Source organism: Nothobranchius furzeri, chromosome 13, assembly GCF_043380555.1.
Source record: "Nothobranchius furzeri strain GRZ-AD chromosome 13, NfurGRZ-RIMD1, whole genome shotgun sequence".
Lineage (NCBI taxonomy): Eukaryota > Metazoa > Chordata > Actinopteri > Cyprinodontiformes > Nothobranchiidae > Nothobranchius > Nothobranchius furzeri.
The window spans coordinates 44,634,736-44,889,853 of NC_091753.1; the positions used below are offsets into that span (position 1 = coordinate 44,634,736).

At 41.3% G+C, this 255,118-nt stretch overlaps 1 protein-coding gene across 10 annotated transcripts; it reads left to right on the forward strand.

The window, feature by feature from the left end:
* Positions 1 to 11,329: 11,329 nt before the first annotated feature.
* On the forward strand, positions 11,330 to 235,864 carry tenm4 (teneurin transmembrane protein 4). Of its 10 annotated transcripts, XM_054742618.2 has the most exons (33): positions 11,330 to 11,563; positions 62,385 to 62,671; positions 64,426 to 64,698; positions 96,176 to 96,397; positions 115,783 to 116,032; positions 119,797 to 119,871; positions 120,088 to 120,186; positions 121,785 to 122,020; positions 131,686 to 131,850; positions 136,009 to 136,223; positions 137,380 to 137,590; positions 141,543 to 141,644; positions 143,532 to 143,726; positions 145,103 to 145,303; positions 153,152 to 153,337; positions 156,247 to 156,273; positions 161,967 to 162,113; positions 163,967 to 164,183; positions 177,137 to 177,256; positions 180,094 to 180,355; positions 182,570 to 182,837; positions 182,946 to 183,089; positions 186,534 to 186,783; positions 187,174 to 187,194; positions 192,738 to 192,970; positions 194,600 to 194,754; positions 198,209 to 199,086; positions 208,184 to 208,356; positions 212,868 to 213,103; positions 223,409 to 223,705; positions 224,454 to 226,068; positions 228,914 to 229,056; positions 234,881 to 235,864. In XM_054742618.2, exons 2-33 carry the CDS (start codon positions 62,449 to 62,451, stop codon positions 235,637 to 235,639), a joined length of 8,598 nt encoding a protein of 2,865 aa, XP_054598593.2. In that variant the 5' UTR covers positions 11,330 to 11,563; positions 62,385 to 62,448; the 3' UTR covers positions 235,640 to 235,864. The 10 variants fall into 10 exon arrangements, with proteins under 10 accessions (XP_054598593.2, XP_054598594.2, XP_054598595.2 ...); XM_054742619.2 differs by lacking the exon at positions 187,174 to 187,194; XM_054742620.2 differs by lacking the exon at positions 156,247 to 156,273.
* The last annotated feature ends 19,254 nt before the right edge of the window (positions 235,865 to 255,118 follow it).

Here is a 255,118-nt window from a genome sequence, read left to right on the forward strand (position 1 = left end):
GTTAAGCTGTGACTCAAGTCAACCTCCGTAAAAGTAATGATGAGCTGTTCGTGACACGCATGAAGACTCCATCTTCGCGCCGTGCTCATTCACAAGCGAGCAGCTCTGTGCCAGTCATAACTCTGCCTTTTAGTGAGGGACGGTGCTCAGGATGAGGTCAGAGCACGGACGCCGCTCACTCGCTGATAATAGCCGAGGCTTCTGAGTGGCCTTCAGAGTGGTACCCTTGCCAAATATTCTGATTGCATTCATATTCAAACCATCCACAACGAACTGATCAAGTGCTTTTATTTATTTTTTCTGTGGGTCTGAAATGAGGCAGAAGTCTGCTTGGAGATGGTCTCCTTCACTTGTTTTGATCATTTGTGAATGACTCAACAAGGTTGCGGCTCTCTCCTATAATTGAGGAAAATTGGACCAGCAAAAATGAATCATTGTTGAACTACTTACCCTTTATGATAATGCTCTGTGTGTGAGAGCTCGATCCTTTATGAGTTTCTATAATGCATTGCTAACAAAGCCTACTTAATAATTCATGAGCTGTGCTGCAGCCAACATATTTGCATGCATCTGTGCCGAAGCTCAAATGGCTCGCTCCTGGAGGTGTCTGCGTGAGCATGTTGCAGCTATTTTCCGCTTTGAGCCACATACTAATAATTGTCAGTTGGAGTCAGCTTAGAAGCAAAGACTTAATGCACTGCTGAATTGGTAAATTGACCCTAGACCCTGACACCACACTTCAGCTCATATTAGGACAACACGGTCGGGCCACTGCTGCTTGATTCTGACAGACGGGTAGTCCTTATCGCTGTTAGTCACCACTAATCATATGCCTCCAAAGAGCAGCGGCTCAGGGAGACAGCGAGGACAGGGTTTCAAGGGCAAAACTGGCCCCGTGTCTGTTTCAGATGAATAAGCCAGCTGGCGTGCTAGCCATCACACGTAGGACACTGTGACCACACAAACACACGGCAACAATCGATTTCCTATAAAGTAAAAAGCGTTGCTTACAGACTTTTTATCTTAGTTTATTTTTTCTGAAAAGAAAACATTCGTACATTGCAGCAACAGCACTGCTTAAAAAAGGGTAAATATTCATCAATATGATCTAACTTTTATGCTTTGAGTAAAAAAAAAAGGCCAGTAGGGTAAGCTAACAGTACTTGGCTGGAATACTTAAAGGAGTAGATTACTCATTTAATCAATACATTTGGATTGGTCTCTAGTGGGAATGAACGCCTTGCAGGCAGTACTCAGGGCACAAAATAGCCCACAAACCCCTCGCTCAGCAGGACCAAGTCTGCAACATCACAGCTGAGCTTCGGACAGTAGGTTTTGGAGTCTTATTTCCTGATATTTGGGTATCTCATCCCGGATTGGGTAACAGCAACATGGATGTTTTATCTCCACAAATAACACAAACCTGGAGGGGTTCTGCTAATGCTAACGGTTAGCCTAAACTAGCCGAGCCGTCCGCTGCTAATTACTAGATGTTAAAACAACAACAGCCTTCCCTTTTGTGAGTCAAGATGGGTGAGTCCATGAACACCAATTCACACTGTGACGGAGATCTGTGAGGATTTTCAAATCCTAGAGTTAACAGTCTATTTTCTATCAGAAGCTAATGCAGCAGATAGGTGTAGGAGACTATTTTCATGTTCAGCCTGCATAAAAAACTCAAATTGACTGATTATAACTTGATAAAACATTTAAAAATATGTTATTTTTAGTCAAACACACCTTTAAAACTAGCAAATAAATCTAACTGTTGTGCCCAATTGTCCAAAATCAAATGAGTCTGCTTTGAGCAACTGTTGTTAGTTACGGATCAGCACCAGAAAATTCTAGATAACAAGCGAAGACGAGTCATGAGTTGACAAATAAATAATTACAAGCCACTATAATATTGAGTTGTTTGTTATTGAAAAAGTAGCTTGAGATATTTTTAGAGCCAACTATATCTAATTCTGTTAGCATTGTTAGCTTAATGTTAGCCTCTAGCCTTTTTCACATGATAATAGAGTAAAACTAAAACATGTCGTGACTTCTTAGGGGTACAAGAAATAACCTCTGGGTCGCTCCTATTTACTGGGTTAGGATCTTTCCTCAATGCTGCTGCTCTTTGCCAGCCGGTGTCAAATTGCAAAAGCAGCGCTGCGTTTGTGTTGAAAACTTGGCAACCATGCGGACTCACATATGATTGGCTCTGGAACCAGGAAGTATGGAGGTGAGAAAAATGATAAACATTATTGACTGAATTTCTCTTCTGCTTTTTTAAAAGGAGAAAAACTGACAACCTTCCAGCTGGCTGAGAACAATAATAATAATAATAACATTATTATTATTATTATTATTATTGTGGTTGTTAATAATAATAATAATAATAATAAATCCTACTTATATAGCGCTTTTTAGGACACTCAAAGATGCTTTTCATGCACTCTCACATTAACACACTGCCAGTGATGGTAAGCTACTTTGCAGCCGCAGCCACCCTGGGGTGGTCTGACAGAGGCGCCCTGGGGTGGTCTGACAGACTTTTCTGACAGAGGCGAGGCTGCCATTTGGTGCTGTCAGCCCCTCTGACCACCACCAACACAGGCAAGTTGGGTGAAGTGTCTTGCCCAAGGACACAACAGCTGGCGGGAGCTGGAATCGAACCCATAACCCTACGATTATGAGGTAACCCGCTATACCTCCTCCTGAGCTACTGCCGCCTGAGTAGGGAATCTGTTTAAATAGTAACTTTCCTTCCAACATGATTGAGGCACTGTATGTTTTGTGTTGATTTCACTATAGTATTATTTATTGCACCTTTAAAGTGGTCATGAGTAAGAGTTCTCTCCCCAAATCTGTTATTATGACTTTTTTGCTATAGAAATGAATGAATGCAGGCTTTTTTATCAATTCTTTTTGTCCAGATATAACCTAATATTTCCACTTTAGCTTTAGTCATTGCATGGGTGACTGATTTATACCCACAGAGAAGAATTACAGTAATCAAGAAAAGGCTGGATTAGATCCTCTACATCACTATGGGTAGCATAATCACGTATGACTCTCCACTGGGTTTGCCTTAGTGAGATAAGTGATTTTAGCTTTTTTTATTGCTCCTTTTAAATCCCAGCGACGGACCGGTGCTATCTCTGCTGAACTTGTTCATTTTCACACTCCTTTCAGAGCGCCGCAGTCGTCACTTGGCCAGTTGCTCCTGGATGCAACTAAAATAGGCCAAAAACAACAGGTGATTGAGCTTTTTCTAAACCTGCAGAACAATTTGTCAGATTGCATTTGATCTTCCTTCAAATTGCTGCACAAACGACAAAAAATATTACAAAACTTTTCTTGCAATAAGAGGACTTTAGAAAATTGCAGGCACCATGTTGTTTGCAAATTCTTTACTTTTGATTGGAGATTAAATCAGATTAGTTTTAAAGTGCAACAAAATCCAAACTTCTAGATTCCTAAGCGGGAACAACTTTCAAGTCCATCTGTGGTTTGAGTTTTATTGGGTCCAACTTTCAGCATTGCTCAAGAAAACCATCTTGGGATCCTTCTGCTCTGTTTCTGAAGTTCTCCCAAAATCTTCACGTTGACAGATAGCAAATTCCTGCTTCTAGTTTGTTTGCTTTCAATTTAGGCAAAACCATTTTGAGGATTTTCTCCTCCAACTACCAAGCCGAGCTTCCATCATAACTTTCTTACATTACAAACTTTTCTTCAAGTTCTCATGCTTGTCAGTTTTGGAGCTATTTCCCTCCAACTGAAATAGGATCAGGGCCCCGAGCCGCTACCACATGATTGATGAAAGATTAAAAGGATTGTTGAGATTGAAGGCACATTTAGCTCCCCACTGAGGTCCAATTTCGTGTCCTTGTGCTGGTGGGGGGACCGCCACCATGCAGATGTGAGGATCGCTGCAGTGAATGGAAATAATAGATGATTCTTGAAGAGACGGCAACTGGGAAAAGGAAGCAATCATTTTGTATCTGACTATTCTTTGTCCCTAAAGTGTCACGGAGGTCTATGGGACAAATTTTATTAGGATGCTCAATAACAAGTAAAAAAATGCATTTATGGCTCACGGGTCTGAGCTATTTGACTGTAAACAACACACTCTCAATTAGCAGCAGCTTTAACAAATCTTACAGTGGTGGTGTGTAGCTTCCTGACACTAGGGGGCAGTACACACACATTTCAGTGTAGTTTTACACCATATCGTCCTGACCGTTGCTAGTTTAAAACATTGCGGTAAATGTTGTAACCTGTGGAGCAGAACGCATACAACCTCGGCGTGACTCCTCAGACTTTGATGGTCCATCAGTTACTTCCACTGAGAGAATGCAATGCTGGTTGTAGTTTTCTGGCGCTGTAGTTTCCAGATCTGCTCGAGGTCCTGCGCCTGCTGATGACATCATCATGTTACAGCAATACTGCTCAGTGAAAATATATAGCATTTCTTTTTCGATTCCCTTTTTTCACATGTTTTGGAAATTGTTAAATTCATGTTTCTTACTGCCGAAATGTTTTTGAACGTGGTAACATGGCTTCCGTAAGTCGTACGTCCAGCCAGTCATATAGTATGACATCATCGACAGGCGCAGGACACCGAGCTGGCCAGAAGGAAACATGGCGTCTAGTATGGCGTCCCCCAAAGACACTTGACCCCACGCCCTTTCTACTTTAGACCTGAACTTTTATGGTTGTACGGTACGAAGCCGCCAATATTTTTCAACAACTGGACATAATGTTATTCATTTCCAACAAGGTTTTGATGGATGTTTCCAGAGATGAATGGTAAAAACTACACATTGTCTCATGAATTGTGTCTTCCAGGTGTTTATTTTTTTCAGCATATTTTATATTTTTTGATCATTTTTTGATATTTGACTTCTATAGACAAAGGTTTAATATCCAAACCCATCTGGTTTATCGTGTAAGAGCTCTCTAATAAATGCCTAAATTAAGCTTTGGCATCTAAACCTGAAGAAGTTTCATAAAACAGAAACTTCTCATTTGCACAAAGTAATTACTAAGATCCTGGCACACACTAAACACCTTTAAATATAAAATGGGGGGCGCAGTACTTGTATTAGAACACCTTATTAAGTTTTCTGCCTTTGTAAAAGACTCGATAGGCTTTGCAAAACAAAAATAGATTTTTACAAAAGTAAAAAAGCTTTGTTTATAAACATTTTATTCCATTTTTGTCTAAAAATAAAGACAGATTCTATTTTGATAGGGGAAAACAAGGTAAATGTTTTATGACTCTTTCCGGTTATGTTCCCTTTCCCCATCATCTTCATCAGTTTTCTTCCCTTCAGCTCATTATGTTTGAATTTGGCCCTCTTTTGTGTTGATTTTATCTCACAGTTTTCATTGGTTCACTCTATCCCTTGATTTACACATTTGTCTTCTACTAGAATGTTTCACCTTTTTTGTAATTTGTATTTTGTAATTTGAATTGCTTTTATTTTCTGATTTATTCACTATATTTAACTTTGTACTGAACCATGTTCAGCGCCTTGGGCTTCCTGACAGGGTTGCGGAAGGCACTTTATAAATAAAGCTTTGATTGATTGATTGATTGATTGATTGATTGATTGATTGATTGATTATTACTCACGTCTGACCTGCATCAAAGCTGATCTCACCATGTGGTCGCCCATCCCCTCGGTTTCAGCTCCTCCTCTTATTTTCTTCATTGGCTTTTGTTGCTTTGAATTTCTTCTGATATTATTATCCCGTTTCTGTTTTTCCTACTTTTTCCTTTTAAACTTTTCTCTCCACCTTCAATGTCGGCTCATTTGGGTCCACAAACATGTGCGACGGTATCTGTAATGACATATTCTGATCATGATGTTCTAATCAGTGTTCTTACTCACAGCAACTCTAATCAGACGTGACAGTTTTGACACTGAAAGGACCAAAACATCCTGCAAAGCTTCACAATAAAAGGTTCATCATACACCTGAGAATGTTATTGTTTTGATGCATGTTGAAAAGGAGGGAATATGCACAATGAATTTGCATTTTCCAATAGGGTTTAATCCAAAAAATTATTATTTATTAATAATTTAGGGCTCAATTCAATAAAGTAGACACATTTATTTTCTTCTGAATCTTCAGGGAGGTCGAACTGGAGCTAATCCTTTTGGTAAATATTACTAAAATGAGGATGAATATGTAAAAAGTCAGAGTCATGAGTCGTGTTCAGGTGGCATTTAATAAAATTTATCTTAATTGGTTTCAAATGTAGTTGTTGCACGGGTTTGTTTTGCTGCTGTTTCCCTCTCAGCGTGTGGTGAAAAAATAACTAGAATTAGAGGAACCTTCATCATAAACAATGCAATTAAAAACCTTCCTTTTATCATAAAGATTCAATTCTTGTTTTTCAGTTATTTCCTTAGATGTGCTCTAATGAAGTCGCAGAGCAGCAAGCATTGCTGGTCCTGATGGGTTAAAAGGGAAAAGAAGGCGGGGGACATGGAGGTGTGGTAAAGCGTGGCCAAAGATCCACTAATTAGATGTTTTATGGAGCATTTAATTTGAGTCACAGCGTCAAGCTTTACTTCTAAAGCCAACATGTTGTTTGCTTAAATATTACAGGATTGTGCAGCTAGAGAGGGAAATCCAACAGATTAAACCTGAAAGTCCAAACAGACCAGAATCTGAAAATAAATAAATAAATAAATAAATATGAAACACTCAAAAAATCCTGTTTTTTTAATGGAACAAAATAATTTTAGCACATTCTGTCTCGTTCCAGATGTTCAGCAAATAACGAGGTGATTATGGAAGCAGACAACCATGCACTATGTTGCTGCAGCGAACAGGTGATCTTATCTCCATCTGGAGATGAAGAACAGAAGCTGCAGCAGTAATGGGAGGACATTTGTTCTGGATACTTCTGTGTTTTAGGTTTTTATCATTTAAAGTTCTTTTTAACCCAGTTTCTGTGCAGAAATTACAAAAATTAGTAATTTACCTGCTTTAGATGGCTTTTTGAATGACCTCAGTATGGAGAAATGGAGATTTGTTTTGATGAAAGTGAGGTTACAGTTTCAAAATAGATAACTTCTGTCTTTCGAAGAAAATTCTTCACATTACCATAAAATTCACATTTCACAGTAATTTACATACAACCAGCCATAGGAACAACCCTTGCCCAACAACTTTACTAACAGAAATTATTATTATTTTTTTAGTAACGTGTAATCAGATTAATTACTTTCTCCATCATTATAACGCTGTTTCTTTTACCGATGGGAAAATGCAGTGCGTTGCTATAATGCAGCAGTGAGGTGTGTTGAAACTGTCCCCATCTGACCCCGAGCTAAAGGGACAGATGCTTACGTCCAAGAGCATCACGGGCAATTAAATGAAGAAGAAGATGGAGGCGGGGACAATCAGAAACCGTAGAGCAGATTCACTCAGTGGGTTTACTCAGTGTACTGGAGTGGAATGAATTTGCTTTTCTAACGTACATGTAAACTAGGATAAAGGCTCCCAGTTTATTATGTTAGATCCACTTATTCACATGTAGATGCACTGACTGCTGCAGGCGTAGATCTGCTTTACGGTCTTTAGCTGTACCCTTCTCAATGCGACTGTAGCATTTCCCATAAAAGATCTGCTCACCTGCTTACCTCTCAGACGTCAGACTGTTTACTCCTCTACATGATCTGCAAACTTCCTAGATCGTCCTCTAGTCATCCAACTGGAACCAGTTAGTGTTCCTGATCTTTTAGTCCAGCTGTAACAGAGTCTGTCAGAACATGTCTTGGGCACTCAGGTGTTCCTAGAACTAACCAAGTGTCAAAACTTCTTTTGGGTCTGACCAAAGTCAGCAAATTTAAGTCTTTGGTCATATTTGTTTGTTCTAGCATCATTTTTAAGGATCTTTATTCATAGATATCTGTGAAGTCACTCTACTAGTCATATTTACTGTCTCTAGATTTTCAGTAGTGGAATGCTAATACAATGTGCAATTATGCATAGTTTACGGAAAAATAAATACCAGCATTATTTCTCTTCAGAGTTAAAATGCAAGAATCTATATGAAATGTAATATTTGCCCAGGAACAAAGTGCTTTTCTACATCAGTTGTCAGTAATTTTATCTCATGATGCAATCCCATGTAGATCCACCCCTGTTCTACTGGTAAAACTAAATCCATTTGCAATTATAAATTTTATTAAAATATTTATTTTGGGGTCTAGTGTTGGGCTGCTCAGTGGTGCAGTGGTTAGAGCTGTTGCCTTGTAGCAAGAAGGTCCTGGGTTCGCTTCCCAGCCTGGGCTCTTTCGCATGGAGTTTGCATGTTCTCCCTGTGCATGCGTGGGTTCTCTCCGGGTACTCCAGCTTCCTCCCACAGTCCAAAAACATGACTGTTAGATTGATTGATCCGTCTAAATTTTCCTTAGGTGTGTGTGTGTGTGTCTCTGCGTTGCCCTGCAATGAACTGGCTCTCTGTTCCCCACCTGATTGCCCACTGACTGCTAGAGATGACCCCCCCCCCCCCCCCCCCCACCCACCCACGTGGGCATAGCGGGTTCAGACAATGGATGGATGGGATGGGGTCTAGTGTCATATCTGACATTTTAATAGTTTAAAATAGTGTTTTCTGTTTATAGTTCATGTTAATTTTTCTTGGATGATTTAATGAAAAAAATAACAAAACAGTTATTCTTCCTGGTTACTTTTATAATATTGTAACTGTTAGTTTTTTTTTTGAAGAAGTAATTAGTAACTATAAATGATTACATTATCTTGCCCAACACTCCATACAACTCTGGGGTTAAACACGCTGCCAATCACATTTTAGTCATATTTCTGATGTAACACCAATGTGACCGAGGTGTAAAGGTGACAAAGTTACATTTATGCTACAAATCTATGGAAACTTTAGGAGTGAGAGTTGTGACAGGATCTCATTGATATATGTCGATGGACAGGATGAGGGAACTCCATTCTACAGTCGGTCCAATGACACCTCCATCAGTCAGAGCTAATCTCTCTTTCTCCCATTTCAGGTTCTTTCTATGATGATTAAGATAATATTCCACAACTTTTAGCAACATCCAACTTCTAATAATCGCACCTTTCTCTTTTAAATTTGCGTTCATCAGGGAATGATGTCAAAAGTTTGAAATTTTATTTCTAAAAGTGTAATGTTTGCATTTCAGTTGTGACTTTTCAAATAACATTTTATAGGATGCTACAGTTTGTAGTGTGTGTGTGTGTGTGTGTGTGTGTGTGTGTGTGTGTGTGTCTGCATATCTATTTAATCCTATAGTTGGGGCTCAGTGTCTTCATTAAGATAGTATTTTACTTATGTTTTATTTAATTGCTACTCAGAGTTAAAAATACACGTTTTGTCCTATAGGGGGCACTATAAACAAATTTTAATTTATTTACCTGACCTATTATGTTTCACAGATGGTAAACTAGCTAACAGTTACTTTTTATACTTGCAATATTCATGCAGAGAAAACATTATTAATTTGATATTGATGGTGGATCAGGACATCTAAGTCATATACTTGCTTAAAAAATTCTGTACGATTTTCACAAACCCGGAGAAAACGTCAACTTCCTTCCTCTCTGCACATCGGCTCGCTGTTTGTCTGTGATGTGGTACCGTTCCACGGAAGCTTTATAATCATCATTTTCATTTAAATAGTGAATTCTGTGGCATTAGTGGTGAGTTTAAAATAGTTTCACTACGACGTTTATAGAAGAAAATGGAAGGTATTCATCAAATGTAGATGAAAATCCCTTCTTTATTTTGAAGGTCACATTAAAAGGGGAGTTTCCACATATAATGTGCTGTTTGCTGTAAATTCTGATTGACGGCCGAGCATGGACCACCACAGCGAGCCATCACTTTATTTTTCAAACATTGTGTGGCATGAAAATTGGTGTGTAGCCATTGAATTACAGCCCACCACCTGCAAACATTAGCCTGAATGCAGCTACTCAAACTCAACTGGGCCCCTTTCCACTTGTTGCCTGGGTCAACGGCAAGTCTCATTCCCACAATGACACAACCGACAATACTGGGCCAGTCTCAGGTTTTACATTTGAAAGCATATTTAACTTTTCACTCAGCCAGTGAGCAGCGAGGCTCCGAGCCTGGCTAAGATTAGCTTTTTGGCAGACAATGTGGTGAATTAAAGGCCACACATGGCCCCGCTCTTGTTCTCTGGGTGACCAAACACACTTCCAGGGCTGAGAACTCTTGACCGGCCTTTTTTACCCCAAGAAACTGGGAGTTTGAGACGAGTACATAGCAGTGGATTTAGGATCTGAATCTGACCCCACAAAAGCCAGATGGGCTCCTTGTTAACCTAAAGTGATCTGCACAAAGATCTGCAACAAAAATACAAGGGTGGCTGCTGCACTTCAAGACTGGGATCTAATTTAGTCTAAGCTTTGTTTGTGTCAGATTAAATAAGGAAACTCATCAAACATCACATTTGTTTACCTGTGAAGGTGGCTGATCCGTCATACATAATTGAAATAATTCACAAACAAAAGTTGATTGTATTTCCTCCTGGCATTTATTTATTGATTAATGTTGACAAAGATCATTTAAAACAATAATAATCACACAATCCTCTTACAGAGTCAATATTTTAGTAACGATTAAAGCATTTCAGGACTAATCTCAGCAGATTAGTAAACAATTTCATGCAGTTTAGAGGAAATATGATTTGTTTAACAGGAAGTGAAAAGGGATTCAATTTGGATGGTTTTTAGGATTTGAAGCAGAAATCAGTGTGGAAATTGGGATAAAAGTAACTAAATGAAAGAGAAATAATGTGTTTTAAAATTAAAGAAGACTCAATTATCACCTTTATTCTGATTGCTCAGATTCGATTTTGACCCTTTATAAGTAATTTGTTTAATTGTTATCTTCTAATAGAATAAAATAATAAAGCCCTTCTAAAGCCACTAAGTCAAACGCGCTGAAGGTTAATAATATAAGTCACCTCTTTGGACTTTTTAAACCCCCCTTTTAGGATTATATCAGCTATTCCGGGAGAGAGAGGGAGACAGAAACTGCCGGGGCGGATGTGTGGAAGCTTTAACCGAAGGGGGCGACCACGCACGGACGCGCACTCCTCGATCGCTCCAAACTCGTAATTGTGAATCGTGAGGGAGACGCAGCTGAACCATTCCCATCATATCGGCACACCGGGCTCGCCACCTTTATCTCCCTACTCCGTGCTGAGTGGAGGAGCTATCTCACATAGAGGATTTACCCCCTCGCGTATATTTAGATATTGTTGTTATTATTTTCGGGCAGGGCTGTGCTGGTTAATGGGCGTCTTGGACGGCTGCGTTTCCCATGTGCCCGCGTGAGCGCAGCGGCAGCAGCAGCACCTTGAGGAAGAGGAGGATTTCTCCGCCGTGACCGCGTCGTGAACAGTGGAAATACTCTCTCCTGCTCTGGTTCACTACTAAACCCGCAAAGAAGGGAGAAGTAGAGAGATAAAGGCTCTATTTGGGGGTGAATTATCAACGGGACAGGCCTGCTGAGATGCTCTCCAGAATGGTAAGCTTCGTCTTTACGTTTATTTGTTTATTTTTTGTGGGAGAAGCTTTGCGTTGCAAAAAATAAAAAATAAATAAATAAAACCGGGGGGGGGATAACGCATAAGGGGGGAAACACCAGTTTATTCGCTGCAGCGTGTGTTTGTGCGTTTTAACGCGTTTGTCCGTTTTTCCGTCCGAGAAACGGAGCGGTGCTTCGTGAGGAAGCCTTACCTGCTCCACGGCTCCAGAAAGGGTCTCCCAGCCCGCCTCAGCATCGCTGCTCTGCGCCGATTTGCTCGTAAAAGGATTAAAATAATAAAAGTCCAGCGGAAAAGGAGAGGGCGCAGTGTTCTGGGTGATGTGGAACATCAAGGAGCTGATTTTAGGATCTCTAAAAGAGACCCTGATGTTGCCTCTGACTAACCCAGTCTTTCTGCGTGCAGGCTGCGACATTATACCGCTGTGCATTTCTGTTTTGCATGTTTGCATAAAGCATTAAATCACAAATGCATTGGATTTCAAGCTCCCAAACTCTCTTGCACCTGGTTATTCTTATTATTTTTTACAGGTGGGCTCTTTCATTCAACTTTGTTGTAGCATGATTGAATGTGGCAGCAGCTCCACCTTTGTTGCTGCTGCTTTAAAAAAAGAGAACAGGACCCAGAGAAAACTGCATAGCTGATACTTTTACTGCAGCATAATAATAATAATAACATGAATAAAATTCATGATCAAAATCTGCTCCCAAGAAAACGCCATGGTTTTCAATAAATCAAGAGAAACTGCAGCCTAGTTGTGTAATTAAAGTCGTATGAAATTCAGCGTTGAATTTATTATAATGCAATTGGACTTTTTTATTGTTAATTTATGAGGGGAAAGCCTTTAAAACCGCATTATCACAGAAGTCAAAGGAACTGGAGGAAAAAAGGACGGTTCACATGTATAATGCAGTTCACATGAGCTTGGAAGACTTGGAGGAATAGGAGGATGAGGTTGGACCCCTGGGAGCCATTTTTGGGGCCCTACACACACAACATAAATCTGATTTTTACACAGACTGTGCACGTTGTTAGACCTACACCTCAGAGAATACCACTGTAGTGTTATGGACATTTGTGATCCTCATCGGAGTTTTTGGTTTAAAGGTTTTTCTAATAATGAAAACATGAAGCAAATCCTAACTGCTCGCATGGGTTTTTAATTCCGCTTTGTAGAGTTAAAAATACTAAAGATTCTTATTATTTGGAGGGGTAAGTTGGGTTTTCCCAGAACATGCTGCAGACATCTAGATTCCCAGTCTGTGGATTTGGGGGGAGGGTGTGTGTGGGTGTTTGAACTCAAGTGTCACTACTGATCATAGTGGGTGTGGGAGGGGTGTGTGTGTGTGTGTGTGTGTGTGTGTGTGTGTGGGGGGGGGGGGGTTCATGACCTCAGATATTAAAGGTTAAAACCAGGGGAATCCAAAGACCCTCGATCCTCCGTGGCAAGTGTTTGGTGGAAGCACCAAATGAGACGTCTGAAGTTGTTAGGTCCCCTCGAGGTTAACCTTTGTAGAGCAAGGCTGCATTCTCCCGCTTGTTCTTTGTGGTGCTGATGAGCTCTGAGAAGCGCTGGCTCTGTGCACGAGCAGAAGAGGAACAACCCACCCTTTTGTAGGCACAAATGAAAAATCTGTTGCTCGTCTTTTTATTTCATTGAACCTTAGTCGTGGCTTCATTGTGAGCTTTGTGCACGACCATCATGCGTACAAACAAGCTGTCCTTGGAAGGACGACATGCAAGCATGTAGTTGGACCTTGTTATGTTCCATAAACGATTGTTGCTTTGAACTAATGTTGTGAATGTACGAGGGCAGCAAGATGACAGGGAAGAAACAATGAAATGCTTCTCTCTCCCTGGAGTTTCTCAGAAGGGGATACTGTGTATTTGAAGTAATAATTGTTATGAGAACTGTACCATCATCTGGGGAGCCACTGGCTGTGTGTGAAAGGAATGGATAGAGTGGATGAGAGAAGAGAAAGTTATCCTTGATTAGTTGGAAGAGAATAATGTAGATGACAAAGACACAACAGATAAACCCTAAAATTAAACAATTATGTCAGTTGGGTGAAATATTACAGTTTTGGTTGTTTTCATTTAAATCTTACATCAGGGTTTCACCGTATACCTACTGGGGAGGTGGGGTTTCAAGCCTGAAGCATTAGTTGGAGCTACAGTCTGTCATCTTGTGATTTATCTCACAAAAAACAAATGGGTAGCTGTCACGATTACACCACTTTATTGGACATGAAGCCAGGCAGTTCCCTCTCTTAGCTTTTTCCACACACACACACACACACACACGCACGCACGCACGCACGCACACACACACTCACACACACACCTCATCTTTTTTAAAATGTTGACAGAACAACTCCTGCCTTTTATCGCACTTAGAGTACACCACAGAAATCAAAAGCACATGTGTTACCCGATGACTGGAGCAGAGTTGGGTTTTTAGCTTTGATTGACGCCCATTTCCTTGGTAGAGTTAGCTCTTATAGCCTGGCAGCATTTTGCAAACTTGAAGCAATAAAATTAAAAACAAAAGGGAAAAAAATGCAAATCACATTTAAATAGCATCACAATATCAAAGAAGTATGGGCAATGCTTGTTTATACAGAGTTAAAAAAAAATAAAAGTAGCTACTTTTAGCATGCTAACAAATGCTAAATGCTACAAAAGATGCATTGCTACATTTGCACACCACGGCAACTGAGTGGGAATTTTTGATAATAAATTCAGACAGAACCTTTACGTTCTCACATTTCACTTCTTTGGAAAAAAACGTAGATATTTAAGGTTAGTGGTGCTTTTCTAGAAAGGGTTTTTAAGCTAGCTGCATGTGCTTTAACCCTTTATTCAGCAGGTCATGCCACTTGGATGAACATATTTTAGCTCATGGTATCATATTAAAGCATGAATTAAACTGAAATACTAAACCAAATACTATGTGAAGATGTTAGAAAAATATGCAAAAATTATGATCATAATTTATGATCTGTTTCAGATTTCCACTAAAAATGAGCTTATAATGAGCTTATATTTTTTTGCAGGGCAGAGTAAAGAGAGCTGCTTGGTTCTTAAGAGAGTGATAGAGAGGGAAAACACCACGTAGCTTTTATTTTCACTGTAAAGTTCCAATGTTCAAAAACAGCTCGATAGCTTCACTTCATAAAAATTACATCTTTATGATTTAAGTAGAAATGTATCAGGAATTAGCTTTTATCTTGCTAGAGTATCGCTATGACTCCAACCACATGTTTTGTTTCATCCAAAAAATAGTAATCAAACATCCTTTTCTTTGTATTTTAACCTATAATTTTCCAAATATTTGGAATGTTATACCTGTTTGGTGCACCGTAAGTCAAAGTCACTCAGAGTGCAGGAGGAGTAAGTTTGAAATTATGCACCTCAACTCCCAGACACAGGATAGCGTTTCTTTTCCAGGACACGAAGCAACAGACTCCTCTTTGTGTGCAGCACCATAGCGGTGAGCATGTAGCGATTTTTAAGATGACTCTTATTTCTGCTGGAGAAAATGATAATTCACAGGTGTGGTATTCGTTATCCGTACATACTGTGCTTTGATATTTTCTTGTCTGCGCAGTGCAACAATGAAGCTTTAGTCTGTTCAGGTTTCCCTAAATATCTGCCACCCTCTCTTATCTTCCTCTAACTGATAGCATTTTAGATAACAAAGCAGAAACATTGTCCTCCAGGCATGGAGTGGGGGTGTTTCAGTTGTCACGGTGGGCACAGTTAATGCATTAAACCTGGATATTTTACAAAACAATGTGAACGGTTGTATTTAGAGACAAATGTGTGCACTTTGATAGTGAAAATGCTGCAGCAGATGTATTTTACTTACTATTATTAAGATAATGCATTTCCTAAAATTGAAGGATATTAAAGGTGTGTAACACTTTTTTAATTAATACATTTGCAGTGTCTCTAGGAGAAATTATTGCCTTGTAAGTCCTACTCTAGGGATAAAAAGCCCAGTAGCGCCTGTAATAGCACAGATAATTCAGCTGGAGGAGAAAGAAGCTTCAGATGACAGGATTTGGAGTCTTACTTTCTGATATATGAACAGCTTGACTCTGATTGGCTAACAGCAGCGTGACTCTCCCACTGACTGCTCTGCAAAACTGATGTTTTATCCCCAGGAGTAACACAAGCCTGAAGGAGTTCTGCAGTACGGTGCAGTCGCTAATGCTAATGGTTAGCTTCTACTAGACAAGATGCTCTCTGCTCCTTCCCAGACGCTAATGCAACGACAGCCTTCCACGTCGCGAGTCAAGATGGGAGAGTCCGTGAATGTTAAGTGACAGTGTGATGTAGATCTCTCTGGATTTTTTATTTTCTATCACAAGTGTAGAAAACTGTTTTCACGTTCAGCCCACATGAAAACGATTGATTATAATTAAAATGAACAATAAACAATATTTTTCAGTGTTCCACACCTTTAAAATGTAAGAGGGACATTTTGTTCTTGCAGAATATTCATAATTGTGACAGAAAGTTGCATAAAGATATTTATTTGGAGAACTTAACTGTTTTATTTCCTTGTTTCACTAAAGAACAGCCAAAAAGAAACTGAAAAACACTTTAGCTCTATAAAAATGACACTAAATGAAAATAAAGTTGTTTTTTATTTTTACTTTGATGGAAATGTCAGCATTTGCGACGGTTGCAAAGGAGTTAAGTGTTTGCCTCATAATTGGAAGGTTGCAGGTTCGAGCCCCGCTCAGTCTGTTGCTGTTGTGTCCTTAGGCAAGACACTTTTTAGCCCACCTCACCTGCTGGTGGTGGTCGGAGGGACCGGTGGCACCTGTGTACAGCAGACTCACCTCTGTCATTGTGCCCCAGGGTAGCTGTGGCTACAGTGTAGCTGATCACCACCAGGGTGTCAAAGGGTGAATGACTGATTATGTTGTAAAGCGCCTTGAGTGGTTCCAGGACTCAAGAAGGCACTAGATCAAATACAGGACATTTACCATGTGAGGTCTTGAAAGAAAAATAAAAACAGATCAAAAGAAGTTTAGTCACATGGAACTGAACAGTAGATGTCAAGGGAGCTGAACTCAGATCTGCTTTATTGTGGTTATTACAAAAATAAAATGGAGCATTGTCAGTTATAAACCTTCTCAGATTTGTATGCATAGCAACCATTAGTACTTCACCTGACAGTGTTTTTTCCGTTTTTGTAAAATGGAAAGGTAATGGGAGGAACGGCCATCTCAGTGGGGTCATTAGAGCTGATGGTTGCCTTGCGTGGTTGTTCACAGCCAAATAATATGAAACAATTTTACAGGTGCACTTAGCGCAAAAAGCTTATCTCCATATTCTTGGATGGTAATGCTCCCAGCACATAGAAGACTGTTTCCTTAACACTAGGACATACCATTTTCATGATTAAGGACTTGGTTGTCCTTATTTAAGATTTTGCAGTCAAAAAATGGCAGTATGCAGGACATTGTTGCGTGGTTGCTATGCAGACCTAGTTTTTTTAAATTTACCTGATGAAATTGTTACTTGAAAATGCACTTAATTTTTATGTCAAGTATTGTCTCGTGGATATTTATTTCTTGGAATGAGTGGTTTTGGAAGTGCTTTTGTGCCATTTGCATCAACTGCTGTGTCTCTACCACAAAAGAATCTCATAAAGTCAGTCAGAGATTTTCCCATTATTAAGGTATATTGTCCTTGAAGCGTGTCGTAGTTGTAGGACAGGAAGGGTTTATCTTGTTGGAGTGAGAAAGTGAATGGAAGTAGGAAGTGAAACCAAGGTTTGGGGATCTGTTTTCATTTGATGTAAACACAGCAAACGTGGTTTCTTGACCAACCTTGCCTGTGTTCAAGAAGAAGTGTAGACTAAAAAGAGACTATGTACATGGACACAGAAATGACTGGGTAGATGTGCTAGTACATTAGGGACATCGGTAGATTTCCTCACAAGGAACAAGCAGAATTTCAAACGTGTTGGATTTTTATGTAACAAAACGATTGCCGGTCGAGAGCTAAACATGTGCAAGGGGGTCCTCCCTAGAGGACCCCCTTACACATGACCAAGACAAGCCGAGAGCCCCCAACTCCTACACACACACACGCACACACACACACACACACGCACGCACGCACACACACACACACACACACACACACACACACACACACACACACACACACACACACACACACACACACACACAATAAATGTGATCATTTACAAACTTAATACAGTCACACAGCTACAACTTTAATACAGAGTTTTGATTATACTGTTGGGTGTGTTATTGGGATTTAAAAAATGTCAGTTTTACAAATAAAAGCTTGCTAACTTTACAACCTCGGCAGCAACAAAAATTTTGAGGACCTCCTGCAATCCTGTGGGGACCCCCGTGGCAGTCGCAGAGCCCAGTTTAGGAACCACTGCACAACACAAAATTCGGTCTGAATTCAAAGATTGTCACACGAGTGGAAAATCAACTCTAAATGGGCAGAAAATCACAAAGTGTACGCCTGGCTTGACTAGATCTACTTTCCTTAATGTGACTAGTAAAACATGTCTGCATTTTTTTTTCTGGAAGAAAAGGGTAAAGATATGCAAAAAAAAAAAAATCAAAAAAGAGATAAAACTGAAGACAGCTGAAAACATTACAATGCTTTAAAATTTAAATCTCAGCGTTGGCATCATCAAACGGTTTGCCCTAATCAAGCAGGTTTGACAGTGCTGGCCTTGCAAACCTTTATGTGGGATTGCCCATCATGCACTAAAGAACTCAACACTGATGGAGAGAAATTGAGGCTGACCATTTCAAACTGCTCCCAAATACTGCTCGCAGTCTGACTAAGCCCAGCTGTCGGGTCAATGTGTTTTACACCACTTGAGTTAAATGCACTGCAGCAAATTGCCCCACTCATAATGTTGTGGGTATATGCCGTGGCCTGCTACAGTCGTGCACAGCGGATAAAAAAGCTATCAGTCTTAACAGCATGTCCTCAGCTTGCATTGGGCCCCAAAAATAGTGACAGGGAATAATAATAAGATGTCCTTGCAACACTTGAAAGTAACATTTTAAAGGGCAATTTAGCTGACAGCAATCACATTCCTTACAGCTATCAGGCTAACAAAGTGGCATCCTTTATTATCTGCATCTTCAAATTGTCCCATCAGAACTGTCTCCCAAGTGGCATTTCATCATGACCACGACAATCTTATGCAAGACAGTGAAACAGCAGTCAATTTTCAGGTAATTAACCCCCAGTGGTTTACAGTTGAAAAGGCAACATATACAGTAAGCAGTCGAAAGTGTAGCGTCACGTTTGGATCCATATTGGGCCTGTACAGCACCAGCAACTAAAACAGTGGCTGGATGTTGTAGAAGCGTGTTGATGTGTGGTCCCAATATGGAGCTTTCTCTTCACAGTCTTGAATGTCGGGTCTCCTAAGCTGCTGTAGCATCTTCAATAAGATAGTTGAAGAACGAAGTGGAAGAATTAAGTTTTGGGAAATGAAATGGAAAGAGGATATTCCATCGTACTAATTGGATTGCTGATATTCAGTGTGAACAGTTACGTTTCAGCAGTGTATGAAATCTGATCTGTTTCTGGCCCTTTTCTTTTATACTCAGATGAAGCAAATGTTTGTTAGCAGTTTGGCAAAAGCTAGCATAACTGAAATGTTTTACAGTGTTTAAGACTTATGTTATGATACTGTTTACTATTTGCCCTCGTGGGGATTATTTTTAGAAGGTCAAAAATTGAAAATGGTCCCGAGAGGTTTATTCCAACTTTGACTAAGAGGATACTTGTTGAAAAACTCCACAGAGTCAGACCCGGTTAGTGAGATTTTGCTTCACAGTGCCTGACTTCTGCTCTGAATTCTCCCACAATCTTTAGCTCATTTGTAGCTTCGAGTTAAAGCTGTGATTGCCATGACAGAGGCTCCTTTTTTTAAGCGGATGCGAATTAAGACTAGATGAAAGCCGAGGCACAGGACGGGAAGCTTATCATACTCCTCACTTATTAAACCTTCCTTTTAAGTAATTAAACCATTTTCACGTCTGAGTTTTCCTTTTTATTACGTTGGCGCCAGCTTTCTGTCTGTCTTTTAAACTTTGCCTTCTAGTTTGCACACAATGCTTCCATGAATATAACAACGATTTCAGCTGCTTCTAAAACTTTTTTCGCCTCATACAAGCTTTTCATTATAGTACCCTGAGACGACTTATGTTGTAAACAGTGGCGGTTCTACATGGAATTACTCCCCGGGCGAGGCCCCCTTTAAGCCCCCCAAAAATGCCAACTTTTACAGAACAAATCATGTAAAAAATAATCAGTGCAGCCATCTGCAATAAATAAACAGGATAGTTAGTGGTGACTGGGGAGTTTTCTTCTGCTTGTAGAGTTGTTTTATTTATTATTCTGTGAACATGATCAACATGTGTTTGTTGTTGTTCAGGCAGGCCAAAGGCTGCAGTGAGCATTTAACAAATCCTAGTTTGAATCAGTAAAAAACGAAGGAATTTTTTGCAAACCATTTGAATATTCGTTTCAATATTTCAGCCCTGTTAGCAATTAGTTGACCGAATTTAACCGTTAAAATCCCAGTTAACTGGTTAAAAAATGGAAAACATGCATCATGAGAGCGTACATACCTTTATCTTTCTCCTCTTTTTTCTTCCTGAATCGGGCACCTGGTGGTTTTAGACTTTTTATGTTCATCTCTTCTGTTTGGCTCTTGACTCAATAAGTTTCCTTTAGTCAGGACTAAACAATTTGACCTTGATGGGGGGGTGACCACAAAATCGTTTTGTTTTTCCTTTTTTTATTTGGTCATTTCACACAATTCAGAAAATCCTGAAAGAATGATAGGCCTGTGTTTATGATATTATGAACGAAATGCGCGTTAAATGGAAGAACATCAAGATGTGATTGACTTTAGCCATGTTAATACAGTTGATTCAGCCCCTACCCGCTCATTTCATTTGGGAAAGACCCAGAGGTGAATTCCCCCGCCGCACCCCTCCCCTTCCTCTTCTTCATACACACTCGGTGCACCTGAACCCTCTCAGTTAGCAGGAGTGCCTGCAGCTGCAGGGGGCGCCAACTTGCTGTTTCCAATCCACACTGTGAGATGACAGATAGAATAGAAAACCTCGGTGCGGCGCAGATTTCTTTTTTTTCTTTTTTACTCAGCGCTTGTGCGCCCCTTTTGTGTCATGAAAAAATGCCGCCCCGGGCAACTGCCCTGTCTGCCCGTGCCTAAAACCGCTACTGGTTGTAAATTAATGGAAGAAATACAGTCTCAACAGTATATGCCTTTTTTAAGAGATAGAATTTCATGGCATTGAATTTGTATTCTGTTAAATTATGTTTTGAATTTTATTAACTTAAAATACAACAGTAAAGATTTCATTGGTTAAAAATTCAACTCCAGAATTTCATCCAAAAATTCTACAAAAGAAGGAACAAAAAAATGTGATCAGTAAAAATCGAACTACAGAATTTCTACCGCAAAATTTCAACAGCAAAAAATAAGCATCAAAGGAGGTGACCTTCTGGTGACCCAAGCCGAAGCAATCATCAGTCGATTGAGTGGGCGACTCACTGGGATCACGTGATCAGAGAAGCATAATCTGATTGGCTAAAAGCCAATTGACTTGATCGAGTGACGATTGCTTTGGATCACCAGGAGACATCCTGACACCTAAGGTGTTGAAATTTGGCTGTTGAATTTCTGAAGTAGAATTTTTGTTGTTTTCACAGAATTTCATAGACAAGAAATTCTATGTCAGAAATTCAATGTCTAAAACAGTAATATTCTGGTAAAACTGTTTTCTTCCATATTATGGAAGAAATAGAGTTAAAAATTCACAAACTAGAAATTAAGTGTCATCAATTCAATGTCTAAAAAATAAAGACAAATTCTTGTGAGACTGTTTTTCTTCCATATAAATTTGGGCTACAGAAGTTTGTAGTATATCCTTGGTAAACATACTGCCTTAAATACATCATAAGAAAGTATAGTCTTCCTGTAGCAGAAACAAGATGGTTCTGGAAATGGTTATCTTGGCAGAGCAGTAATGAGATTACATGCAGCCGTTTTTATGTGAGTTTTTCTAATCCATCCAATCAGATAGCGTCTCAGTTCGGAAACCTTTTCCTTTGATTATGTCCACATGTATGTCAGGCCGTGTCAAAACTCAGCTTTGCAATTGTTGAGGTTTACAAAAAACAAGCTACATTAAAAATGAGAAAGAAAAGTAAACTTTTTTTTTCTTGCACTGTAAAGGTCCCAGACCAGAATTTACCTCTAAAGCTGGTTGTAAGTGGCTGGTCTTACTCTGAGGCATTGGAGAACTGTCAGCTGGGCCTGTTTGTACATCCGGCCACAAATAAATATGACATCCATAAAATTATGTTACGATTGTGCCTGTTTCTTTTAATTCAGTAACCTGATTTTTTAAAGCCAGCCTTTCAAACTTGGAAAAAATCGAATCCAGCCTTTATGTTCTAAAGTAAAATGGGATGAGAAGTCTTTTATTACTTCATTTCTTTCAAGAAAGCTGGTGCATTTTTGAAACCTGCTGCACAACTGCATAACAGAAAGGCTTCCAGAGAAATAGGGGATGTGAAAAGGAGTTGTCAATATACTTTTGTACATGTTAGGCAGCAAAGTGGAGTGATAGCTCTCAAGGGGGCTGGCCTTAAGCGATTATTGTATAAATATTAATAAAGCCCACAAGTCTGCCTGGAGGAAGCCAACAGTTTGCTCATGTCAGAAACATGGCTTCAGTGTGACACATGGTGAGAAAAGTGATGAGGTAGCATGGAAGTGGTAGGATGACATTTGGTGACAAACCCTTTTTTTCTCGCAGAAATGAAATGCCATCAGTAAAAGCAGAAGCAGAGCTAGCCAAACTCACCCTTAGAGAATTACGACAAAGCAAATAATAACTACTATTAAAATTTTTTATTTATTTTCAATAAACATACATTTGAAAATTCATGACGAGAAGCAGTTAAATCACAAAATATTAACAAGGTGGTTAACAATATGAGTTATAATCATTTTTGCTGCATTAAATCTAAGGATGTACCAATATGAACATTTGGGCCAAAGTTTATATAGTAGATATTAACACTTTGGTTATGGCTGATAATCAATGTATCTATTACACACACACACACACACACACACACACACACACACACACACACACACACTATATATATATATGTGTATAAGGGGTGTAACTGTACGCTAAAATCGCATTCGGTTTGGTTCAGTGTTTTGAAGAGCTCCGTTCAATGAATTTTTGGTAAATTATTATATTTATTTATTTAAAGGCCCAGTGTGTGATATTTTTACCAGTTTACTATCAAATCCTGTGTTTCCTTTTAATATCGGCCCAGTTTAACTTCTACCAATACAGTAATGTTAAAAAAAAATGACTAGCAATGGCCCACACCAATTTTAGTGCTGTATTCTGTAAATCCCTAATTAAATCGAATGGTTTAGATCAGACCGTATCAATTTTTTATCACCCATTCCCCCAAAATTAAAAACACAGGTGAGAATGTCTTCACCTTTGTTTGTCAACAGAACATTTCATGAACCACTGTTAAGGTTTTAATGTCCATTTCATAAAGCAATCATTGGATGTACCAGTTCAAGCTGGCCACCATCACTAATTAAACTTAACCCACTCAAATTGGCTATAACTTCACATTTTGAGTTCACGTTGTAGCAATGTATCCTTAGAGTGCTAACAGATCACATAAAGACTTGCAATATTTAGAGTTAGCATAAATTATATTGAAGATTTAATCCACATAGCTTTAACTGCATGAGTTCTAGTTATAAAATACTCTTAAATTTATGATTTTTATTTATTTAGCAAAGTCGGCATTGTCTTTTTTTCCTTACCTCTAATCATGCAAAAAGCTCTTTAACTGGAAGACTAATGGAACCAAGAATGTAGCTCTAAATAATGAACACGTTTTGGGTTTTTGGCTGTTTATGACACTGCTTTGCCAAGATGCGCTTGTCACCTTTAACAAAGATGATGCAGCAGCACAATGAACCATCATACTAACAGAGGCAGAACATTTCCCTTTGTACTTCTCCCATGCAGAAACACATTACAAAAAGATTATGTTTGAGCGTCGTGAGCCACTAATTCAGCAACCCCCATGAAACCAATTTTTACAGCGAAAACAATAATTATAAAGAATTATTGGGTTGCACGCGTTCCAGAAGACTTTTAGATGTTTGGTTTCCAGTTGGACCACCCCCTGACGCTGGTGCTATATCCAACCTGTCAAAGTGTAAAAGTGAGCAAGGCGCGCAAGTTCTGCATTCAACAGCACAGCAGTAGAGCTAAAAGAGATAAAACTGAGGAAATGGGGTACTTTGCTTGCAGTGCCTCTGTGAATGCAACCCTACTCTCTAAGTCCAAATATCATGGTGAAGTCAAATGAAGTCTGCCAGAGGCACAGAGTGTGACAGGCGGCCTTTTTGAGTGATATTTGGATGTTTTGGTGTCTCATTTTTGGTTTCCTCTGAAGGCTCTGGTGTTTTTTTTTTACACTGTCCAGAGATGTGGGTTATTAATTCTGCTCATCCAATGGATTTTTCAGTTTTTATTTTCTTAGAAATAATTTTAAGGCACTCAATTTAAAACTCCAGCACATCATGTATACTAGGGCTGGGTTATAAATCAAAAATGTATCGTTATGGAAATTTTTGACACTTATCGAGAAAATGATTCCCATGTCAATACATTTTATAATGAAAATATGAAAAGATGTGTGTAGGTTGGCAATGTCCCTTTAAGAAGCTGTACCACCTTGAGTCACGTAAAAATGTGACTCGTTAGGGATGGGCGATATGGCCTAAAAAGTCAATATCGCAATATATTGAGGATTTCACCTCAATAACGATAAATAGATGATAACTACGGTTATGCGCAGAAACAAAACTTGTCCACTAGATGGGGCTGTCACGTGTATTACGTTTAGTCACATTTTTACATGACTCAAGGTGGTACAACTTCTTAAAGGGACATGAATGTTGCCAACCTACACATGTCTTTTCATTTTTTATTATGAAATTTGGAAAAAATATCTCGATAAGAGTCAGAAATTTCGAAAAATATACATTTTGGATTTATGGCCCAGCCCTACTCAAAGTAACACACGCGACAGTCCCATCTAGTGGAGTGTACACCTGTAATTATCGTCCATTTATCGTTATTGAGGTGAAATCCTCAATATATCGTGATATTGATATTAGGCCATATCGCCCCCCACAAGAATGTGGGTGACAACTGAGCCACCAAGTCAGTCAAGGAGGTTTTACCTTTATTAATATGTGAAAGTATCTTTAACCAACATAAATCGTTGTTATGAAGAATTTAGAGAATGGATTGAAAATTTGCATGTTTGTATATCTCTATTAGGACACAATAGGTCCAATAGAAAATAGAATTCCCCTAAAACATCAATTACATCATAACAAAAATATAAAATAGATATTTTTTATGACATTATATCTTCTATGCTCTATACTACCAATGCCATACATAAATGTCTATTTTTACCGCACAGAACTAAAAGGTGAAATGCAACCAATATTACCATTGCATAATATTCCATCAACTACAGGGTGGAGTTTAATGAAACTCTCAGAAAGTCCACGACAGATTAGGAGACAACCACCCCAGATAATTTTAGACATTACTAAAAAGGCTAGAATTAAGATTTGCAGATATTGAAATAAATCTCGGTCTGATGGTAGCTGAGAGTCATCTGCATCACTTGGTCCAAGTAATGCATAAAATCTTTGCTCAAAAGCTAGACGTTATCAAGCACAAACTGTGTATAACTTTCTCAAATTTACAGATATTAACCTAAAATTAGGTGTGATAGTAGCAAGAAGTGAGTCACAACACATACCATACTTTAAGTGTCAACAGATTGTGACGGGTTTGTGATAATGAAACACCATCATTTATCAACAAATAATGATTTGAGTCTAAAACTCTGTAAAGTAAAAGAAAGAGTGATTATTCTTTTAACGGAACCATGGCAATTATTTACTCTTCAATTTAAATTAGACAATTCTACAAATGTATGTGATCTTTATGTGGTCTTTTATTTAAGATCGTATTTCTCCTATACGATTTAACTTTTTTGACCCGCCTCACATTTAATATTTAAATGCAAACTATTACATTTAAACTAAAGTAGAAGGTTTTATTTTCTTGTAGAATTGCTGCTCTTTGCCTTTTTTTGCATTTTTATGTCAGACTAATATCACCTGAGCAAATGATTGTGGCACTAATGACTTGTAATGACCTGCTAGTACATTCTCCCAACCTTTGTCATCATGATTTAGATGGGGACATAATTCAGTCTCCCATTTTCAAACAATAAAAGGCTGCATTAACAGGTCTTGACTTTAATATTAAGCAGAAAGCCTATTTTCTCTTCCATGGTTTCCGGAACATTTGCGTGAATGGGATCGCTCAGCAATGAGAGGATAATTCCTATGTTTAAATCCGAGCGGCTTTGATGTCTAGCACTTTTAAGATTCTAGATGATGATGCTGCCTAGTTTGGTTTTTCGAGGAATAAGGCGATGATTTTCTTGGTAATCTGTTGTGTACAGGCACCTCTTAAGTGAAACACTGAGTGATAAATTCAGCCAGCCCAGGTGTTTTTCGTCCTTTTGCAGATGACAAAAGAACACTAGTGACTCGTGTGACAGCTAAATGCACAGCAGGTCGGGTAGTGATATTTTAGAGCTCGGGGAATATTTACCTTGAAATGCTGTCAAGGCAGGCAACTCCGAACATAGGAGTGCATACCGTACTTGATTCCTAATGGTGCATTTAAGAAGACCAACACTGGTATTTAAAGTGAAAAGAAAGGATTGTATGTCAGTCCTGGAAACACATCTTCTACCATCACTTTATATGCTCCTTTCCAATATGTCAAGATGTTTTGTTTTTTCCACAGTGTTTACCTTGTATTCTTGCAGAATGCATATACAGTGCAAACACAGGTCATAAACCACGCAGCTAATAGGTGCTGTTGTGGTCTCATTAAATATGAAGCTGTAGTGCGCCACAGCGTCTTCTTCTTCTAAAAGTTCTTGTGGATCCTCTAATGACAGATATTCATAAAGCCGGGCTCCTGAATTGTGTCCAGAACCGAACAGCCAGACAAAGTGCATGCTTTTATTGTGCCCACAAAAAGGCCGTAAACAGTTACTTCAGTGGTGCCTTAGAAACTTTTCAAACTCTTTTATGTATAATTTTCTTGTAGAAGAGTTGCTTTATTCTGAAACTTCACGGCAGTTCAGTTGGGTCAGAGAATAGTGTTGTTCTTGGCTCAATGGAGAAATCTAAATATACTGGATCTTTTGACCGCATGCAGCCAAACATGTACCGAATTCATTCATCATGACGTTTGTAGAGCCGTTATTGACCTGGCACCACTCCCAAACCAGGACCTTTATGGTGCACATCTGTGCCGTCACTCCTGCTTCGAGGACTTAGTGAAAATACAAGTTCGTTTGGCATGGAAGCGTGCACTTTTGTGTATGAAAATAACTTAAAATAGAGTTGGATATGGTCAGTTATTTCAATCCTAAGCTGCCAAGTTTTGATGTGGCTTGTCCGTGTGTGCAGAACGATCGCTGATGGAATGAATCGACTGAGCCAAACAATCAAAGGACCCCCCCCCGCCGCCCTTAAATTTGTCGGGTCTTTGCTGCTGCTGCTGTTATTTTTTGCATCTTACTGCTTTTGTGTGTTAATGAAACTTACAATTTACATTTGCAACTCATGCTAATAAAAGAACTTGCTGTCATTCGAATGCATCTGTGCAGGATTTAACTATGGCGTTGCATCATTAGCTGAGGTTTTTTTAATGTTAATCAGCATTTTGATGTTAAGGCTGCAGCACTTGCTTTTGCTACATACAGTCTTGTATAATTATCCAAACACAAATTCAACTTATTTTTTTGTGAATGAAATTATAAATTCTGCTTGAAGTTGCTAATTTAAAAAAAAAGCAACTTCACAAAAATAACCATCTGCTAATTTAGTGCAGGAATCGTGTGTGTGTGTGTGTGTGTGTGTGTGTGTGTGTGTGTGTGTGTGTGTGTGTGTGTTTATGGATGTGTGTCTTTGTGTAACAGGAAAACCAAGTTAGGAAGAAATCAGAGAAAGGGCAGCTTCTAAGCTATTAGTGTTTAATTTGTACCTCAGTGGCTTGAGGAAGACATGACAGAGTTGGTGCAGGAGGCCATTTAAACAGGCCTTGGGCTCTCAAACGACCGTGTTTTGCATGTGTGTTGGTGTTTATTGTGTTCTGTGGATGCATGTCTGTTACAGCTCAGAAGGCTGGCACTGTTTTAATTCAATTATCAGCCTTTTTCTTAAAAGCCAGACTGGCCCTTTTTGTACCCTAACGTGAGCACAATTATATTAACGTACTTAGTATGTCATTATTTGAAATTAATAAGTACAGCAGTGATTATTGCCCACTTAAGCAAACATTTAAAGCCTAAACTTGAATATGTGATACAGTTGGGAGCTTGTATAAATACTTGCTTCTGGTGTGAGCACTGAAAGTATTTTATAATGTGTTGCATTATAAACATGCATGTGTTAGATTGTTTTATTAACTCACACATGCTGTGTTTTTCCCTGGTGGTTCTTCAAATCGACTTAAAAAGCAGCTTTACTTAAGAGCCTTGCTTTCGCTTTAAATATCCATACATGGTTTCTTGAATAATTTCAAAATATGTATTAGATTAAAGTGATTTGAGGTTTTTGGAGGCACCAGGTGACATGTCCCTCCACCTGAAATCATTTAAGCATCAAAATATTATCTGGAAGGTGTGAAATATCACAGATTACGACTTAATGAGTACCAGCAGTGGTCCTTAGCCGAGGTCCAAAGTCAACAAATGTTATTGAATAGTGTAACTCAAGCTGATTTCACACATGCAGCGCAGCCTCCACAGTTTTCAGACACTTTCCAGAGGAGCTCCACTCATGAACTCCTCATCATACAGACGGACTATCGGTGTAACACACACACCAGCATCTGTTAACAGCAGTCTTTGGTGCCAGGCTGAATGCTACTTTTCACCCTTTTGGTTATGTTAGTTACGTTTCCTCTATAGGAGTTACAGAAAATTTTGGGACGAGGGGAAAGTGACTATTTTTTTAGTATAGTGTTATAGAAAATTTTCTATGTTGAGCTTTGATTTCCATCTAGCTCATTTTATGGACTCTCACAATGACGGTGAGGAATCTGTGGAGCTCTGAAGGTGACCAAAATTTGCTGCTACTAGTTGGCATTTTTTCACGTTTTGCTTGTTGCAAGTAGTGATTTATTTCAATCAGCCAATCAGTGGACTGTGTTGTTGCTCCACCCTAACCATACCGCTCCAGAAATTTCTGGACCTGCAACAGAAAGGTGCCTAAAAAGTCCTGTGACTGGTGTGGTCCAGGTAGTTTATCTGAACCAGTTTTGCAATCAGAACAGAAAAATTAGCGACCCGATTTTTCCCATTCCATCCTAAAACGGTCGATGTTCCTGAAACGGTCCTTTCAGGCCGGCCAAGTGAAATGGAGACACACATGCTGCAAAGTGGGGCTGCAACTATTTGTCGACGTCAACAAATATCAACAATAGAAATAGTCGACAATGAAGTTCATTGTCGACGTTGTCGCCAAACGTGTTTTTTCCGACCGAGTGAGGCATCTTACTTCATTACAATCTCTGTCAAAAGTCGCACATGTGCAATAGCTTCTCTGCTGAGCGTCAACTAACAGAAATTGTGGCATCCGACACAGCAGCTACGCGTACCAAAACATCTCAAGTTTGGGAGTGTTCTAGCCTGGATTCGGCGATTAAAAAGATTACCTGCATTATTTGCAAAGCAGTCCTTGCGTATCACGGCAGCACCTCGGTGATGCATGAACACTTAGAGAAAGCACGTCGGACAGTTGAATGAAACAGAGTCTGACTCACCGCGGTAAGATTTCAATAACACGAAAGCCATTACGTTTTGTTTTGGATGGACATTTTTTAAAACATATTTTCGCTAAACAAAAAAAGAGATTTAATGTTATGCCCGACTGTGCCTGACAAAAGTATTGAAATTTTATTTATGCATTTATGTTTATACTGACTGAGCACTGTGCCTAATTGGTGTTAGACAGTGCATTTTTATGTACCTTTAGTATGAATTGGCCTATCAGCAGCAAAGTTCAATAAAATATGCATTTTCCATTGAAGTACCCATCTTTCTTGTGTTTCGTATCATTTTTCACATAATTAAAGCAATCTCTTGCAAAATTTAAGAAAAATTTAATAATTATCCGATTAGTCGACTAACCGTTTCAATAGCCGGTGACTAGTCGACTATTAAAATAGTCGTTAGTTGCAGCCCTACTGCAAAGGTGCAATAAAATGACCTGAAAGTTCTGATAGTGGAAACGGGCCTATTGTGTTGTAGGGCCATGTAACAGAAAGACTTTGTTTCATTTAGATTATACTATAAAGCCAGCAAAAACCACAAATGTCAGATGTAAGAAAAGATCTTCTCTTGACCTCTCCTTCTGAAGGGTAATCTCACAAGTTAGTGCTGTTGAAGATGGTAGAATAAGAGCAAAACATTGCTAAAATGTATGAATTATAAAAAATAAAAAACAACAACAAATGCTTCTATCATTATTTTGTTTTGGAGACCCTGACTCTATTCTATAGGGTTCTAATTCAAAGTTTGCCGGATCGTGCAAAAAATAAATTTTGAGGAAAATAAAATCCCTGCTTGGACGTAGCAGCTCTTCTCTGCTTTTATAGCAGCCATGTCTGCTCATGTGACTGATCTAGTAGAATTTAATTTGCTGTTGCTTACACATGTTCTAAACAAATGTACGAAAGTTGCACAAAGTTTTGTGTCCTAAATAAGCCTTAGCATCTTTTATGTTAACTATAATATGATTATAATCACCACTAAACAACTCAGCCCTGCCGATCTGCTCATGGAAATTGTTGCCTGCAGCCTTGTTTGTTAACTAAACAAGTAATCGTGTTAAATGCAGCCATTCTGAGTTGCACATGAAATATTAACATTGTAATTCAAGTGTGGATCCCATAGCTTTCACCATTATGAGATATAAATATTTCAAGATATATAAAAAAAAGTGTTTCTGTGTTTTAATCGTGGATACAATCCTCATGTTTTTCTTAAGTGAAACACTTTGTGATAACTTCTGTTTAAATTTATATAACTTATCTCAACAGTGAACAAATCGAAGCTAAAACGGTCCCGTGTGTCAACATGTGACTTTTTACACAATGGTGCAACTTACTCTTGGATCAGAGAGCATGCTTTTAATTTCACAGCCAGCTTGCATTTTCAGATACCCACTGTAGGGCCTGAGTATTTAGCTGTCGTCTTGATATGTAGTACATGTTCTCTGTTCAATAAGTAATGGGCTGCCTCAGCAGCACACATGCATTAACACTGTAGATCAACAGAGCTGCTCGATGCACTTCAAACCACCCAACTCTCCCAAGTGCCCGTACAGCTTTTCCTAGTCACAAGCAAGCAAACTGCCTTAGAGCTGCATAAGTGTTTACGTAAAAATACATGCAACACATCAGACCAAATCATCACTTGGCACTGCAAAAATGGAAGAAAACCCCATAGTTCAATTTATAGTCATCATTTCAGAGACGTTAGTGTGATTTTTGATTGTTGCAGCCTAGATCTGTGTAGTTTTGCTGTTGATACCGCTCTGGACATTCTCTGTTGTAAGATTAAAGCACTTCATGCCAGTTTCCTCTTATTTTGTTAAATTTTATTCTGGATTATGCGTTTTAAAACTAATTTTGTATTCATGTGTCGCTGGCGGCAGGAGTTTCCAAGCCACAGGAATGAGTTATTAAAATATTTCATGAAGGAGTCAAATTGAAATCCGTGTTGTCAGGATGTCACATCGAATGGAAGGATAGCAAACACAAGTAGCTGTAGTTTATGCAGCTTTTGCTATACATGTTCACAATCATTTTGAGATTTGGGAAGTAATGAAAATCATGCATTGATTTGCTTCTCACGTTGTTTTTTGATCTTTAGAAAAAAAAAAAAGACCAAAAAGTGTAATCAGGAGAAAAAGAAACTCTGGCACATCTCTGCCTCTCCCGTTGCCCACTGAGCCACCCACGCGCTGCCTTGTGTCTCTACTGCTGTGTTTCCCTTTTGTTCGATGCACTGTTGTGTAAAATGACAACTTGGTGGGAATGCTTTTTGGGAGCCATTTTATAAAGGAACACAGTGAGTTTGCATTTCCACTTAGGTTTTTTTTGTCTTTTTTTCCCCACTGAACAGTAATGAAAAGTAAAAGCTGAAAAATCAGTGGGAATGAACAAACTGGTTGCATGCAAATGTAACATCCCATAAACATGGACCACTACTAGCTGGATAATAACGGTGATGGGTCAGATTCATGCACGTGATCAAAATACTATTAAATGTGAACCAAACCCACTGACTTTGTCTAATATTTCACCAGTTTATATTGAGCAGACAGGAAGTCATACACAGGGTGTTTGTAAAGCATCCAGCAAATTTCAAAATAAAAGACATGTGAAGATTTCCCATTTCTTAATTAATAAAGCCAGGTCCACACTGGAGGCATCAGTAGGTCACTGTTTCAAATGGAATATATTATAGTGGGGCCGGCCAATAATTCGATAACGATATCAATCAATAGAGAAAAAAATGGATCAATAAAAAGTTTCCTTTCTCCATCATTGCCTATCAAGTAGCTTCATACTAGAGTCATTACTTACACCCAAGCACGCTCCGTCACCAAGCCCTCCCCTTTCTAACATAACAGACAGCAGTGTGATTTAAACAAGACGTTGCAGCAAGGAGAGTTGGAAGACACTGTCCCAAAAAGGCTACAGTAGTCCACCAGTGTGGCTATATTTTCATTCTTACAAGTCTGAAAAAACAAACAGTGGTTTGCTAAATTAGCAGAGAATCAATAAAAACCAAGTCTGGTAACGCAACCAACTTGTTTTTATCATAAAGTAATGACATAGAAATGCCAGGGCCGCACTTCTAATGTATTTTCTACATTTTTTATAGAATTTTCAATAATTATTGATATCAATTGATATGATTTCTTTTTATCGTCCAGCCCTAGTGTATAGGCTGTATGGGAAACATTTTCGACGCACCCCAGAAGCAGCTCGCTGTGCCACGCCGCTCACCAAAGGATTAGGTTCTACTTTTGCCACACGTCCATTTCCTCAGTTAACATAGGGCTTGACAGGAAATCACACACAGTTTTAGTGGAACACATCCGGAAATTTTCTAAAAAAAAACAAACAATTGCTGTGATTCAAGTTCTTATCTATGTAGGTTACATCAATGCATCTGACCTAACAAATTATTTAGTCCCAATATCTTTCAAGAAGTGCAGTGGTGTGTTTTTCATGGCTTTAATCCTGGAAGTGGAGAGGCCAAACATTAGAAATGGCATCAAACAGTGATATCAAATATGATATCCTTCTTCTTCTTGGTTTAATGGCAGATGGCATAAACAAACAGTCACTTTTGACGTCTCGAGGGACTTTACGAAGACAGTGGAGAAGCCGCTCCACGGCCGAGACTCTCCTGGTGTGAACTGACACACTGCAAAGACACACCTCGAAGCATGCGAGTTAACCATCCCACTGCTGTACCGCGCTTACTCTTACAAAGGTGATTTGGTGACATGCCGGTGCGTGGAAGGCTTTCACAGACATTTTCTTCCAGGAATGTTCCCAGTGGGAAGAATTACATCGCTGAGGTCACAAGAAAAACCATGTCCATTACGTTGTGTGCCACTTTCGCATCTGTTGGAATAGTGACAGAAAACACACTACTGATGTTTCACCAACAAATGTTGTCATATAACCCATAATCGGTTGTATAAAATAAATATTTATTGATAAGCTTGTTTCATGTTTATTTACATATTTACATTCTAAATCTAAAAACAGCTGCTCACCCTAGCGGCGCATGTTCTCTGTGCATGCGGCGTGAACACTCAGTTCCACACGTTCTCCAAGCCAATACATCACACACTGACACTTGGTCAGGACCGCTTGACCAGAAGGGCAATGTTTGACATTTTTCCACAACAGCTGAAGTTAACTCCTCTAGGACTTAGCAGGGTTCCTCCTGTTTTTGGTGTTACCTCTCGATGAGAACACCTGGACCCATGGTGTAATTTAGGCCTGTATTAGAGGATTTATTTTAAATCTCTGGATTTATGTTTAGCTTCTCCAAGAACTGAATATTTTTATATAACTACTTAAACATGATGCACTTTTGAAAAACAATGGGATGCAGATGGTGCCAAAACATGTTAACTTGCCCTTTAGAAGTGTTGTTCACAGCCCTATATGGATACCGTTCCAACTACTGTGCTGCAGAAATATGCACTAATGAATTCAAAAAAATGAAAGCTGCGTGAGATAGTGCAAGGCATTAATGCCTTGGGTTCTATTCCGGCTTTAATCTTGCCGGTGTGACTGCAGCCATTAGTTACCTGAGTTTTCCTTAAAAAGCTTTTCCAAGCCAGCCTCTTTTCAACCTTATGTGGAGCCGTTAATGTGCCTGAATGTTTCCGTATGAACACGAACACGAGCAGAAACACTGAGGAAGCTTTAGAGATTTAGATCGTGGCTGAAAAAGCTGCAGTTGTGCTGAGTTTGAAAAAATTTATTGTAAAGGAAGCGGCGTGTTTTTTAGTGCACAGCTGGACCCGAAGCGGGAGTTATTTATTGCTGTCATCTGACAAGCTCAAAACTGCTGCTTTAGTCATTTGTTTTTATTTGTTTGCATCGATTTTAGTACTCGGGTTGTGAGTTGTAAACAGTTGTTGTGTACAAGAGATTTTCACTTAATTGAAAAGCAAAACAAATGACAGAAATGTGCTGTGAAACAATCTCATCGTGCAATTTAACCCAGCATTAGTCACGGTAGTTTGCAGCTTTGTTTATTTATTTTTATTTTTTTAAATAAAAAGTTTCATAATTTGGGGCGTAGTACTCTCAGAGAAAACATTTAGCTGATTAAAAACAACAGTAATTTGTTTACAGCCTTGTAAAAAAATGAGGAAATGTCTATAAAAGAATCAGAGAAAGCTGAAAAAAGTAATAACTGAAGGTAATAAAATGGTGCCCTGATCAGATGTTTATTCTCTTCTGGGCTTTATACTTTAATAAAATGCAGCTTTATTTATAAGGAGTCTGAAACCAAAAAAAAAAAAGATTGTTTTACTTAGATGATAATAAATTAATATGCATAATAAATCAAAAATGCCCACTCATTTGAAAAATACGTGTTTGTTTTACCTCAGAACACATTAGTATAATTAATTAGCATTACTTACTCTGGATTTATCCACAAGAAAATAATTTTTGCATGCAAACATAAAAAAAATAGATAAAAAATGTAAATTTTGGAATACTTTAATATGCTCATTTGTCCTGCAGGGGATACTGCTTCGTAATGAAGATTTAAGCTTTACCCAACACTGATAATTTTCCTTCAATTCTTTTTTGGGCATATTTAATAATTCAGAATAATTCAGTTTACAGTTGTATATAAAAACTTTACTTGAATGCTGAGCAATGTGGGGTGAAACCTCTTGTGTGTGTAAGGCTTTTATCAGCTGGTTAACATCTCCTTTCAAGCAGGTTATTGATCTACAAAGCCAATAAGTCTTCCTGGGAAAAGATCATGCTTCGGCTTTGACTTCACACTTTCAGAGTGTCTAGTAGTCACAAAGCTCAAGCTTTAGTTAGCTGGTTGTCAGATGTCTGCACATGTTTACACAGCTGCTGGTTTCATAGAAAAGTGTCCAAAAGCTGGACTGATGAGTCTTTTCTTTTGTTTTATGGCAAATTTTCAAGGGCAAACACCGTCACTGACTACACAATAGAATAAATATCACCAGCTTAGCTCAGCTCGGTTAGAGGAAGTACGAGATTACTTAGTTTAAAAGTTAAACTTTAAACTTTGCTTTCTTTGATTATAGTCAGCAGACTGGGATTTCTTGCACACACAACTTCAGTTTGCAGCGTAGTGAGGATATTCGGTTTGCCTTGAAACCTTGAAGCTGCAGGTTTGGTGCGGAAATAGCTGAAGCCTTAATTCACAAAAAGCACCTCTTATTATATTTGCTTTTTCACGTGTCTGCAAATTAGTACCACGTGTTGAAGCCCCGGTCCGCTTGAAGGAAGAGTAACGGTTTAAGTTATGCATTTAAGTTAGAATCTGACTCAACTGGTTGGTTTAATTTAAGAAAACAACAGAAACGGGAGAAAAGACAGTCTAAACTTGGACAAGAATCAGAACTAATATTAAGGGGGTTGTCAGCAGTGGCGCCGGCTCTCAGATCTTTACACAACACAGAAAACAGAGCGCAGGTCTTAAAGAAAGTCGTTTTCAAAGGTGTACCATTGATCTGTGTGTTTCTGTTTTCATGAGGAATTGGCAGTGAGACATACTGACATGCATTATAGGCATTTAAATGACAGATTGGATGCGTTTCTGTTAGCTAAGCCGAGACAGCGCTGGGGGAAATTAGAGGAAAAGTCAGAAATGAGGGATTCTCTCCTGCTGTCAAGGAGCGCGGAACACCAGCCGATGAGGATTTGACGGAAACCCCAGCTTGTCTCCAAACTTGTTAAACACATAGATGGTGTTAACATGCTTTGTTTCCCTTACACAGCCCCCACCTCCACACAGCTACACACCCCTCCTCCACCTACTACATCCAAACACTCCCATCCTTTTAAAGTTGAGTAAACCTGCAGAGAAGCGAGCGGGAGGAAGCTTGGCCCTGATTTCAGGGCGGTGGAGGAGCCAGGGGGCCCAGGGGACACTCAGGTTACCGGCGTCGAATCCTGCAGTATTAGCAGGGCACATGGAAATAACAAGCTGCCATCTGGAACCTATGTTAAAGCCATCCTAGCCTCACAGCGTTCAATCACACTGACCTCAATTAAGTGTTATTTGTTCAGTACTTTATTCTCTTCTTCCTTCGCCTCCAGAACTTTCTGTTCGTTGTTGTGACGAATGTTCTAACGTGTTGTGTCAGATCCTGAGTTATAGTTTGGGTTTTGTTGTCAGGCCTCTGGTTCTGGGTGAGCCTTTCTTTTAAACACTTAGGAGCCTCAGAGAACACCTTCAGTGTGCGGGATAAAGCTGGTATTGTTTTTAAATTGGTTGCATACTTTATAGTGTGCGAATGAGGTTTTCTTTTGATGAACCCTTATATCCGTGACTCAACATGATCTTTCCTGACCCCACTTAAACAGGAGACAATGAGTGCACTTAAGCAGGCCGTCCTTAATCTGAACCCTGATGCTCCACAATCCTGGGCAAGGAAGATTTTCACTTTGCATTCCATCATCTGGTTTTCTCCCAGAAGAGTAAAACTCCGGTACGGAGTGTGGTATCGGTGGACATCATTAGATGTTTACTGGATTATTCATGTAAAACTCAACCGTTCTGATTGATACCATGTGAGGGTTTATATGAGTTTATTTAATCCCAATAATCTGCCATGTTTTAGTTCCAAAAGTATTCAAAAACATGTCACGCAGTGCTTTTACAAGTGCACCAGAAAAAACAACTTTTACCCTAAATAGACTGACATCATTTTTTTAAACGCATGCTAACGCACCCAGATAATGCGGTGGGAACCCAACTTCATCTGCATGTAAACGGATCAGCTGAACCAGTAACCTCCAGAAGTGATGAAACGGAGGAAGCGGTCTTCTGATAATAACATTGTCACAAATGAACACATGTAACACCATTAAATAGTACAGTACGTACCATATAAGTTGTCTCCTCGCTGTGCGTTCGTCTTTATCACCTTAATCTAACAGCTGAAATGTCTCCCCACCCTTCATTAGTGTCTATAGAAGCATTTCATCACTAAATTAAACAAATCATCTGTGTTCATGATCTAAAAAAATGCAGGAAAGGAGCTGGAACCAGACTGCAGTTCCAGGTATGTCTGACCGGACTGGCACTCTGAAGTTGCAAGTGGAATATTCTGGTCACGGGAGGCGATGGGGGCTGGGTGGCCTTTCATTAACCCTGTAAAGGACCGTTTTAGCAAATTCTAGCTCAAGAAAATGATAAAAAAAATATGAAAAAGTTGCTAAGTGTCTCTTTAACTCCATCTGCTTCACTCCTGCCAGCGTTTTTAAACTATCTGTGTTGCTATAAGCTAACTGGAAGAATGCCAACACAAAAGGGCGCATGTTGCCACTTGCTGTACCTGAGCGGAATGAACTCCATTTGAGGGTTCCGTTTTCTAACGTACATGTAAACTAGGATAAAGGCTCTTAGTTTATTACTATGATGGACTTAGATCAACTTAGATGCTCATGTAAACACGCAGAATAATTAGTGCCAATTTTTATCAAAATAAAGTTCCTAGATAAAACAACCAATGAAACCAACATATTTTAACTTACAGCCTAATCGTTTTTATAAACACTCCAAACTCGAGAAGAAAACCGTTCATCCGTTTTCTGTCAGGATTTGGTTTAAGTAATAATGTGTCTGAAAAGAGCTGCTTCAAAAAGGAAAACAAAAAAACAAAAAACCTCCTACAAATTCGACCTCCTCACCGTATAGCATCTGAGGGTGTGGCCAGAAATGGCTTGTTTTTTTTAAAGTGACAGAGCCATATATATATATATATATAAACGGCTCATTTTGGAAAGCACTAACTTTCCAAATAATATACACTTCCTCTGAGGTAAGCGCCTCGCGATTTTTATCTTGAGAGGCGCTAGAGAAATGATACTTTCTTCTTCTTCTTCTTCTTCTTCTTCTTCTTCTTCTTCTTCTTCTTCACTAAAACTGTCAAGAATAAAGCTGCTGCTATCATTATACTGATTTTATGCAAAAACCTTCATGAACTTGCTTTGTGTTAAGGCTGTGTATTGGCAAGAATCTGGTGATTCAATATATGTGTATATGGGAGGAGACCCAAGGGAAGACCTAGGACACGCTGAAGGGACTATGTCTCTCGGCTGGCCAGGGAACGCCTTTGGATCCTCCCAGAGGAGCTGTCCCAAGTAGCTGGGAAGAGGGATGTCTGAGCCTCTCTCGGCTTAGGCTGCTGCCCCGCAACCCGACTCCGGATAAGCGGCTGATAATGTATGTATGTGTACATGTATGTGTGTATATATATATATATATATATATCACACTGGGAGCAATAAGATATATTGAGAAACTAAAAGCCAGATAATCATTTCAACATTTAAGTTTGAATTCAACTAGAAACACAGGTCAGATGCTTCTGAGACGCTTTCAGTGTTATCACGAGATCTCGTTGTTCCGTTAAAATGAAGATGGTAAAAACTGCTGCCACCTAGCAGTCAGAGACTGAATTGCAACACACAAAATGCAGTAAATGTTTGCATGTAAATTCTCAATAAATAAGTCAATATGGATTAAAGTCTCATTAGTCGTCACACGCTAGTGAAGGTTGTTCTCTACATCTGACCCATCCCCTAGGGGAGAGGTGAGCTGCAGACACAGCCATTCTCAGGAACTATTTGATAAATGATAAATGACCCACACTTTTAGTGCCTTTCAGAGTTAGAGGACTCCAAAGAGCTTTACACTACCGTTTGACGAACCACTTGATGCAGCGTGTTAAGTGGGAAGGCGTTGGGTCCCATTTTTAGAGTCTCTGATGTTACCCGACTGTGGATTTGAACCCACGATCTCCCAGTCTCAGGGCGGACACACTAGGCCACTGAACTGGTGCTTTTATATACTGATTTCAAATATTGGTTCAGCATCATGACACGAAATACTGTGATATTTCAGTGTTGATCCCTATTTTGTTTAGACCTGTTATAACGTTTAAAAATATGTTATTTATCCCCCTTAATAGTGTGTAAACATACATACTGTTGCTAGAGAGCTGAGTTAAAATTTAATTCAGACAAAGACCGAAGTACTTTCCCTCTTACGTGTCTTTATTACAACTGTGCAAAATTGAACACACAGGAAAAGCAGTCATATAAGCAGCTTTCATGTGTGGAACATACGCACATAAACTCTTTTCTCTCGACGAACGACAGTTTCTCAAGAGTATCTGTGTCATTTTCCCTTAAAGCCTCAGGCGCATCGCGTAAGGAAAGCACAGTGTAATCACACACACAGGCATGCAGGTCACTGCCAGGTTTAAACATTTGCAAATGGTTATGATTCAGGGAAATTTTAGAAAGTATTTAAAAAGTAATTACATGTAATCAGTTCCTTTACTTTGATAAAGTAATATAACGGTTTGTGGGGTTTAAAACCGAGTAACGTGTAACATTTTAAATGAGCCTTCAATCCACTGATCAAAAATGTAAGATTTAAACAAAGTTCAGTTCTGGTGATATCACCTCCTGTCTGGAAAAGTTTGATGACTGCCTTTTCCATGTAGTTAATATGCAAAAATCAAGTTAATTCAAGCTACAAAACAGATGTTAAGTCTCTGCAGTGTAGTCTTTCAAATGTTTTAAATTACTTTTTTAATGTTTGTTGTCATGTTTAGATGCAGACGTGAGAATATCTTCTAAACAATGTTTAAAGTGAAAAGTGAGCAGGAACCATTTATGAGAAATCTACATTTCCTCTGAGGTATTTTCATTATTTACTCTTTAAATCGCTAAACACGACAACTTGGGTATTTTATGGCTGCATAGGGCTAATTAGCTTAACCAATGCCAGTCATCAATGTATGCCAAAGTGACGACGTGCTTTTCCCTGGCGATAGGGGGCAGTACATACCTAAATCCCTTTCATCTCTGGCAACAAGTGCAGGTAAATGTGTAAAACAACAATGTTCATGAATGGCAAAAGCTTTGTAACCGTTACAAATCAGTAAACGCATTTTGTCCTCACAGGCTCCTGCATCGCCTATAAATTAGACCCACTTTCAAACATTTCAGACCCAATTTTTATGGTTATATGTTACGAAGCCGTCTAAATTTTTCAACAACATTTAGTTCGATATAAATTTCCAGAGATTAACTGTAAAAACTACATATTGTTAGCCTGGCAAGCCAGACGAAATAAATGTATTATTTAGTCTGGCCACGCTCCATTGACGGCTCTCGGTTGTGGGGCGGGTTCTACCGTTGTCTTTCAAATGTTCTCCGCATTCCACTGAACAATGAATGTGACATACTCTTCTTTCACTCTGTTGCATCATCCCACCCACCAGGCCCTGATTGGCCCACAAAGCGGATAAAGCTCTGTGATTTGTTCACTAAGCAGATAGAGCACTATGATTGGCCCACCATTATGGACCAGTCACAGCTCTTTATGTGTTTGAAACCCCCGCTAGAGAGCTGTGATTGGCTAGCCACAGTCCTGGTAGGAGCTGCGGAGGTTCCAATGGAGCATGCCTAGACCATTCTTTGCAAAGCAAGAATTTGGTCTAGTTCACTAGGCTAACACATTGTCTCTTTAACATTAACCAGGGCCGTTTCGAACTATACTTGTGTCTTTTCCAAAAAAAGACAAAGAAATCTGTTTCTGATTAAAAACATGTCACAAGAAGCTACGTTAGATGTGTCTTGACTCGCATACCTGCCATGGAGTCACAAAACCTCCCTTTTGCACTTTACCGGATTCATTTTGCAACTTCTCTAAAACAAGTTATCTACACTCCTATTAATAAACTGATGAGTGTGTTGACAGGAGCGGCGACAGCAGGTCGGGGTGACCCTCAGTGACACTGCACATCCGTCCTGCTGTTTCAGAATAATCACCCCTCTATTCATCAAATGCATCCATAGACATAAGTGTAAATCCCACAACCTGGACTGAAACGCCTGATGACATTTAGAAATAGTTTGTCTTTGGTTGGAAAAGAAACAAAGAATTTGCATAAGTGACAAGAACCTTTGAGTGGTTATTCACTTACTTCACATTTTGCATGAAATAATATTGAGAATTAGGCTGTTACTTTGCAACATTATGCATAACTTTCAGTTTTATGCTTTTCAAGTTCGATTCTCTGTTAGTCATTAAACATTTATTATGGCTCCAGAGGTATCTTTCTTTTCTTCTGCAAGCAAAATGTGAAACATCTAAAAAATAAAAGGACAAATGAAACTTAGCAGGAAGAAATGAAATGGCCTTTTAAACAGCGGAAACATCAGTTAAGATCTAAACCGTTGTAAAAATAAAGTCTCAGATTTGTCTCCAAGTTCTCATTCCAGTTTTATTTATTCCTTTAGAAGGAGTGAGTTTTAATTTTAACGCTGTCTATCACCCGTGCCACCATCAACACGTGTCAGCAGAGTCCTGGAGGACTGAAAACCTCTGAATCTTTTTCCTCTGGTCTGGATTAACCTTTTGTGATAAAAGCGTGTTGGTCTAAACATTGTGTTTTGCTGTGTGCCACAGTATCAGTATGTCACAGCTCTGGCTGCGTGCCGGAGATGCCAGATAGATAAAAGCACTGCAGCTGGGACTTATATCCTCTACTATCAGTGACAGACATCAACAGGAGAGTATGCTTTTAATGGCCGTGAAGAAATGTGTCAGAGCTCCTCTTAAACAGGTGATAAAGAGATTCCTTCTGTGCTTCGTAGAGTTTTTCTTTTAGTATAGATTTGTTTATTCAGCACTAAACGCTACTAAAGCAGGTTAGGGTTAACTCTAACCCTAACCTTAAAAAAAATCGCCAATCATCCAGCACTAGCTCCTCTTCAGTACTTTTCCGGGAATTAAAAGAAACAGAGGATCAAATTTCGCTAAGCTGGCGGTATTTTATTTGTAGCATCTAAAAAAAACATGAAATTTAACTCTGAAGCTGAACCCCCCCCATTTGGTTAATAGGTCCATTAAGCTGCATGGCGTGAGCCGAGTGTGTCTGCTGGGTGCAGCACTGGTTGATGTGTTAATTCTGGGTAATTTATTACCCTGGGTGTCACCGGGCAAGGCGCCTCTTACAGATTCTGTCTCACTGGGATCACCCCAGCCAGGCTTCCATGGGCATTACCTGCTTAGCAGTGACTCTTGCATGTATGTGGCGCTCACATCCGCTGATGCAAGTATGATGTAAAAGCCCGAGTGCAGGAAAACAACAGTAAGGTTACATGTGGTGAGCATTTTATCAGGCTGGCAGTCTTTGAAAGGCAGAAAGCTAAAAGCACACCTGTGGAAAGGAAGAAGATGATCAAATTTAGCCTCACTGTTATAGGCATTTGCTGGTGCGCATATGGTTTTTATTTATGGAAGTATCCTTTTCTGTCTAGGCCGAACTCTGATTCGATCATGGATGCTGATTGTGGCCTAGAGCAGGTGATCAATCCTAATTTACTGGGAGAATTACATTTCTATATAAGAGGATGCAGCGCTCTGCCCTGGAAGATAAAAAGGTCATTTCACTCTCAAATCATGATGAAGAAGAAAAAAGCAAGTTTCTCTTTTTATATTATCATGCAATGATTTTTTTAAAAGAACAGCTTCACTGAAAAACCACTTTTTACTTACCGTATTTTTGAAAATGGTCGGTCACTCTGAGTTTAACTGAAGGTGAAATTAATTTCCAGCCCTATTTCCTGCATTAGCTTCTGATAGAAAATAGATAGAAAAATGCTCAGTTCGGACAATCCTGACAGATCTACATCACACTGTCATTTAACATTCATGGACTCACCCAACTTGACTCGCGACGGGGAAGACTATTGTTTAGCGTTCAGGAAACGGCAGAGAACGTCTTGGCTAGTAGACGCTAACTATTAGCATTAGCAACTCCACCACACAGCAGAACTCCTCCATGCTTGTGTTATTTGTGGAGATAAAACATCAGTGTTGCAGACCAAACTGAGTCAGTTGTAGAGTTGCGTTGCTGTAAGCCAATCCAAGGTGATTTGTCCAAATATCATTAAAGAAGGCTCCACATCGTGCCACGGGAAGCTATTTTCTCTGGCTGATTCTACGACGTCCAACTGGATCATCTGAGCCCCCCCCCCCAGAGTACAGTTTTGGTGCGTTCGATTCACCTTGGAAGTTAGATCTCGGAACTGGGAATGAGTCTTAAATGCATGTCTTGTAAAATAAACACATTTCAACCAAAACTTACTGTTGTTGATACGGAGAGCTGCCAATTTGGATGTCATGGTCGGGGTTCGTAAGTTCTTCTGAGATTACGACTGGGAGGTCCGACTTTGGGGAGCGCTTCATTTGATTTTTCCTACTTGGAATTTGGGATTTTTGAGCTCCGAGTACAAATTGAACGCACCATTACAAGTCATTCTTATTAGAGACCACTGTAAATGTATTAAAATTAGGGATGCACCGATCAGGTTTTTTGCTGCCGATCACCGATACCGATCACGTGGATTGGCCAGAAATTTTCTACAACATTATAATGAGTGCTACAAACTACATAATCTGGGAATAAAGGAAATGTAACCTAATCTAAAATGGTCTGTAATAGGGTTGTCACGGTGTGAAAATTTAACCTCACGGTTATTGTGACAAATTACCACGGTTTTCGGTATTATCGCGGTATTTTTTTAAAAACGTGCTACATTTTCACACAATTAAATAAACCCTGTATGTCAGGAAATATTGTCCTCAGTTTGTGTCTAAATTTTGCCTAAAATGTGTTATTTTGTAATTATGTTGTTTATTTGTTTACATATTTCCCCTTTAGTCTTTAAAATACCAATAATTGCCCATAACTTCTTATTTTATGTCTGTTTGAAGTCACCATTTTAAAAATATTAGATCAGATGATACTCAGTACTCAAGTAGCCTTCTAATCAGATACTTTTTTACCCTTACTTGAGTAATAAACCCTATATAGCAAAATATTGTCCTCGGTTTGTGTCCTTCCAGTGAGCTTTGCAGATTTGGGAAAATGTCATCAGGCAGTAATCATTGTTAAATTCATAATTATTCTCGGAGAGAGACCAACTCTTATCTGCCCCTGGGAGCCCCGTAATGCATAGCGTCATTTCAACATGGGGGTGTCCGCGACACGGTTTATATGCAGGTAGCGGCGCTGCGGCTGCTTTATATAGCGACTCGTTGCATTCTCCCTCAACCCAAATCCTCGGATCACGCATTTTAGCTAAAACGCTAACGTTAGCTTGCCTTGCGTTGACTGTAGAGTTGTGGGTTATGGTCACGCAGATGTGTCATGAGATTTGAAGCGTTGCTGCCTTCCACAGACACTTTTTCTGCACGTGCTGCAAACAGGATAGCCGTCTTCTATAATCTGTCCCTCGGCATTCTTCAAATATCCAAAAGATGCCCGTACTTCCCACTTTGTCTTCTTTGAGGCATAAAAAATGTCCTCCTGAGCGCTGCCGTCTCCTCCTTTAACCATTATTTCAGCTTTAGCTTCAAGAAAGTTTTGGTTGTAAACAACAAAGCGCGCATGTGTCACCGGCAACTTCAGCAGATGATACGGTGGCTGGTAAGGGTCACCACGCCTACACCGCAGCCACGGTAAACCCACCGAGAAAATTTTTTTTTTTTAAAAACAAGACGGTTATTATTATTGTCAACTTTTTTTTACCGGGGTTTACCGATACACCGGTTACCGTGACAACCCTACCTGATCGGTCTGCTTTGATCTATTTTGAAAACTCCGATCAAAACCGATAGGGGCGCTACCGGCTGATTGGGATCAAATGCCGATCCATCGGTGCATCCCTAATTAAAATATGAGTAAAGTTGAGCTTTAACTGAATGCATTTCTTATTAAAACTTGTGTCTGGCCCAAGAAATCAAAACTTATAGGTGTTTGTGTGCAGAAGCTTCTGCATGCTCAGCATTGTCCAATGTTTAGTCAATGAGATCAGATAGTGCAGACCCTCTGGTGCCTTCAAGTCGGAGGGATTGTGGAGGTCAACACAGGACTGACAAGCTACCCGTCAGCCTTTTCTTATCATAATCAGTCAGGGGTAAACCAACTCTTAGTGCCCCGGGAAAATCCCCCGAGGACCTTTGTCTGAACTGTAAGGAAACCAAGAGTTTTTTCATCATGCTTGGAGAGAAGATGTCTTTATTTTTTAAGTGCGGTGTTGTGACGTGCTGTGTTCAAGGCTAAGAAACATGCACATTGTTTTTTTCACAGCAGTCCACTGCAGCAGCCACGCCTGCTGTAAACAGTGGATCTTTATAGCTGGAGCTGTCATCTGGGCGATGATGAAGCTACGGAGTGATTAGCCACACCCAGAGGCTGTTGAGATGGGAGATGTGGGAGGTGTGTGGCTGTCAAAGCGGGGCTAGCAGGAATGACTCAGTTGAGCACTTAGAGTAAAACCATCTCCATGCAGGAATGCTTCTCCCAGCTTTGCAGTGTGGGCTGATTTTTTTATTTTATGGGTTTTTCCTTACTGTTGACATCGAACATCCGCTGGTTTTATCGTCTCAACGCGGCTGTGGCTGATGTTCGTTGTGCATCAGGTTATCACATGGTTAGCCTGTTCATATCTGCCAGAGCCTGGAATGATGGCTGGTCCGGTTTGCAAAGTGCAGCTGAGATCCATAATATTGCTGCTGTGAGGAAACCAAATTACCCCAGTTTAAATAACTGATTGACACCCTCACCATATACTGCACTTTCCACTAAACAGTTGGAAGCCCTTTGATGGAGGAGGTGGACTTGGATTGCTATGACTAAAGACATATGTATATAATTTATATGATGTAAGCGAACCCTACATTCGACTTTAGTTAATGCTGTATTACTTAAATGACAGCAGCCCGACCACTGACGTATGAACAGACTAGACAAAGGAACATTAAAGCTGAAGCTGGGAATAAATGAGCGCCCCCGATGGCGCCCCCCAGTGGTTGTTAATATATAGGGAACTAAATCTCCTCCCTTTCCGGTGGGCTCATGGGTCCTCGGAAGAACGAAAACATTTATGCAAGTCAACGGAGCTAAAAGAGCTGTTTTCTAATCCGCTTAGCCTTAGGCCCTGGATCACACATATGTTGTACTGCTATTTAAATAAAAACAAATGATGAATGTTCTGACCACATCAGTCACGTACTTTAAGATTTATCAGCTTGTAAATGTTCGTAATTAGCTCGACTACAAATCAGACATGGCCTGCCTGATAAATAAATGGTAATTGACCTGTATTTGTAAGGTTCTACAACCCCCCCCAAGGCACGTCACAACACAATCATCCACTCATTCACACACACATTCACACATTGGTGGTAATGAGCAACAATGTAGTCACAGCTGCCCTGGGGCACACTGATGGAAGCAAGTCTGCCGAACACAGGCACCACCGACCCTTTCGACCTCCACCTGCAGGGAAGGTGGGTTAAGTGTCTTGCCCAAGGACACAACAGTAGCATTCTCTGCCAGGAGCCGGGATCGATCCTACAACCCTCTGATTACTGGACAACCTGCTCTACCTCCTGAGCTACTACTGAAATGAAGCTTATAAAACACGATCAACATGGACCAGTCCCATTCCAAGTGCTCAGACTCGTTGGTTTTCTGCAAATGAAATAGATGGAGACTCCTTGTCCATCTTTATACAAGTCGATAACCCAGACCAGGTTTTCTCAGAATCATCCCCTAGGCACTTGACTTTCAGTTAGGATAAAAACAGTGGTATGCAATAGGGCTGCAACAACGAATCGATAAATTCGATGAAAATCGATTACTAAAAGCGTTGGCAACTAATTGCGTCATCGATTCGTTGTGTCGCACAACTCTTCCAAAAGCGCCCCCCCTTCCCGCCCGCCGTTGCGCGCAGACAGATCAGCGCGAGGGAGAGCCGGCAGTTGTTTGGAAGAGGAACATGGCAGAAGCAGCGAGAGTCAAAAAAGTAAAAGCTTTTTAAGTTTGGGAGCATTTTCAGTTAAATCAGACTCGCGCTGCTGCGAACCGGTTCCGCCCAAGGCCGGATTAACTGGGCAATTGCCCAGGGCCCACGAACTCTAAAGGGCCCAGGGCACGAGCAAAATACTGTATCTATAATTTCCCGCTTTATGAGGATGGTGACCGTACGTTCCGTTTTCCCCGGACATGTCCACTTTTCACTCTCTGTCCGGCACGTCCGGACTGCGGGTTCTTGTATTGATGAAAATGTCCAGCTTTTCATCCAGGAGCAGGGATCGAATTATGGGGGAGCTGTATATCCTACACATCAGGGGAGCCGGAAAAAAGTTTTCTATATTATATCATTTTTGGACTCTTTTGAGCAGAGAGCGGCACAGCGCGTTGTTGTGCAGCTCTCCAGGCTGCTGCGTCCAGCGCACGGTCCATTCTCAAAGTGGCGCAACCAAAAAACTATAATTAGCACACGATCGTTCATGTCTGCACATGTTCTCTATTTTCTGTCTTATTTGTGCCTGCAGCGCTCTGCTACTGCGGAGCTCATCACCTGTGCTGCGGTGATTTCACCTGACGCAGCATCGAAAACGCGCTCTGCGCTTTGCGGTCAGGAGATACCTTTGATCTGCTCAGAAGTAACTGATGAGGTGAAAAAGTAAGAATCCAGGCAGCAGTTTTTCTGGAGAATTAAGAGGAGATGCAGGAAGATGAGAGACAGACAGGACAGGAAAATAGTTAAATAAAAACAACAAAACAAAACAAAGTGTTGAAAAGTAAAATGTAGGTAGATTTATCTCCATTACACATTATTACCTATAAAACAATAAGTTACACACATGTAATATTTATAAATGTGATACTATTCAGGTCACCTTCAACACTCAGTCACACACCCAGGGCCGTTTCAAGACATTTTGGGGGCCAAGGCAAAATGCCCCCCCCCCCCCCCCCCCCCCCCATAACTGGGCTCCCCAGAAGCCTCTGTGTAATTCATACCCTCTCCAGTAGTGTTAGTTATACGGTGTTTATAAAAGCCCCTCAGGCATTACTGACATGTTCTAATATTATCAGATGAAAAACTAAATTATCAGACATGCTGTCTCATCTGCTTCTTTTCTAAACTTGCAGAAAGTAACAAAACCATTTGAAAGCCACTATTTGTGGATTCTCTGAAAGTTTCCATGGAGTGTGTGACAACTTATTTTTTCAGTCATTTTTGGAAATAGTGATCAATTTTGATTAATTCACAGCCTATGTTTAATTACATTTAAAAATTAGTTGTTTGACATCCCCAGTTATAATAAATGTCTACAGATGAGATCAAACAAAACAGATGAGAATTGCCCTTAAGCTGTTTAATTGGACCAAGCATTTTAGGTCACAGATAGGTGTAGCTTAGGGTCTCTGTCTATACACCTTATAAGACAATTTAGGTGATGGCATGTTGTTTTTCTGCTATTGAACTGTTTTCTAATAATGTTGTGTTAAATAAAGTGAAGGAAGGAGAGAAATAACGTTTCCCTAGCAGTTTTTAAAAATTTCCCCACGTAATCCGATTAATCGATTAATCGTGTCGAGACCCCATCCGATTCATCGATTATCCAAATAATCGTTTGTTGCAGCCCTAGTATGCAATAAAGGTTTAATGGGTAGATTTTATTTTAATGAGAATTGAACAGTTGTTTTGTTTGCCTTGAAGAAATATAACCTAAGACTAAAATTAGAGCATAGAAGTTCCTAAAGCTCAGAAATGAATAATGCTTCCAGCGCGGTCCCCCTAGTAGCTATTGAGGACATTCTTGAAGTCCCGTAAAACTAAAAGGAAAAACATTTTGACACCCCAAAATCTGTGGAAGAACACAATAAGCGATAAGCATGAATTTCTCTGATAAGTTCTTTTGTTTTCCTGCTAAGACTGTGTGCATTAGCCCTCTGCAGCAGCATGGAGAGTGAACTGCCAACTCCCTTTCAGACCAGTGAAATGAAACCATCCCGCTTCTGTTTATCTGTGACTTAGTGTTCTGTAAGTTCCAGTGCCTTCTTGTGAGAGACTGTGATTCACAGTCATTTTCCCTTCAAATTTATATCTGGACTACCTGCACTGGCATCTCTTTACATCCCTGCTCATCAAGCTGAAGCTGATGTGTTTTTCTATGGTGTCCTTTGGATTGGAAATAGACAAAAAGATTTTTGAGAGTTTGTTATTTTTTTTGGTCCAGTGTGAGATGCGGTTCAAGCCGCTGCACTTCCTTAGTCTAGGTCTACTTAAGTTATCCTGAGGAAATCTCTAGGGCCCGACCGATATGGAATTTTTGACACCGATACTGATATGAGACTTTTCACAAAGGCCAATAGCCGATATAATGGCCGATAAATTCCTCTCCGGGTGGAAAAAAAAAGCACCTTAAACTTAAACTCTGCATTTTTTCCCATGTTGTTGCTCACATATTTCTCCCTGATCTTTTAAACACCAAAAACAGTACCAGTAACTTACTATAGATAAGAAATCGGAGCACTCTGTAGCGGGGGACAGAGCGAGTGGAGCCGGGCTTGGAAGCGCTCTCCCGGCCACATAGTGAGCAAAGCCCCGGCGCTGAGGTGGTGGTAGTTACTAGTAACAAGGCTTCTAAAATCAGAGCTATATAGCACCTGCAGCTCTAAACATCGCACCAATAGACTCGACAGACAGCGCTAAAAGTATTTATTAATACCCGCATCACGAGCCAGGGGGCAGCTAAGCAGCGGGACGCTCTGGACAGAACGCTCTGTCCAGCCACAGTCCGACGCAGCACATTAACTTTTCAACACACTGCCACAAAGCGACATGAAGGATGAAAAAGGAGGAAACACAGTGTAGCTGTTGCTTATTTCACAGTTTAACTCACCACTGAGAAGAAATATGCTCCGTGAAATTTAGTTTACATCAGCGCCGCCACTTCCTGCTTCAGGCAGAGCGGCTGCTTGGCCACCTGCTGGAGAGGTGGCGCGACTGCACCCCAAAAAATTATCGGCCTTTATCCGCCATTGTTTTAGCCGATAGCCGATACAGTTAATGACCCCAATATCGGCCGATATATTGGTCGGGCCTAGGGATGAGCCAGATACTCGTTTCAGACGAGTATCTGGTACGGATAAAGCATTTTTGACGAATACGAGCATGAAACGAGTAAACCTCGGAAATATCTGTAATCGTGCTGAAGGAAAATCCTCATTGGGTAACTGACTGGCTTCATGCTCTGTGATTGGCCAGTCACATAGAGCGCCCGCCCCTCCCTACACACAAAACTCTCTAGCCGGCCGGGAGCGCAGTCCGTCCGGCTCATCCACGCACACACACAGACAGTAACGGATCTCGCTGTGATTGCTTCACTGTTGCTCACGTTTCTTCAGTTTTCCCTAGGTTTTCTTCAGCTCGCCTCTTTTTCAGTTGAATATTTAAAGTTACTTTTTTCGTAACTTACCTGGTGCATTTGACAAGACAGAGTTGACGTGTTGTATTAACTCACTACCTCTGCTCCGGTCGGGTTTTTTATTTTTTTAACTCCATCTCTCTCCCTCTCACCCTCTCTATCTCTCTCAGACACACACACCTTAATCAACATTGTTTTGTTTAACTTTGTGTGGGGCAAAATGCCAAGAACGTTAAGAAAAAAATCTGTTTAATCAAATTAAAATAAAAAATATATACATAAAGTTGTGTCTGGTTCTAGCATTTCATATTTCCTAGTTCCTACTGCATGAGTTCAGATGTATTAATCCATGCACTTAAATATTAATGTTCTGATTTTATTGAAAAACTTGCTCTGTAATAGTTTATTTACTATTGTGATCAAAAATATTTAATCTCAATTCTGAGGCTGCTCTGTAAATAGTTTTCAAATAAACAATTAATACACATATCAACTTCTGATTTTTCCATATCAATTTCAGACTTAAAATAATGTATTGATGTAAACCACACCCACTTCCTGTTAAACCACGCCCACTTCTGGGTTATACCACGCCCATTCCGAGTACAGATACAGATAATTTAGTTGGTTGATACAGATACAGATAGTGGTGTACTCGCTCATCCCTAGTCAGGCCCTAGAAATCTCTGGCACCCCAGTGCGAAAGGATTGTAATTGCTATCCAGCAGTATAAAAGCAGTCTTTGTAGGGAGTTCTTCCACTCAAGGCTGCTCTTTGAAAGCAACATGGAGGCTATTTCTTTATTATTTTTCACAGTGGTGGAAAAGCATGAAGCAGGCCCTTACCTCAACATTCATCTGCAATAGCATTGGGTTACATTCAACAACGCTCTGTTTGTTGTGAGCTGGAGTCCGTTCTCTCTGATTCATAGAAACAAAGTGACTTGCAGGATTATTTGCATTTTGGATGGAGTTCTGAAACCTAAACAAAAGCAGTCACTGGAGACAGATTTGGGCTATATGTGGTGGCTGCGAGTCAACCGAAATCTGGCTTGATTTAGTCGGGATACTCAGTGGATTTTCTCTATGTTTGGTGGCATTTCTTTTTTCTCTTCTTTGTGGTAAATGCGTCTGTTTGCAACAGGATTAGTGGAGTTCCCAATTGAATCACCGTGTTGTGCTGCTAAACATCATTTCTGTTTGGACCGGTTAACTGTAAGATCATTAGTGTTATTATGGTGTGATCACATCTGTGTCTCATTTGGTAAATATTGTTTTCACGGAACATCAAACATGTTCGTCTTCCATTTGAATGCAGCGGTAATATCATGAAAGTCTGTTTGTTTATGTTTAGTTTGTACTCTTGTATGCATTTAAAGTATGAGGGTGGGCTACTCCATTTGGTTCAGTGGAAAATTAAAGTGCCGGGAAGAAACAGAAACATTGAGATCAAGAAAAGTATTTAGCTTGATACCAATTTGGTTTCTGATAGTTATATGAGATTTCCATTTAAAAATTAGTCTTCACACATTTCAGCGTGTACAACTGCCATCAGATACATGATCATCTCTAACAAGTGAAGTCAGTGTCTCACTGGGCTGTGGCTGGGGATGGCAAGCTGAAAACATTTGCGAGGGAGTTTCCAAAATTTCCCAAAACTTTTGCAAAGGTTCCAAATTCCCATGTGTGAGTTTCAGGGTCTTTTCTGGGGAATTTTGAACTTATTTGAAACATTTGCTCTACCACTACTTCCTTCTCAAAATTGTCTGTTTGCAAGAGTCAAAATATTTTTTGGAAATGTTCATGCGAAGTACTGACAATCTGTCCAGGGTGTACCCCGCCTGTTTGCCCAAAGACTGCTGGAGATAGGCACCAGCCTCCCTACGACCATGTGTGGAAAAGTGGGTTGCGACAATGGATGGATGTTCCCAATTTAATTTCTGCCTCACAGAAATTAAATTGATTGATCAATGGTATTTTATATAGCAGGTTGTAGATTTCAGCATCCACCAAAGGCGCTTTACAACACAAACATCAATTACCCTTTCAAACGCAGGTGGTGATGAACCACATTGTAGCCACAGCTGCCCTGGGGCACACTGACAGAAGCTAGGCTGCCACACACAGGTGCCCCCGGTCCCTCCGACCACCACCAGTAGGCAAGGAGGGTAAAGTGCCTTGCCCAAGGACACGACTGCAACAGACTGAGCGGGGCACGAACCTTCAGCCCCCCGGTTATAGAGCAGGCACTGCCACTGTTGCCCCTCGCATCAACCAACCAATTAACTAAATTGGTGTCCATGTTGCAACCATGCACCCACTAGACCCAGTTGTATATAAAATCATACGCACCAACTTGGTGTGATCATTTGCAACAATTCTTACAATTTTCTATCTTCAACTAGATGCCAACGCTTGCAGTGAGATATTGCTTCAAATAAGCCTAAAAAGTCACGGGAGCTGATATTCAACCAAGAATAAGTGAAAAGTGAATCCCCTTGTCAGCTTTGTGATGAAAAGCAAAAACACAATAAACAGACTTTTGTGTCATACCACATACTGTTGTCATTTTCAAGGCTACGAGCTCACTCTTCTTCTCTTGTGTGTTGGGGTGAGTTCAGGGAGCTCTTGGTGAGAATATGTGTATTTTTTAAATGTTTTTTGTAATTCTGGTGAACCATTCCCGAAGCCATGGAAACAGCACTTAAAATATTTTTGTTCACCACATCATTTATTTGCAGCTTTCTCGGTCCCAGACTTTCCTCGGGCTGCAGCTGCAAACCTCAAATATTTATAACGGTGACTGTGGCAGTTGCAGGTTTACAATAAGTTGATTTTTGCTTAGCTGGTATTAGGTTTGGTTCCCCACAGACCAAACTATAAATCAAATTCACATCTAGCCTTTGCTTAATAACAAGCATTACTTAATCAGAGGGAGGTCACCACGTTAGGTGGTAAGTCTGTGTTAACTTATTTATTTTTCTGATTCTTCTGACTAAAACTTGTGAGGAAACTTATTTCCATTTAGTGATTTCAAGATGTGTAACCCCATCTTTTTAGCTGTACTTTTGCCAAGTTTAGTGGCGTTTCATCTCTACAGAAAGTGAATAAACAGGCTGCTTCTCCCTGTTGCCTACCAGGCTGGTTTAAAAGCATTATTTCATTGGCTTCTCCTGCTGCTGCGACTGAACCTTGAATTGCTTAGAGTGATTAGTTGCAGGGAGCACGCTGCAGCAATGCTCCCAGGCTACTTTTGTTTATGTTGAGGCTTTTATGCATTCTGTTTAATGTGCTTGTGGGGCTCGCTTTTGATCCCGGAAGGAGGCTGCTGAGATACCCCGCCACCGCTGTGCCCCCCCATCTCCTCAGCCTGCATTAGCGCTACCAAATTCAGATCAGCCCGGAGAGCCGTTTAGACTACCCCCACCACAACTACCCCGAGTCTATTGAAAACACACCTTTCTGTTGACTGAGGAAGCTTTTCTATAGAGCTGAGGCATGTGAAAACTTTCCGAAAAATAGTAAGTGGTGCTTTCAGGGAGCGCTTCTTGCTCCGAATAGAGGTTGTAGACAGTGTTCTTGATATCTGCCCAAATTCCCCCCAAGTTGCTCCAGAGGCCGTGTGTAGTCTCAGATGTCAAGAGTTCATGATCTAAAATGATTTTGAAATAATTTTCAATTTAAAGATAGATTTTTCAAAAAGTTTGATTTTTCTGTGATGATCTAGGTTGGTTGATCTCTTTAGCATGTAGCTGCAGATCAGCTGTCATTTGACTTAAAATGTCATCTCTCATCAGTAATTAAGTGATTTCACAGGCAAGTAACTAGCAATCACTTAAGATTACCCTCTAGGGGATTGTGTGTGTGTGTGTGTGTGTGTGTGTGTGTGTGTGTGTGTGTGTGTGTTGCCTGAGAATGTTAGTGTTTCATCCTGGCTTCTGCAAAGAGAAGTCTTTAACATGTTGGGGAGCAGCTACAATGGAAAACAGGGGCTGTGCAGAGAGTGGACCAGATTAATATGCAGCACCAGCACTGAATAGCAATTCTCAGCACATTGCTAATTGTTTGATGGATAGTGCAGAGCCATTTGCATTTATATCGTACCATAAACGCCTCCTGCCTATTTAGATCCCATATTTAACTCCTGACACTGGAGCAATGGTCACAGTTTCCCTGCAAAAGGGCCTCAGCATGTTTTTTAACAGAAGCTTCCTCTTTTCAAACCACAGGAGGTCACGTTTAAGTCACGGATTGATGGATTTGAGGTTGCCTTACGTCTTCTTTAGTTGAAAAAATGACATTTGTTTTAAACTTGTTTAAAAAAAATCACATGTGGTGATATTAGCTTTGACCTTTGAGTTTAAATGCTGCTTTGCTGCTGGTGCACCAAAATGTTTAGATGGTCAATCAAAATGCTTAATCAGCATAAAAGTGCCACTCTGTATTAATGCAGATTATTCTGCTATGAATTAAAAACATTAGTGGAACATTGAAGGTTCAGGAATAGTTTGCATTTCTTTTGTACATTTGTTAGAGGTGTGCAGTGGCTACAATCTGGCAATACAATATATTTGCCATAATAAAAGCTAAACATTATTTCTAATTTTTAAACTGAATTTAATTGAAAAACTCTAGCCAAATGCTTAAAAGCCTCATCTAGGTTTATCGTAGCCTGGCAAGCCAGACTAAATAAATATATGACGTATTATCCATATTTTTGGGAATTTGGAATATATTATTTAGTCTGTGAATGCCCCATTGACGGCTCTCGGTTGTGGGGCGGGTCTTTGAAACGATCTCCACATGCTACTGAAGAACGAACAACGTGAAGTATTCACCGCAATGGATGTCAGTCAACGAGGCAGTCGGCTCGTTTTTCATTTTCTAATAAAGCCCAAGTCCAAATAGTCTAAACTTTATGTAAAAGCTGTTTCAGACAAGCTGTCGCCATCTTGTTCCACTCTATCGCATTATCCTGCCCACAAAGCCGATAGAGCGCAGTGATTGGCCAACCACTGTGAACCAACCACAGCACTCAGTTTGAAACCCTGAAAGAGAGCTGTGATTGCCCCCCCCCCAAAAATGCTGCTTCTGCCGCAGAGGCACCATTGGAGCATTCCCAGAACAACCTTTGCAAAGCAAGAGTTTGGTCTAGTTCACTAGGCTAGGTTTACCAGGAGATCTTGTTCGAATGAAAGTGGAAAATACTGCTTCCCCCTAGCAGTTGGAGTTTGAAATGCACCATACAAAAGAAGTTAAAGTGACAATGTTTTGTTTTAACCATTAATTTCTGGAAATATCCATTGAAATGTTGTAAATTAATTAGAAGATGCCCAGTTGTTGAAAAATATTGGCGATTTCAAACGTAACTATAGAAATCGATACAATGCTTTTCAATATCAATTTTTTATCATAACAAAAAATATCGCAATATTTCTGTGTATCTATATCTTCATACAATCTTAATATTTGTGCTTGAAGGAGCATCCATTGGTCACTTGGACGTGTGCACAGATCTGGTAATAAATGGGACGATTGTGTATATTTTGATCACAATTATATTGAAATTAAAACCTTTGAAAATAAAATCCTGAACCAAAAAGCATCAGAACCCTTTGAAAGACAGGCAGACTCCATCTTATGAGTCCGTGTTAAACTGCAGATGTTATATAAATGATATTTTAAGGTGCATGAAGTGTATTAATATTTTTTTAATTCTGAAGCAGGAAGCACATTTTGGTTCCCACTGCTGTGGCTTAAAATCTGTTCTTTGCATTAAACAGCATTTTTTAATATCCATAATTATAGGTGGTGAAACCTAACCATGGTAATAAAAAGCAACCACCAATACCAGGGAGATAACATACCTGTCATTTAGAAAATGAATTAGCTGGTGGTGATTTTTGCATGCACCATAAAGAATAACTTTAGATCTTGGTCCTGCAATCCAGATGATTTGAGTCCCAGCAGCATCACACTATCTGGTGACTCTTTGCTCAACACTCCCTATTACATTTTCTTTGTTGGACCAGGTTACTGCTGCTATACATTTCCCTTGCAACTACAAACAAAATATAATCTATCCTTGTGTAGATAATGAAATTGAAAAATGTGGATTTTGCAAGTGCTTTGAAGAAGAAAACAGACCATCCATCATTTGTCTATCCAGAGGGACCTCATTTGATTTTGAATCATTTCAAAGATATGAAGTTACTGTCTTTAGATTTCTGGCACTCCTTCAGCTCTGCTTTAGGAGAACTTTGTCTTTGAAACGAAGGCTTGATATTCATCATCATTTTCGAGATTTCAATCAATGGTGGATATTTTTCTTTGCTAATGACTTTTCTGTGTCTTTGTGAATGTTCTCCAAACCTTTTCTTTCATTACTTCAAGACACTTCTCACAATCTGCCAACTCTTATCTGGAGATGATAACACTTCAGTAGTGGTCCTTATATAACTGATTAACTGTTTCAGTAAGTGATAAGAAATCTTGATTAAATAACCATATTTGTATTAGTACACATTTATTTGTTCTTTAACACATTATAATATAGGTTTTTGGGGGCGATTTGGTATATTTATCTTTAAACGTTTTTGATAATCTTTCTCTTTATAGATTTAGAATAGCATCTGATGAAAGAAACTTTTACACCCCCATTGGCATGTATAACAGCTTGACAAGGCATATGTGACCCTTACCCCCAAGAGAAGCCAGGATGTCCAGTTTTCAGGTGCTGCCATGTTGTGTTTCTGAGCACTCTGGATGTCTGGCTGAAAAGTCCCACGTACTCCTCATCAATGGTGTTTCTGTTGCATCTACCCCACCCCCCAACCCGGTCTCACGGAAATCAGGGGCAATTTGCACGTGTTTTTAGCATGCCACACGCGCACATTTAGCCGTTTTTAGCGGCTCAGGAGCCCGCAGGTACGGTGTGTGTCACTCGCTCTGGTTAATCCAACAGGAAGCCGGCTCTGAGAGCCGTTTCTTTAGCGACTGACGCATCACTACGTCATTCCCTTTCCTAATGTCCTGAAGAACGGTCTGGAGCGCAGGCGGAGTGTTTAGCTAACCTGCAGGAAATGTCAACAACAGTTATCCAGAAAGTAGCTAAGGGTTACCAGAGGTGTTTCTGAGGTGTTCCCTAGGTATTTTTAAGATTTAAAAATTCAAGAAGGGGGTCTGAAAAGCTGTTAGAAATGGCGTCAAAGTCGCTAAGTGTGCAACACTGTGGGAGAAGTGCTTCATTTGCAACTCAGGGCAGCGCAAGTGGGAAGAGCAAATTATCGGCTTGTTTTGTTTTTATAATCGTTCAAAACTCAGATCGTAATTGGGATTAAAATTCGAATAATTGAGCAGCCCTAGTTGAACATGTTAAGTTTCAGTTTGGACTGTTTATTGAATTTTCCTACAATAAATTCAGTCTAATAAAATTGCTGATTTTGTCTGACTGAATGTATAATGTACAATATATCGTGGCATATTGTTTCATGTCCCCTGTATCGTGGTATGTATCGGATTCCCAGAATTTCACCATTACACATCCCTAGTGGTTGGTAGAGCTTTGGCAGGCAGTAACCTTATCCATATGAACTTAATTACAGCAGGAGGGGCAAGTATACATGCAACATTCATCCTGATAACTCAGTAGAACTTCACCGGAACTCTACACTACACCTCTCTATATATTAACAGTGCTCTGCTGCCACCTAGTGTTCAGTTCAGTACACAACATTTACAGTGTTCAATGTCCATTTACACTTAATCAATAGCACATATACTAATATTTACATATCTTAACAAATCCCACAATGGTTACCTTTATAATGAGACCAAGTAATCAAATAGACTTTGGGGTTACAGAAATATAATCATTAAAGTGTAGGTATGTCATTTGTGCATCACTGACATAATTTTTCATTAAAAATTGCTTGGGTACAAATTGTCTTGAAAGATAAAAATGTGATTAATCAGGATTAATTAATTACAATGCCTCTAATTAACTCATTAACTGCTAGCCGTTTCCTGATTTGAAAAGCCCTTCGCTGCTAGCGTTTTTCAGTGTTTTTGCTGTTTTTTGAAGTCGCAGAACGTTATTGCGCTTTATGATGATGTGAAACAAAGAGTAGAGTCACTTCTTACATTTGGAAGAATCCGCATGTTTCGAGCATTATCCGTTCACAATCTGTTGTCGAAATGTGATCGACGAAAGCTTTTCCACTTCATGCCTCACTTTTTACAGCTGCGGCCCAAAACGATCTCCTAATACATGGATTTTCTGCTTCCTCATCACATAACGTGTGATGTACGAGGATAAAGATCAGCTTTAGAGCTGGGATGTTTGTTCTCACGGTGCGGGGGCTCGGTCCGACGCCCACACAGTAAAAAGATGCAAATGACGACTTTAGATGTCAATGGCAGTGAACGGTTGGATTTAAAATGATGACAGTGGCAGTTAATGAGTTACTAGACTAATGTTTTTAAACAAGTCTCACCCTAGTATCCATAGTTTCACTGAGGATAATTACTTTTGTGTTTACATTGATTGAGAGGGAATAAAAACTTGTTATGGAACCAACCACAAGGAGGATTTTTGTTTTTTTGGGTCTGGATCATAAATGTATCATGGCTCCAATTTCCAAACTTTCACTTTGGTTCATGCAGTATTACTTTAGAAGCCTTTACAGTTTTGTATTACATTAAAATTCCTCCTGTAATTGACCACTGGATGCACCAAAGTGCTACATTTTGCTGCTGTTGCTATTTGCACTTTTTTTTAATTCAAAATAAGAAAGTGTAACGTTTAAAAGTTTGGAGCATTTTAAAGATGGTAGAAGTCCACTTTCCTTAAGGACATAAATGCCATTTCTCCATTCAGGAGGCATACTACGAAAAGTAAGAAAGTAATTATTTAACAGAAATGCATCAGCATTAAAGAATACTCTTCATATTTTTACTATATCCATTCAGATGGGTGCGGGTCCAGGACAGGAGATATTTTTTTTCTCAGATCTTCAGTTATTTTGCCTGGCAAGCTGCTTCTTTATAGAATAAGACAAAACTTTCTGGCTTTCCCATGGTTTTGAAAGTTCAGCTTGTTGCATTCAAGCTGATTAATAATGAGGAACAACGTCTGTCCATGAGAGCTGGCCGAAGCTCTTTGGAAACAAAAACAATACACTTTACGGAACATTCTTGAAACTTTGGAAAGCTGCTTGTTTTCCATCCTCTCACATTTGCATCTCATCAAGGATCTTGAGTTAAACGTAAAAAATTAGCTACTCGTACAAGGTGCATTTGAAATCGTAGGCGCAGCTGAAGTGCTCTTGTGACTGCAGAGCGAGACCCCCCCACTACCCCTCTTACCCCTCTTCCTTCACCTCCTTCTCCCCATGTGGCCTCAAATCATTAATCACCAGGATCTTTTCAGCTGTCAATACATACAAAAAGGCGACCCCCAAAGCCAACAATGATGTCTAAAATGAAACTGCTCCCTTTTTCAGAGCAGGGGCAAATATAGTTCACTAAGGATTATTGTTTACTGTTCTGTCCCGCTCAAATCTCATGCAGTATTTATAAAGAGTTTATCTTGCGGAAAAATCCTTGTCTGAACAACACAGCATATTGTCAGTAAAAAAATGAAAAAAAGTCTCAGATTTGCTTTGATCAGTTTTATTTTCCTCAGATCTCTTGTTCAAACTAGTACGGAAGCAGAATCTTTTGGCACTAGCGGTTACGATTTTAAGCTCATGGTGTATAATCAGGGATATTTCACCATGAAAGTGCCTAAAGGCAGCAGGAGGATGTTTTTAATCGCTACGGTCTCATTTGTCATGTCGAGTGCTTAAACTGTGAACCAAACAGCAACCAAATCTTTAATACGGTTTACTTCCACGTTGGCATTTGTTCAGCCAGCATCTTAACACATGTAGTCTCTTTAAATGAGTTGCTTGGGAGGCGTCGTCTGTTAACTACTGTACAATTATCCATCGATTCAACTTGTGTTTTGCTGATGCAGCACATTTTATTTTTCTGTAGTCACTTCAATATTTTGTCCGTGAAGGCAAGAGAGAAGAAAAAAAAAACACGGTGCATAGCTGAATACTAAAATTCCCTTTGCTTATTGATCTTCTCCTCAGTGTGCTGTTTGGCAGTTGAGGTTTTACGATGCAGATTTTAATCACCTCTGCTGGTTCTGAGTGGCCCTCGATGGGTCTGTCTGGCACCGTCGTTTCCAGGCGACTGATGATTTGTAACTTATAAACATCACAAGTCAGGGAAGGACACCTGCCAGTTTTTACACAGGGCCAGGCGCCCAGCTCTTCTGTAAAACAGGGTTATTTGTTGGGGGACTTGTGTCATAAACTTTATAGATGGATGATTTGTTGTTTGATAAAAAATTTTTTTTTCTTTATTAGATTCAATCCTGATGATGCCTTGTTCTACAATATGATGCATTTCAGCAGTGGCTTTATGAACTGGGTACAGGTTTTTCATGGTGATGACTAGAGGTAGCCTGACAGCAGCCGGATCTCCATGTGTAGCCCCGCCCCGTTTCTATTCTCCTGGGTCTCACGAGAATTCATCATGCAGGGCGAGGTTAGACTAAAGGTGTGTATTCGCAGGATCCCGGCGATATATTTTTCACGATACACAGAAGAAAAACAATATCTCGCAATACTAAAAGCCAGATGATATTTGCTATTTTTAAGAAAGAATTTTTTTGTAAACACTCAGGCCAGACGTTTCCAAAACACATCTCATGTTATCGCAAGATCTTCTACCAGCAGAATAAAAACTGCTGCCACCGAGCCGTTGCAAGTACAGTAAATGTTGGCGTCTAAATTCTTGATTAAAAAAATCCATTCATTGCTTTTAAATATTGATCCTGTTGCCAAACATGAAATATTGCGATATTTCAATTGACTGATTACTTTTTACATTCCTAATTATTTGACCTATTATTTTAGCTTTCCCCACATTCAGTGTGGTTACAAGTGCATCTAAATTGAACTAAAACCTTAACCATAATAACAGCCTTTATCATTTGCATGTGTTGGAAAATCTACTTTTTGAACGACGTGCGTTGAACTCCTTGGTGGGGGGCAACATGCTCCTTTTGGTGTTGGCATTCTCCCGGTTGGCGTATCATGTTCTCCAAAAATGCTGGTGAGAGTGAAGCAGAATTTGCACAGTGGCCAAAGAATGAAGCAACAACACTGCTGCAGCACGGTACATTTGGTACATAATGTACTGTTTGATGTTATGACAGATTCATGCAGAGTCATGTGGCAATGACTCGTCACTGCCGGAAGGGGGAATGCCCAGGAAGGTGTTCACTCAGCGAAGTTGGGATGTCATTTAAATGCAGTTAGATTTCCATACTCCTTACTATGTCTCCTTGCTTTTTCTGTCTCTCTTACAGAATCCCTTACACTGAACAGGATCTTAAATCCGCATTTTATTCTGAAAGTAGCGTGGAGGCAGCCATGGAAGTGAAGGAACGTAGACCTTATCGCTCACTCACTACCCGGCAGGATTCGGAGCGCCGTTACACCAGCTCTTCAGCGGACAGTGAAGATGGAAAACCCAACTCGAAATCCTACAGCTCCAGTGAAACCCTCAAAGCCTTCGACCATGACTCAAGGATGGCCTACGGGAGCCGGGTCAAGGAAATGGTACACCACGAAGTGGATGAGTTCAACCAGCAAGGTTTGTCCAATTTTGTGAGTTGATGAGAGTATAATTCATGTCAATAGGCTGATCTATAACAATGTGGTCTAAACCAGATTAGTTGTTATACAGTCATCATGTTTTAAATGAGGACTCAGAGAAGAGGTCATTCAGTAATACGTTTGAACTCACCGTGATGGTGAAAACTTAACTAAAAGCATCCACAACTTGACATCATTGCTCAAAAACATTATTTGTCTTCAAAGTTCGAACTGAGGCGTTGTCCACATGCAGGTATTTGGCTGATAAAAAATATATCAGGCTTACCCTACCTTACCCTTAAAGTATAATAATAATAATAATAATAATAATAATAATAATAATAATAATGAACTAATAAAGTTGAACAATTTATTGAAACATCCCTTAATTTTTTAAAGAATTGTTTTAGTTTATTAGTTAATTTTTAAAAACTATAAAGAGATTTAAGATATGCTCTGCTAAGTGGTTAACCTGCTAATCAAAAGGGTCCAAAATGTTTTCTAAATGAGACATTTAAAAAGAATGTGAAACTATGAATATACAGAGCATTTTAGAAAAATATTATGTATTTCACACATAACCTGCTGTTGGTATCTCTCTCTCTCTCTCTCTCTCTCTCTCTCTCTCTCTCTCTCTCTCTCTCTCTCTCTCTCTCTCTCTCTCTCTCTCTCTCTCTCTCTCTCTCTCTCTCTCTCTCTCTCTCTCTCTCTCTCTCTCTCTCTCTCTCTCTCTCTCTCTCTCTCTCTCTCTCTCTCTCTCTCTCTCTCTCTCTCTCTCTCTCTCTCTCTCTCTCTCTCAATTTTCATTTTCTACCATTACCAATTTATTTAGATTTTATCTTAGTTAAACTTTGATTGGCTGCTGTAATGGGTAGCAATTAAGAGAAAACTGTTAAAAGTAAAGAAAAATGCAGCTTTTTGGTGACGCTTAGCTCAGCTAAGGATTTTCATTTCATGCATCTTGATTTGTCTTTAATGTAGGCACTTCTATGTCACAGTGGAAGTATTTTAGCATTTTTGTTTCAATGAAGAGATGTCTTTATAAATCAAAGCATTGAATATTGAGAAAAATGTAGAACTGCTTTAAAATTCATGGTTACTTTAAATGAGCATTAAAGTCAACCAAAGCAAAGTTTGGAATTATATTACAACATTATTTTCCTCTTCAACAAAAACAAGATCCTTGTGGTTTTCTTAAAAGTGATGCACCGATATGAAATTTTTGGACCGATACCGATACCAATATCTGATATAAAGATCACTGTTGTGGCCGATAACCGATATTTGCCAATACCAATTTACTGACATTATCGCTTCTAAAATCAGCAGATTTTGTATAGAATTAAAATTATTAAAGCTGAATTTACATTATTATGTACACACAACACACACCTTTCCGGTTCTGAGATGATTACAATCCCTATTACATGACTAAAGAAATACACATCACCCCCCTCACCCTCTGAAACAGATAAACCAATGGAGACAAGATGGAAAAAATATCGGTTGTTAATATCGGCCTAGTTTTATATATCGGGCCGATACGATATGTTAAAAAATGACTGAGATCGTCCGATACCAATATTGATGCCGATTTTCATCTTTCGTTCATTTCTTACTAGTGAATAAAACAGCCCACCTCTCAGTAATTTACACTTTATTCTGATTTATTCCCAAAAATGTCAGTAAAGGTTTTCATCTAAAGATGAAATGGGAAAAAAAAACATTTCATATTTGTTGGGATTTCTGCAGGGGCAGACTTTTCCCTTCGAGACCTTGGCTTTGGGGAAGCCCTCCCTTCACACGCAGCCTCGTACAGGACAGACATGGGCCTGCCTCACCGTGACTACTCGGTCAGCGTCGGATCCGACGCGGACACGGAGACGGACGGCATCATGTCCCCGGAGCACGTGGTCAGGCTTTGGGGCCGCAGCAACACCAAGTCGGGCCGCAGCTCGTGCCTCTCCAGCCGGGCCAACTCCAATCTAACTCTAACCGACACCGAACACGAGAACACAGAAAACGGTAAAATGCTCTTGTTCGTTTTCCTCCTTTCTTGTTTGGCTGCTGATTTCATACAGTTTATTTTGTTATGATGAAATGCATTTAATGATCATTTTGAAGCATTTTCCCTAAACACAAATTGTCTTTCTGTTACTTGAAAGTGGAATGATCAGTTTTGAATTGGAATTCTCTTTCTTCCAATGAGCAGTGGTTGATTGGGGTGATTTTCAAATTTTAATCCTTTTTATAGTTTTAGACTGATAGAAAAGGCTCTTGTAGATCCTTTTGTGACTACTGTCATGGTGTGGGGAGTCATAGACACTTCTGTGGTTTGGTGTTTCTGTTTTGCCCTTAAAGGCATAAGGAGCTTTTGATCAACACTCACTTAATCTAAAAGAAAAACAAACAAGACTAAATCTTATTTTTTATTATGGTTTCAACTGAGTGCTCAAAAACATTTTCTGGCATATACAGTTACATGAAATACTTTAGGGTAAGTTCAGTGCAGTGTGTAGGAGGCACCGTGCGGCCATGCTTCTTTTCATCAGGCAACATCGTCATTCTTGATAGCATGCACCGTTCTCTGCTTTCCCATTTTCTGTTGAGCTGGATCAATAAGGTTCGCTGATGGCTTAAGTCAAAGATCAGTTTTGCAAGACACAAAGGTCAGCATTAATCCAAGTCATGCATATTATACGGCAGATTGATGATATTGTTCCCAGATAGAGAAACTCATCAAAGCACCCGTGGCAGAAGTCTAATTGCCTTGCACGGTCCTGCAGAGAACCTTGTGAATAGTTTTGCATTTCAGAGTGCGCCACGTTATGTATTAGCTTCTCATTATAAGTGACAGAAATGATTCTTGCAAGTGGAATACGTTTGGCCTGATGACTTGGGGAGGGAGCGTGGCGTCCCTCTGCTTGATCATCCGAGATGCCACGGGCCTTAAATTTGACTGTATTGTATATGATTAAAAAGAATCACCTCGGACAGCTGTCCAGGAGTTGGTATGCTGTATTCAGAACACCCGTAGCTGCAGCATCGTGCCTCTGTGAGAACCAGTTGAGAGTCTAAGTAGGTTTTTATTCCACTCACCCAAGCAGAAAGAGCACTTGTATTCAGCGTTTAATTCAGTAAAGCTAGATAACATACAATTTATATATGGCAAGTTAATTAAAATCCATCGAGCAGGCCTTCTTGTGTGCGCTTTAATCTATTTAAATCAACAGACCATTTACTCTGTTTTAATGTATTCAAGCCGCTGGGCAGTTTCCCCTCCTCCTCCTTCACATATGACTTACTTGACCCTGGTTTTAATGCATGCAAACAAGCAGCAGTAATTTTAGAACAATTTTCTTGATGCTGTAATTCCAACCCATCACTTCGATTTAATGATCGCACATTTATTCCACTGATGATGATCTTAGATACGCCTAAAGTGAACAGAGACGTTTAGATTATTGGAACTTGATGCTTTGAATAACCAATTAGGTCAAGCTATCTCATCTGTCATCACCGTATGACCGTTTATTGGCCAGTATTAGAGCGGTTTCCAAGTTTTGGATACAAATTTAAAAGTAGAATTGGATTTAATTGGCACCAACAATAGTATGGGGGCTTAAAGGCGTGGTTCACTCATTTAATCAACACATTTGCAGTGATCTCTAGTAGGAATCAATACTTTGTAAGTCGTTCTCGAGGGGAGTTACTGGGGCACCAGTTCTTGGACGTAAAAGTTGCCCACATCACAGCCGAGCTTCAGACGGATGGTTTTAGAAACATACTTCCTGATATTTGAACATCTTGCCCTGGATTGGATAACAACAAATCAACTCTACCACTGACTTGCAACATGGACGTTTTATCTCCACAAATAACTCAAGCCTGGAGGAGCTTCTGCCGTGAGGTGAAGTTGCTAATGTTGACAGTTAGCTTAAACTAGCCGAGACGTTCTGTGCTGATTACCGGACAACAGCCTTCCCTGTCATGAGTCAAGATGGGTGAGTTCATGAACGCTAATTCACAGTGTGACATAGATCTGTGAGGATCTTTTAATCCTAGAGTTTCACTGTCTATTTTTTATCAGAGGCTAATGCAGGAGATAGGTGTAGGAGACCATTTTCATGTCCAGCCTGCTTGAGAAACTCAGTGACTGATTATAATCAAAAAACAAAAAACCCCACTAAAAACGTTTGTTCAGTCAACAACACCTTTAATGTTATTGCAAACGATTTGCAAAAATGATGTTTGTGTACATGTATTTGTTGCAGTTGAGTCGCATTTCTCACATTTACTAGCTCACAGAAAATTAAATCGTTGTAACTTCAGGAGAAAATTTTCGTGCACATTTTTAAAGCGTGTTCAGAATTCCAGCAACAGGAGAGTGAGGTCACGCAACACACACGAGGAACTTGAGAACCCTTGTGACCAATTAGAAATACCAGAAGTTGCGTGACAGAAGATTGAGAAGGGTTCACGACAAATGTGACAACAGCGATCATTTTGAAAGGACATCGTTTTCAGCAACATCGCCCTAACCCTAACTCTCTAAAATGCTACTTGCACTTCATCACCAATGGAGATTATTTTTAATGGGATTCTATGGATATTCTTGTTGGGATACATCAAAGAAGCATCCTTCCCATGCTTCTCCTGGGTGCCCCTCAGAGACGCTTCCAGCAGCCATTCGCCGCTGACTCATTGTACGTCTTACTGAGGCTAAACAGCAAGATGTCAAACCTGTCTGCTGTGTTTGGAAGACGGTTGCTTTACTTGGTTTTCACCCAGTAACAGCTTATCCAGATGTGTGCTCTAATCCTAACTTTCCCCCACAGTCATGGGCTGGCTATCACGTTTCTGTAACCATGAGAACCAGCATGGAGACGACCACAAAGCCCGTTGAGGAATTGTTATTCATGTATTCCATAACCTGTGTAGAAAAAATGACTCAGCTGAAGCTTGTGCTCTTTCTGATGGGAAAAAGGAATGCTTGTGTGACTGATGCTGATGGTTTTCGAAGGCCAAAATGTAATTTGTTCCAGTGGGTGGTTAGTTGTGTACTTATTTAGCTTTTTTTACTTGCTCTGAGAGATCTGTTCTTCATTGATTGAGGAGATATATTTGTATATGTTTACACACACTGCCAAGCCTTGATCTTATTGTAAAGTGCTCCAGAATGATGCGCTCTGTCTCTTATTTTCTATAAAATCCAAAACTCAAACGTTCTTATGAGATTATCTGTTTCAAACTATTTATACTTTATGAGAAAAAAGAAAATGTCAGTCCTTCTCTGTCTGACATGTAGCTTTAGAAGTAGATTTTTTTTTCTGTTATTGCTCATTTCTCGAATAGCAGTTGTCATATTTTGCCTTTGGGCAAAAATGTTAAGGTAGTAGAAACACTTGTGAAAACGTCCTCCCACTATCTTTCAGCAAACAAGCAGCTGTTATGTTACCTTTTTCTGAGTTGTTCTCTCATCTCAAATCAATAATTTATTGAAAGGAAATATTTATGTCATTGTTTTGGGCTGTTGCTAGTTTTAATTTAAATCAACTCAAGACATCCACTCTGGAATTTCTATTTCTATTTTAATACCTAAATTATTAATTAGCAGAAAAAGGAACAAAAGTTTGACTGACTTGGCTATGTGCTGCTTGATACACAAACTGCCAGAAACACTAAATTAACAGCCCCGATGGTGGAAACACGATTTTCAGCTGTCACAACAGATTGCTTTAGGGCTAGAGTTTGACTGCTTAAGCTTATTTCTTAAGCCTTATTTTACAGACTATTTTAAGGAATGATGCAACCATCGATGCTACATTTCTTTTTTTAAACATATGAATCTCTCAAATAAACAATCTTCAATCAGAAAGAAATGCACATGGATTATTTAAAAAAAAAAAGGCTCATTCATTTTTTCCCCTAATTAATCAGCTGTAGTCTCTAGCATGAACGGACGTTGTGTGGACCGTTTTCTGTGGGGTAAAATAAGCTGTGGTGCTTCTGTTTCAGGCAGTACATTTTTAAATATTTTACATTTTCCAGAGTGGGGCAAGACAGGATTACAATTCTTACTCATTAATATCCACACATGAACATCTCGCCTCTGATCAGCTAACAATAATGCAACTCTTTCACTGCCTTCGTTTTTCTTTCTTGGGCAAAAATGGCAACACTGATGTTTTATCTCCATAAATAATACAAACCTGAGTGAGTTCTGCCATGTTGAAGAGATGCTAATGTCAACAGTTAGCTTCTACTAGCTGAGACGTGCTCTGCTTTCTCCTGGATGTAAAATCAACACAGCCTTGTGCAGTTGCAAGCCAAAGTGGATGGGGCCATGAATGCTAATTTGCCCTGGGATGTAGAAGAGACTGGAATTTTCTGGTCAGAGTGTTTTCCTGTCTCTTTCCTTTCTGCGGCTAATGCAGGTGATGGAGGCTGAAGAAGATGTTCATGTTCAGCATGTATTAGAATGACTGATCATATTTTAAAAATAATTACTCTCGGTGAACAAGACCTAAAAAAGACCAACAAGATAAACAATTGTAAAATTGGTAAATATAGTGCTCATAGTGCTAATTGTATTCTCACTCACAAATGATCTTAAAATAAAACATATTAGTTTTCCTGCTCCTCCTCCCTACAGGTTGAAAGCGGAATTACAACAGACATAAACAACCTTGCAGTAGCTAGCGCTACCAATGAGCTAACACTAATGTGACACAACTTATACTAAAATAAATCGCTAAGTCAAAAGATCCACATTGTTGGACCAAAGAATAAGTTACTTACAAGTCTACAAAACCAGGTCATTTTCAGTCCGTAATTTTGTAACATAAACTCGTGTAGGCCGTGCCAATGTTCTCTCTGGTTTTAGTTCTTTGCTTCGCCTCCAAAGACATTACCTTCTTATTTTTACTTCCAGGCTCCACCATGATGCCAATAGAAAAACCTAACTTCTTCTTTTTCTACTTCTTGTGCTTTTTGTTGACGACCAGCAAACTGAAAATGCGAACTGTTAGCATTACAGCTAACAGCCGTAAAGCAGGTAAAGTGCTACCCCTAGGACACCTCCATCCATACATCCATTTTCTATACTCGCTTGACCACGCAGTCGAGGAGGGCTGGTGCCTATCTCCAGCAGTCTCTGGGCAAGCAGGCAGGGTATATACCCTGACAGGTTGCCAGTCCATCGCAGTAGGACACCTACCTGCTCCACAAAACTATCAAGTGCAGGTTTTGGCCAGTAGAGGCCTGCAGAGTGGTGTCAAATATGAAACTGGTCAAGTTTCGAACCCAAAAATAACTGAGTTCAATGTTAAAGCTCTAGCTTACCTGTTGTTACTTTGAACAATTTTTCGTAGGAAGGGTTTTGGAGAACTGCCCCAGCAGTCTTCAGACAAGACAAGGAAAGGTCTCCAGTCCATCACAGGGCCCTGGACACAGCTATTCACACACACACACTCACACACACACTTTGGAACAATTTTGCGCAGGTTGAAATTGTAGGCTTACAATGTGCATGCATTGGGAGAACATGCAAACTCTGCAAAAAATACCTGCAGCCAGGATTGTAACCTGCAACCTTTTCATTCTGAGGGAACGATTGTACCATCTGGCCCACCATGGACCCCTTTAGTTGATTGAAATGTATTTTAAGTCCTTTTCTTTTCAGTCTTTTGCTGAGCTGAACTTACAAAATGCATCAGATACACATGACCCACAAAGGGCAGCAACTAGGGCTGCACAAAAAATCGTAAATATATTGTTATCGCGATATCAGCATGCACAATATGCATATCGCAAAGAACAGATAAATATCGCAATGAATGGTCAACTCAGATGTTTGCTAAACATAATTCATTCTGTCAATCAAATGGAAGCATGATGTTTTTTTTAACAAATCAAATAGAGCTCTTCACCCATTTGGCTAATTGGATGCGTTCTCATAGGTTAGATGCCTGCCCCTGAGGCCAGGGGCGCAGATAGGATTTTCAAACTGGGGGGACAAAGTTCCAATGTACCCCAAACACACACACACACACACACACACACACACACACACACACACACACACACACACACACACGCGCGCGTGCACGTACACGTACACATACACAAACTATTGCAAGCGCCTTAACTAGAGCTCAGTCAGTTTGTGTAGTTTCATCCAACGGTTTACGTGAAAACTAACTTTTATATACGTGTTTGAAGCCATTATGCAGTGGAACGCTGGCAACAAAGCCCTGCCTGATCAACACTATAAATGATAAATGATCCGCACTTGTATAGCGCCATTCAGAGTAAGGACTCCAAAGTGATTTACACTACAGTGTATCATTCATCCATTCACACACATTCACACACTGATGGTGATGAGCTACGATGTAGCCACAGCTGCCCTGGGACGCACTGACGGACGCGCCCCACTATTTAATTCAGTCATTTGTTATTCTCCCAATCAATTACTAACCAAAACCTCATGCTTTATGCAAAACATTAAATGATTTTCAGCATACCAATCTTTACAGAACTGCACATAAAATATATTTAAAAAACGAAATAGAACAGTAGTTCCCAAACTTTTCAGCCTGACCAACAGCTGTTCCTTCATATTTTTACGTTATTTATAAATTTTCATTATATTTGGAAAGTTTCAATTTATATATAAATATATAAATCTCTTTTAAAATTTTATATTTCACCTTTTTTATGATTATGTGGCACACTTGACTTCCATATATAACGCATCGACGTCTGCCTCTTTTTACGGCTTTTTTTTTTTTTACATTGTCGCTACGTCTGTCACGTTTGCGGTGTTTTACCATAGTTACTACATCCGTCACGTCCCAGAGAAGGTTAAACCAACATCAAACCCAACGTTTGGAGCTTGTAAACTCCACACACTCTCGTGCAGCACCAGCTGGCTGATGCTGCAGCAGCGTCAATCTTCCCGGCTGGATGAGTGAATTTCTTCAACAGAGTCAATATTCTGCTTCATAATCAGAGTCAGTCATGACCAGACAAAGTGATCAGTCAACAACGACCAGACCTGCCAGCTATTATACGTTTTATCTCACATTTGCGCTCTTCATGTTGCGCGCATCTCCTCCTCTCCCCAACTGGGAGCCTCTCGGCGGGAGGCGTTTTTCAAACTCTAAAAACTCCCAAACTTTGCTCAGCCTGAAGGTTCCACATCTCCACTATCTTCTGATGTAAAGTAGTAACTTCATGAGGGATCATATTTGTAGATGAGACTTGTTAAAGTCAGCAATGTGGCACTTATAATGAGTAAGTCCCAACACTGACAACAATGTACAGAAACTATAACCAACATGCATAAACAGACAGATTGATCCCGCCTACTTACACTGTTGGTCTTTTTTAAACACGCAGTAATCGTTCAAATTCAAATTCAAAAAAACTTTAATCATTCCCGAGGGGCAATTGTTTAAATGCTTGCCTTTTTCAAATCATCCTGCATCCTAGCAGCAACCACTTTGGCGCCTCTGGAGTCGATGTTTGTTTACGTCATGCTGCGCTCAATGTAATTGGAAAAAGGAGCTTCAAGCGCTTAACCTCTGATTTTGTTTTCTTTCTGGCCTTAGTTGAGAGGGACGGATCGGGGTCAATCTGGATCTGGGGGGGGCAGATGCCCCCCATCCCCCACATTATCTGCGCACCTGCCTGAGGCGGACGGCACTTAATTTTGAGGGTTAGCAAACACCTGAATTAGCTTTGTTCTGCTCTTTCTGCTGATTCTGCTTTTCCCGGGATCTACTGATTGCCTTTTCTTGTTCAGTTTATTTTTCCCCTTCCTCACATCTTTGTTTTGTATTATTTTTGTTCCTGAGTTAAGTTTTTATTTATCGCGAGTAATATCGTCATCGCAGTATTAATCATTGTTATCGAGTATCGCAGGTTTTCCTAATATCGTGCAGCCCTAGCAGCAACTAACATCGGGTAGTGACAGCAATGGGAAGGGGGTTGGTGGGGGAATACTTGTTGCAGTCTGTAACTCAGAAATATGAAACCTACACGTGGCTTCTTTTAATGAACTATAAAACAAACCATTAAACAAAAGTTTCATGGAAATGAAAAACCCCACAGTGATTTATCCCCCCGTTACCTGCGTCAGGTGATTTTTTTAGAGGGTGTACATTTCTTGAGTGACTTTGAAATGTTGAAAGATTGAGGTTAAGAGCTCCGGGGTGGTTTTCAGTTACTGAATCTTTGAACGTAGCGTGACTGTCTACGAGAGACAGGTGTTCCTCATGAAACATGTCTCACACACACACACACACACACACACACACACACACACACACACACACACACACACACACACACACACACACACACACACACACACACACACACATCCCGAATAACCGAGCAGTTTTGTAAAGCAAATCTCTTGCAGATGTGAACGTGAATTGGAAGTACATCAACTGTCACTTGTCCAAGCATTGAAAGAACCTTTGTTCACTTCTATTATTCCAGGCTCAACCCACCTTTCCCATGCACTAAAACGCTCCTACTGTGATTCAGTGTTTAGTAATATATTTACTATGGGCAGTTTGGATTTTGAAAATTCTCCAAAATAACTCAGGTGATGAAAGAAACAAAACTATTTTGTAATAGACGAATAAAAAATATTGAAAAAGCTTACACATAACAGTTCCACATCCGTTGGATAATTATTCACCAGACAGCCGAGTCACAACATAACAAAGTGTTCTTACATTTTAAAATAAACCACTGAACAAATTTTACTTCCATGCAGCTTCCTGTTGCAACCTGCAGACGCTAAAACACCACTGCCGCCGCCGACCACACCCCTCTGAAGTGTCTCCTTTGATGCTCACACCGCGTTTAAGATGCGTGTTACCTTTGAACTGATTCTCATGAGCGTTTCCTCAAGATCAGTTCGGAAGCCGGGGGGGGGGGGGGGGGGGGGGGGGCAACATCAGACTTCCAATTAGACAACATTCCTCTGCATTACAGGGCTGGATTCACTCAGGTTGTTTTACAGCGACTGTGACACTGTGGTAGGAATAACAAGGCTTCCTATGAAAAGGTAGAATAACTGCACACACCCAAGAGCATATCGTCACTAAAAATAAAGCTAGAAACTAGTTTTGCATGAATAATGTGAATCTTGCGTCCTATCTGTATAGTCTCTGCTCTCTAAATTCGTTAGCCCTCTTCACACACAAAGACCACACTGTATTAAAAAAAAAGCACAAAAACTAAGCATAAAATGGAAGTTCTTGCCAGCATCTTGACACGTTGGTGAGATATACATTAAAGACTAACTAACCCTAAAATAACATTTATTTGCTAATTAACTGTATAATTGTGTCTTTACAAATGCAATCTTTCTGTTTCCGTGCATTTTTTGACATGTTTTTGTAAACTTGATTAAATCTAGAATCTAGGTCAAAAAAACGTTTTAGCGCTGCCTCCTGTGGCAGAACAGCGACTACTGCATTTTAAACTTGTGGTTGACTGGGCCTGGAACAATTTCGCGTCATCGGCACATTCTCCTCCCACTCCCCCTCCCTCCCAGGATGGAAATTCCTCGCTCTTGGCCATGCCACTCTGTGCCTTCTGGCAACGCCCACTTTCATGGCATTTTTTAAATCTTGACTAGGGGTGGAGTTACATTTTCCCTCTTTAAAAATGCACTCCCGATGGTGCATGGTAGAGCATTATAGGTCTGCAACTGTTATGAGAATTAAAACTCGGAAGCAAAGTTGGGGTTGTTTATTATTGTGGTGGGAGAGTAATGGGGTCCTAGGGGGAGCATGGTGGCAGCATATCCGTGACACAAAGCTCCCTTGAACTTGTATCTTCTGGTCTCATGCCAAGGCTACAGCCCCATCGGCATATTTCTGTATCCTGATGTAATCCAAGAGAGCTGTGTCAGGATATGGTGATCATGGATGCATGCACAAGGATCATCATGGAATCAGGACGGCATCTGACCATTTGCTTTGTCTATACGGCTATTCTACTTATTTATTTATTTACCCATAACGTCACAAATGTTGTTTTAGGATGAGCCATTGTGTAAAACTTTTTCCATTATCTTTTGGAAAAACATATCGGACAAAATGCATTAAGTATAAATAAACGGGCTTCATTCATTGGCCATCAATGTGAACACTAGCAAAGAATAATTGTATGAATTAGCTTTCCTCTGTTCTCACGGTGCACCAGTGCTTTAACTCATTTTCTTGTCCTGCAGGGTTTCACTCTTAATTATAGTCCTGGTTTTTACTCCAGCAGACTATTCTGTCAGATCCTTCATGTTTAGTTTCACTCCAGCAAGCTAAAAACAATACCTGACTCACAAAACAGCTTGTAAAAGAAAATCATTACATGGCATAGTTGTTCGTTTGTAGTTTTTCCCATATTGCTGTTTAAAATAGATTCATTTTGAAGTTCTCATTTTGCCAACAACCACTCGGACTAAATTTTTAATTTTGCCTTCCATATCTAAAACTTCAAAGTGCTTCGAAACAAGCTTATCGAGAACATTAGACCCAAGCCTAATACAGCAAATGTAATGTGAACGCAGAGCTTTTTTCTTCATTTCCCACGCACAGGGAAAGATTTGGTGAAACAGCCGTATTTTGATGCATCGTTACTGCCTTCTGACTCCACGGATAGAGAATGTGATCGTACGCTGAAGAGGACAGAGCTCTCCTGTAGTCCTGGGATCAATCATTTCCATTCGTCCTCATGGAGCTCGTTGTGGGAGCTTGTTTCAAAACTGTCACAAAAATGTCGTGTAGCAGCAGAGCATCAGGCTAAACGATTTTCTACAGAAGTCAGTCTCTCAGCCATGCTTATTTTCATCCCAAGTATTTCTTGAGAAGTTATTTATTTGTGCGCAGAGTCTCTGCTCAGATCATGGATTAGTAGAAATATTTTCTGGCTCATTTGCAGGCTAATTTGTTGGGTTTTAAAGGCCCTTGTGGACAGTTTGGGGCTGTTATCTGTGGAGTTGCATACCCTCATTCCGCCAGTGCTGCCGACAGTCTAAACCAACAGCACATCAGGGCCCATCTCACCATTGGAGCTCAGGGGTTTTCGCCACAACTCAAGAGCTCAGCATGAAACAGGATGAGCTCTTCTCCTCAGAGGATCATGCCAGCCCCATCCTACAACTTCAGCCCCTCTCTTAGAAATATCCATGTAACACACTGTCAATTATCTACTCTTATGTTTTATTTATGTTCGTTCTGGGAATGCGTTCCTGCTTAAAATCCAACACAACTGCACAGATTCAGTGTTGTAAATCTGAGTGGATGCACTTAGCCTTTTTTTTAAATCAACCAGTTTACAGAAATAACGCCATTATTATTAATCAGACCAATAAAAGACACTTAAATGGTTTGTTACTGAACACTTAAACCAGACACTTTGCATGGATCGTACCCTGCGCTTTGGTTGATTTACGGTAAAGTTCCACGTTGCTTTGAACAGTTAGTGAAAGTAATTACCAGCTCTTAACACGCTGTTGCTCTAGTATAATGTAAATGTAATTACACTTTCATGCCGAGATTTCTCTCATTAGCGGTCACCTCTGATATGTAAATGTCTGTAATGGATACCAAGGCTACACTCGATTAACTTACAACAGATCTTACAGCGGTGTCCCAAAATGTCAACAATTCTCTGCCACTTCATCTTCCAGGACACGGTAATAGTGACTAACAGATTCCTCCAAGACTGATTTTTTTTTGGAGTACATCTGTTCACACAAATAGCCAATAACATGGCTGAAACGTAATGCTTTAGCTATGTAGGCGTGGTGACGATGACTTGCTGGATTTCTAACTGAGCATCAGAGTGAGGAAGGGGATTTAAATGACTCTGAACGTAGCATAGATGTGCAGGATTTCAGAAGCTGCTGATCTACTAGGATTTGCACCCACAACCATCCCATTGATTTGCAGAGAGTGGTTTGAGAGTGAAATAGTAAATTATAAATGTGTGGATGAAAATCCTGCAGTGAAGTCAGAGGTCAAAGAAGAACAACCAAAGGAGTTGAGGATGGTAGAAGACAAGCAAATAACCACTCATTACAACTAAAGTCAGAAAAGCAGCATCTCTGATCCACAACGTGTGGAGTCTCGAAGAAGATGGAGCAGAAAAAACATGATAGATTCCACAAAAATCAGACTATGAGAATTTTCAAATGAGTATCAATTTCATTAGCAAAATTCGGATGGTCGGGTCAGAGTTTGGTGTCACCAGCGTAAAAGCACGGTGTCATGACTCGCGGGAGGTGTTTAACCCAAGACATGCAGAATCAACACGACTTCAATAGGTGGGTAAAAAGAAAAGTTCTTTATTTTCTAAGCAGGAACAAAAAGTGCACTGGTAAATCCAGTGAGGGTGTGCCGTTTGGCGTTAGTCCATATGGTAGTCCACGACGTGTGGGAAAGGAGGGTAGCCAAGGTGAGCGCAGGTGGAATTCAGCGGGCTGAGGCGGGTGAGGCAGCGGAGATAAACGGGCAGGCGTAGAAGAGGATGGGACGTGGTTCTGGAAATCCAAGGTTCAAGCGGCGAGAGAAGTGTGAAGAGTTGAGTATCCTGAGCAGAGCAAACAAACAGAGTTCAGGGGAAAATCCAAAAGGCATAATCCAGAAAAACAGTCCAAGGTTCAGAGCCAATAATCCAATATCAAAGATTTAACAAGCAAACGAAGTCGAGAGGCTGGGGCTACCTAACAGGTGCAATCATCCGGCGTAGTGTGGTGTCTCTCCATCCTCCTTTTATACCTGACCTCCAGATTGGAGATTTGGCACACCTGCGGCACCATCCGCTCCTCACCTGTGGAAGATTGCCTCAGAGATAGTTAGTGAGGAGAGAGTGCTCACCTCGGCTCAGGAATATGACACACGGGTGCGTCCTGCATCGTTTTTTGCTGCATGCATCATGTTGGCTGTGTGTGTCCGGGTTGGTTCGCTGGAGTTTTTGAGAATAAAACGCTTTGGATAGGTTTGCATTTTTTTCCCTTCTCTGCTTTTAGAGGTTCGCCAAGAGTACCGCTGTCAGGAAAATAACTAGTGTTATCAGTTTGGATCGCCAGCTTGTTGCAGGAGGTCATACAAGAGCCGCATTCCGCCCGTCTTCCAACTGCGTCGAGCTCTGTGTCAGAAATGCCAACGTTGGCATGCAGTAAATGCACTTTCAGACAGCTTGAGCTGGTTGGGTTTTACAACTGTTTAAATCTGTGGCAGCATCTTTTACTTGTTTTGTGCTGCTGGAGAATCAGCTCTGGGACAGTGTTAGGTTTCCTCATTAAGTGTGTGCTCCAAGAGCATTCCACTCAATGTCGAGGTATTTTAAAATGCAAAATTTAACATTGTTTTTAATGAATTTACTAAATAAAATGACTTCTATTAATTTGCTGCCTGATAAACCAGAAAAACAAGCATAGCTGAAACAAGCTTGATGATAAAAACAAGTTATTTGCTCTTAATTTTATTTCAAATTAATTAAAATAAAAAGTATGACCTTGTCCTGATAAAATCAGCAAGTTTGACTGCGTCATTGAGCCGACCAGTGATGCAGGCATGACATACTGGATGCCAAGCAGAGTTGATTTTTATTTGATAAATTGTTGTGGTTCTTTACTGTAATTACATTGACTTCCCACACTGCTTGTAACAGATTGCATTGTTGCTATTACTCAAAGGAGGGGGAAAGATGAAGTGTTGAAGTAAACAACAGGGAAAGACTGCTGAACCTACGCGAATAGTGACAAGTGGACGTCTAAAACATAAGGATGAAAATGTTCAGCTTTTTTTGTGAAACAATGTGGACCATGAACATATTAATAAAAATAAAGTTGCTATAGTAAATGGCTAAAAAGCTACAAGATTCCTCATTTCTTGCATTTTACCAAACAAAGAACAATCTTTATAAATGTTGTTTTTTGTCTTTAATGCTGGTGGTTTTCAAAAAGGGGAAAAAATTATTTATGAAGATATGTTTCCACTTTATAGCATAATCACATTTTAAAGACAAAAAGCCCATTTTTAGCTGGTACTAAGACTGTCCTCATTCATGATCATCTCGCTGAACCAGTTACATCCCTGTGTGAAACACCTTTTCATAAAGAAGAAAAATTTCAACCCAGGTTTAAACATTTTAGCTCAAAACATTTTTAATGCCTCTTAATAACCTTCTAACATCGTTTAGATATGCATACATTGTGGAAATCGCATTTGTCTAAAACCCTCTGCCGAAAGCAATGATTGGACCATCCAGTTGTCAGTCTCGCCGAACCGATGATGACATCACAGGTTTAAAAATCACATTTTCAGCAACAGAACACCACTGGTGTGAAGGAGAAACAGCCAGCTGCTACCGCTTCGACTTTAGAACAACCTACCAGAGTCCCAAAAAGAAAAACACCATTTGAAGTCACAAACAACAAGACATGTTGTGACTGGTGTTTAGCACTCACTCCTTTCCCCTGGCAATCTCGGTTTCCGATCCCGTTGGACGCAGATCCAGGGAAGATACCTGAAAGGAAGGGTGAGTGTTCAGGGACCGTTCTTGCGTTCAAAACCTAGCTTGTTTTAAAGATTTGCTAAAGCAGCTTTAAATGGACTGAAGTGAAATATTCAAAAATGTGTTTATGTTATAGCAAACAAGTATACTGTTACGAATTATATCATCAACATATCACAGTAACGCAGCAATGGTGTTGAAACCAAAGTGCCCTCTAGTGGCTGGTTGCAAATTAAGTTCTAAATGGTCTGCATTTATATAGCGCCTTCGTAAGGGTTCTACAACCCCCCAAGGCGCTTCATTCACCTATTCACACACACATTCATATGCTGGTGGGGATGAGCTACGATGTAGCCACAGGTGCCCTGCAGGCGCACTTACAAAGGCGAGACCTGCCGAACGCAGGCGCCACCGGTTCCTCCGTACACTACCAGCAGGCAAGGGTGCTTAAGTGTCTTGTCCAAGGACACAACAGCAGCTTTCACCGGTCAGAGTCGGGATCGAACCTGCAACCTTCCAATTACTGGACAACCCGCTCTGCCTCCTGAGCTGTCCCAAATTAAGTTGAAAGTGCAACACTGTTCATCTAAATGAAAAAGGACCATAATAATAATAATAATAGTAATAATAATAATTAAAGAAACATATTATTTTCCAGGTTTTTGCTCTTTTGAACTCACATTGATGCTTTGTTTTATACTTGTTTTCCCAATTACATTTAGCTGCAATTAGTCATTTAATGTTTTAAAAAAGTCCTGATTTGAGAAGAAGGGACTTTCAGAACCATATCCTGACATTTAAAACAAACAAACAAACAAACAAAGACAACTCAGTGGCTTCATCCATGTTTATTTATTGAGGCGGCCGGGACTGAATGGGGAGAACGGTTTGATCCCAGGTCCCAAAACGCCACGTGTCAAAGTATCCTTGGGCGAGACACTGAAGCCCAAAGGTTGGCCCTCAAGTGCTGTTCAGATGGCAGCCCACTGCTCCTGAGGGATGAGTCAGATCCTCAAGAGGAAGAAAATAAAGTATTATGAGTTAGTTATTTTATAATAATTAAAATAAATATATGTTATTAAAGCCTGATCATTTCATGTTCTTTCAACATGAAATGATAATGTTCTAATAACATTTATATATCATGTTGGCATTATATAATGAATTTATAAAACCAAAACGTCATCTAATTTCATGCAATCAATGTACAAGATTCAACTATGTAAATCCAACAGACTTTTTCTTTGAATGTGTTTTGGCAGATTAAAACACCTTTATAAAAATCCCACAGAAATCAAAGAACTTCTTATCAAAATTATCCCGGTTTTGATGAGCTGAGGTTGGCTGAACCAGGTAACTAATTGCGTCTTCTCCGATCTTAACCCGTAATACAATATGTCACACGTACCAATTAGAAATGAAAAGGGATCAAGTTGTAGAATATTCGTGTTTGTGACTAAAGCATTATTCAGTTCTTGCAAAGACATTTGATTCATTAATGTTTTGGCCGAGTATTAAAAGAAAACCAGTTTTTATGTGGAAGCCCATTTGATGTCACCAGAACTCTGTCTACTCTGGCCAACCTCATTACTATTCATCATCTCAGTAGGGATAAAAATTAATTTTATTTATTCTCACCAAAGCCACCATGATCATCCTTCCCAAAGGTCTTTTTTTATGTGTGCCTTTTATGTATTTATTTAACTTTTCGGTGTTTATTAGAATTTCGTTTTGGCTTTTTTAACAGAGAGAGTAGAATTATGAAATGTGGTTTGAATTCTAAATCACTCTTTTTTTTAAACAAAGCTCATCGGCCCCACGTCAGACTTTCAGTATCTTCAGATTTACTCTGCTATAAACTTTGCTTAGAAACACAGGCCTCCTGACAGCATGTACTTTAGACAGCCTTTTGAACTGTCTTGCACTCAGTGGGAGCTGCAGGCACACACAAATCAATTCTTCCAACCTCGACTCAAAGTGTCAGGAAAAAAAAACTGGGATTTTTTTGTAAACTATCCGGAGAGCACGATAAGAGGAGGAATAATGGTTTTCATTCAGGTGGTTGCTTTTATTCTGAGCGTAGACGTATAGCTGTTTATGCTGACATTGAGACAAGAAGAAATTACATAAAAGATGTGTGGGATTAGGCTTAACATTTTTATTCCACAAGAAAGTTGTACATCTGCAGAAGTTTGGGGGTTCTCAGGCAACGCATAAGCTCTTTATTGTGGTTGTAGCTTTTTCTTAAGGGTGTGCTCTGAAATGTTATTAGGCCAGGCCCCCAGAATGCACTGAGGAAAGACAGGGTGTCATCTTTGTTCAGCAAGGCCTCGGGCAAGCCACATGCAACCCTAATGAGTTGCTCATAATTTCAAGCTCCGCTTACTCTCAAACACCAAAAGTAAACTTTTGTCCCCACCCCACCCCCCCTCACCATTTGGGGATCTTAAGAGGATTGTGGGGTCATTATTTATTCATGCCATTGTGTTCATTCACCAGCCTCTGTGTGTGATGTGTGAGGGAATGGAGCAGCCAGTGCAGACGGAGTAAAAGCTGATAATTATCCTCTATTAGTATTGTTTTTTCAGCCACGGTTTAAGTCGGCTCAGCTGATGATCGAGCTATGATAGAGGCACAGAAGCGGCCATTTAAAGCAGATTATACTTTGAAGTCTATGGAATCCTCGGCTGAGGCTTGTGAACGCATCCACACCCGTTCGCTGTTTTTTTACGCCACACGTTCTGTTCGGTGAGGGAAGAGATCCTGTTACAATGCTACTTGCAAACACTTGTGCAGATGTGGAGATTCCTAAAAGCAGCAGTCACATGCCTGCAGGATGTTGTTAACAGTGAGATGTGGGGAGATTGGTAGCTTTACTTTTCATCTTGGAACAAAGACAGCCTCAGGGATGCTTAAACAGGGTTCATAAAGGAGCTTACTTCATAGCTATTCAATCACTAGTGCCGTAAAGAGCAGAACGTTATGGGCCCGTCTTCATAGAGAAAGAGAAATCATGGATCTGTGACTCAGCGTTTACATATTTGTTTAAAACCAAAACACATTTTCCAATCCTCCAGCTGGGAGGTTTTGGGTTTTCATTGCATCACCTGGTCATTGTTCACCAGTCAGCCTCTCACACCTCTGAATGATCAGCCTATTTGATCTCACACCTGTCCCAGCATCTATATCCCTCAGTTTCTTTTCTCCTACGTCATATCTTCCTGTTGCTGAGGCCCGGTTCACACAGCAAGATAAGTATGCTGATTCCTGACCCAATTATCTAGAGAATCCTAACCTCAACCCTCTTGCGCTTTCAAAATGGACAAAACAAAATAATCATATTATTTAGAATATGAGCCTCCAAACTGCTGAGCGATAACAGAACGGCTGCTCCGAGCATGCACTCTACACTTTAGCTGCATCGCCCTCACAAATTACATTCTGAAAATCATTTCATGTAACAACTCTTAAAACACGAGATCATTTCTGTTGCTTAGAAGTTTTCTGTTTTTAAAGCCACGTCTTAAAATCATTCTTTTGTTTGTTTTCACACATTCTTAGGAACATTCTGGCAACAATCAAAGAAAACATTGATTAAAAACCAAACTTTTGATTGCACCAGGGGCCTTTAGGGGGTGTTCCACAGGTAATGCGATGCATTCCTTATGTGTAATTGTTTTGGATATCATATGGACTGAACGTTTCAGAAGTGGAATATAGCTCAGAGCTAATTTTAGACGGATTTTTTTCCCTCACACCACTAATTAGCTTGCATAAAAGAGGAAGTCAGAAACAGCAATCACTGCATTAATAAAGCATGTGGTTTAGCTTAAAGCCTTCAAGCTGTGCATATTTCAGCTAACTGGAGAAGAAAGCATGACCCTGCTGCTCTTTTTATTTGCTGTCACAGATGCTTATTATTGTTCCGCGGCAGCTGTAGTGTTGACTCAGTCATCCATTTGAATTGGACCAGCACTGACTTCTTTTTGGGTTCTGGATAATCCTTAACTGTAAAAACGGCGACGGTGCCAGATCGAGCCTTTACGTGAGGTAAAGTCAAGCACCTCTTCCAAGAGGAAATTTCTATTAAGGTCACCTAGGACTGGATTTACATTTCCAGTTGGATTCATTCCTTGTTTTCGTAGCAGAAAAGTTGAAACAGATGGAATCTCCTGGCTGGGTTTTTTTGGGCGCACTCAATGCCGAGTGAGCTGGATGAGGCTGGGAGGAGGATGAGGAGGGAGTCTGTTAAAACAGTCCCTCAGAGAAGAAACACCACCTCCGATGTGAGGCGCTTAGGGATGCTTTTCATCTTCCTGGGTGATACCTTAGAATGCCACTGGCTGTTTCTATTATAGAGGGTGCTGCTGAGGTTTATTTATTTATTTATTTTTGGGTTGGATATTTTACTCCTCTTCCTCCTATGCTGTTGAATCGATCGTGACTGAGACAGGGCATCTCTAATAAAGAGGAGCGAAGGGCATCTTTGGTTTATCTGCAACAACTTTAAATTTAAATCATTTCCTAGCATCCTTCTACAAAAATAGAGCATTATTATTTTTGCTTGCTTTCTGGCCTGATCATAGCTGTGCATTTCTAATTTGGCATTCAGCAATTATGTAAGTGCATAGATGGAGACACTTAAAGTGCTGAAAGAATCATTCTGGGTCAGACTTTCTTCATGCTTTCTGTGGTAATATTTTCATTACATGCAAATATAATTTCCATTTTCTCAGTAACAGCCTGTCCCGTGTCTTATGAAAAGAAAAACAAGAATATATGACTGTTTGCTATTTGTTTTCTATCAAACATTATGCAACCTCTGTTATGATTTAGATTTCTAGCAGGTAAACAGCACAGAGAGAGAAATATTTATCAGTTTCTCAATGCTGGCTCATAAAAACTCAATTTCCTCAACCTCTTGTGATTTTACGGGTCTGTATTTTGCATTATGTAGCTAAATGCTAGGTGGGGCACTGCTCAATGTGCAGGATTACACTTTTACCCTATTAATACTAGCAAGTATTTGCTGGATATGTGCATTTGGTGAATTATAGTACTTGATTTATCATTGCAAATAATTAAAAACCATCTATAACCGCATTTCAAAATGCAATTCTAAAATCTGATATAACTTCAGATAATCTTAAGGTAATTTTTCTATGATGTTATTACTTGTTTGCTTTACACATGAGCCTTGTGTCTCTTTAGTATAGGAGAAATAATAAAATAAGATGTGCAAAGTGAAGGAATAGAGAAACAAAGGCGGATAGTTGTGTAATATCATAATTACTGAATACATACTGAATTCTATGATATTTATGTAGTGGTTGTGTAATTTCCCAGTTATGAGTATTTGTGTTACTTAAAATGTGCCGAGATATGATTTCAGATTTGTTCAACAGCATGCTCGAAACATGAGGAAGAGGAATTGTAATGCTCGGGCTAACCTAAATAAATAAACATAAGTAAATATTTGTTTAATAAATAATCGGAAGTAATGCATTAAGTACGGAGGACATTGTCATGGCTGTGGGGAGTTTCCTGACCCAAGACATGCAGAATCACACTAGGAGGCGTAGGTAAGAAGAAAATAAAAGTTTTATTTGTTGTTTGATAATCTGTTAAGGAAACTAAAGGTGCACCGCCAGACGTTGCGGTGATGCTGAGCACAGCTCCGGGGCTGGTTCTGCTGAGACAAACACTGGTCAGGGTTTTGGACAGAGTGGGACAGAACTAGGAGGACTCAGTTTCTGTGGTTCTTACTGTGGAGCTGGAATCCAATAGCTTGGGAGGGTAGACAGGACTGGGGTGAGCAACGTCTGTGGTGATCCGAAATCCAAGGGAGGTGAGCGGTGGGAGAGTGGGTCGGTCCAGGTGTGGAGGGAGATCAGGTTCAGAGGTGAAATCCAGGTTATTGCAGAAGTGGTCAGAGGTGAGAGTTCCTGGTGGGACAAGGCGGAGTACATTCAAAAATCTACGACTGATAGTAAGCACAAAAAACAAGGACTAAAGCTTTAGATGATTCTATAATGGCACAGCTACCCAAAGTGAGTCATCTTCCGGCGAGGTGAAGTGATCTCCAGCTCCTTATAAAGGTTGGCAGGTGATGGGGAAAAAAGCACAGCAGCTGGCCGCTCTCCGTAGCCGCCCACCTGCAACGACTTGAGGCTGATTAACAGAATGTGCAGACTCACCCCAGATCCTGACAGACATCTTTAAGGAGTTATACACTCGTTAGTATGAACTAATGCCTCGTGAGTAGTTTTCTGTGGAAACTGGTGTTCCTGTTTAAGGAATTGGAGAAGTTGGGAACAGAAAACAGCCAATCAGAGGCAAGATATCCGAATAGCATCAATATTGATGAGTAAAATCCCAAATCCTGCTAACAGCTAAATAAATAAATAAACAAACACTTCTGCTACCTCGATTCACTCTCCTTTCTCAGGTACAATGGAAAATGAAAACATTGATGTTTTATCTCCTCAATAAAACATACCTGAAGGTGTCCTTCCATTGTCATGAAGTTGCTAATGCTAAAGATTAGCAACTACTTGCCGAGATGTGCTCTGCTGTCTCCTGGATGCTAATCAACAACAGCCTTCCCTAGTCGCGGGCCAAGATGGTTGAGTTAATGACTGTTGTGTTTCAGTGTGATATAGATCTGCAGGACTTTACCAGACCAGAGTGTTTCCCTGGATACGTCTTTCTGGGGGCTAATACACGAAATAGGGCTAGAAGTCTATTATCATGTTCAGCATAAATGTGAAACGCAAAGTGACCGATTGCTTTTCAGGTCATTAGAATTCATAAACATCATCGCCTCAAGGAAGCTGTTCAGCCTTGTTGTCCAGGCTTTGAGGCTGATAAACCTTCTGTCTGAAGGAAGGAGGGTTTTGGGTGGGAGGGGTCAACCTCTAAGTGTTAAAGTGGGTATTTTATATTTCACGTGTGATTTTTTTATCTGTGATTTTAGAAATTATCCCGAGTTCAACCTCAACTGTTGGAGATGAAAGCATGAAGACTAAATGTTAGAATTATATTCCAACAGCTGCAGGTTACGTATGATTTACAACATTGCTGAAATCTCCCCTTTGCAGGCACACTGATGCAGATCTTCATTTTAATCACAGGTGCTGAATTTCTGAAACAGTCAGTGACACAAACACAACCACCAGCACTGTTCCTTTTCTCTTACGTGCAGTTGAAAGCTAAAGCAGATAAAGTTCACTGATTTATTTAACCTTTTGGAGCTCAAACACTGCATGTCACAAGGAAAAATTCTTATTCTAATGTCAGTTTTAAAAAAGTGTATTGAGGCCTGGACTTAATTAAATATTTTAACAAAAGTGTCCTTTTTATTTGTAAGAATAAATGTTGCCAAAGCAATTGAAAAAATATAAAAATTAATTATAAGGCTAGCTGGTAGTTGGCAAAATCAAACAACAAATTAGTTTTGCTTTTGCATTAAAGCTAATTTAAAGTTTCACTATGTTTGATTTAGAAAAATATACATCACTAGTAACTAAAATATTAAGGTAACAGAGCAGTTTCCTGCTCCTCCGCTCTACTGGTTGAAAGTGGTATTACTACTGTTGTAAACAACCCTGCTGCATTCTGCTGTAGCTAGCGCTAACAACAACACTAGCATTAGCAGGGGTGGACTAGGATGACAAATCTAGCCCTGGCATTAATCTGTCACAGCAGTGGTGAGTGGGTCCAGTGGACTGGTCCAGTAACAACAAAGCCAGGTCACCATCAATCCTTGATTTTGTAGCCTCCTTTAACTTCCTCAAACTAGAGTAGTTTGTGTTGTTTACTCCAGTTTTAGCTGTTTGCTTGGCCTCCAAAGACATCGCTGTCTTACTTTTACTTCCAGGCTCCACAGTGATGCCAACAAACAAAAAAAAAGTAAACTTCTTTTTTTTCTTCTTGAGCGTTTTCTTGATGATTGGTGAACATTACAGCTAACAGCTGTAAAGAAGGTAACGAGCACCACCTAGGACACCTACCCGCTCCTCAAAACCATCATGTGCGTTTTTGAGTCAGCAGAGGGCTGCAGAGTGGTGTTAAATTGTTAAATATGAAACTGGTCCAGTTTCTAACCCAACAATCACTGAGGTCATTGTTAAAGCTCTAGCTTAAAGTTACTTTAATAGTAGAAACACAGTTTTAAATCATTTTCTCAATAAAGAAATTAAAACTGTAGCAATTCTCATTCATTTTTTATTCGACTTTAGTTTTATAATTGTAATAATTCTTCTGAAGCATTATTATACTCTTTAATGTCTGAATACTTTCCTAAACAGTTAATGCAATTTCATAGGAGGTTAGAGAGATGTGCACGGGAGCAATAGAGATATTTGTTTCACTAAGAGTCCCGCGATTCAGCACAGTAAGAACACTCAAAGGAAAACAGGACGGGGCCAGATATTTACAGCCTGGCCCTTGACTTTGACGATAGCATCGAGCTGAGGATTCATCAGACTCAACAGCTGAAAATATGACAAAAGCATGTCATCACATCCCAGAGTGCATCCCTCTCCGCCCACACCGGATAACAAAATTGATGCTGGGAGCAAATTACACAACATTTAACCGATCCAGCAATGACAAACTGCCAACCTTTCACACATCACTGTTTAGATGTTACCACGCAACTGTCCAAGTCAGTTTGTTAACACACTGCAATTCCTTTCAACCTTTTTTTAGACTATGATCATGAAATAGTAGAAATAGTAGAAAAACACTACGGGATCAAGATTAGATTAGAATCGAGCATTTTGATGACATTAAAGCTGGGGTACATAGTTTAAAACGTTTTAAGTAACTTAGAAAATGCTCACATGTGAGTATCTGACCCTCTTCTATGATAAAAAGTAAGTAATCTTTCATAAGTTTAGTTCCCAGAAGAGCCTCCTTGAGCCTTGAGCATTGACCTATAGAGTAGCGCTTTTCAAGAGGGAGCTGTTAGGCCTGGAATATACTTGCTTTTAACTCTCTGGAGGCAGCCATTGCAGATTTGCAACAGTTAAAACCTACCTACCTGGTTACTCCACATACGTATTTCATGAGCATTTTTTAACTCAGAAGTGTCCCTGAAGGACTTCGTTGTTCGTCCTTTTATCAAAACTTCTTTGAGCCTGAGCTCTGCACTCAGTCAGACTAGCACACCAACCTAGCTTGGATGCAAATTCGATCTGCATTAAATTGCTGTCAACTTGTAAACTTGAAGGTAACTGTAAGAGTAGGGAGGGAAATAAAGTGATTTATCTTTTGTGTACTAGAGCTAAACGACTAGCATAGCATTTAACCTTAATAGTTTTATCTTGTTTTAGCATCAGCAGGAGTGTGCTAGCATCAGATTCCTGCCTGTTTTAGATGTTTCCCTGCATGAACGCCGCAGATTTGACTTAAACTAATATTTGGCAGCTCCTGCAGAACCCGATGAAGACTGAGGAGATAGTTTAGCAGTTAGATGCATGTGCATCTGAGCAGAAGTTACCAAACATTACTTGTGCATTAGCGCTACAAGGCTTTTAGTGTGTGTGGTGTAAGGCGTTTTCATGTCCCTCCAAAAGGGGAAGAGGAGCTGTATGATGCTACAGACCCCAGCTTTAACCTTAAACTCTGTTCTACTCAGTGTGTGAAACAGAAATTTAACACTATTTGGGCAATAAACTTGTGCTGACGCTGTAGGTTGGCTGCAGCTGAGTCACACCTCCTGTAAGTTTTGTTTGTCGTTGCTTGATGCAACAAAGCAGGTCAAGGATGCTTTTACTTCCCCTCACAAGTGCAGCATTTTGCTTAGATGCTGCCTGAGGAGATATTGGTCGACTAAACTTAATTCATCGTGTCATGGTGGAGTCACACCACTGCTTCACCTTTCTCCATGTCGTGGTTGTGCAGCCCTTTTAGCTCAGATCATCACAGATCGTATTTATCACATCGCTGGTGTGAAGAGTGACAACTTTTATCTCATGTGTGCTGCTTCAAACTTTATATCAGCTAGTGATGAAATCAGACAGATTGGTTAGGTCTGGGGAGAAGCAAAAAGAATGTGAGAATAAAAATTAGATCCGTCTGGGTGAACGATGTTGACTCGTCTTATTTGATTTTCTTTCCTCTTGATCGCATCCTTCCTCTAAATTATGCTTCCTATTTGCCTTACCTCAAATGAAGCTAATTTCATAGATAAAATGTACATGTTCATTCATATTATAATGACTAATCCAGTTTTTTGTGCGTGCACAAACTTGATAATCATGATGAGGATCAGAGTGTGTTGGGTAATTCTGCGTCTCACCGGCTGCAGTTATTAGAACTGTGTACACTGCAAACAGCAAAACTGTCTCCATTCATTACATTGCCTATAAAAACACCCAAAGGCAAAATATAAAACCATCTGTAAAGCTGCTTTTACATTTCTGATTTGTTCTTGGCTTTAACGCTCAAGAAAATAAATAATAAAACAAATGTAAGGCAACCCTTTTTCGTCAAAGGTGATACAAATAGATACAGATTTCACATTTAAATGCCACTCATCCATCCATCCAATTTCATCCGCTTATCCAGAGTCGGGTCGTGGGGACAGTAGCCTAAGGCGAGAGGCCCAGACTTCCCTCTCCTCAGCCACTCGGGCCGCTCCTCTGGGGGAATCCCAAGGCGTTTCCTGTCCAGGTGAGAGACATAGTCCCTCCACCGTGTCCTGGGTCTCCCTTTAGGTCTCCTCCCAGTTGGACGTGCCCGGAAAACCTCACCAGGGACATCCTGACCAGATGCCCGAGCCACCTCAACTGGCTCCTCTCGATGTGGAGGAGCAGCGAATCTACTTTGAGCCCCTCCCAGATGGCCAAGCTTCTCACCCTATCTCTAAGGGAGAGCCCAGCCATTCTGGGGAGAAAACTCATTTCGGCCTCTTGAATCCACAATCTCATTCTTTTGGTCAGTACCCAAAGCTCATGACCATAGGTGAGGGTAGGAATGTAGATCGACCTGTAAATTGAGAGCTTTGCCTTCTGACTCAGCTCTCTTTTCACCACGACAGACCGGTACAACGCCCGCATCACTGCAGATGCAGCACCAACCCATCTATCGATCTCACGCTCCATTTTTCCCTCACTCGTGAACAAGACCCCGAAATACTTAAACTCCACTTGGGGCAGGACCTCATCCCTGACCCGGAGAAGGCATTCTGCCCTTTTCCGAATCAAGGCCATGGTCTCAGATTTAGAGGAGCTGATTCTCATCCCAGCTGCTTCACACTCGGCTGCGAACCGCTCCAGCAAAAGCTGAAGATCAACTTCTGATGAAGCCAACAGGACACTTCATCTGCAAAAAGCAGAGACCTGATCCTCAGGTTATCAAAACGGATGCCCTCCACACCTTGGCTGCACCTAGAAATCCTGTCCATAAAGGTTATGAACAGAATCGGTGACAAAGGGCAGCCTTGGCGGAGTCCAACTCTCACTGGGAACGAGCCCGACTTACTGCCGGCATTACAGACCAAGCTCTGACACCGGTCATACAGGGACCTAACAGCCCATATCAGAGGGCCTGGTACCCCATACTCCCGGAATACCCCCCACAGGGCCCCCTGAGGGACGCGGTCAAACGCCTTCTCCAAAACCACAAAACACATGTAGACTGGTTGGGCAAATTCCCACGCACCCTCAAAGGATCCCCCTAAGGGTAGAGAGCTGGTCCAGTGTTCCACAGCCAGGATGAAAACCACATTTAAATGCAACATGTACAATAATATATATTTTTATTACATGTTACAAATATCCATATTTCCCTTTTAAACAGAACTTTTAATTATTTCAACCACATTTTTATTGATGTCTTGTGCATTGTCCTTTGTTCTGCAGCATATTTTGGTTATTATTGCTAAATGACATAAACAAATTGAATTAAATAGAATTGATGGATTAAAATTTTGTACTAACATTTAAAAATGTTTCATTTTTCATTTTCTGAAAACTAGACATATAAATGTACTCATTTAAAATAATCTTTAGACTTTAAGAATGTTACTAACCTTTGATCGGAGTCATTCAGGCATTAACAAAACCTCATAAACTCAAGGAATGAGCCAAAGCTGTCATGAAACATATCAGACTACCCTTGAATTGGATCATTTGGTCCTTATTTTCTTTAAAAACAGAAAAGAGCAACCCGGCAGAGAGAAAAATGATATTTTAGCACCAGCAAGGTGATTGCTGACTAGCTGTTACTTGGCATTCACTAAATAATTAGCTGGTATATTCTCATGTCCTGTTTTCGGCCTTTGCAATATTTTTTCTACTTCTTAAAATATTTAAATTTCAGATTCTGTTCATCTGCTGTACATATTTTTTCATTCAAGCACATCGTAGAATATGTTTGGTGCAAAAATTGGATAGAAAATGAGTGAAAAAGCTGCCAAGTCTTAATAAAACATCCAGAAAGGTAAAATGATCAGCTTCACCTAAAATAAAATTACAACAAGGTTTTGTTGATTCAAAGCAAACGATGAAGATATCAGAGGTGGTTTAAAACTTTTGCACTATACTGAATGCGACTATGAAAATGAAATATTTTAAATGACTTCAAATGTATTTTCTGACCTTTCAGATAGAAACAGAACAAACAGCATATTAGAAGTGAAGCGAAAGAGCCAGAATTGATCTGACTGGTCTGAATCGAACTGCAGCCACATGTGAGCTTTCCCACGGGCCGTTTGCATCAACTGCTGTAATAAAGGACTTTCTGTAAATCATTATGTTTGATTTGGTGTGCTGTAAATGTGCATTGTTTAAATTAGTAGAAAGGAATCACAACGATAGTTTCAGCTCATCAAATTCACTTTACTAGATATTTATTTATTCATTAACATATCTTTATAAGGAGGATTAACCCCTTGAGATGAAACAAGAGGGTCCTCCATTATTTCAAATCAAGAATGAACTAAACAGCAGATCAGAGATCAAAGACACAGGCAGCATTACAACCTCAGTATACTGTATATAGTCAATGATTACCACACACACACACACACACACACACACACACACACACACACACACCCTCCAAGCACAAACCCCTCTACAGACATGAAGTAAAGACAACCACAGGTCTGAACTAATGAACAAACATGACTGAAAAACTAAAATAAAATATATACATAATCAGTGAGAGCAGAAGTCAAGGAAACACAATTAGTAACAAATGTTCTGAAAATAATCAGATATGTTACACTAAGTTTATTTTTCCTGGTGATTATAGTAATTTGCCTCAGTTGGATATCTAGACTGAACGTATTCTAATTTTGTTTTTTATCTGTTTAGGAAACATGCAATTTTATAGATTTGGATTAGAAGTTTATATATTCATAAAACAGTTGAGAACAATTAAGAAATTGGTTCAAAACAAAAGTAGCCATACAAGAATATGTTGGAATGGTTAGGCTTTATTTTTGCTATGTTAAAGTGCTCAAATAAATAAATAAATTATAGCAGATTAACATCTTTCCAATTTTTTTTAACAGGATGTTGAACTGTTTGTTCCCCAGATCAGGACTGAATAAGCAAAAAAAAACCATATTTATTATATTTTGGAATCTTTAGAAGTGGCACTAAAACTTCCTAAATTATACAAATATTTTCATTTTCTGCTTCAAAGCTTTTTTTTTTTCTGATATGAGCAGAAGGAAAGGTGTGTCTGTGTACAATTCCCTGCCCACACTTGATTCACAAAATGTAATTTAGTTAGGGCTGAATGGTTAATTGCAAATGCAATTAAATTGTGATGTGACAAAAGGAGATTTTCTAATCGTAAAGGCAGCGAGTGGTTAGCACAATGCTAATATACATGGAAAAACCCATAGGGATGCTAATGTTAATATTGCCAATTACATTCTTACAAATTATGAATTAGGAATGTGCCAAATGATTACATTTGGAGTCTAATAAAAAGTGAAAACTGCCATTAATCAAATAAATACAGATGTTTTAGTAAAGCTAGAAAACCATAAGAGACTTTAACTCCACTGAGTTTTGGCTAGCAGCTATGGCTGCAACTGAACTACGGAAGCTCTGCGTGGACAAGACGTCAAAAACTCTAAACACAAAAAACTTTTATAAACGGGACACACTTCTTTCCTAGCCTGGCTTGCCAGACTAGTCCTCTGTTTAATTCTGCAAGAATTCTAACTGAGTCAGCCAATCAGCACTGTGTGTGTGTGTGTGTGTGTGTGTGTGTATATATATATATATATATATATATATAGTTTTGTTTTGCTTCCGTTAGTTGAAAAATGTGAGAAAAGCCCCTAGAGAAAATAATCGTCAATTAAATCGCAATTGCAATATTGAAGAGAATAGCAATTGGATTACTTTCCAGAATCGTTTAGCTTTGCAAGTAAAAGGCGCAATAAAGCAATCAAAACGTAAACGATGAAGAAATGTAAAGAAGTTCAATTACTGAGATTATAGTGCTCTCCTGTGATATCACAATACATCATTAAATATCCAAATTGTCTGCAGATGAAAAACAAACACTAAATGTTTCTAGATCATTAGTACATGCTTATTTGCCTGTCACGTATTTATTTACGTGTTGATTCAGTCGAGTGTCTAATGAGCTGATTAAGCCCTAAACACAGTGGGAGGAGAACTGTGTTTGCTCTCAAGCCAAACTGGTAAGTAAGTTCCCCCCCCCCCCCCCCCCCCCCCCCCAAAAAAAAGAAAACGCCCAGCACGGCCCACAAGCTTTTAAGTAAAGGTTCCTATTTTGCTGCTGTAGTGAGCGAAAGCAAAGTAAATCAGCTCTGGCAGCTTGAGGAACTTCTCCACCTATCTGTAGCTGTAGCCCCTTGCCTGCACAGGAATTGTGTGTGGCTCTATGGTGCACGTGGCTTGGGCGTGAACAGCCCCTGGCAGCATTAATTAAACTCCGAGACAGTGAAACCTTTGTGTGTGAGACTAATGGCTGCTGGACATAACTACCTTGACCTAATTTAGTTTATGACTTTGACCATTTTTAGTGGACTTTAATCTTTTTTGTCTCATTAATGAATTCTCTCTTTGAGAAGATGAACAGGTTATAATTTCCCTCCTGGAACAGCTCTTCTTTGTCTTTCATGATTTCTGTCTTATTTTGGGTCTCTTAAAGCAACAGAAAACAGCTCAAGTTTTAGCACCCCTTTGCAAACAGATCACGTGGGATTACTATTGACTATTCTAGGCTACCTGTTGGGATTTTGTTTAAAAAGCATAATAAAATGCATTTTTAGTTAGTAAACACCTTCCTCCGTAGAAATAAATGCACTGGGGTGAATTGGAACCCATCCATGGTCTGTGGTTGGAGGGACCAGTGACACGAGTGTTCGGAAGCCTCGCTTTCGTCACTGTGCCCCAGGGCAGCTGTGGCTACGTTATGGCTCATCACCATCAGTGTGCGAATGTGTGTGTGTACGAGTGAAAGACTGGATGTGTTGTGAAATTACTTTGCGGGGGTGGGGGGGTGAGGGGGTTCTAGAACACCAGAATGCGCCATACAGATACAAGCCGTTAAAAACGTATACTTTTATTACGTGGTGGGTCGGGGTGAAAACACGAGTGCACGGCGAGGAGGAGAGGAAAACAGTTCAGTTTCACGACAGTGATGTAAAACGGACACTAGGGGGTGTTAAAGCGAGCTAAAATTATCCAGTGTTCCCTTTAAGAGATGCTCCACCCTTGGTTATGCATTACTTTACGTTCAACAACAGTGGTGTGACGGCCATTAACCCTCAGCAGGGCCACTGGGTGTCTGCATTCATTAATGCATGAACATTAGCCACACAGAGAGAATTGAAGTGTCTGGTGTGAAGTTTACACAAAGCACAAACTGTGACTCTGTGCAGCAGTGGACAGTTGCCGCTTGTGTAGGGCTCCGGCTGATATGGTAATATCACTAATTGCTGCCTAATTAGATGCGAGTCAGTGAGTCGTGTTTTAATACTCTTCAGGGATCGTTACAGGAGGAGAGGAAATTCATCACTTCTGATGAATGACAGTCAGGTCAGCAGGAATTTCACCATCAAGAGCGAAGGACTGACGGGAAGATGTAGGAGAGCGCCAAACTAATGGTTTTGTGCGCTGCGGTGGTGTTACTTAAGTAGAATCATTTCCAGCGTGCTGCAGAGCTGCATCACAAGTTAATCACGCATTAATAGGAGATTTAACGTTCACCACCAGCAGGAGACTGAAGCCAGTAAGCCCTGAAAGGGTGAAAATTAGGGCTGTATGTTGGCGTAAAGGAGCAACTGATGATGATTGTAAATTACTAATAATCTGCTTTTAAATTGCATGGTCAGTGTTGGGTTTTTAACTGAGAAGGAGAAGAAGTACAGAAGAGACACGAAAGGTCGGTTCCTGCTGGAGTCGTTACTTGAATGGCAGGGGTTTGATGCATTTCCACCGGAGGGGGTATGAACGAGAGTATTGTTGTTGTACATGCTGCACAGTGAGTTTATACCCACCACCTGTAGTTTTCATGACTCGAAAAAAGACGAGTAAACATTTTTTTCCTAAGTTTCAAGTTGGATTTTCATTACAAGTGTTTAACTTCTCTTTACGTGCTTGTTCATCTCTTACCTTCTTTTTTTTCTCTCATTTGACTTTGACACATCGGCTCTGTTTTTGCCTGCGACGAACATCCCAGGAAGGTGTTGTGTTGTTTTTACTTTTCTAAAGCAGCGCCAGGCGTACGTCGTCTCTGTTCATTCTCAAAGTCATTTGGGTTGTTTGTATTGTTCTTCCCAGCCGGGGTGAGGTGGTGGAGACAAAGGCAGATGTGTCCCTGTTTGTTTTTGAAGTGTCAGAGTTGAGTCTTGCATGTGTGTGTGTGTGTGTGTTTTGTTTCCTTGTGATGTTGCTTGTGTTTGGGTGTTTCATTTCCCCCATGTGTTGTCTCTGTTTGTGGTCCACAGGTCCTCCGCTGCATTGTTCATCCTCCTCCTCCTCCCCTGTTGAGCAGCTCCCATACCCTCCCCCTTCCATTGCAGCCAATGAGAACCAGGGAAGGTTGCTAGGTAACTGTGCGGCTCAGCCAGCCCAGGACTCTGACTCTGAGGATGAGTTTGGCCCCAATTCATTCTTAGTTAAAACGGGCTCAGGGAACCTGTGCGCTCCTGCCTCTGCAGCTGCTGATGGTGAGTTGGTTTTTCAAACTGCTGTTGCTTTTGTGGAGGTTGGACCTCCTCCTGCTCCTGGATGTGTTGTGTTACAGGTCATGCAGATGGCTACGGGCAAGATAATGTCCCCCTCCTTTTTTTAAATTATTCTCCTAAGCAGCATGAGAGAGATTTGAAACTTTTCAATCGATGCATAGCCTCGGGAAATTCACATAACTCTGAAGCGGGGTCGGGAGAGTTCAGAGAACAGTTTCGGTTCAGCCAGAGAGAATTGTCACTGATATTTCTTTTTCAGTTTCAATTTTTCAGAACCAACTAGCTTCCCTCTGTAGAGTTTTCCGAAACAAACAGCCTCCGCAGCTCACACAGCAAGGATAAGGTGGAAATGGAGACGAGTTTACTTCCTACCAGGTTCGGCGCCGAGCCTGCTGCATCATCACTTATCCCAGAGGGGCCCAACTCCTCAGAAACTAGATTAGAAACAGCGTCATGAAGAATGCTGGGGGTTGTTTTTTTAATCCAGATATGACACTTGACTTTGATAAGTTCTGAAGACTCCTGATGTGGTTTCTCATTAATTAGGGCCTCATTTTTTATCTTTTGCGTGAAGCAGTCCCTCCTGCTGTTGACTTAACACTTATTCATACTGACAGAATGACATTTGTGCTCAAAGTGTAAACATGGTGTTGGCAGTTGACAAAAATAATTAGCGACTGTAATATCCTGTGTTTACTAAGTAAAAGTGTGTAATGTTGTGTGATACACCCTGGCATAAGTTGTGCTGCCAGGAAGCGCAGCTTGGCTGTTCAAAGGTGTAAACGTGTGTTGTAAATGTAGTTGTTTCATGCATTTGCTACTATATTGTGACTGGAATCATATTTTAACTTTTTCATATTTTTAAATCATTTTCTTGAACCAGTATGTGCTAAAATGACCCTTTGCTGGGTGATTGAAAGGCCATCCTTTCCCTACTCCCCCCCCCCCCCCCGGGGCCAAAGTATTCCACTTGCAACTTCAGAGTTGCTGGTCTGGTCTGTTGGACTGGTTCCAGCATGTTTTAGATGATTAACACAGCTGATTTAGTGATGAACTGCTCCTGTAGACACCAACGAAGGCTTGGGAGACATTTCCGCTGTTAGATTAAAACAAACATAAAATGTTTTGCTTTTGGTTTTACTGAAGTGGACACCACAGGGTGCTAAATGCCCAAAGTGCCATGTCTGCCTTTTAAGGATCTTGTGTATTTATGCATCAGAGGGGGTGCCGTCTGCTCTTTTAGAGACACTTTAGTGAGAAAGCATGACAACAATAAGTATTTCAAATTTTACCAAATAATTACTTGACAAAGATTCAGGTACAGGTGCTTTAGATACAACAGCCTTTCAATGAGTTTCAAAATGTAACAATTTTGTGAAAAATACATTGAGATCCTAGTAGGGCTGGGCGATATGGCCTAAAATCAATATCACGATTGAGGATTTCACCTTGATAATGCTAAATGGACGATAACTACAGGTATGCGCAGAAAACAAGTTGTCAACTGAATGGGGCTGTCACATGTATTAAGTTGAGTCACATTTTTACGTGACTCAATGTGGTACAGCTTCTTAAAGGGACTTGAACGTTGCCAACCTACACACATCTTTTCATTTTTTTTTATTAATCACATTTATCGACATTGAAAAATTCTCGATAAGAGTCAGAAATTTTGATAACGATACATTTTCGATTTATTGCCCAGCCCTATTTATATTGTCTCAGCACCTCATTTAAACAAAATTATCACAAAAAAAAATCTACTTATTGGTTAGACTCTGCTTTCAGCAGGGGGGACACGAGGGGGCCAAGCTTGTTCTCAGGGTGGCATCGGCCCACCCTGACTGCCCCTAGAACCACCCCTGCTTTTGGGCTAATTAATCCCATCAAATTTGCTTTATGAACATAGTTCTGTGTTTCAACATGACGTTTGACTGCTTTTACTTTCCGGTGGAGTAAAACCAGCATACATGATTTAGGTAATTGATGGAGCTTACACGTCAACTAGCCAAAAGGTTGAATTATACCAAACATCCAAAGTGTCCCGGTTGCTGTCTCGGAACACCCGGAGAAGGAGATATTAATCCTGCTGCAAATCCTGCTAATTCCTCAGTAGCTGCTCGGCGGTCACCCAGCAGTGGCACAGCGGCCTGAAGGGGAAACGGGTGGAGGGAACGGCCTTTTCCACACCGCATTTCTTTCTCACAACAATGATGGCCATTTGCATTGGTAGATCGTTTAGTTTAGCTTGGGGCTGTCAGCGAGGGATAAGAGAAGGAATTTCTGCAGCCTGGGTAGCTAATTCTGGGCTTTAGGAAGCCTCGAATAGGTGGCAAAGTAAAACATTTATCCTGAAACAGAAGCAGAACCTTTCTGCATTCGTATATCAGCAACATGACTATCTGCAGTAGAAGAAGTTTAAATGAAAAGAAACATGGATTTAATGAGAAATTGTTGATTTTAAATGATTAAAAATTAGAAAATAATAAAGCATCTTTTTAATATGGGCTACTAATCTGTGAAAAATAATGTTTTTTTGATTATTAGTTCCAACTAATTCTATATATCAAAGTCAAGTTAAACACAATTTTTATCAATTATTCCAAAAATGTTTAAACTTGCTGTTCTCACCTTTTTGCAGGTGTTTCATATGTAATGATGCTGTTTTAGCATGGATTAAAGTGAAATGTGTGTAAATTTATGATGATCTAATTACAATTTGATAAAGAATTTATACAAAAAGAGCCTCCAAGCTTTGTTCAACTATTCCATATCATGAGTTTGATAACTGCATAATTTTTCCACACCTCATCCCAATATTTAGCAAGCTCCGTGACTTTGTTTATTCAATTCTGGTTATCTTTCATTTTAGATAAAGAAAATACCCCTTTTCACTCCACTGAGCAGCAAAATGTTCTTTCCTTTGTGTCACATAATAAATGCAGCTAAATAAGTCTATCAGTCTGGATGAGTTTCACCAGGATGGAATGACTTGATTGAAAGTTGTTCAGTGTGAAACTGTGACATGCGGTTATATGAATCAGATATTCACAAGTGATAAAACTCGTCTGAGGTGACAAAATTAGAGGAAGGTGTAAGATCTGTCTTGCAGAGGTGTTGTCAAAAGTTTTAGGTAAACATTCAAATTCTTAAAAGTTTGATTTGAGATGAAAAATGTTGCTTAATGCAGAAATTTAAAGTCTGTGCCCATACAGAATCGTGTTCCAGAATGTTAGTTATGCATGCATGTCGTTGGCTGGAATTACACAGGCAAAAAAGAAAATTAAAGAGTGGTTTTAAAGGGCTCTTTGATATGCAGGTCAGCTATAAAAAAATAAATTAAATAAAGCCACGTTACCTATGCTGTGCAGGAAAATGTGACTTTATTTTCAGTAAACAAGAACAGAAAATGTGCATGCAGCAAATAAATGGTTTATAGTAGATGTTTTGCACGGAAAACAGGTGGTTTTTATCACTCCAGATTATATTCGCCCAAGGTCGTCTTAGAGCCCACATACGGGACTTAAAATGTTCTGCTGGATTTTGAACAAGTGAAATGTCTCAGCAGCATATCATTATCCACATTAGTAGCCTCCAAGGCAGCAGCGTTTTTTCTTTTATTTATTTTTTTCTGCGGGGTGAGGGGAGTCCTGTTTTCATTTCGAAGAAGTCTAAGCTAAGGCTGATGAGGCTGCTCGCTGAAGCCTGCAGTCCTATTGTCAAGCATGTGTTTCTCCGTGGCCTTCGGCTTTCTCTGAGGGTCTTCTTCCTGGGGAGGCTGCCAGTTAGAACCCGCTGCCATGCTGAGCTGCAAGATTTCAGACACTGCAGCCTTCCTGCATTAGCATCTCTTAATGCAAAGCAGCATGGGGTCGGCCGGGATTGGCTTTCAGTGCGGTCGGACACCCTGGTGAAAGGGCCACCTCACCACCACCTTGCAGCTGACCAAGCAGGAATGCTTGTGCCGGGCAGAAGGAGTAAGCTCGGAGACGTGACTGTGTGGATTTCAAATAAGTCTTCATTTGAACTGGCTAATCACCCCCCTGCGTCTGCGAAGATGGGGAAACGTGGTTAAAAGAGGTCAGACTAGAAAGTGATTTAGTTACAGACGCCGCGAGGAATGAAACTGAGGCTGAATAATGATTTCATGAGCAGCACATGGCACTTGCATGCTAAGGCTTTGGTTCATCTGAATACGTGAGATTTTAGTTTCGAGTCGAAATACCAAAATAAATAATTTTCATAAAGTTTGGGTTCGTAGCATGGCGTCATCAATAGAGAAGACTTTGACATTTGAACGGCTATAGGGAGCCTAAAAGACCGGGCTGGGTGGCATTGGTCTGGGTCTCGCACCGGTAGTGTTCATTCACAAACACTTCTTAGGAACGGGCAAATCTCAGGGTGAGGCAAAAGATGTGCAGAAAAGTTTGTGGTGTCTCCCATAAACAAAGGTAGCCATGAGTGTGTGTGTGTTCCTCAGCAGTGAAAAACGATCAACAGAGCTGTCCTAGCTTCCGTCTGTGGCTTGCATGGTGAGGCGGAGGCTCCCTGTAACAGTAGGCATGAATTAGAGTCGGCCACTGAGTTGAGAGTGGGTGTGTTGGACCAGTTCAGCCTTTAAAAGTTACCCAGTCCGGTCTGTGCAGGCCCAGATGTGAAACTGCCATAAGACAGACCCATCTACTTCCAGACCATGGGTCCCCAACTGCCAAAAAAATTATTGGAAGTCTATGAGGGGACAAAAGTTATTTTCTGATCCTATTTGATATGCACAATGGATTTAACGTATGATGTTCGTGAATTTTCAAAAGAAATTTTGATGCCAAGAAGCTGCTTATTTTCCACAGCCGACAAAAGTTACTTTAGGACTTGCTCATCTCAACAAATTTACATCTTCAAACTGAGCGTTAACTTTGTTGCTTTTGGAGACTCTGGATCACATTATCTTATTAATTTGCTCCCTGTTCTCTCACTGCCGTGCGTGTCCTCAAACTCCGCTCTCACACAAACACACTCGCCGCTATCTCCTCCCATTAAGCAGCTGTGCGGGAGCGCCATGCTACAGGCGAAGATGCTTACTCAACAGCATCCAGCGTGAAAATAAATCGCGCATGCGGGAAGCCACCACTGGCTGATTCCACTCACCAATAAGAGGCAGTAGGCTTGAATTTCAGCCAGCCAATCAGTGTGTAACCTCAGTCCCAGTCACACCGCAGAGGAAGAGGTCTGAAAAAGAAGTCACCTCGGATTGGAAATTGCATATCTGGCCCAGGTGTGAAACCAAATTCCGGTCATGAACCCAACCATACTGACCCATATGTGTGAGCACCATTAAGTTCCCTATATTTCCCTTTCCTGCACCCCCTCCTCTTTGGAGGGAGCAGAAAGCTACACCTCATACCGCCTACTAGCCTTAAAGCGCCAACAGACAATGTGTTTGATGTGTTCCTGCTCAGACATGCCTTTTTCTAAATGCCAAATTATCTCCTCGGACTTCATCGGGTTCTGCAGGAGCTGCTTATCACTAATTTGAATCAACTCTGCAGTGTTCAAACAGGGTTACATCTAAAACTAGTAAGAATCTAGCACTCGATCAGGGCTAACGCTACAACAGGTTAAAACAATAGTTTGATGTCGGCCTAGCTGAAAGTTGAACGCTACGCTAATCACTTAGCTCCAACACACAAAAGATAAATCCCTTTTTGTTCCCCTCTCTCCTTTTCCACTTGAAGGTTTGACTGAAAATGTAAATCAGGTCGAGTTAGCATTTAAGCTAGGTTGGTGTGCTAAGCTGACCCCGTAGTGCATGCTGGGGACTAAGGTACATTCTTGTGGAAACAAATGCCAAATAAATATTAATGATTTGTTTTGCTGCAGAGACTAAAAGGAGAGATTGATGGGAAATATAAATGATGAGAGATTAGTCGCGTTTGAGCTTTTTGAAGTTACTTTAAAATTTTTAACTACTCACCCCAGCTTTAATGCAACTCACCTATCATCTGGACTCAGCAGGATGAACAGTTTGGTGACTTTTCAGAGACCTGGGCTAACACATTTAGATTACCTACAGATCTGCTTTGCATTGACACAAATTTAGATGCATTACTTTCATTGTATGATAATTGCCGACCATCTGTGCCTTCTAACAGAATCTTCAACCCCTTGATGGATATGCAGCAGAGTGACATGCAGAACAGAGCATACATAACCACTTGTCTTGTTCCTGCTAAGGCACCTCAGTGAATGACAGAAAATCTATTAGACCTTAGCAGAAAGAGAGAAGCATATGCCGGCACAGGTCTTAATGGATTTAGGTTAAAAACTGTGGCAGACTCTTCACAATGGTTAAGTAGGGAGTTGTATTTTTCTAAAAACAGCTCATCCTTTCTAACCAAGAGACTGGAGTTATATTTGCATTCTACAGACTCATTTGCCTCGTTTCCCCTCACCCCGCAGAAAGAAGCAGCGTAGAGCTGAGCTGTGTGTTGTTCCCCGTACCTGTTACCTCTCAAATGGTTGTAGGGAAGACAGCTACTATTCCCTTATGTCTTATACTTTCAGACGTTTTTATTCTTTTCTTTTTTTTAATGGTGTAAGAAACAGCAGAGCCAGCAGCGAGAGGCAGAAGCAGCTTTTGAGCCGGAACACAGTGCAGCTTCACTGCATTCATGACTAATTCCATTTGTATTTTTATAGACAAACGTTACTCAGCTGGAAATTTCACTTTTGTGATTAGCCACGGGGGATGTGGCAGTAAGTGAGATCTGGTGATTTATCTGGTCGCTGGATGGCTTTTGATTAATACTGTATCAAATGGCTGGCACCTCGGTGGGCTTATGGAGTGTTATAAGGCATGTCATATCGCTTCATATCACCAAGTGTGGCCATCAGGGTGGGGGATGTTATTCACTGCCCTTGACCAGAAATAGAATATCTCCCTAGACCCTCCATTAAATGTCAAATTCAGCCTCAATATGTGACTAAATGAGGCAACAATGAAGATTTTTTTACTAAAGAGAGTTTCTCCTGCAGATATCCGTTAACGTGCATATTTTGAAATAGGAAGGCCCCGATATGGATATTCTTTGGTCTCCAAACTGTCCCTAGCCATTTCAGATAGCGCACCTTCTGATATCAGTCTGATAATTTCATTGTTTTGTTTAAAGCTCTCGATCACTCGTGCTTTTCAGTAATTCAGCAGCGTACTCCAGTATGAATGAATGTCTTGCGGGTTCTCTGTAGAAAAAATTACTCTGGTGCTTCTGATTTTGGAAGTAGAAGTAATTCGGCAAAGTGTGTGTGTGTGGGGGGGGGGGGGAGCCAGGATTTAGAGTATTACTCATTAATATTCACAATATTTGAATATCTCACCTCTAATTGGCTAGCAGCAATGCTCTTCCACTGCCTCTATTGGCTTTGTAAAGTTGATGTTTTAAGTCTGAAGGAGTTCCACCCTGTCATGAAGTTGCTAATGCTAGCAGTTAGCTTCCGATAGCTTATACATGCACTGCACTCTCCTGGTTGCTGAATCAACAGCCTTCTCCAATCCCAAGCCAAGGTGGGTGTGTCCATAATTGCTAATTTTCTGTGCGACATAGATCTGTGTGGCTTTTTCTGACCCGAGCGTTTCCCCGTCTATTTTCTGTCAGCATCAATTTACTATTAAAAACTTTTTCCCAATGAAGTTGGTTGGTTGTTTGGTTGGTTACAAATATCAATATGTACAAGTTTCTTCAAAGCAGTGGTGTCCAGTCATAATCTTAGAGTGATCACCTTATTCCTAGCCCCCATTGGTCATTGCATGAAATAAGCAACCGACTTCCTGTCTGGCGTTTGTTTACATGGTGACACTTGCTGAAAATCCATGTTACTTTTCAGCCTCTGCTTTGCATAATTGGAACCCCCTTTGGTTTTAAATCAACATGTTTATCTCGCAACGCTAAAGCCCTACTGGTTGCAAGTGGAATTACAACAGTTGTAAACAGTCCTGCTGTAGCTCACACTAACAGTGAGCTAACACTAACATGAGATATCTAATACTAAAAAAAATTACACAAAGTAAAAAGTTCTACACTGTTGGACAAAAATATTACCAAACAAGTCCAGTAGCAACAAAGCCAGGTCACTATCAGTCCGTGATGTTTTAGCCTCTGTGTCAGCTTCCTCAAACTAGCATAGGCCACGCCGATGTTCACATACGTTTTAGCTCATTGCTTGGGCTCCAGATAATTTCCTCTTATTTTTATGTCCAGGCTCCACTGTGATGCCAACAGAAAAAGTAAGCTTTTCTTAGTCTTGCGCTTTTTATTGATGATCGGCAAACTGAAAATGCTGACAGCTTGCATTACAGCTAACAGCCAAACATCAGGTGAAGAGCGCCCTCTAGGACACTTACCCGCTCTACAAAACTATCAAGTGAGGTTTTTGGTCAGCAGAGGGCTGCAGAGAGGTGTCAGATTAAAAAAAAAAACTGGTGAAGTTTCTAACTCAACAATCACTGAGATCAATGCTAAAGCTTTAACTTAAGGTTGAAAAGAAAAACAACAACTACCTATTGTTACTTTAAACAATGGTGGAACAGCAACACTGAACAACCCATTGAATTGTTATTTAGAAATTATGGTATTTTTGTATAACATCCGAGTCTTAATTCATCAATAAAAGCACAATGATGCACAATCATTCAATACACAGCGAGCAGATTTTACCAACTTATCATCACAATCAAACTTCCTTGCAATGTATTGCATCAGGTGAATAATTAGCAATATAAAATGTAAGATTTTGTAAAACAGTAAAAATCACCTTGATTGACTGAATTTCTTACAAACTGGGCAGACTTTTAAAAGACTAATTAAAATATATTTTTTTCAACCAGAAGACGGATCTTCCTGTTGTTTCTCAGTGTGGGGGGTGAGGTCCTCGCTAATGAAGTAGATTTGCTTTAATTACTTGTCTGGAGAAGCATCAGGAGGCCTTAACCAGAGCATACATCTGTTAGGAAGAAAAATGAAACCCCCGCATTCACAGACTGAATGGATATCTGTAGGCCTCTGCTTTGAATACGACGTGAAAGTTTGGCTATTGTAGCGGCTCTCTCTTCTCTTGTCTCTCTGATAACAAATGAATCTCTTTTTCTTGGCAATTTCGTTGTGCAAAGCAGGTCAATAGAAAACCATTATTTCTTTTTCTATTCCTTGGGTAGAAGTGAATAATCGCAGCTGAATCACTGCATCTGTTGGGGTCGTGTTGCCTTGTGCATTGTCTCAGAGCTAGGTTTGTTTCTGTTTATGCTTTATTTCTATACAAGTACAACAATAACTACTTTACCTGGCTGTGGAGGGTAAACAAGCTTTAAACAACCTAGCACGCATGCTGTTGGGCAAGGAAATAAAAGTGATTGTCTTAAGTTGTTCTTTACAGCACGTCCTGCTGCGTTTTAGAAGGGTGGTGTTTTATATGCAAATTAGGAAAGTAAACACACATATTAAAAGGTAGACGAATTTAGAATAAAAGTGTCTTTGTTTCCAGTGAGAAATAACAGTCATGTGTTATACCACCAGTTCAAAAGAAAAAGCCACATTAAGGCAAAATACGCAAGTAGTAATGCCATATATACCTTTTTAATTTTCATTACAATCCTATTTATATCCTATTTATATGAAATTGCATTAGTCAAAAGTTGTTTGCTCCTCCTTGAACCGTCACCTTATCGTGGTGGAGGAGTTTGAGTGCCCTAATGATCCTAGGAGCTATGTTGTCTGGGGCACTTAGTGCCCCTGGTAGGGTCTCCCATGACAAATTGGTCTTAGGTGAAGGGTGAGACAAAGAACGGTTCGAAGGATCTTTCATGGCGGTGAAAACGAAGAGTCGGAGTACCCGGCCCGGAGGGTTACCGGGGTCCCACCCTGGAGCCAGGCCTGGGGTTGGGGCCCGTGAGCGAGCGCCTGGTGGCCGGGCTTTCGCCCATGGGGCCCGGCCGGGCCCAGCCCGAACCGGATACATGGGCTCGTCCAACTGTGGACCCACCACCTGCAGGAGGAACATGAAGGGTCCGGTGCAATGTGAATCGGGTGGCAGACCAAGGCGGGAGCCTTGGCGGTCCAATCCCCGGACAAGAAAACTAGTTTTTGGGACATGGAACGTCACCTCGCTGGCGGGGAAGGAGCCGGAGCTTGTGGCAGAGGTTGAGCGGTACCGGCTAGATATAGTCGGACTCACCTCGACACATTGCATTGGCTCTGGAACCCGAGACCTGGAGAGGGGTTGGACACTCTACTTTGCTGGAGTTGCTCCGGGTGAGAGGCGGAGGGCTGGGGTTGGCTTTTTGTTAGCCCCGAGACTCTCTGCCTGTGTGTTGGGGTCTACCCCGGGGGACAAGAGGGTAGCTTCCTTGCGCCTTCGGGTCGGGGAACGGGTCCTGACTGTTGTTTGTGCTTATGGGCCAAATATCAGTTCAGAGTACCCACCCTTTTTGGAGTCCCTGGGACGAGTGCTAGATAGTGCTCCATCAGGGGACTCCATTGTCCTGCTGGGGGACTTCAATGCTCACGTGGGCAATGACAGCTTGACCTGGAGGGGTGTGATTGGGAGGAACGGCCCACCTGATCAGAACTCGAGCGGTGTTTTGTTATTGGACTTCTGTGCAAGCCGCAGTTTGGCCATAACGAACACCATGTTCGAACATAAGGATGCCCACCGGTACACTTGGTACCAGGGCAGCCTAGGTCACAGGTCGATGATAGATTTTGTAGTCGTATCATCTGACCTGCGGCCGTATGTTTTGGACACCCGAGTGAAGAGAGGGGCGGAGCTGTCAACTGATCACCACCTGGTGGTGAGTTGGATCAGATGGCAAGGGAACATGCCGCGTAGACCTGGCAGACCCAAACGCATAGTGAGGGTCTGCTGGGAACGCCTGGCAGAAGAACCTGTCAAGACGGTCTTCAACTCCCACCTCCGGCAGAGCTTTGACCACGTCCCGAGAGCAGTGGGGGACATTGAGTCCGAGTGGGCCTTGTTCCACTCTGCGATTGTCGAGGCGGCTGTTGCTAGCTGTGGTCGTAAGGTGGCCGGTGCCAGTCGTGGTGGCAACCCCCGTACCCGCTGGTGGACACCAGAGGTTCGGGGAGCCGTCAGGCTGAAGAAGGAGGCCTACAGGGCGTGGCTGGTCTGTGGGTCTCCGGAGGCAGCAGACAGGTACCGGATAGCCAAGCGGGGTGCAGCAGTGGCAGTTGCCGAGGCAAAATCTCGGGCGTGGGAGGAGTTTGGTGAGGCCATGGAGAAAGACTATCGATCGGCTCCAAAGAGGTTCTGGCAAACTGTCCGGCGCCTCAGGAGAGGAAGGCAGCAACTCGCTCACACTGTTTACAGTGGGGATGGGGAGCTGCTGACGTCAACTGAGGCTATAGTCGGACGGTGGAAGGAATACTTTGAGGAGCTCCTCAATCCCACCAATGCGCATTCCGAGGAGGAACCAGAGCTGGGAGGCCTGGGGATGGACTGTCCGATCTCGGGGGCAGAAGTTGCTGAGGTAGTCAAACAACTACACAGCGGCGGAGCCCCGGGGGCGGATGAGGTTCGTCCTGGGTATCTCAAGGCTATGGATGTTGTAGGGCTGTCATGGTTGACACGTCTCTACAACATTGCGTGGTCATCGGGGGCAGTTCCTAGGGAGTGGCAGACCGGGGTGGTGGTCCCCATCTTTAAGAAGGGTGACCTGAGGGTGTGTTCCAACTATAGGGGGATCACACTCCTCAGCCTCCCTGGAAAGGTCTACGCCAAGGTACTGGAGAGGAGGGTCCGATCGATAGTTGAATCTCAGATAGAGGAGGAGCAATGTGGTTTTCGTCCTGGCCGTGGAACTGTGGACCAGCTCTATACCCTTGCAAGGGTGATGGGGGGGGCATGGGAGTTTGCCCAACCAATCCACATGTGCTTTGTGGATTTGGAGAAGGCTTATGACCGTGTCCCCAGGGGCACCCTGTGGGGGACGCTCCAGGAGTATGGGGTGGGTGGCTTTCTGTTAAGGGCCATTCAGTCCCTTTACCAGAGGAGCGTGAGTTTGGTCCGCATAGCCGGTAGTAAGTCGGACCTGTTCCCAGTGAGGGTTGGACTCCGCCAGGGCTGCCCTTTGTCACCGGTTCTGTTCATCACTTTTATGGACAGAATTTCTAGACGCAGCCGTGGTGTGGAGTGTGTCGAGTTTGGTGGCAGGAGAATCTCGTCTCTGCTTTTTGCGGATGATGTGGTCCTCCTAGCTTCATCCAGCTCTGACCTTCAGCTCTTGCTGGGTAGGTTCGCGGCCGAATGTGAAGCGGCTGGGATGAGGATCAGCACCTCCAAATCTGAGACCATGGTTCTCGACCGGAAAAGGGTGGCTTGCCACCTCCGGGTCGGGGGAGAGGTCCTACCTCAAGTGGAGGAGTTTAAGTATCTCGGGGTCTTGTTCACGAGTGAGGGTAGGAGGGATCGGGAGATCGACAGGCGGATTGGTTCGGCGTCTGCAGTGATGCGGACGCTGAGCCGATCTGTCGTGGGGAAGAGGGAGCTGAGCCAGAAAGCCAGGCTCTCGATTTACCGGTCGATCTACATCCCAATCCTCACCTATGGTCATGAGCTTTGGGTAATGACCGAAAGAACGAGATCGCGGATACAAGCGGCCGAAATGAGTTTCCTCCGTAGGGTGGCCGGGCTCAGCCTTAGAGATAGGGTGAGGAGCTCGGACATTCGGGAGGGACTCGGAGTAGAACCGCTGCTCCTCCGGATCGAAAGGAGCCAGTTGAGGTGGTTTGGGCATCTGGTCAGGATGCCTCCTGGACGCCTCCCCGGGGAGGTGTTTCGGGCATGTCCTGCCGGCAGAAGGCCCCCGGGTCGACCCAGGACACGTTGGAGAAGTTACATCTCCAATCTGGTCCGGGAACGCCTTGGGGTCCTGCCGGAGGAGCTGGTGGACAAGGCCGGGGAGAGGACGGCCTGGAGCTCCCTAGTTGGGATGCTGCCCCCGCGACCCGGACCCGGATAAGCGGAGGAAGACGACGACGAAAAGTTGTTTGGTGGTGCAGAAGTGATAGACCCCCCTAAAGCAGACCCGGACTCAGGGAGGGAGGCCATCTGCCCTGAGGGATGGGTGGGAAGTCAGGAAAGGTACACAAATGTTAAATCACCAAGCTGCTCTGGGAAAGAAAAATATAGGGGAAAGAAAAACACTAAAAGGTAATTACAACACCTACATACAGATCATTATGGGATACCTGCTGAAAAACAGCCAACCAGGTCAGATTGTTTTCTTTCGAAAATTGTTCAAAAAAAGTTTTGTTTTTAACGGTAACGTTTCAGCTACTCTGTTTTCCGAACCAAGTTGGAAGTTTTAGTAACATTTTACAATTAGGGTGCCTTTATTAACGGTCCTTAGTGGATTAAAAAACATTAATAAACAAAGGATTCCTTCATTAACATTCCTTATATTGTTAACTATTAGGTGTGCTTAATGATAGGACAAAGGGCTGAGGGGTGTCGTCTTAGTAATGCATTACTTAATATTAACAATAATATTAAACAGTCATTAATACTTTATGCAATATTTTATTAATACTCAATGGAGTAAATAATTCAAAGATACTTTATTAATCCCAGAGGGAAATTAAATAAAGAGACCCTTGTTGTAAAATGTTACCAAAATTTCACAGCCACTCATCCATCCATTTTCACCCGCTTATCCGGAGTCGGATTGAGAGGCCCAGACTTCCCTCTCCCCAGCCACTTGGGCCAGCTCCTCCGGGGGAATCCCAAGGCGTTCCCTGGCCAGGTGAGAGTCATAGTCCCTCCACCGTGTCCTGGGTCTACCTTTAGGGTTAGGGTTATCCTGACCAGATGCCCGAGCCACCTCAACTGGCTCCTCTCGATGTGGAGGAGCAGCGGGTCTACTCCGAGCCCCTCCCGAATGACTGAGCTTCTCACCCTATCTCTAAGGGAGAGCCCAGCCACTCTGCGGAGAAAACTCATTTCGGCCGCTTGTATCCACAATCTCGTTCTTTCGGTCACTACCCAAATCTCATGACCATAGGTGAGGGTAGGAACGTAGATCGACCGGCAAATTGAGAGCTTTTCCTTCTGACTCAGCTCTCTCTTCACCATGACAGCCCGGTACAACGCCCACATAACTGCAGATGCAGCACCGATCCGCCTATCGATCTCACACTCCAGTTTTCCCTCACTGGTGAACAAGACCCCGAGATACTTAAACTCCACTTGGGGCAGGACCTCATCCCTGACCCGGAGAAGGCATTCTACCCTTTGCCGAATCAAGACCATGGTCTCAGATTTAGTGGAGCTGATTCTCATCCAAGCTGCTTCACACTCGGCTGCAAACCGCTCCAGCGACAGCTGAAGATCACGTTCTGACGAAGCCAACAGGACCACATCATCTGCAAAAAGCAGAGACCTGATCCTTAGGCCACCAAAACGGATGCCCTCCACACCTTGGCTGCACCTAGAAGTCCTGTCCATAAAGGTTATAAACAGAATTGGTGACAAAGGGCAGCCTTGGCGGAGTTCAACTCTCACTGGGAACGAGCTCGACTTACCCCAAAATTCCACTACCACCGCTCCGCTCTGGCACGAACTCCGCAGCAAAATCGGTCCCGTTGTAGTCAATCAGAGCTGTTCCACTACTGCGGGCAGGCGGCGCACGCCGTTCCGCCATCCGGCAAAAATAGGATTGATTCTATTTTTGCCGGACGCTGGAGCACCTCCTCTGTCAATGGACAGAAATCACAACCGCCCAACAGGAAAGGGAGCAAGCACAACTTCCGTTAATTCACAATAAATCGATAAACAAAAAGCGTTTTTTGTTTCATATGCACCGGTTTAACAACTTTTAACAACTATCAATGGCGTCTGAACTTTAAATGCACAAAAATAAGCCATAAATACAGTTTCTACTATCAAAGTAGTCACACTTTGTTGATCCAACCATTGCTGATCTCTCAACACAAATGATGGGCAGATTAAACAGTTCATTTCGATGCTTCTCCCACACAACGGGTGTTTGGATCTAACTTCCGCGTTTATTGCTCGGACTGTATCGCAAGATCTCGAAAATCCCGCGCATGCCTGTTTGCGCACCTCAAGTCTCCGCACCGGAGCGGAGCCGTTGTAGAGCTGGTACCAGTAAAAATTGAGTTCGGAAGCGAGTGGCTGCTGAAGGCGAGGGCGGAGCGGAGGTAGTGGAATCTTGGGGTTACCCCAAAATTCCACTACCTCCGCTCCGCTCCGGCACGAACTCCGCAGCAAAAGTGGTCCCGTTGTAGTCAATCAGAGCTGTTCCACTACTGCGGCCGTGCGGCGCAGTGCGCCACCCGCCATCCGGCACGAATAGGATTGTTTCTATTTTTGCCGGACGCCAGAGCACCTCCGCAGTCAATGGACAGAAATCACAACCGCCCAACAGGAAAGGGAGCAAGCACAACTTCCGTTATTTCACAATAAATCGATAAACAAAAAGCGTTTTTTGTTTCATATGCACAGGTTTAACAAATTTTAACAACTATCAATGGCGGTTGAACTTTAAATGCACAAAAATAAGCCATAAATACAGTTTCCACTATCAAAGTAGTCACACTTTGTTGATCCAAACACTGCTGACCTCTCAACACAAATGATGGCAGATTAAACAGTTCATTTCGATGCTTCTCCCACACAACGGGTGTTTGGATCTAACTTCCGCGTTAATTGCTCGGACTGTATCGCAAGATCTCGAAAATCCCGCGCATGCCTGTTTGCCCACCTCAGGTCTCCGCACCGGAGTGGAGCCGTTGTAGAGCGGGTACAGTAAAAATTGAGTTCAGAAGCGAGCGGCTGCGGAAGGCGGGGGCGGAGCGGAGGTAGTGGAATTTTACTGCCGGAAATGCAGACCAAGCTCTGACACCGGTCATACAGGGACCTAACAGCCCATATCAGAGGGCCTGGTACCCCATACTCCTGGAGTACCCCCCACAGGGCACCCCGAGGGACGCAGTCAAACGCCTTCTCCCAATCCACAAAACACATGTAGACTGGTTTGGGCAAGTTAATAAAATACTTTTGTATATAGTTTTTTAAATCAAATAGATGAATGAATGAAAATTTCCAAATAGCTCTAAATTAATTATGCAACCTTTTGGCCTCAATTACTGATTAAAATTAAATGTATCAGACTGCATGTTGGAGAATAAGAGAAAAACACAATCAGATTGTGTAATAATTCATTTTGAAGAGTATTTTTTGTTGAAACCTTTAAACATATAGAGTATTAACATCCCAGAATAAAAACATGTTGGATAAATAAATTCCTTGTTGTCCTGCGTTTGCTTAATCACCACGCTGCAGGAATTATTTGTAAACGCATTCTGCAGGAATAATGCATTATTCCTAGTGAAATATTTCCCTGTGTATCCACGCTGTCTCAGTATCTAATTAGCATAACCTCATAAACGTCCTCTGGGCTCAGCTACATAGCTGAGCAGGAGGGAGGTCATCACCAACTGTGTGGTTTAACTCACACCGCCGTGCTGTTGAGCTGGATGGTGGCGAGTCTCAACTCCACGGTGACACTCGGCAACAAACCATTTGTCTTCTCAGATGCAGAATTCAGTTTTTCACAAGTTTCATTGCTTTTCCACGTGAATTTTTGTGCTTATTTATCAGAAATGCTCAATTTTTGTGCTTATTTATCAGAAATGCTCAAAATTAAATGTGAATGAGGATCATTTCCTCAATTTTTTGTTAATTGGCTTGATTTGAATAGAAAAATACAGAAAAACCATTTGTTAGCTTCATAGACAGAGGCGGGCTGGAGGACTAGGTGCAGCTCGTCTCATTTTTGTTCTGTTTTTTCTTGCTGAGCCGTTCATTAGCAGACTGCCTGCCTAATAACACAAAGTCCTCTGTGTTCACTCTTAACAAGCAGTGAAGCTTGATGCGAGCACGTTTTCTGCACAGCCAGTTATTCATCTCGAATGTTTATCAACCCCACCATGTTTGACACGTGTTGATGAAGGAGCCTCGTGGTCCTGACCCCGAAAAATCTGAAAGGAGTCTAAACTTGTTGACTGGCATGAGTGCGTATTGCTTTAATGGAGGGGTTGATTATAGAAAATAAGCCTTCTGTGTGTGCTTTCTGTGCTGTAAATTGGCAATTTAGTGTTGTGGATATCTGTGAAATAAAGGTGGCTCACTGCTATAAAGAAAAGCCACTGAGTAAAGCCAGGAGCTCATTGATTGATGAATGGCTTAGCAGACGTGGAAATAAATGGATATAGAGTGCAAACAGACACTGGTCCTCTATCTTGTGAAGTGCAGAGTATCAAATGGTGAGTATAGGACCACAGGGTTCATCTCTTCTATAGAGTTTGTAAAAGACAAAAGAAAGAGAGTTAATTTTCCAACCAAAAGCTCTGGGACGGTGAAACACGACCTCTGGCGTCGCTGCAGACGATCTGATAATGCCGTCCAGCTGAAAACAGTTCTTAAATCTGCTTCTAACGAGCTGCGGCAGTGACGAAAATGCAATTTAGCGTGAAGCAAGTCATCGTTTCTGAAAAGGAAATGCTCAAACAATCTTCTGTAGACTAAATGAGCGGCCAGAAAAGCCCTTTCAGAATTAGTCAGTTTCAGGAGGAGACCGGCTCGTTTGTTTACCCAGCAGCCAGCGTCTGATCCCAGTAAACCTACAGCCGTCTCCGTGGGAGGCAGAGAGCACCCAGTGGCAGAGATCAGTGTGGAGAAATAATAATGAGACCAATGTTTCATGTGAGGTCTTTTTTCCTTTGGAAGCTTGTCAGCTTGTGTAGTTTAGATGTTAATTTGTTTAGTAAAAACATGTCTGCGTTCGTCAAACCCACGTTTTATTATTTTTCAGAGTTTGATTAGGAATTAAACTAAATGAGTCTGTCTATCCTGTTTTTTTAAGTACCAGTTCATTATATTGAGTCATATAACATAGATACGTTCAGCCATTGCAGCCGTTTCTGTAATGATCTCACTTCATGTTCATCTAACGGGTTTCTCTCATCTGCATCATGGAAAGTGGGTTTTCCAACAGCACCATTCAACTAAAAATGGCTCGGTACACAACTCACTTCAGCGTAGTTGGTTTACCGTCACCAACTCCGTGGAAAAAACATTTATGCGCTCGCCATAGTGTGAGGGATGTTTACTGGTTACAAAAGCAGGTGATCTGTATGTCACACAAAAACAAGATTGATCTTGAATAATCAGCTCAGTCTTTGGCTTTTAGTCAGACTCTGAACCAGAAAACAGCTGCTAGCAGAAATCTCTGGAACAACCAGTGACTACCCTCTAGTCAGTCAGTCAGTCAGTCAGTCAGCGATCAACAGTCGCCAACTTCGCCTTTTCTAGTACAGTACACTAGGAACCACAACAGAATCGCACCAAACCGAGTCACTTAGTGGTGCTGTTCAGGGGCCAAATTTGGACAAAACACTGTTTTAATGTTACCAGATTTAAGTTGGATGTATAGTTTCACATTTTATTTACCAGAAAGAAAATTAGATTTTCTTCAATGAGAAGAATCTGCTCCTCCAGGTCCAAGTCCATGGTTCTCAGTAGACTGGTCCATGTGGGTTGGGAGTGAGTCTGCCTCACAGGTAGAAGTTTATGAGCCCTGGTGGTTCTTTGTTTGATGGTAGAGATGGAGCAACAGTTGGACCAGTAATGTGGACTTTGTTCCATTCTGACAAGGTAAAAAGGAGCTAATCTGGAGTCATTTTCATTTCAACCCCGTCTTCTAGTCATTAGCAGAGTTGGGCTTGTTATTGAAAAAAGTAACTAGTTACAGTTACTTATTCAAATGGTATTGATTGCTTATATCAAAACGTAATGCATTACTGTTAAAAATAACTTTTACCTTTTTCAAAGAACATTCTAAAGAATGACCCCATGAATGTTTTTATAGCAGATTTTCATCACTATATAAAAGTAGCTCAAACAAAAATTCATTATTCTGCACAGTTTTTTATTTAAGACCAACTTCATTTATTTTTTATTTTTTTAACAAGATCCCAGATAGAAAAGTGGCTGAAAAGGGCTTCCTTCATACAGTGGTTGCACCCAGCCTCAGAGGTGAGGTGAGGGGTGAGGTCATCAGAGGAACTCTGGGTAGAGCTGCTGCTTCCTCTACTTAAAAACGAGTTAGCAGAGGTAGTTCTGACATGCTTCCTTTGGAACGTTTCACGGCACGGTCCATTGGGACGAGACCCAAACCTGTTGCATTTACACATCAACCTCGTATAAGCAGTGGGAGATGGATGCATTTGTCTCATGAAATACATTTTTCTAAGTAATTTGTGTTCTGTTTTTGCTTCCAGACGGAGTCTTTCAGAACCACACCCGGCTGCGGACGCCCCCTTTACCCCTTTCCCACTCTCACTCCCCCAATCATCAGCACCATGCAGCCTCTATTAATTCCCTGAACAGGAGCAACTACACTCCTCGGAGCAACGCGAGTCCGGCACCCACAGACAGTTCTGCTCCCCCCGAGGGTCCTGCCAGTGCTCCAGACTCTGGCAGCGCTCAGGACAACTGGCTGCTCAACAGCAACATCCCTCTGGAAACAAGGTAGCTACCGTGGAAGTCTTTACCAAAGTGCAAGTGCCTTTTATGAGAATGAAGCTTCTGTCATTGAACTCAGCTTGTCACGTCATCTGCTCCACATTATTCCACGGTGCTACTTAAAAGCAAATGGAAAATTATTCGGCTTGTAGCAAAGGCCCAACGTCTTAAAGAAACATGATTCTTGTGGCAAACAAGAGAAAAGTGTTGATTTTGGCTGTTTGGCTAATATTAGCCATCAAAAGTGGAATTATTGAGTTTAAACGGCAGCATAATTATAATCAGGTTAGAAAATGCTAAATTACATCCAGGCTCCATTGCTGCTCCACTTCAGGTATCAGCTTCACATATTTCATATTAATCAACATCACTTCTCTAGCACATTTCTCAATAGGAGGCTCTTGTGTGAAGGAGATTTGTCAAGTATTATTGTAACTAAGGCCCTGTCCACACGTAGTCGGGGATCTGCCAAAACGTAGATATTTTTCTACGTTTTGGCCTGTCATCCACACGAAAACGGAGTTTTTTCACACGAAAACGGATCTTTTTAAAAACTCCGGCCAAAGTGAAGATCTGCGTTTTCTCCGTTTTGAGTGTCTGCGTGTGGACGGACAAAACCGGAGTTTTAAGGTCCGCAACGTCACTTTCTGCGTCGAAAAAATGCTGACATCACGTGTGCGACCTGTGTTTACACTAGCCGGCACCATGGAAGCCCTCAGAGCTGCACTCTGTCACTACCCGATCCATCAATTGTCCAAGCGCTTTTTGCTTGTTTGTTTTTGCAAGCGGAATTACTGCTCCTTGCGGAAGACCACAGACGAAGGACGAGGTTAAGAACGGGGGAAGTACTGCCGCCTACAGGTCTGGCATGTCCTTAACAACGTATTTATCCGGGTACGTGTGGACAGAGTTTGTTTTTAAAACGCGGTGGTGTGGATGCACGTTTTTGGAGGGGCGGATATTCATTTTTAAAAAACCCCGGCTACGTGTGGACTAGGCCTGAGGGAAAGTCTGGTGGTATTTTTTCCAGCAGGTAGTTTAAATTGTAAAATACCAGGACTAAATTAGTCTATTTTGCTTTAATTAGGAACATGAAAACTTCATGGATAATCCAATGTTTAACCATCACCAGGTTACCAACAAGGATAGTAAAGAAAAAGCTTGATGACTGAAGAAGTTAATGAAATTTACTTTAGAAAATAAGATTTTGTGGTTAAAATACAAAGTTGTTCTACAATTATATTTATATATTAATCTAAAGTAATTACAGTATATTTTTGAAGCACCCTGGACCATGTAAATCAGACACAATGAACTTTTTCCTGCTCTTTTAAAATATGTTTTGTGAATAAATACATCAAAAGCGGTATTTTCCCTCATATTTTTAACACATTTGCATGAGTTTCAGGAACAAGAAGAGAGTCAGGTCAGAGAACACATCACAACATTTGGAGCCTTATTTCCTGAATTTGACATCTCACCTCTGATTGGCTAACAGCAACACAACTCTGCTTTGCAAACAACACACACCTGAAGGGATTTTGCCGTGTTGTGGAGCTGCTAATGCTAACAGTTAGCTTCTACAGGTGGAGACAATCTCTACAGTTTCCTGGCTTTCCAAATCCTAGAGTTTCACAGTCTGCTTTCTATCAGAAGCTAATGCAGGAAATAGAGGTGGGAGACCATTTTCATGTTCTGCCTGCATGAAAAAAACAAATAAATAAAAAAATCAGAGTGACTGATTATAATCTGAAATAATCAAGTAGTTTTTCACTGAAGTACCACTTTAAAGAGCTGTAGATGTGAGGACCCAAATGTGGATAAATCCAGGAGGCAGCCAGGTAAACTTAACTTAAATAATTTAATTAAAAAAACTCCAGAGTACAAGTGCAGGTATAAAAGCTGGCAGGCTGTCTCTTCTCGGTTGTAACTTCCCTGCAGGAAAATATTAACTGAACAGTGATTGACGACCATTTTGTCAAGCTGTTAGCAAAGTACAGTTCAGAAAGATTTGATCTCGCTAGGTAAGCTTTGATTCAGGAACCAGAGACGGCGATAAAGGCTGAGGTGTGTGGGCATTTTTCACTTCTTTTTGCCACGTCAAAAACCTCCATTGCCCCTTACTTTGAGTGAACACGTCGTGAACAAGAAAACCTGTTTTACATTGACCGACTGCACACTGCACCGATTTAGAGCATAAACATTTTTCAGTACTATATTAATCCTTTGATGCATGTTCAAAATAAATATATTAAAATCTCAATTCTAAAAAATGTGATTGAGTGTAGAGGTCGACCGATTTCCCAATGCCAATATGTAGGAGACGTGGTCAGCCGATGGCTGAAATGTATTGCCAATTTTCATGGTCAATATCCAGACATTCCCACCTTATTTTTATGATAAAATGCCACTAATAACATCAGTAGATGCACAGCATTTCTGAAGCTGAATCTGTTTTGAACTTTGAATTTAATGAACTGTTAAATCTTAACTTTGTGCCCTGCTCAGTGTTAAAGTCAGACACCTAAAAAGTTAATTTAGAGTCTTTATTATGCAGATGTTATTAGTGAACATAAAATTACATTTAAATTAAATTCTGCAACATCACTGGGCTGCCCCAATGATGTGCCTGATTAAAATCAGCTTTACTAAATATCGGCCGATGCCGATGCATAAATACGATAAATATTGGCCCTATATGTCGGTCTACCATTAATCTTGTATTGCATATGTGAAAACTACAATTATATTGCTAAAAATGACACATCATGCAATATGTCAAACTATTGTTTTGCAGGAAAATCCCCAATAGCTGATTTTACTTTACTGTAAATAAGCAGCCATGAACAGACTTATTGTCTCTTCCTTCAGATTTCCTGAGACGGTTCAGTCAACAGGAAAATGAGTCAATTTCAGCTGGCGGGACACTATAATGTATAACGAATGATTACACATCATGCAGCTCCAGTTAATCCTGCACAGGTATTCCCTGTGGAGCCAAAAGACAGATGGTAAGGGGGAGGAAATAGTTCTGCTGAAACCAGAGTTTCTACAATCCAGCACTTTAAAAAACATCAACTTCTAAAGTAATACTACTAAAATCATTAGATATATCCACACAGACCTTGGAGTATTAAATTTCACTTTTACCTTGTTAAATAGTACAACGTTGGCTATTTTATATCACTTTTGTGGAATTAAACTGCTCCAATGAACGCTTCCATTATCCCATCCAGCTCTGTCACTAGAGAGAGTCCAGATGTTGAAAAGCTCTTTGAAACCGTTTTTATTTTGTGTTTCTGCCAAGCATCTCTTTCTTTTTTCTTCATTAAAAGCTGTTTTCTTCCCCAAAACTGAAACCAAAGAAACTTCACTGCTGGTCTCGGTAGGGCGCGGCTCAAAAATCAAGCCTTTTCTCTTGGACCACTGAATGTGTTGAGCCTTCTCGTTGCATGTGGACAGTTCATTTCTCCATTGCATTGGAGCAATACTTCCTTATGGAACAGAGCTCTCATTAGGGGAAGTGCATTATGGGATAAATGAGACATGAACATTTAGATACTTTGACACAAGCAGAAAAAGTGTTTTTTTACAGTGCTGCAGCCATTAAAGGGGAGAAAAAGTTATAATTAATGACTAATTTGGGTAATGTTCCTGAAACCAAAGTGACAGATTCATTTGTAAAACGATATTAAGATTATTTTTAAACAGAGTTTGAGCTTTTTTATCTGTGATTGATGCATTGTTTTCTCCCAATCACAACCTCAAAGGAGCCAGAATACTCTAATGTTTAACAGAGAAGAACAAGACGCTTGCAGAGAGGGGCAGGGCTCGTACAAAACCAGGTATGGTAGTGTACAAAAGAGGCGAGCGAGAGAGAAAGCTGTTACTTGTCTCACTTTTCTGTAGAAGTAGTTCCATAAGGGCCTTGGTTTATTTGTCCCACGTCATCCATCGTGTTGTCCATTTGTCAGTCGCTGTTGCTCGGTGATCGTTTGATGTATGTTTTTTGCATGCGTGTCTCACACCGGCTTCATATCCATCTCTCCACCTGTGTGTAGAAACATAGCAAAGCAGACATTCCTAGAGACTTTGCAGGACAACCTCATTGAGATGGACATTCTGGCATCAGCGCGCCACGATGCCTCGTACAACGACGGGTATGTTGCATGCTTGCTATCTGGCTCCGACCACTGTCAGAATCTGCTTTGCCATGCAAACACAAACGCCTGTGCCGTTTGTCCCTCACAACCCCCTCTCTCCATATTTTACCACAGTCAGCTGTCACCACGCGTCTCCTGATGTCCTAGAATCTTTGCTGTATTTTGTCCCTTCAAACAGATGACCTGTTTTGCATAAAGTCACACTGTTGGGCTGTTTTTGCCTTTGATTAATGATAAACATGACTGCTTTGTGAAGCGGCGAAATAAAATGAAATGTCAGTGATTCGACTTGATTTTTCCAAGTAAAGTATAGTCTCTGTGACTTTCCGCGTCATATATTGCAGAATGGCATTCCATCACATTCATGTCACTGTCGCTCTGGAGCATCTTGTAAACTTGTCACTGAAATGGCCTTGACAATAGTTCTCCTGTCACAGACCCTCTGATGGGCTGATCATGAGGTGTATTGCTACACATGTTTTCTGAGATAGCCGACCATGCTCTTCAAGGGCGAATAATTCTCTTTCTCACGTCCCACACTCTTATATGCTTTACCTCCCCTCTGGACAGCCCTGACACCACTAGTGTTACTCTTTCTGCACTGACATGAATGTGTAAAAAATAGTCCTGGAAACTTGGTATTGTGTTAATTCACATTTTTTTGGTTTGTTAACTATTAGCATAACGTAGTGTGTTTATTTTTCTGTCAGAAGCATGATGTGTGTTAACAGTATTGAATGTGTTTTTGGAATAAATGTACATAAAGCTGATGGACAGTATTGTTGGATAAAGCTCCGGTCTCACTGGGTTAGGACTGCTGGTGACCAGTCTCAGAAATGTCTCAAAACGGTCCAGAAAATTCTCAGTTTCCTTGCATAAGCTGCAGGGCCTCACTTTTGTGTTGCAAAATTTTTAACATGTTTTGACAATTTGCAAGAAAAATGTTTTCTCAGAATATTCTTAGATGCATTGAACTCTTGATTTTTTTCTCAATTGCTTCTCAAGCTAGTTTCCAAAATCTGAGAGGGCAAATAAAATAAAATATGGATGCAATTAGGGTAAATTGCCAACAAAAGACATAACTACAACATTTTTGGACTTAAATGGCTACAAGAAAGTTGCATGAGTGTTGCTATTTATTGGTGTCACCAAAGGTGACCCAGTCCAGTAAATAAACAGCTGACAAAAAAAATGTACACACTAGTTGAGGGTGATTCCCATTGAAAGTTTGCATCAACCTTTTCAAAAAAATTGTAAATACACAGATTTTTAATCTATTAATGGTGTTCGGCTTTGTAAATAAGCTGTCTCATCTAAGACGTTTAAGAGTTGTTGCTTAAGATCAATGCTAACCCTGTTAGTGCTCGTAAAGACAATGAAGCTATTGGTGCTAATCCTACAAAACCCAACATGAGTGGTAACAGTGCTGCAGAAATGTGTGCATCGATTGAACTAAGCGCCCCCCAAACATTTCCCAACTAATCTCCAATTGGTCCCTAACGGTCATAGCCTGGTGAGAAACTGGCCTAAACCTGAGCCACTGATGACTAATTACTGTTTTTTGTGAAGCTTACAAGAACATTCTGTTTTTTCAGGCATTTCCTGTTCAAACCAGGTGGTACATCGCCAATGTATTGCACAACTTCCCCGGGGTACCCTTTGACCTCCAGCACAGTGTACTCACCTCCTCCACGCCCTTTACCTCGAAACACCTTCTCTCGGCCTGCCTTCAGCTTGAAGAAACCCTACAAGCACTGCAACTGGAAATGTGCTGCTCTCAGTGCCATCCTCGTCTCAGTAACACTGCTGCTCTTATTAGCCTACTTCATTGGTGAGTCACTGTTAACGCTCCCACACGTTTACAGAGACACCCCCGTACCACCACCCCTGTGCCAAACGGGAATGCAGGCATCTTGTGTCCCTTCTTTCATCCATTTTAATAGTGCAAAAGCTCTTCCCAGCACTTTATGAGCTTGGATATATTGGGACTCAGATTGACTCCCCTCTCGCACAACTCGTCAGGAAAGAAACATTATCATTCATAGATTTGGTTTGTCGGATCTGCAGAGGGGGTTAACCCAGAGTCCCGCTCTTGTGAGTAGGCTAGATAGGAAATAGATTAAAAAGACATCAGCCATCGCACAGGAGAGGACTGCACATTTAGAATATTCATCTTACAGAAAGTGATTGACCAGCTCTCCCAGGTCCCAGCTGGATGAGGAGCATCAACTACGTTATGCTATTAAATCAGTTCTGCTCAATTTGTCTGCTTTCATCCTCCAAGGGATTGATATTCATATTTGAGCACACGGTCTCTGATTTGTGTGTGTGTGTGTGTGTGTGTGTGTGTGTGTGTGTGTGTGTGTGTGTGTGTGTGTGCGTGTGTGTGCGCGCGCGCGCGCGCGTGTGTGTGTGTGTGTGTTTGTGTGTGTGCGCGCTAGGCTGGAGTTTTTTGGAAAGCCAAACACCCAAAAATTTGAAATTGAGAAATCTAAAATGATGAAGAGTTCATCTGTTTACTCATCATCCCTTCATCTTTTAAAATACATATTGATCTGCTTCCCTGACACCGAGTTCATATAAAATGTGTGTTTTGATGTATTAGTTGAGTGTTCAGCCATGTTGGCTACAGTAGAGTTCATGTTTTTAGCAACCTGTTGATCTGCTGGTAATTTAAAAAGTTCTGTTTGTTGAAAATCATATTTCTTCTAAAATTATCTCCCCATATAAACTATTTTTCACATTTCAGCTCAGAGCAATTTGTGAAAGCATAACAAGTACACATGCTAGAAATTATTTTCTAGATTTAATGTAGAGGTAACATCAGCATCAGTTCGGTCACTTAAAATAAAGAGAAGTGTGGAAGCAGTGATGTTTAGGGTTAGATCTACAACTTCATGTGAGAGGAGACGTGCCCATTCACCTTCTATTAAAGGTGATTTCAAAGATTTATGGTTATGCACCGTTCACTACTAAACATTCCGGTACGCTGAGAGGCTTTCCAACTTAATGCTCCGTGTGGAAGTCAAATCTACTTTTGGATATTTTTGTTTTTTGGTGTGTGAAAGACTCTTGTCAACAAGTCTCAAAACATTTGCAAGGACCTCTTCCTCTTTTCATTTGGGATTTTGAACAGGTTTGAAAAATGTGTAGATTGTTTAGTTTTTTTTTTAAGCCAGGACTACACTGTGGGTTTTTCGGCAGTCCTAGTCAAGTCCGTTGGCGTGAACAGAATCGTGACTAAAAACGGTGAACGTGAGAGTGATTTTCAAATCTGTGGCTGTCCAGCGTGACCGGCTCTACGACAGCTTATTGAGAATGACCACAGTCAGCCTCCAGCAGTTTTCAAGCACTGCTGTAAAACCTACGACCCTCGTCTGCAGTCGACCAATGAAAACACACCTGGGGATTGACGCAAACAACTAGTGGTGGAAGTATAATACGAGAGTAGAATTTGCAACATTAGCAACAGTGGAAGCTACATGTAGACCACTCCTTTTCTGGAGTTCGAAATCTACAAGGAAGTGCTAATGGTGGAGTTTTCTCCCCCCCCCCCCCCCCCCCCCCCTCTTTTCAGCATAGTTGTTTTGGTTAGCTGTCGGCTTTTAATGGCATATGCATTTCGGAGGGTGCACTCCTGACGTTGCGTGTCCGGCTAGAGCAAAGTGTCGCATTGTTTGGCTCACTGAAACCTTGGATCGTACATTGTGCCACCTTTCTGGAGTCCTCACAGTGCGAGTAGTCCTGTGCAACAATGCACAATGTGGTCCAGGCTTCAAAGAGACAGTGTGCAGTTTTTACAGTTAATATCTGGAAATATCCATCGAAATGTTGTTAAAAAGGAATTAAATGATCCCCAGTTGTTGAAAATTATTATCTTTGTAACATATAAACTTAAAATTCGGGTCTAAAATACATGGGAGCGGATTTAAGTCTCTGGGCGATGCCGTATTTGATGCAATGTTTGCTTCTACGGGAGCCCTTGAGGGCAAAATGCATTTACTGATTTGTAAAAAATAGTTATAAAAAGTTTGCCATTCATAACCGTTGTTTTACACATTTACCTCTTCACTTGTTGCCAGTGATGAAAGGGAGTCTGATGTGCTTGTTGTTTTGCTGGAGGTTGCGCTCCCAGGGATTTTTGACCCTAATGGCCATCCGTTGATATAAGATCTTACTCAAACGCAAAAATACAGCTGGCTTGTAATGATTTAGGCATGTACTGTCCCCCATTGCAAGGGGGTTTCGTGTCATCAGAAAAAAATGAGACAGAAAAGAGATTCAGACTTTTTTTAAACCATTTAAGACATTATTAGGCAATTTCCTTAATAAGAGAAAGAAAAATTGCCTGTCATTCAGTGAAGTTACACATTAAGTTGTTTGTAATTTTTTTTATAATTATTATATAAATTTTAATTTGAAACATAATTTTCTGTGTCAAGGTTGTGAACTGCTTAAGTTTTTCATAATTAAAGTTCTGTCAGATCTGTTGATCCATATTCAGACAGAGGAGTTCATTTGCACTTGCATTTAATATATTTTATGTTATAACGGCGCTTCTGTTTCACGGTGAATGCCTTCTTAACATATAAATGGTGTCACTATTGAACTCAAGTCTCACACAGATGAAGAAAGAATGTAAATGGGGGAACGATGAGAACATTTCAGTTCATTTGCATGGAGGAAAGAACAGGCAGATCCCTCTGCGTGGCTCTCATCGGGGAGATAAATTAATTCTTCTTTGAGGACATTTGTTATAGATATTCATTGGGCTGCAACGGTCTTAAAGAGCTGTCGTTTCTGCTTCACCTTGAGGCCAAACGAAGTGAAATCTGATTATTCATTTTTTGTCACTGCAGCTTTTTGCAGCTTTTCATTTGTAATTCAAAACAGTTGTGGATCTAAATAAGAATCAATGGGTTGCTACTTGTGGTGATTATCTATGGATTAGCTGTTTCGCATTAGTGACAATTTGAGTTTGACTTGGTTTTGGCGTCAGCTGTGTGGCTTGGTGGTTGGAGCAGATAGTTTCTTCTCTTGCTTTTGCAACCTGGCGAACAGCCAGAGAGGTCCATCAGCCTGACATCTTCTAATCAAACTATGCAATTATCCGCTGCAAAACTCAGACCATCGCCTGCAACACCACAAGTAAACACGTTGGAGTCCAAACCTCTCCCTTAGATTGGAATTTCCAATCAAGAACAAGAGCCGTATTTAATTAAAGCCTGATGAGAAGATACATTTAATTTCAAGAGCAGTTAATTATTGAGGCCTGTAATAGGGAACTCTGGATGGGATGTCTAATAAACCCAATTATGACTTGTGACAGATGTTTTGACTTCAGCACAGTTGTTGTTATTTTTCAAAGCGGGGCAAATGGACCCATTTTGAAGTGCAAAAAGGTTGGGAGTTTTTGATGGCACTATTTTCTCTGTGGTTGCTTGCTCATTAGCACATTTTTTATATGTTCCTCGTTTTTAAGGTCATCAGTATCCTCCTGTGTTCACTTTCATTCACCGTGGGTAACCTGTCAAGGACAAAGAGGTTGGGCCTCAGAAAAAAATGTCACTACTTGATTCTCAGACCCATAAAAAGGCTTCAAGCAAAACCTGATTTTATACGTTTAGTGTTTCTGAACATTACTCGACATTTGTGTGATCTCGGTGGGTCATTATCAATTTACCGTAGAAATTCGAACTTTATTCATGCAAATAGTGACAACTTCGGTTTATTTAATGCAATGGAAAAAAAGGACCACATTTATTTTATCTCCAACAGCAGCTGAATCACATTCTCCCTGAGATAATTCTGGCAAACTCCAACTGCACAGTTGCCTAGAAATCTAGACAAACCGTAGCAGCAAAAGATTTGGCTCTGCAGGTAGGTTCACCTTTTCTTTCCCCTACACCTGAAAGCATCACGAAACAGCCACAAAAGGTACTACATGTGAATTATCCGCCATTATAGCGGATGAGTTTCCTTTCTACCAGTAGCAAAGTGTAATGTTTTGGCACGCTATCATTATGTTTTGAGTCCATTTTTTACGTGCTATGTGTCCAAAACACCTCAGAATCCGAAGTTTAGATCGCACCAGACAGGAAGTAAAACACAAAAGCAGTGTAAAACATTCAGAAACTTTCTAAATAAATGTCACATTCAGGTAAAGGCACATAATTTCCTGTTAAAATGGGCTGCTTGGTGGCGCAGTTGTTAGCACTGTTTCCTCGCAGCAAGAAGGTTGCAGGTTCAAAACTCGGCTGCGGCCTTCAGCGTGGAGTTGCATGTTCTCCCCATGCATGAGTGGGTTTCCTCCGGGTACTCCGGTTTCCCCCACAGATCACAACATGCCCTATAGGTTAAAAATTGTATGTCGCTTTGGATAAAAGCGTCTGCTGAATAAATAAACATAAAACCCACATAGCTAATGTAAACAGAACAGAAAATAAACCACAGTCCGTTTTTGATACATCCAGCTGTCTTTCTCCTTGCTTATTATTGTGTGGACTTCTGAAATCACATGTGGTGTTGTAATTCTCCCGGGATTTTGCGCCCTCGTGGGATCAGCTGCGTGGAACGCTTTTGCGCCCATTTCGCGTCAGACTAGCTCCCGGTTGAGATTGAGCTTGCAGGTAAAATGCTGCTATTAAGTTTTGTGACCACTTTCACGGCCAGCGGAAAGAAGGGGTCAGGCATGCTCCATTGTAGCCTCAGCAGGTTCACCATTGGTCCAAGCAATTGTAGTTCTGGCCAGTCACAACACTTCATGATTGTAGAGAGATGTTGTGCAGGGTTGGCACCAGAGATGTGACAGAGAAAAACTACAAAGATTGGCTCAGGAACGGCTTTGGCATCAACTTTGGACAATTTGTCCAGGACTCAGACAGAGGTACTTGAGTCCTTTATTTTGAAAAAAAGTGTATTTGCATCATCTGATTCTTCTTCGACGGGGGATGTTGGATTCCCCCGTTGACTGATTTCCGCAGCGATGTTCATTGCTCTGATTGGTCCTTGCACCATCCAATTGTGTGCGGAGACATTTTGGAAGAATATGTCCCATGACAGAGCTCTGTCTGTCAATTGTGGCCTACATATTTGCATAATGTAGGATGGTTTGCCAGGCTAACTATGCTGGGCAAATTTTTTGCTTTTTCACAAGTTTTGCCAAACAGACAATAATAACTCAGAAACTAACCTCAGATCCATCATATTTTAACATTTTGAGTGAGAGGAGAATTAGCTGAAGAGTTTGATGTGTGAATGGTATCTAATACAGTAAAAACCAATATGATATCTGAAATCACATTTTAACACCAAAATTGGCCAACAATATTAATAATAATAATGCATTGAACTTATATAGTGCTTTTCTAGACACCCAAAGACGCTTTCACACACTCACACACTGCTAGTGATGGTAAGCTGCATGTAGCCACAGCCGCCCTGGGGAGGTCTGACAGAGGCGAGGCTGCCATTTGGTGCCGTCGGCCCCTCTGACCACCACTAACAAAGGCAAGTTGGGTGAAGTGTCTTGCCCAAGGACACAACAGCAGGATACCCCTGGCGGGAGCTGGAATCGAACCCATGACCCTCCGATCATGAGGCAACCCGCTCTACCACCTGAGCTACTGCTGTAGACCAAAATCTCTACTAAAAACAAGCAAACTGACAAAATGTAATAACATTTCTGTAAAGAGGTTGATCAAAATTGGCTGCAATAAATACAAAGTTTGCAGAGTAAGTATGTTATGTGTATTTTGGTACTTTTTATACAAAAAATGTAAAAGTAGTGTAGTAATCTTCTCAAAATGCTGCAATTTTTTCATTGCATCTGAAAAAATAAATCTTTGTAGACTTCTAAAACTCTAATAAAAAAAGTTCTATGTGAAATTGTCGTAGTACGCCAGGTGTCACTTTTATGACTTTGTTTAATAGAAATATCACACAGATTAAATGACATGTTCACTCAGACAACTTTTTTTACAACATTTATTTTCTTTAAAGTCGTTCTTGACAATTAGAGTTCGTGTGCAATTGGATTGATTCTGAAGGCAGGTGTAATCGACCAGAGACAGATTTGTTTCAGGTAAGCTATGAGAAGACAGGCGCTGCTGTATCAAAGCTCATTTTAGTTTTTAAAAGGTGATTTTAAAGCCATGTGATCAAATGAAAGAAATGGAACCCTGATTTATTTTTATTCCACTAGATCAAGATGGTTTGCCTTCCTTTGAACGCCCAAAGTACTTTAGTTTTAGACCGCTAGGATGAGAAAAACATCTCTTGTCTTTTCTTCAATAAGATCACAAAAATTCTCTTCTCATCATTGCTTCCTTTGAACTGTGGACTAGTTAAAAAGTGCTATGAAACAGGCGGCAGAAGCACTTACTGCTACAGCGGATGACCCACGCTCAGACTTCTTCCAACTGAGCTTAGAAGACTTCAACTACAGTACCGTTGTTCCCTAATTGGCACATGGCGTGACCCAACTTCCTGCCAAGATATGAGCAAAAAGAGGGCACAACATGTGCTCGGGACAAAACGAGCAAAACTAGATAGTGCAGTCTCTTTGACAGGTCAGTAGAATAACTGGGACTCAAGACTTAGCTTTCCCCTGCCAGTGGCCGTCTCATTAAAACCTCCTGGTTAGTGCTTCTACCTCACTCCGTTCTGCAGCCAGTCTCCACTGGGGTTTGGGTGTCTGGCAGTGGTTGCAAAGTTTTAAAGGAACATAAAAAGAAACAAAATAAAAATTGCTTTTCTCTGGCTCACGCCCAGTTCTATGCATATCCTAAATACCATGAGGGCATTGGAGAAAATCCTAAAGGATGGGAGGAGGGAGACTCTTTTACCATTTTCAATTGGAAGCCTTGGGGATGGTTGGGATGAAGAATGATGCTTAGAAACACATGATTACTGAGACACTTGGAATTACATCCCTGTCTGGTGATTTTGCAATCGTTCGCCAACATACGCTGACTATTTTTTCCATTGCGCCACTCAATGTAAGGCTGGAGATCAAAAGGGATGTCTTTCTGGAGCTTACAGAGGGACACACAAAGCCGTCTGTCACTTGTGTGGTAGCTGACTCAGGCACTGGACAAGTACGGAACAGATGTTGGAATTGCAGCTGAACTTTCCTTACTCGAAAGGTGATAATGCAACCAACTTGTAATTTCATAAAATGGCCAGGGCTGCACTTAAAATATATTTTCTACATTTTTCATATAGTTTTCAATAATTATTGATATCGATCAATATGATTTTTTTTTAATCGATTAACTTTTTTTCTATATCGTCCAGCTCTAGCATGAAGGTCTGGTAATGCTACCTGGAATATTCAATAGCATGAATGGGTCTCATGTGGATTTTCCAACTTAGAGTTATAGCAGGTTCTCTCCTCAGAAAAAACGTGAGCATAATTTAAAGAATTCCTTATCTGATAATAAAATCTTAATAAAAGAAAATTAAACATTTGCTGCTGTCTTTATTTCTTAGCATATCATTTTCGCACTCCTGATGAAGAATGCAAATCAAATGATGCTGCAGGAAGAGTTTTCCCTGTTACTTGGGCTTGTGCAATTCTTTTGTTTGTTTAACCTGTTCTGTTAAACATATTGAATTTAATGCAGGGCTGGGCAGTCCTCATAGTTCCTGAATGTTTTTGTTGTTTCCCTCCTCCAACACACCTAATTAAATGGTTCATTCATCTGTTCATTAGGTTATCGAGCTCTGCAAAAGCTGGACCTACTGATTAAAATAAGGTATGTTGGTGCAGGGAATCAGCAAAAACATGCTGGATAGCAGCATTGATGGACCGGAGTGCCTGCCCCTGGTTTGTAGGGTTTGGGGTTTGTAACAAACCACATCCGACTTGGGAAACATGTTGGAGATATAAAGAGATAAGAGACAAATAATAAGAAAATGAAAACAACATTTGGAACATTTTGTAATATTTTATAATATTATAATTGATTTAACCCAAATTGGTTTCACTTGAATTTGAATTACCACTGTGGCAGTGTTTTCTGAAGTCTTATAAAACTCCATTTCTCAGTGGCCTAGTGGTATAGACATGAATACATGAGCCCCCCATTGGACACTGGACAGCATAGCAGCATCGCTGCCATATTGGATGGGTCCCTCACTCTCCAAAACCAACAGGTAAACACAGAGTGAGCAACTATGCCCATTTTTATTAATTTTTTTTGGAACAACTGGCATACTATTGAAAACACATCACATGGGATCATTATTGACTTTTCTAGCCTACCTGTTGGAATTTTGTCATTTAATTTCTTCTCATTTATATTTATTTATATATCTATTTATATTTCAATTACCATGCCATACCATGTGTCTGATTTTCTGAAAAAGTATAATAAAATGGGTTTTTTAGTTGAGCAAGCACCATTCTCAGTAGAAATAAATGCACTGGGGGCGACTCGAAACTCGTCCAACATGGCGTTCATCTACAGCAGCTCCAACAGGCATCTCATTTCCACTGGGCGTCTACATATATAATGTATGTGGATGAATGAGTGTCTGCTCTGAGACTGGGAGATCGGAGTTTTATTACATATTTTTTTTATACACTCTTTATTAGTGATGACTGAAAAAAGCCTATACAAAAATACTTTCAGATATTAAGTCATTGCATCACAAAATAATTACCTGAAAGTGAGATTAAATGCTGAACATAAATATATAGGGTAGGGGGTAACACCATGCTTTGTCCACCACATGAATGCTGGGTTATTATTAAATCTGGTGCAGGACTAAAGAAAGCCACACTTGACAAGAGGTATCCCAGTTTAAGAGTAACATTGCCCGATAATTCCACTTTTTTATAATTGAATCACGTTGCTCTTTGATGCTTAAGAGAACCAACCAAACAAAGAAATGGCTATATTGAGTTTCTGGGCCATTTCTGCTGACTGTTGCCTTCCAAGTAGGCTTTTGCCTTGCTAAGCTCATCGTGCCCATTCTCTTATTGGTGATCTGTCATGGTCAGCCCCTCCTCCCCCTTCACCCGGCGCTCTGCTGCCATTGTTCCAAAGGACATTTCTTTTGTCGACCTTGTAAAATATCTTTCTGCTTTATCCACTTTGTTCACATTGAGCACCCCTGGTTTCTCTCTGCTGACGTTTATTGTTGTTGTTGTTTTCCCTCTCTTTTGTCCTTTGGTTTTGGAAACATTAAAGTAATAGAGCAGAGAAAATGACAGTTGTAGGATGGACTATGCTGGGGGGTAAGACAGATGTTTAAAAAAAAGATATGGTCTCTTAGGCTCAGGATACCATTCATCTAGTGATGTTGCTGCTCAGCATTTTTGAGAAAATTCCTTTAAACATTAAACCAAGTATTGTTCTTAGTTCTGTTTACTTCCTGTCTCACCATTCTCACCAAACTCACTTTTATTTCACTTTTTTAAGTGTCTTTTAAAACTTCTTTAAATACATCTTTGCGGTATTTTTTACAATTTTTTTTTTTGTATTTCAGCCATTCACCTTTTGGGATTAAACTGGCACCTGCAGCCAATGCAAAGACAGATGTACCAGCTGTCAGAAGACAATACAAGTGGCCTAACATTTCCTACAGACCTGAGTTTGCCCCCGCTAGGCAACACAGGCTTGGAAATACCTGATCGGAAGGGAAAAGATGACAGTAAGTACATTTATTAATTAAGTTGTTGTTATCAGATACTGTGATTTCCGCAGTATTGAGCACAACTGAATTTAAGCCACACCCACTAACTTAGAAAAAATATCCAAGTCAAATAAATTGTACTTTATGTAGGCTGTACCTTTCTATAAGCTGCAGGTTTCCTGAAATATTTTGTAAACTTTTAATTACATACGTTATGGTAACATACACTAATTTGTGGAGTACATTCAATTCAATTTAGAGTCAAGAGTCATTAAGCAATTCACAAAGTAAACATTCCATTTAAGTTCAGATCATTATTCCAGTTATTTCAAAGTTTCCTGCTTAAGGAAACCCAGCAGATTTCTTCAAGTCACTGACTTGTGCAAGCATGTAGCGACAGTGGAAAGGAAATCTCCGCTTTAAATGCTTTTGTCTGAACAGTGCCAGCAACATGGCTGGTTTAAAAAAAAGGAAAAAATGCCGGTATTGTACAGTTCTGGGAAAAGTCCTTAACCCTCTGGAGGCAGGCGTTGCAGATTTGCAACGTTAAAACCTACCTACCTGGTTACTCCACATATGTATTTCATGAGCATTTTTTAACTCAGAAGTACCCCTGAAGGACTTAGTTGTTCGTCCTTTTACCAAAACTTATTTTGAGCCTGAGAGGGTTAAATTATTCATTTTCCTCCTCTACACAAAGCCACTAAAGTCGTCTTCTTTACTGTTGGAATTGAACCGCCTCAGAATTATGTTCATGTATTTAGCAGACGCTTTTCTCCAAAGCGACTTACAATACTTACTTCATCACGCACTTCATCAGTCTGTACTTGGTTGTGGCGGTCAGTTTAAATATAGTCCTGAGTTTGGTAAAAAGCCCCTGAGGCCAAATCCACAATGGAGGCGGCACGGAATGGCAGCGGAATGTCGCAGCTTCAAATTAGAAAACATTATAGTCTTTGGGTTGATTCAAACTGGCCACGGCGCAGAGCTTTTCAGGCGTGCCCCAGAAGCAGCTCACTGCGCCACTAGAGATTTTTGCTGTTGTGTCCTTGGGCAAGACATTTAACCTGCCTTGCCAGCTGGTGGTGGTTGGAGGGACCGGTGGCGCCAGTGCTCGGCAGCCTCGCCTTTGTCAGAGTTCCCCAGGGCAGCTGTGGCTACAATGTAGCTCATCACCACCAGCATGTGAATGTGTGAATGACTGATTGTGTTGTGAAGTGCCTTGGGGGGTTGTAGAACCCTAAGCAAGTGCTATATATAAAGGCTGTTTACCATAAAGATGGGATCAGCTTCTATTTTTGCCAGGAGCAGCTTCTGGGACACGTCAATTTCTGCAGTTAACATAGGGCCAAACAGGAAAATACACATGCTTTAAGTGTAAAATGTCCAGTAATTTTCAAAATAAAAGACTATTGCAGAGATGCGATTTCTTATCTATGTAAATTACGTCAATACATGTGACCTAACCGCTTATTTACTCCCACCATAATTCGAGAAGTGCAATGGTGTTTTTCACGGCATTGATCTTGGCAGTGGAGAAGAACATCATATACATCAAACAGTGATATCAAACTTGATCCCTTCTTCTTTTTGGTTTAATGTAAAATGGCATAAACAAATTGTGACCTTTGAAGTCTCGAGGGATTTTGTGGTCTCACAAGTCCAGTGAGGAGGACGGCAGAGATGCCGCTCCATGGCTGAGACTCCCCCGGTGTGGATTGATGTGTTGCGAAGCACACGAGTAAACTGTCCTGCTGCTGTTGTGTGTCGCTGAAGCCTACAGTGTGGACCCATGGGGAAAAGTCCATAAATCAGCTGTGTGGTTGTTTAAGGTGCAACATTCAAAGTTCGACAAAAGTAGCACTTCCTGTTGCATCCACATTAGAAAAACAACTCTGAACAGCAAACAAAGTCCTCAATTCTTGTTTGTACAGATGGCCTTTTCAGAGCTTTAGCAAGTTTGTAATAATTTTGTCAGTCAGCTTCACATTGCGCCCATCTCTCTACCCAGTATCCAGAGAGATCTGCATTGTAATCCTATAAAAGTTGTTATAAGTGGGGAAAGTGTTATTTGTTCCTGGTGGGAGAATATGGGGCAGCTTAAGGGATGAAGTATCCAGGGTCCGGAAGGGAGGATTAGCAACTCTGTCCCCTTCAGAACGGAGTGATCCTTTCATCTTCCAGCTTGGACTGCCTTTCCTGGCAGCCAAAGAAAGGATGTGCTCACCCCACGGTACCAACTGCTCAAGTCTAAAAAAAAAAGAAATAAAAAAAAAAAGAAAAGAAAAACTTATTTTCCTCCTTTCTTCATTTTTGAACAAATGGTTGCAGATTAAACCATGTGATTTGCCATTGGCAGTCTACAATAGGTAGAAGATGAGGTGATTACCATATAGATGAATCCAGGAGTTGTCTTTTTCATTTACCAGACAGCAAAAAGTGTGTTTAGCCAACAACAAGCAAGACTCCATCAGATTCAGGACATGGAGTCTGTACGAAGCTGTTGGTAATAAAAAATCAATAGCTGGAGTTTTTTTGTTAAATATTTGTCTGCAGCACTGTCACTGGAAACAATAGCGGACTACGTAATGTTTTGTCAAGATGATGCAAATGTGCCCTCAGCAGCATTATCTCTCTGAGTCTCGTCTCTGCATCACAGCATTATGTTTTAGTTTATCTAGCCAAATAAAACAAAAAATATTTAACTACAAGACCCATTATCGCAGGTCTAGGGGTATAATTTATCAACCCAGCCTGATGAGTGCACCATTAATGGGCTGCGTAAATACACACACACCCAACCCGTGTGCCTACTTGTGCTAAATGAGCTTGTGGGTTTCTGTAAAGCCCCGATCTGGGAGATGGGGAGTGTGCCCCGTCTCCTCTGGTAAGCCCCATTGTCGCTGATGGACTTTTGAGAGGACTTCCATCTGGTGCGCCACGTGTAACCCAAAGCCGCGTCTGCCTCCAGGTCCGGGGGGTAGTTTGTATGGATGTCTGCTGCAGCCGACACCGCTGCTGAAATTAGCTCATCTACACAGTCAAACAGATGTTGCCTTTTCCGCTGAGTCCAATAGAAGCTGCATTATGGAGCATATGGGCCATTTCTGCCTGTGAATGGGCTAATACCTGAGCAGGTAGCAGCGATTGAAATCCCTCTCTGCTATAATTACTATCTTCACTTCATTACTTTTACATCTCACTATTACAGTATTAGAGCGCTTTGATTTTGGCATCTAATCTTGCCAAGTCCACGCCATATGCTGTCATGTTTTTTACCCCAACAAAAAATGTTTTATTGTTGGTTTATTATTAGGCTGTCTGTATTTTTTAGCACTACAAATGAGCGTTATTCATCTTCCTTGTAAGTTTTAAACGCAATTATTTTAAAGGTGTGGAACACTGGAAAAAAATCATTATTTCTGATTATAATCAGTCACTCTGAGTTTTTCATGCAGGCTGAACTTGAAAATAGTCTCCTACATTAGATTGTGTGAAGTTCTAGGATTTGACAAACCTGACCGCTCTACATCACGTGGTCCCTTGGACTCACCGATCTCGGCTTGCGACGGGGACGGCTGTTGGTGTTTTAAAGTTCAGGAAACAGCTTTGAACGTCTTGGCTAGCAGAAGCTAACTGTTAGCATTAGCAGCTCAACCACACAGCAGAAGCTCCTTCAGGCTTGTGTTATTTGTGAAGATAAAACAACAACTTTACAATTTAATGGTAGAGTCGTGCTACTGTTATCCAATCAGAGGCACGGTGTCCAAAAATCAGGAAATTAGAGTCCAAATCCTGCCGTCTGCTGCCACTCTTCTTCTGCAGCAGACTTATCCGTGCTGATCCGGTCGTCTCTGGGCTGTTTTTCCCAACCACTGCAAAAGTATTGATTAACCAAATGTTTTACACCTTTATATATTTCTGTAAAATCAGCTGCAAACATGAAAACATTAATGAAATCAGATTATTCTGACCTCCGTCAGTGTAGCCAATAATGACTGGCAGTGGTCAGAGGGATCATTCATTACATCTTTCCTTCCTCTGGCTGTCAGCGTTGTGATTAAATGTCTGTGATATAGTCGGACTCGTGCCTCGGCAGACCCGCTCCCTCTGCCCCTCCACTTGCAGGATTAATGATGTGATCTCTTTGACCGATTAACTCTATGTGTGATGCAGGCAAATTGGACAGCTTGTTCCCGGATGACAGCTATATAGATATGGGGGAGATTGACGTGGGCCGAAAGGTCGCACAGCAGATTCCTCCTGGTATCTTCTGGAGATCTCAGGTCTTCATCGATCATCCCATGTACCTGAAGTTTAATGTGTCGCTCAGCAAAGATGCCTTAGTGGGGGTCTACGGAAGAAGAGGCCTTCCTCCATCGCACACCCAGGTGGGACATATTTACATAACGCTGATGCTGTATTCAAGCTGCATGTGTTTCAGGTTGTTTTGCATGCTAGTCTTAAGGAAAATAAAGCGTGGAAGCTAAATGTTCTTGCTGCTCAGAGTTGGCACATTTCAGCTTTTACTGCAACAGATCATGTTGCACAGATAAAACAATGGCAGTGGTAAATTATAAATGGGATGTGTGAGAAACATTTTACAGCCGTGCCCACGTAGCATAAGATCCTGCTGCTTTTCCATCCTTTACTTACCCTTAAAATAAATTGGGAAATTGTTTTCTTTTTTATGTATTTTTTCTAAACTTAACCAAGTAGAAGCGTGTTATGAGTACAAACCACTTCATGAATTTCACTACTGGATTATGAATCGCCTTCTTTGTTGCAGGAAGGATTGATTACAAATTTCTTTCGGGTTCAGGAACGTCGATGAATCACACAAGTCTGTAGGACTCGTGAGCCGAGAGGGGAAGATTTTTCTTTTCACTAATTTCCCATCTACGTGAAACACAGAATGAGATGTTTCAAGTTATTAATCATTTCTGGCTGCTTGCTCCACACATTGTAGATCTGTTAATGCAACAGCAGCTCGGCAGGTCGTACGTAGCCTGATTTTTGTTTGCACAAATGTCCTCTGTGACAATTTTTCACCTGAAAAAACAGGATTTCCTCTTTAATGTTTTTTAATTCAAAGAAAAAATAAATGAATATAAGGAGAAGAGAATTCATCCGGTGACTGATCGCACACAAGTCAAACGTCCCTTCCTGTTCTGCAGAGGAAAATGAAAAGATGTCTCATTGGTATTCATTGGCTCGCCGCTGATATGAAGCTAATCAGGGCAGACGTTATTTGGTAAACACTAACTTTACATTTAATTTCCCCAGCTTTTCCATTTTTCCGTTTAATAATTTCAAACAAGACTTTCGTATAAGTATTTGCTCTACAAAATTATCACGAGCCATCCAGCCGAGCCGTGTGGAGACTTAACTCAAGCTCCTCCAGAATGATGAGTTATTCATGCAGACCGATTGATGCTGTGCTGTATGGAGGACTGAAAGCTCTCCTGTCTCATGCATCGCTCTAATGGCACATCTGTGCTCCATCCGTCCGCCAGTCTCACTTTCTGTGCATGTGTCTGTCTGCAGTTTGACTTTGTGGAGCTGTTGGACGGGCGGCGACTCCTGGCCCAAGATATCCACGGTCTTGAGGGGCCCGCGGCTATGCAGCGGAGTCTCATACCAATCACCACCCACGACACGGGCTTCATCCAGTACATGGACTCAGGCATCTGGCACCTAGCCATCTACAACGACGGGAAAGAAACAGAAACTGTCTCCTTCCTCACCACTGCCGTAGGTGAGTGCCACGGGCGCGACCTGCTAATGAAACCGGTGATGGCGATCCCTAATCCGTATAATACCACCCTGCAGCAAACAGTGCAGAACTGGGGCAAATGTAAGAGACTGGTAGATCTGAATAGCTGAAGAGAGAGCAGGTTAATCAAGGTGAAGCTGGATATTACAAAATCAGGACATCAGTGTGATCCTGCCATGCCACTGAGAAGGGCATCGAGAGATCATAATATCCTCATTAGCCTGAGTGTCTTCCGAGTGAATCAGGGGTCCAACTTCTGGGAGGCATTTGCATACAACTCAAAGTATGATTGTACTCTCCTGCTAGTCCCATTTTTGATCACGGTTTGCTCCAATTTCCATCTGCTTTCCATATATCACGTAAGTGGGCGCGATATTCCTCTCCTCTGACTCTTGGTGAGCGGCACACATCTGTGTTTCGCACGTGTGTCCTCCTTTGTGGAGGTGACTTCATTTTGTACAGTGCTCTTTGTTCCCCCTTAAGCGCCTTTGATTAGCGCTGCTGTATCAAGCAAGGTGTGAGAGGGCCCGAGGTGTCGACTTTCGCAGGGACGGCAGCTGGGAGCTGTTCTCACATGCTCTTTAATTAAAAGCTCCTGGGCCAGAGTCCATATGTGACAGTGGCGGTGCCAGGCAGCAGATCGATGAGAGGCTGTCCTCAACATCCAAGTGAAGACAGGTAAGAGACGCGCTATCCCCCCTGCTGTGCCAACAACAGCTGTAATTCAATACTTAGAATGTGATGGCGGAGTGAGAACGGCGTGTTTAGTGTTGCTTAGTTCTCCTTGAGTGGGTGCGTGCGTACCTCCCCTGTGGTTTGCATCAGAGACAGCATTACCACTATTCTGTGCAGCGAACGGGGTGGGGCACAAATGGTCTGAGGAGGAATTCTGCCTCTGTTCATTTTGTGTTGAGCTGATCTGCTCAGAGGGAGGCAGAGGGGCCCTTCAAAAATGGGTCACCGGTTAAGTGCCCTTCAGCAGAAATTGAATCCACCAACTGCCTGAATCGTATTGAGCTGTGGAAGGATGGAGTTGACCTTCAAACAGGGCAGCCCAGGTATAGAAATATATGTGAGCAATAGCCAGAGCAGGCAGTCTGAAACACAAGCAGCTTTGTTTAAACGACACTCTGTATAATTATTTTAGGCCGTGGCGGAGAAGGCAGGTGTGTCACTTTACTACTTTTGTGGACTTTAAATGTATAAAATGAAAGGTTTTCTTACTGGCTACTGTCATGTCCGAGGGGCGGGGCAGCTTTAATCTGGGTTGTTCCTGATTACTTGACGGAGGCTCCCTGGCAATCTGAAATGTGCTCTGCTGAATGTTTTTCCTCACACCTCTCTGGAGCATGACACCATTTGTCCTTGCTTCCCACTGCCAGACATGCTTCAAACCCAGACTCACTAGAAGTAAAGACCCAGCAGCTAAGTCTGACTCTGTGTCCTGTCTCTCTCCATCACAGAGACTCTCTTTGTCCACAGCCGACCAACTGAAAGGTGTGGAGCACGCACCCTCCAAGAGCACATCAAGTTTCTGATTAAACCAACTACTCTTTCCTCACAGGCAGTAGAGGCTCACAATAGTTAGCTCCACGGATACGAAGGGTAATGAATTTCAATGCCGCTCTGCTTGAATCCATGATTTATGTGTTGGCCCATGTCGAGCGTGTGGATAAGAGACATCCACAGCCTCCCTTCCTCGCTCTCAGAGGACTTGCAGGAGATGGACATGGGCAGCGTTTAGTCCACTAAACTGTGTCAGCTCTCAGAATCAGAGCACTAAAGTTCACGACTACTCTGTTCTGTTTGACAGGCTGGCAGTTGTTCTGCAAAGAAATATGCATAATTGATGAAGAGTGATTATGCATATTAAATGCATGCTGCCTCCAAGCTGATCCAAGTTGATTTTTAACAAAACTCATTTAGATTTGCGTGGATGCATGCTTCTGCAGCATTTGCAACAGGAATTTTCAGGGTAGATTTGTGTAATGGTGAGTCTGCAGCCGTACCAGAGATGTATGTTCTGTTGTTTTGTAGGCGTGCCGCCTTTGACCCCCCACACTCTGCTGGATTTTCAAGCTTTTTTTGCAAAAGATAATAAAGCCAGGGTTTCCTATACTTAGATGTTCTGCTTTGGGGCCATCAAAACTCCCCCAAACTGCTGAGTGTCTCCACCTCACCAGTGTATAGACTTCCATAGATCCCTTCACTAACCCAACATGGCACAGGAAAGCCTGAAGCATAATAAAACAGCAGCCTACTGCCCACTGCTCTCTCCTTTCTGCCTGTGTCTCTTTTCCTTCTCTTCCTTTGTCTTTCTTCCCCACCCTCTGTCTTGCATTGCATCCTTAGTGATGATTGACTCTCCAGGGTAAAGGGAAGCTGAATCCATGGCTCGCATTTCTGTTTTTTTTGTGTGTGTGTGTGTGTGTGTAGTACAAGAGATTCTTTGTTCAATAAGTTTTGCCTCAGAGTTTCTGCTGCCTAAAGGCTCCGGACAAGATTGGATATTTTTTCAGCACCATTTCAGGCTTAATTCAGCGAGCATCATGTTTCAAAGCTCGCCTGCTGTCTTCAGAGATCAGCGGTCATTCTTGTCTCTAATAAAAGTAAGTGTCAAGGCACAGTACAGTAGTAGTGAAGGATTTTTAAGCCGTGCATTTCATGTATGTGAGAAAAAAATGAAGGGAAATGATGAATGTTTGTGATGAAGAAGAGTTAAAGAGCAAGTCACCCCCAAATCAACTTTTTTGCTGATAATCTACATAAATGAGTGTGTAATCGTGCTGTAGACACGTGTAGTCAATAATGTGGCACTTTAGTGAATCTTAGTTAAAATTTTAATATTCTGCCTAAAGCAGTTTGTGTTGCGCCCTCTTCAAGTAAACTCTGCACTACATTTGAATTTAAATCTGCCATTGGCTATGAGGTACCTTATGATGTAACAATGCCATTGTGAGCCTGTGTGTGTGTATTTGTTGTATGTGTGTCTCGGCCTGTCTGGCAACGCCTCGTTGTAGCACATGTTTCTAAGAGGAAATGGGAATGGAGTAAGACTCTGGTCGGGGGTGGCTTGCTCTTTAAAAAAACTCTAAAATACATTGAGACTAAAGTCTTTGTAAGATTTAGATTACTTTCACTCAAGAAAATGAAAATTTCTTTAATAAGCTACAATCAAACATTTTGAAATTATCTGTTGAATGTGAGCATGGCAATGTCTTGTTTTATTTTAAGTTGTTGCTTGTGTGCTTGGGTACCTGTAATATTGGCAAGCTGTCTCATGAACCATTGGATGCCAGGAGTAAACGCTTTAGGAAGTACTGGACGATGTACTGATTTTTAGAGCCAATCACATGCATGTTCCAAACACTAACTGGGGAAGAGCTTGCCATATTTAGCAAAATTACTGAACATTGTTTAAAGATTGACCAAAACGACTCTTTTCCATTGTTTGATTCAAGTTTAAAACTCTCAAACCCTTTGATTGAAAATGCATTATTTAATACGAGGTCCAAGCTTTTATCGCTAAAATGGGATGCACTTGGATGAGTCGAGACAATGAGATAGCACAGTCTTCATTTTTTCCAGCGCCTCGTCGACCTACAATGTGCAATCAGTGCATTCAGTTAAGTTGATCAAAGATTGAAATGCTTTTATTTTCTGCGCATTTGCAAAATTCTGAGAAACCCATTGATTCGTAATTTTTGTAGAGGTAATCACAACCGGGTTTGCTCTTGTCATGAATCAAACCCAGTTGTGTGAAACTCAGGTAACACTCAAACGAGTCACATGCAGTGAAATATAAACGCTGCGTCTGATGGAGCATGCACTCATCACCGTCATTAGTGAGGGGAAATAATCAGCCACAAGAAATGAGTGGCAGGAAAATTGTCGTTCTTTTTCTTACAAAAATCTCTTGATTGCTCTCTTGCAGATTCCATTGATGACTGTCCTAGTAACTGCTTTGGAAATGGCGACTGTGTCGCCGGAACATGCCATTGCTTTTTAGGATTCAAAGGACCTGACTGTGGGCGAGGTGAGTCACTTCCTCCCCAGCGCCTAGATGGATTCTACGGTGTTACCCCATCTAATTGTAACTCAGATGTTTTACCTATAAATTAAGCTATTAACTGATTCGTTTCTGTCTATGGCTGTACCACTTAGACATTGATTTCTTTATTAAATAACCTTGTTGGTAAACAAGATGAAGGTCTTTTTATGTATGACTTAGATAAGGTCCATCAGTTGTTAAAGTAACAGAGCTCCTCCTGCTCCTCTGCTCTACTGGTTGAAAGTGAAATAACAACTGCTGTAAACAACCCTGCTGTAGCTAGCGCTAACAAGTAGCTAACACTAACGTGAGCCAACTAATACTAAAATAAACTACAAAGCAAAAGATCCACACTGTTGAGCAAAAAAATATTATTACTCACAAGTCCTATAGCAATAAAGCTAGGTCACTGTCAGTCTGTGATTTTTATGGCCTCCTTTAGCTCCCTCAAACTAGTGTAGGCCACGCAGATGTTCGCTCAGATTTTAGCTCTTCGCCTCCAAAGACATTACTCTATTACTTTTACTTCCAGGCTCCACTGACGTCTCACAGACGTCTGCGAACTGAAAATGCTAATCGCTAACATAACAGCTAATAGCCGTAAAGCAGGTAAAGAGCTCCCCTTTGAAAATCTACCCCCATCACAAAACTAACAAGTGCAGTTTTTGGTCAGCAGAGTGGTGCCAAATATGAAACTGGTCAAGTTTCTAACTCAACAATCACTGAGATCAATGTTAAAGGGGCATTATGGAAGTTTGACAGCTAAAACATGTATAGAAATAATAAATTTCTTCTTCATACATTCTCCTGGTCTTGTAGAATGAGCCCTGGCATTTTTACTGTGATTGCCTATTTTTCTGTAAAATCACAGAAAAAGAGAGCTGCTCGGGTCGACCAGGCTGCTTCATGCGCGTTCACGCTCAGGCATAGCCCTCCGAGCCATTCTTTGAACGTTGTTTCAGCTGTCATCAAGGATATAAATATTGCAGATACAAAGGACGTCACTGGCGCTTAAGCTCGCCTAGTAAAAGGTCGGACTTTCGTGCAGAAGACGTGGGTTCGATTCTGGATGTGAACATAGCTTTTTTAGAGTTTCTTTTTTACATTAATGGAATATTTTTTTACAGTAAGATGCCCAAATTTTTATTTGAGACTCGCCGAACGGCATTGAAATCACAGATAAAAAAGATGTGGGTTGAACTTTCATTTGGAACAATTTTTCAAGCAAGGGAATGGAATGATCTGAGCATGCAGGAGGACTGACCCGTCATAAACCTTTGTCGGCTGTGCTGAAGAGAAAGGTACAGAACCAAATTATTTAATTAATTAGCGGTGCGTTCTCCTGTCCTCTGTTCTCCGGGCCACACACACACACACACAAGGGACTGTCTCAGCTGTTATTTTCGTGAAGGAGTGTGCACGTACAGCATGTGCGCCTCAAGCACGAGACTACTATTGAAGCTGCCGTTACGCTATTGGCCTGAGGGGGCAATCGCGAGCATAAAAATTCAAAGCTCCGTAAAGTCCCTTTAAAGCTCTAGCTTAAAGCTTAAAAAATGGTCTATTGTTACTTTAAGACACCGCATTATGAAAAAGAATGAAGTTGGCACATTGTTTTTTTTTAACAAATACAATAATTTTATGTCATATTCTTTCCACATTTTGATCTCCATCACAAGTAACAATTTTATCCTATTCTCTATTAATTAGCTGTTGCATTTTATGCTTAAATCTAAATTGTGTCTGTCCCAGATGCCAATATTTATCTGGACGGGAAACCTTTTAGTGGTTGGGTCGTCCTGTTGTTGTCAGATGAAGCTGTGATCAGAGTGCTCCATTGAAATGGATTTCTGCCCTCTGCTCTTTTCAAAGCTGCCTGTCCGGTGCTGTGCAGTGGGAATGGTCAATACCTTAAAGGTCGCTGCATGTGTCACAGCGGCTGGAAGGGTTCCGAGTGTGACGTTCCCACCAACCAGTGCATTGACATCACATGCAGCGGCCATGGGACCTGCATCGTGGGAACGTGCATCTGCAACCCAGGCTACAAGGGAGAAAACTGTGAAGAAGGTGATTTTAAACCCCCTTCGAATTTGTCAGATTCCACCCTCAGCCTGTTAGAGCTCGACATTTTGAAGGTATGCTCATATTAGTAAAGCTTCAAGTTTCCGTAAGACAGGACGTCCCCTGAAGACTGTTCCGACCGTAGCACTTCAAAATGTGTGACTTAGGTGGCTTTCTCTCCATATTTAACTGATTTAGGGCGATATGCATAACAAAACAAGATGTTTATTATCACAAGTTCTGACATACAGTCCTGTTAATCTAGCAGGAACTCCAGCGTCATTCGCTGTTCGGAAAGGTTTGGCTGGACGAGATCGAAGGAGCCATTGTGTTTGTCAGCTCTTGAAGGGTCTCATTTCAAGATGAAAAATGGACCCTGGGCATTTGATAAATGGGGGTTGGTGACATCCATAGGCCTCTATTCTATTTTAGGTGGAGTGTTAGCCATAAGGAGTGGTGGGGAATGTGGCTGAGGGCCCTTTAGCACTTCTACCTTTTCTCCATGTGACCTTCAGCCATGATGATTAATTGCCAGGAGAGAGTTTCTTGTCAGTTAGCCTCTGATCTTTGCGTTTTGTGCCCAAACCATCTGCTTAGAGGCAAGAGATGCTGTTTGTCTTGGTATAACGGGCTTTATAAAGGAGACCTGCCATGGCGTGGCCTACTGCTCTCGGTGGCCAGACATTGCTCCTTCCCTGCATCCATTTGCCATCTGTGTGTGCCACGACGATATGATCTTGTTGACAGAATGCTGATGCTGTGATTGTGTGGTCCTGCAACTGTTTCTCCCAACAAAGCAAGCATTCATTTGAAATCATTTCAACGTTGGATGGAAAACAGACAATGATTGGATGTTAGAATGCTAACCGAACTATTGATACAACGTTTCAGTCCCGCTTCCTTGGAAAGTCTGTCTGTGGCCTCGGGCTTTTCCCCACCAGTTCTCTTTAGTCGGTACATGTAGGCTTCAGGTTTCCTACCTTTCAACTTTGCATCAGTGTGGCTTTCACCTTATTGAAACATGCCTTTAATAAGCAACCTTTCTTCTTTAGGAGGTTTTTTCTTCTACAGTGAAGAGAAAATGCCAGCAGAAGTGTGGGCTGAACCTGTGGGTTCGTGCCATAACACCCACCGAGCAAACAGCCATTTCATTTGCTTCTATGTAAATCTTTTCTTCTCCAGTTTTAGAGAAATGGCATTTTCTGTGTGTTCCCTTTGTGCGTTTACTGTTCATGTGCCGAGCCGGTCGCATCTGCATTTGAACTGCAGTCTGATGCAGTTGTCATTCCGCTCAGGCTCAAATAAAGATGCCAGGACGCCTGTGAAAAGATGGGAACAGCTGGTGACTGGTGTGTCTAACGCTTTTGTTGAAATGTTTTTAGTGGACTGTCTGGATCCAACATGCTCGGGCCGAGGCGTCTGTGTCCAGGGAGAGTGCCACTGCTTTGTCGGGTGGGGCGGGTCGGGATGTGAGAGTCCCAGGGCCTCCTGCATGGATCAGTGCTCTGGACACGGAGCGTTCCTGGCAGACACCGGGACGTGCAGCTGTGATCCCAACTGGACGGGCCACGATTGCTCTACAGGTAAACTCATGGCACGATTTAATTTTTAATTGCAAAACAGAAACGACATTCTGCAGAAGATTTTATTGGGAAGGTAAAAATAAAAGTCAGTCTACCGTGATACTTTTGTTGGAAAAAAGTGAGAAAATTGATGACATTCTTGAAATCTGACCACATATCTTACTGAATCCATCGTTTTTCCGTTCATGAGCATTTTTTACACGTTAAACCAACAGTAAACATCATCACACTGGATTCATTTAGACCTGCATGTCAGCTATGAATTTCCCCTTCCTGATTACAGATCATTTTAGTAATTGCAAAGCTTCTCTCTGACGTAAACGCGTGTGATTTTCCTAGCTGACATAAATGCCTGAGTGATTATTATCATCGATAATCAGCCGCAGGTCAACAGCTACCAATCACATTCTGTCACATTTCTTTTGTCTGAGTTCATAGAGTAAACATTTAACAGCTGATGACTAACATAACCGAGCAGTTCTGGAAAATCCCTACACTCCCATCAACTTTAGTAATTGCTGTGCTCATCAGAGGCATGATTATGTGTGGTTTTCTTAATAGAATGTGGCTGCATAAAGGCACAAATTAGTTTCATCATTTATCAGTTGGAAGTGCAGGACTAGCAATCAAAACATTCTCTTTTTTTATTTTTTGCTTTTAAATTTGTACAAATGACTAACCTCAGATTCTGCATAGTTAGTTGGCAGCTACAGAAAGAAGGAAATGATGCATAGCAGGGATAAGGTCAGAATGATGCAATAAATGCTCTTTCTTGGATTCTCATTCCAGAGCAAGGTTCATGGCTAATAATAGTTTAGTTTTTTCTCTTTCTCTGCTGTGGAAGACTGTTCCCATTGTGTTCATTACGTCCACAGGGAGAGTCCTCTCTTGGTATTCAGGAAGAGATGAGCACAAGGTTCCATTTTTAAGCAATAGCGCTCCATCTCAAAGCTTCAGTGACGAAAAGGAACCTGTAAAACGCGGGCTCAGCTCTGACAGCCTGCTTGCTCATATTTAATCAAGAGGAATTTTACTGGAAACCTCCATGAAACCTGTTAGGTATTGTAATAGAGCTGTCAAATTTAGTTATCTATCAGCAGTCACTCCAAGTTTCTACAGATGCAAACGTGAAAGCCATTTATTTCCTACTACTGCTGAAGAATTTTAGGCATAAATAAATGTTAATGGGATTTATTTTTGTTCAACAGCTGATTTCAGCTTCAGATTGCTCCAGTTCAGCATCCTGTGTGTTAATTAAGGGTATGTTAATTAAATTTTGGGCTCCCAACTCATGGGAATCATTTGGTGCAGGTTGCACAGAATAACTTCAAACCACTTTAAAAATCTTTTGTACGTTCTTGCTATGTTTGACTTCTGATTCCATTTTTGGTTCTTTTTTAAAACACAGATAAGGTTTCTCTTTACCTTGCTGACGCTTCGTTCGTGGCTGCAAAGGCCAAAATTGTGGACACACCTTCTCATTCAATGTGCTGTCTTTATTTTCATGACCATTTACATTGGTAGATTCTCACCGATGACATCAAAACTATGAATGGACACGTGGAGTTATGTACTTAACCAAAAAAGGTGAAGTAACTGAAAACATGTTTTAGCTTCTATTTTCTTCAAAATAGCCCCCGTTTGCTCTGATTACTGCTTTGCACACTCTTGGCATTCTTTTGATGAGCTTCAGTAGGTAGTCGGAAGGACTTCCCAGAGGTGTTTAGCACTTGTCGGCCCTTTGTAAATGGTCACGAAAATAAAGAAAACACATTGAATGACAAGGTGTGTCCAAACTTTTGGCCTGTACTGTATTGTGTGTGTGTGTGTGTGTGTGTGTGTGTGTGTGTGTGTGTGTGTGTGTGTGTGTGTGTGTGTGTGTGTGTGTGTGTGTGTGTGTGTGTGTGTGTGTGTGTGAAAACAGATTTTTTTAATCAGAAAATTACCTTTTTCACACTGTTCCATAGCTGTCAGAATAAAGTTAATAATACTTGAATTTGTCTTATTTAAATAATGCTTTACTTCATAAGTTACCTCTCCCCCTGTAAGAAAAAGCTAAATGATCATAAAAATAAAAACACAAGCATTTTATTTCCATTCCTTTGGATTTATGTACCAACAAATTAAATGGTGTATAAAATTATGGTATAAAATGCAAAATTAAAGATTTACAAAATAAATGAAAAAAAAAGGATTTTCTGCATGGTTTAAATGTCAAAAATGGTTACAAGTTCTGATTTTCTGTTAGATGCAAAGTTATTGACCTGGAAATGGTCAAAAACAGGGCTCATTTCCATAAGTCCTGCACAAACACATGCAGTTACAGTGTTAATCAATCAAAAGCCAACTACAAAGAAGCCTTGCAGAGCAAAAAATAAATAAATTAAAAAGCTTCAATTGTTTGAAGTCTTTCCATACTTTAGACTCCTGTGGTGTTTGAAAACCTTTATAACTTGGCTTAATTGAGATTAAAGTTAATGTGTAACTCTGCTTAATCCACCATGATAGTTTTTAAAATGGGAGAAACCAGCCAGTGACCGGAGCCAAACCTGTTATCAGCACAGCCTGCTGGTGTGGAGGAAAGCATTTTGTTGTTTCATATAAAACATTTAAGAAATCAATCACCAAGGTTGACGTCACTGACTAGGTCTGATAATTATCACGTCCGCGTCGTCTCTTGCCGAGATCGATACAGTTCCACAGCCACATACAGGGCTGGACTGGGACAAAAATTCAGCCCGGGCATTTTGATTGGAGACCGGCCCATCACCTGGGTTTTTGGAAAAGACATTAAGCCTTACGCTGTTTCTGACACACACCAACGTACACTTTCTTATTGGTAGTATTTATGTATCAATCTAATAAACGTAAACCTACACCATCCTTCCTATCCTAGTATTCTAAAAAAGTAGGGTTGGGGGCAAATGATTATTTTTAAAGTGATTATTCTGACGATTATTTTATCGAATAGTCAACTATTCTAATGACTATTTAGATGATTAATTTAGCGATTATTTTTCTATTGCACAATTAATAAAAACCAAAAAATCTCAAATAAATTCCTCCAAAAAATTGATAAGTTGTTACTGTAAGAGAATAAACACTACAGGCCTTCCATTTTGTATAACACTGCTTTTATTGTGTTGCGGTTGTTTATATTCTGGTGACGTGTAGATCATGCAGGCTGCTGCCTGAGAGGTGATGGAGACGGAGTGTCTCCATGCTGCTTTGTTTTGGTCACTTATGTGCATGAGGCAAGTGGTGTTACGACCCTTCCTGGGGAGTCACGTGTAAAGGGTTAAATTTACCTAAATATTACCTTATTTATTATCTCTTGATGTTATTAGTCCCTATTTCTGTGGTTAATTGACAATAGTTTCCTGAAATGTTTCTCCTATTTTAACTGTAAATCCTTCTAGCTGTTATATTTATAACAAGAAACAGATATTCGGACGGAATATTTTCATGTTTATTCGAATATGATTGTGGAACACACCCAGCATCATAATAAATGAAGTCATATTTATGCCAATTTAAGCCTTTATGGGTGACCAGGACACTGTGATCAATTTTTGGCAAGGGAAATTATCTTTTTTTTTTGTGCCATTTTTGGGGTGTTTATGATGATACAGTAGACAGTATGAGTACAATAACATCAACAGATAATACATAAAACCCTTATTTGGTCAATTTTAGCCTCCATGAAAATCTGAGCGATTCAATCACTTTTTGGCAAGTAAAATGCCATTTTAGTTGTCTACAATTAAATCATCAATAAAGAATTTAAAGACATTTTGAGGCGTTTCTTATAGGTAAACAGGAGGGTGTAGTCTCTATTTGGCAAGTGACAATCTTAATTGTATGTGCTGATGTGCTTTTATCTTGTTACTTTTAAATAGAGCAACGTAATGTTTAGATAGTAACCTACACAGTGTCATTAAAGCCAAAGCTTGATCAGTTTAAATACTATTTTTCCAAGTAAAAATGTGCCCCAAACTAGTTAACTGTGGCTCCATGTCAAGTGGACTAAAGAAAGGAAGGGGAAAAATTAAATCGCTGGAGAATTGTTTATTTCCATTTATACAACGTTTACATTCAATACATGGTGCCATTTTACATTGTTTATTTATTTTTTTAGTATCAAGGCTGTAACATAAAGAAAGCCAGTTCTTACCACAAACCATCTTTCAATCGCAAATATTGCAAAAAGGATTAATATATCCTCATTGTGAACGTTTAAGACAAATAGCAACACTTAAAACAACTTCCGAACTGGAAAAACTTATGTGGCAAGGTGCAGAAAGGAGTGCCCGGGCGGGATTCGATCCCCAGACCTCTGGGGAGAGAGTCATACGCTCTAACCACTCAGCCAAAGGGACATCCCCTAGGCGAGTAGCCAGGGCGCAAGATCAATCGGGACATTGTGACAGGATGCTCACACTGTCACATCTTCCTCCCTCTTTCCACAAGTACGTGCTCGAGCGCCCGCGCAGGGTGCCACAAACACTGCCACACTAATATCCGCGATAAACATCTGTTTAAGTACCGGAAGAGGTTATCTTTGCTTTCTGAATGTCCATATTGCTAGAAATGCCGAGTTTTAGGGCGAAATCCTGGGGAATTTTGTCTAGAAATGCAATTACCTAACCGTGCGCGATCCCGCGGTGGCTAATCATTTTTTGGCAGCGAGTCGATTAATGGCACAACACCGGCTCGGGTTTCTCCTCCTCCTCCCTCTTTTCTTCTCCAACCTGTCGCTGGGCTGAGGCTCCATCACTTCCTAAATTGATTTTACTTGAACCTTCACTACCAAACAACTGTGAGATTTTAACACATGTGCCAGCATCAGCCTGAAGGGCCAGTTTCTTTTTTAGTCGAATTTTCTCCGCTCCTGCTTTCCGTTTTTTGTTCTCCATTTTGTAAAGCTCGTCTGTCTGTTTACTGAGATTCACAAACAACTGGCGGGTGCATCAGACCTCTGGCTATTGGTCCAGCCCAGAGTGTATTGTTACCAATTGGCCAATCCACCAACTTTTACGAGGCGTCGGGTGGGGCGGCGCGGACAAGTTGTCAGCAACAACTAGAGGTCAGAAAAAAAAAAAAAAACAGACACCGGCCCATAAAAGATGAAAGGGTCGGCCCAGCGGGCAATTGCCCGCTATGCCCTATGGTCAGTCCAGCAGTGGCCACATAATTAATTTTCCCACAAAATATTTCTCAAATGAGTGTTTAAGTGCAGCCGTCTCTCTCTGATCCTAGGATCCCTTTTCTATTCCAAGCAGACATGATGACCTATTAGGTAATCCCACGGATTTAGAGGGAAATGGGCAGTTAGTGTGAGTTTGCCTCGCAGAGAAAAAGCTCCGCAAATGGTGATGAGTTGGCTCATTATCCTCCTTTATCCTGTTCATTGTTGAGCTTTGTGAGGTCTAATACAACACTAAGCTATGTGTTGGGCTTCCACAGCAGCTACAGCAGACTATAACCTTGCAACGGCAAGTTTTTACATAATATTTAATCTCTGCTCCTCAATAGTTTTACGAACTAATTTTGTCGTGGGGTTTGGTGTAATGCAACCAATGTTTGCACTAGTAATAGTTAGTAGCTGTATAAACTGTCCCTGAGGTGTTTTTGTCTTTAAGATGTTTGCTTTCATTCCGTTTCCGGAAATCTCCCACCTAGAGGAAAATGATTGCATGCCCCACCATTGCAAATAGTAACGGTTTGTGTAGAAATGTATGGTAGACAAACAGTGTCACCAGGATATGACACAAAATTGATGACACTGAATTTTATTTTTGAAATTATGTATTAACATTTTTTTACTAAAAATACACCAGCAAAAATTTCACACGTAAAAAAAATCAACTGCAGAATTTCATCTTCAAATTTTTAACAACAAAAATTCTACATAAAATTTTCAACTGCAACATTTTTACAACAACATTCAAAATGGGGTGACCCAAGCCAAAGCAATCATCCCTTCATTAAGTGGACGCCACACTGATGTCACATGATCAGAGAAGCGTAACTTGATTGGCTAAAAGACACTCAACTGCAAGTGATGATTATTCTGGCTTGGGTCACCAGGAAGTCATCTCAGTTGTTGAACTGCTGATGTTGAATTTCTGAAAAAGAAATTCTGCTGTAGAATTTTTATGGATGAAATTTTTGCTGGTGTATTTTCTGTAAAAAATAAAAATAAATCTAATACATAATTTTGCATAATAATGAAAGTCTGAAAAATGTCATATTCTTGTGAGATTGTATTCCTTCCATAGAAATGGGGTACTTCTCATTCTGGGCTTCTTTAGCCAAAGATAACAAGGGTTTACCTGTGGGCTGTAATTGCACATTTATCCTGTTGCAAGTTTCCTCTAATTGTGTCTTTAATTCAAAATTATTGTTTTTTTCCCATCACTCTAAAGTACAAACTGCAAACAATATTTTTTTAATTTTCTTACAACACATGTGTGAATAAGATCTCTGGATGTTAATGTAGTTCATTAGTTCTTTAATAAATTATTACCTTCAGAGGAGGTGGAAGCCATGGTGGACTTTTCGTGAGTGGACCTCGGTAACTACACACCACTCTGATAACTGATATTTACATGTGCAGTCGCTTCTTTCCGTGCTCCGAGCGTGCTCAAAAGTCATTGCATGCAATTATTTGGACACTGCTGGAATACTTAATAAATTAGAGGTGAGATATAAAATTAGCATTTGCTTATACGTAATTAGTAGGGAAAGGTGATATTTTCCCCCCGAAAGCTTTTTAAGGCAGTAATGCCGTGTAAGAGTTTGTGGCTGAAAAAACCACTCCGATTTAATTTGCAACTGTGAAAAAATAGGCGCTGTAAGGACTGTAATTGACTTATTAAAACATTTTACCTCCAGTTTGGTCCCCTGCGGTCTTATTTGAATTGACTTGGCTAATAAGCTAGGAATAATGTTGTTCATTGTTGCCCATACTACTAAGCCCCCCCCCCCCCATTTTTATACATATATTTTTACAACAGAATAGTTAATGAAGACATTTCACTGAGATTCATAAGTAATCTGTCAGTGTTTAATGTCTTTGAGCTTGTCGTGCTCTCTCTTGAGCTCATGGGATGAGGGTAATGTCCGGGCTCTATCACACCCAGCCAGGGGGGTCTTTCAGTCGCCACACAAAAGCCTCAGCCAGGCTTTACTTCAGCTCCGTCTCTCATTTCACTCCAATCCATGAATTCACGTCTTCCTCTGGTAGACAGCACTTAACGAGAATAAAAACAGCCTATTGAAATCCTATGCCATAAATCGGTCTCTAGATTTGTACCTCCGGCGTCCGACCCACAGCAGAACATGTCGAGAAACCGTGAACTGTGTATTAAGTTAAAGAAATAACATTTACAACTTATTACTGATGGCTGTGCTTAATGGAGTGCTGAAGATCTGGTCACTTTTATAGTCCTAGCTACGTTTTTTCTTCTCTACCTCTTTTGTGGTACAAAGAGGGGAATTGACGAAGAGGAAAAAGGGTGAGGGAAAGAGTAAGTCTGCTAAGGCCACCACAAACCTTGTCTTTTCCTGGTAATGGACTTATTAGATTTGTATTGTCAAAAAGGATTGCCCCTATGAGGTGCTGGAATTTCTTTTCAATTCCCATCAGACAAGGTAGTGGAGCGTGTCCGCCTCTCTCTGACAATAACTTCTGGATTTGTCTCTTTTTTTTCCACCCTTGTTGCCTTGTCCCATCACCGCCTCGTCTTCCTTCTCCATCCCGTCCCCCTGACCCCCTCCCTTTTTTTCGTCTGTCTTCCCCCATTCCTTTTTTTTTGTCTTTCCCTGTGTTCCTGTCTCCCACAGAGATTTGTGCAGCGGACTGTGGTGGCCATGGCGTTTGTGTTTCTGGCACCTGTCGCTGTGACGACGGCTGGATGGGTGCCGGGTGTGACCAGAGGGCGTGTCACCCGCGCTGCAACGAGCATGGCACATGCAAGGATGGCAAATGTGAATGCAGTCCCGGTTGGAACGGCGAACACTGCACCATTGGTAGGAGGAGAGAAAGCTTTGGTTGTTGGTGGGGGACTGGTTGGGTGTGTATGTCTGCATTTTGGTGAAGGGGGGTGGAAACCAACAAAAGGATACAGGCTGCCACTCTGCCTGTGTGTGTATGACGGAAGTGTTGGGTGAGAGGGGAAGCATCCAGTTGGAGAAAGGAGAGGAAAGCATGCTTAATTGAATTTGTGCAACTCGGTAAAGCATGAACAGGTTTACTCAAGGATCTGAGGCTTGCCTTCATGCATTTTAATGTGGGAATGTGCTAAGGTGTCTTTTCATTTTACTCATCATTTCCCTCATCTCTTTCTTTGCTCCCTTTTCCATTTACTATTATGTTCAAATGCTGACATGTGAGTCATTGTGAGCAGGTCAACCCCCCACCCCTGTGTTTGTTCTAACAAGTAGCTAAAAGTTAAGAAGTGACCAAAAGTCATGTTGACCCTAAATAGAATAAACGAGGTTGTCACTTTTTCCTATTAATAGCTCCAGTGTTAATTTAAGTGGCATTTACATGTTTTTATACATAAAGGCAAATAACACAACCCAAAGCTAAATTAACTCCACACCGTTTCTAAAGAATTGCAGAATTCCCAAATAAGTTTCATCCCTGCCAGTAAATAGGGTAATCACCTTTATTTTTATGTACTTATTTCAGAACTTGTGTTTATTATTTTCTTGTTAACTAAGCAGTAGTTGACCTCTAACTGGGATGTGTCTTTTGAAAATGCCTGCCTTTAAAATAATGGCATGAAAATATATTGAATGACTGATGGCTGATCTGAGTCTTGATTTTCTTAAATGTAAAATGATAATCAGATTTTTATGTAATTTCTATCAAAACTGAACCAAACCAATGGATGTGATGGCAAATTTGTCATGTTGTGTTTTTCTTTACGTCATTTTTTTTGTTTATTAATTTGCTAACTGCTGTTTATTTATAACTTGGTTCATGAAACAGCTTTTACAATTGTTTACGTAAACAACCCTCCTGCAGCACTAATAACGAGCTAACTCTAACATGAGTCAGCTATCACTAAAATAAACCACAAAGTAAAAGACTCCACACTGTTTGACAAAAAGTACTATGACATACAAGTCAAGTAGCAACAAAGCCAGGTCACCATCAGTCCATGATATTACGTCTCCTTTAGCTCGGCGAACTGAAAAAGCTAACTGCTAGCAAAACAGCTAAAACTATTTAGTGTTACTTTAAGTATAAATTTAAAAATGACCTTTTTTACACAAACACAGACCTCAGTAATGTGTGGAAGGTCCACACATGCTTGAATACTAACAGGAGAACATTAAAGGCACATATTTCGTTTGGTGTTACCCACACATTTAGCTCTTTTTAGTAGAGATAAGAAAGTTGTGTCACTGCTCATTTGTGACCTGCATTTTAGAATTCTGCGATACCACTCCAACATCAGAGAGGAAATAGCAGCCTTGGTATCACGATGACTCTGTGAATACAAATCTGTACCTCACCCACACATTTTAGGCAAAAGAAAACCAGGACAAAATACCTGAGAATTCTTAGGAGACCCTGCAAACCGACGAGGATAATTTTGCTTGCCGTATTCTCAGTTATGTCTCGAAGCAGCGCTGCCTGAGCATGAAGCCTCGACTCAGTTTGTGAATGTTTTATACTCTGGCCGTACATTATTGATGGGTTTTTTATAAAGGCCATATTGAGATCTCTGTTCAACAAGAATATTCCTCTGTGTCTTCCATTAAGATGCCAAAGCTCTCAATTTGAATCAATTTTCATTACTGAGAGCTCCGTGTTGACCCCAAGCCTGACGCTGTGGAACGCATGAGGTCTGTTTTGGTCCCCACTCTTGGCAGCGACTTGTGTGACCTCATCTTCTGCAGATGTGTGTCAAGATTAAAAGAGCCCTTTGTTGAACATCCTGACCTCCATCCTGTGCAGTTAGAGATTTAAGAACCACAATATGTGCATCAGTCGTGGTGCTTTTGAACGTCTCCCTGGAGATATTTAACCAATCCCAACATTTCATAAACAAGAACAGACTAAAAATTGAAGTTTTGTGTCTGATCTTTCTGGATTTCTCTCTTCCTCTTTGTTTCCCCTGTCAGCTTTCCGTCTCCATCCCTGTTCTCTGTGTTGGACTGTGTTTAATGTGCTGCTTGTAATGCATGCATGTAAAATGCTTCATGGGTATTTTTTCTTATTTTTGTTGTTTTTAAAGAGCAAGTTCACTGAAAATCTATTTTTAAATTAGTATTTATGAAATACAACCGGTCACTCTGAGTTTTACATGCCGGCTCAACATGAAAATAGTGTTCTACCCCAATTTCCTGCATTAGCCATTGAAAGAAAATAGACGGGGAAATGCTTGGTATAGAAAAGCCGCACAGATCTACACCACGATGTAAATTAGCATTCATGGACATCGACAGGAAAAGCTGTTGTTTTAGCATCCAGGAGAGAGCAGAGCACGTCCCGGCTAGTAGTAGCTAACTATTAGCATTAGCAACTCCACAACACAGCAGAATTCCTCCAGGCTTGTGTTATTTGTGGAGATAAAACATCAATGTGTCAGCGCAAACTGACTCAGTGGTAGAGTCGCATTGCTGTTAGCCAATCAAAGGAAAGATGTTCAAATATCAGGAAAGAAAACCAAATCCTGTCGTTGTCTGCCTCCTTTTGCTGCGGCTAACTTCTAGAAGCGTCAGAGCTTTTTCCCACCCAAGATCGACTCACAGGGCATTCCTTCATACTAGAGACAACTGCAAATGAATTTAAAAAATGAGTGAACTTGGTCTTTAATAAACTTTACTTTTTGTGATGTGAACTAACACACTGCCCTGCTATCCTTTCATGGAAGTGGCACTGTTCAAACCTTCCTTATATGTCTTGTCTTTTATCTCTCAAGCTCACTATCTGGATAAGGTAGTGAAAGGTACGGCATTCCTCCTTCAATGTATTTTGCTCTTAACCCATTGTAAATCCATTCAGCACGCACACACACACACACACATGCACGCACGCACACACACACACACACACACACACACATGCACGCACGCACGCACACACATAGACACACACACACACACACGCACGCACGCACACACACACACAAGACCAGTCCAAACACATCTCTCTTCCAAAGTAACTCATTCTACAGATCCTCCCCTCTCATTCCCTTTTTCTTTGTCTCCATAGTATTTTCCACTTAGCACCTTCACACCTGTTGAGTCTAGTTTTTTAACATCCGATGTTTGGTTTGTATGTATTCTTGTTTTCTCGGTTGGGGGATGTTGGGAAAGGGGATTCATAACCTGTGACATGAATTATAAATGAGGGTGCAGCCGTGTGCAGAGCCCGATAGGTGCTGAGGTCGCATCCTCTCTAATTAAAAGAGTTAAGGGTCTGCTTGGTGCTGTGCAAGCAGCGGATTGAGGCTTTGCTGCAGCCCTGTCTGCCTGCCACCATCCCCCCCACCCCCTTCGCTCTCGCTGTGTCCTTGGTTATGGACCACCTGGTGTATGGAGTGGTTGCCAGAGGAGTTTCTTAGAATATTTGCAGCCCGACGTCTGCAGTCGTTTCAGGCAGGCTTGGGCAGGGCTCTGCAGGGGCTCCTCTCTGGAAGTGCTGCCAATTAAGTTGGAACAATGCCAACAGAGAGTGGATCTTTATTATCTTCATGACAAACACTATGAGCTTCTTCATCGCCTCTTCTCCAATGGTCTAACCACCATTGTTTTGTACGATTTGCTCGAAACAGGCTGCACATGGGATAAAAAAGGAATAAATAACTAGCCCATTGTAATCTATTTATTGTCTAGAATAAAATAAATAAAACATGTTAATTCTTCAATTAAATGCAAAGATCAATTGAAAGGGGGACGTCAGATAAAGCAACATCTAGCACGTCCAGGAGGCTCAATCTTTAATTGACTTCATCAGTGAAGGTTTTTTTTTTTGTTTTGGTGCAATTTTAAAGAAAATAAATCATTATTGTTATTATTTCGATTTTGACCTAACGTAATCTGGACCAAACTACAATACAACTAAATAATTGGACTTGGTTGTCTCTTGACGTAATGTCCATGGAGTTTGATATATTTCACTCAAATTATTGAAAAACTCCACACATAAATAAACAGCAAAATGTGAAAAGCATAATGTAAAAAATGTGTTTTAGCTCTGCTGGCTGACTAGAGGTGAGCTTTCACAAACGAGAGGCGTTGCTTACAGCTATCCACCTTATTCCTGCGTTCCATCATGCTTTGCGGGAAAGACGCAAGCTACTTCCAGTCCCACATTTGTTTACATTGAGACAATGTGATTCCTTTGTGCAAATCCTCCTTTTATGGGCTTTTAGAGTATGAAAGCATGCAGGAACACCAGATGTCACAGCTCTAACGGGACATCGTTACAGTCCTGCCTACTGACGCAAAGAGGGACAATCTTAACATCTGGCCAAAGGTAACGTACAGTAGCATTTTAGCTACTTTCTGAACTCAGTCGCATCCAAAAGCGAGGCAATAAAAAGTCTTAAAAGCTCCGAGGCTGATCAGTACCAACATAGTAATAAGGTTGGCCGTGCTTTGTTGAAAGCGGTGGGACACGATCTTATGTACTTCAAAGCAGACGTAGAGCCGAGTCAGAGCCTTAAATCCATCATCACCAAGTTTTCGGTTTTAGTTTCTACATCAGGTGAAATACAAACAGCAGGATGGCACTTTTAGGTTAATAACAGCAGTCTAAAAAAAAACGTACCGACAATCGTGACCACACACTCTCTCACTCTGGAGGTGCATTGTTGTAAGTATCGCTCTTGTATCTACAAATTGAATTTTCTGTGGTTGTTAGTACAAGCACGAACAGCGTAACATCTTCCCGAGCCGCTTTAGTACATTTGTTGGGGGTAAATATTTTTTAAGTCCTCTTCAAATGTTCCAAAGACTGTTACTAGCAACAAAACCTCACAATACAAACCAATGGGTTTGCGCCACTTCCGGTATTTTACTGGAGGTTGCTCGCATCAATGTTTCTCCATGAGGCTACTCAAAAATAAGGTGGATAATCACGAAAGCAGGACGATGGGCTCACGGTGTAATACTTGTTTCGACCTCTAGATGGTGCCCTTTTAGAAAAAACTTCACATTGCTGCTAGAATATATCAGAGTTTCTTGAAAATATTTTCCTTGTCACCTTTAAATGATTCATAAAGGCACACTTGGCAGTTTTGGCTTGCTTTAAGCACCCTCTAGTGTTTGTTTAGTAGAACCAGAAGCTAAATGTATCTCCTCCTTGTGTGTTTGTCGTTTTAACACCTTAATCTAACTACTGAAATTTCTCCTCAGCCTTCATTAGTTACTGCAGGAGCGGTTCATCCCTAAATTGCACAAATCAGCTGTGTTTAGAATCTAAAACATGCAGGAAATGGGCTGGAAGCAGACTGCAGCGCTGGCATGTCCAACAGGTGAAGTTGCAAGAGCGGTATTCTGGCCACAGAGGTCGGTGGGGTCTGAGGGACATTTAATTAATCCTGTAAAGGGTCACTTTAGCACATACTGGCTCAAGAAAATGATTTAAATACATGAATATGTTGCATAGTACGCCTTTAAACGCTGAGTATGAGTTTATAACTCTTTATCAGGACAATCATTTTTTTTCAGTCATGACACGTAGACCTGAAACCTCAAACCCAAAAAAATAATCCAGTCGCCTTTTAAATAAATCTAAATTTGTTCTATTTTCCCCAATAATCTAAAACTTTCATCTACTTTTGAGGATCCTTACTTTTGAAGCGAAAATGGAGAATTTTTGCTTCTCCCTTTGTGCTGTGAGTTGCGTCATTTCCTCATCCTTACTCCTGCCCATCGTGGAATTGGCCCGCCTCACTTTCCCGTTCAGCTCACCTGCCTCTCCTCCTTTCCTTCTCTTTTATTCTCTGCTCCTGTTTTATCTGTGTGATGTGAGAATGTACAGTAGAGACAGCTGCTCCTGTCTCTTTAGTTGATCAAATGGGTCAGCTTAGCATTCTCTCTATCAAGGCAGTCTGCTAACAACACAATCTGTGACAGACTTATGCGTTTGATATCCGCAGATTTCACCCTCTTGACTCTGCAAGGGGATAATATCATAATGTAACAGATAAATGTCAGCGGAGGAATTATTGGCTTGAAAATCTTCTGATCTCTGCCCCTGAGAGGACCCATCCAAAGAGAAACAATGAGGTGTTTCACCTGTCAGTCGGCTGCAGCCTGCTTTAGATCCCCCGAGGTTGCACGCCCAGAAATACATTCATGTGACCTCTGCTTAAAGCAGCTGAGCACAACCTTATCTGTTTCATTCTAAAACACTTTATTTAGCCTTCTGCCTTTTGTTTATTATGGAGCATACTCTTTACCTGAAGAGTGGAATCTTTTTGATTGCTAGGAAGACTATAAAAGCTATTTCTTAAGTAATAACTGCCTTTTGGAGCGAGAGTAAAGCTCACTTTGTTTTTGCAGAAAGCAGAAGCTTTTTTTGAGTTTAAGAAAAAAAATGGAGATTCAAAACCAAAAGACCATTAAAATAATGATCCAATTAAATGACAGTGCACCAGGATATAGACTGCTGCTCTCATTCCACAGCCACAATGGTAAATGTACGAGCCAATCTACTGTAGTTATAAGTGAATATTGATTTAGAAGATCCCTTTTATCTGATTTTACTGCAAAGGGATATTAAAGCTTCACAAATGCTGCATCGGACTAATCAACTTTAGCTGCTCCCTTCTGGTTAAAACATATATACCTGGTATTATTCTTTTGATATCAGAGATATTTTAAAGACAAACCCTCATCATTAACCAGCCTATCGTTTTTGTAATATTAAAAAGAAGCACTTTTCTGGTTGGTGATTTGGAGAGATAAGTGCTGTTGCTGTCAATCCATTAATGGGAAATTTGGACCATTTTGTAATAAATATTTTGTAGATGACTTCCTGAACAGCTTATGTTTGATGAAATCTAATTCATGTCATGTACAACAGCGCAGCTGAGTTTCTACAAATCCATAAACGGCCAGATTTAATGGTGGTTCAAATTTATCTAATAAAATTTCACATCATTCAGTTATTTTGGCAGAAAGATTAAGAAATTCTTATCAGATTACATCTTCGGATGGCATGTTGTATTTTGTTGCTTATGCTGATTATTATGCTTCTAAGTAAATTAAATTACATGTAAATTATTGTTTAAAGGGGGCATATTTTGCAAAGTTCACCATTTACATTCTTTTCTGCTCACATGAGGGTCCCTACTGCCTCTATGAACACATCAAATATGAAAAAAAAATCCATCCATCAGTTTTCTTTCAGTGTTTTGTTCCAGGAATTATTTACCTAAAACAAGCCATGTCTAAATGTGTCACAAATGCGGAAATTATTATAGATTTTCACTGGAAATGATCATAGAAACACCACTGATCTGACAGGCAGAGCTGCTGCTGGAGAAGCAGCGCCTCTGCTCCGGAGCTTCTCAGGTTATAGCAGCCTGAGTGGGGGATGGGTGGGCGTGGCCAGCTTTTCTTACAGTGACAGAGTCCTGAAACAGCTAATTTTAGAACAAACTGAAACAGTCGAGAATAAAAAAATAAAACTGAGATCACTTTGTGTGGGTGCAATGTATGTTTTTAGATCATAGAACTATATTATAACAAGAAAAAGAATCCTGTTTCCTTTATTGTAAAAATAACACACAAAACGTTATTTTCTCATAGCATTTTGGACTTTGAAGCCATTTTAAGTCTGCAGCTAAATGGATTATCTGTTAGCTTATCAGTCCTGTTGGACATCAGTGCTGCTTCTCCTTCAGAAACCTAGCTATGCAAACTCGGGTAACCTTCATTAATCCCATAACAAAGGTTTCTCTGGAAAATTCGGTTTCCTACAGCAACACATCTAGTAGCTGTAAAACTTCTATCAGTTGTTAGTAGGAGTGTAAAAATACATCAGTCTACATTGATTCATCCATTTTAGGGTAACCGATCCAAAATGCAAAAAAAGATACAATACCTATTTGTCAAACTCAGTTTTACTTTGAAAATTGCTTTATTTTGAAGCTAGCAGTGCCAGTGATGAGAATGTCCTGAGAAATAGTTGTGTTCAATCACTAATAATATTGTTTCGTATTAATCAGTGGATCTTATATCAAATTAAATCAAAATGGTATGACTGAATGTGAGATACAGAAAAACATCAAATTGTGATCCACTCTATTGAGAAAATATCATATCGTGATCAAACCTGTGATTCGCCCCATAGAAAATAGTAGGCAAAAAAGTTAAAGGAAATAAGACGGTAGGCAAAGCAAGAGAGAGGAAAAAACAGTACTTAACACTGTATGTTGAGGGCAAGTATAATATTGCATCTGTTTACAAGATTGCATATAATATTGCACATTTAGTATTGCGCATCACCTTTCAGTCCTCCTCCTATTCCTTCTTGAAGACATTGACTGTCGAACAAAGGATTTACAACAGTATTTATGTATAATTAAACAAAAACACCTCAGAAATGTGCTAACATTCCCGTTAATATTTATGGATTGAACAATTTGTGTTAACATTTGTCTTCGTCCTGTTTTATGTTACACAGAGGGCTGTCCTGGTTTGTGCAATGGAAATGGTAGGTGCACTCTGGGTAACAGTGGCTGGTACTGCGTGTGCCAGCTGGGCTGGAGGGGCACTGGCTGTGACACCTCGATGGAAACTGCCTGCAGTGATGTCAAGGACAACGACGGAGGTAAAAATCACAAACGAGATGACGCTATTGCTTCCGACACTGACCAGGTACCGGCAGGGACAAGATCTAGCAATAAAATGACTCCCCCCAAGGCTTGGGGGTATTCTGCTCCATGCTTTCCAGGCTCAGTTGTGTTTTTATATAGGCCATTCTGATTTTATTTATACAGATTCAAAAACTATTGAAACTGTCTCAAGATACCTCACAGATTCCAGAGCCTCGACTCCCAGGAGGAAACTCGCTTTTAACAGGAAAAAAAGCAGAACAGACAAGAATAAAGTGAGCTTAAAAATATCCCAAACATATCAGAACAAAACATAAAAATATAGATGCAGCAACGTCGGCTTATTACGAAATGGATAAAGGTGAAACACATTATAGCTAAATAGAAACCAAAAACTCACTTTTTTAAAGCATAATGACTTTTAGAGGTCAATGTCTGTTTTCTTTTGTTTTTGGCTAAATGTAATTAATTCAGGAGCACAAGACGAATTATTCCCTGTGTGTAGAAAACAGAGCGGTCTCATTTAAAGTACTACTGAAAGAACTCATCTGGAGACTTTGGTAGGGTTTTGTCAGTCTTTTCTAAATTTTCTTTTTCACCTGGAGCCTTCAGCAGCAGCGGATCCCTGGGGTAGTCCTTGTTTTTCCCTCTAACTAGCCCTGAGCAGAGCCAGCCAAGGGGGCTGCGCCGCTCTTCAGGCCAAGCGGGAGATGTGACTTCCTTCTTTCCAGACCCGATTCTCCGTCTTGAACTATGCACCAGCCTCCCTTATTTGTACAGAGGCAGTTTGACTTCCATCACTTTGCAGGGGCCACACAGCTCTCAGCAGCAAAAGCAGGGTGCTGCTTGGGATTTGACTGACTCCTGACAGCACGGTTTATTTTTATCACCCATCTGACCAGATATGCAACTGAAAGCAAAGGGTTGGGGAGTCCAGTGACCCACTTCAGCGAAGTAAAGTGCATTGCACAGCAACTCTTCCTTGTTTTTGTGATGTTATCGAATGTGCTGATAGAGAGGCACGAGTGATGCTGTAATTCCCTCATGATTGAAATATACAGTGATGCATGAAGTTTCAGGTGACTACAAACTGTAATTTTAAGCTAGTTTTGTGTCTTCAGCATGTTATAAAAAAATTCAAAAGATCTTTTTTCCCCAATAATGAAGGCAAATACTATTCAGAACTAAATAAACCAAAAGACAAACATCGTCAAGATTGGGAATTGGAACAGCACCAGACTGCAGGGAGGCTCGCCGAGTGAACAAATGGCTTTCTTTTCAAATTTAAAAGCTGTTTATTTGCACCCAGTAACACTTGGAGCCATTGCCTACATTTGCAGCACATTTATGCAGATTTTAAACCTTTTATGCTACATTTGGTTTATTTTAGTGCAATTGTACGTTTCTGAAAGTTAACCAGCTGATGAACCAACCCTCTTAAGTACAAAAAGAGCTTAAACTTAATTATGCTAACCCAAACCTGCAGATTTTGTAAATGCCTGCAGGAAACTGAGGTGGATTGTGGGTAGGTGGCATCAATTCAGGAACTATTGCTGCAAAGTTAAGGAAAATGACTGAAGATGTGAACACATTATTGTTCATAAGCCTCTAAAATTCATTCTGTAGCTTAGCAACAATCCAAATGATTGAGCTAGGGCCAAAACATTTTCTTTACAGGAACAAAGTAAAGCTTTGTACAGATAAAACAAATATAAATAAGGTTGCTGAAAGCATTTGTGCTTGTGATTTTTCCTCTCAACGTTTTCCAGAGTTTCCAACCTTAGCGTCTGCTGCCAGGTGAGAGTTCTCGCTGCTGTTTAATGAACCTGTTTGTGTTTAACCTTCTCAGATGGCCTGGTGGACTGCATGGATCCAGACTGCTGTCTTCAGGCAACCTGTCACACTACTTCATTGTGCGTGGGTTCGCCCGATCCTCTGGACATCATCCAAGAAACACAGATGTCCTCTGCGCATAGCAACCTGCAGACGTTCTATGACCGAGTGCGCTTCCTGGTGGGCAGGGAGAGCACACACGCTGTTCCCGGAAAAAACCCCTTCGACGGCAAGTGAGTAAGAAGAACACTCACCGGGCACCGGTCACACTTGGCATTTAATTTTTTACCTGAGGTTCATGCAGCAGATTTTGGAAACATTATTGTGTTTTTGTGGTCAGTAGTGCCGGGGGTGACCATTCTACAGTGTTTCTAGTACTTTATGTTAATCAGTACAATACCATGGCACTACTGGCGAGTTTCATGTGCGGACTCAAGTATTGACCACTAGGGCGCGTAAAAGAATGATGAAAATTGCAGTTTTACATGATGGGGACAGTATGCAGTCAGCTTTCTCTCTAAGCAAGTTGCACAATCATATGTCTGTGGCCTATTCTCCTCCTCTGACAATCTTAAAGAATAAGTTTACTCATATTTTTAATACATTTGCAGAGGAATGAGTGTCGTGTAAGTCTGCTGGTGAAGGTTCTCTCATCCAGGTCACGTTAATTCCAAAGGGGTCGAATGAAGGTGACTGGACTTCTTTGGTTTCTTGAAGACCTATCGCTTCTTATCCAAGGAGCTTTGTCAAATCTTACTGGAATATGGGAGAGTCAAGCTTATAAACTTTAGCTGTCTTTTGTTGCTTAACGAGCTGAAACTACCTATGAATGCCCCTCCTCCCTACCCCCAATGAGTTGTTAGCCTTGTCATTCTCTGGGGACAAAAGGCAATGATGCTCCTATTTCAGGTTGTAGACGTCAGCCGGAGGAGAAAGTAGCTTCAGGCGACAAGGATTTGGATTCTTATTTCCTGATATTTGGAAATCCTTCCTGATATGTGGACATCTCACTTTGGATTGGCAAACATCAACATGGATCTACCACTGACTCCGCAACGTTGCAACGTTTATGTTTTATGTCCACAAATAACACTAGCCTGGAGGAGTTCTGCTGTTTGGTGGAGTTGCTAATGCTAACAGTTAGCTTCTACTAGTCGAGATGTTCTCTGCTGCTACCTGGACGCTTAACCAACAACAGCCTTCCTCGTCACAAGCTAAGATGAGTTAGTTCATGAACGTTAAGTGACAGTTATGTCTAACTGACATAGATCTGTCAGGCTTTTCTGAACCGAGCGTTCTTACGTTTAATTTCTATCAGAGGCTAATGTCAGAGAAGGGGTAGAAGGCTACTGTCACGCTCAGTCTGCATGTTAAACACAGAGTGAATGATCTTTTTCAAAAAGAATAAGTAAAAAAGGGTTTCTCAGTGAACCTGCTCTTTAAGACACACCCGATTACCAGAGTAACTTCAAAAGTACTTTTGTCAGTTATTCCTGATGTGTGTGGTGTAGGAAGAGTGCTCTGGCCTGCTTGAGTGCACTTCTGGACAGCTTTGATCACATGTATGTCCTGGCTTCTATACATAATGGCCATTTAAATGTTTAGATTTTCTTGATTAGATTTTTGGGGGCAAAATAATGCGTCGTATAGCCAATCAGAAAGCGAGGTGCCATGTTTGTTTACTGTGAAGTCACGCTTGATCTGACACCTGTAGCAATTAATACATATTAATAATGACCAATAAGATGTGATGATTCCATATAAATATGAAATATCAACCTGATTGATCTTTGAATGTTTAATCAGACAGAGTCAGTATATAGTTTATAAAATGAATTAAATTATTTTTCCTTAACTAATAATTTATACATGACAAGATATGAATAATGAGATGTGGTGTGGTGGATGTGAGGTGTTGTGATGGAAGCTAGATGTTGTAGCAACCGTTCTTTGTATCTGAGAGAAATTGTGAAATCCGGATGTAAAAGACTTTGTTGTTTGTTCTAAACTAGAGAGTTGTTTATTAAAAACAGCATCAGACGCAATCTGTCGTGCTAAGTCCACGCACCCTTGGTGTGGTGGTTCTCGTTCGATCCGGGGGTTGATGGTCACTGCTGGTGGAGTGAACCTCTGATATCAGGAACCCGTAGATAGCTCCGATAAGACCCGTCCAGTCTGAGAACCCTTGAGGTGAAGGCAGGAAGCTGGAATGCTTATTTGTGTCTAAGGTTGCCGTTTGCTTGGCTCGTAGAAGAGCCGGTTGTCTGGTATCAGCCGCAGCGTTGCAGAGAGGTTTTGACAGGAGGTCAAAGGAGAGGATGGTTTCAAAAAGGCTTCTTTCCCGAATTGACCGGTTCGAGGGTCAGCGAGAAACTGAATTACTCGGGAAGTAATTCTTGTTTTATTAAACTACTTTGCTATGATTTCTGGCCAAGTTTGGCCAATCAGAATTTGACACGTTTCTGAGTATTTACCAACATCCCTCAGAAAGCCACGCCTTCCTTCAGATACAAGATTCTTAACACTGTGAATAAGAATCTTTAAAACTCCTATGTGAAGTGCATATTAACCTGAAATCAAACACATAGTGGTTTGTGATATTAATGGATCATTGTAAGAACAATATTCATTTCAAATTCATTGATTTAAGCAGAGATTATTCAACCCTTTGATTTAAAAATCTTGCTTATTCATCACAAATGAGTATTTAACTTATAACTATAACATCGTGGAGTCTTCACATATTCAGAGTGAAGAATGTTGACGACTGGCTTTCACAGAGAGTGCAGGAACCTTGGGAGAGAATGTTTATTTGAATGTTTTATCTTCATGGAATGTCATCACGTGCTGAGCAGAACCTTCTGGATTTAGAAGGCCAAATAGAAAGTGGATTTATGCTGTAGATGAAAGGTGAACATGTTGGTCAATATATAGGTGAAAATTGACCCTTTTGGGCATTACACACCACACCCTGTAGCACCAAAACTACAAGAGCCAACATGCTTTCATAAAATTGGTCGACATCCTGGTTCATGTGGAATGAGACTCACCAGAATATCAGTAAAAATCTGGCTTCAGTCTGTGTTTTTAATACTCAGTATTTACGTTCCCTCTCCGATTTCATGGACTGATCAATTTTAAAAGTGCAAAGGATACAATCAATAACTGGATGCAAACGTGAATAAAATTAAATGCATTCAAAATGTGCAGGAAAGCACATTAAGAATGCAAAAAATAAACATTTCTTTCACGACCAGAATCTCTACATCTAGTCACTGTGGCTTTGGCCCAAATACTTACTTTGGTATAAAACCTCCTCTTTGTGACTCATCTTTCCAGTTCTGCATAAAAACAGCAAAAAATAAACCACAACATTTTAAGGAAAACATTATCTCAGATGGAACTGCAGGAGGAGGAAGCAGCTGTGATCAGTGGAGGCTTAAATGGACAAAGACTGATGCTACGCTCCGCTGAAAAGATGATAGACAGATGATGATGGACAAACATAGAATGTGGCAAATCAAGAGCGCTCTCCTGAAAGAAAGGCATCTCATATTCATGTATTGTGATTACTTTTACTGTAATCCTTCTGAGGCCCACTCCCACATGCAGAGCTCATGACACCCCAGCCATGGAATATGAGATCCTTTTATATCAGCCATGATAGCAGTGAGAATCCCAAAAGATTTTTCGCTTTGTCTCTTTTCTTTTCATGTCTAATCGCCCATGTGGCAGTGTCACCTTTACATACCACTTGCTTATGTATCTGTCTGATCTTTGTTTATTATACTAATGTGGAAGACACAGACAACACAAAAATCAATAGAGATAAGATAAGATTGTAGAACGCTTGGATAGTTTATAGAGAACTAAGAATAGAGTCAGTTTGGGAATAATTTGGGGGAATTTATTTATTTTTCAAAAATAAAATTGCATTTATTTGTGTGACGTACAAATTCTGGCATTCTATACGTAATTTTTCCAGTAGAACAAAGTGGATTCAGTATGCACACAGGCATCAGTGGTGGACCTAAGGGGTGGCCAGGGGGGCCATAGCTTCCCCTTCAATATTGTTGGATTGCCCCTCTTGTGCTCCCTGGGAAGACCACTTTCTTAATTAATTACATTAATGTTCACACAAACCATACATTTCTCTTCTTCAATCAAGACAAAATATTAAAGCCAATAAATACATTTATTTAAAAAGAATAGAAGAATTAATTTTTTTATGAATAACACTTTCACTGTGTAAGTACATTACTGAGGCTTACCATCTTTTAACGATAAATTCTAAAACTTCTTGTGAATATTTATTTGAAACAGCATCAGGCACTTTTTAAAAGTCTTAAACAATAACATTTGAGACAAAAACAAAAATAACTGAATATTGTCTTTTTTAAAGGCATCCCTCAAGGTTCTTTCTTGGGAACTTTATTGTTTTCTACTTATGTTAATGATATGCCCCTGTGCTGCATAGACTGTAATATTCATCTTTATGCTGATGACAGTTATTTATTGTAGTAAGCCAACTATCACTGAGATGCATTTTTCGCTACAAAAATACTTTAATTCTATTCAGCAGTGGCTGTTGGCCAATAAACTTCACCTTGATAAGTCAAAATCATATTCCTTACTGTTTCATAAGAAAGCCCTAGATATTGGCGAAAAAACCTTAAGCTTTGTTTTCTCGACTCCTCTCCTCTGGAGACCATAAAATATCTTGGTGTTTGGCTGGAACCTGATTTATCCTTTAAAACACAAATACAATCAACTACAAAAAAGTCAATTTTCGTCTTAAAATCCTCTATCAAGCTGTTAATTGTTTTAACTTTCTGGTTAGGAAAATAATCGCCACATAGCTGCTTCTGCCTATTCTGGACTATGCTGACATTATCTATCAGAACACTTCATCCTCCTGCTTGCACTCTATTGATGTTGCTTATAATAGTCTCTGTCGTTTTGTTCTTCATTGTCCATTTAGGACACATAGAAGTGTGATGTATCGACAGTTGTCCTGGTTCGCACCTGCTGTCAGGAGACAGTTTCACTGGTTTCAGTTCATTTTTAAAACTTTTTACTTTAATTATCTGGATTATCTTAAAATACACTTAATTCCCTATAATTCACTTTACGGCCTGTGGCATAATGACCAGCTCTTTTTTGTTGTTCCTAGAGTGAAAAAAGGTCGATCATCTTCGGAATAATTGTCTATATGTTACTAATTGTATTTGTTCAACTGGCTGTTGCTTCTGTTTTTTCCTTGTTAGTTGGGGTCGTGTCGGGTGGGGTGAAGTATTGTGAGCCTTTGAGGGTGTGTGTGTGTGTGTGTGTGTGTGTAAATGATTGTTGTAATTTTTTGATTTTGATTTTTGCTCTGCTGTCTTGCTCTCAATTTTTCTTCTTTTTGCTGTAAAGGAGGACCCACTCGAAAACGAGATGTTTCATCTCAAGTGGTTATTCCTCCGTATAAAATTATCTTCGTCTTCGTCTTCCTCCGCTTATCTGGGTCCGGGTCGCGGGGGCAGCATCCCAATTAGGGAGCTCCAGGCCGTCCTCTCCCCGGCCTTGTCCACCAGCTCCTCCGGCAGGACCCCAAGGCGTTCCCGGACCAGATTGGAGATGTAACCTCTCCAACGTGTCCTGGGTCGACCCGGGGGCCTTCTGCCGGCAGGACATGCCCGAAACACCTCCCCGGGGAGGCGTCCAGGAGGCATCCTGACCAGATGCCCAAACCACCTCAACTGGCTCCTTTCGATCCGGAGGAGCAGCGGCTCTACTCCGAGTCCCTCCCGAATGTCCGAGCTCCTCACCCTATCTCTAAGGCTGAGCCCGGCCACCCTACGGAGGAAACTCATTTCGGCCGCTTGTATCCGCGATCTCGTTCTTTCGGTCATTACCCAAAGCTCATGACCATAGGTGAGGACTGGGACGCAGATCGACCGGCAAATCGAGAGCCCGGCCCTCTGGCTCAGCTCCCTCTTCACCACGACAGATCGGCTCAGCGTCCGCATCACTGCAGACGCCGAACCAATCCGCCTGTCGATCTCCCGATCCCTCCTACCCTCACTCATGAACAAGACCCCGAGATACTTAAACTCCTCCACTTGAGGTAGGACCTCTCCCCGTATAAAATTATGTTTAATTAAATAAATAAATAACTAAATAAAAGTTTGTGTTTCTCAAATTTGAGGTAAATGTGTTGGATGCATTTCATTTTTAATGAAAAGGAATGAAGGAGCAAAGTATTGCACAGCTGCAGGATAAAGTCTCAATTGGTGTGCCACCCCAAAATTAGCTCTGGCCCCCCCATAAGTATTTTATGGGGGCACCCCTGGTAGGGAGCTACTTATGTCCTTTCCACATTGCTCAAACATTATAATCAAGCCCATTTACAATTAGAAATAGTCTATATGAATTGCATCAGAACACTGACAGTTGCGTCACATTCTCAAATCCTTCTAGTTTTTATTTTTTCTGCTTGTTGTGGGGATGTCAGCTGATACTTAAAGCGCTGTGACATTTTCCCTCATTGACATTTTTCCCCATCTCAAGAACCTCTCAACATTTTGCTGTACTTCCCTAGACAGAGGAAGAGACATGTTGGGGAGTAGGTTGAGTAATACTCGTGTCCCTCTCACACAAGATGCAGCCATAAATAAGTAAAATGAAGAATCCAGAGATGAGCTGCAAGGCCGTGGGCTTCACTTCACCTAAAAATATCAGTGATAATCTATTATTCATGCTTGGTATTCATTCCCCACCCACTGACAGATATGAGCAGTTATGACAGGGGGGGGCTTCAGACAGACCCAGTCTTGGCATCTTACTTTCTGATATGGTTTCCCAGGTCACGTGATCTCTTCCTATCGATCAGCTAGCCACTTCCTCAAGCTAACAGACATGTTGGGCTGCTATTTATGATGTTTCCGTCCGCAAAAAGCTGCAAAGGTGCTGCTGAAAAAAGCATCTGCCACTGCATAAAATGTCTTGATTCTCCAACGTGACACATAATACAATAGACTGCTGAGCCCGGCAGTCGATGCTGACCAGAATAGTAAACAGGGACTTTGTCTATGTAAGAATTTGGACAAAGATTGATTGCTGGTTTCTAATAGCAGGGCTGAAGTCATCCGCTCCATTTGCAGCCTGGCACTTTCATAATTGTATTTAGAACTCTTTTATAAGCTGTTAATGTCAGAATGAAAGTTGTGTTTTCTTTTTAGCCCTACCCCCTTTTAGCAGCATTATATATTAGCACAACTACAACATTAGTTTGAAGTGGTCTCCATTTTTACTCAAAGCATGTGGAGAAACATGAGAAGAGGAGAGGAGAGGAGAGGAGAGGAAGGGTCTGCAGGGGCATGCTTATGCTTGCGTTTGGATTCACCCTGTAATCAAGTCGTTAGCGTGGATAATGATATTTTTGTGGTAATTGTAGTGTTTAATAGCTTTGGTCTTTTAAAGCGCTCTATACTTAGCTCTGGCATGCCCTTCTTATTGTGGCTGACAGAGATGGTGAGAAATTCTACTTTTTAACACGAGCAAAAAACTTCAAAGCAGATCTAATTTACTATTATTTCATTTAATATAAATCATATTTATATATCCATTCATCCATCCATTTTCATCCGCTTATTCGGAGTTGGGTCACGGGGTCAGTAGCCTAAGACGAGAGGCCCAGACTTCCCTCTCCCCAGCCACTTGGGCCAGCTCCTCCGGGAGAATCCCAAGGGGTTCCCTGGCCAGGTGAGAGACATAATCCCTCCACCGTGTCCTGGGTCTACCTTTAAGCCTCCTCCCGGTTGGACGTGCCCAGAAAACCTCACCAGGGAGGCGTCCAGGAGGCATCCTGACCACATGCCCGAGCCACCTCAACTGGCTCTTCTTGATGTGGAGGAGCAGTGAATCTTATCCGAGCCCCTCCCGGATGACCGAGCTTCTCACCCTATCTCTAAGGGAGAGCCCAGCGACTCTGGGGAGAAAACTCATTTCGGCCACTTGTATCCACAATCTCGTTCTTTCGGTCACTACCCAAAGCTCATGACCATAGGTGAGGGTAGGAACGTAGATCGACCTGTAAATTGAGAGCTTTGCCTTCTGACTCAGCTTTCTCTTCACGACAGCCCGATACAACACCCACATCACCGCAGATGCAGCACCAATCCGCCTATCAATCTCACTCTCCAGTTTTCCCTCACTCGTGAATAAGACCCCGAGATACTTAAACTCCTCCACTTGGGGAGAAGGCATTCTACCCTTTTCCAAATCAAGACCACGGTCTCAGATTTAAAAGAGCCGATTCTCATCCCAGCTGCTTCACACTCGGCTGCAAACCGCTCCAGCAAAAGCTGAAGATCCCGTTCTAATGAAGCCAACAGGACCACATCATCTGCAAAAAGACCAGATCCTCAGGTTATCAAAACGGATGCCCTCACACCTTGGCTGCGCCTAGAAATCCTGTCCATAAAGGTTATGAACAGAATCGGTGACAAAGGGCAACCTTGGCAGAGTCCAACTCTCACTGGGAACAAGCCCGACTTACTGCCAGCAATGCGGACCAAGCTCTGACACCGGTCAAACAGGGACCTAACAACCCATATCAGAGGGCCTGGTACCCCATACTCCTGGAGTACCCCCCACAGGGTCCCCTGAGGGATGCGGTCAAACGCCTTCTCCAAATCCACAAAACACATGTAGACTGGTTGGGCAAATTCCCACGCACCCTCCAGGATCCTCCTAAGGGTATGGAGCTGGTCCAGTGTTCCACGGCCAGGATGAAAACCACAATGCTCCTCCTGAATCTGAGCTTCAACAATCCGATGGACGCTCCTCTCCAGAACCCCTGAATAGACCTTACCAGGAAGGCTCAGGTGTGTGATCCCCCTGTAGTTGGAACACACCCTGCGGTCCCCCTTTAAAAAAAAAAGGGGACCACCACTCCGGTCTGCCAGGCCAGTGGGACTGCTCCCGATGTCCACGCGATATTGCAGAGCCGCGTCAGCCAACACACACACACACACACACACACACATATATATATATATAATTTTAAATGTAGTGGGACTCACCTAATGCTAGAAATTTGCAGCTAGAACAAAAAATTCATTAAATATTCAACAGGGATTTTCACCTTTAAAACACATTTCAAATATATTGCTTTGTTTTGGTGTAAAAGTTCACTTAATTTTTTTATTTCTATATTATGCATCGTAGCCTCCTGAATGACCTCTATTCCAAGAAATTTCTAAAAACACCCAACAATCTTGAAAAATGTTATTGCATTTGATGTTTACCTCATTTCATAAACCTTTATGGTGCTATAGATTTTACTTTACACGTATTTTTTAGAGCACTTATTAAGACATTGCTGCCTGACTTGACCCTGGGTTTGATGGAATTGCCATAATTAGGTGTTGCATGTGACAATTAGAATTTGTAAGCTTAGTTGTCATTGTGCAACAACGCAGCAACAAAACTGGAAACGCTTCTTCAAAGTGCTGGTCCTTAATAACTAAATAAAAATAAAGAAAGGAAGAAAGAGAGAAAGCATAGGATAAATAAAAGTAGAATACAAGTGCGGGTCATTTATAATTTAATACAAAACACTGCTGGCATTGCACGTGTGTAGTTGTAAATAAAGCAATTTTATACGTGCAATTCAGATGCAAAGAGTGTTTCACATGCAATCAATTATAGAATTCAATTTGAATGGACAAATAATGCTAAATTGTTGATTCATGTAAAAGCAAGTATATGCACACAAAAAAGGCTGCATGAACCACTTTTATATTCAGGACCTGCATTTTCTTTCTCTAAATAGTATCCATGAAAAAACTACCTACAATGGGTAAAAACAGTAAATATTATTCATAACTTTTACATAAAAACACATTTTCTCTTCTTCTGTAGGTTTAGTTGGGGGTCATTCCTTTGGCTTGTTGGAACTCAACATGTCCGAGGAATAAAAATCTGCCTCTTAACTCTAAGCATGATTAGTCTCCTTATCCATCTTAGTGAAGAAACCTGAACCAGCAACGGCACCATGCTGGGTCCAGATGGATCACCGGTTTACTTTTCACAACATGTTCTCCCGTCGCCCTCCGCTGATGACAGGTGATAAACCGGAGCAGCGAGTTTTTGTCAATCCTCTTTTCTTTGAAATCTCGTGTGAACAGAAGGAACCATGCTTACTTTGCTGCTTTATCCTTCCTTTGTATTTGACATAAATATTTAAGTGGTTCGTCTGGACAGCGAGGGATCCGTGGGGTTGACGGAAGCAGGGAGGAGATAGTTCCAGTTTCACAACTCTACTGGAAGGAAATATGGATGATTGCCTTTTCAAATAAGACTCTTAAGATAAACCAACACCATGAATGATTAATCAGACGCCCAGGCCAGTTCTGGCTTTGCTTTAATAGTTATTGTATGTAAGTGGATCCAGCAGGATCTTTAGGCGAGGGCTTAAGGATTAAAAGCAGTATCCTCTTGCTTGTTTACTTTGCAGTAGTGGACAGCCAAGGTCCTCTGAAGGAGACCTGGCCTAATTAACATAAAACTGGGTTCCTAGGGACCGGGATAGTGTGGGGTGAATGATCTTGCCTCTGGTAAGGACATGTTAAGGGCAGCTACTAACACGCCAGTGTTAATTGTTTCCAGTACGTGTCAGTGTTTAAGGCCCAAATGTATTAAAAATAGCTTTGGTCTAATGAAGAAGTGACAGGACAGCATTTGTTAGGGGACCAATTTTTGCCAACGACTACAGAAAACGACGGCCAGCCATGAGATTGGGTCTTGGTAATGACACAGGAGGTGCTATACAGCAAGGTCTCATCTCATCACTTCAGCAAGATTAGGAGGTGAATTTGGATGGCTTCCCAATATTGATTGGTGGGGACAGCTGATCAGATCTAATTTACAAAGCTTCTGGAGACCTGTTAGTCTAGAAATCTGTCCAGGTCTTGATAATCAGCCGGGCGGGCCCTGCGATCTGCAGTCTTATTATTTTTCCTCGTTGTATTCCGTAATGGAAAAGATAAACCTCTTTTTTTAATTAGAGCAGAGGCAAAGTAAAGCTTTCTTATCTCGTTATCTTTTCATTCTGGACAGAGAAACCTTACTCAGAAAGGTTACTTTTTCATTAAAGTCTCTTAAATGTTATTGCTTATAGTTTTTAATGACATCTGTCTTAACTGATACGGATTAATTTCTGTTTCTAATAAAATATATACTTTTAAGTCTTTAATCTGTATTAAAGGTGTCCTAAAATTAAAATCCACATTAACTTTGTTGTTCTTGAATATAGGCAGCATCGGGTGTCTAATGTACCTAAAAGTCTCGACCTACTTTCTTATGTAAATTAGTAAATGCTGTGATGACCACGGAGAAAATAACTGGTAGTGTCACAGGCATCGACACCCCCTCTTAAATGAGCGTGTCCCAATATATAAACATTGGTCATGGCAGTGCTAACTGCCTAATGGTAGCCTAAGCTATTGCTAACATTTTCCAAAGCTACTGATAAAGCTATCCAAGCAACTGCTAATGCTAATCAGAGCTACCTCTAACTCTTATCTTTGAATACTGCTAGCCAGTGGTGGAAAGATCACTAAAATTTCCTACTTAAGTACAAGTACCAATACTTTGATAGTTTTTTACTCAAGTACAAGTAAAAGTTCTTGTCTAAATTTTCACTCAAGTAAAAGTAAAAAGTATCGTAAACAAAATGTACTCAAAGTAAAAGTTACTTAGTTACATTTTTGTCAGCGTAAGGCTAGATCTAAGTAGTGCTAAATCACAACGCCAGTTCACAATTTGCTTGTGTGTGTGTGTGAGTGTGTGCACGCACACACACACACTCAAACACACACAGTTTGATGGAGGGATTTCTATCCAATCAGTGAGAACAGGACGTGCACATTGATTGGACGAGGTTTTTCTAGGATTGTAGGTTTCAATTGTGATTAAAATTATTCTTTATTTTGAGAAAAAAGTATGTTTTTCAGATGCCATCAGCATGTGAGGTATCTCAATGTTTTGATGACAAAACTCTAACATGAGACTGTGTCCTAACCCGTCACATAACAAGCTAAATGCAAACATTTCAGATGGACCGTATGACAGCTGCTAACGTTGGCCCTGCCCTACTTTACCTCTACATTACAGTTCCTTTATCCATGTCCATCCAAGAGCTTCTCTCTGACCTTCATGCTAATTTAGAGCAGCTGATTTGTAAAGTAGCAGAGTTCATCCTTGGTAGTGGGTTCACTCACTCATTTAACCCTTCACCACTGAAATCAGTTTGTTCATTCCAATCCTCCTAAATAATCCTCCAATCATCCAACTGGAATCCTTAAGGGTCTCGTAACGTCCATCCTGTCAGAACAGGCCTTGGGAGCCCAGGCGTTACTAGAACTAACGGTGTCTCCTCACCAGCGTGAGCCTCCAAACTGTGAAGGTTGGTCTCCAAACATGAACTTTAAATTCATGCATCTATCTCCTCTTGTAGCACTTTAACATGTTTTAAAAGGCTTGCATCATAAGTTACACCTCCCAGACCAAAGATAAGATAAAACATTATCATAGACACTATTAAGACATCATTATTTATGAAATAGAAGTTATTTTCCTGAGCCGTTGTTTCAGCCAAGATATAGGATGCATGGATTTGATGAAACCACGCTGTCTCATGCAGCTCTATATGTGTAACACACACACACACACACACACACACACACACACACACACAACCTGTTAGTAATTTAGCTTCAGCCAGCACTATAGAGCCATTGGTGTGACTGACCAATCAGCACACAGCCTATTTAATATTCATGTCTTGGCCGAGTGGGTGGCGTGAACCAGTTTCTTTTATGAAGGGGCTTTATTGCGGGGTTGTGTTTGACTATTTATCACGGCTCCGGGGCCATTTTGAGCCCCAGCGGTCAAAAAACTGTTCCTAATTGTACAAAAACTTGTTCTCAGATCAATAAATAACAATTAAATTTTATTAAATTAAATAACAATTAGCTGCTCAATGGCAGTTGAAGGCTGCCCAATACCCTGCTCAGTTTGCTTTATATGTATTCATTGCTTGTTTTAATTTTATCTTAGTTTTTTATGCATTTTTCAGATATTAATGTGTGAATTTGAACTAACGGCATTTTTAATTCTTTTGTTCTCTCCTCCGCAGCCACGCTTGTGTCATCCGTGGACAAGTTGTGACCTCCGATGGAACGCCACTGGTCGGAGTTAATGTCAGTTTCATTAATAATCCCTCCTACGGCTACACAGTCACCAGGCAGGATGGAAGGTAGAAGTTTGCCTTATTTCCCCCTACACACACACACACACACACACACACACACACACTGGGGATGCCAGACAAAACCACCAAAAGCTACCTAAGTACGTTGTACAATGATGTGACAGTGATCTTAATATTATTTTTTTAATGTAGCTTAGCCGAATTGGTATCATGGCAGAAGACGGGAAAAAAATAAATAAAGAAAGAAACACACACGCTTGCCTCCACAAACTCTGCCAGCATTGATCTGCTTTGTGCTTTCATTGGATCCAATTTTGGAATTCTCGGCTCAATTCCCAGAGAAATCAAACAAAGCCCTTCCGGTACGCTCGTAAGTTATGCTTCGGTTGGAGCAGGGAGGCGTCAGAATAAAACATGCCAAGTCGGAGCGCATCAGCGGCGCTGTAAAACACAGTACAGATGGACATTATTTGATGATGGAAGAGTCCGATATTGAAGTACGTTTGTGTTTGCCCAAACCTTACAGGATTATGCGGTCTGCTTTAAAAGGATTCCTTTAAAAATCACAAAACAAGTGCTGTGAGTGACAACTCATCATGTGGATTCTTGATTTGCTCCAGATCTTCTTTTTATGGTGAAACGTTCCAAATAAGCAGGTGTGGGAAGTTGTTTTCCTGTTTGGTTTCCCTTTGAGCTGCTTTGAAATCAGAATTTTCTCAGAGAAATCCAGACAAAACCTTTATATTGTTTTGATTACATTGCTTGGAGTGAAAGTTTAGAAATAAGACGGAATCTGTTTCTGTTTTGTAGATTGTGTATTTTTAAGGATCAGCCTGCAGCAGCAAACAGAACCTGTTCAACGCTTGCGTGTTAGCAGAGCCGCCTCCATCACAGCACTGCATGAATCGCCGTTCGCTTCTAAAGCCTGATTCATGCTTAAGCAAAGGCACATTTTACAAAGGCACACGCGTCACTACAAGAGTATGCACACCTGCATAGGAGCGCACTCCCTGTTGTTTTGGCGGAGAATTTCTTCAAAACTCAGGCCAATAAGTTAGGAATGCGCCTCCTGCTGTCCTGGTGGAGAATTTCTTTGCAGCAGGTCAGGCCAGTATGAATGCAGAGGAGATTCGACGCTGCAGCAGCGGGGGGGGGGGGGGGGGGGGGGGCAAATGTGCCTTTGCTTAAGCATGAATCAGGCGTAAGCCTTTCCTTTCTGGGCACCTCTCATGCATTCCTTGAGCACAGGTCTTATGTCCTTTCCGCTGCAATGACTTCCTTCATTTTTATCGCGCTCCATTTTCCCCATGCATCACTCTATTTTTGTGCTAGACTCCCCCCCTTACCCTCCCAGCATGTGTATGAACACGACTCCATCTCCCATGTTCCGCTGTAAACATGTCCAGTCTCCTGCAACTACTGCCGCAATCACTGTAAACAGGCTCAGTGCAGCGTGAAATCAGAAACGCACCTGTTCAGCCGCTTAGAAACGGGAAAGCTGTCTCGACTCGTTTTTATGACGCGTTCTTTATTGTCCGGGGCTTTAGATCTTTAAATCACCTTTTCAGCTATCTTTAAAAGTCTGCTGGTCTAAACAGAAAACGGCCATTTTAGTTTTATGCATTGCTTTGTAGCCACATTTTTGATGAGGCAGTCCAGTTCTCTTACATGGACTAAAGTTTTGTTGGACTTGGACTAGTTTAAATGTGACATTTGCAAAATTTCATCCATGCATCTGATTGATTTGGTCGAAGTCTGTTCTCGTGCAGCTTGCACAGAAAAAGAAAGCAGTCAGCAGCAGGTACAGTTACCGGTAATTTGATAAGTTTGTCACATGGCATAAAGCTGCAGATGATTGATAACGCAGTAAATCCTGTCATTATGTGGCAATCGTGCCCATGGGTATTTGACCACAAGTGTGTGTTTAGCCTGCCGAGTGCCGCGCAAACTGACAGGTCGTAACTGCCCAACTGCTTATGGGTCCCAGCTATACATTGGCACTATTAAAACAGCAGCTCTGCAGCCTCTGGACTTATAGAGAACACTGCTCTCACCCAGCTAAGGTTGAAGCACAAAGTGTAGAACAAGCCATTTTTTATCCCCACAACCAATCAGATGCTTACCCTCAAGGGATGTTAGACTAAGCATATTCTTTTTATAGTAGCTCCAACCAAGGGGAAGGCTTTCTATTTTCAATGATGCTATTTGTTTCCGCTTCTTTACCTGTAATTTAGAAAAGGTGCCTCCTGTGTGAGGATGTGGCCCTGTCCCAGGGGCCTTCAGGTGACCAGGTGTTAATTGGTTCTTAGCGAAAAGTGACAGGAGCTGCAGAAGTCCAGTGCAGGTGCTGCCATGTTGTTGTCAACATGCAGCCTGTTTACTGAAATGCGGGTCAGAGCAGAGGCAGGGGCCCCTTAATGCAACAGCAGATGGGATTGTATTGCAGGGCTTTTAGACTGATGTTAGAGTGGACGGGCTTCGGCTCGGGGATCAATAAAGTAGTGGCGGCTGCCTCCATCCTGCAATGCAGAACTCTCTCACTCTCACTCACTCACATAAAAGCGAACACAGGAGCTCTGCATTATATAAATGCATGCAACACACACACACACACACACACACACACATGCACACGCAGAACAGTCATATGTTCAATATGTTCTTTTTCATTCCTATAACACATTCAGAATGCCATTCTTACTAATAATCGCAGATATTCCTCATGTGTGCCTGAAAGATTGCTTAACTGTGCCTAATAGTGAAAATAATTATTTTTTAATTGCCTTCATTTATTAAAACATTCCTATTACTGTTTGAGTCTTTATATTAACACTGATAAAATGAGAATAAATTCATCCTCTCTGACTTTTTTTCTCCTCCAGCTTTGACTTGGTGACCAATGGGGGCATAGCCATAGCTCTACACTTTGAGCGCGCTCCATTCATCACCCAGGAGCACACTCTGTGGTTGCCATGGGGACGCTTCTTTGTCATGGACACCATCGTCATGCGGCACGAGGAAAATGACATCCCGAGCTGTGACCTCAGCAGCTTTAGCCGCCCCGTCCCCGTGGTATCCCCAGCCCCGCTGACTGCTTTTGCCGGCTCCTGCTCTGAAAGGGGGACGGTTGTACCTGAAATCCAGGTGAATCTCTGCCTTTCACCCTCTCCACTGCCCTGCAGGCCTGTAATACTCCTAAGTGGGTCTCTCCTTCAGAGAACCCACAGCTAACAGCTGGGGAAGAATCATAACGATGTTCTATTTTATCAGCCGTGGCTCATGGCTTCACTAGGAATTCATTGCTCCATTGCAGAGTGAATAAAATTATGAAACTAAGGGGGAAACTCCTCTTTCCAAAAAGGAAGCCAACGCAGAACTGACAAAAATTGCAGTTCTCCCTCTCATCCACTAGGGGCTGGCTCCAGGAAGTAACAAGTTCCCATTGACTCCTGTGTTTAAAAAAGACAACAACTTCACAGCAGAAATAAACATGTTTACAGCCTGGTTCATAAAAACATTTTAGGTTAAATAGGTCAAGAATTACAGGGGTGAATATTTCTGTAACAAATCTGTTTAGATGTAATTAAAGCTTGGAGTGATGATTTGTTGGGGCCGTGTCCTTTTGATTAATATGTGTCCAATTAGCCGTCAGCACTAGCAACTTTCCCCCTGCTTGCTCCAGGGAAGCCTAACCCTTACGTTAAAAGTGTTACAGCCTAGAAGGCAGAAGGTAGCAGAGCGGCTCAACCGTGGTTTTCTGGGCAACAGCACCCACCAACCTCTGTTAGCTCCGGGTCTGCTCAGGTAGCTCGTAGCTACATCAGCTCAAACTTTGATGGGTGTCAATCATCTGCCCCCACCTTCACAGCCCCACTCAGCTCCATTTTTGGATTTTCCGGTAGTGATAAGACACTTGACGCAGCTAAGATGGTGGTGTTGGGATCCGCCCAGTGGGCATCAATTCAGCTCTTCAGAAATGTACGGATGACGTCATTGAGGGTCCAACCGTTATATATACAGTCTATGGATCAAACACACAAAATCCAGTCTGTAAATTTTAGATTGTTTGCAAAACATCCAAGTAACATCTGAAAGGATTTGCTTTTGTAATCCACACCTACTCGTCTTATGTTCCCTGCACACATCTGTCGGTGTTTTATTGATGCAATCACAGCCTCGGCCATCTGCACGTTGCTCCTGCCCTTCTCCTTTTTTCGCTTCTTATGATTGATGGCATTTCAGAGAATTTACTATGCAGTTTGGGTTATTTATAGTAGCTCAGTCTTTGCTAATGCTCAAGCTCTGAGAGCGCCACACAAGGACATGGCCTCTTTTACGATTGCAAAACCCGATTTTGACCAGTTAACCACAAATAGCTGCAATCTGTGAACTCTTAAAAATAAATACATCAGAAGTGACACGTCCCTTGACTAGTGTGGCTTTGAACAGCTGTTTTAATTGCAACACCTCGTCTCGTCTTGTGCTTTGAAGACGAGAGGCGATTTAATTTTAGTCGAGAGGTCTGGGTCAACTGAACTAGTACTGTCCATCCCTGATCTTAAATATGAGCAAAAGGCATTTCATTCCTTTTTATTTAGGGTTTATGCTTTGGGTCTAAGAGGAGCTTTCCTACTCCAGCATGGTCTATTACTTAAGTAATGTGATTACTGAAGATGCTATTGGATGGTGCAGACTCAAAGCCCAAGGGTCTACTTGTTATGCCATTGTCATACGGATAACAGGGAGGACGACTGTTCTAATGAAACCCGTGTGTTGTTATTAAATCACTTGTTAAAATACTCATAGGAGTGCAATATGAGGAAATCTTTTATTGGACACTGTTGACCATAATTGTCTTCCAGTTTGTATTTCGTTTCCTCCCGTGGGTGTTTTAGATTTGATTGGAGGAAAGACAACGGGAACAAAAAAGGGCTTCAATCTAACCGTCCAGCTGAGGAACACGTCGATCATCTCTGTGGAGAATTTTTTTTTAAACTTTTTTTTCCTGTATTTTTTCCCTTTACTTTCTTTAACTTTTTCTTTCATTTACATATTTAACTTTTAAGTCTCCTTTTCTTCTGTTCACCTTCATTTCTTATCCTTTTGACTTTGCTTATGTTTCACTGTTTTTTAATATTTATTCATTTTGTTTGTTTTTTCACTATGTTTTCTTTTTGTGATTCATTTCCATTCATTTTCTTTTATATTTTAATTTCTTTCCTTTTTTTCTATGCCCCCCCCCCCCTTCTTTTCCTATTTTCCTTTCTTTATTTTTCAGTTGTGATTAATTTTGTTATTGTTTTTCTTTTCTACACTTTTTCTTATAACTATCTTTGTGTTGTTTTGTTTTTCTCGTAGTCTCTGCAGGAAGAAGTGCCCATCCCAGGGAGTGATATGAAACTCAGCTACTTGAGCAGCAGGACGGCAGGTTATAAGTCAATCCTAAGGGTGACCCTCACCCACTCCACAATTCCTTTCAACTTGATGAAGGTTCACCTCATGGTGGCTGTGGAGGGCAGGCTGTTCCGAAAGTGGTTTCCTGCAGCTCCTAACCTGTCCTACGACTTTGTGTGGGATAAGACTGATGTCTACAGCCAGAAGGTGTACGGCCTCTCTGAATCCTTTGGTAAGTCATGACTTCTAGTTTGCATACGGAGCCCTTTTCACCCATTTTTCACTGTTTCCAACCAGAACACATTACTTAAGATTAAAGTTTACCTTGTTTCTCCTGTAGTTTCAGTGGGTTTCGAGTATGAATCATGTCCAGACTTGATTCTGTGGGAGAAGAGGACTGCTTTTCTACAAGGCTACGAAACCATCGCCTCCAAACTAGGAGGGTGGACAATAGATAAGCACCATGCTTTAAATATCCAGAGTGGTGAGTCAGCTAGTTGTTCCTTTGTTGTTGTTTTTTATAGTGAAATTTTCAACACATATTTTATCTGGCTGCCAATGACTTTTTTTATATTTTAAAACTAGAGGATGTCATTTAAAAAATTTAAAGTAACTTACATAAAAATTAGTCACTTTATAAAAAGCTTAAATGTGACTATTTGACACTGTTCTAAGTTGTAATCTTCGATCTTGAGTCCCTTTCTTGACCTCTAAAGCAAAACGAGTCATTTAGCCTACGCGAGCCTAGAGTTTTGACCAAAAGATTTGCGTCTCCACAAAAAGGAGCTGTCAATCAACGAGAATGTGCCCCAGTTCTCGGCATATACTACAGTGTGAGGAACTGACGCCATCTTAGCACACCAACCTAGCTTGAATGTTAACCCCTTCTTTCAACCGAATGTGTAAGTGTCGCAAAATGACTGCGGAACGTACGACACCGCATTTAGCCATTGGGTGTTTCTCACTGTCAAGGGGCCTTGCCTTGCGAGGCGATGTCTTGCGAGGCCAGATGCCTTGCTTACGAGGACACTGTCCTTCCTTGGTCAAAGAAAACAGTTAAATGGAACAGACTTGCATCACGTGACCACAGATTCCACGGCGGTCACGTAACGTCACGTGACACGGGAGATAACGTTATATTTTATATGTATAGGTTCTATATAAATATATAACGAGCCTTTTACTTTTTAAATTGTGTATAAGTTTATTAAATTAAATATGTAAGTGAGTTACTACCCGCTAGCCCCCGACGCGGCAACTACTAAGCAATTAACCAACCATAGATAACTTCTTTGGATCTAAAAAAAAAACATTTTAAATTAGTTGACTTACTTTTAAACTTGAAATTTACCCCCAAAGTAGCTGCTGGCTTCTGATCCGACATCCTTTTGAAAATACTGCGGTGTATTGTGCGTCATTTTTGGCCAAGGCTAGGCTACAAGACACCTCCTGTGTATCCTTGCTCAGCTATCTAAACGGCTAACAAACAGAGAACTCATGCCTCGGTAGAAAATGAACGTTGGAATCGATTTGAACACATCTTGGAGGCTCCTGATGACGTATCCCCTAGGCAACCGGGGCGGAGCCAAGACATCAAGGCAAGGTTTCTTGACATTGAGAAACACCCACTGTTATAGTGTACGAGTTCCTTTCCATCTGCAATAAAGTGTAACGTTTAAAAAACATGCCCCCGAAATGAACGGACACTATCATTATGTTTTAAGTCTATTTTTTAAACGCTACGTTGCCAAAACACGCCAAACTCCACAGTTTAGATTAGGCCAAACAGCAAGTCAAACACGTGAGCAGTGTAAAACATCCAGAAACTTTCAAACTAAAAGTCACATGCAGGTAAACGTGCGTAATTTCCTGTCAAACCCCCGTAGCTGATGGAAACAGCACAGACAGTTAGACACAGACCATTTTGGACACAAGCAGCCGTCTTTCTCCATGCTTGTACCTTCCGAAATCACGTGTGGTGTTGCAATTCTCTCGTGATTTTGTGGATTTGCGGGACCACCAGCATGGATTGCTTTCGCTCCTGTTTCATATCATAAGCACTCCCAGTTGAGAATGAGCTCACGGGTAAAATGTCGCAATCACGTTGCGCACTGCTTTCTCATCCAGGGGAAAGAAAGACCTGCATTGATTTAACTTCAGTCTGTAAAATGAAAGCTAACTGGAAGAAGAGAAAGGGGAAAAAAGGGGATTTATCTTTTGTTTGTTTGAGCTAGTGGTTCAATTTTCTAAATCTCATTCTCTCCTTGATGATGTCACACTACGGACCCCACCTTTAAAATCCCGATGCTCCAAATTTCCCATTTTCATTGACTTTATGTGAGAGTAAATCTATTCATTTTTGCAGGTTTTGAGCATTTACTGACCTCTTTATGCACACACAATTGTAAAAAGTGTGGATAAGTGCCACCGTGTGTCTTAGGTGTGATTGTAATGTGGCAGAGAAGTGTCCTCCCTTTCTGTTATTTCGTTAAAACTTGTCATGTAACGTTTGTTAAATCTGAGTCTGCCATGTGTCTTTAAGAGGAAGGGGGTCCATTTTCTCTTTGCTGACAGGCAGAAGTGGGAAGAAGTTTGGGGAGCAGCTGTCACTAGCGCAGCTTCTCAGTCTGTTTTGTGTCTGGAGACTTTCATCTGAGCAGATGAGACATACTTGAAAATTGCTCAGAAAAAGGTGGCGCTTTGATCTATGAGGCGGTGAGCCTGTTCAGAGCAAGCGTGGCGTCCAGAGGAAGGAGAGAGCTAGCTCTCGCCTTTTACTCAGCACTGCCAGTTCCTCCACCCCCACCACCCCACCATTTGGCACCTCCGGTTCTTGTCCATGCCCAGCATTTTTAGAATCATCCCTAATTTAATTGCTGTCAGACTTCTGCTCCCAGCAGCAACAGCAGCAGTCCCAGAGATTAAATCACGTCCCAGGAAAGGGATGCTTGGCTGATCGTTTCTGATAGGCTACATGTTTTGCTCTAAAAAGTCAGGTCATCGAGCACCATCAGAAGCAGAGGAACTACCCCAGACATCCAGATGCTGGATTTCAAATATGATTACCCTGATTGACCAGCAGTAACATCTTAACATTTACATACGGGATCATTTCTAAGAGCAAATACGGTATACTGGTGTAAAAATCCACCATTTCTAAAGACCTTAACATGAATTTCACTCAAAAGTACTGAATTAATGTTCATTCCCAAACTTTAGACGTAAAAAATGTTCATGTGAATCTTTTTTATCTTTTTTATGCAGGGGTGGTTTTAGGAGGGGTCCATGGTGGGAAAGCTTGGACCCCCTATGACACCCCCTCTCCGAGGGCAGACTTTAAGCATTATAATGTGCTGATTTTTTAAATATAATTTGGCCTAATGTGAGATGAGGAACCAAAGCAAGTGAATTCTCACTAAGATAAGTAACTCACATAAAACGTGTTTTGCAAAAAAAGAACTAATGGAAAAGCCATTTCATCTAATGTACTACCCCCCCCCCCCCCCCCCCCCAAACTGGGGCTGGACGATATAAAAAAATAGTATACACAAATTTGTATTGATCTATATCAATAACTGTTATAATATTATATAATTGCGGGCTGATACGGGCTGTCAGGTATGACCGGTGTCAGAGCTTGGTTGGCATTGACGGCAGTAAGTCGAGCTCGTTTCCAGTGAGAGTTGGACTCCGCCATGGCTGACCTTTGTCTCAGATTCTGTTCATAACTTTTGTGGGCAGGATTTCTAGGCGCTGCCAAGGTGTTGAGGGGATCCGTTTTGGTGGCCTGAGGATCAGGTCTCTGGTTTTTGCAGATGGTGTGGTCGTGTTGGCTTCATCAGAACGTGATCTCCAGCTTTCGCTGGAGCGGTTCGCAGCCGATTGTGAAGCAGCTGGTGTCACCTGTATCATTTATGTCTTTCATCAGGTATTCTTCACATGGGCAACGGGGAGAATGTCTTCATCTCTCAGCAGCCTCCCGTTATTGGCAGCGTAATGGGGAACGGGCGCAGGCGCAGCATCTCCTGCCCCAGCTGTAATGGCCTCGCTGATGGAAACAAACTCATGGCCCCCGTGGCTCTGGCTTGTGGCTCAGACGGAAGTCTGTACGTGGGCGACTTCAACTACGTGAGGAGGATTTTCTCCACAGGGAACGTCACCAGCATCCTGGAGCTCAGGTAAAAGGGGTGTAACCTACTAACATCCACTCAGGACCATGAGCTGCTTAAATGGGCTTACAGTCGGTAAAACTACCAACTGAGATAGACAGAAATGCCTTGAGGGCAGAGGATTGATAGTGCACCTCCCTCATTCACCTGCATCAGCTGGAATTTGGTCCTCTCAGAAACTAAAAACAGTTTAATGGTGTCTTAATATAAGCCAGCCGAGACAGATGAGAATAATTTCCATGCTAATGTTCACATCTGTGTGTGTAGCTACAAAAACGGTTTTCTCATGATTCTTTGAATTCACTTTATTTGATTCTTTTTAACTTCTTTCTACTAACAGCTAATCTTGTCTCTCCTGTGTCTCCTCTTCATTTTGCTGCTTTTTGCAAACTTTGAAAGAAATAAAGACTTCAGGCATAGGTAAGCCTTAAAATATTAGCAATGGTTTAAACAGGACTGGGATTTATGGGATTATGCACCGTTGCATTTTAAGCATAAAATGTAAACTTTTTTGGTAAAACTTTTTCTTTTTTATCTTTTTTTTTATTGTGTGTTTGACCAGTTAAAAAAAAACATTACATCAGATTTCTAACCGTCACAGTCGTAGGAGCCATTTGTTAATGTGACCCGCTGTAAAGTGGCAGTGTGTAGTTTCCTACCGCTAGGAGGCAGTTCATACTGTATGTGTCATGATAGTTTTACACCGTGTCGCCGTAACTCTTGTTAGTTCAAAAATTGTTACAGTTAATGTTGTTACCTGTGGTGCAGAAAGCATGCAACCTCAACGTGACTCCTCATACTTGGATGGTCCTTCAGGTCATTCCATCGAGAGAATGTGAAGCTGATTGTAGCTTTTTGCTGTAGTTTCTGGTTCTGCTTGTGGGCCGGCGCCTGCCAATGACGTCATCATGCTACGGCAAAACCATTTGGCCAAAATATATTGCATCTCTTTTTTGATTCTGTTCATTCACATATGTTTTGGAAAGAGTTTAGCAGTTTTGGTATTAAATTCATGTTTCGTACTGCTTATATATTTATAACGTGTTAACATCGTAAAGTCGTATATCCAGCCAATCATCTAGTGTGACATCATCAACAGGCGCAGGACCCCGAGCCGGCCAGAAGGAAATGTGGCATCCCCCAAAGGCGCTACACCTGCGCTACATGTACTTAAGACCCGATTGTAATGGTTACATTTTACGAAGCCACCAATATTTTTCAACAACTGGACATCATTTTATTCATTTTTAACGTTTTGACTGATATTTCCAGAGATTAATGGTAAAAACTACACATTGTCTCTTTAATGTGACCCACTTCAAAGCGAAAAAAAGTTTTCCTTCCTTCTAAATTATTAGAAAAAATAAAAATGAGGCCAGTTTGTTGGATGCTGAAACGTGATTTAGAAAACCAACCAACTCAAAGTAAGCCTTTATTCCTGGTTCTAGAATAACGTTCCTTATTTCAGGGTCTGATAATAATCTGACTTATGTGTGCAAAATGGCGTTTTATTGTTGCCCCCCCCCCCCCCCCCCCCCCGAATCTTGTCTAAAAATATTTTGCATTTCTGGATGGATTTTGACAAAAGTCTCGCGTTCTGTCTGAACGTTAAAATAACGACGTGACAAACAAACTATTAAAGCAAACTAATGGATCTGCCTTGCTGCTTGTTCTGTTTAGTATCATACTGCCACAGAGGTTTTAATCACACATTTGCATAAAACAAACAGCTAAATCTTAGGACTATATTATGGTTGTAAAACTGATAGGATAGCTTTATTATTTTAGGTCGCAGCTGTGAAGACGTGTGGCTCCAGAGCCGTAGGATGCAGACCTAGAACTATAGCTTAGATGGACACACTTAAGTTTGCAAAGAAAACTTGTGATAACTTTAACAAGTGGACAACTTAGTGTAGATTTGATCAGTTTCCTAAGCTTTGAGGACCTTAATGTCCATGGCAGAAGGTAACAGGGGAAGTCTTGGTGTGTCCTCTTCCGAAACCACATCTCAGGTGAAGGGCTATCTATTGATTTTCTGTCTAAGAGGCCTTTGACTTGAGCTGTGTGCATTGCTGGTCACTGATCTCTTTAAGAGAAGGGACAAAATTAGCAAAATGTGCAGAACCTAATCTGCTTTTATGCATTTATCATCTCTTGGCTTTTATCTCTCACCTTTCTTTACTCAAATTACCGCTGCTATTATATAATACACGTCCCATACCCACATTCCCAGTTGGATGGAGCAGGACTTAAATCATATCAACCCCGTGTCCCTTTGGTGTCTGTATTCCAAACACATTTGCATTTTAAAAAGGAGATTCATCCAGGAAAACACAGCATGTGTCTTGTCTAAAACGGGTGACTGCCTCCTGTTCGTGTGTTAGCGAGCGATAGGAGTGGGAGGTGGGTGATCGCACCACAATGCTCATTGACCCCCCGCTAAGGCTGTCCCCATCCGCTCCAAATACTTCCACGACAGCATGCAGCAAAATCCAATTATCTTCTACAAACTAGATGTTGTCAGTGAATATAGATGGCATATGTGATCAGAGCCCAAGGTCATGTAAAAACACCTCACAGTTTTAAACCCTAGTGGGGGGTCGACGCCATCTCACATGCAACCCGGTGCTGATAAGGTATAAACTGATTGCATGTGGAAGTAGAATGCAAATCTGAATCCACTTACTGAGATTTACTACTGACCTTCAGTTCTATAAGAAAACAGAATATCGTCCACGCCGGCTCACCGTACCTGGAATAAACCCGCAAATCAGTCAGCTCGACTGGTGGCCTGATTATGACATATGTGCCTGAGGTTTGTCGCAGTGTCTTGTCACCACTGATTCATCGAAGGTCAATTGTCATTTAATATTATGTACTCAAGATGACAACTCCACAGAGCCACTTGCTATTCCTATTGTACTTAAAAAAACGCTGGCCATTGGCTCAGCCATCCTGACCATAAGCCCCTAAAGAACCCTCAAGGTTAGAGTTGAAATACTGTCTTAATCCACTTTGAATGATGCCCCGCTGACAGGTTTTTCCATAAAGCTTATCAGGTCTGGCAGAACTGTGTCACACTCTTTCCTGATCATAGCGGACATCTTTTAGCTAAAACAGTTTTCAAGATCTTGTTTTTAATCAAGGACCTTAAATGCAACCGTCGATACATTTCAAGTAAAACAACAAAATACTAACTTTAGGGGAATTTTGTGTTAAAGTTATAAATATCTGTAGTAGATATACTACAGAAAGGCCTCAGTTTGCATAAATAAAGTTCATTATCATTAGGGCCAACATATTCTCACACCCGAAACGTCGAAAAATGACGATGGGTGGCCAAGCATCGGGAGCCCCAGCTTGTCGGGAGGCGACGACTGCCGCGGTTAAATGGAAATTTCACCTAATTTGTGACCTTTACCCTCATGCTATTTATCTTCCCCTCACCCCCATCCTACCCTTAACCCTCTTGCACATGCAAAACATTGTTTCTAGTTGTAATGTCCCTCTCCAACACGGTTAACAGGAAGTTTAGAATGAGAAACTGGGTTAAAGTTGGGATGTTTGTGAGAGGAAGGTTAAATAGCAAGAGATTAGAGGTTAAATGTTGGTTAAATTTGTGTTTTACCGCGGGCATCGGAAACCAACGCTCTGGCGCCGCGCATCGCCGAAACAAACGCTTGGTCACCCAGCGCCTTTTTTCAACGCTTCGGGAGTGAGAATGTGTTGTTAGGGCAGCCAAAAAAAGTGGTGTTCCTAAACAGCTTCAGTCTGAAAAACGTCACAGCAGCTCATAGTGATGAAATGGTTACTAGTATAATTCACCATAATGGGCTCGACACACGGGAGGCGACAAACGACCGCAATCAGCGAAATTTGTCGCCGTCGCTTTTATTACCTGACACACGGGAGGCGATCCACGGCGGCGGCCAGCGGCAAAGCCGTCTACGCGTTCTGTTCCATGGCGAAATCGAAACTTCCGTTGTTTTGCTTGGCTGTGTCAGGTTGGAGGGAATTAAGGTTATTTAAGCGGTTCAGGGTTAATAAAGTGGTAGATATGATGTTTCACAAGGTGCTGCTAGAGTTATGTGAAATCTTACTTCTGAGTTTACTATATAAAACATAATAATAATCAACTTATCCTCCATGTTTGCTTGGAGATGTGCGGAGCATCCTGTCCGCTCATTGGTCAGTGAATGAAACCTCTGTTGATTGGTCCTCCTACGAGCGACAGTGATGAAAAGTTGAAAATGTTTCAACTTTCTGGGATCGCGTCGCTGGGTCGCCTGTGCACGACACGTGCACGAGCACAAAATTTCACACGCACGTTTTTCGCGTTTCGCTTGGTAGGAGGTAGACCCGCGATTATCGCTTTGTCGCGCATGTCTCATTGAAAATGAATGGAGGAGAGGCGATGTCGCCTCCCGTGTGTCGAGCCCATAATATCACCATAATATAATATGGGTAACACTTTAGGGTGTCTTCATTAATGTTACTTAGTGTGTAATTATATATTAATAAACAATTAAATTAAGTATTAACCATTTTTAAATGTTTTTCTGATCGTAATTGGTCACTCTGAGATTTTCGTGCAGGCTGAACATGAAAATAGTCTCCTACACCTATCTCCTGCATTAGCTTCTGATAGATGTTGAATCTAGGATTTGAAAATCCTCACAGATCTACGTCACACTGTGAATTAGCGTTCACGGACTAACCCATCTTGACTCACGACGGGGAAGGTTGTTGTTGGTTTAATGTCCAGGAATCAGCAGCAAACATATCGACTAGTAGAAGCTAAAAGTTAGCATTAGCATCTTCACTTCACGACAGAAGTCCTCCAGACTTGTGTTATTTGTAGAGATAAAACATCCAGGTCAGCTGTAGAGTCATGCTGCTGATATCAGGAAATAAGACTCCAAATTCTGTCGTCTGAAGCTCAGCTGTGATGCTGCAGCGTTGGCAGGGGTTTGTGGGCTTTTTTGTGTCCTGAATACTGCCTGCAAGTCATTCATTTCTTCCAGAGACCACTGCAAATGTATTGATTAAACGAATAGTCCTCTACTTTAATAAAGGGACCCTTTGCTTATTACTGCTTAATAACACCCTGAGTATTGTCAATAAAGGGAGTTTTCTTCTAAAGTGTTACCATCAAAACTCTCTTAATGACCATTCCATTTAAAGCACTTTACAGATGCAGCTTTAAAATAGCTCTGGAGAAATTTAGGCCTTCAGAGAGGACCTAATCTTTCACGACTAGATTTTAAATTCATATAAAGTGTCGATGAAGACAATATTTTTTAATTTCTGCTTATAAAAAAACATAAACACAACCAAGTTATTAGTGCTTGTGTCATGTTTACTTTCTACAGACAATAACCAGGACTAAGGATGGACCGATATTATTAGTTTTATTTGCATTTCTATTAGTCATCAGGGTGATGATGCATTTATTTAGCCATTTTTGATGATATACATAATTTTTACTCTAGTTTTGTGATAATTAGGATATTATTAAGAATAATTGAACAGTCGAGTATTGAGTGCCATCTTAGTCAGTATTATTATTTAAGTGGTTTGAAAGAAGCAAAAAGTAACTTTAGAAATAAGATTGCTCATTTTGTATGTGAAAACCACTTTTCTGACATTTCCTTAGACGAGTTTCCTTCTTTGTCTCTTTGGACAGCATGGGTTTCTAAGAGTGCCTTCTGTGTTGCACATATGCCTCTGAGCTCCACCATTATGTCATTTTTAATCTGTTTTATTTTGTCATGTTTAATCTCATTCTATTTTTCTGTTTCCATGTCCTGGCTTTAAACATAATAGTGCCCAATTGAGTCACTAAATTGCTTTTGAGTCCATTTTAATTGCATTGCCCCGTGTTTCTTATTGAAAGTGCTGCAGCCTTTCTAATGTAACTGACTGTGGGTTTCTTCCTCTTCTTCTCTCCTTCCTCACATCAGCAACAGCCCAGCACACAAGTACTACCTGGCCACCAGCCCGGTGAACGGCGCCGTGTACCTGTCAGACACCAGCAGCAGGAAGGTGTTCAAAGTGAAATCTCTGAATGTTGTCAAAGATGTGGCCAAAAATCTGGAGCTGGTTGCGGGAACTGGTGACCAGTGTCTCCCGTATGACGATGCTCGCTGTGGCGATGGAGGAAAGGCTGTAGAGGCCACGCTGACTAATCCCCGAGGTAATGTCAAAGTAACTTTTCAGTTTTGAGTTATTCTTATTTGAAAGTAAAGCATTAGAAGAACAAGTTGGTATTTTTAACCAAATTGCTATTAGCTCCACCCACTTTGCTTTTCTTTGCCTTCACACATTTGTGCTTGTACTATTGACCAAATTGTGTTGGAATATGAACAAAAAAACCATACAATTAATATCCTAAATCCATCGCTCATCAGTTACTGGGAAGATTACTGTGAAGAAATGGCCTAAGGTGACGTTTGAATGCATTTCACGTTTTTACATTAGTCTCTACCTTAAAAAAATGTTTCAATCGCCACACTACTGTCAGTCGTTAGTACTATTGTGTGAGCTGCTCTTTTGCTAAAAATCAAATCAGAACTTAATGACGTTCATCAGAAGTTTTTAATCCCAGATGTGGAAACTTAAAAAAAGTCAGTCTGATACTATTTGATGGAATAAACAAACATTACAGCTACAATGGTAAACCTGCAAAGCAAACTATCTTATTTTTATGCCTCTGTTCTATAGTAGTATAGCTATAAATACACTGAGGAGATAATAAATAAATAAACATATAAAGTTGTCTAAATCCTAAAACTCACATGAGTGGTGTTCTATTGCAAAACTCGCAGGTGCGTAATGAGTGGAGGACCCAAATAAATGCAGTTTAACATGCGTTAAAGAGTTTAACATGCAGGCTGAATGAGAAAATAGTCTTCTACCCCCATTTCCTGCATTAGCATTTAATAGAAAACAGATGGCGAAACACTCCTGACCTGACAGATCTACATCACACTGTCACTTAACATTCATGGACTCACCCATCTTGACTCACAACGGGGAAGGCTGTTGTTGGTTTAGCATTCGGGAAATAGCACAGGCTAGTGGAAGCTAACAGTTAGCTTTAGCAACTCCACAACACAGCACAACTCCTCCAGGCTTGTGTTATTTTTGGAGACAAAACATGAACGTTGTAAAGCAAATGATTCAGTAGTGGAGTTGCGTTGCTGTTATCCAATCGGAAGCGAGATGTCCAATGGAGCTTCTTTGCCCCAGAGTATGACTTGCAAGGCATTCATTCTTAGTAGAGACCACTGCACATGTATTAAAAACGTGAGTCAATTTGACCTTTATGCTAGCTTATTTTGCAGATTTGCCATTGTAAAATTATTTCCAAATGAACAATTCCAACTCACTCGATTCGGAAACATTTTAGCAGTATAAAGTCATGTAATTTTCCTTTTTATTGTTATTGCGCTTATGTTAGGGCTATGTATTAGTCATTACAATTGGATTAGATGTAACTAAACATAGTTTTTCTAAAGTAGAGAAGCACAGAGAATTCGTATAAGAATTAAATTCACATCTTTATTTGATCAAAGAGGCAAGCCCACTGCAGAGGTATTAGTTGTAATTTAATCAATACTTATAGTCAGCTTCATCAGTTTTGATGCTCCTGTTCTTTGTTGCTGATTTTAAAAAAATCATTTCCTTCATTACGTTTTTTAGTGTGAACAGTTTTTTCTTTTATTTGATTGCAGTAAAAAATCCTTAATAGCCACTTGGTAGTCCTCTATCCTCACATTAGATACCAGATAAAACTGATGGATATTTTCTCTCATGTCTGCAGGCATTACAGTGGATAAGTACGGTATTATCTTCTTTGTGGATGGAACCATGATTCGCAGGATTGATCAGAATGGTGTCATCTCGACTCTTCTTGGCTTTAATGACTTGACCTCTGCCCGACCTCTCAGCTGTGACTCGGTGATGGACATCTCTCAGGTGTGAGCGCTCTCTTCTGTACAGTCGCTCTGTGTTTTCTCACCTCTCAACCCGTTTTTTTTGTCCCAGAGTTAATCCAGTGTCCAGAATGTTACCGTAGTCAGTATAGCAAAAAATGTATCTCTTGAGAATTTTAGAGTGGGAGTGTTAAATATTTCATTATATTATATTTTGATATGAAATATTTAACTATATTTGTAGTTGATGATAACTGTTAATTGTTTGAAAATTTCAATTTAAAAAATCCTAAATTAAACCGATATAAGAATTTATTCTGTAATAAATTAGCCTGGCAAGCCATCCTACATATATGAGAATATGTAGTCTGGCCACGGCCCATTGGTGGCTCTCAGTCGTGGGGCGGGATCTATGATTGCATTTCAAACTGTCTCCACTATTGGACAGCAAACAATGTGACATACTCACAATAAATGTACCTATAAAAATTTTGAAACCCAAAAATTCAGCAAATACACTTATTTTGAGGAATTCAGATGAAAAATATTATAATCATAAAATTCTTTTAGCCTCTTTAAAAAAATGCCTCTTTTTTGTGACCTTCAAGGACTATGAACGATTTTGGTCCATGTCTTGGAAAGCATGGACACCTGTGATCTATCTCTTTAACAGGATTAGTACATTCCTCTAAAATCAACTGTATCTAATCCTACATGTCCTCTACCATCTGATGGATGATTTAATTACCGCAGATACAAACTCAGTCCAGGCTGAAGAACCTTTCCTGACAGCAGCTCAATGAGAATATGCAAGAGAGACCCATTGAAACCACTGGTGGTGCCACAGATGTCTACATCAAGTCATCTCACATCCATAAATTATATTTGCTACCTTCCACAACAAACAAAAACATGTATTTCTTTTGTTTATTGCTGCCAATGTTTTATTTACATAAATGAATGGAACGTTCTTGGATTTATTTGCATGCCTTCACTGATTTATGGAATTGTTTCATCGACTTTTTTTGTATGTAGTCAAGCACAGCTGATAAATAAGATCTGGGAGTTTCAAGTGAAATCAGATTTTTCATGTATCTGTTATAAAAAAAGCCTCCAGCTGTTGACTTTCAGTCCTGGGAGAGCTCCATGCCCATACCACGACCCCTAACCTTCTGATACACCAGCACCTATGAATGTTCACCATCCCAGTTCTGCAGCCACGAGGACTCAGGCGGGCTGTCTGGAGCTCCACAATGATGACAAATCACACAAGCAATGCCAGAGACACTCAGACAGTAAAAAGCATCCATTAAAAATTCATCCAGAGCACATAGCCTCCTACTTCAAACACCCCCCATCCCCTCACTTAGAGGGAGTTTCTCTGGAGAAGGCTTATGACGGTGGTCGTTACTTTTGCTGTGCCACACCTGATTTAGGGAAGAAATAATGTCAGATTTTTCTCTCGTCTGATGAGGTCATCGTTATCGTGCTGCACCATCTGTGCAGTGGTAAAACAGGCATGGAACTCACTCTTAATTCAATATAGAAATCTGTGATCTTGATGTGTTTTTCCATTACCATCTGAGAGCGTGAGCTCATTCGAGCCTCTTTGTTTACTCCGTTCACTTTGGTCTTTTTGGCTTTTATCATTTGTGATTCAGGTCTTGAGTATCTATTCTCTACTCCCTGCTGAGTTCAAACTGATGTGGAGGAAAAACGTGTATTAAAACCAGATCACTTAAACAACGTTTCAGGAGTCTTAGCAGCTTCACAGACTCTCACTGTGACATGCATTTCAAATTTGAGAGGAACTTCAGAAATTAACCCATTACTCTTCTTCAGACACACGCTATGCTGGCGAGAGGGACCAGAGTGGTAATAAAATGAAAATGATTACAGCCTGAATATACCTGCAAAAATGTAAAAAAGAGGTTGGCTTTATGTTGGTGCTAGTCCACACTGATGAGCGGTTTAGTTGATTTTTTTTCTTGTTGGTGGCAGCCGTATCAGGCAGGCACTACTGACAGCTGCCCCACTGGATAAAGTGGAAGGGTGTGATCAGGTTACAGCATATGGGACAGGAGCTCAGGAAATATCCCCTCATCAGTCAAAGTGGCGTGAAAACCTCCTTACAGGCAGGTCCCCTGAGCCGCTCCGCACTCAGGCTCATGAAATATTTAACCTCCAGTGTTGACAAGAAATGGGTTTTAAGAAATTGAAAGTCTCCCCTTCATTACCCGAGTAAATGCATTTTCTGCCCACCTAAATCCAACATGTATCCACCGCCTGTTTGTTGGTCAAAAGATAGATCCTATTATGTAACCCTTTCAGGGGATGATCCAAGGTTTATGGGATATAAACAGTGGATGATGTGTCTTGTAGTGAATTTGCTCCCAGTTTTAAAAAGAAAGGACTCTGCAGCATTCAATTTGAAATAAAAAAATAATTATAAAGAGGTGAAACTGGAAAAATGAGAATATGGTGTAAAAGTACATTTATTTTAGTAATTCAGCTTAGACTGAGAAACCATCTAAAGCTCAGGATCTCTTTGCAGGTGTTCATTAGCTGATTAGAGTGTGAACCTTTTCTTAATATTCTAATTTTTAGAGATTTTGAATGCAGGGTTTTCATCGGCTGTAAGCCATAATCATCACAATTATAATAAATAAAGACTTAAAATATCTCATTTAATGAATCTATCTCATATACTGTTTTCACTTTTTAAGTTGGATTATGGACATAAATGAACTTTTGCACCATATTTAATAATTTCGAGTTTTTCCTGAGTATTTAACCATTTCTGGTTGGTTCTGTTAAGTCTTAAAGCTTTTAATTTGGATATGTATGTATTGTTCTTTGTGTTTGCAAGGTATACAACACAACAAAACAATGTCTTCTTTGTAGATGACTTTTTTCTGAAGGTAGCTGGTGAATTTCTAATTGCAGACCATAAAAAGTATCTTTACTAACTGCTTTGTGCATTCACCATTTGGTCCAGATTTTAATGAATGGTCCTTGGACCCCCAAGTCCTCTACTGAATTATGACACTTGATATTGTGTTTCTAGGAGATCCCTGTGGAATAATAAATCAGAAGGAGACCAGTAAATAGGATTGGTCCATTCCTTCCAATTTGTTGAAAGCCTGATACATTGTCAGCAGAACAATGGGTCATCATTTAGAAGGCCTGAGATAGCATAGGCTTTATTTTGTAAGGGGGCTCGAGTCTCCTTTCAAGGACTCATGCAGTCTTGTCATTACAAAATTAATAACCTCGTGAGAAAAAAAAAGATTAAGAGGGTGACTTGCAGAGAAAAGATGCAGAGGTCTTGTCAGCATTTCACACAATCAATAGCAGTGTTTCTTTTTTTTAGTAAATGTTATTAATTTAATGAATTTCTGTCAGCCTGTTCTTATTCAGCATCATTGAGTTGTCTCTATCCATCCATCCATCCATCCATCCAAAGCTGATATATTTCTGTATTTGTTTCTTCTCAGGTACGTCTTGAGTGGCCTACAGACCTGTCAGTGAGTCCAATGGACAACTCACTATACGTTCTGGACAACAATGTTGTGCTCCAGATCTCAGAAAACCACCAAGTCCGCATTGTGGCGGGCCGTCCTATGCACTGCCAAGTGCCTGGCATCGACCACTTTCTTATGAGTAAAGTGGCCATCCATGCTACCCTCGAGTCGGCCAATGCCTTGGCCGTGTCCCACAACGGTGTTTTGTACATTGCTGAGTCAGATGAAAAGAAGATCAACAGAGTACGACAAGTGTCCACCAATGGAGAGATCTCCCTGGTTGCAGGGGCACCAAGTGGGTGTGACTGCAAGAATGATGCCAACTGTGATTGTTACTCTGGAGATGGAGGTTACTCCAAGGATGCTAAACTGAATGCACCCTCCTCCCTTGCAGTATGTCCAGATGGAGACCTTTATATTGCAGATCTTGGGAACATTCGTATCCGCTATGTACGGAAAAACAAACCCTTTTTGAACCCCCTTAGCATGTACGAGGTCTCCTCTCCCATTAACGACGAACTCTATTTGTTTGATTCCAACGGAAGCCACATTTTCACCCAGAGTCTGACAACAGGAGACCACCTGTATAATCTGACCTACATCGGAGCAGGAGATCTGACCAGCATCACTGATAAGAACAAAAACACAGTGATTATTCGACGAGACACAACAGGAATGCCTCTTTGGCTGATGGTGCCTGATGGACAGACCTTTTGGTTCACCATTGGGACTAATAGTGCTCTTAAAACCGTGGCTGCACAGGGTCAAGAGCTGGCTTTAATGACTTACCATGGAAGTTCAGGACTCCTTGCTTCTAAGACCAATGAAAATGGATGGACAACCTTCTTTGAGTAAGTAATTTGAAAACTACATGTGCAAAGCACCTTTCTTTTAACCCTCCCACTGTCCTAATGGGTGTAACCCCGCGAGGAAAGTTGACCATTGAGCAGGGTTGATGGTTTATCCCTTGGTTCCATGTGGCAGGGGTGAGGAGTGAGCACCACCTCACTCCTGCCACGTGGACCTCAATGGATAAACCATCAATCCTGCTCAATAGTCAACTTTCCTCGCGGGGTTACACCCATAAAGACAGTGGGAGGGTTAAACTTCCTTGTTACGTTCATACCGTGTTTGTTTTCTGATTTTGTTTTCTTTAGTTCTTCGTTGTACACAGTGTGATGAGGGTTTGTTTTTACCTTTGCCAATATGTTTTGACGTCACTGCCGCCTTCGTCAGGGTAACCGCCGGATGTTGGTGGCGTCACTTCCTTTTATCCGCGGGCAGCAGAGGACGATATCGCCCTCTGCTGCCCGCGCCCCATCCGCTGATCACAGTCTTCCATGAATGGTCCAGCATGTAGACTCCTTCGTCCCTGTTCATGGTCCTGGGTCCACGCATCCTTATTTCAACAACTTCTTTTATCCATTATTTAAACTTTTGTTGTTCTGTGTTTATGATTTGTGTGTATCTTTCTTTAATTTCATTGAAATGTTTAGATACTTGAATGCTCTGACCGAGTTATAATCTGTTTCTGCTATTGGGATTTCCGAGTAATTTTACCTAACGGTATGCGCCTGTCTCCATTTTACCGGGTCGTCCCAAAAGGACCATTTTCCCAGACAATTTCAGAGTCCAAATCAATACATAAACTGGGGTTTGTATGAATATGTATATATGGTAAAGTAACTAGGCGGGACTTGTGCTTAACTCATGCCGATTGGTTGTAACTCAGTAGGAAATGACATCGCCAGATGTCGCCAAACAATCTGCATTTGGAAAAATGGAAGATTTGCTGGTAAATGGAAGGAAAAAGAAATAAGATACAGATATGATCATCTTCATTTAAAATCACACTTTCTGGACTCCCAACGACAAAAAATGCCACCCTTGTCCCATGTTGTGTTACAAAATTCTATGATGGCATAAATTTGTCTGATGAAAGGAGTGTAAGTTGAGTGTTTCCTGGCATATACATGGTTCTGTTATGGCTGAATGACAAACACAAGACCTGTGAAGTATGAGTGTAATCCTGTTTGCTGTTATCATACCAAATAGGATTACTGGAGGATATGTTACTCATCTCCACCTCTGCTTGCAGCGGTAGATTGCAGCCCCTCAATTGTTCCGAGTTGTTGGGTCCAAGAACAAGTTGTATCTACTGGCAAGAACATGTTGCCCATAGGGCTTCGTAGGCCCATTAATACAAACATAATAGAATAGCCAGAGGTAATAATTGACTGAGGCGAACCACACATTGAGAGGAAACAATTGAAAGCACTCCCACACTCTTCAACACATGAGTGCTGGATCTCATGTTCATGTGACTTCAGCTGAGCAGCGCGTCCCTTACCTTGATGTACCAAGAGAATCTGTGCTAACTGGATGTCATTTGAAAAAGTGTGATTAAGGAGATTTGTTGGTCGGACATCTGCTGCACCTCACTGGAGGAATACAACTCTGACACGTAATCAGACGCTCCATTTAATATGCACACACATTCATCACCTGTGTTTGGTTTGTTTGTCACCTGCACCGCTTCTAATGAAAGCAGAATGCATCCATAAATAGTCGTTTCACAGGGTAGAGAGAATTCCCTCTGGCCACAGAATAGTCATTACTGGCTGTTTGATTTAAAAAAAAACTTTGTCTTGCAGCTGGTGTGAAAACACATAAAAAACTGAAAGCCTAACATTTCATGACTGAACGTATTTCACCCTCCGCATGAATGATGATGCTAACCGTTTGGTCAAAGATAAGAGTTAGGGTCAAGTTCTCAGGTGATCAGATTGTGTGTTGTGAATACTTCTCAGCTACTATCATGTGGAAATTTAGTAGAATATCTATACACATGACTGAGTTAAAGCCAGTTGGCTGTGGTGGCCATCAGTTGTATTCTACATCCAATTATGGCCTTCTGTGATTTAAAATCAGTTCTGGCCAGTATTCCATGAGATACTTTGCTTATGAACACACACACACACACACACACACACACACACACACACACACACACACACACACACATGCACAGGTAAAACAGCCAAACCTGTTTAAACTGAAAATAACCCCTTAATATTGGGCAAAATTAAGTAAAAATCCCACATGCACAATGAGACAACCAGTACTTGAGATTGTTCTTATGTATTTCCAAATCTGTAATTAATATTATTACAACATATTCCTACTAAAAGGTCACATTTGTGTCATCATAACATTTCAACCGAGGTTTGCCCTCACCTCGACTTTCACCGAGGAAACATCCCAAAGCCCTTTAAAGTGGAGATTACATTTCATAACTTGAGCATATATGAGTAAAGGTATTTGGTATATAACAAGCAGGTGAATATAAATGCTGCTTTGAGCAAGACTAAAGGAAAATCAGCTTTGCGTCATTCATCAGAGTGTTATAGGGGTGTGAATTGGCAAAAATCAGGTGATACGATATATTTGCAATACTGATAGCTAGACGATATTTGCAAAATGAGGCCAGAAACTTCCAAGACAAATCTAGTGTTAAAACTACAATGGCACATTCGGAAAACTAATTAGCTTAAAAAAAATGTCATGCCTCTTAATAACGTTGGAACATAGGATATATTGTGGAGATTAAAAATAATAAAGTGGTTCTCTCACATTTGTCACAAAACCTCTGCCAATAGTGTAACTACTATTACTACTACAAATTACCAAAGACCCAAAAAGAAAAACACCTTTTGGAGTCACGGACAACCGGGGTCCGAAATTCAATTTTTTACTCACCGGCCAAGTTGGCTGGTAGATGATGAAAATCTACCGGCCAAGCATATTTTTTACCGGCCAAAATTCTAAATGATTTAGATCTACCTAAAGCATGTAATTCTATATTATGTTGATTCCAAACAGAGTGACAAAATAATTAAAACATCAATTAATAAGGAAAACAACTCTTTTGTCACTTTTACTATTTATTTATTTATTTTTAGAGATGTTTTTATGAACTCTTTCATTGAAATCTAGTCAGACTCCTTGTTTTCTCTGTCCATGAAGTCTGGCCTCCTGCTTCTGACACCGTCTTTGTGCCGAAGCATTACAGCCTCATTTGGGTCATAGTCCTTGATCTCTGGAGAACACAGCTTCACCATGAGAATATCTGAAAGTGTGTCCTAGGGTTGTCACGGTAACCGGTGTAGCAGTAAACCCCGGTAAAAAAGTTGACAATAAATAATAACAGTCTTGTTTAAAAAAATATATATATATTATCTCGGTGGATTACCGTGGCTGCGGTGTAGGCGCGGTGACCCTTACCAGCCACCGTATCATCTGCTGGAAGTTGCCGGCGGCACATACTCACTTTGTTGTTTACGACCAAAACTTTCTTTAAGCTAAAGCTGAAATAATGGCAGGAGGAGACGACAGCACTTGGGACATTTATTATCCCTCAAAGAAGACAAAGAAGGAAGTATGGGCATTTTTTGGATATTTGAAGAATGCCGAGGGACAGTTGTCTGTGCAAGGCAGCAACGCTACGTGGCCATCTTAATGTAGCCATTGTCTCACGACTCCGCCATCTCAGGTTCGCCAGTTTTCACAAAATCTTCTGGTTGCCACTGGTCCTGGTGGTTTTTCTTCCAGTTCGACGAGTTTTCTTTTGGAAGGCTGGCTGACTCCAGTTAAAAACCGCCACATTTCACTGCTAGTTTTAACACGATGCTAACTGCTAACTTGATAAACTGATTGAATGGGATAGGTGGAAATGACGTTGGATGCGGCGCTCACGTTTCGCATACGTTTGTGTAAGTTGCATGCAGGCGGGAGGAGTATCAGAAATCCGTGTTAGATGACTGATAAACATAACTAATTTGGTGCAAACATTTACTCGCCAGGTGGCAGGTAGAGCTAAAAAATTTACTCGCCAAATGGAGCAATTTACTCGCATTTGGCGAGTGGCGAGTGTTAATTTCGGACCCTGCGGACAACAGTAGACGTAGAAAATTGCGACTGGTGTTGAGCGCTATCTCGTTTCTCCCGGCATCGCAGGTTTCTGGTTGCAGCCGAATCATCTCAGGGAAGAAACCCCAAGGGAAGGGGTGAATGTCCCGTGGCCATGTTTGTGTTGAAAACCTAGCTTGTGTGCTGATTCGTTATAACAGCTTTATCTTTGTTATTCCATCAGAATGAAGGCAATAAAAACTGCTTCCACCGAGCTGTCGGAGTTTTTCCACCATTCAAAAGAAGTGAAGATTTGAATGCAAATTCTTAATTAAAAAAATCGATACACTGTTTTTAAATGTTGATTCGGCATCATAATACAAAATGTCACAATATTTCTGTGTATCAATATTTTCGTACATCCTATATAAGTCTAGCCTGGCCTGCCAGACTCATCCTCTGTTTAATTCTGCACAGAATTTTCTCTGTGCAGAATTAAACAGAGGACGAGTCTGGCAGGCCAGGCTAATATAAGTCCTGAAGGAAAAAAATAAGAAATTCAATTAGTCAATTACAGCTTTTTTGTTTCAAGTTAAGAAACAACTTCATTTAATATCTACAGGCTAATCAGCTCATCCATGTTTCATCAAAACCCGATAAAGCGCATTTGTTTTTGTTTTTTCTTGAATAATTAGCGTTGAAGGTCAGACCACCACCTGAGGGTCAAAAGCATAATTGGTCGTCATCACAACAGCTGTTCATCTCTGCCCAGCAAAGTGAGCTGCTAAACATTTACCCATTTTAATTAATGTGATCTTATCCCTCGGTCTATAGATGATCCCAGTGAGCGCAGAGGTAACCCCAAGGATTGACTAGAAAGAACTAAAGATATTGTCTCCTGAATTACATTCATTTTATTGTACTCCTTGGCAACCTTGTTTGCTTTGACATTTACGGTACACACACACACACACACACACACACACACACACACACACACACTCCTAGTATCCCTGTTCTTCCAATCAGTGCTCATGCTTAAGGGTTACTGTAAATCTAATAGATACTCCTAATTTACCAAAGACATAATCTCCTATTATTAGGGTAATGATACTCCTGTTTTGTAGCAAATGTGCTTTAATAAATGCTGTAGAGCTAATGTCTTTCAACTGGAACAATACAACTATAAGCATTGCATCTTTGATGTGTTCTTGCTGTGTTGGTAAATAAGGTAAAGGTAAATAAAACCTTTCTGTGTTTTAAAAAGAACTAAAAGATGGTATAAGCATTGCAGTTTGTGTGTGCATGCAAGAACCAAAAGATGACAATCCCTACATAAAACTGACATTTTTGTGTTCTGGTGGTGATACTAACATGAAGTGTTCAGTCTATTGTTTGGCCCCAGCATGAAAGGTCTTGGAGCTAGCGTGTTGCACCATGGTGATGCGATCTGAATGGACTTGTGGTCAGCGATGGGGAAACTGGTCCTCTCCTTCTGTGGAGCACCTTGCTCCTGTACACCCCTCTTCTGTCCACAGAAAGCAAACTAATGGGCAGCTGAGCCGAAGCAGGCCAGAGCCATTAGCTGCTCTGCGGCAAAGCTCAAGGAATGAGTAGCTAGCTCACCACTGTAATTGAGACAGAAAGAGTTGGGGGTCACTGATCAAGCTGGCACTTGTATTTTACTCCAGGATGAGATTTCTGTCTGTTGAATTCCTGGGATGAAGGCAAACAGAAGCGATCTGCTGAATAAATTCAGCAAATCAGCGTGGTAAAGTTCAGAAAACGTGTGTTTTCACTGCACAATGAACACGGGGAGGAAATCCTCCTGATAATATAGGAGCAGTTAAAAAAAGAGTAAAACGCTTAGATATGTATTGCTCTGGTATTTTGTATTTCCTGAAGTGAACTGTGTCTATGAATCAAGAGTCCGTGGTAGTTTCGATCAGATAATGTTTATCTCTGGGATAAGATCCCTCTCCCACTCTTTCTTTCCACGCTGGACATTTGAGATGGCAGCACTAAGGAAAGATCTGTAAACCAGCACCAGCCATCTAAGTTATTAGAAGCTTTATTATAGCAGACAGAAACACAGGAGAGAAGGCTTTCTAATGTGTATTCGGTGCACAGATAAAAGTCTTCATTCTGAGTAATCTACTGTCCGCTCGTTCCCATTCTGGAATACCGTCTATGTAAAAGATTTGAAATTGTTCGGAGCTGATGTTCTCTCAGAGCCAAGTGAAACAATCTAGCCACTCATGTTCTTGTATGTGATGAACTGATTTGTAGGCTACAGAGATACAGCATCTCTCCTAGGATTTGCACTTCAGTGCTCCTATTTCATGGACGGTATAATGAGATTAGGTGATGTCGCTAATCTTTTAAGCTATTAAGTAGTTTTCCAAATCTTAAAAGGTGCGTGCTTTAATATCCGGAGTATGACACGTCTTCCTAGGTAAAAGTGGTTGTTGTTTTTTTTGTCCTCTCAATTACGTGCTTATATTTTATGAAAGTTACTGATTTAGAAGGATCTGTATTCGTGTCCTGTTCTTATCTTGCTGAAAAAGGCTTGAAAAGTTTAAACCTGCTTAGCATATTGGTGTGCTTGAGAATAGTTGAATATAGCAGTAGACAGCTCTGTCTTTTTAAGTGTGATGATTGCACTTTGAGGTGATTGAAGGTGATAGTTCTTAATTTATTACGTGATGCTGGTTGTTCACACATTCTATGGTTTGTGACACCAGACAGATTATAAATCTCCCAACAAAAGGAAAAGTACAACTGCCTATATGTCATTAGAACAAGAAGTATGTTTTTATAAAAGTGAAATTCAAAAAATTACAATATGGTACAAAAGTTCATTTATGTCAGTAATTCAGCTCAAAACATGCCATTAAGCTTTGAGGTAGATCCATTACACGGAAAGTCCGATGTTTAAAGGGGCATTATGGAAGTTTGGCAGCCAAAACATGTATAGAAATAATAAATTTCTTCTTCATACATTCTCCTGCAATGCCCTGGTCCTGTAGAATGAGCCCTGGCATTTTTACTGTGATTGCCTGTTTTTCTGTAAAATCACAGAAAAAGAGAGCTGCTCGGGTCGAGCAGGCTGCTTCATGCGCTTTCACGCTCAGGCATAGCCTGTAGCATTTGCTATCCGTAGCTTTAGCAGCAGAGAGAGAGGCAGTGCCACTTTGTCGCTGTTCCTAACGCCTAGTGACAAAGCTAGCTACATTTCTGAAGACCCTGAGCTACTTTCTGTAGAACTTTCTGCTAGATATTTCCTGCAAATTAGCAACAAAATAGCCATTTTCGCTCCGAACCGTTCTTTGAACGTTGTTTCAGCTGTCATCAAGGATATAAATGTTACAGATACAAAAGACGTCACTGGCGCTTAAGCTCACCTAGTAAGGTGTCGGACTCTCGTGCAGAAGACCTGGGTTTGATTCTGCGTGTGAACATAGGTTATTTAGAGTTGCATTTTTACATTAATGATATATTTTTTTACAGTAAGATGCCCAAATTTTTATTTGAGACTCGCCGAACGGCATTGAATTCACAGATTAAAAAAGATGTGGGTTCAACTTTCATTTTGGAACAATTGTTCAAGCAAGGGAAGGGAATGATCTGAGCATGCAGGAGGACTGACCCATCATAAACCTTTGTGGGCTGTGCTGAAGAGAAAGGTACAGAACCAAATTATTTAATTAATTAGCTGCGTGTTCTCCTGTCCTCTGGGCCACGCACACACACACACACACACACACACACACACACACACACATACACACACACACACACACACACACACACACACACACACACACACAAGGGACTGTTTCAGCTGTTATTTTCATTAAGGAGTGTGCACGTACAGCATGCGCGCCTCGTGCACAAGCCTACTATTGAAGCTGCCGTTACGCTTTTGGCCTAAGGGGGCAATCGCGAGCATAAAAATTCAAAAGTCCGTAAAGTCCCTTTAAATTGTGATGATTATGGTTACAGCTTATGAAAAGCCCACATTAAAAATATCAGACAATCAGAATATTGTGAAAAGTTTCAATATTCTAGACTCAAAGTATCCCATTCTGATCAGTTAATGAATCCTAAACACTTGCAAAGGGTCTCTGAGTCTTAGATGGTCTCTCAGTCTAAGCTCAATTACTGAAATGCATCAAATTGACTCTTGCAAAATTGACTCTTGCACCATATTCTAAGCTTTCCAGTTTCACCTGTAGAACGCTTACTCTCACATTAAGGCTATAACTAAACCAGTGCTTTATCATCTGCATCAAACAAGACTAAGAGGTCGCATGTCCAGATAGGACCAAGATAAACTCATTCAAGTGTTCATCTCTAGTAGGCTGGACTATCGCGATGGTCTTTTGACTGGTCTTCCCAAAAATAAGCTGAATTCTGCTGCTAGAATCTTAACAAGAACCAAGAGTTCCGAGCACGTCACTCCTGTTCTTAAATCTCTACACTGGTTACCCATAAACTACAGAATCGATTTCAGAGTACCTCTACTAGTTTATCTATCACTCAGTGGCATGGGGCTGAAATACATGTTGGATCTCCTACCGGTGTATACACCCCGGAGCTCGTAGAACCCCAGGCCAGAACCAGAACAGTGTGAAGCTGCTTTTAGCTACTATCCTGCACACAGATGGAATCAGCTTTCTTACCTTAAATGTACCCCTCTAGTAACTTTTAAATCAAAATTGAAAACTGTCATGTATTCATCAGCCTTTGAATGAATGTTTCCTATATGACATTTTCTGCTCTGTAACTGTTCACCCTTTAACTTGGTCTTTTTTTATATTCCCAAATCTGAAATTAATTTGTGAGTATTTTAATTGTGCTGTCACATTGATTTTAATGTTCATGCTATTCTTGCTAACTGGAAAGTGTATCAGATGTGCTATATAAATGAAGCTGCCTTTCCTTGCTTTATTCTGACTTGGTGGAGCAACTCCTAGACATATATCTGTTAAATGTCAGTGTCAACTCATCTGATGTTTTATGTTTTGTTCCTTCTAGATACGACAGTTATGGGCGTCTGACCAACATCACTTATCCCACCGGCAGAATAAGCAGCTACCGTACGGATGCTGACAGCTCGGTCCGCATCCAGACAGAAGGCTCCAACAAAGAGGATATCACGGTCACAACCAACCTGTCTGCTTCTGGCAACTTCTATACACTTTTGCAAGGTAAATGTCTTCATGCGTAGCGCAGAACGTAAGAATAAATGACTTACTGTAAGATTTTGGATATAAGGAAAAGCTCAAAAAGCTTTTATTTTGCCATCTTTGGCACGTTAAGCAGAGGTTCCCTAAATAACCATATAGTATTTGTTCTTTTTTAACTACAATTGATCACACAGCGTTTTAACTGCATGCTGAACATGAAAATAGGCTTCTACCACTGTTTTCTGCATTAAACTGCTTAAAGAAAATAGGCGGGAAAATGCTCGGGTTAGAAAAAGCCACACAGATTTATGTCACACAGTAAATTGGCATTCATGGCCTAACCTATCTTGGCTTGGTACAACAGAAGGCTGTGTTGATTTTACATCCAGGAGAGATCAGAGCAATTTGGCTAGTATAAGCTAACTGTTAGCATTTGCAGCGCCACAAGATGGTGGAACACATTCGGGCCAGTGTTATTTGGTAAGTGGCCGTTATTTGTATAGCGCCTTCTAAGGGTTCTACCCCCGAAGTGCTTCACAACACAGTCATCCACCTATTCACACACTGGTGATGATGAGCTACAATGTAGCCACAGCTGCCCTAGGCTGCACTGACAGAGGCGGGGCCTACCATACACTGTTACCACCAGTCCCTCTGACCACTACCAGCAGGCAATGCCTGTTAAGTGCCTTGCCCAAGGACACAACAGCAGCATTCTCTGGTGGGAGCCAGCATCGAACCTGTAACCTTCCGATTTCTAGACAACCTGCTCTACCTTCTCAGCGGCTGCTGTCCCTATATTCATGTGGCAATAAGGGAGTGGTCTATGACCTGTTGACGCCAAGTATGGCAATGGTATCTGCTCGAGTGCAATTATATCGGGGAAAAAAAAACCATTAAACTCGGGCTCGTTACCAACAACGCCACCTTGGGAATTTCGCCCAGGGAAATAAGTAAAGCACGTAGGTTCGTTCCCCTTAATTGAGACAGCAGACGTGGTTTCAGAAGTTACAGCTCATTTATTTAATTTAATTTAAGAAACAGTTTAAAAGACATTTTAAGAACTGGCCATGTAAAATACCATAAAAATACTAAGATTAATACCCCAAAAGAAAATGAACCAGTGCAATGAAAAAGAAAATCAGTTTAACTCACTACTTCAATTAATTCATGAAATTAAAGGAGGGTTAACTAAACACGGTTTACTATAAGTTTAAATAAACAAAGAGGTTAAACAATAGGGTCTAAACAATAACTTTCAATTAGTTAGACCTTTAATCAAACAAAAGTGCATTTACCAGACAAGAGAGTCTTACCAGCAGGACTGAGGCTAGTGATGGAGGCAGGTGACTCTGGGCAGAGAAGCCCCAACCAGCAAAATTGATAAAGAAAATATAAAGAATTCACCCCAGCAGTGAGCATTCATACAAACGTGAGAACCCAGCACCACCACACTCGCACACGGGACCGCCACCTCCGAGGCCACACTCCACACCTCCTGCCTCAGCCTGCACAAAGAAAACAAGATTAAAAACTGTATAAAATCAGCCACGAGCCAGGGGAACTCCCTCCGACCAGCTAATTTAAAACGAAGTAAAGGAAGCGAAACAAAACAGCGGCGCCTCCGGCCGGACCACGGAATAATCTAAAAAGACAAGGAAGAGGTAGAAATTACCAAACTAACAAATGGCCAAGTGTGTAGATGGCGCAGCACACACCTACCGGTCCTCCTACTGATGACGCCTGAGCAGAAGGGAACTCCCTGCCCAGCAGCAACGGGGATTCAATCTATCCCTGGTTTTACAAATAGCTGATGTTAAGATTGTTTGACTCACAGGGTATCTACCTGCAGAAGGTACGTACCGTTTAACAATGCTTCGTCTATCAAAGGCGAATGATGACGTCACGCCCAACACTGACACAACTGCCCAAGCTGCAGGGTGCACAACACAGTCTGAGACACAGTAGCCCTAGTGCTAAACAGAGTAGCCATCCAGGTACATACCACAGTTGGAGCAGAGCCGATCACACCAAAAACACAGCCGGAGGACACGGGCTGGCAACACCAAGACGTGGCAGTATACTGAGACCAGCTGTTTCCTGAACCTACTTCCTCGCCGGAGGAGCTCCCCTTTTATAGCAGCAGCGCCCTCCTACGTACGGAGGGCATACTGCTCTAGACCAATAAAATTGGAGCAGGTATTTCGTACTGCTACATTTATATTTGGAGAGATTAAACGCCAGGATTGCAATTTTGTGAAAGACACAGATGCAGCGGAAGAGTCATGTTGCTGTTAGCCAATCAGAGGCAGGGTGTCTTCATTGCATAAATATTAATGTGTAAGACACCAAATCCTCCTGTTTTCCACTCCTCTTGCTGAAACTGGAGCGCCAGAGCTTATTTTCCCCACAGAAAAGGAATCACGAGGCATTCATTAAATTTGTTGAACGACTTTAAAACAATGCTCCTATATGTAACTCTTAGAAAGGACTGAGTAGATATATTCGTGTTCTAGACTTTCTTGTAAAATGTATCAATTTTGCTCTTTTCTAGTGAGTTGCATCTGCGGGATGAATTATACCATCACTATTATCCTTGACATAGAAGCAGTTTACACTGTGCAATAACTCGATATAAAGCTTACATAAATGTTCTAGCTCTAGCTGTGTCTCAGGAAGGGCAGCACGTCCACATTAGAAGCCTCGGGGCATAATAGTGTCAGGTGGGCTGACCTTCTCCGAGACCTGGCTGGGACATGAGCTCACAGGCACCCCGTGGATCAGCCTGGTGGGGTTCAATTTCCCAGCACTGAGGAGTGACTCAGTCTTACTTGAACCAGGTCAAAATTAGTTTTTTATTTAATTTAATTTATTAATTTATTTTTTTGTAAAAACAGCATCTAGGTCATCTGGATTGTTGTTGGGAGTTCTGGTCTAATATTTTCTTAATTTTACAGTTAGCAAGGACACATTTTTGCTTTACCAGTGGAAGCCTAAAAACCTGTACAGGTGGAAGTAAACAATGTCACCTTTGTTTAATTATAGTTTAATCAAAGCAGTATTTCTTCCCCTTTCTTTGTAATAACGCGTGTGGTGCGGTTCCCATCTCTCATAAACAACAAAACATTGATTTTCTGTCGTAAAAGTAAATCAGAAAACCCAGCGTAGGTGGTCATACAAGATCCAGGAAGTTTGGTGAAAAGATGCTTCAGGGAAGTTGAACATAACTGAGCGTTTCATTCTCTGGTTTTGGTCTGATTACTGAATAATAGTTTTGATCTTTCCAGGGCTACTTTAGTACCATTTTTATTTTTAGATTTGAACGTCGCCGCTCTGACTGTAAAATAGCATGGGACACAAAACAACAGTCTCTTTTTCTCTATTTAACCGAGGGGTCTTTTTCTTTTTCTGACCTTTGTTAAGACATATTGTTATTAAAAAATGGTTCCAGAACCTCCACTAATAATCAGTTCACGATGATCAAGTTCCCAAGCAGGCGATGACATGAATTTTTAAGGTTCAGACAGCTGTGCACGTGCACATCAGGAATATTAGCCTCCTTTATTTGCTTTATTTTGAGCAGAGTAAAGATAACGTTGGATTATATCTCTTCCCCTCCACCCTGAATGTACATTAGTGCAAACTTGCCAACTCAGCAGTATTTCAAGGTTCATTTGGCCTCAGAGGCCTCACGTTGAGACTGTCTGCTTTGGAGGTCATTTGGTCAACCTCTGAAGTAGGTGTCACCATCATGAAGAGAGATAAGAGCCACTTCAAGGTCAGCCCTACCTACTGAGCCGGTATCTTCCATCTTAACACCTTCAGCAAAAAAAATTGCAATTTATCATCAAGTTACGTTTTGATTGTCTTGTTTTTGTGCTGTAAATACATTTCCAAATCCACTAGAGCGTGGTAAATCAGCCCAAGGAGAAACTAGAGTAATGGTGTTTTTTCCTGTTAATTGGAGTCTGCTAACTAGTGTTGAGAAACCATTCATTTTCCATTGGTCCCATTGAGTATATAGTGCTTCCTGGTCTTTTCACTGTGCTTTAAAAGAAGTGGGAGCAAAGCATTCCCTGTTGGATGAACATAAGGTAGTCAGTGGAAACATTATTCACCAGACTGGAACTAGAACATAGGCTGCTGTCACCTTGGGATAGTAATGGACAGGTTCAGATTTATCCCCTGCCTTCTCCGTAGACCATGTTAGGCTAGCAGCTTTGATAGTTTTCATCCTTCAATATCCTCCAGGCTGCAACAGCTGTAAAATGTTACTTTACTGGTGCTGTGAAACCTCTTACTATTGATCTTTGTTGTCACACACTCAACATTACCGCAGTGGTTCAGTTAAATACTGCTGCTAAAGGCTTTCTTTTTGCTGCGCAGCCATTTTCGATCATTATATTTGTGCATCACAGAGAGGAGTATTAGATTTAGTCCCCTTACATCAGCTCCAAGAAGCTCTCGACTGTTTCTCCCTTTCTAACCCTAATCAGAGCTGGTTGTCTTTGTGTCTTCTCTGCATCTTTCAGATCAAGTTCGAAACAGCTACTTTATTGGTTTGGATGGCTCGTTGTGGCTAGTTTTGGCCAATGGTATGGAGGTGTCGTTGTACACCGAGCCCCACCTGCTGGCCGGTACAGTCAACCCCACGGTCAGCAAGAGGAACATAACCCTGGCTATTGACAATGGCCTCAACCTGGTGGAGTGGAGGCAGAGGAAGGAGCAGGCTCGAGGACAAGTCACGGTGTACGGACGCAGATTGAGGGTAAGAATCCTGCTCCGTCCAGACTAACTACCCGTTTCCTGATCTTCTCTTATGATCGGGTAAAATCCATGTTTGTGTTGCTGATGCAAAGGAAATCACAGAGAACGCTCCTTATTTCTGTTAGCTCTGCTTTAGCCAAAGTCTAGCTAGTACTACACTTTATGAGAACGCTGTAGACTTCTGATTAGTCAAACTGAATAATCAAGCGTAGTTGTAAAACGACTGCATTTCTGCAGCAGCGAACACAAAATAAACCTTGTTTTATGAAGTCCACACAGTCAAAATATAAATCATAACAGCTTGTTTATGCGCACACGTTACACTTTTATTGTCTGAGTTAAGTACACAGCAGCATCCTTCTTCACTGGAGCCAAAAACTGACCTTTTTTATTTCTCTGTGCTTTGTTGTGTTTAGTTTTGTTTATAGCTAACATATATTTAAGCCTTTCTGTAGTAAAAAGCTCTCTTCCTCTACACTTCTGATTTGTGAGTTGATTAGGATAAGATTTTTTTTTTTATCAACGTAATGGCCTAATAAATACACACACACACACACACACACACTATTGGGGAGTTTGTTTGACTGGGTTTAGGTTTAGGGTCTGATCCCAACCACGACAGTGAAACTGCTTCCTTTCCCAGTGCAGATAGACTTGTGCCAAGTATAAACTTCTTAAACGGTACTGTGTGGTAAAAAGACACCATAATGGAGCTCTTCAGAGTTGCTGTTGTGACATTCAAACGGGATAAGCACCAACCAGTCTGCTGAACAAATCTGCTTTCTCTACAACGAGCAGCTGCTTCAGTCCCTGTTGTTATTGACTCACCAGAGCCTCTTAAGCAAACTAATATTAAAGTTTCACCCACACGCATGGCATGACAAATGGTTTTATAATGACTGCAAGAGCAAAAGCAAGAATCACCAGCACTACAGGCACAGAGACCTTATCAGTTAATCATATTTATTTATTGACTTGCTTTGTTCTCTATTTACTTATTTATACATGACATCCCCATAAAAACCAAAGGAATTACCACTTATGTGGTTCCATTAGAATTGTGGCTAACATGGCTAACATTAGCGTGTTTTATTTTCCTCTATTATCTGTACTCGTAACCTCTCACTACAGCTTTTTTTATTTGCACATTTTCTTTTTCTCTTTATCAGCCATCAGAATGGATCTGATATAGTAGTTATATGTCCTCGCTCTCCAAGTCAAACCCAGTTGTTACTTCCATGTAATTTCCAAATTGTGTCTTTTTAAAGCAGAGTGACAAATCTCTCTATCCAGGTGTTAAAATAATGATTCTGCTCAGAATTTGGATACAGTTGCTTGTAAAATTATTTCTCTGACAAAAAAGTTCTGACTAATAAACGATCTTATTTCCTCTTACAAGTGAACATTTTATTTATTTATTTGATCGTTTTTAAAGGTTACTTGAAATTTACCTTGCAATTATAAAAGAACGTTGTCTTCTTTTGGAAAGTTCTGAATGTACCAGAAACAGATTCAGACCACAGATGGACAAATAATTAGAATGATATTTGAAGTTTTACGTTAACTTCTTCATTTAAAAGCTGAAACTGATTTATGTTCACTTAAAACATAAATGCAGCAGTTTGCTGTTCAGAGAGAAAAATAAGTTAATCAAGAACATTGTCTCAAAGCTAAAGCCAAAACGGAGCGCCACCTAATGGTTGGCTGCAGTAAAAAAGGAAACTATTTACTTGTTTGTTCAGTACATTTGCGGTGTTTTCTAGTGTAAGTCAATGTCCTATGAGTCATTTAAAAAGCTATGATGTTCCTGTTCTGAGATGCAGAAGTGGGCTGAAAACAGCAGAATTCCTCATTATTGTTAATCACTTCTGACTGGCTAACAGAAACACGTTCAGCCATGTTGAAAAAGTCACGATCACCAAGACACTCTCCGCTTTCATTCCCCGCTGAAAAAAACATGTTTTTAAAGGCTTCCTGTGAGCACGAGCCAAGATGGGCGGGGCCATGAATGTTAATTTACAGTGTGACACAGATATGTGAGGATTTTCAAATCCTAGCATTTCACTGTCTATTTTCTATCGGATGCTAACACAGGAGATAGGTCTAGGAGGAGTTTTCATGTTCAGCGTGCATTAAAAACTCAGAGACAGATTATAATCAGAAAAAATATTTTTTCAGTCAACTGCACCTTTCAACAAAAGGGATGAAATTTTAAAAATTCTTTCAAGATAAAAAAATTATTTACGTGTTTTTACTTTTGATGATTAAAATTATAACTCTTCTATGTATAAATCAAATGTTTTTTTTTATATTAACTTGTATTTAGCTTTGTGCTGCTTAAAATGACCGTGGCTGGTTCCAAAAATGCAACATGGCAGCTTCTGTGAAAAGGATATTTTGGCTTGATTTTACCTCAGTGAAAGTAGACAGAAATGCCTCATCCTTGTTTCTTAACAGAGTTTGGGTCTGCTACATTAGAACACAACTCATGACTTAAACACGCCACTAGCAGTTTTAACATTTGACTAATTAGGACACATAGCTTAGAGTTTAAAACCTGCATCTTGTCCCAGATCTCTACTCCTGCTTTCCACCGTAGTACGCAGCTAATAGCCACCATTTAGCCAATGACTGCATTTCCACCGAATACGAAGCACGCATCCCAGAAACATTTTCATTTCTCGTCTAAATTTACACTTTGATTCTATTTTTTCCCCACTAGCCTTCTAGATCGCATCAAGCTCAGCAGTTCGGATTGGGCTGAGAGCAGTGTAATGGTGGGGGTCATCGGCTTGAACACTGTTGCTAACCACTTAAACATTCTCCCTCTCCTGATAATAACATTTTACTTTCTTTGACATTGAATGTGCTACTACTAGTTTACCCATTTAATTATACATCCACTAGGATAAATACAATAAAGTTTATCTCTCACCAAATAGAATATTTACTAAGAAATCACAATGTAACCATAGAAACATTGCATGGTACAGTGATCCCTCGCTACTTCGCGGTTCGTTTATCGTGGATTCACGACTTCTCAGATTTTTTCTTTGGAGCCTTATTCAAGGGAAATTTGCTGATTTGCGGTATTTTTCACCGATTCGCTGTGTTTTTCTATGCGAAATATCAAGAAATTCCTGTTTTTTTTTTTCATCAATTTCATCATAAAATGCACTTTTTGTAATAAAACTATAAACAAACCAAGTAAAAAAAATTTCTATGCAAAAAGTCTGAATACTGAATACGTACCTGTTAAATAAATAATGTAAATATGGTGTCCCAACTTCGCGGATTTTCACGTATCGCGGTCAGGTCTGGAACGCATCTACCGCGATAAACGAGGGATCACTGTATATATGTTGTGCGTGCGTGCGTGTGCGTGTGTGTGTGTGTGTGTGTGTGTGTGTGTGTGTGTGTGTGTGTGTGTGTGTGTGTGTGTGTCTGCTCCGTCTTCTCGATCCCCAGTGAGTAGTGGAGGATGGCTGCTTGTACTGAGCCAGGATCCTCTGGAGGTTTCTTCCTGTTAAAAGGGAGTTTTCCTCTCCACTGTTGCTAAATGCTTGCTTAGTACAAGGATTGCTGTAAAGTCACTGACACTAGTCAGTGACTTGATGCAATTTGCTGGGTTCCTTATATAGGAAACGTTTCTCTGATTGGCTTAATGAACTGACCTGAATTGAAATGTTTACTAAGTGAAGTGCCTTGAGACGACTCTTGTTGTGATTTGGTTCTATGGAAATAAACTTGAATTGAATTGAATGAAAACACCGGAAACTTTTAAAATAAAAATCATGTACAGATTGCTTATTGTTTACCTAGTAAATAAATATGTCGCTGTGGCTGAGGTAAACAGAAAATAAACCACAGACCTGGATACATGCTCTACTCTTTCTCCTTGCGTGATAGCTCGTGATCTGCTGAAATCATGCGTTATCTTTTAATTCTCTGGTGATTCTGTGACCTCTGTTGTGTTCAGACACTAGTTGGCAGCAGAGGACTGCTGATTAATAAATAGTATAGATCAGTGGTTCCCAAACTTATTTAGCCACGCACCCCCTTCTATGTCCCGACCATGTCGACGAACCCCCCCCCCCAGCCCCCACATCGGGGCATGGCTCTATATATATATATATATCAGATGTCAAGCTAAACAGACAGGTTAAAAAAAATTCCCCATCACTTTCATTTTTAAATAGTAATTAATAAACATTCGATACCATTAAAATTCCCTTTGATTTCATTTTGAATAAATATTTAGAGTGCCCAGGTAGCACATAAACAATGCAATTTAATGGTTTTCTTAAAGTAGGAACGTTTAACCTGTGCGGCCAGAGCGCTCTCCTTCCTTCTGCTCTGCGTAAACCTGAGCTGATCACCTACTTGTGCGTAATCAAATGTCAATAGGGGACAATATATAGCCATGATGTTCACTTTTGCCTCAGACCGACTTATTGCTGTTTTATGGTGTGGCTGAATCTGCGATCCGCTGTCATGCGGACCGGAATAACAAATGCTGCAGTGGACTTGTGGTCAGGTTCGGAGTCACTGGCTGTAGCGGACCCGACTCATCCCAGAAGCTAATATCTTAATTTGACCTTGAATGAAAAATAACCTCTTAAAAGTTTTTATCACGGTGGAAGCAGCGTTCATTTCTGCCTTCAGTCTGACAGCGGGCCGCAGTCAAAGCAGCGTGTGCGCTTATTGAATCTGTGTGTGTGTGCACGCGCGCGCGCGGCACAGCCGCTCAAGTCACCGCGTCTCGTTCTTGGCGCTATTTAAACCAATGTTGTAAAATGACTTCTGCCCAGCCCAGATGTGCTCACATGTGCACCCGTGAGCCGTGGTTCAGCCGGAACGCGTCTGACCTCTGACAGACGCACTCTGAACTTCAGATCTTCAGCGCGCTGTTAATAGCCTGAATGGGAATCATTTCTTGTTATTTAGTTACATCCACAATGTTCTGTGTGTGAGGTTTAAAATGTCAGAACACCTGCATGAGACAGGTGTTAATTACAATCTGCCAGAATGACTCACCACCTTCAGATTCCTCCAACATCATTAAAAATGATCAAATACGGAACATATCGGCGTGCGCAGGCCAGAGTGCTGAAGCTCGGCGCATTGTTATTATGAAGCTAGGGCACATGTGGAGGACACGCGCGCGCGTTCAAAAATATACTTGTTTTCAATTACATTTATTGTGCCCACTTACTTTTTCTTTGGCCCACCCACAAATGAGTTTCTGGCTACACTAATGGTGACATATGACAGACTTCTCTGAGCTCCGCAGCCATTACACTTTTCACCTCGCGCACCCCCTAGCGGCAGCTCGCGCACCCCCAGGGGTGCGCGCACCACACTTTGGGAATCCCTGGTATTGATAATAGAGGTGCTGTGGAGAGTTTGGGGAGTTCCTGTTTGAGGGGAAAACAGGTTCTTGTATGGTATGTGCTGCTTGCGTGTCCGGTGGAAAGCCCGGCTTATTCAGAGATCTCACCAGATTATAGAGGTTTGTTAAAGAATAAGCTGCAACATTTTTCTTGTCTTTCTTTGATCTGAATTTAAATCAAGTGAACCAAAAGTAATCTGGCTCACTCCTGAAAATACTCCACACTTATATAATGGTTTTTATTCTTGAGCTGGATCCTGAAAGGCAAAATTAAAAAGTGTTCTGAGGCTTTTATTACAGCTAAAGTCCCATTAGTGACACACTGGTGAAACGTCTCCTTCCCGTAGGGAGCAGTGATCATTACATTACGGTGTTACAGTTCATAATAAAAACATCACACAGAGCTCCTATTTTATTTTATTTTTTCTTTATGCACCACTTCTTTTCTATTGCACACCTATACTGTATTCAGAGTGATTGGGGGGTTTTCAGCTTTGCCCAAGGATATATGCATCAGTACTAAATCTCCACTACTGAAAATTTGAATAAAAATATCACCTAAATTGAAAATAATTTCTGGTCAACATGGTAAAACAAATTTACAGACATTGAGAGGTAAAGGGTGATGCAACAGGTCTCTTTTTAATACGATAAACACCAAATTAAAAGCATCTGGAATGACACGTTAACTACTGATGAATAAAAAATGTCCTTGTGTTATTTTTCTCGGTTGTGTGAAACAAATAGCAACTTTAGTTAAGTTGTCTTCTCCGTTTTCTGGAAGGCAACACGGCTAATGAGGAGGTGCCTCTTTGTCTGTCACTGGCTGTTCATTTAATGGCCTTGTCGTCCCTTTTGGAAGTGAAAGCGTCTAATGTATGTTACAGACAATGGCCCCAGGGGTGAGATGGGAAATGGGAGCAGCCCTGATGGCAAGAACAGAGGGGCTGAATAGAGCTGGAGTCATCGAGCGACCTTGAGTGACATGTCAACTGATATTACGTGGGTGGATGGGTGAGAGCGTGGTAGTGTTGGGCTGGAGGGGTGTGTGTGTGTGTGTGTGTGTGTGTGTGTGTGTGTGTGTGTGTGTGTGTGTGTGTGTGTGTGTGTGTGTGTGTGTAGAGGGTGTATTAGATACAAAACAGAGATGCAGCTGAGACTTCACAGGTCTTTGTTGTTATGAGTGGAGGAGACAGAGGAAAGCAGACCGCTGCTGTCTGAGTTTGTTTCTTTACCACCCAGCTGAACTGCACCAGAATGTGTTTATTGTTCCTTTTCTAGGGTATAATTCTAAATAGAAAACAGTCTGGTTCCTTTTTTTCTTATATGGAGCCCAAGTCTCCTCCCCTTCCAGTTGGCTCATGGGTCCCAAGAGCGAAAATAATAATAATAATAATAATATGGGGCACACGCCCTGAATCACACAATAGCATATTCTACTGGGGATGTCCCAATACAACTTTTTCACTTCCGATACGATACCAATATTGCAGCCTTCAGTACTGACCGATACTGATATCCGATATGAAATCAGCACAAATCATGCATACTTTTACCTGTTTCGTACTGTGGAATGTATGAAAGGCTTGATCAAGTGATGTTACTCAGTCAGAGAACAAAAACCAATAATAGTAAGTATGAAAAAAAGGACAATTTTTTTATAACCAATTGGTTGCAAAAATGTGAACCTTAATGGACTGTTTATCGGAAATTTTGATGCCGTCAGATATAATCCGATACACAGTTTTTGGGCCGATGTTGAATTATTTCTGATATCGGAATGGGACATTCCTATATTCTACTGTTGATGTCATTGTGCTAGTGCTGCTAGGTGCTAATGCTAGACAAACAAATCATATTTAATTAATATTTAATTGAAATTACGCAGACAGACTGCTTAGGCGTCAATAAAAACAACCCGACACACACCATATTCAAATGTTTATGCTCAAACAGCAACTCATGACTCACGGTGCTCAAGTAACATTTTCTCTAAGCTATTTTTTTGCTCTTAGGTTAGTTTTTGTGTCACAACTTTTTACATAGCCACCTTTTTCGTCCACATTTGGACGCTGTTTGGCTGAGACATTCAGCTGGACACCTTCATTTATGCCGCTGAGAGCGTTACTAGTTTCGGACGTAGGACCTTTCCCATCGGCAAATTGTATGGAACAAATATTCGCACACATGATCTGCTCCACGCTATGAAAATCTGCTTTTCCACCTATATACTGCCACCGCTTTGCTTTGCCTGTCTTTAGCTTGGCCTGTTTCCAGCTGTTTCATGTTGTCGCTGACCTTACCCAGCTTTGGAAAAAGAATAAAAAATGTCCCCTCTGACACCAGATCTAGGTATCTTGAGTCTGATTAGCACCTCCTCTAACAGAGGTGCTAACTTCCTTCCTGGTTGAACATCTTTAGGAGAAGAAAATACAACTTTGAGATTAGCGGAGGGACTCTTACCCATAGGCACCCATGCAAAACACACACATGCTTGTTTAAAGCAACATCCCACAATGCATTGTGACGTTCATTTGCAATCTGTTTATAGCTACTGTAAAATATGCTTTTAAATGGATAATTATTTGTGTTTTGACTATTTCTGACATGTAATTTGAGATGTGTTTGCTTGTAAAAATTTGTAATTAGAAAAACTACAAATCAGACTCTTCTCCCCAAGCGTCACTGAAACGTACCACATGGTAGATCTTTAGTGGTTTTCTCCAAGTTTATAGTGGTGTTCTTCATGTTTAATGCTCCACCTCCCTAAACTCACAGCCATTTTTCTCATCGTGTCCTTTTCTGGTTCGATGATGTAAATTTTGTGAGACGAGAATTTGTAGTCCTATACGTCTTTTCACTCAAAACCTAAGGTAACTTTTGCCATCTGTCAAGAATAAGTGCTTTTTTGGCTTCAAAATGTGTCTTTAAAAGTCATGGACCTCAGATGTTAAACCCATGGCGTAAATCAAACGAGATCAGAAAACAGTGTTTATCCTCTCATAGACTCCCATTCATTTTTTTGGTAGTAGGGGACCAAAGGTCCAGAAGTGGATGGGTGTGACGTAGGCTCGCTGTTTGCCACGCACTCCTCCTCCCAGACACCTTCATCATTTACATTCATGAGGCACACCAACAGCATTCCCTCAATGGTAACAATCCCTCCTCTTAGTTTAGCAGTTTGTTAATTTACAGTAATGAGAGAAACCTCGTGGCTGCCGCTGCTGCACCGTAGCAAAGCTCTTTATCCACTTCATCACTCAATACAAAACAAAAAGCAGAGCTGATATCAGAGGGCTAACAGTCTAAATGTGTCACAAGTGTGGCTGTTTGTTCAGAAATATGATGAAATAAAACCAAAGAATGTGTTTTCTTTTAAAGCTGTGAGAGAAACATAACTGCATCTGAGGAAAACAGTCGCTGAACTGAATTCATCACAACAAGAAACACAATAAAGGCATTTTTGTAGGATGATAAATTGAGATTGTCACTTGACACAAAATCTTGGCTATTGATAGTTGAATGAGTCGTTGCTGTGATGTTTCATGCAGAGAACAGTTTGAAATCTATCAGTGAACGTCTAGCTTGCTGCAAAACTCCCTTTTTTCTTCCCACACACCTACTTTCTTTGAAATATTCCCTTTAGGGGTGACGTCCAATTTGAAATTATTCCCCTTGAGTGGGTTTCCATTCTCACGGGATTCTGAGATAACTGCTGTCAGACTTTTCTCTTCTTTTTTTTTTTTTTTTTTTTTTTTGCCTATGTAAGATGAGTCTTTGGCGAGAAATATCCTGGCTTCTGAAACTTTTCTGAACTTAAATCCAACCTTTGTTCTCTAAAATAGTCTAAAACAGTTTCTGACCAAAAAAAAACTATCATTTTGTGAATTTATGCACACATTTAAAACAAAAAGAAAGAAAAACAGCAGTGGGATTCTTTTGTGCTGAATTAGCTTGGGTCGTTCTAAATGTCCACGGATTCCTGCTGCTAGCGACTATCGTGGTTTTTACTTAAAGTAATCCCCTCATTTGGGTATCGTTGGCATTAATTGCCTCTGGTGTAATTGTTCCTTCACAGATGAGAGACCTAAGCACGCATTTCTCAATGTGAGGTTCCTCGACAAGCCCCGCCTGACCTGCTCAGTGGGATGGATCTGGAAATTTGCCAGAAGCAGTTCCTCGAGCCGCTGGCGGTTTTAATCCTTACTGGGCATTTTATTAAGCTCAATTTTAAAAAAAAAAAGACCTCATCTTTGAACATTATTAAGAGGGAAATGTGTTACATAATACTTAAATAAATACATTAGGCGATTTGGTTCATTGCAGTAGGAAACATCTGTAACAAATGTGTAAAGCAACGGTTTAGATAAAGACAGCATGGCTTGTCTTATCTTGTTTTTTTTTTCTTTCATCTCTGAAGTATCCTTGTACAGAGGCTGCTCACTTCATGGTAAACGATGAAATTCATATTGATCTTCTTGCTTACAGCAAAAGGAGCTGCCCACTAATATCGACACTCCTCAGAGCAGATATCTTTCAGGTTAGAGCACAGAGAAGTCAGAGGTTATTATTCTCAGCAGTGACTTCACCGTCACCTGAAAGGTGTTCCTAAACAGATTTGTCTCCGACCTTTTGCAATTTGCAGAAATCGCTGCAAAAATAAGATCATAGTTGCTGTTTTTTAGTAAGCGCTGAAAACGAATTGAACGACAAATGTGTTTGTAATGTTTCCTGCATGAAATGGAACACTCCCAGATTGCCTGCAAAATCTTTCCACAAACAAAGCAGTGTGACAGTTTCTACACTTTCATTACTTCTACAGCTGAAGAAGGTTTTGTGTTTAAATTATTCTCTTCTAACCCAGTTTTCTACTCATTATATTAAGTTTGTAATCGCTCGCTTCGTCTCCCACAGGTTCATAACAGAAACCTCCTTTCACTGGACTTTGATCGAATCACCAGGACAGAAAAGGTCTACGATGATCACAGGAAGTTTACGTTACGGATCCACTACGATCACGCTGGCCGGCCCACTCTTTGGGCACCGAGCAGTCGCCTGAACGGAGTCAATGTCACGTACTCTCCCGGGGGCCACGTGGCAGGTATCCAGAGAGGGACCATGTCCGTACGCATGGAGTACGACCAGAACGGCAGAATCACCTCCCAGATATTTGCCGATGGTAAATCGTGGAGCTACACTTATCTCGAAAAGGTATTGAAGCTTTATTGATGGATTCACTGTTCAAATATAGAAATGTAATAGAGACGTGTAGAGATCAAACCCTGTTTGTTTAAGAAACTTGATGTTGGACTTTTAAATGAACTCGCATTGAATTCTCCAGATTGATGGCGCTGCACACAGTCAAAGACCGGAGCACAAATATCAGCTGAAACATAATTAACAGTGCCTGGTGCAAGGCAGACACCGTTTTTGTTACCATAGTCTGACAGCAAAGTTCAACCAGAAATAGCTCTGATGAAAAGAACAGCAAGCAACATCACTTTCTGCTCGCTAATTGAAGGCACGGTTGTGGGGGAGGTAAAGAGCTGTTATTCTCTAGCTTAGAAATTTTGATTAAAAACAGCACTAAGTCAACCTTTTTAATAACTTTTAAGAAGCTTGATGAGACAACCTCAGACTTGTGATGAAGGTATTTGTTGTTTAAAAAGAAAAACAGATTTGCGAGTTTAAGAGTTAGCCCTTTCACGCTGCTGACATTAAAAAAACCTCCCAGAAGAAATCTTTTATCATTTTTTTTGTTAGAAGAATATAAACACCGTCTCTTTCAAGTCGGAAACTAGATCTGATTTTACTCAGCCGTGCATGAAAAAATATGTTAAAGCCTTTGACATGTTTCATGTCTTCTCTGTGTTTTGTTTCTATTTTCAGCGTAGTAACAGCGTCATGTGTATCTTCAGAGTACAGCTTTTGATTAGAATCTGTCTCCTTCTCTCTACAGTCCATGGTCTTGCTGCTCTACAGTCAGAGGCAGTATATCTTTGAGTTTGACAGAAATGATCGACTCAGTTCTGTGACCATGCCCAACGTAGCGCGGCACACCTTAGAGACTTCCCGCTCTATTGGCTACTACAGAAACACCTACCGACCCCCTGAAGGGAACGCATCAGTGCTCCAGGACTACAGCGAAGATGGACAGCTACTGCAGACTACCCACCTGGGCACAGGCCGCAGGGTGACCTACAAATATGGAAAGCTGTCCAAGCTGCTGGAGATCCTCTATGACACCACGCGCATTGGTTTCTTCTACGACGAGGTGGCTGGAATGTTGAAGACCGTTAATCTGCAGAGTGAAGGTTTCACCTGCACAATCCGCTACCGGCAGATTGGCCCGCTGATTGACAGGCAGATCTTCAGATTCAGCGAGGAAGGCATGGTCAACGCCAGGTTTGACTATGTCTACGACAACAGTTTCAGAGTCACCAGCATGCAGGCAGTCATCAATGAAACTCCATTGCCGATAGACTTGTATCGCTACGATGATGTGTCGGGGAAAACCGAGCAGTTTGGCAAATTCGGTGTCATCTATTATGACATAAACCAAATTATAACCACGGCAGTGATGACCCACACGAAGCACTTTGACGCCTACGGTCGAGTGAAGGAGGTCCAGTATGAGATTTTCCGTTCGCTCATGTACTGGATGATGGTGCAGTATGATAATATGGGCCGCGTGGTGGCCAAGGAGCTAAAAGTTGGACCTTATGCCAACACCACACGTTACACCTATGAGTATGACGCTGATGGTCAACTCCAGGTGGTCTCCATCAATGACAAGGCTTTGTGGAGGTACAGCTATGACCTCAATGGCAACTTGCACCTCCTCAGTCCTGGAAACAGTGCACGCCTCACACCTCTACGCTATGATATCAGAGACCGCATCACTCGTTTGGGGGATGTCCAGTACAGGATGGACGAGGATGGTTTTCTTAAGCAGAGAGGGAATGACTATTTTGAATACAGCTCAGCTGGACTGTTGATTAAGGTGTACAACAAAGTTATTGGATGGAGTATCAAATACCGCTATGATGGCCTGGGCCGGAGAGTGTCCAGTAGAAGCAGCGCAGGCCACCATCTGCAGTTCTTTTATGCCGACTTGTCTAGCCCAACTCGGGTCACCCATATGTACAATCACTCTAGCTCAGAGATCACATCACTGTACTACGATCTGCAAGGTCACCTGTTTGCCATGGAGTTAAGCAGTGGGGATGAGTTTTACGTGGCTTGTGATAACATCGGCACACCTCTGGCTGTCTTCAGTGGTTCGGGCCTCATGATCAAGCAGATCCTTTATACTGCATTTGGAGAGGTTTACCTCGACACCAACCCCAGCCTGCAGCTCATCATCGGCTACCAGGGAGGACTGTACGAACCTCTGAGTAAACTGGTCCACATGGGTCGTCGGGATTACGATGTCCTCGCTGGCCGCTGGACAACACCGAACCACGACATTTGGAAACGTCTGAACAGCAACCACATTGTTCCCTTCAATCTGTACATGTTTAAGAGCAACAGTCCTCTCAGCAATAACGAAGAGACAAAGTGCTACATGACAGGTGAGTTCTCCCAGTGCGCCAAATCTTTAGAGGGAATAAATAATTGACTCTAGGAGGGAAAGAAAGAGCCCACATGATTGATAATTCACCCGCACTTGTAAAGCTCCTTTCAGAGTCAGAGGACTCCAAAGAACTTTACATTACAGTGATTCATTCACCCATTCACACACACATTCACAATGGTGGTGATGAGCTTCAATGTAGCCACAGCTGCCCTGGGGCGCACTGACTCACTGAGACGAGGCTGCCGTACACAGGCTCCAACGGTCCCTCCATCCACCACCAGCAGGCAGAGGAGGGGAAATGTGTTGCCCAAGGACACATCGGTAGAATTCTCTTCAGGGAGATGGAACCTATCCTGCAACCCTCCGACCCACTATTGCCCCTGAGCTACTACTGCTATAGCTTATGCTTCTACATATCTGCCTCTACTGAGGCAGATATTTGGCTCCACAGCTGTTTTACAGTAATGACGATATAAGCATCATAACCCAAATGAATGATTATTCCAATGCCGTAAATATCTATATGCATTTATTTTACAGGCTAAATTCAAAACCTCATTTCACGTCAAATGAGAAAAGTAAGAATTGCATCATGGAACTATGACGTTCTGTCTTATAACTGTAGAGAAAGAAAAATCTCCTTTAGATTTCCTAAATTGTACTTAACATTATTAGGAGTTTGTAAGGGCAAGAGTGTGGCGATATGACGTATATCTCATTGTAGAGGAGACGATACGATATTAGAAACTTTTAAGACTCAGACTAAGAAAACTAAGGTCAGACGCTTCATGGACACATCCGGTGTTTTCATGAGATTTCGTTATTCCATCAGAATAAAGATGGTAAAAACAGCTGCCACCTGCTTACATGTAAACTCAATAGGAGCCTCATAATTTTTATCTTGAGAGGCGCTATATAAAATATCATTTTCATCAATGCTCTGTGATATTTTCTTACATCCCTACTAGTTATCAAAGTTTTAAATCTTCCTGGATTCAAATATTTTTCCTAGCTGGATTTGAAATAACAAAAACTACTTCTACTTGAACAACTATGCACCGTTGCATAATTTTTATTCAGCAGAAACTTTTACTGATTCCAATTAAAAGTATGTAGAGGGTGGATTTTATTTTTGTAATTGTTTACGAAGATTTAGAAATTACTTTTTCTAAAAAAAAACTCTGAAAAGAGTTATTCTAAAATGGCAAAAGACTAATTTAACTGAGAAAAACAATCACAAAACCCAAACCTTCATTATTTTTAGTGTGTTGTTATTCTAAAAACAACCTTCAGTTCAAAATAAAGACCCTACCAAAATTGAATTGCAAAGTCTTATACCTTGTAGGTTTTTAGAGCCTCCTTACTGAGTGTGTGTGTGTGTGTGTGTGTGTGTGTGTGTGTGTGTGTGTGTGTGTGTGTGTGTGCGTGCGTGTGCGTGTGCGTGTGTGTGTGTGTGTGTGTGTGTGTGTGCACATGTATTTATTCTTGCCTATGTTCCCAGTGGCTATCATTTTGAAATTGCTCAAAGGGAGCAGCGCTTTATGGCAAAGCCCACTCAGTTGTTGAACACTCAGATCCTTCCCAGAAATATTCTGTGTTCTTTGTGGCAGAAGGTAAATGGCGGCGAGAGCACCACGGTGGGGACAGAGAGCACAATGCACCCATAGAAACCACAGCCAGGGCTGGCTGGTTCAGCTTCTGCTGCTGCAACAGACAAAAGTACACTGTTAATGATATTCAGTCAATAATCTGTAGTTAAAGCAATCCGTCCCAGTTGGGTTTCTTTCAAAAATTGGTGATTTTATTCCCTGTGTGTGTTCTGCCTCATGTTATTTAGTTCAATACGTGATGGCTTTGGAATAAAATGATATTTTTTACCTGTAGACAAGACTGAGGGGTAGAATTAGCCACTTTTTAAGTTACATCCAGCCTTCAACTTCTTTATATTGCACAAAATGTTTTAACTACCCTCCAATCAGAGCAGCTCCTCCATTAGAAGCTCTGAATGCTAAACAGAGTAGTAGACACACTGCAGCGGGTCTCTCAATTGTGATTGATGGCACTGACATTTAAATTCCATTCGCTAAATTACTGGGGTCCTTTCGTTGTCCTCAAACACATTCTTGTTTAAAGAAGCTTTGTCGGGTGTCTCAATGTGGCAGTGCCAATTTGTGTCACACACGCACACACACACACGCACACACACACACACACACACACACACACACACACACACACACACACACACACGCACGTCCAAGTGTCGAAGCCGTGATTCCGCTATTAGTAATAAGAGCTTGAGTCGAAAAGCTCCGATCGAGCAGGTTTTGATTCCTGGCATGTTTGCGTGCATCTCGATGATCCTTCAAGTTATTGGCGGTGAACAGCAGCAGCTCGTGTAACCACAGCGCGTCTCGTAGACAAACCACATTATCATGATTATATGGATTTGAATCTCGGAGATGTCACTTTCATCTTCCAGCATCTCATTAGAAGAATATTACTACAGAGGAACCCGCCGAGTATTAAAAATATCTTCTGTCGAAGTCTCTGGTGACATGAAATTACAGTTGGTAATTAGCAGCTGAGGCTTTTAAGTGTTGTTTCTGGGATCCAGCTGTGTGTCATTAGTGTGGCATCTGCAGGAGTGGACATGAATCATCACCGCCATCTCAAGTATTTAGGAAAGCTCATCCACTCCTGCAAACAAATCAAGTGCTGCCCCTGACTGAGTAGTTTCAGCCACTTCAATCACAAAACACCAACCAGTCAGATTTTCTAAATGAAATCACCAGACTCTGTTGCAGTGTGTCTAAATATTTCAACCCCTTTCCCTGCAGATGTGAACAGCTGGTTGGTGACGTTTGGCTTCCAGCTGTACAACGTTATCCCCGGCTATCGTAAACCCAACACAGAGAGCATGGAGCCGTCCTACGAGCTGGTCCGCACTCAGATCAAGACCCAGGAGTGGGACAGCACCAAGGTAGTCACTCACCGATATCAGCTTTCACCCTTCTACTTCTGTCCCCTTTCCCTTTCAACACCATTAGCAAACAGGCATGCTTTGTGAAGCCAGATTCCCAGAGGAGCTGCCAGCGATCACGCCGAACACAGCCCAGTGAGCCAGGTCTCTGCCCCTCATCCCCATCTTGGGGAATGGGGTCAGCCTAAACAGCTCTTGTAATTGTCCTGCCATTAGGGAAATTCACTCTTCATTCTCCCCACCACTGACCATTGATTTCATCTCAGTTTTACACTGCTGGCCAAGGTCTAAGAAGCAGCAGACATGCTCTGACTCCCGCTTGTATCAGCCCTTTTAAGTCGCCCCCAACTACATCAATTATTTAGAAGGCCACTGTTGTTTTCATGGGTTTTTGTTACAGCGAGACAAGTGAATGGCACCCATCGGGAGGGTGGATATGTGTAGCATGACACTTTGGCTGCTCCTTTAACGCAGAGGGTTCTTGTTGTTACAAAAAGTGTCTTCTTTATTTGTAAGCCTGAAGGCATCTGGGGTGATATGACACAAGTTTATCCATGAGTCTGACCTCTGGCCTGACCCACCAAACCAGACCACCGCTGCATGAGAAGTAGAACAATTATGCCTGTTTAAAATATGAAACGAGGAATCAGAGTTATACTCCATGACCCCGATGAATACGGCGCCATATGCTCACAGGTTTCCCTGCATTATTAGTGTCTGTTGCAACAAGCCAAAAAGCCGGCGAACCATTGGATCGACCCTAATGACAATGATTCACTTTTCTAGTCAACTGAGTCGTGATGGTCACCACAGCTAATCCAGCATGAACAAACCCAAAAATGGCTACAGTTCAGTCACTTGTCGAGATGTTGAGCTAGAATGTGATGTGGTGGAAACTGGGAGTCACCCCCATCTCATACTCTAAACACTCATAGCTCATGCAAGACATTTGTTTCAAACTTTGTCATTAAATCAATAATTTTCAATTCCCTGTTAGGCCCGGTACACACTGTGGGTTTCTCAGCTTCATGTCACACAGTGCCGACTCTTAAGACATGCCAACGTCATGCATGGTCACCAAAAAGCAAAGGTCACTAAAAGCAGACAAATACCCAAGTGCTAGCATTAACGTTCCTTTTATTACACTCCAAACCAAATTTCAAAAAGGAGGGGTCCACGAGTTCTTGTATGTACCTTCGTCACGGGGTGTATTTTCTTTGGTTGATACCAGAGTTGTAGGTGTTATCACACTGCTGGATTTGGTTTGAAAGCTGTCGCTGGGCTGGTCACACTGGACCGCCACAGACTTCACGTTCACCATTTTTCATCATGACTCTTAACAACAAAAGCTTTGTCTACGATGGCTGAAAAATGCAATGAGAACCAGGATTTAGCCGAAAATATCATGAAAAGCGGAATGGATTTTATTGAGACTCTCAGAAAAGAATTATTTTACATACGGTTGGGTTTTTTATTTATTCTTTTATCTTTTTGAGTCAACCCAATTCAAAAATGGCTTCAAGCTGAAGTTTGGTGGTATTGTAGCTACAGGTCCTTGTTATTTTATATTCCATATCTTTACTCAAGACATTAGCAATAACTGCCGCAGTCGACTCTTGGCACAATATCACATGAACCAGAAATCAGAAAGAATCAGAAAAGGTAAATGGGAGAATTTTAAATAAACGTGACTTAACAAACATCTAATTATTTGCTTTTGAAGTTGGCATAAAAAAATTGAATAAAGCTTTTTAATTCAATCAGTTTTACAAATATATATCTGCTAATTCATGTGTGAGTACCTGATACCCATCGGCTCAAACAAAATTGCAAAATAACTCGCAATATTGTTTGAGCTTCCAAACTGATTTAAAAATCAGCATGTAATTTACATTCCAGGCTTTTATTGTATTATTTTAATGATACTTTTGTTGAATTTGTTGATACTTTTTTTTAAACTGAATCCAGATTTAGTGAATTGCTACCAGTAACTTATAACAAAGTGATTATTTATTTAATTTTTTTTGTATTCAAATGTTAAAATAGAAAGCCAGTGGTGCACATCTGCTCTTTAAAGTGCATTATTTAAAGAAAGGTGTGCGTGACTTGGCACATCGAAATGCTGTTGCTAATTAGGAAATTTAATGCGTTTTGGTTCTGCACAGGCGTTTTTGCACGTCATGCAAGGTAGAAATCCCAGTTATGTTCTCATCTAGCAGTCTGCTGTGGAAGGATTACTGTCAAAGCCCCAGAGACTGACTCATACGTGCCGGCAAGCCACAGAAATCTCTGAACTCCATAAAGGCTTCAAGCCTACAAAAGAGATGCAACACTGCAAATGTTTTATTGAACTCTAGAAATGCATTACAGCTATTCTTAGTTCAGTTTGTTTCATAGTTGTTTGGATGGAATAGGGTTCTTCTGAAATAACTAAATTCTAAAGACTTAAGATTCACCCAACAGTCAGATGATTTTCCATTTGTTGGGTCACATTCCAGTTTGGGAGGAAATTCATTTGGATTTCATGTTTATCCATCAGTTTATTTATTGGAAGTACGCTTCATAAAACTAAAAGGTTTTCATCAAACGGCACCTCCTAGAGGTGAAAACATGTATTGCACCATTAAGCGAGTCTCCAGCGTCTGTGATACAGCTGGAAGCAGCGCCTCTCATTCATGAACGTGCACCTAGTAGAAGCAGACCCTTGTGAAGTCGGTATTTTTTGTGGCTGTGAAGGCAGTGGTAGCCGCTCCATGATTCGTTGTGTCCTTGCAGCTTTGTGAACAGCTTCAAAATACTGCTCAATCTAGGTTCATTCACAAACGCTCTGTGATGGACATCTGTACGGAAGCAGATGTTAAACACTATTGGCTAATGCTGAGATAACTTAATTAGAGTGGCATGGGTTAGTGCCTGCTCGTATCTAGACCTGGGAAGTTCGAGAATAAGCTTGCGATTTATCACAGTAAGACATACATAATTCCTGAAAAGGGGAAAATTCCAGGTTTCTGTTTGAAGTTAGTATTTTTTTAGGTTTATCTGCAAACCAATTGCTTTATTTATTTCTGTAGTCAGAAAAGCCCATCGTGGATTTGAAGATGTTTTGAATATCAAGCTCAGCCTTGATTTAAAGCTTGTTTTGTGCTTTTGACGAAGCTTTCTCCTGCATCACACCTCTACAGCCAGTTCTGCAAATGACAAGATTGAGATAAATAATCCTGGTTTTGTTCACAAGCTAGCTGGGGTATGATGTTCAGATCCAGAGTCCCTCCTTTTGAATTGGTGCTCTGAGATGGTTAAGACCACGTTGATCCTCACTGCAAACAGCCAGATCAGCCCAGTTAAGTATAGGCTGCCTCTAACAATCAATACAACTTCTAAACTACATGTTTTCCATCTATACCTTGGCATTTCATTTTATTTTCTTCAGAACACATAAGAATACCTTCTTTTCCATCTCTTATCTATTTAAGTCCCTTGTTTTGACACACTACTCAGTCCTCACACAGATTGAAAAATGCCGTGAGGGGCCAGACAGATGAGGCCTGCGATGTGCAGGGCTTGATTTCTCATTCAGGGTTGTGCTGGAGGCTGATTGCACCCCCTGCTGCGTGAATAATGCCACTCTTTGAGTTTCCCGGGAGGCGGTTTCAGAGGGGCGGGGGTAGAGAACGTTGCACTCTGTTCCCCCACAGCCCGTGGAACAGCTAACCGGGTCACACGCTGGCACAGTAAACAAACATGGAGTGGCACTGTGTGAAGTATCCCCCTGGGCCGTGGCTCCCGAGGATCCCCGCAGCACATCTACCCGCCCTCCGCCGTCTCGTTTTCATCCTGGATCTGATGGGGTGTCACGCCAGACAACAGCCAGCCGTGCTGCTGTGTGCATGCTCCCTCCCCCGATCCCCCGGCCCGTAGCCACCATCTAACTGAGTCAGAATTAGAAAACTGTCACGAAGGCTTTGAACGTAGCAGCTTGATGAAAACTCCTCACACCGCTCAGAGCCTCCTATCTCCAGTGATGACTTGAAGGCGCGGCTTTTCAGAGCCCTTTGGTTGTTGCTCGCCTCATTGTTTGCTGGCCAGCTTCCATTTCATATCATCCACTTCATTTTAACATCTTCCTCCCTTTTTCAAGAACATTTCATGTCAAGTAGTATTAGAGAGAGTTAAGTCTGGCTGACGGGTAATGTGGTCTCTCTTTTGATCCCGTGCAGAGTGAGTTATGCTGTATACACTAGTTACCAACAAACCTCTGTTTCACATTTGGCCCGGCAGGGCTGTCAGAAGCCTGAAATTTCACCCTTTTTCAAATCATTTTGCCTGTCGTAAATAATCAGAGAGCTTTACTTCTGGTGAAAACACGTCTACTCACAGCGTGTCCGGTACGTTCACAGCTTCAGTACGTCTCGGATTTTCATTCCATTTAAACAAAACACAGTTTCATTATTATTTAACCTTTTATAGGGCGCTCGTTGAAGTGGTTTAATCACAATGTGTTATTGTGGTTTATATCCAAAGTTTTCTTCTGTTATTAAAATTTTTTTAATATATTTATTTTTATGCGGAAAATCAGAGAAAACAAAGTGATCAAATACGGACACTGGCCGTGTTCTGGTAAAAGAAGTCCCAAAATAAAAAAAATACAAAAACAATTTCAATAAGCATTAATTTTGACTATAGATAATTAAAAGACACTTTAGAATAATCTAGCTAATTTTAGACCATTATATCACCGTAGAATAATACAGATTACATCGCCATAATAATAAAACATATAATATTTTTATCAAACAGATTACTGTAGAATATATTTGTAAGGTTATTGAGCAATAGATACCATTTCTAGTTGAATATAGATGATTAGAATATTTTTAGAATATTATATATGAGGATCTGCCTCAATGCCATCTTCCTCCTCTTCTTCATCATCACTGATGGTGAGATTGGCTGGCACAATAACAGTCCTCCATTTTCCAGAGAAGTCTTAGTTTAAAACTGCAAATATATTCAACTGATTGTTAATATCACTGTTAACATGATTATGAAGATTATGTCAAAACAACAGATTTTACTTAAAAATATACAGAATTTATTTGACTTATTCAAGGCGTCTTATCAAAAATGGCAGCTTTGATTTCCGTGCTATGATTCCACCAACTTCATAGAGGTTAACATTTACAACATATTCATCCTTATTTAGCACAACTAGTCAACCTTGTGAGTTTCATAAAGCTCGCATTGTTAGTTTTAGAGATCTGACCGTAAACACGAGAGGACACCGAGCAGTTTTTGGTCCTGCAGACACACCAGTATTTAGCGCATCATAACCCCTCCCTGATTGGTGGAATGGCGTCTTGGCCTGAACTGTGACTAGCTTGATCTCTGATGGTTGGTTGGGTGAAATCCTGTAATTCTAAGAGTTCATGAAAAGACACACCGACATTGTTTATGATGTGAGTGGAAGTGTCTAAATAGGCGTTGGTCCTACAAAGGGTTAAATGTAACGGTGCGTTAAAATCAATAGACTGTTTTGCATTTTATTTATTTATTTATTTATTTGTAGTTTTCTCATGTCAAACCAGCCATTTTCATTTTCACTTATCATTCCAAAAAGAGACTCCGTGCCTGTATGAGTGTGAAATCTTTGAAGTGTCAGTACCGTAGCTTGGGTGTCACTTTTCAGAAGGAAGCACCTGAAAGCTGACAGTACTGTAGAGTAGAATAAGGACACAGCTGTAAATGTTTGGTGAATTTCACCAATGATGCATTTGTGCACTCACTGCTGCGTCATTTTAATTGGTTGCATTTCTTTGTTTTTCAGTCTTTGCTGGGTGTTCAGTGCGAGGTTCAGAGGCAGCTGAAGGCCTTCGTGAAGCTGGAGCGTTTCGGTCAGATCTACAGAGCCAAAAGTGCTGGTTGTCCTCAGACTGAAGACAAGAAGATATTTGCCTCAGGTGGCTCCATCTTTGGGAAGGGGGTGAAATTCGCCATCCGAGAGGGTCGCATCAGCACGGACATCATCAGCTTGGCCAACGAGGACGGGCGTCGCATGGCCGCCGTTCTGAACGACGCGTTCTACCTTGAAAACCTTCACTTCACCATCGCAGGAACGGATTCCCACTACTTTGTGAAGCTGGGCTCAGTGGAGGGAGACCTGGCCCTCATCGGCATGACGGTGGGCCGGCGCACGCTGGAAAACGGCGTCAACGTCACCGTTTCTCAGGTCAACACTGTGCTAAACGGCAGGACTAGGCGCATCACCGACATCCAGCTGCAGTACGGAGCGCTGTTTCTGAACACGCGTTACGGAAGCAGCGTAGACGAGGAGAAGGTCCGAGTGCTGGAGCTGGCTCGGCAGAGAGCTGTCGGTCAGGCTTGGGCCCGGGAGCGCCAGAGACTGAGGGATGGAGAGGAGGGTTCACGGACCTGGACTGAGGGAGAGAAGCAGCAGCTCTTGGGCTCAGGGAAGGTGCAAGGCTACGATGGATACTACGTAGTTTCGGTTGACCAGTACCCCGAGCTGGCAGACAGTGTCAACAACATTCATTTCATGAGACAGAGCGAAATGGGCCGAAGGTGACATGAACACGGGGCTTTCCAGTGACTGACTCAGATGTAGGACATGGGACTTCTTGCCAAAGACAGTTGTATACATGACCACTTTTTTTTCTTTGACTGTGCTCAACTTTTTTTTACTAAACTGTAAAAAGAAAACAAAAATGGTTGCAGACAGTTGCACTGTATTACTGAAAGAGTGCCCTTCTCCTTCTGAAGATTCTTTACCAGTCTTTGCCCTCCAAGTGCGGCTGCTAGAGGATGAATATTTGTGATGTCTTGTGACTCCATTTCCTCATCCCTGTTGGTGATTCTGTTCAAAGGAATCCAAGAGGAGTTTTGGTAATGCATTATGTTCCCTGGCTCGCTCCGCTGCCAGACTTGCAGATTGTTATTCACGAGCTTGCTTCATTCTGCCTTTTTCTGCGCCTCAGCCAAGGAGATTCCATCTCTTTTAATCATTTCTTTTCATACTTGAAGCCCTCATAGACCCGTCATCCATAAATAATGAGAGCGATTTCTGTCGGCAGTAAAGTCCTTCATCAGAACCACAGCTGAACTTGTCAAAGCGCCTTCGTTTGTGTGATGTCTCGTAATTTTATAAGCGGAGGCTTTATACTCACATGTGGTTTGACTCGGAAGGCTTTGGCGCACCCTGACTGTGCGTGTCGGCCTTTTTCATCGACAACTAAATTAGCGAAAATTGCATAATTAAGTCTAAATTGTATAGTGAAGCCAACAATGGCATGTGAGCTCTGCTCAGGTTTTATCTGCTTCTTTTATTCCATTTAAACCACATTTCTTTATTTCTAATGAAGAAAACAAATAACATGGGATGGAGCATTCTTTTTTTTTTTTATCCGGCTGTGGTCAAACAACTCGGTTTTAAAAGTACATCAGATCCTGTAAGAAAATACTGTGGAAATATTGTCTGTATTAAACAACAAAATGTATTTTCTGGGAAAGGTTTAGAATCACGTTTTGGTTTGGTTTTATAAATAACTATATGAATTAACAGTATAACAAATGTGAATTAAGAGAAATGTGAATTAGTGTCCCGTTTATTGTAAATTGTTGTACTTGAACATTTCTTTAAGGGTGTTTGAAGACATGGAATAAACTGAGAAGGTGGTTTTACTTCCATTGATTTCTGTGCATTTCATTAGACTTGCTGCATTTTCCTGTTTTTGGTTCCTTACTTATTGTTTATCAGTAAGTCAGTATTCCACAACACAGTGTCCGATCAAATTAGGCTTCGTACGGTAAATCATTTTCATTTAACTAGAAAGAAAGTTAAAGGAACACACAAATTCATGCTTCATATGCATATTGGCTGCAGAGATAAATGGGCTTTGCGTTGTGTTGTGGATGTGATGAAAGATACAAATTGCCTTTTCCTTAAGGGCTGCCCTCTGGTCAGCATCGAAAGTGCTTTCTTTCACCAGAATAGGGCTCCACTCGGTTGGCGGAAATGCATTTGACCCGCAGGTGTACCAGCTCCAATTTTACAGACTAAAGGTTGTCTATACACACCAACTTCGGAAATAACCTTCATGGACACTTTCTGGCACTCGTGCGTCTGTGACCCCTCCCCCTTCCTCGTGGATTCTGCAAAAGGACAATTTACTTCAGCTCACTGAAAAAAATATATATCATGAAAACTCAAAAGACTATTTTGAAAATTTGTGACATCGATTTGACTTCTGGTACCTTTTTTTGTGAACTATGCCAAGCCATTGCACACCCTGACTTTGTCATTTTCACCATCAAACACAAGAACTTGTCTGTGTGTGTCGGGGAGGTGAGGGCAAGGCTGAGTGTCTCAATCTGTACAAACGACAAAGTAAACGGATCTTTTTCCCCTTCTGGTCGATTCAGTGGTGTTTTGTTTTCAGAAACAATACGTACGTCCAGCATATTGTGGATGAAGGATATTTGCATTGTGGAATATTGCACTGATAACCGTTGCGTCATAAGACTGATCTTTTTCTAAGGTTTTGGACTCATTTTGAGTTTGGGTTTGTTCTCAACACTGTGTTTTTAGCGCTTCTCTTTGACTGTAAATATGAAAACATCAAAGTAAGCTGTAAATAAATTGCAAATGTAGATACCTCTTAGAGCTACATTGGTGACCCTGTGTAGTCTTAAGGTAGAAAAAATAAAGGGAATATTTTGTGTTTATGTTTTTGCGTTCTGAATTATATATTCTGTGTAACATTTCATTTCATTACAAAACTGTTAGATATTGATTTTTTTTTAAATAATCACTAAACACTCTAATGTTTGTCATGTTGGAGAGAAGGTTACATTGAAACAGGCTGGGGGTTGTCCGTTTAGCCAAAACGGGTCACTATTTACAATCTGTCAGCTTGCGCTTGCCGAGTCTGCACCAAGCTAACGCTGCAGCGCAGCACAAGCATTTGTAATTCAGCACCAATAGGCACAAAACTCCAGAGTTGTTTAAAGAACTGAAGCCAGTAAAATGGAGCTACCCAGAAGTTGTTTTATGTAACCCTTGGGTAAAGAAGGCTAGAGACTAACGTTGAGCTAACAATGCTAACAGCAAACAGCTGACTCTACAAAACTCTTAAACTAGGTTTTCAGTGAAATGTTTTTATTTCCTTATACTATTCGTCTTTGCTTGTCATCTAGAAGCTTCTGGTGCTGATCTGTAAATGGCAAAAGCCGTGAAACAAGACCCTTTTCGTTTAGAAAAATGGACGGCAGTACCCACATTTGACCACAGGATGCTATTATTACATATTGCACCTTTAAATGGAAAGGTTTTATTTTTGACATTTCACTATTCAATCCTTATTATTCAGCACAGTTTCAACGGAGAAAAACCAAAATACTGCGTATTGTTGGTACATTGGGCAGTTTTACTGCTCTGCCGCCTTCATGGTGGCATTTCCAGCCATGATGCTCAACACAGAACAAAAGAGGGCGCTGCTTGCAAGAGCACTTGTGTTAGCATTGCTAATGCCTTTGTAGCCTGCTGCTGTTAACTTTTGATGTGCAGAAAAGTCTATTCTTCTGCAAAAACCTCCCTTGCAAGAAATGTATGGCAAGCCAATTTATTTTAAAATAATTAAAAATGGTCTTCATTGGCATTCAAAATTCAGTTCTTCCTGATGAAAACGAGCATTTAGACATCAAGTTTACTTTCATATATTGAGTTTCAGCTGAGATCTGCAGGTGACACTGAAGGCGGAAACAAAGGTTTGTAATTAAAATACACACTTATGGGTCCGTCCAGAGGCCTTGGGAACAATCACTGTGTTGGGAAGCATCCCATCATGGAAAAGTAAGATTTTTAGTGGAATTCCACAAGCATTTTGGGAGACTAGCGTTAAGTTTTCTGATGTTCCTTAAAGATCATGGGTTTCTACTCTTGAACTCAAAAGCTTTATGCACATCTGGATAAGTCCTGAGACCCGAGAACAACCACAGTGATGGACAACTCAGAGATTCATAGATTTATGTATTTTTTCTTGCAATATTGATGTAATTTCAGCCCTGGGCAGATTTAGGGGTTCTGCTGCAAAGCTTACACTAAACGCAGGGAATGTGACTTAAGAGGATTTGAGGTGGTGATGAAGGAGCTGGATCTCTGAGGGGTGACTGCAGTCTTGCAATATTTCACATCACTTCTGCAGGATTTCACAAAACATTGTTTTTCCCCCTCTAATGTCCCCAATAGGTTAAAACAATATATATATATATATATATATATATATATATATATATATATATATATATATATATATATATATATATAATCTTAACATCCTAATTTTCATACATTAGGATAAATATTTGTGTTATGTATAATTAAGAAGCAAAATTCAGACATCAGTAATCGGAATGATGCCAGCAAATGAGGAATTACAATATTAAAATAATGGATAGCAATCAAAAATATGACATCTTGTCAATATCTTACAGTGTCCTGAAAATGGTGACAATAATAATATGATAGCTGTATAAAGCATTTATTCCAGTTACTCACCAATGTAAAGGAAGGATATTTTTTGACATCTGGAAGCCCGCCCGATACATAGAACAGAGAAAAGGAGCGTTTTATGAAAAATGGCATTTGAGGTCTCTGAAATGTTGATTGTGGATAAGAAGAAAGCATTTCTAATTAAAGATTAAACTCCCATAGTTGTCACACACTGGTGTGAAAATTGTCCTCTGCATTTGACCAATCCCCACTGGGAGCGCTGAGCTGCAGTCACGGCTGCGCTCGGGAACTATTTGGTGGTTTAATCCCCCCCAGTCCAACCCCTTAAAGCTGAGTGTCAAGCAGTCTTTAGTATGACCCGACCGGGATTTGAACCCTGATCTCCCAGGGCGGACAGTACCACTAGTCCACTGAGCTGGGTATCTGAAACGTTCTTTTTAACTCAGAGGAATTAGGATTCAGATATCTGCCTTACTTATCAAAATCTTCACATTTTTCATTATCACAAAATCTCAACTCGATGCTTTAATGACTACAGATTAAGTGAACTAATAATGCGTTGCTTTTGGGACTAATTCAAGATTTTTTTATTCTTATTGTAACGAAATTGAAGTGATGTAACTATCTAGAGTTGTATTTTAATACACTGTAAGTAGATCACTTTATTATAAACAGAAGATAGGCTATTTTTATCATCAGGGAGTTCATTTAAACACTCTGTATTGACCTTGAGACAAGAAAAGAGAGAGAGTTGGGATCGTTTGAGAATCTTTAATTTCTTAATTATAAATTCTAAACAATCTACCAGGACTAACTCTGTGATGGATGAAAATGGATTTGGATGTTGTGTTGGTGCGTGTGTGTGTGTGTGTGGTTGGTTCAGACTCCTTAGGCTGACGTCATTGAATCTGGTAGTCTTTGTTATGACTAGATATCACGAGGCTTATAAAGTGATGACATGAGCCGCTATTTTGCCGTGTACGTACCCAGTGGGGGGGCCTCCCAGGTAGATCAGGAAATGCCAGGTCCAAGAACCTCGGATGTGTACTGGAGCTGTCGGAGCAGCGGTCGCAGCACGTCAAAGCCCGTCTGAAGGGTCGACCCCGGTACCAATCGGCAGCGTCAGCAGGTGCTCTTATTTTGAAAGGATGTCGTCTGGTGGTTGAACGACGAAAATCTCCAACTTCACAGTTCTTAGTTTAAAGAAGAAAACACATCTGGCCAGGCTGTGCTTTTCTTTAGGATGACGGTGAATAGAACTGAAGTCAAAATGGAACTGAGCTTAAAATGGCGTTGCCTTGTTTTATATCTCTGAATTGTTTTAAGTTTCAGTAAACGGGATTGGACACTTTAAGTCAACACCAGATTCTCTTGCGGCAGCCGAAAGCTCTGATTGGTTGGAACAATGTGTCATGCGTTTCTATGGAGATGAGGATCAGTCTGTCTGTGCAATAGTCCTGTTTTCATTAAACATAAATCATGACATATTTATTTCACAGATCATTCACTTGATTATTATTGATCAACATCTGTTTTGCTTAATTTTTTTAATCACAAATAAAGTACTTCGATTAAGTAAAAGCGTTCTTCTTCTCCTTCGGACTCTTCTCCTGGAATGTAAACAGTCTGAGGAACACCCGACCTTGGCGTTTTCAACACGGGTGTTACTGTGCACAGGGGCAGCTGTGTGGAGCTGAAAATAATGAACTTCATAACCTTACATATCATCACCACTTTATACATACATTAAATCTTACTGTAACACTCACTTGATGCAGACTTTATGAGCCTAATTTGACACTTTAGGATTATTAAATCCTGAGCCATGAGCTGATCTTCACTTAAACGTGCTCTGCATGAATGAGCATGTGGCCAAATGCAAACACCTCAACGGCGATCGTGTTTAACTTTCATGTGACTGACTAGCCTCTAGTGAGGTCGGGACAAAACATTACTATTAATTAACCTGTCGAAGCGGAGGACCGGTCCTTTTGATGCTACAAACGCCACCAGGAGGGTGTTTAAACTTGATAACTTTGTTGAAACAAGCAGAGCTGAGGGGCTAATCCTGTTAGCGTGAGGAGAGGTTTAGGACTGAGTCGCCAGTATGTGGTGGCAACGAGGCAGAGCCACCCCGAGGAAAGCACGATGAGCTGCCAAAGCAGACATCTCTCTCTACTGTCCTTCACCAGTTTGCATTATTTGCAGCCAAAGACAGCGTTTATCTCTCCATGTGAAGGACAAAGCATCATGAAGCGATCACATTTGGACGTCTGCTCTAGCTAGTCGCTGACACCAAAGACTATTCGACCCGTGACTCTTTTTTTCCTGGCAATAGCATCTGCTTCAAGCTGCACGTGCATCTGAGAAGCAGGGTTATAGCAGACAAGCTGCACTGGATGCAGAGGTGAACTTACCATTAGGCAAAGGTAGGCAAATGCCTTGGGCCCCAAACACTTCTGCCTTGAAACTTAACCAAGATGATACAGCTCAGTGCTTAAGGACGTTTGGCCTTTTCGCAGCAGAGAAACTCACCCAGCCACTGGCTGTCTGACGCCATTTCAGTGTAAAGTTTTCCTTCAGAATGACCGTTAGGTTCCCGACATGAGATGGTAAAATGTGAAGGATGGGGATAACATAAAAACTGGACAGTGGATATTAAAAGGGTTTTATTGTTATAAAAAGGTTCTAAAAATGAGCAAAACAGACGACGAGCATTATAAAGATAAGATAAAGATAATGCAACACACTCAAACTCAAAGAGGTTAACGTTAAAAGACGAGTGATCAACTACTAAAACACCTGGTTAAAACTTATAAGTTTTACCAAACGAAGGTGTTTAAAAACGAAGACAATCATATTTCTACAAACGAAGTTAACCTTTAAAGCACACGAACACAAGATCCCACTGGATCATCCCAAAACTTCTCACTAAGTTAAAAACTACCAAAGTTTAAAACTCAAACAAATCCAAACCAGTAGGGGTTGAAACCAAACCAAAAACCAGGAGGACAACGGAACCCCTACGCTGCTGCCTTCCAGACTGCTGAAGGCACAGCTCTTTTATCCCAGGTGTTGGTCACCAGATGGATTCAGCTCAGCTGTGCTCCTCAGCAGCCTGGAAGGGAGGAGGAGGAGGGGCGGTGTCCGGTCAGTCACCAGAGCTGGGTGATCCTGGCTGCTTTTTCCCTCTTCAGGCTGGCAGCTGTGACAATGACAGAGTTAATTTATTTTGTGGGAAAATATGTAGTCTTTAGATATAATCTCAATAATAATACCAACACTTCAACTGCTAGCAAAGAGAAGGTCGCTACAGCGCAGCCTGATGAAAAGGTGAAATTCTCAAATGATAACCTATCACTATTTAAGTTCCTGAAACATTTATTATGTTTATTTATGTTAAGATTCTGGGTGAGAAATATTCTTTTTTTATGATGCAGCCAGTTTGCACATAAAATATCCATCACAGAGCCTCTTGTCCAGTTTTCTATAGCGTAGGGAAAATCGTTCCAATTATCTTCTGATTAAAGAAACATATTTCAATGGCTGCAGAGAACAAGAACACAAAGGGCTGCGAGATTCTGACGAAACGGTTGCTCTGTTGCTTTAGTGCTTGTTTATCTACTTCTTATCTGATATAATGGGGCCCCGCAGCGAGACGTAGAAGTAGACGACTACATTTGGGCAGCATGCAGTCAAATTCTGAATTTGATTTCCTTGTCAGCTACCATTACGTTCAGAATGGAGCGGGAATGTTCTGTGCGTGAGGAAGTGAGTCGGCAGAAAAAGGTAAATCTCCCTCAAAACTCAATGCATGAACTATTTCTCATTGCCTTTTCTGGATTTACTGTAGATGCAAAGAGTTATCGCCACATTGCTTTTACACTTCATATGTTTCCTCTCACTGATAACTCGGAGCCTGAGTGGTGGAGGAGGGTTTAGGAGTAGAAATCAGCCAAAGGTCGATTCCTGCTGGGGCCTAACCAGCCGTTCCTTTGGTGAATTGTGTACAAAGTCAGAAAATAACTACTGAAAAAAATAAAAACACCTGCTGTCTCCTGTTTTTCCCTCTTGATACTATAAATGCATGGCATTTATTTTCTTGAAGATCTGCAAAGTCATTTACGATGGACTGGCTACGGCTGTTAACATCTGTAAAACGCTGGGATGAAGGTCTTCTAGCCGCGTGGACCTTAAAACAACTCCATTTGTCCGTGTTGATACGACTGCTTAAGATTCCGTCTTTAATCTTTCAGGTTCACGTTCCTCCTTTCCAACAGTTATGCAAATGCTGGACCAATCATAAAAGCTAATGGGGCGGGGAATGGTGATTCAGCTGGGCATAGAGAAGGCAGGGAGAGCTTTCCCCAAGGTTTAGGTCTCATTTGGATGCCCGACATGATGACGGAACCCGGCAGCCTCCGACGCACGCAGTAAAGCTCAAGCTTTGGAAATGAAACCCATGTGATGGTTTTCAAAGTGTCATATTTCTGTGGGTCACGCAAAGGCCAGTGTTGCCTCTCAGACAAACTGACCTGCAGAGGGAAAATGGAAAATGTGAATTACCCACACCTCAGGCAGTACAATGCTGTTTGCAAGTAATACGAGAAGCATTATCTCCCCCTAAAAACGAGACGTAAGGGCCCTGTGAGAGAGCCTGCACTGCCCCCTATTTAAGGAAACCTAATGTGACAGTTCTGACCTCGGCGCCAGAATGTGCCCTTTACACATTTGGCAGTGTTGACGTAAATTTTACTGACAAGAACTTCACAGAGATTATCAATAATCTGTGAAGTGAGGTCATTCCAGAGCTGACCTTAAAAATTCACAGCCGGGGGGGAGTCTTACTGATTCCCTGCACCTGCAACGAGCAAATAAAGGTTGTTTTCACCTCTTGACGCGCGTAACAAAAGACGGGAATTCAGTCCGAGTGATGTGCATGTCCGAAAGGCCTTTAATCAGGAAAAATGTGGTATTTTTCTGTGAGTTTGTTTTATTTTTGCAACAGTTCTGCTTTTTGTCTCCTTTATGTGGATTAAATCAGAATTAAAACTGGAGGAAATAAATCATGTCAGCTCAAGAAAATAAGAATTAGTTATTAGTGAAGTGTGTGCTTGCCTGGTTAGTGTCCGCTAAACTCCAACAGGTCCCAGGTGGACTGGTAGGACCCACTGGAGGCCGAAGCCGCAGCTGTGGCCGCCGTTTCCTATCACGCTTTCCCCTGACAGGTGTGAACAATGGACCCAGAAAAATGTCATTGCAGCATTTTAAAGTCACACAGACGGCGCTCACTCGCTCTCAGGAGTGAAACTGCCTTTGCACATTATGCAAATCATATTGACAGCATATCTAATGCTTTTATTAGGCTAATTATGCCTGAGGTCAAATCTGTCCACAGCAAAGGATCAGAACACATTCAAAGCCCACGTCTGGAAGCATTTAGGTGTAAGAAAAGGTTAGCAAATGCATAATATTATAGGACAGCTCATCATGTAGCTTTTCATGGCCATAAAAATGAAGTAATATTGATTTTGCTCCATGAATTGAGCAGTAATTATCATCAGTCAGGTGCTGTCTTGTTCACCACCATGACTAAAATGTTAAACATTTTAAATTAATTGTCTTTAATTTTTACTTTTGTCAAAGTTTAGCATGATATTTGTGTTCAGGAGCTTAATTTTTTCCTGCAGTAAAACTGATGAAAAAGCTTTTCAGTGATAATTACCTTTGATTTTATTCTGACTAATCCATAAACTGAGAGTAGAAGTGCATTTGCCACATGCCCAAGGACAGACTCATCAATCACCTACACCCATTCTTTTACCGGCATCCCACAAGTATCTGTTTTAGGCCCATTGCTAAAGAAGTTCCATCATCTTTGATCCACAAGTTTTTATGCCAACATAAAGTATGTTTTTTTTTTGTTTGTTTGTTTTCATGTTCATGCTTTTCCTGAAATGTTGATCATGGTTTGAAAAATATTACATCTCAAAGCTGCAATGGCAAATCACAAACACCATCACACTGCTCCTGTCAGCTATCATCCCTAGACCATGTCCGCCTGATATCAGAACCTGCATTGCCAGAGGATACGAGAGAGCACTAAACACTACTCGCCATTTTCTAGGTCCAAACCTCTTTTGTTGTCTGTGACTTCTAATGGTGCTTTTCTTTTTGGGACTCTGCTGGTTTGTCCTAAAGTAGAATTGGTAGCAGCCAGCTGTTTCTCCTTCTCTGATATTACTGAGTGCAGAACCTCTTACACCAGTGGTGTTCTGTTGCTAAATGCACGAGCGCGTACCAGGTAAATGCGGAACTGTTGTGGTTTAGAGAGACATACAACCGGATGGTCAAATTGTTGATTGCAAAATGTGTTATAGGCTGAGGTTATTTAGAAAAATACAAGTTATAAAATTATAATTTTTTTTATCTCCACAATATATTTACAGTTATAATATGTTAGAATGATAAGAGGCACAAAAAAGCTAACTTATTTTGCAGATTTGCTATTGTAGCTATAACTTTGCCTCTGTCTCATGCATTCACGCCAATTTCACAATTAATTTGCAGCTGCTACCACCAGACTGATGTTGCATATTATTTTAAAATGAGGTGTGAATCCCTGCTGGTGCAAATGCATCAAAAGCATATAATGATTTTACAATGAATTTTAAAGTTCTTTGTAGATGAAAATGGTGAAAATTATTCCAAGTTAAAGCATAGAAGAGCATTTCCTTCCTTTGTCCTCTTTGAATCTGTTGCTGTAGCAATTCAGCTTGAAAGCAAAGTCAGAAGGCGGTCTGACAGAAATATTTTGGTTACAGAACCTTGGGGCTTAATGTGAATGCTGTTATGTAGATCTGCCTGAGGAAATTTATTTTTATGCTGGGCATTCAGAAGCACGTAAATCCTTCAAGACTCCTTTCCATAAGCAAAGCATGAAAACACGACACCTCTTACTGCCCAGAAACATGGTTTAGCCCCGAGTTTTCACATTCACAGCCCGTTTGAAACATAATTTTGTATTTTGGCATTCTCCGATGCACCATCCTGTTTGGAATTTTTCTGAATACATTTTGCTGTTTTACATGAGAGAATTTAGACCTCAATAGATTTCAGCCCAGCCAGTGATTGACTGAGCTTTACAAACTCATTGGTAATGCTTCCCTTCACAGTCCCCTAATTACTAAGTATTTAAATGGTAATTACATAGTAAGTTCTAGTGTATTATTGTGTAATTAAAGTGTATAATTGTAATAAAGACTAATTATTGTGTAAAACAGTATTTGCTGGGAATAATTAAAAAAATTAAACTAGAACTAAACCTGAGTTACATGGTAATAACTGTTTAAGAACCCAGAAACAGTAATACACTAACTTCTTATATACTTACTATGTAAGTACTTAGTATTCAGGGGACTGTAAAAGGAAGTGTTACCAACTCATTTTAATGTTTTTTTTCGTGTCGTGTCTGGCTGTGAAGCTAACAGAATTGATGTCTGAAAGCTGGTAACAAGCCTTACAGATTTACTCTCAGGTGGAGCATCAAAGCGTCTGCTTTTAATGTCACGCCTGATACTTAAAACTTTGTTGTTATTGTTATTGAATGCTTTTTAATTCCGACCAGACACGGAGACAGAGGTGAAAGAGAAAGGAAGAAGCACAAGGTGTGTGTGTGTGTGTGGGGGGGGGGGGGGTCCACAAAAATAAACAATAATGAACAAGAGTCTGCTTCTAGACCTGCAGAAAGAGAGAAGAAGAAAAAAGAAAAAAAGAAAAAACAAACAAAAAACTGGGACACAACAACAATACAATAAGATCCAGTTATCACTGCGTCAACTTGATGAAGAAATACTGTATATAATCAACATTGTTTGACTGAACAATCAAATGATAATAAATCACAGTGCATTAAGTGCCAACCATAGCCTTAAGACATGTGTTGAACGTGCCCAAGTCTATACTTATGAGAGCACCATGTGAGCACCTGTAGCTGTACACGCGCTTGTTTATGTAAGGTTTCTCTATAGGAGCGTCCAATAGAGAGTGTGAGGGGCCACAGATCTGCCCCCTAAAGATGTGCAGGAGACGGAATGAGCTCCTAGTCCCAGAGATCCAGGAGCTGCCCCAGAGCACAGGAACTCCAGGGAAACTGCGACCAGAAAAGCCCCCGCCCCCCTCGAGAGGAGCAGAGGATCGTCTCGGGGGGCCACAACCAGCAGCCGGCAGAGCCCCGGGAGATATTGGTGGCAAGCCCACAGGCCCGCCTGCAGCCTCCCACCCCCTAGCCAGCCGAGCCTGGGACCCAATGACCCAGGACCCAGGGGCGACCACCCCCGCCGGGGACCCAGCAGAACCCAGGGACCCAGACCCCACCAGGGAGCCACCGGGATTGGTCAGGCAGATGCCAAAAATCTTAAACTCCCTGACCCAGGAGCCACAACCCAGGCAGACCAAGGCACCGCACTCCACACCAGGTGTGGCAGGGAGAGGGGAGACGAAGATCTATATCATCAAAAGAAGTCCCAGGAGAAGGGAGGAGTCAAAGGCCTCACCTGACATATACAGTCATACACAAACACAGTCACACACTCCCTCCCTCATGCTCACACATACACATACGACCAAAGACTTACAAAAATGCATGCCGGACACCCACTCATGCTCCCCATACACATCCTATTCACTCTGGTCCCGGTACTGCTGCACATGGCGTACAACCATTGCCTGTTCCCAGAGTTCAACCCTTTCTGCTGGGGTGCTGATGAGCAGGCTCCCCCGCCCAACCCTGAGCACAGCAACCCACCACCCCAGACTCCAACTGGACGGCCGGATCTCCCTCCTAGCCTCCAGCCCCGGGAAGCCAAGCGACAACAGAGGTGTGCAAAGACCCCTAGTCTCCCTCCGCCTGCTCCAATATGGTGTTAGTGAGTGTTGAGGAGGTGTATTCCATGGCTGTGGTGAGCGGGCAGTGTGGGCATCGTCTGGCCTATGCCAGCTGATGCCACCACACCACCCCACTTGCACCCACAGCCCTCAGTGTCTAAGTGCAGTTTAAAATTGGAAGTGGGCACCAGCACTTGGGATGAGGCTAAGAAATCCCCCTGCCAAATGCCGTTGAATGTGCTTCCTCCCAAGGCCCTAAGTGTGTGTTTGCGTGGAATGTCGTTGGTGGAAGTGTTTAAGGTGCAAACAAAATTGGGGGGCAGGTTGCCACAGGAATGCGGAAATGGGATCCATACCCGCACTCCCTGACTTGTCCACCCCCCAAGGTCCTATGTGTATGTTTGCATGATGATGTGAGGGAGCAGGAGGAGAAAAAATGTGTGGGGATGGGGAGGAATGGCTGGTTGGGCTTAGCCCTCCAGGGAGCCAGCTCCCCCACTGGCCCCAATAGGCACCTCTGTTGTCAAAATGCCACCCAGAGTATGGAGACCCCAGCCCATCCTGCAAGGGCCCAAAGCAGCAGCATCACAGAGCCTCACGGAGTCCGAGGGCACCAACCCAGCCCCACCCCAGCAGAATTGCTACGCCCATCCCTGCATTTGCACAACTTCTGGATTATCCAAGACATAGGACATCCAGGTAAGGTTGGATCTTATTTTAATGTTAGTACTAATAAAATTATTTTACTGAGATGTTATTGTACAATATTAAAATGTTTAGACATTATGAAAAAACTTACTTAGCTCAGTTTTGATAAAGGGATGCAATAGAAACAACTTTGTAACAGACAGTGATGCTGTCAAAAGTGGCTATATCAAATTGAAAATGTAATCCATGTACACAATAATTAAGACACAACACAAAAATATAAATTTGCTTTCTATAAGAGATGATTAGTTGTAGAAAGAGACCATCCACATTTTTTCAAAACAAGGTGTTTCAGGAGTTCAGCTATATGGTGACAACTCACAGGCCACACTGAGAGTGTTGTCTTTTATAAAATAAATAATGATTCAGCGTCTTTGTTGGTCTTTAACAAAAGCGATAAAACTGGAGACGACTGCTGGAACAAATTAGCTATAAAAACCAGAATCAGTTGGAGGACAATGTTGTGATGTAGCCGATGAAATTTTAAAGGTGCCCTAAAGAGGGAAGCTGTTCTCTAAGCCTCACAATCGCCCAGGAGCACTGATAAATGGTCAAACAACCCCATGATGATTAGATGAAGTTGGTAACTCTGTGTTGCGTGTCTTGTGTGTGTGTGTGTGTGTGTGTGTGTGTGTGTGTGTGTGTGTGTGTGTGTGTGTGTGTGTGTGTGTGTGTGTGTGTGTGTGTGTGTGTGTGTGTGTGTGTGTGTGTGTGTGTGTGTGTGTGTGTGTGTGTGTGTGTGTTGACAAAGACAACAAGCTATGGATCTATTTGCAATTCATTTATAGTCTCTATAGTACTCTATAGTAGAGTATTCTCTATGGCTCTCAGTTGTGGGGTGGAATGTACTGTTGTCTTTCCAACTGTCTCCATGCTATTGGAATGTCAGTCAATATATCGAATGTCAGTCAATGGGGCAGCCCGCCATACACTGTTGAACAAGACACAAATACATCTATTTTCTAAATAAAGAGCTGAAGTACCTGTATCTGCTGACTCAAACAAAAGCCTAAATAGTCCAAAGTTGATGCCAAAGCCATTTCAAACAATCTGTCCCTCACTTAGTTTTGCTCAGTCTCAGTAACATCTTGCCTATCGAACCGATAGAGCACTGTGATTGGCCCACCAAACAGATGGAGCACTCTGGGCTGCTAAGAATGTCAGTCAATGGGGCAGTCTGCCATACACTGTCACAGAAGACGTCGAAGGCAGAGCAAAATCATTTTGCTTCAGCAACTGACGGTTTAAATCAGGGGTGCTCGATTCCGGGCCTGGGGGGCCGGTATCCAGCACATTTAATGGTTTGAATCACCTGTGCAGAAGCTCATCAGGCTCTGCAGAAGCCTGTTCATCACCCGTCTCGTCTCGTCTCTCGTCTCGTCTTCCTCCGCTTATCCGGGTCCGGGTCGCGGGGGCAGCATCCCAACTAGGGAGCTCCAGGCCGTCCTCTCCCCGGCCTTGTCCACCAGCTCCTCCGGCAGGACCCCAAGGCGTTCCCGGACCAGATTGGAGATGTAACTTCTCCAACGTGTCCTGGGTCGCCCCGGGGGCCTTCTGCCGGCAGGACATGCCCGAAACACCTCCCCAGGGAGGCGTCCAGGAGGCATCCTGACCAGATGCCCAAACCACCTCAACTGGCTCCTTTCGATCCGGAGGAGCAGCGGTTCTACTCCGAGTCCCTCCCGAATGTCCGAGCTCCTCACCCTATCTCTAAGGCTGAGCCCGGCCACCCTACGGAGGAAACTCATTTCGGCCGCTTGTATCCGCGATCTCGTTCTTTCGGTCATTACCCAAAGCTCATGACCATAGGTGAGGATTGGGACGTAGATCGACCGGTAAATCGAGAGCCTGGCTTTCTGGCTCAGCTCCCTCTTCCCCACGACAGATCGGCTCAGCGTCCGCATCACTGCAGATGCCGAACCAATCCGCCTGTCGATCTCCCGATCCCTCCTACCCTCACTCGTGAACAAGACCCCGAGATACTTAAACTCCTCCACTTGAGGTAGGACCTCTCCCCCGACCCGGAGGTGGGAAGCCACCCTTTTCCGGTCGAGAACCATGGTCTCAGATTTGGAGGTGCTGATCCTCATCCCAGCCGCTTCACATTCGGCCGCGAACCTACCCAGCAAGAGCTGAAGGTCAGAGCTGGATGAAGCTAGGAGGACCACATCATCCGCAAAAAGCAGAGACGAGATTCTCCTGCCACCAAACTCGACACACTCCACACCACGGCTGCGTCTAGAAATTCTGTCCATAAAAGTGATGAACAGAACCGGTGACAAAGGGCAGCCCTGGCGGAGTCCAACCCTCACTGGGAACAGGTCCGACTTACTACCGGCTATGCGGACCAAACTCACGCTCCTCTGGTAAAGGGACTGAATGGCCCTTAACAGAAAGCCACCCACCCCATACTCCTGGAGCGTCCCCCACAGGGTGCCCCTGGGGACACGGTCATAAGCCTTCTCCAAATCCACAAAGCACATGTGGATTGGTTGGGCAAACTCCCATGCCCCCTCCATCACCCTTGCAAGGGTATAGAGCTGGTCCACAGTTCCACGGCCAGGACGAAAACCACATTGCTCCTCCTCTATCTGAGATTCAACTATCGATCGGACCCTCCTCTCCAGTACCTTGGAGTAGACCTTTCCAGGGAGGCTGAGGAGTGTGATCCCCCTATAGTTGGAACACACCCTCAGGTCACCCTTCTTAAAGATGGGGACCACCACCCCGGTCTGCCACTCCCTAGGAACTGCCCCCGATGACCACGCAATGTTGTAGAGACGTGTCAACCATGACAGCCCTACAACATCCATAGCCTTGAGATACCCAGGACGAACCTCATCCGCCCCCGGGGCTCCGCCGCTGTGTAGTTGTTTGACTACCTCAGCAACTTCTGCCCCCGAGATCGGACAGTCCATCCCCAGGCCTCCCAGCTCTGGTTCCTCCTCGGAATGCGCATTGGTGGGATTGAGGAGCTCCTCAAAGTATTCCTTCCACCGTCCGACTATAGCCTCAGTTGACGTCAGCAGCTCCCCATCCCCACTGTAAACAGTGTGAGCGAGTTGCTGCCTTCCTCTCCTGAGGCGCCGGACAGTTTGCCAGAACCTCTTTGGAGCCGATCGATAGTCTTTCTCCATGGCCTCACCAAACTCCTCCCACGCCCGAGATTTTGCCTCGGCAACTGCCACTGCTGCACCCCGCTTGGCTATCCGGTACCTGTCTGCTGCCTCCGGAGACCCACAGACCAGCCACGCCCTGTAGGCCTTCTTCTTCAGCCTGACGGCTCCCCGAACCTCTGGTGTCCACCAGCGGGTACGGGGGTTGCCACCACGACTGGCACCGGCCACCTTACGGCCACAGCTAGCAACAGCCGCCTCGACAATCGCAGAGTGGAACAAGGCCCACTCGGACTCAATGTCCCCCACTGCTCTCGGGACGTGGTCAAAGCTCTGCCGGAGGTGGGAGTTGAAGACCGTTTTGACAGGTTCTTCTGCCAGGCGTTCCCAGCAGACCCTCACTATGCGTTTGGGTCTGCCAGGTCTACGCGGCATGTTCCCTTGCCATCTGATCCAACTCACCACCAGGTGGTGATCAGTTGACAGCTCCGCCCCTCTCTTCACTCGGGTGTCCAAAACATACGGTCGCAGGTCAGATGATACGACTACAAAATCTATCATCGACCTGTGACCTAGGCTGCCCTGGTACCAAGTGTACCGGTGGGCATCCTTATGTTCGAACATGGTGTTCGTTATGGCCAAACTGCGGCTTGCACAGAAGTCCAATAACAAAACACCGCTCGAGTTCTGATCAGGTGGGCCGTTCCTCCCAATCACACCCCTCCAGGTCAAGCTGTCATTGCCCACGTGAGCATTGAAGTCCCCCAGCAGGACAATGGAGTCCCCTGATGGAGTACTATCTAGCACTCGTCCCAGGGACTCCAAAAAGGGTGGGTACTCTGAACTGATATTTGGCCCATAAGCACAAACAACAGTCAGGACCCGTTCCCCGACCCGAAGGCGCAAGGAAGCTACCCTCTTGTCCCCCGGGGTAAACCCCAACACACAGGCAGAGAGTCTCGGGGCTAACAAAAAGCCAACCCCAGCCCTCCGCCTCTCACCCGGAGCAACTCCAGCAAAGTAGAGTGTCCAACCCCTCTCCAGGTCTCGGGTTCCAGAGCCAATGCAATGTGTCGAGGTGAGTCCGACTATATCAAGCCGGTACCGCTCAACCTCTGCCACAAGCTCCGGCTCCTTCCCCGCCAGCGAGGTGACGTTCCATGTCCCAAAAACTAGTTTCCTTGTCCGGGGATTGGACCGCCAAGGCTCCCGCCTTGGTCTGCCACCCGATCCACACTGCACCGGACCCTTCATGTTCCTCCTGCGGGTGGTGGGTCCACAGTTGGACGAGCCCATGTATCCGGTTCGGGCTGGGCCCGGCCGGGCCCCATGGGCGAAAGCCCGGCCACCAGGCGCTCGCTCACGGGCCCCAACCCCAGGCCTGGCTCCAGGGTGGGACCCCGGTAACCCTCCGGGCCGGGTACTCCGACTCTTCGTTTTCACCGCCATGAAAGATCCTTCGAACCGTTCTTTGTCTCACCCTTCACCTAAGACCAATTTGTCATGGGAGACCCTACCAGGGGCACTAAGTGCCCCAGACAACATAGCTCCTAGGATCATTAGGGCACTCAAACTCCTCCACCACGATAAGGTGACGGTTCAAGGAGGAGCTGTTCATCACCCGCTGATTGAAATCAGGTGTGTTGAAGCAGAGTTAAAAGTAAAACATGGATACCGGTCCTCCAGGCCTGGAACTGGATACCCCTGCTCTACATTTGAGGCTAGGTGATCACATTACATCCTGAAATGTAAGTAGTGCTCCAACATTTTTTCTTTTTTCCTTTCATCCAACATGGATGTTAGCTGTAGCTAAGGCTAGTGTTAGCTGTAGCTAAGGCTAGTGTTAGCTGTAGCTCAGGCTAGTGTTAGCTTTAGCTCAGGCTAGTGTTAGCTGTGGCTCAGGCTAGTGTTAGCTGTAGCTCAAGCTAGTGTTAGCTGTAGCTCAAGCTAGAGTTAACTCTAGCTTAGTGTTAGCAGTAAATTAGGCTAGTGCAGGGCTGCCATGTGTGCACACACGCATTGAGTGAGACACACGCGTTAAGCCCTCTTCACACACTCTCACGGCACACCTCCAATATCCACGAATACACATACACACACACACACCACCACCACCAACCACCAATCCCCCCACCCCCCCCCACCCCCACCCCGCTCTCATGGTCGGCAGACTGTGACGAAACAGTTCGCATACCTCTCCCCTGCTCTCACAGTACACTTACAGTGGCAAAACAATCAGTGTTTCACGGTCACCGGACAAGGGCGCAATATTTTTCTTCAAATCACGTCCCCTCGAATTTTTTAGGGTTGATCTTTAGTCATTATTTTCTGAAGATTCTCCATCTCGTCAGTAATGTACTGTGGTCTGCAGTGAAATGATGGCTCCTTTGTGTTGATGGATAGTCCAGGCAGTTCCTAACTGTTACAATTTTTAACACCACATTACGGGTACAAGCCCCCGTTTTTGTAAATGCTCTGAAAAATTGAAACTCCTTTGGTTGAATGCCCGCATTTACAGAATGATGCAGTGACGTGTAACTCAAAAGCCCCACATGGAAACCCAGGATGCTACCACTCATTGTTTTGCTAATTAGAGGGTAGCTGCTGTATCTGGAGAAACTGAAGTAATTAGTCATCGATTTATGATTGGGCATGCGCTGGGAAACAAGTTGCCAGAGGAGGAGACTGGTTTCTATTTTGATCTACCGGAACACGTGCTGCCTGATCTCCAGAGCAGGACAGCAGTGTGAACAGAAGTGTTATGACACATATTATTGGACTTCTAGCAGCCCCTGGCAAAGACATCCAACGACCTGAAGTAATTCAG

Excerpts from the sequence above, each read along its gene's own strand:
- tenm4 (XM_054742618.2), top strand. The coding sequence starts at position 62,449 with ATGGAAGTGAAGGAACGTAGACCTTATCGCTCACTCACTACCCGGCAG. Across the intron at positions 182,838-182,945 it reads CGGCCTCTCTGAATCCTTTG|TTTCAGTGGGTTTCGAGTAT; the intron begins GTAAGTCATGAC and ends TTTCTCCTGTAG. Across the intron at positions 183,090-186,533 it reads TGCTTTAAATATCCAGAGTG|GTATTCTTCACATGGGCAAC; the intron begins GTGAGTCAGCTA and ends GTCTTTCATCAG.